A 288,358-nucleotide genomic window follows, 5' to 3' on the forward strand; every position below is an offset into this window, starting at 1 on the left:
AGTGCTGTGATGTTCCCAGTGTGGGTACTCTGGGCAATCCAAGCCAGGGCTGCTTTGCAAGTGGGGCACCCTGAGAACTGTCTGTCTGGGGTGGGGGTCGGGACCCTCTAAGCACAGCCCTCGGCTAGCCTGAGACAGCATCTCCATGCTCTAAGTCCTCCTCTGATGCCCTGCCAGCACTGCTTCCGGCCATCCTTAAGCCTGGTTCAGGGTCCACTTAATGTGGACGCGCTAGTTCGAATTAGCAAAACGCTAATTCGAACTAGTTTTTAGTTCTAGATGCGTTAGTTCGAATTAGCTTAGTTTGAATTAACTAATTCGAACTGAGTTAGTTCGAATTAGCGCTGTAGTGTAGACGTACCCATGGATAGTACCACTTCTGTACATTTTCTTGCTCCTACTACCGCTAAGCAAAGAGATTCAGAAAATTTGATAAGATCAGTCACATGTTGATCATACCAATCTGCCCTAAGCAGACATAGTTCCTTTACCTCAAGCATCTAGCATTCTGTAGTCCCCACTCGCTCCCCTGGCATCTGAACTGGTTATCTCAACACCATGGTTAAATACTCCATCACAATTCAGCAGTTCTTCACCTCAAAGCCTGACTGCTCCATGATCCATCATGCTGAAGAGATTTGTTCAGACAGAGTAAAAAAGACATATTATATTCAATAGCCACCATCCCATGACCAGGAAGGCTTAACTGTAGGGCTATGGCTGCACTGCTCCCATTTTGCACAAAAAATATGCAAATGAGGTGAAGCGTGGACTATCGCGGTGCCTCATTTGCATAATTAATTAGGCTTCGTTTTTGCGCAAGAGGCTTTTGCGCAAAAAGGAGCTAGTGTAGACATAGCCAAAGTGTCTCCAACTGTAACACCCTTTCCTAACATACTAGAATACCTCCTTGATCTCAAAGAGTCAGGCCTATCTTTTAGTTCCCTTAAGGTTCATTTGTCAGATATCACAATATTCCATGAACCAATTGATGGTTTGCTCAGTTTTTTCCCACCATATCACCAAACAATTTTTAATAGGAATCCAAAATATACATCCAATGGTCTGGGAACCTATACCTCCCTGGGACCTAAAGCATGTTCTTAAAAGTCCTCATTAAGCCTCCATTCAAGACTCTAGCCACTTTCTCTCTCCCTCCTATGTTAATAAAGGGGGCTTTTTATCGCAATTACGTCAGCCAGATGGCAGAGGGTATGTCTACACTACCCCGCTAGTTCGAACTAGGAGGGTAATGTATGCATACCGCACTTGCTAATGAAGCCCGGGATTTGAATTTCCCGGGCTTCATTAGCATAAGCGGGGAGCCGCCATTTTTAAATCCCCGCTGCTTCGAACCCCGTGTAGCGCGGCTACACGGGGCTCGAACTAGGTAGTTCGGACTAGGGTCCTATTCCGAACTACCGGTACACCTCGTTTCACGAGGAGTACCGGTAGTTCGGAATAGGACCCTAGTCCGAACTACCTAGTTCGAGCCCCGTGTAGCCGCGCTACACGGGGTTCGAAGCAGCGGGGATTTAAAAATGGCGGCTCCCCGCTTATGCTAATGAAGCCCGGGAAATTCAAATCCCGGGCTTCATTAGCAAGTGCGGTATGCATACATTACCCCGCTAGTTCGAACTAGCGGGGTAGTGTAGACATACCCAGAGAGAGATAGAGGCCCTCTCCCCCTTTACCATATTCACAAAGGATAAAGTTACATTACATCCCAACCTCACATTTTTACCAAAAATGGCCTCCACCTTTCAATGAGCCAACATACCTACCTACCCTTTCTTCCAAAACAGCACAAGGACACCTTATAGGGACACCTTTCACACTTGATGTCAGGTGAGCCCTTGCCTTTTACCTTGACAAGACTAGGCCTTTCTGTAAATCCCCTAGATTCTTTCTATTAACAAACATTCGAAAGGTGATGCTATTTCATCTCATTGACTTTCTAAATGGATATCTTCCCGTATATATACTTGTTACACGGTACATAACCAAAAGCAACCACATGGAATAATGGCACATTCCAGCACAGCCTTAGTGACATCCACAGCATTTCTGAGGATGTACCATTTCAAGACATATGCAGGGCAGCAACTTCATACTCTGAGCATATCTTTGTGAGACACTATGCCATAATAACCAGTCCCACCCCTGCAGCCCCAGTTGGATTGGCCTCACAACCTGCCCACCTCCCCTTTCCTTTGGAGTCTACACAACTGATTCCAAAGTAGAGAAAGAACAGAAGGAGACAGTGCCACCTGCACAGTCAGTGGACACAAGTGACACTACGAGGCGGCTATGTGCATGCACAGTGCAACCACGCCCTGCTAAGAAAAATCTCTTATCGCCAACACAAGGGCACACTGACACCTAGAGTGGAGCACCCACAGTGACACACATCTTGAAGAACCATAGTTTCTGCACAAGGTGAATAACTTCTTCTTCCTCTTATTCACTTGCATGTCACATCTAGCACATAAGTCACATCTAGTCCAAGTCACATCTAGCACATAAGAATGGTTACTGTTGTGGTCTTCATATTTAGATGCTTGAAGTGTGCTGCTATTATTATTAGCCATTACAGAGTTTTACATTTACAAGCTCGGTGCAAACATTAATTCATTTGCTGAAACCATGATTCTGCTATTTAAGTTTCTCTCGTACATACACAGCATTATGTGTGAACATATAGAAAGCTTATTGTACACATTTCTTGTAACATCGGTTAAGATTCCTTTTCAAACAAGGAAGAAATGTTCATAGAAAGCCAAATAAATACTTGTGAGCTCAACTCTTGATATATGCTCATCAAAATTCTGTACTGGGGGGAAAAACCACACGAATAAAAAATGGTTTGCCAGAATATTCTGGGTGAGATGGCTTTTCACAATCTTGTCTCAAAACTTTTAATAAGGCAGAGTTTAATATAATCTTTTAAGTGTACTTGTACTTGGAGCAGAAATTCATAAAAGGTCATTTGGGGGGAACCCTGTGGTCATATGCTGCATGTCATCACAAATTACTGCCAGAAATGGAAATAAAAAACCTAGAGGCTGCGTCTGCTAAAGCAGTGTAAGTATTAAACATTTTTCATGAAGTGTATCACTCTCAATATTGAAGAAAGCTGTATTTTAAGTAAATATGGCTTTCATGGGAAGTATTAGGTTGACTATACAAGGCTGAAGTTCAGTCCATCATTTACAAAAATCACATAAAAACTATTATATGAAAATTGGTGGTGCAAACTTCCCTCCATCAATCAACCAGTGTGACTCCACTCTGGGCAGAGGAGACTTCCTGTAGTTCTCTAGTTCTGATACCTTATCCTTAACATCACAGAATCATAGAACACTAGAACTGGAAGGGACCTTGAGAGACCATCAAGTCCAGTCCCCTGCCCTCATGGCAGGGTCAAGCACCATCTAGATCATCCCTGTCAGATGTCTATCCAACCTGCTATTAAATATCTCCAGTGATGGACATTCCACAACCTCCCTAGGCAATTTATTCCAGTGTTTGACTACCCTGACAGTTAGGAAGTTTTTCCTAATGTCCATCCTAAACCTCCCTTGCTGAAATTTAAGCCCCTTTGCTTCTTGACCTATCATCAGAGGCCAAGGAGAACAATTTTTTTTCCCTCCTCCATGTTACACCCTTTTTGATACTTCAAAACTGCTATCATGTCCCCTCCTAGTCTTCTCTTTTTTAAACTAAACAAACCCATTTATTTCAGTCTTCCCTTATTATAATTAAAAGCTAATAAATGCAAGGCATTTAATAAGCACAAATGGTAAGGTCAGGTCACTATCACAAAATGCTCACATGCTAAAAAAAAGTGAGAGCTGGATAATAAGGAGAAAATAAATCATACCAGTAAATTGGAAAGTAATGCATTCTAAAAAAGAGAGCTTCAGAAATTAGTCACATATCTAATAGGTCTTTCAGTTTTAACTACATATGGCAAAACACTGCAGTTAACACCAATTGAAATTTCATGCCGAAATCAGTGGGAGGATTTTGCCATTTTAAATTTAACACTTGTCTTGCTTCCAACATCATACAGTATGAATCTTCCTTTATAGATATTAGCCAAGCCCTGCCTCACAGCCATGGTGCAGCAGGCTGAGGGGTGGCAGAGATGGGAGGGTGTGGTGGCGAGGTGGGGTGGGAGAGCAGGCAGCATGGGGAACAGATGTGAGGGACAGGTGGGTTCAGGAAGACCTCGGGGGCACTGGCTCAGGGGGCCAAGGGAGGGACGGGTGGAGAGTGGTGAGCAGGGATTTACTGCCAGCCACACCATTCGTAGCATGTGTCTTTGTCCCTGGACCTGATGTGCCACTCGGAGAAGTCATCATGCCATAGAAGCATCTGTTAGATGGACCCCAAGGAATAGCCCCCCACTGCACTCTGCTGCCTCACCACCTCCACCTGCCGGACAGGCCACCCTGGGGACACAGAAACAGCAGCACGGGGCCCTAGCCTGTGAGTCACCTGCCCCAGCAGACACAGGTCTTTGTGGTACCACCACTGTCACCAGCTCCCCACCGCATCTGCCAGCTACTTGCTGGGGAGACTGTGAGACCTGCCTCCAAGCCCCATCCCAAGACCCTGCCAAAGGCAGCCCGAGGGGAGGGGCTCCAGCCATACCCATCAATTCTCATTCTGGCATTTTCTAGAATCTTCACAAGTCTTCTCAAATGTTCTCTGTAACAGATAGCATGAGGGACACCTCTCCTTTTATTTTAATATAGAGTCTAACCTTAGCTTGGTAGATATTTTCTTCTACTTCAATATGGCTACAATGCCTATGATGTGGTTTAATTAATGTTGGAAAGGATATATTTAGAGTCAGGCTCGTCTGTCCTTCCTCGTGCTGAATAATAATTTAGGACTTGATTTTCATTTAAACTAAGCCCCTTTATGTTGCCAGAATAGCATAAGAATGAATTACTTTGGAATTCATCCCATTGAATTCAGTAATATTACTTAATATGAGTAAGAGGCAGAATGTGGATTTTAGAAAGGGGAAAAATTCTTCTTTCAGACACTATTTTATGATCTATGTAAGCAACTCCATACCATTTTGTAGTTTTCCATGGATTACGTCATTTGTATGGAAATATTTCAATGTTAGTTTATTTTGGAAGTTAATACTAAACAAAACTTAATTAGACAACTTCACTTGCCTTCATTTATCTCCCTTTAAATTAACAGAGATGCCCTAGGGATTAATTTGACCCAATCTTTTCAGCTAAGTCCTAAAATAGATTGAGCAAAGAACATCTTAGTAAATGCCAAACCTAGAGTGAAAATTATTTAAACCTCAAGGCATGAAATCAAACTTCTCAGCAAATTAAAAGAAGAGTAATCCATCTAAGTAAATATAAAGCAACAGCAACATTGATTGTGGTCTTGCTCCATTATCACTTTGAGTGATATTCACTCTAAATCAACACTCAATATAAAAAAACCCAACATATTCAGTGTAATACCATAACTGTAGCATTAGAAAATCATTTTGGATGGACAGAACAATTAGTGTATTATCTGTTCCACTACAATCTATTGTGGCAACATTAATGTAATTATCTATCCTGGGCTTTCTATCAGATATGGCAATTCCGTGACATTCTAGTTCATTGCCTGATTTTTTAAATGTACCTGATTAAATAAGGCTATGTCTAGACTGCAAGCTTCTTTCAGAATAAGCTTTTCCAGAAGAGATCTTCTGGAAAAGCTTATTTAGAAAGAGAGTGTACACACAGGAAAAGAGCAACAAAATAGTGATGTGCTATTTCAAAAGATAGTGTCCACACAGATTGGATGCTATCTACCCTTTAAGGCATCCCAGAACCAGTTCAGGCAGGCCTTAGGTCAGCAGTCCCTTCCAGGTGCTGTTGCCTAAGGCTATCTGAGATGCACGCATAAAGGGACCCCCCTGGACTCCTCTGGACAACCGTTTCTCAGCTCCTGCTGCTTGCTTACCTATCTGGCTGCAAAACTTCAGGATGAGGAAGGCCACCTTCCTGTAGCTGCATGCCTGTCTCACCCCTGCCCTCCATTGATGGAACACCCAGATGTGACCCGCCATCCCCCTGGAGAAGTGGGTCGCCATCGCCGTCTGGAAGCTTGTCACCCCAGACAGCTACCGGTCTGTGGGCAACCAGTTCGGCGTGGGGAAGTCCACCATCAGGGACCTCCTCATGGAGGTAAGGCACAATCTGGCTGCAGTCCCGGGGGGGGGGGGGGGGGCTGGAAACAGGGACTGTAGGAAAAGGGAGATGGGGAGTGGGAGTAGAGAGGTTGGCCTGGGGGTGGAGGGGAAGCCCTGTCCCTGGGGGGAGTCTGCCGTCCTGCCATCACACAGCCTTGTGGGGGGAGGGGCTCATGGAGGGTGGCTCTTGGGGCATTTGAGGGAAGAAGGAGGGGGGACTCGGGAACCTCCCATGGGCTCAGGCACTCCCTCTGATTCTCTGTTTTGTGTGTGTGTCTTTGTCTCCTTCTGAAGGTAGTGAGGGCCATCAACTCTGTCCTGCTGCACAGGGTCATCTGCCTGGGAGACCTGCATCCCATAGTGGCTGGATTTGAAACCCAAACTGTGGAGGGGCTATAGATGGAACCCAAATTCCAGTCCACACACCACAACATAAAGCCACTCAGTACATCAACCACAAGGGCTATTTCTAGATGGTGCTGCAGGTCCTGGTCAATCACCATGGACAGTTCACGGACATTTTCATTGGGTGGTCAGGCAGGGCACACGACTCCCACATTTTCAGGAATTCCAGCCTTACCACAAGCTGGAGCCTGGCACATCCTTCCCCCAGCATGACTGTCAGGTTGGGAAAATGCCAGTGCCACTGTGCTGATGAAGATGTACACCGGCCACCTGGACCCCAGCTGGGACCAATTCAATGCCCGCCTAAGTGGGGCCCACATCCAGGTGGAATGTGCCTTCAGGTGCCTGAAGGTGCAGTTCAGGTGCCTCCTGACTCGCCTCAGTGTAGGGGAGCACAACATTCCTGAGATGATCTCGGCCTGTTGTATTCTCTACAACATTGTGGAGAGGAAGAGGGAGGCCTTCCTTCCAAGATGGGAAGGATGGGCCTTTGAGCAGCCGCACACAGCTGCCATCCTCCAGGCCCATCAACTGCGGATGCACATCCAGGGGCCCTGAGGGAGAGTTTCTCTGAATGACCCCATTAACTCTCCCCAGGGCCTCCCCACTCGGAACCTGTGCATTGCCCCCCATGCCTTTTCCACTACAACACCTCTCTTCCCCCTTTCTTGTAGAGTGAATAAAGACATCAGTTTTGTTTGAAAAGTAACTGGGGAAGGGGAGCCTCAGAACCTGGATAGGGGCAGGGAGGAGTTGGGCTCAGGGCTGGGAGTGGCATGTGGTGTGGCTGGAAGTGCCGCCTCATGTCTGGGGACCATGGCAACCTCAGAGGTGGGTGGGACCTAGGACAACAGGGGTTAGGCAGGAGGGGGGGCTGGCGCAGGGGCAGGGGGCATAGACATTGCAGGGGGAGAAGAAGGGCAGGGGGCAAGAGCAGGGGGAACAGGGAGCAAGACTAGGGGGGCAGAAGCAGGGACAGAAGCTGGTTGTACCATCATCTCACGGATGGTGGCACCCATGCTTTGGTCTTGCTGCACCATCTGAGCTCACATTTAGGTCCACCACTGAGCATCCTCCCAGACCTTCTGGGCCAGGGTCTGTTGTATGTCCTGCAGGATGGTCACATGCTATCTCATGAGGTCTCATGGAGCTCCAGCCCTTGCAGCTCCTCCGGGGTCGGGTGGCTGCAAGCCCCTCAGTGACAGTTGGCCCGGCTGTGGAGAATAAAGAGGGAGAGGTGGTCAGTTAACCGTACTGACACTGTCTCTGAGGCCGTGCCCTCCTCTGTGAGCTGCAAGCAACAGGCTTCAGGCCACAGGATGGTTATGTCCCAGGAGCAAGGCCATGTGTAGCTTGCACAGTGGGCCCTACCTCACAGGGTCCCCAAAGTGCCATGGGGACCATACTTTCTGCCCCCCACCTGTCCCTTGAACAAGCAGGAAAAGGAAGTGTCCATCCACACAAGGGGTATGTCTACACTGCCTCCCTAGTTCGAACTAGGGTGGCTAATGTAGGATTCGAACTTGTAAATGAAGCCCAGGATTTAAATATCCCGGGCTTCATTTGCACGTTCCTGGGCGGGCGCCATTTTTAAATGCCCGGTAGTTCAAACTACCTGCCTGCGGCTACACACAGCACGGAGTAGGTAGTTCAAATTAAAATTCCTAATTCGAACTACCATTATTCCTCCAGTAAGGCGGTTTAATGGTAGTTCGAATTAGGAGTTTTAATTCGAACTACTTAGTCCGTGCCGCGTGTAGCTGCGGGCAGGTAGTTCGAACTACCGGGCATTTAAAAATGGCGCCCGCCCGGGAACATGCAAATGAAGCCCAGGATATTTAAATCCCGGGCTTCATTTGCAAGTTCGAATGCCTACATGGGCCACCCTAGTTCGAACTAGGGTGGCAGTGTTGACATACCCTAGGATCCCATGAGCGGGAGAGGGGTCTGGAGCAGCCTGCTCTGCCATGGGGGCTGCATACACACCTGCGCCTGGAAGCGCTTTGTGTGGGAGTGGGTGGTACCTCACATGCTCAGGCATGCCCATGTGTGGCCCTCCTCAGTCTGTGTGCAGCTATTCAGCAGTGCATGTGCCTTTGTCCCCAGCCTGTTTCCATGCTTCCCGGAGTTCAGACATGTCAGCAGGAGCTCTAGAGTGCTCCAGGGCTGCCTCCTGAGCTGTGTGGTGCAGACTGGCCCTGCATGTGCTTCCACATGCACAGACTGCAGGCCGAGAAGGCCAAGCAACAATCACTCCCCAGCCCCTCAGTGGCCACCTCCTCCATCCTGTTTGTGTGTGAAAAACAGCGCACTCACCTGATGATCCATCTCCGGTCTCAGAGGATGCTTGCGAGCCATCTAGGCTCTGGGGTACCATCTCGAGGCTGAGGGTGATGGTGCTGGCCATCTCCTCTTCCTCCTCCAGCTGCTCATCCTCCTCCTTCTCCTCCTGGCCTAGGAGCCCCGAGTGGGTGACGATAGGCATCTCCAGCTCCAAGTCCATGACCAGGGGTGGGGAAGGGATTGAACCATCCACTAGGATTCAGTGGAGCTCACTGTAGTAGGGAGCTGCACTCCCTTGCCCTGGCGTAGGCCTGGCAGAGCTCCTTTACTTTGCTCCTAACTTGTTCAAAGCTACAGGGGCGGTTGTCCCTCGCAGCCAGAGACTTGGCCATCTAGCCATATATGTTGGTGTTGCGCCATTGGGAGCGGATATCCTGCAGGGTCTCCTCCTCACCCCACAGTTCCAGGAAGGCCAGAATCTCCACCCCAGTCCATGATGGTGCACACCTCTTGTGGCCCTTGTCTGGGTCCTGGGAGCCCTGGTCATGCTCACTGTGAGGGTCAGTGGGATCTCAGGGGGCTTGTGGGTAGGCTATAGCCCTGCAGCAAGGTGGCAGTCAGAGCCGCATGGTAAGTGCAGCTCCCAGGGTCGGTTTCCTGCCACAAGCACCTGTTGTCTCTTATCACAGTGCATGATCGCAAACACTTCAGTGGAAAATAACAATGTCCAAAAGTTTCAAAAGTGGGTCCAAGGTGTCTCAGATTTAGCATTTAGAAATGGAGACATTGAAAATCAGTGGTCACTTTTGAAAATTTGCCTGCATGTCTCGCATGTTTGATCATATTGACAAAAAAGGAAAGGAATTTGAAAGTTACTTTTACTATATGTTTGTATAAAATAAGGCACAGATACTAATTGGGCCAGATACTATATTAGTATAGGTCTACTGTAATATAGATAGCTATATTACAGACAGGATTTTCAAAGGAAACTAAAATAGCTAGATCCCCAGCTTTCAGTTCCCCAACTTTCCCAATAGACTTTTATGTAAGCTGCTCTGACAAGTCCATCGTTTCAAACTAATAGGGCAATTATAAATCATAGGCTGAAATGGGAATCAGTGGTAGTGCTCGAGGATGGTGGTTTAGGAGAATTGCTCTTCCTTACATTATTTTTCCCTTTTAAATGCTATAGCTGGTTTTTACAGAGCTGTGTTTACAAAGACATGATTTGTTTTTTCCTAACGTCCAGAACCAGGTATTTGGCACACAATTTTACAAACAAATGCACAGCCAGAGAACACCGGCTATCTCCTGGACCATTGCCACGGACTAAGAACACACAGCTAGCCTACTAGCCCAGGGAGCACTTAGCTTCTTACAGCTCTCTACATTAGATGGCATTGAAGGAAACTTTGAAGGGGGGAGGGTTATTATTTGGGACTAGCTAGAAAGGAGGAGTCATTAAATAAGTGTTAGTTCATTGCATAACATCTATCATGTGACAATGTGTATGGGTAATTCGTGATGTATTAGTTATAGTTCTTAATAATATTATATGGAGCTATTGTTTGCATTATTCAAAGGCTTTAACATACAGTGCAGCTCTGGCATCATCTGATACCACTGTCTTTGCTTCTGCTCCATTTATGCTTTCAGAAGATACTTATTTTGTCTGTTTCTATACTGACAGTAGTAATGGGTTACCTATAAATGTACTCTAATTGCATTTAAAAGCAAGAGATAAGCCTCATCTGCTTTTTTCCTTGCAAGAAAGGGGAAACGAAGTATCACTGGCACAGAGTGCTTTTTACAAATTTGATTTATTTGTGAAATGTCTTTGCTAATGATAGCTTATTTGTGTTAAATAAGAAGTAATATAATATCTGGTAAAGTGTCTGTTAAAGCTAATTCTTCTTCCAGATGCAAGCCATGCCATTTCCAGAGTGTTCAGATGACTGAAGTGCCAGAGTAAAGATATAGAGATTCAGAGCTGACATGTTAGTCTGCTTTAATGCTTATAAGAGAAGACAGATGCAACCTTAGGGTATGTCTACTCTACAAAGTTAGTTCAAACTAACTTTCATAGGTGCTACACTAGCGCTCCGTTAGTTCGAATTTAATTTGAACTAACGGAGCGCTAAGTTCGAACTAGGTAAACCTCATTCCACGAGGATTAAGCCTAGTTTGAACCTGCTAGTTCGAATTAAGGGCTGTGTAGACCCTTAATTCGAACTAGTGGGAGGCTAGCCCTTCCCAGCTTGCCCTGGTGGCGGCAAACTTGTCTGCCCCCCTCCCAGCCCTGGAGCCCTTAAAGGGCCACGGGCTGGCTACACAGTTTGTTGCAAGGCTGCCAGCACCCGTGCCAGCACACCCTGCACCTGACACCCCATGAGCCAGCCACCCGAGGACACCCAGCCCTCCCCCTCTTCCCGGGACCAGCCTGGCGGCTCCCAGGACCCTGCCCGGGGCCGCAAGAGGCGGGCGCCCGCGTGGTCTAGTGCGGAGATCGTGGACCTCATTGAGGTTTGGGGGGAAGCCTCCAATGTCCACGATCTCCGCACTAGCCACAGGAACGCGGCAGTCTATGGCCGCATGGCTGCCAGCCTGGCCGCCAGGGGCCACCAGCGCAGCCAGGAGCAGGTGCTCTGGAAAATTAAGGACCTGCGGCAGTCCTACTCCCGGGCCTGCCAGCCAGGGGCTGACCCGGAGGCGTGCCTCCAGTTTTTGGCTCTGGACCGCCTCCTGGGGGCTCATGCCATCCCTGCCCCCCGGGACGTGATAGACCCCGAAGCAGAGGGACCGCTCCAGGAGACGGAGGAGGAAGAGGAGGAGGAGGAGGGCTCCGAGAGCCAGGAGCCTGCCGGCAGCCTGCCCAGGACCCGGGACCCCCGAGGCACCCCACAGAGCCGCTCGCCTGTGTCGTCCGAGGTCGGGGAGGCATCCACCTGTGAGTACCATCTTGCTCTCTTTATGTGTATGGGGGGCTGGGGCGAGAGGGAGCCCTGGGACCGTGCGCCTGGGCCTTGCCCACCACAGAGCAGCAGCTGGGGATCCTGCAGGGGCCCTGGCCTTGCAGAGGGGAGCTGGGTTTCACACACCTGGGCCCCTGGGGTAATTGACCGCTGGTCTTGTTTCACCACAGCCGAAGCACCTGGGCCTGCAGGGCGCACCACATCACCTGCAGCAGCTGCCCGTGCCCGGGCAAGCAGGAGAGCCAGGAACCAGGAGGACTACCAGAGGCGGCACCTCCGGTTCCTGGAGCAACAGCTCCGTCTCCAGGACCACTGGGTCCAGGAGGACCTGAGGCTGCGCTGGAGGAGCTTGGAGGCCTTGGAGGAGCAGAGCCGTGCCCTGCGAGGCCACCTCCAGAGCCTGCTGGACCGCTTCCCAATTCCTCCTGCTCCCCCTGCTCCCCCTCCTGCTCCCGCTCCTGCTTCCTCCACACCCCCCGTCCCTCCTGCCCCACCCTCCACAACCATTCCCCACCAACGCCCCCGGACCCGAAGTGTGGCGAGACGGGAGAGGCAGCCAGACTCCCACCCGAGCGTTCCTTTCCCTTCCTCCCTTCCCTCCCCTTCCTGTTGCCTCATCCCAGGTTTCCCCCTCCCCTCTCCCTCCCTTCTTCCTCCCACCCCCCACCCCAGTTATGTTAAATAAAAAGATATTTTTGTTTGAAAAACAGGTGTCTTTATTTGACAGTAGGTAGGGAGGGGAAAGGGGAAGGGGGTAGGGTGGAAGAAGGCCCCAGTGGGGCATGCCGGGAGAGGTCAGTCCTCCTCCTCCACCAGGAAGCTTTCCCGCAGGGCTTCCCGGATCCGGACGGCCCCCCGCTGGGCTTCCCGGACTGCGGCGGTGCGGGGCTGACCGTAGTGTCCAGCCATGCGGTCAGCCTCAGCCATCCAGGCTGGCAGGAAAGCCTCCCCCTTTCGCTCATATAAATTGTGGAGCACACAACATGCTGCCACCACGGGAGGGATGTTGTGCTCGGCCAGGTCCAGACGGGTGAGGAGGCATTGAAAGCGGGCTTTCAGTCACCCAAAGGCCCCCTCCACCACGGTGCGGGTCCTGGTCAGCCTGGCATTGAAGGCCTGAGGGATTGAAGTGCCCCGTGTAGGGCTTCATCAGCCATGGCTGTAGGGGGTAGGCAGAATCCCCCACCAGGCAGACGGGCATGTCCACGTCCCCGACCCTGATGTGGCGGTTGGGTAAGAAGGTCCCGGCCTGCAGCCTCTGGCACACGGAGGAGTTGCGGTACACCCGTGCGTCATGTGCCTTGCCGGACCAGCCCACATTAATGTCCGTGAACTGTCCCCGGTAGTCACACACGGCCTGCAGGATCACGGAGAAGTACCCCTTGCGGTTGACATACTGGGAGGCTTGGTGTTCCGGGGCATGGATGGAGATGTGCGTCCCATCGATGCCCCCCCCCCCCACAGTTGGGGAAGCCCAGGGTGCCGAAGCCCCGGATGACGGCGTCCGGGTCGGCGAGGCGGACCACCCTGCGGAGCAGCACCCGGTTGATGGCCTTGACCACCTGCGGAGAGAGACACAGCAAAGCGCCAATCAGTGGGGCGCCCGGGTGGCTGGGAGCGTTCGTGCCCTGGCAGTGCCCCGCGCCCCACTCCCGGAAGCAACCCCCCTGGCGGCGTGTATTACGGCCGGGACAGTCCGACCCCTCCGGTGCGGGGCGTTTTCGCCTCCTCCAGCCCCCCCTTTGTCCCTGGGGCAGCCCATCCCCTCCTCGCAGCCCCCCTCCGCCCCAGCGCAGTGGCCGACGAGTGCCATACCTGCATGAGCACCGCTCCAACGGTGGATCTCCCCACGCCGAACTGGTTCCTGATGGATCGGTAGCTGTCCGGCGTGGAGAGCTTCCAGAGGGCGATGGCCACCCGCTTCTGGAGAGGGATGGCGGGCCTCATGAGAGTGTCCCTTCTGCGCACAGCAGGGGCGAGCCACTCGCAGAGCTCCAGGAAGGTGTCCCTCCTCATCCTGAAGTTCTGGTTCCACTGTCGGTCTTCCCAGCGCTCCAGGACAATGCGGTCCCACCAGTCGCTGATACTACAATATATATTGTATACAATATATATTGATACTACAATATATGTCTAAACAGTTTGTTCTAGGTCTATATGCCCTTACTTAAGTATTAAATGGTTGATATCCACATTCTCATTGGATTCCAAGCACCTTTGTGTTTTATAGTATACATTTTAAAGAATTGTGCTTCTGAACCGAAATTGTTCTTCTCTTCGAAAGCATTGCCAAACATGACAATGTTTTACCTTGTAATTGATGGAAGGAAAGAGGTGCAGTATATTAAAGGATCAATAGCAGGATGGGTGAAAAGCCTTGTTCTTTTTTCCACTGTCACTTTTTTCCACTGTCACTGATGAGATCTAAGAATTTGTCAACTTTAAACTGACCATGCCCAGACAAAGTTGTTCTCTTTCTTGGAGGAGCTTTGATAGTGCTAAACCCCTGTTCCTTATCTTTCCTTCAGACAGATGTAACATACTGTGTTTATAAGCTGAGTGACCCAGACTGAGTTTTGTTAAACCGCCTTTCAAACTCTCCTTACCTCCCTCAAATAAGCAGTGCTGACAATAACATCATGAGGTGCTAGCATCCAAGCCATGAACAGAACGTAGGTGTTTTGGCTACATGCTGTGTCCATGGGGCTATATTGTTTTCTGAAAGCTGTAATCAGTCATCAGTCAGCTTCTCAGAGGTTTAGCAGGCCAAGTGCAGCCTGTTGGCTGAAGTGTACCTTCTGTGGTGTGTAGTTCATGATGTAAATCAAAATGTTCCAGTGTTTTCAATGGAAACACAGAAAGTCATAATTGCAGTAGTTAAGAATGAGAACTGAGCACTAATTTCATTCATAATGTAAAAAATCATGAAATGTTCCAAATTGGCTTCCACACCAATTCAAAACAGTTTTTGTAACTTTCTTTCTGTCTGTCTCTGTCCCTCTCTCAAAAACAAAACCAAACAACACCCTCCCCCCCCAGCTCAATAGCAAAAAGAACCCAGAATGTTGTGGGTTTTGTAAGTTCATTCATCACAGAGCATAACAACTCTGGAGAGTAAGTCGTTGCGATTTTAGCATTTTGTTGTCAATAGTGAGGGCTGCCATAGTTCAGTACTTGAGAAGTATCACTTCTTGGATTTGGTCCTCTAATATCTCTCAGGGTATGTCTACACTAGCCCCCTAGTTCGATCTAGGGAAGCTAATGAAGGCGACCGAAATTGCAAATGAAGTGCAGGATTTAAATATCCCACGCTTCATTAGCATGTTCCCGTCCGGTCATTGCAGGAGGAATACCTCATTGCAGGAGGAATACCGGCTAATTCGATTTAGGACTTTAATTTGGAATCCCGTTTTGCTGCCGCGTGTAGACGCGGGCAGTTACTTCAGGCTAGTCAATTTCTGAAATGGCGACCTGCCGGGAATATACTAATAAAGCACAGGATATTTAAATCCCGTGCTTCATTTGCAATTTGGTCACCCTCATTAGCCTCCTTAGATCAAAATGGGGGCTAGTGTAGACTAGAGTAATGTAGGCTCAGAGTAATGTAGTTTTCAGTTTTGCTAACACTGATTGGCAAGACTAAAAATGTAGTTTTTAGTTTTCCTAACATTGATTGGAAAGATTTTTCATTTTAAGGTGATATTTCTGGGATGAATGTACTATTTCATTGTGGTAGATCATAGAATAAGTGAAGGGAGGGAAATACATCCCTTCAGATAGATAGCAAGTTAGCCATAAGCAAAATATTAATGCATCTTTCCTACTTTCTAACTAAAGCCATATAACTTTTTATGTCCTCCATAAAATTATGCTTGTTACTCATAACATTTGAAAATTGAAAGAAAATATGCCACTCAAAACTGTTGGTGGGTAGTTAGTTATTCTGGGAAAAGTAAAACACCAAGGGAACTTTCAAGTTAATATACATCATTACTCAACTCCTACTCAAGATTCCTGTTTATGCATCCAAGGACTGCATTAGCCCTTTTGGCAACAGTTTCATACTAGGAGCTCATGTTGAGCTGATTTTCTACCATGACTCTCAAATCATGGATAGAGTCCCCCGTCATCAAGCACAGCCAAAAATTCTTTTGTTTCTAAATATATATATTTAAATTTAAGCCATAATAAAATGTGCATTGTTTGCTTGTGACCAGTTTACCATGAGATCCAGATTTATCTTCATTAGTGATGTGTCCTTTTCAGCTTTTATCATTCAGCCACTCCAACGCTTTTTCTGGAATAAACTTTATTGATAATTTTATGTTTTCTTCCATGTCATGGATAAAAATGTTAAATGGCATAGGACCAAGAACCATTTGCTGCAGGAAAACATTAGAAATATGCCAGTTTGATGATGAATTACCATTTACAATTACAAGACCGATCAGTTAGCCAGCTTTTAATCCATTTAGTATGTGCCATGTTCTTGACAAATAACAGGGTTCTGTTTAATAATTGTTCAAACTGATTCTTGGGCTGTCATTGGCCACAGTAAGTTTTATATCATACAGAGGAATAGATTTTTTTGGAAGAGAGAAAGGCACATCAGCAAATCTTTTATACTGTAGACAAGCCTTGAGATAATTCAAATAAAGTTATATACATTCTCAGGAGTAGCTGAATAATACTTGGAGCTCCCATGAGCACAGAGGTCTGGATTAGATGATCTTTCAAGGTCTCTTCCAGTCCTACAATTCAATGTTTCTATGATCTGGAGTTTGGAAGAGCTATATAAATTGGCTTTATTCTATACCTGTAATGTCATGTCTTCCCTTGGGGGAAGATCGACACTGCCACAATTGATCACCCAGGTAATTTATATGAATACACTCCCAGCTACTCATGAACCATACACTGAGTAACACCCAAATTCCCCAGCCTTGCATGCCAGAAATGTGCATCTTTCACTGTCTAGTGCAATATTGAAGAGAGCAAACTCATAAATCAGTTCAACATTCCAACAAAGATTAATGAATTGCACCAAACTTTCTTAAGCTGAGTAGAGTTTTCTGTCATTCATATGAAGAAGCAGGTTATGCCCACAAAGCTCATGATACATATATTTGTTAGTCTGTAACTTAAAAAATAAAGAATGGTCCTGTAGTACTGAGGCTACGTCTAGACTACAAGCCACTTTCGAAAGAGGCTTTTTCTAAAGAATCTTTTGAAAAAGCCTCTTTCGAAAGACAGCATCTAGACTACAAACAGATTTTTTGAAAAAGTGAGCTGCTTTTTCAAAAGAGAGTCTAAGCACTCTCTTTCAAAAAAGCACAGTTTGTATTCAATAGTGCCTTTTTTCAAAAGAGTACTTTTGAAAAAAGGTGTTATTCCTTGTGCAATGAGGTTTACAGCGATCAAAAACACTTCTGTGTTCTTTTGATTTACTTTCGAAAGAACGTGGCTGCAGTCTAGACTGAACACACCCGAGACTAACATGGCTACTTCTCTGAGACTCTTCAGTCAGAACACACTGGTCAGGCAACAGAAGAAAGCAAGTTTACTAACTAGAAAAAGACAGATTTTAAGCCTTTTATAAGAGATAAGGTATAAAGGTTAGAATTTGTTAAAAATTAAGATTAAACATACAATCTAATTCCTAAACGTTACCAAATCAAATAAGATTTGAAACAAACAGCTTTCTCACTACCTAAGATGCTGCAGGCAGTTCACAGTTTTTATTTCACAGGCTGGATTTCCTTTCAGCCTGGAACCACTGCTTTTAGTTCAGTATCCTTTATGTATTCATCGATGTTATGAGCATAGAGAGGTAGGGTGAAGAGGAGAGGTCATTTGTGTGTTCTCCCTTCTCATGCTCCAACCCCCTGCATTGAAAAAGTCTCTGCTGGATCGTAGGGTTAGACCAGTGGTCCCCAACCTTTCGGGGCTACCGGATGTCCAGGGGCGGGGCCACTCATGCTCTGGACATCTGGGGGTGGAGCCACACATGGGCCGCGTGCCTGGGGGAGGGACCGCCCATGCGCCACATGCCCGGGGCCGGTACTGCGCATGTGCTGCGTGCCCAGGCAGGGGCCACCAATGCGCCATATGCCTGGGGCCGGCACCACACATGCACCTTGCACCAGGGGCGGAGCAGGCCCAGGTAATTCGGCAGGTGTACATAAATGCCTCAGTGGGCGCCATGGCGCCCGCGTGCACCGCGTTGGGGACCACTGGGTTAGACAGTTCCAGGGCATATGTGTTTTCCAATCAGTACTTCATATGAATTATAAATTATTTTGTTTATACTCCCCCCTTCTGTTGAATGTTTGATTAACTAGGTTATAGCACTAACATTTTGCTGGCAGGCCACTGTCTTTGTTCCCGAGAAATTGGCTTGTAGGTCTTACCCATAATTACAACACTTTTCAGTAACTATCATACAGCAAAATATAACTCCATATACAATACTGATACACGCATTAAAACAATAATGTTCAGCGGACTATGAGTTTTTAAATGATACCTCACAAGAGACACTAAGGATACTTTGTACAAAATATAGTATTTCCACATAAGTGTGATGAATATGGGATACAAGCTATGACATGGAGTCACAATTTCCTCTAATGAAAGCCTGTTCCACACTGCGCACCATAATGATTACATTATGTGGGTACATATTACACATAAGGAGTTATGTTTATATGCTGAAAATTATGTTTGTAAGGCCTGTGACTTGAGGCTGGTAACCAAAAGGGGAGATGTGGGTTTATTTTAGGCAAGAGATGTTTGTCTGTTGGTCTGTGTATACATTGAGTATTTTATGGTTCACAGTGAATGTCCATTTACAGTCCAAACCAAATCCTAATGAAGGGATTAAGAGCTCTTCCAGAGAGGGAGTTTACAGGAAGATAAACCAGCAGGAGAGAGATCATTTATAAGTGAAGAAAATGGATTTTAGGCCTATAACTGCAAGTAAAGAACTATGTTGCCGCATGTTTTACTAAAGAGCAAGCAGAGAGTTTGGCTTGCTTCAGAAAAAAAGATCACTGCCTACATGGTAGAAAAATGCTGGTGAGCTATGCTAGGTTTCTAGAATGTATGTTACAATTTTATTTTATATATAACCCTTTGTTTCCAGACCCTTTATGCAACTGCTTCTTCTCAAAACTCCATAAAGCTCTTCTTGTTTTTATTATAAACATATCTCAGTTGTGTATTCTGAGTGCCATCACTGGTAAACCGGTGAGTTTTACTACTTTGGGAGTGGCAGATCTCTGAGTTTAGTGTGTCCAGTAGGACTGGGCTGAGTATTCCAGGGGGATGCTGAGATAGCTTGAAGAGTGGGGTGCACAGAGTCTTAAGGAACTGACGCAGAGCAGACACAGACACAGCTTCCTCATATTAAGAACTGAAGTTAGCTAGGTGCCTCACAATCCTGGGTATTCCCAATAGTATCACAATGGAGAAGGCAATATCAATGTGGTTCAGTGACACTCTAATTTGAGACAGTATGACAAGTAAGATTCTGTAACTACCAGTTAATGAGCACTGTACAAATGGAGAAGCAGTTTTAGTAGCAAGTATGATGTATGTAAATATGGATGCAAACCTAAAGAAATGTGCAGGATGGTGTGAATCAGCAAAAAGATCCACTGAATGTAGCTGTTCATGAATAAGAACTTTTTAAAATATGCATTGAAATAGTAGAAACCCTATACAGTGTATATTACATAGATGCATTATTTCTCATATGCTACAAATAATATACTAAGTTTAGGTATATGTATATGTATATGTTAATCCTTTGTGAAATATTTTACTTATTACTTACATCACAGTAGCACGTAGAGGTCCCATTCAATGATCAGGGATCCATTGTGCTAGTTGTTTTTTGAACTGGTTGTAAAGATGTTTGTTCCAAAGAACTTAGGGTAAGTCTACCCTGCAAGGTGTAGAAATCCCGAAATAGCTACCCCACATCTTAACAAAATATTTGATATCCACATCCCAGGTGAGCATGCTAACCATTGAATTATTGGGTATTCCACATGAGTGTCCTAGCCAGGTGTGTCTCTCTCACACACATATGTGTTTTGACCAGAAATTCCATCTTGGACATGAAAAATAATTCTGTGAATGATTTTTTTTTTGACACATTGGCATTTTCTCACCAAAAAAGAAGAAAATGTATTGAAAAATTTCTGACTAGCTGTACTTGGAAAACTACCCAAAAAGCAGATTATTGTCTATTCTATTTCAATTTCAAAAGGCATTTTTTAAATTTTTAAAAGGTCTTCGAATGTTCATAAAGTCTTGTTTTCTGGACAACTATATCTAAATAGCAAGCTATTTACTTCTCTTGAATAAAAGTCCATTTGTTCATTTCTACAGATATATAATTCAAATTTTATTTTTATTCTAGTGTGAAATGAATATGAATCTCATAACATCAGAATAGTTCACAGAGATTATTAACTTTTGGCCAATACTACTGTAGACAGGAACAATATACACAGCAAATGTTGTACATTTAAATGAACAACTAGCACCATATTTCTGAAATTATTTCTTTGCTAAAATAGATTTTCAGAATTTACTGTTTCTCCCTCTTTTATTGAGTTTTGTAGAATACATTGAGATTAGCTTTTTCCTATATTTGCCATTTTTGCCAAGTTCACTGTTTCTGAAACGACTCTTTAAGCCAATATATAAAATGAAAACCTTGAATTTAAAGTAATCAAGTTATTAACTAAAGATAGAAAAATTCACCAGTAATTTTAACAGCATGCAAATCCCATGGCCAACTGAAGGATGTAGAAGAAGGTTGAAGTAGAGTTCTCCAAGAGGTCTCTGCAGGAAAAGTATCACAGCCATACCTGTCTCAGTCTTTCTGAAGTAATGCACCTATTTTTTAAAGCCAGTTCTTTCACTCTTATCCTGTTCCTTCCTCAAGCAAAAAAAAAAAAAAAAAAATTAATGGAGATTACCTATCTCCTAGGTAATGGACCCTTTTCCATAACAACAATAGCTGTTCCTCCTCTAGACCAGATTAAGTTATAGGCCTGTGCCTAGAGCCGTAACATCAGAATCTCATTTTATGTAAAAAAAAAGTTTCTGTCCTTCATGATTATAATGATAAAGTTGAGAAAACCATGAACCAAGTGCTAGTGATGCAGCAAGCTCTACTTGTGTCTTCAGACAGCTTGAAACCACAGCCCTGAGAGTAGTCAACTGGCCCCTTCACCTCAATGGACTATTTACTTGGAAAGCCACTGACAAACAGAGGGTTTTGTGTCTAGGTGCCTTCATTGCCGCTACTACTTTGTATGACTCTGCTGGAGTGATTGAGGAAGTTTCACAGGCATACCTGTACCCCGCCCCCAACCCCTTCTGTTTTGAGATGAAGCCTCTAAAATGGACACAGTCTACTTAAATATGGAGAGGTTTTCACTTCTTACAATGAAGTGGGCCCTCCAGCAATCAGAACTTGGGGGGGAAGGGGGAGGAAATGTTCTTTGTGCAGCTCTATTTTCTCCCTCTTCCTCCCATATTATTAGTATTTTTACTAAAATCTATTACCTTGAACAATATTAGTATATAATTTGTGCTAATAAATTCTGTAGTTAAGGCAAAGTTAAATCAAAGGATAGGTAGTTTGAGGGCAGCATCATTTAAATATTCTCCATAAGGATACATTAGCAAATAATGTCTCAACCCTCTGTTCATAATTGAGGTAACATAAGTACATAAGAACGGCTGTACTGGGTCAAACCAAAGGTTCATCTATCCCAGCATCTTGTCTTCAAACAGTGGCCATTGCTGGATGACCCAGAGGGAGTGACCAGAACAGGTAATCATCAAGTGATCCCTCTACTATCATTCATTTCCAGGCTCTGACAAACAGAGGTAATTTTTCTATGCTAAAGGAACTAAGGCCTGTTCTACACTAAAGGGGAGAGTTGACTTAAGGTACGCAATTCCAGCTACTTTAATTATGTAGTTGGAGTCAAAGTGTCTTAAATCGTGTTTTGGAGCCTTCCGCACAGTGGGAACTTGATGGGAGCATACTCTCTCATTTACTTCCCTTACTCCTCATGAAGAGCAATGACTATTGGTGCTGATGGGAATGTCCTTTCAATTCTAATTAGAGAGTCTTCAATAGTGTAGACAAGCCCTAAATTACAAAGCTGCTGGTAATCCTATAAAGAACCTGTGATTTTTTTAAATGAAATGGTGTAATCCTTATCTGGAAAATGTACCAGCATGGAACGTGTGTGGTTGATCATCAGTGTCAGTTTCTGGGAACACAGTGCATTTCAGTGTATATGGTATGCCACAATCTATTGCCTAGCTTTTACAGGTACTGTGTAGAATTATAACTTGAGTTAGACTCAAGATAGATAGGTGTAGCATGTATACTGCATACAGTTCAATATGAAAAAGCACTTCCCAGGAAGCATGTACAACTTGAACCCATGCTGCATGGTTTTGTTGACATTTAAATTCTCTCTCGTTCCCTAATAATTTTATTATTAGCCTATGAAAAGGTTAGAGATTGATACACTTTAATGCAACATGGAAAAGAAAAGCCCGTTTTGTAATGAAGACTCATCTCTTACTAAACCTAGTTGATATAAAAACAAACGATTTCCTGCTCAGTTATAAAATATTACGAGTCATATACGTGGGGCGGCTATTTTTTATTATTTTTTGCCAACTCTGACAGAAAAATTATGTTCGGGAATTTGAAACTCTTGTGCACCATTCACATGTACCTAATAAATAATGACAGACAACTGGGTAAGCCTAGTGGCTTACATGTCTGAATAATATTTACTTAACCAGAACATTTATGCATCACATTTTTTTTTCTGAGCTGAATGGTTCATATAATACAATTGCCACAGTCATTCTCTCAGCAGCTCTGAAATTGCCATTTAGGTGCCATCTGTGAGGCAGCTGAAAATGGGCTGATTCTATGCCTTTGTTGTTTCTGTGTGATGTTATGCCTTGGTTAATAACTGAGAATTCAAGCAAAGAGAAAGATGAATCTCTCTGATGTCATTCCCTTTATTATACTTGAAGATCTGTGCCCCACCACCTACTAAGCTTTCCCTGACTGACCCGTGTTTACCTTCTGTTGGTGCCACTTCCCACTGTGTTATTGATGTGCTTTTCTGCCCAGGAAGCCAGCTTTCTTAATGCACTTTGTTAAGCTTAGGCTATGGGCACACACTGTTCTTTGTTGTACTGTATATGAAGAATAATGTTTTTCTGAGAGAACACTGAAGTTATCAGTGATTAAGAGTTAGAGTGTCTTCAACACTTCTTGAAGAGCAGTATGTTCTTTCAAATGAACACTCTCCATATCATTTGGATTATACCTGAAAGCTATTGAATTTCTAATGAAACAAAAGGTCAGTTCTTCCCACTCGTTAAATAGGTCCTTTATGCATAATAAAAAATAGACACTTCTGTATAAGTGGAACTATGTGTGTTTCATTCAGGATTTGACTTTCTTCTTTTGTAGAATTATTTTCCTAACTTAGTCTAGTTAGTCAGAGTGGTCCAAAAGGATTCAACAGTTAGTGTCAACTACACCATTAGGGTGTTTCTTTAAAAGCAAGGAAACCAAATGTGCAACACAAGGGTTTAATTTTTCTGATACTTGAGGCCACAATTTCACAAAGTGTGCTCATGAAAAATATGCCAAGGTGAGTTGGAAGATTTATAAATTATGATGAATGAACCTTTCTCAGGATTGAAAAGAAAGGAGGGCATGATTGTTTCCACCATGGTCCTGAAAAGGGGATTCAGCATTCAGAATTTTGGGAAACGCTGCTTTAGTTTCTCTACATCTCTCTCGCAACACTAAGAGGAAAATTTGTGAACATACATAGCGCATCATACATTTTTTTTCATTATTCAGCTAGAACCCATGGAAAAGGTTGAATGTTTATTTTCAAATAAGAAATTTTGAAAGATTCTTGACTAAGAATTCTGCACTCTAATATATACCTTGGTAGCTTATTTTTTGAAAACCTATTGATTGTTAATATGCTTGCAAAAAAGAGTAAGAACTGAATTCTAATCTCATTTCTATCTCAAAAAACAGATCTCAAGGCACTTGTGACACTAGAGTTTGGATGTAATCACTATTTTCTTTATTGATGAATTCTGATGAAAGAAGCCTGTCCATTAAAAAAATTGAATGTTTCTTTCCCATGCCCTTGCTCACATTCTCAATGAGTTCACATTAGAAATGTGACAGCATATGAGTTGTCTTCCCTCTCCTAGAAGTGTGGTGAGTTTGTACGATCGTATTAGTTATAGTCTTTACCCTGTAAATGCTGGTTCCTCCTACTAGAGGAAAAAAACATTAATAAACATGTAGCGACATCAAGAGGACCAACTGCTGTTGATCCATTGACAGTGGACATTCTAAACTGGAATAAACCTAATATTTCATTAGAGCTTGCTTGCATTGAATGAAAAGCATTAGTTATCAAAAATACATAGCATACTTCAAAGCGGTTTCTGAACACTAAGTTGTGATCATTCATTCAAAGTATAGTTGAAACAGAACCAGGGTAGACAGAATAAAAATACTAATATTTGTCCCTGATTTTATTTTAATCTCAGCTTGAATGTTGTTGCACTTTATTCACTCAAAAAGGATGAGATTGGAGTTATTATTTCACATTTCTTGTCACCTTTATTATAATATAAAATATGAAAACAGGTTTTTTTCAGAATTACCTATTTAGGTACACAATTTATAGCTTTCATACATAACTAGACTTCAAATAGGATATGTTTTCATGTTTGCAAGGAACAGAATAATTCTACCTTTCATTCATTCACGTTTTTCTTATGTTTTGTCAGAATATGAGGAATTTTGGTTTAAAAATTACAAAACTACCATAAATATAAATGAAGACAACAACTTTATGCATTTTATTTATTGTAAAGGCAACAGTTTATAATGGATGGGCAGTCATATTGAATATATTGCTACCTATGCAATATTATATTGCCACTGATCACTAATATATTATTTTGCTATTTATTTGAAGGTAGTACAGAATTTAATAGGATTCTCATTTAAATTCCTCATTAATGAGTATCACTTATAATTCCCATCAACAGTTTACATTCGAATTCCAGAGTTCTAGGAACAGGAAAGCAGATTTGCTATTTCCCTAATTTAAGGATCTGAGAAAGAAATAGTATTTCATAGCTGGCATTTTTTTTTCTTTACTGAACATCGAGTAGTATTGGAAAAGATTACCGATGTCATTGTTGCTTCCAGATTTACCAAAGATGATATACTGTTTTGTTGGGAAATAAACACCCACAGGAACTAATATACTCATAGCAAAATGCCATATCAATTGGATCAGATGTGCCTAATCTCTTTATAGGCCAGCTATCGGTCATAGATCGTTAAGCCTTGTTAATAATTAATTTACCATTTGCACATGAAAATATGGTACTAGTTGCAGAACAGAGAGGCTTAAAACAGAACAAAAGGCTCTAGCACTCTCAGAGGGGGAGGATTATTTTTTCCTCTTAGTCAAACATATTTAAACACAATCTAGGGAACTTTTCAAAAGGCAGGAGAAAATGTGGAAATCCTCTGTTAGGTAATAGAAAATAAATGCAAGTTTTTAATAGTTATTATGTTAATGAACTCTTTTTTCAAGAAAAAAACATATTGGCAAGATTAGATAATTATTGAAAATCAAGCTTTTTACAGATAACTTTTAATATTGTCTATTGTATATACTAATAAATATGAGTTTAGCAGAGGTAATTTCTATAAACTGTATTTTGTAACTATACAATAACATTTGGAAATGCAGTGATACAAGATAGCAGATCTACAGTGTAAGGCACCTTATCTTTCAAGACAGGTTATTAAAAGGATCTGGCTTCTGTTTATTAATACTCAGGACAAACATACAATTAAATACCATAAACTGTTTGCAGAAAAAAATCCTTCTTTATCTTTGCTTTTGCTGTAGTGTACCTTAGACAGCTCTTTTAAATGTGAGCAATGCATTATGGAAGATATGACTAATCTAGAGAATTTCCATTTGAAAGCGAAATGAGTAATAATTGATTGGCCTAGATCCAAAGTCACAGTGGGGTTCAAAAAGCTTGTAAGTGCCCTCATAAAAATAGAAGCTGTATCAACCAATTGAATTTAATTATATATGAAGGTGATGATGGAGCTAAACAGCCTGTAATTGGAGTCCAATTACTCAGCTGGTCTTCCATAAAATTAATTCATCTGAAAGTTTGCCATTGTCCCATGCTCCAGGCCTGCTGCTGGTTTAATTAGTTAACACTAAGGAATCTTGAAACATTAAATTATTTTGTCTTTATTGCCAATTATGGGTTAAGGAAAATTGTATATAAAATATTAACATCTGCTTCCAGATGGCAAAAGGAAAACATGGGGGTTTTTAAGTTAACAAACAGCAAAGGGAAGCATTTTCCTGTCACTTACAGCTTATAAAATTAGAAGTCAGAGTGCACAAAATCATTTGAATATGATGATTACAAATATCAGGCTTAAGATCTTCATTCAATATAACCCTTGTAATAGTGTTTTTTACCACTGAATTGAAGCATCATTTGAATTCAAAAGGATTGGATAGATAGACAACGACAAGAGAGACTGAGAGCTCGATCCAAAATCTCTTGTAGTCAACGGGAGTTTTTTTCATTCTCTTCAATAGCCTTTAGCCATAAGCTTTTCTGCTTTTCTCCAACTATCTAACCAAAGCACCATTATTTTTAGTTCACATTGCGTAAAAAGGAAGTGGTCTTAGTTTATTTAAAATAATAAAATGTGCTCAGATAATGCATGAATTTATGTTATAAACCACTGTTGGACAGGCCAATTCAAACTAAACAATGCTGCCTACAGTTGGATGGCTTTTTGTCTCCCTCTAACTCCTCTGCGGCCACTAACACCAGCTATATTCAGATGTGCTTCTGACAGACACTCCAAAAGGCTTTGGTGTTCTCCTCAGAATTTGCAAGTGTTACAGAGTTCTATAGAAAGTTCACTCTTGTTAATAATCAGTTTAGCTTTATAACAAAAGAAAAATAATTACACACAAACAAATCTCCAAAATTATACCATTTATTTTGCATTTTTTTTTAATTTCTAGAGAGGATACATTACGCCAAGAAGACAGAGGAAGTGTGTTTTAAATAACCCAGGGAGTCCTTTTTTTAGTTTATGTTTTTCTTTGCAGAATGGTATTTGGAGGGAGGTTGTCTTATGAGAAATGCAGCTTCACTGGAATATTGCTTTTAAAGACTTGCATACTCACTACATGTATTGTATCTTTCTGCTGATTTAATAAATAATTCTATTATAGTACCACTCAATGTAGTTAAAACCAATAATCATTACATTTTTCTATATCTTCTCCAGAAACAGCATTACAAAAGCCAATTAACATTTTAAAACCCTTTAATGCAATCGAGAATGTCAAATTAAATCCATATTTACCAGAGCTAGATTAAAGTCAAACCTTGTAAAACAAAATACTTCAGAACTTGTGAGAGATAGAAGAGTTTGCTAGACTTCACTATTATCTGTGAAGAGAAAAAAGCTCCTGCTTTAAGATTAATTCAGAAATAAAAGATCATCCAGCCTTTATATGTGAACTAAACAAAAGGCTTTACATACTAAGTGCAGGAAGAAGCTGTGAGAGCCTAGAACACTCTTTTAATCCATAGGAGTAAATGTTATGTTTCTTTGATTACACTGAATTAATTTTTATGCTTTGCCAGTCCTGGAAAATATGAAGAACAAAAACAAAAAGGAAGCTATTGAGTCAGAGAGTGTAAGGCAAGAAAATTAAATTGGTAATGCATATGTGCTTCCTGACAAGGCAGAGAGGTGGATATTATAATATAACATTGTTTTTAATAATATATGGGGACTTGGTAAACAGATTTTAAATAATTTTAACTATACATAATTACTATATAGGATTGCAATATGATGGGATGATAGCAGACTAAACAGTCAATGATTTATATGGTTCACAGTTTCTGTATTTCTCCTTCAATCCTTTTCTAACTGTTCCTCAGAATGCACAATGTGCAGGAAGTGGATAGTTGCTTAAGGTTATTAACATAGAAGAAGAAATATGGAAGTACTCCCTATTGAGAAGAAATGGCAGGACACCAGCATTAATAATGCCTGCGTTCACTACTGGGAGGAAATTGAAGTGCTAATGCTGACCCCCCCCCCCCCCCCTTTGTACACATTTAGAGTGTTCTCTTATTAAAATAAGTAAACATACTCTCCATGCAAGAAATAGGAGTCTTTCCCATGCAGACTGAAAATCAGAGCTTCTGTTGAGGCAAAGTGATATCCCACACAGAGACAATGTATTAGTGTTTTGTAGTTCATTCTCAATCTAACAACATTGACTACAAAATTTTGATATTTTCTCTAGAGTAAAAAAATTATTAACTTTTAAGTTTAAGGCTTTTGGGTGTTCTGTTTCCTCCTGATGTGGACATAGCTGAATATTTCCATTTTGTCACTGAACTTCATTGTATGAATCAGGGATGATATATACCATGCTTGGGACTGCACTTGATGATCTCTTGAGGTCCCTTCCAATCCTAGTACTCTATGATTTTACTTATAACAGTTATTCTGAACTGAGTTATATGTTCTTTTACAAAGCTTCTGAGTGAATTTATACACTCAACAATTTATTCATATTTTATAATATATCACTGATACTTGACAATGAACAAATAATTGCTAACATTGTACAGCTTCCAAAGCCAACCAATAGAAAAGGAAAACTCAAAAGGGCCATCATTTAAACTTTCCTTCAAACTCTTACTCATGCAAATCCTAAGAAAAGGTCTTGTTCCATGCTCTGAAGCCTGGTTTCTGGCAGATATTGGTGAACAATGTCACATCTGCTGAATATGAGTGGGTTTTTTTACAGACTATATAGTGATATGTACATATATGTATCAATAGAACCAATCCCAATATTTTTAACTGTTTAAAAGTAATATGACATAGAATAGGTGCTTTAGAATGGCTGCTATTAAAAAGGATTTTCTCAGGGAGAGATTACTCAGAGTTATTCTAACTCTGTACCCTTACAAGTCAATGGTAAATGTACTTTTAGTTTGAATAGGAGCTGAGTTAAAAAACTGTTGAGCACTGAAAATGTACGGTATTTCCTACCCCTAAAATGAGACATACCACAAATGCTGTGGTCAAATTTAACTGTTGTGACTGCTTAATGCTGAATTTTTACTAGTAGCACACGGCGTGCTCAAAGTCAAAAGGTTGACAAGAAAAGTACAATGACACTAAGATATGACAAACCTTTAGAACTATAGGAAACTGCTAATTATATTTAATGGTGAACTACAAAAGCAAAAAAAAAATGTGTTTCCCTCTTCATTATTAAATAGTCATGAAAAATAATTGCTCGTATGCGGTGTTTTTTCTCAGTAGATCTCAAAGTGCTTTACAAAGGAGGATGTTATCATCATTATAACTGAGGCACAAAGGACATTATTATTTGCTCAAGGTCACCCCTTTCCAGAGTCAGGAAATGAACCCAGGATACTTGACTTCCAGTCTCATGCACTAGAGCTGCCATTTAGGAGATGCTAAGATAGCCAAAGGGTATTTTCCACGAGGCGTACAGATAGTTCGGAATGGCTTGCTAGTTCGAACTATCTAGCCTGTGCCGCGTGTAGCCACGCGGCACGGGGTTCGAACAAGCCGGCATTTAAAAATGGCGCCGGCCGGCTTATACAAATGAAGCCCGGGAAATTCAAATCCCGGGCTTCATTTGCACGTTCGGTATGCATACATTACCCCGCTAGTTCGAACTAGCGGGGTAGTGTAGACATACCCAAAGAGGATAGCTAATCCTGAATTGTTCACTTCTTATGTCAGCTGGCAACTCTCAGAGGGTATGTTTACAATACAGCACTAATTCAAACTAACTTAATTCAAATTAGTTAATTCGAACTAAGCTAATTTGAACTAGTGCATCTAGACCTAAAAACTAGTTCGAATTAGCATTTTGCTAATTCAAACTAGCATGTCCACACTGAGTGGACCTTGAACCGAGGTTAAGGATGGCCGGAAGCAGTGCCGCCAGGGCATCAGATTAGGACTTAGAGCGTGGAGCTGCTGTCTCAGGCTAGCTGAGGGCTGTGCTTAAAGGGACCCGACCTCCACCCCGGACAGACAGTTCTCAGGGGTTCCCCGCTCGCTTTTCTAACTCGATGAGGGACAGCAAAGCAGTCCTGACTTGGAGTGCCCTGAATGCCCACACTCGGCACATCACAGCACTCAGCCATCAGCCCGGCTGCACTTGCCACAGGCTGCCATCGGGGGGGGGGGAGGGTCAATCGGAGGGCTGCAGGAGAGCTTCCACCCCCGAGGAGCCCGCAGAGCCAGCCCAGTCCTCCCCATCGGGGTCTTGTACCCCATTCCTCCCTCACCTCCTTCCACTTACCCCTCCCTAGCCCCCCTTCCTGATGTACAAAATAAAGGACACGTGTGTTCAAAAATAGAAACTCTCTTTATTGAACAAAACTCGGGGAGACTAGGAAAAGGAGGTGGGAGAGGGGAAGAGAGAGGGTGGGAGAGGGGAGAAGGAAACCTGGGAGGAAGGAGCTGGAAGGGGGAAGCCAGGGGAAGAAGGAGGAGGGGAAGTATCAAACTATGGTACGCCATATCTTCAGTACTGTGTACAGATGTGATCTCCTCACCCCAAAAAAGATATTTTGGCCTTGGAAAAGGTTAAGAAAAGGGCAACTAAAATGATCAGGGGTTTGGAACAGATCCCATATGAAGAGAGGCTAAAGAGACTGGGACTTTTCAGCTTAGAAAAGAAGATAGAGGTCTATAAAAGCATGAGTGGTGTGGAGAGGGTGCATAAAAAAAAGTTCTTCATTAGTTCCCATAATAGAAGGACTAGAGGACACCAAATGAAATGAATGAGTAGCAGGCTTCAAACTAATAACAGACAGTTCTTCTTCACAAAGCAAATAGTCAACCTGCGGAACTCCTTGTCGCAGGAGGCTGTGAAGGCTAGAACTATAACAGAGTTTAAATAGAAGTTAGATAAAGTCATGGAGGTTGGGTCCATGGAGTGGTATTAGCCAGGGGGTAGAAATGGTGTCCCTGGCCTCTGTTTGTGGAAGGCTGGAGATGGATGGCACGAGATAAATGACTTGGTCATTGTCTTCAGTCCATCCCCTCCAGGGTACCAAGTGTTGACCACTGTCGGCAGACAGGCTACTGGGCTAGATGGACCTTTGGTCTGACCCAGTATGGCCAGTCTTATGTTTTTATGTTCTAAGCTCAGGGCTCAGTGTCAGGGTCTCACTGGACCACCCTGATTTTCATGCAAACCTGCTCCTGGGTGGCCACGCTGTCAGCTATCCTGCCCTAGATGGCCACTTTGCTGTGCCTAGTGCGGAGGTCGTGGATGAGGTCCACGATCTCTGCACTAGACCAGGCGGGCACCTGCCTATTCCAGCCTTGGGCAGGCTCCTGGGACCCACCAGCTTGGTCCCAGGAAGAGGGGGAGGGCTGGGTGGCAGCGGGTGGCTGGCTCGTGCTGTGCCAGTTGCAGGGTCTGCTGGCTGGGTGCTGGCAGGCTTGCACCTGCCATGGGCACCGTAGCCAGACCGTGCCCCTTTAAGGGCTCCAGGGCCGGGAGGGGGGCAGACGATTTTCCCTGGTGGTGCCCAGAATGGCCACCAGGGAAACCTGGGGAGGGCTAGCCTCCCACTAGTTCGAATTAAGTGGCTACACAGCCCTTAATTCGAACTGCTTAATTCGAACTAGGCGTTAGTCCTCGTAGAATGAGGTTTACCTAGTTCGCATTAAGCGCTCCGCTAGTTCGAATTAAGTTCGAACTAGCGTTTTGCCTGTGTAGCACCTATGAAAGTTAATTTGAACTAATGGCTGTTAGTTCGAATTAACTTTGTAGTGTAGACATACCCAGATATTGTACTTCATGGAAGACAAAATCATTCACTCTTTTTCTCACACACACATCTACCAGAATCATAAAATTTGCTCCATTCTCCATGGTCTTGTCCCTCTGTGTACTAACAAGGTTCTTGTTAAGCAGTTTCTGCTCTTTTGATCCTAAAAATCCTTTCCATTCCTTCCATGTTGATAACCCATTTGACTGTATCATCCAGAAATATTTACAGTGAAATAGCACATTTGATTAGCGAATAGCTTATTTTGATGTTATTTGGAAATAAGGCACTATACCAAAACATCCCTTAACCCTCGTGGAATGAGGTTTACAGGAGCATCAGAACAGCAAGCCCGTAATATTTCGATATAATGGGCTTACTCTTAAAACACGGAATAGCTATTTAGGGAAACCAGAGGCAACCCAAAATAGCTCCGCTGTGTAGACGTAGCCTTGGGTTGCGTTGATGGATGCTCCATGCCTGTGTGGCACTCTTCAGAGTGTTTTGTGTGCATCTTTGGACTGGTGGTAAGGAGGGATAAATGAGTGATTGAAATTCACTCTTTGTGGGTATTCATATGAGTTTTGAATGAGAATTTATCCATCTAATTCATGACTTTAAAAAAACAGGAAGCAGTGTTGCCTGGAAGCTAAGGACTTGGGAAGCTACCCAGGAGAAATTCAAATGCCACCCAGTGGATTAACAGAGCGCCCTTAGTGCCTACAGCTAGCAGCATGTGTTCCTACTGGTGGTTCACATCCACACATGCCTCAGTGCACATAACAAAGTTTATTCTGCACACGGTTGAAAAAAATTGGAACAGTGGTAAGCAGCCATCTTAGCTGTGAACAGGCAGCCAGAACTGCAAAGGTGTTGAGTCCCCATAGCTCTCACTGATCTAAGTGGAACTGCAGACATTTGTCAACATTTGAAAAGAATGAAATGTCATCAGATGCAAAGCCATAAATCTTCCTATACTGATCCTAGGTGAAGAGTGTTCCTATTTTCCATAGAAAACTTCATGATTTTTTATTGCAAAAGCTGCTTTTTAAAATAAATAAATAAATAGATCTAATGGCAGGTGTTTTCTGCTCTGCAGAAGCCCTCCCATTTTCTCAGAAATCAGGGAAGCATTCATAGGAGAGCCTATAAATAGAATATTTTCTTGAGAAACTGTGAAAGAAAGTGGATTTTTTTTCCTGCCTGTTTTGGTGGTAGTGGCAGGTTTTTTAAAGGAATTACTTTTTTTTTAACAGTTTCAGTTGGTACTCTCCTTCTAACACACTTGCAAAGTGCCTGCTTGCCATTTTAAAATAACACTGAATTTGCAAGTTGCAACTTAGGGATAATTTCTGCAACTCTCCCCATCTACTTCAAGATAAATTAATACAGACCCACTATTGGAGTGCTTACACTTGTATAATTAACTTCTATTCATAAAAGAACAAGTCATTCCATCTGAAAATAAAAGAATTGCTCTTTATATAAGGCCTGATAACAAGAGAAATCAGTTCTTTTTAAGATATATTTTATGTTAATTTTAAAGAAAATGAAGGAAGAAATAACTGCCTAAAACTAGATAATACTTTCCTTTACTTTCCCCTATCATTTGAAAATCCCCATAAAAGGGTCCAATTTGGCTCATATTAACTGCACAGAGTCGGATCCAAAGTTGCTGCATAAGTGCTATGTGCTCTTAAATAAATAGGATAAAAATTGATTTAGTTTTATTTCCCAGGGGCAAGTTGTTTTTAATCAAACCATTGTGAAAATAAATACCTAACTTCATCTCTGAACATTTAACAGTTCTGCAATTTTATGAAAAGCTCATCCAAACCATAATTTCAAAAGAAAAAAAACCCAAATCTATTTCTCAAGTTTTTCATAGTCCTTGTACAACTATGGCTTTTAAAGGTGAATAATTTTCCATAACTACTATGAATGACTGAGCACTGGACAAGATTTAAAAAATAAAACAGTATCTCTCCAATATATAGTCTCTGGGCAGTGGCAAATTTTAAAGGTGAGTACCACTTTAATGCACATGACATAGGATTTTTTCCCTTTAAATGATTAAATGCTTAAGGCCCTATCCTGAACTTTTCAACTCACATGTGTGCATCTTTGATTAGGCCATGTGTCTGCTGCATCGCTGGAGAGGTAGCTGCTCTGCCCAGTGTTCTGAGCATCTGATAGCTCAGATACATCCAAGTAGGAACAGTTTAGCTCAAATGTTTTTGACATTTTTGAGGCTATGATCACCAGCAGTTCATTACTGCCAAACCCACTTCATCTACTGCAGACAAAAAGCATAATTGTCAGCAAAAAATAACAATAAAAGATAATCTTTTCATATAAACAATATTATACTTTATTTGCCTACTGACTTATGGTAAAAAGCATGCTCGTTATCATTGTACGAGATGTCAGGATGACCGACATAATGACTATTGTGTACAGACAAGAAATATAGAATCCCCTAATGGCAGCTATGGTAATAGGCTTTGCAGTTTTTATATAATTTCAACAGATATTGGTTTTTTTTGCAGCTTTTTAAAATTATCTATTTAATGTTCCATGGTTGCATAAAAATTGGGTTTTAAGCAATTTTTCATGTTTTATTGATTTAAATTTTCACAGTTGTGGGATATTTAAGGTGAAAGGAGTCAGACAGTAAGCATTTAATGGACAGAAGATGTTGAGATTCAAAAGTAAAATCTACATAAATAGCATCCCTGTTCCAGCTCAGCTATTACTAACATTTCAAAATGTTTTATAGACAATAAAAGTGGGATTTTAATAAGTTCTCAAGCATAGTTTTTCTTGCCTTGTGCATCTATAAATTTGTTATTAGCAATGGCAATAGGTTTGTATTCGTTTGTGTGTGTAGGATGTAATCAATTTTCACTGAAATTTACCAGTGCAAGTCTAATCTTTCCAAACCTAGTGATAAATACTACAAAAGTGAGAAGACAAATCCTGATCAGTGGAAAATACATAACAGAGTACCCCAGCCTAAACAGGTTGTACATCTCCTCTATTGTCCTGTTCGATCTCTCTCTCTCTCTCTCTCCCTATGCTCCTGACCCCCTACTCTCCTACAGTCTACTTCCTATGGATTTCTTATGATCAGTGCTCTTATAAAAGTTGAATAATATTTGATAAAAGGGGAAACAAATTGGGGAAGTATAGAAATTAAATATGAATCTATAGCAATTCCATGGAATCTAAAAACTATATAATTTAACAAAGTACGTTCTCCTCTCTTTAGAATTTTTAACCCACCCTGTGTAGCTTAAAGAAAGCTTATATTCCTCAATAGCCTCTCTAGCTCTGTTTAATTCCCACAGACCTTTTCCACAAAGGAAATTGATAAAAAGACAATACTGACATATAAGATAATTCAGTATAAACTGAGAACAAGAATGAACTCCATAAAAAACAAATCTATAATAGTAATATACAGCCTGGGCAAGTAAAATCCACATCCACATCTTTACTCAGATGAATAGGCTTATTGTCTGCAAGTTTATGTAGTAGATATAAATATAGTTATGATTAATTTTCTATCAATACTAATTTTATTTTAACAATTTATTTTAAAATTTCTGAAGGCCAAGTAATTGATCATATTTGTATGGAAAATTTATTGTAACATGGAGGATATGTTATAATTAGCCTTTAAAAGCTGAAAAATAATGTAGCTACATGGGTTACATTTGACTTTAGACTGTATAACATAGATCTGTAAAATAAAGTTATAAACACACAGGAGCAACTGTATTTTATTTCTTTGTGATACTCCTCACAGGTCAATGTTTCCTATCAAACTACATTGCAAATAATGCCACTGCATCCTCCATTTAAAGATTTAATTTCTGAGAGATTACATAAACACAGATGGTAAATCAAAGAAGATTTTAAGACAATGGTTTGCAAATGGGGGACTATAAACTTTCTGGAAGTCCACATTGCTGATTCTGTCAAAATGGTGAAACAGCTCTCATTCAGCAAGCCATGATACTTACCCAAGGTTACTGTAACACTCTCTGGGACCCGTTTAGAGCTTTCAGATGCTTCTCTAATCTACTAAAGTAAAACACACACACAAAAAACACACTTTTTGTAGAGATGCTTCAGGAAAATTTCATTATTCTCTAATGAGCATAAAATATATATAGAACTGAGAAGACCACCAAAACTTTAAGATAACAAAAACAAAGTGCAGCATGAATGGGAGAGACTAGAAAAAGTCACTGCTGAGGGATATGAGGGGAATTTTTCTATTAACAAAAACCCCAGATCCAAATTATCACAAATTTTGGGCAAATTATGTTCTGGATCTGAATACTGCAGAGGTTATTGCTACAACCAGGAAAATAGTTCCAACACCTAAAGAAAGAATATAAAAAAGGTGCAGATGGAAAACTGGGTTTATAATCAAGTTATTGCACCAGTTGTATTTTCATATTGCTTTTTTAAAACTATCCATGTTACATTTTCACTGTTGGGAAACCAACCACCACTGTTGGGAAAATATTAAATTGGTAAGGGAAAAGGAGATATGCAGAATAGAATTTTAATGTAAACAGGAAGTCAACAAGTTTTAGGATATAAAGCAAAATTATTTGCATTTCAGAGAAATACAGCTAAAAAAAGGGGGAGGTGAAAAGCTAGGATTGCTGTATCAACAAATATTCCAAAAGGGAGAAAAAAAGCCAATTTGAGAGTATGTTTATTTTTGGGGTGAGGGGAAGCTTAATAAAACATTAACATTAATTAGACCCTCATCCCACAAAGAATCATTCAGCTGCTTTACTTTATACCCAACAGTATTACTTATACCCTGTTAAGGATAAGACTTGATATTTGAAATCATTCTGCGGTCATTGACTACAGATATTAAAACTATGTTTAAATTAATTGTGTTTAAATCATATAATATTACTGAATTATTAAGAAAGAGCATGAAGGTGGTAGGAATATTTTATTGAATTAAATTAGCTTTAATTTTGAAACAAAATGAAATTTACATTGAAAAATTAAACACAAAACTTAGCATAAAGGAAATAAACCTACTCTGTTTTCATGTAGCCAGCTCCCACCTCCCTTTATACTCACATATTTGTGAATTAGTAGCTCTATATTCCTAATTTAATATTCCTGAAAATGTTGTTATTCTTTTTTTATACCAGAACAAAAATTTAACATCGCCTCACTAACCATAAATGAGTATAGTTTTAAATTATCTTTGTGTATAATCCAATTATGTTACATATTACATTAAGTGAAGACTGCTAATGTGTTTCATGTAACCTTGTTCCCTATGGCTTTGGACAAGCATTACTATATCTGCATTATGAATAAATCAAAATGATTATTTTCAGGATAGCAAATTATGAAGTGCCACAATTCAATTGGTGGTCACCAAATACACAGTGTCTGATATAACATTGTGTTCACTCTGAATCACAAATCTGGAATAATTTGTATAAACACAAAAAAACCTTAAAAATGGAAAATATATCTGCATAATTGCCATGGATTTTGATACCACACAAAGACAGAGATAGATATTTAATTTAAAAGTTATATATATTTTTCTCTAACAATTTTTGCAGAGTTTCTAAATACACAGATAATTGTACTGTTTTTCTTTATCTATTGCTCTTCAACTTGGGTGCATTCATAGATTTTGTGCTGTATGGTAAATTATATTCTGTTTAAACATGAATAGTATTAATTCTCATATCAGTTGTATCAACTTTAGAAGGATTTCCTTCCACAAAAAAAGTGAAATCCTGTTCAGCACAACCCCTTTATATTTATAGAAAAGGCCGATAGGAGAGACAAAAGCTACTGGTGCAACCACTCACATCACAATTGTGCTCCACAAATCTTTCACATATAAACCCAATTTGGAACCAGAATGTGTTTTATGCTACCAAGAATTATATTCACTGTCTCCATTATTTGTAATGCTCTGTTAAAGTCTCAAAAATATGTGATTTGCAGGTGGGGGAAGGGGGGGGGGGAAGCATTAAGCATGAATTCTTTCACAGAGGAAATCCATGTCTACCGATCTTTCAAATGGAATGGAAGCCAACATGGATTCTTGTTGTTTATATTCCTGTTGAGTACAGACACTATTGCTGGTGGTCAGCGGACATGCTCACAGCTTTTTTGGAATCTTATTAATTAGTTATTTGACTCTGCTAAGAGACAGTGGAACACAACTTACATCAGATGCACAATTTTGAGAATACTGTCCTAGAGCAGTGTTTCTCAACCAGTGATACAAGTACCCTTTATAGGTACTCAGGAGAAATCGGTGGGGTACATTATCACAACTGAAATTTGGAGAAAACTTAATTTTTGTTTTAAGTTTTACAGCATTTTATTATTTTTGTACTTCTAACACCCAAAAATGTCATCACCCACCTGGCTACAATTAAGTTGTTTAAACAAATGTATTGCAATCATAGAAAAAAATGTGTTATTTTTGAAAAAGGGGTACTTTATAAAAAAAGATTGAGAAACACTGTCTTAGAGCATGTTCATTATCTGGCCCTCTCTCTAATGGCTGTGAATTTTGAGAGCATAAGATGATGCTCCTATGTAAAGTGTTGCTGTTGATCTTGCAGCCTTCACACATCATAGAACTTTTAGAAAATATGTATTATGATCCTCTTTACAGATCTAAGCAGGCAGACCCCTTGCAGCCTTACTGTAAAAGTGAACTCCAAATAGGTGTACATATCTGTTCACATAGATTTCACTGCAGAATCAGGAGCCATGTGTCTAGCCTCAACGTTTAGAGTGGCTTTGGAAAAGTTAGGATTCAAATATTGAAATTTGGACAGCAGAGACATTCAGAATGAGATCTTTCACTGCAATTTGTAACTGTTTTCAAGAAGGCTAGAATCAAGCCCTTAACTATTCAGCAACGGCCCTTTTACGTCATTGGCTAATAAATATTCCAAGCAATCTAAATACTGAATTTCCTTCCTCCATTTTCAGACCCATTTTTTCCTTTATTCTCTGTGTAAGCCTAAATGGGACTGAGGGAGTGCAATTGGGAGAAGATAAGAAAAATATTTGAATACACGGACTTCTACTCTAAAACAGCAAATTGGTAGCTATAAATATTGTACTACATTCAAAGTTGTGTACATGCCATCTGGTGACCATGTGCTTAGTGTATCTATGGGGCAAATGAGGGAGGGATGGTTTGTCATCCCCTTATTTATTTTCAGTGCTCAACTATGCACTTTCTTAAACCCCAGCCATATGCTAAAGCATCTGCTAAAGAAACATTTTTTTCAAAACTTCTCATTTTAAATTAAGTTGAATTTGCCCTTTAGAATTTAATGCACTGAACAATACTTTAGAATGCCAGGCACTATAGATCAAATTGTTTATTACCATTATTATGATTTCCACACGGTCTAAAGTCTGAGAGGCAGTTTTGATCAAAAAAACAAAAAACCCAGAATCAGGATTTTCCTATTTATGGTACCAAAATGCAAAATTATCCCTTTAATTACAACTCTAATTACCAAAGTAGTTATGATTAACTAAAATGTCACTAATGCAGATACTCTAATGAACATTTAATTTTTCCCTTATATTGTATTACTTTACTGTGTTGGGTGTTTAAAAAACATCTTTTTTGCATGAATATAAAGAGACACCATGAAGTGGTTTATACATGTGAAGAGAAATTCAGTATTTTAATGGAAAAATGTTTCATATACCTGAAATCATTACTTAATTTACAGAGCACTAATAAAAATAGTGTTCCAGCATGCCTCTCTCAACAAAAACAACAGCCTTTCTTTGTGACATGGATGTGATGAACAACTACAGAGCAGTTCAAACAAATTATGATATATATAAAGAAATGCACACATTTATGTTACGCAGATTTTCATTTGGAAATAGAGGTCCTGAGCCTGCAGTCCTTACATATGCAAAATTTTGTTCAAGTCTAAGAAGTTATGTCTGTGTAATTATTGCAAGATGAGATCCCAACTTCACTGTTCTATCTTATTAGGGAGCATTTTAATTTGTCTTCTCAGTTGTTAATTGTACCAACTGAAAAGTGCAATGGGGTACCAAAAAGAAGAATGTATGAAGTTTATCAAAATGTTTATTATTTCAACAGATAACACTTTCCACTTCTAAATCATGTGAAATTCATGGAGCTCCTCCTTCCCAAGCGGAATCGTTTGTATGGGAGCTCATTTTTTCTTTGCGCTATTAAATAGGGCACTGCAGTCTTATTGAACTTTTCCCCTCTTTCAGAATTCCAGAATTATCCAGATTGACGTGCCCATGTCACTGGCTCTGCATTATCCTACTTTCCGACACTAATTTCATGCACCAGATCCCATGATGAACCTGGGCTGTGCAGTTTTTCAGTATTTATGCTAGGTCAAGGTGGCAGAATTTAATCTTGCAGAGCTAGCCCCAAAAGGGCACACCAGCTGCTGTGTCTAAGTAAATCAGATAACAGCCATAGATCTAAAGAGAGAATGAGACAGAAGTAAATGAGATTATTACATATGTTTAAATCCTACAACTCTTGCAACCATCTCTAAAGCACATATTTGTTATTGATTGCATTGCAAAAATAATGTTAACACATAATTAAAACCAGCTGATAATGTCAGTTTGGAATATTTTGTTTCTAATTGTGTTTTAAAAATAGGATTCTTGTTAGAATCCTAAGAGCAGCTGGGAAAGAAGTTCAAATGCGGGTCAGCATGCAGCCTAACTGAGCTAAGATTTTTGCATCTTTAGCCTGAATTAGAAGAACATTAAAAATCAATGTACTGTGATGTGAAATGGCAGTTCTGAGCCTGGTACACAAACAATGTGTAGAAATGAGGACAGGGTGTTGTCTAACAGAGCTGATTTATTCTGAAAGCACTGACAAAAGCTTGGAAAAATGAAAACAAGAAAAGAGGCCTCTCCCTTTCTTTCAATTTAAAGAAATAGAATAGAGATAGCGTAGGGGGATTGTAAAATGACCTTATTTTGCATGTCGCATGAATTATGAAGTTTACTAGCTTCCTAAGAGGGTACCCAACATGGTAATTACTGTATCCCAGAAATCAGTATAAGACAATCACTGCTGGAACAGATAGATACTGGACATGAACCAGAATTGTTCTGTCTCTTCCCTGCACACATCACAATGTGTTTTATCAGTTCATGGCACTGTGCGCGATGCTGCACTGGGACTAAACAGGAAGTGATATTGCAGTGATCTGACCTTTCTTGTAAGCATGTATACCTTTACAATGCTCACAAACACACCCAAATCAGAACATTCTCAGACATTGAATATGGTCTCTTAATAACCATGGCAACCTAAGTTCATTTGGCCTTTGTACTTGACATTGAATGTGGTCCCATGCTGATCATGTTTACTTCCTTCCTTTACAAAAGTCTAACTTTGACTCCCAATTATTAAAGACTGAAAAATCAGCATCTTGAGACTGGTGCATTAAATTCACATAAAATATAAACCCTTTTCCAAGGATGTCAGCATAATCTAGTGGTTAGACTGATGGACTGAAATTTTGAGGAAACCTGAGCTCTAAGGCTACATCTAGACTACATTTTTTTTGTGGGGTACCGGAAATATCCCGCAAAAACCCTGCTGCATCCAAGGAATGCATTTGCTCTTACAGGCTTTTTTTGTGGAAGAGCAAATGCACGCTTTCGGGCAGCCCTGTATATATTGTTTCATGAGGCATAAGGGCTCTGCCAAAAGAGGAGGCTTTTCTGCCATTTGACCCCATCTAGACTGGGCCAAATGGCAGAAAAGCCTCTTCCGGAAAATCTATCGAAAAAAGCTATGCAAATTGCAGAGTGCAATTTGCGTAGCTTTTTCCGATAAAGCCCCATAGTCTAGACCTAGCCTAAGTCAGATACTAACTATTCTGTGACACAAGAAAATTCTTCTCTGCTTCAGTTTCCCCTTTCTCTACAAAACAGTTATTTCAGTGGGTTGTTGCAAATTAGTCAGTTAACACTTGTGAAGTGCTGTGAGACTCTTTGGTTACATAAGTTTTGCAGGTAGATATGTGTGATATGATTTGTTTTCAGAACTTTTATCTTTCTTTCTTTCTTTCTTTCTTTCTTTCTTTCTTTCTTTCTTTCTTTCTTTCTTTCTTTCTTTCTTTCTTTCTTTCTTTCTTTCTCTTTGTAAGTAGTACAAAGGCAGCATTTTTAAAAAATGGGCTACAAAGACACACAGAACTCATCACATTCACTGGCTTTGTAACTGGGAACCCTCCTTTAGGACAACTCCTGTTTCTCAGGTACATATGCAATTGGGCGATCTTTAAAATGCATATTATGTAATAAAAAGACCAGAACATCTCTGGAACAGAACAGAAAATCAAATATTATTTGAGCCTTTCTGACAGCTTGTGACATGTTGCCAATCATTACACAATTACTTATTTGGGATATGTCCTAAAAAACTTCCAATTTTACATCTAAAGAATTTTGAGGATATAATATTTACATGTAAACAAAGAGGACAAAATACTCGCCTGCTAGGAGCTGAGCAGAGAACAGACTGGAAATTGGAGAGAAGAACCGGTATGCAAATTGTCGTGGGTTGCACAATCATTAAACCTAATGTAATGCACATTCTTGCTCCTTTAAAAAATCACTCCAGCATCCTTTTTGGTGGGCCTTGGCTAGCACATGATATAGATGTAAGGTTACAAGACTTGAGCAGGGGCCTGACTATGTCCTTGAGTTGGCAGACCAGTGTGGTCTGCCGGTGGCTGGGTGACCTTTTACCACTCTCTTGTACTGTAGGATAGAGTTTTACCTTGTTGCTGCACTGGCTGAAGGGTGAGAGAAGAAATTCCCTTGGCCTATTTCCTTCTTAATTCACCTGCATAGTTTAATCCGTGTTGCACTTTTTAAGCCCATGGTACCTTACCTCTTAAATTTTTATATTTAACCTGATTTTTCCCTCTTTTCTCTGACACTAGCGCAGGTGAAAATGTGCAGGGTACACAGCTATGGAGTGTATTATTCTACCTAACACAGGAGGCACCAATGCAAACCTCCCTTATCACCAGTGTTCATGAGCCCTAATTTGGCTACACCACCACTAATAGCAAGAGGAGTAATTCATTTATTAAATTTTCTACTGAAACCTTTTTTTCTAAAATGTTATTGAGCCACACCATGCATTTAAAGCAAGACTAAGTCATTCTATATGCAGGACATTCCAGAGTAGACAAAACAATCTCTATGCTACATTGTTGGACATGGGCACTTTATGCTTGATCATTCTCTTGTAAGGATTAAGAGCAGGGACAACTGCATCATGAAGGGGATTCAAGGTCCCAAAACCTGCAGCTCTCAGGTGATCCTTCAGAAGCCAGTTCCATCCTTATGGAGACTAGCCCTGGACAGAATGGTTCATAGCACAGAGTGGGCAAACTTAAAATAAATGTAAGACTGGATCACCTTTACTTCCCTGGACAGAAGCCTTTCTAACAGCCCCACACTCTTCCCATTCTACAGAACCCAGTCCCCACACAACACCCAATAAATGTATTCAGTAAGAGCTCGGATAAAGGGGAATCAATCACTTCCCATTTTGCACACCAGAAGTCTGTATATAGTAGTATTATTAGTATTAGTATATCATCAGGCTTTAAAATGCATATGTCTGCTGACTGTTTTGCGGCAAATACGGATGAAGTCTTTCCAGACTGTCCTCAGATAGCCCTCAGGTATACATGTGTTTTGTAGCAACACAATTTTCCATATCTTCACCTTTGTATATGAACATAAAAATTCTGCGCAGGCAGAAATTTTTTTTAAGAGGCTGATTAAGCAGTGATTTTAAAAATGGAGTGACAAAGAATTACACTGATTCTCTTTCATGCTTGCACACTGATGCATTGACTGTGCAGGCTTGAAAGACTGGCTGCGGTGCAATCAAAGTGGCTACACCTCTCTGTGCCTCAATCTGCCAGAGCAAGGCAACGAAGCTGGCTTTTAACACACAGGCTCTCCAGTGGAAAAGAGAAAATAATTTGCAGTATTAGATCATGGCTTGCTTTGGCTTCATGCCAGAAAGGGGAAAGCTTTCATTGGTGCTGGGATCCCATCAACAGGAGGAGGGAGAGAGCCACAGTGAGAACAATTCAGAGATGTGGAATAACTGAAGAAGAAAGGTTATACAAAACGTAGACTATTTTGACTTTAAACACTGATAATTCAAAGCAAAACCTTTTTAAGAGTGTAATTGTCTCAGTAAGAGAACAAATGGGGCTAACTAATGATAGAAACTGAAGTAATAAGTTATTTGCTTGCAACAGATCCACAGCAGGAAAAACTTCAATTACTCTTCTGGTTGCACATGGGGAAACTTTCTCCCTGCTTTTCACTGTCCTCCTCTTCCTATGATTTCACCATAATTCAAATACGTGGCAAAATGCTCCTGAGCACAAAAGCAGAGGGCTAAGCCTCACTCTCTTTTATTACACCAGAGAGCCACTAAGTAGGAAAGGATTTTGATTTAGATTCCAGCATTAAAATTAAATCACACATCCTAAGGAAAAATGATCTGTAATAATGGAAGTCACACACATGGGGATTGAAAGTGCTATTGAATAATGAAGAAAAAAACAGTTGCCATGAATGTAAGGACCTACTATGATTTAATGATGAGATACTTCAGAAAGCAACGTCTCCTGTCAGTGTTTTCTATTGATTGCCTGAATATTATCAAACAAATTATGTGAAATATGAATATCATTAAGTGCAAATGAATTATTGCCTTTTGATTTGGGTTGCTCCATTTTATGGCTGTGCTCTAGGAAAGAGTTACATGTAGCAGGGTAATTTTCAGTGCACCATACAGGTCAGGATGAATTCACTGAACTTCCAGGGCCCCTGGCAGTAAATGTACTTCCATTTTGTAAAGGATTGCACTATGATGATGGCCACAGGATAGTGAGATTATATAGCTCTAATATTGACATCTTTGCTATTGCTCTCAGGGTATGTCTACACTTGCAGACTAATTCGAAATAGGGCTGCAAATGTAGGCATTTGAAATTGCAGATCAAGCCTGGGATCTAAATATCCCGCGCTTGATTTGCATGTTCCCAGCCGGGAGCCATTTTTTGAAATTGACAAGACCAGAATAACTGCCCGCGTCAACATGCAGCAGTGAAACGGGTGTTCAAAATAAAGCCCTAGTTTGAAATACCTGTTATTCCTCCTGCAATGAGGACAAACAGATAATCCCTACTTATTTAATCATTTCTAGAACTTCTAAACATTTTCTCCAGTATACTGGTGTTTCTGATTTTATTGTGTATTTGTGCTTTTGGGAAAAGAAGGTTTGGGGTTTATCAGAAAAAAATACATATGAGAAAAAAGCATTGTCACAATCCAGGGCATATGCATCAAATATGACGTAATACTGTACAAATTATTGTTCTTTCAATTAATTGGCATCTGATTCTGGTTTACCTACAGTGCCTGTAACAGCGCACATATTATAGTATATGAGAAAGCAGCACAAAAAACACCCAACAAATAACCACACTCACCAAAGGGACAATTGTCAATATGCTCATTTCATAAATTAGCAACAGAAACATAATTGAAAGTAATTGTATAATTTATATGAGGGGTTATGCAAATATATGCTCTTCAAATGAATATATATATATATTGCTAGGCACAATTTTCAAAAGTACTTGAGTGATTTAGGAGTCTAACTAAGTCCCATTGCCAAAAGCGTCTCAGGAAGTTGGGAGCCTGTCATGTAAATGGGTTTGAAAGCGTTACAGGGTATACCTTACAGGGTTAGAAAGAATTTCCTCTGAAGAAGTACTATTCCAAGAATTTCCACTGTAGGGTGATTTGCACCTTCCTTTAAATCATGTCGTACTGTCCCATCAGAGCTACATACTTGTTTACTATCAGAGACCACTCTCAGTGATGTGAACCATGGGTCTGATTTGACTAAGTTATGTGTTAAGAACGTGAATTTACAGTAGACAATAGAAGTGCAAACTGTGCATCAGACATCCTTTCTATCAGCTCCTGGGATGAAAGTCCCCATGATTTACTTCCACATTTCTAGAAACTTTATCTACTTAAGCCCTGTGGAACACACCTTGTTACCGTTAGTGTGTTACAGAAACGTTAACTTCCTAAATGTACAGGATAATAATGGTAGATGTGTATTTTTTTCAGTAGAGCAGATGGGCATGTTCGCTATGCTGTGAACATACTAAGGACTCTCTTCACACCTCTGACAGTCATAGCTTTACCCACTCATGTGCTGTACATCTGTGCCTTATTGGCAATGCACTTGACTGCACTGCGGGAGCATCTCAGCTTTAACACTAGCTTTATATTGGTTCCCTCCCCTTGATTCTTTTCAAATGTCTTTCTTCTCCCTCTGCATGTCTGTTCACAACATTCTTCACCAGAGGAAGAACCTCACAACCTTTGCAAAATTTAGAATCTGATGTGTCCCACCCCTTCTGCCTGAGTGGGAAACAGCTGTTATAAACAGAGGAGAGATTCAGCCATGCCCCTGCTGTCCCCCCACTTTCACAGGTCATGTCCTCACTGCATGCAGTGCAGTCTTCTTAGAGCTGGGAGAGAATGAGAATGCTAACAAGGGGAGAATAGTATAACTCTCCACAGCCTGAGCTGAATAGAAAAACTAACGTTGCAGAGGATACATAATGTCTGAGAGTTCACATGTCTCTCAGGGTATGTCTAGACTATAGGGTTTTTTCAACAGATGTTATCTGTCGACAAAGCTTCTGTCGACAAAGAGCGTCTAGACTACATCCAGTTCTGTCGACAAAGCAAGTCGCTTTGTCGACATAACAGTGTGGACATAAAGGACAGTGTAGATGCAATAATGCCTTCTATCAACAGAACTCTGTCAACAAAAGGCGTTATTCCTCGTAGAATGAGGTTTACATACGTTGACAAAACTGCTGAGTTTTGTCGACGTTATGTCGACATAACTCAAAGGCAGTGTGGACGCAGGTATAGTTTTGTCGACAAAAGTCCACTTTTGTTGACAAAACCCTGTAGTCTAGACACACCCTCAGGGTATGTCTATACTACCCCGCTAGTTCGAACTAGCGGGGTAATGTAGGCATACCGCACTTGCAAATGAAGCCCGGGATTTGAATTTCCCGGGCTTCATTTGCATAAGCGGGGAGCCGCCATTTTTTAAATCCCGCTGGTTCGAACCCCGTGCAGCGCGGCTACACGGGGCTCGAACTAGGTAGTTTGGACTAGGATTCCTATTCCGAACTACCGGTACACCTCGTGGAATGAGGAACGAGGTGTACCGGTAGTTCGGAATAGGAATCCTAGTCCGAACTACCTAGTTTGAGCCCCGTGTAGCCGCGCTGCACAGGGTTCGAACCAGCGGGGTTTTAAAAATGGCGGCTCCCCGCTTATGCAAATGAAGCCCGGGAAATTCAAATCCCGGGCTTCATTTGCAAGTGCGATATGCCTACATTACCCTCCTAGTTCGAACTAGGAGGGTAGTGTAGACATACCCTCAGTGATTCCTGTTCCACTGCAAAGCCTCGCCACAAAGAGCCCAGAAAATAATTAAACCCAAGATTAACCTAGCTCCGCATCTATATTCAAAGTAGAAGGGTACTGTGTGGCACCGCTTCAGTGGGAGAGGTCTAGATTGGATAATAGGAAAAACTATTTCACTGAGAGGGTGGTGAAGTACTGGAATGGGTTACCTAAGGATGTGGTAGAATCTCCTTACCTAGAGGTTTTTAAATCCCAGCTGGACAAAGCTCTGGCTGGGATGATTTAGTTGAGAGTTGATCCTGCTTTGGGCAGGGGGATGGACTCGATGACCTCCTGAGGTCTCTTTCATCCCTAGGATTCTATGATTCTATGACCGCAGAAAGGCAGGTGCCCTGCAGAGGCAATGGTCACTTTTCTTCATAAGCCTCATAAGAACAATAAACCATGCTTCCTCTGCAACATCACCATAGAAAAGTATAAATCAGGCACTCAGCAAGGTGAATTTCATGAAATTCTGGGCTAGGAACAGAGTACAATATAGTCCTTTATTATAAAGCCAGTGTTAACAATGCTGTTCAGGCAGTCCCCGGGTTACGTACAAGATAGGGACTGTAGGTTTGTTCTTAAGTTGAATCTGTATGTAAGTCGGAACTGGCGTCCAGATTCAGCTGCTGCTGAAACTGACCAGTGGCTGACTACAGGAAGCCCTAGGCAGAGTTGCTCTGCCCTGGGCTTCCTGGAATCAGCCGCTGATCAGTTTCAACAGCGGCTGAATCTGGACACCTGGGACAGAGCAGCTGGGGCACTGCTGGGTAGCTCCCCGCAGCACCGCACCTCGGCACTGTGGGGACCAACCCGGCAGCACCCCAGCTGCTCTACCCCAGGCGTCCCCAAGTCAGCTGCTGCCGAAACTGATCAGCGGCTGATTCCAGGAAGCCCGGGGCAGAGCAACTCTGCCTCGGGCTTCCTGTAGTCAGCCGCTGGTCAGTTTCAACAGCGGCTGACTTGGGGACGCCTGGGGCAGAGCAGCTGGGGTGCTGCCGGGTTGGTCCAGTAGCGCCGCTCTTTGGTGCTACTGGACCAACCCAGCAGCACCCCAGCTGCTCTGCCCCACGTGTCCTGATTCAGCCGCTGCTGAAACTGACCAGCAGCGGCTGAATCAGGATGCCTGGGGCAGAGCAGCTGGGGTGCTGCTGGGTTGGTCCAGTATCACCGAGGAGTGGCGCTGCGGGACCAACCCGGCAGCGCCCCAGCTGCTCTACCCCAGGCGTTGGCGAGAAAATCCTGGTCTGCTGGGGGGGGGGGCGCACTAGCTGCAACTCCCCCCCCCCCAGCAGACCAGGGAGACACGGGCAGCGGGACCGCGGAGACACGCCGCGGTCCCGCCGCTCGCATCCTCCGTGGCTTTGCTCCACGTCTCCCTAGTCTGCTGGGGGGGGCCCTAGCAGACCAGGGAGACACGGAGCGGCTTTTCTCGCCCTGGAGGACACGGGTTGCGGGACCTCGGCGCATCTGGGCGGTCCTGCCTCCCGCATCCTCCACGGCTTTGCTCCGCATCTCCCTGGTCTGCTGGGGGGCTCCCCAGCCCACCCGCGTCCTCTGGGGCGAGAAAAGCCCCGTTCGTAAGTACGGATCCGACATAAGTCGGATCCGCGTAACCCGGGGACTGCCTGTACTCTAGAACACCGACTCTTACTGCAATCATGATAACACATGTCGGTGGAGGACAAAGTACCCAAGAAGTTGAGTTTCCACCTCAGTCTCCCATCAGAAGTAACTATTATGGGGAAAACTGAAGGTGCAGGAAGCTTAGCCTCTGAATCAAAAGACCTCGAGAGACAAAGCAATAATCTTGCAGAGTCGGGGCTGGATTAAAGCAGTTTCAAGACCCATCAGAACAAGGTTCTGCCTGTGGTTCCATTTATAACCTCTCCCCACACCTCACTGTGGCCTTACCTCCTGTTGGAGCGGCTATAGAAGAAACCTCATTCACCTCCCAGAGAAAAAGGGTCAGCAGCATGGGACTCCCTCCTTTCCCAAAGTAACTGCAGGAGCCCCCTGACAGGATACAGTGGGATGGGTGACAACAAACTTGGGGTGACAACCCAGAATCTAGGGTGCATCTGCTTGAGTGAGTGGACCAGACCAGCTTCTTTTTTTCCCTCCTGCCTCACACAGTCCTCTACTAGAGTAGTGTTGGCAAGGTCCACCAATAGTGGGTGTCTAGGATTTAACAGTCAGTCCAGTGAGATGCATGGAGCAACTCCCCCCCTCAGAGATATTGTCCCAGTATCTCTGCAGGCATCACTGCTTTGGTTATATTCAGGATACATTGTCAAGTTTTACTTCAAAACCAGGAAGGATAAAAATGTACTATTTTTAAACAAAAGTGGGAACTTTGATAGTCATCAAAGCTGGAGTCCTAGCTAAACATTGGCCTAAAGTTTATCCCTATAGTGAGGCTGGCTCTGATTAGAGAAGCTGCCACCCACAATATTACCAGACCTCTCTTATATCTAACACTGTGGCTTTCTCAGAAGCCAGGTGGCCAGTGGCTGCTTTAATTGGGTATACTGAGAAGAGGATTTATAATAGTTAATGATAATTAGACCATTAACAATCTGTTGGCCAGTCTTCCCCTGTTATCTGGCTACCCAAGAGGGCTGTGTGCAATGAAAACTAGCCTCTCCCTTGTGTTGTACCCTTACTCATGACTGGTGCACAATTCAGGGCAAAGGAACAATGTCTGCTGTGTGTGAGGACAGAGGAGCTTTTACTGTTCCTCCGGAATAAGGAAGGTATCTCCGCCATCTGCATGTGCTTCCCTCCACCCACATATAATGGAGGAGAGAACAAAGTACATAAATAAGTAACTATAAATAAGAATAAACATAGAATAAATCTGATATATTTTAATATTCTGTAACCATGGAAGATAGGTATACTCACATTTGTTCTTAAAAGCAAAAAAAGTAATCAAATGATATGTCATGGTGGGCTAATGAATCATTACAAAAAGACAGGGAGTCCTGTGGCACCTTATAAACTAACATAAGGGCTGTGTCTAGACTGGCAAGTTTTTCCGCAAAAACATGCCAGCTGTCTACACTGGCTGCTTGAATTTCCACAAGAACACTGACTTCCTACTGTCTGAAATCAGTGCTTCTTGTGGAAATACTATGCTGCTCCCATTCGGGCAAAAGTCCTTTTGTGCAAAGCTTTTGCGCAAAAGGGCCAGTGTAGACAGCTCACATGTGTTTTGCGCAAAAAAATCCCTGAACGCGAAAATGGCAATTGGGGCTTTTTTGCGCAAAAGTGCGTCTAGATTGTCACGGATGCTTTTCTGCAAAAAGTGCTTTTGTGGAAAAGCGTCCATGCCAATCAGTGCTTTTAGACGCTCTTTTCCGCAAATGCTTTTAACGGAAAACTTTTCCGCTAAAAGCATTTGCGGAAAATTATGCCAGTCTAGACATAGCCCTGAGTATAAGCTTTCGTGGGCTTTATTGGAGTATAGAGCTTTCGTGGGCAAAGACCCACTTCGACAAAGTGGGTCTTTGCCCACGAAAGATTATGCTCCAATAAATCTGTTAATCTATAAGGTGCCACAGGACTCCTCGTCACTTTTGCAGATTCAGACTAACACGGATACCCTTCTGATACATTACAAAGAGAGAATTTAATCAAGTATTCTCAGCACCAACATATTGAGTTTTGGAAACAAATTTAGCAAGGGCCCTTTCCTTTCTGAGTTACGATCCAGAGCATTTTGGCATTGACCTTTTCCAGCTCATTTTCCAGTCCCCGGGTTACATGGATCCGACTTACATCGGATCCCTACTTACAAACGGGGTGAGGCAACCCCGCACTAGCTGCTTCCCCCCAGCAGACCAGGGAGACGCGAAGCTAGCGCCCCCCTCAGCAGACCAGGGAGACGTGGAGCGGCTTTTCTCAGCAGACACCTCAGCTTAAGAACAAAGGACTGAGGGAAGTGAGGTGTGGGAGAATAAAACTGAGCTCTGGAGAAATGTTTGGCTAGAGTTTCCCCTACGATATGTACCAGTTCCGACTTACATACAAATTCAACTTAAGAACAAACCTACAGTCCCTATCTTGTACGTAACCCGGGGACTGCCTGTATATACAGAATAACTGGTGTAAATTATACAGCTGGATTAGCCCTTTCATCAAAAAAAGGAACATTGTCTATTTTCTCTTGTAGATTATGAAATGGATGGCAAAAACAAAATTATATGCTAGTGTATACCCTTGTATTTCTACATCAGAGCATCACACAGTATCTGAGTCACAGTTCAGATCAGTGAATATGGAGAGTAAACACAATATGTCATACTATGTCCTTTAAACATTCTAATTCTTTATTTTTCCATTATACAGCAATCTGTCTCATATATCTCCACACCAATTTCATATATAACAGGTAAAACTGAGAGGGGACTACATTAGCAAGTTACAGTCACTACTGTTAAGTAAATATAATTTCTTGTGGTGCCCCATGGAATCATTCATTGTACATAGATGAAAATTCCTAACTACAGTGATATGTTGCTTATACACCATGTCAATCAAATTAAATTGGAACATATATTAGAGTCTTTAAAATGTTTCAGGCCCCTGAATTAAATAGAAAATTTAGTAACCAATGAATGAGGATTCTTCAAATCATACTATCAAAATTTTAAATCTGAAAATAAGGTCTTTAAGTTAGATAAATGTTTTAGTGCAAAAAGTAACTGGTTAAACAGTTCATTGTGGAGTGACCAGTGATTTCTCAATCATTCTGTGTAGTGTTTAAGTGGTTTTCTGCTGGACATTATTGATGGAGTAAGGAATGTTAAAAGGGGGCTAAAGCAGAATTTAACTTGAGCTGAATAACTAGAGGATATAATATCAGATATAGACCTTCCTATCAGAAAATATGTAATAATTTTGTATTAACAAAAATTAATATTAGCCTGTTACCTTTATTTATGCCCCTGCTGAGTAGCTGTTACTCAGGCAGGCCTCTGATACAGTGGGGTTACTATAAAAATTACATCAACATAAATAAGAGCTACAGATTTTAGCTGTAAATGGAAACACAAAGGGTGGTGTCATTCACACATTTGAAATATGGCTCATTGCATAATATTCTATGGTTAATACTATGGATTTTTCTCTTTACTAGATCAGACTTGTTATAACATTTATGTACATCTTTGGCTGAGATGAAAGAAAAAAGAAAATGAAAATTAGGGTAGTTTATCCCAACACATTTTTTCTGGTCATTGCTTCTTTTAAACTTTTCTTTCATGTTAACATGTAGACTCCATGCTGTAGGTTTAGATATGATAAAGTTTTAATATTTTCCATTCAAGCAGAAGAAAATGATTCTCTCTTTTACAAGGATTCATAATTTGGTTTGACTATATAAGTGCCAGATCCCACAAAAATTTAAGCATGAGTAAATTTGCTCATGTAAGTAGTCCCATTAGACTGACCGGTGCCAAACCAGATAATTTTCCAGACCATGGGAGGTCAATATTATCTAGCAGCATTCCAACACTTCCACTGCTTACTGGACTCTTATGTCTACATTTCATTCCTCTTCCAAGAGAGGAATTCAAATTCAGAAACACAAAATTGCAAATGAAGTGTGGATTTGAATTTTCCACACTTCATTTGCATAATTGCGTTATGGCGCTATTGCGGAATAACGCTATTTTGAGAAAAAAATTGAGTTATTTAGAGATAAAACCCTTCCTTAGAAATAACTCTTGCTCCTCGTTTTTTCTCTCAAAATAGCGCTATTTCAAAAGAGCACCATAACATGATTATGCAAATGAAGAATGAGATATTTAAATCCGCACTTCATTTGCAATTTTGGGTGTCTGAATTTGCATTCCTCTCTCAGAAGAAGAATGAAGTGTAGATATACCCTTAGAAGACATTTAGGGTACTTCTACAGCAATTCTAAAACTGAAATAAGCTATGCAATTTGAGCTATGTCAATTGCGGAGCTTAAGTCGAAATAGCTTATTTCAGATTTTGGTGCTGCCTACACAGTAGGAAGTCCGAGAAAGAGCACTCTTCCTAAGACTTCCCTTAATACTTGTATAATGAGGATTACAGGAGTTGGAGTAAGAAGTCCTCCAGCTCGACATTATTTGACATTATGTCAAAATAACTGATTATAGTATAGAAGCGGACCATGTTATTTCAAATTAACATCAGTTATTCCAAAATAACACAGCTGTGTAGATGTACTCTTAGGGGATAAATTAAAGTTAAATAATAGCACAGAACAGTGAGAGCCAGGACTGGTGGCTGTAAACAAACTTCATGGGAACATGGGAAACTTAGCCACACCCATCATAAGTGGACTAACTAAAATCATGTTGGACCACAAATACTATATATAATCACTTAGGGTATGTCTACACTACCCTCCTAGTTCGAACTAGGAGGGTAATGTATGCATACCGCACTTGCTAATGAAGCCCGGGATTTGAATTTCCCGGGCTTCATTAGCATAAGCGGGGAGCCGCCATTTTTAAATCCCCGCTGCTTCGAACCCCGTGCAGCGCGGCTACACGGGGCTCGAACTAGGTAGTTCGGACTAGGGTGCCTACTCCGAACTACCGGTACACCTCGTTTCACGAGGAGTAACGGTAGTTCGGAATAGGCACCTAGTCCGAACTACCTAGTTCGAGCCCCGTGTAGCCGCGCTGCACGGGGTTCGAAGCAGCGGGGATTTAAAAATGGCGGCTCCCCGCTTATGCTAATGAAGCCCGGGAAATTCAAATCCCGGGCTTCATTAGCAAGTGCGGTATGCATACATTACCCCACTAGTTCGAACTAGCGGGGTAGTGTAGACATACCCTTATTTGAGTAATTGCTGGACCATCTGCATTCTGGTTTGAGCCACAAAGGAACAGTTGCTTGATAGTTAAAACTGGTTAAGGAGATAGGGCTAGAAGAACTTTGCAGGAACCTTCTCCTCCAATCCCATTCTGCGGAAAAACTTGCCAGTCTAGACGCAGCCTTGGAGTTCACGCCTTCACATCAGCTGCTAGAAGTGGGCCTCACCCTCCCTGACTGAATTAACCTCATTATCTCTAGCCTTATTCTGGCCTGCATATTTATACCGGCCTCTGGAAATTTCCACTACATGCATCTGACGAAGTGGGTCTTTGTCCACGAAAGCTTATGCTCCAATACATCTGTTAGTCTATAAGGGTATGTCTACACTACCACCCTAGTTCAAACTAGGGTGGTTAATGTAGGCAACCAAAGTTGCAAATGAAGCCCGGGATTTAAATATCCCGGGCTTCATTTGCATCTTGCCGGGCGCCGCCTTTTTAAAGCCCCGGTAGTTCGGACTCCATGCCCACGGCTACACGTGGAACGGAGTAGATAGTTCGGATTAGGCTCTCTAATCCGAACTACCGGTACACCTCATTCCACGAGGTGTACTGGTAGTTCGAATTAGAAAGCCTAATACGAACTACCTACTCCGTGCCGCGTGTAGCCGCGGGCATGGAGTCCGAACTACTGGGGCTTTAAAAATGGCGGCACCCGGCAAGATGCAAATGAAGTTCAGGATATTTAAATCCCGGGCTTCATTTGCAACTTCGAATGCCTACATTAACCACCCTACTTTGAACTAGGGTGGTAGTGTAGACATACCCAAAGGTGCCACAGGACTCCTTGTCACTTTTGCAGATCCAGACTAACACGGCTACCCTCTGATATTCTCTATAGTCAGTGTCTCTCCTCCTGACCAGCTTCCCCAGCCATGATGAGCAAATAGACCCTCCAGAACCACCATGCTGTGGCTCCTTCTGCAACCCGTATGCCTGTGTAAGTGTGTGAGTATCTGAGGGCAGGAATGAATGTGTGTGATGAGTGAATGAATGGAGGTGTATGCGTGTGTGTGTGTGTTAGTATGTGTGTGTGAGAGAGAGAGCTTTGTACCCTCTTTAGTTTATACCTTTAGTGGCAGTTCTAGTTTTGGAGTGCAAATAGTGGAGTGCTAATTCCTCAAGCCATAAACCCATGCTAGTGTAGCCCTGGGTGGTCTCCAGTGAGAATATTTTTGGGGTAATACCTGCAACATCCCAGACTTCAGAACTGCCCTCAGCTCGCCACGCAGGATTCTGGTGGTGTTTTAAAGGCCTCAGGGCTCCAGCTGCCGCTGTCCTAGCACCAGCAACACCTGTGAACCCCAGGTCCTTTTGAATCACTGAGCCATGGAGCAACTGCCTCCTTTTCCCTTTCAGTTGTTGTGTCTGCTTCTAAGAATCTCATTTAAATCTGCAGGGTCAAGTGTGTTGTGGGGAAAGGGTGGCAGAATTCGCATCTAACTTTCCTGCTAAAATACCAGCATTTTACTTTCCCATATTTTTCTTCTGAAGAAGCAGAAATAGGTAGTGACACATGCTATCAGCAATTATACTGTTATTGCCTGATGCCCACTTTTTGCTTCACTTAGGACACTGACTGTGCTTTTATAATTTGAGGGAAACTGATGATTTTTTTTCCCCAGAGGTCATTTTCAGTTACATTTCTGACAGGCAACTGAGTTTCTGTTTCACATAAACATGTAAACTTCATCTACCTTAGCAGTTGCTTCATGAAACTGAAGTGCTTCTGACACTTTGGAAAATCTTTTTAGTTCCCCCTTTATGGAATGTTGGATTTAATGTGCCTTACATTTCATTTTATAGTACTATTTCTACTGTAAAAATGTGATGTCACATTATATCCTGGTGTTTTCCACATACCAGATTTAATAAATCCGCTTTGCCCAAGGGCAGAAAACAACAATAACGTTTTCCTCCCTTAAAAAGAAGTTACCAAAAGAGCAAGTTCCTATGTATACCACTGTTTGTAAACTGTCTTTATCTTTGAGATATGAGATGCTAGAGTTGGATGAGAGATAAAAAAATGAATAGTCCCATTCAATGGTGTTTCTTGAAGGAGGAGAGGGAATAATTGGGATGGAAGATAGAGTGCAACACAGATTGATGAGGAATAAAAAGATAGTATTATAAGGTATTACTTTAATAGACATTGAAATCTGAAATTGTTCTGCTTCATGTATACCATAAATATTAATAATTCACAGGTTAAAAAAACCTTGATTCCAAGTTCTAAAAGTATTCTGTAAAATTTATTTCGCTTTCATTTGTTGGATATTATTTTCCTTGCTTTCAAGTTGAAGATTTTCTCCATTTTTAATTTTGTATTAATATGGAGGGGGTTAATGTACTACTTTAATCAATGCTACATTATTCTGTCCTGTGGTTTTTATTATACATTAACTAAAAAAAAAAATCCCCCAGAAATCACTGCAAACAAGTCATTTCAAACAAACAAAACTAGGTATCTATCTCATAGATTGTCTGAGATCTTTCTAGCCCTTCAAGTCTCCTATTATTTCAATTCAATATTAGGGCCATGGCTTCATATTACTAGCTCATTTTCAGTGACTGACATACTCTACAACAGTTCCTTGACTCCTGCACCTCTCTTTGTCCACCGTGGGCAGAAAATCTCTGTAAGCACCAGACCCAGAACAGTTCTCTCTGAAGTCAAAGTAATCCTATGAATACTGCCCTACAAAGGCCAAACAAATCTTTGTGAGTCCTCCCAGAAGTCCAGAAATAACTTCAAAGAAGAATTAACAATGCAATTACAAAGAAAATCTTTCTTTCATTTCTTTGAAATACAAAAAATAATAATCCAGCTCATCAATTAAAGCATCAAGCTCTGGAGCTGCATGTATCAAATTCCTAACCCTTCCACTATTTCTAAATATGACTCAAGAACCAATAGAGAGCAACTACATTGTAATGCAGCATTGTCCTTTCAGAAGGTGATATATGATGCCAAAATTCATCTTCCCTGTGCTACAATATATTCTTATTTACACTGAAACTCCATCATTTTCTAGTACTACATTTTGCAAGTTGTAGGTCCATTTTAAATTGAACACATCAATTCAATATAACAAATACATAAAAGTCACATTGATAAGCAACATAACTTCAAATGTTTTAGAAAAATATTATAAGCAATAGCTTTCAGATGTTTTTATCCATCACATAATGTTTTCTGGAAATACACACATGTTTCATGGAGGTTAGGTCCATAAAAGGCTATTAGCCAGGGGATAAAATGGTGTCCTTGGCCTCTGTTTGTCAGAGGCTGGAGAGGGATGGCAGGAGACAAATCGCTTGATCATTGTCTTCGGTCCACCCTCTCTGGGGCACCTGGTGCTGGCCACTGTCGGTAGATAGGATACTGGGCTAGATGGACCTTTGGTCTGACCCAGTACAGCCATTCTTATGTTCTTATGTTCTTATACATGAACAGTTTTCTTTTGCACTCTCACACAGTTGCCCAAATAGACTGGGATAGATATTTCCATATTAGCAATATCTTTGGAGTTTTGGTATTCTGAAATCAAACTGAAAATAATGTCCTGCTCTTCAGTTCACTATGCTCCTCCCCCACCCAAGCCTAAAATACTGACTCCAGAAGGATAAAGATGTGGGGGAGAAAAGTACCCAGGGCTGACACTGTTGCTATGTCCACTGGGCCAGTGTGACTCCTACTCTCATAACCCTAGATTTTCATTCCCAAGGCATATTTGTTCCCAGTTAAATGGCCATTAATAAGTAGTCATGTTCAATAATAAGAGGGAGACAACCCTTTCACACACTTGGAATTAAGAGTTTTCTTTAGTATTGGTGGTATCAACCAATATTCAAGGTATTGATATCTGGGTGGTATCAACAAATTCAAGGTTTACCTGTAACTGCAAGGCAGGTCAAGTCTAGCCTTTTGACTGAAGGCTCAAGTTTCCTTCTCTCCAGCTTCTCTTCACCAGCCACCAGAGATGGCAATGAAAGGCAGTAACACATTCATCTGCACCCAAACTTTTTTCTCATTATTTGTTATTTATTCCCTTTTATCAACAGTAGATGAGTCTTTATTCAGTTATTTTTGAACAGACCTATCTATATCAACCATTTCATTGAGAATGTTCCTTATAATATTTTCTCTCTTAGCGACACTAGTAACAGATCACCCATTCTCAATTCCACTACGGTCAAATTCTTTTCTTGAACTAATTAAAAATGATAATTAATTTATGGAGTATTTCAAAACAGTGCTGTCATCAACAGTGCATATATCAGCTAAGCAAGATGACAAAAATCAACATGCTTACAAAGTTAAAGAGCTGTTTAATGTTGGACAATGTGTTTAGTGTTTTCTTTATCTTTCATGATATTTTTGTTCTCCTGGTTCAACTAGCTGCCTCCTTTGTCACTACTCCTCTGCAATATTCTATGCATTGGATTTATTTCTGTGAGTTTCTTCCCATAGTCAAGTTCCTTTTTATCTATCTTAGCTATGTATATGCATGTATGCATTTAAAATCTTCCTAAACCCACTATCCACATATTAAAAACACTATCAGCTGCAAAAGAAATATCAGCAGTATAACAAATCCTGTAGCCTTTCACACAAAAGCTGAAGGACATTATGGACCTGAATGTTCATCTGACATTCTTTAATAAACCTTCATATTTCTTTTGGTATTCAACCAAAGAGCATTGTTTCCCTATGTAGTCCCATAGGGTATGTCTACACTAGCCCCGTAGTTCGAACTAGGGAGGCTAATGTAGGAATTCGAACTTGCAAATGAAGCCCGGGATTTAAATATCCCAGGCCTTATTTGCATGTTCCCGTCCGGTCGCCATTTTTAAATTCCACTAGCCCAAAGTAACTGCCTGCTATATGCGGCAGTAAAACGGTAATTCGAACTAAGTCCGTAGTTCAAATTAACTGTTACACCTAATTCCAGGAAGAGTAACAGTTAATTCGAAATAAGGACTTAGTTCGAATTACTGTTTCATGGCCGCATGTATCTGCAGGCAGTTACTTCGGGCTAGTGGAATTTCAAAATGGAGACCAGATGGGAACATGCAAATAAAGCCTGGGATATTTAAATCCCGGGCTTCATTTGCAATTTCGAATGCCTACATTAGCCTCCCTAGTTCGAACTAGGGAGCTAGTGTAGACATACACATATAAAGTAAGTTTAAACACAACACATGGAGTTTGCAATTATTACCATGCGTTACTATCGTGTCACTATAGCATATCCCCACTTATTTATTTAGATTTATACAGATACTATAAATGGCAACACCATTGAAATAGATATTATTTGTGATTTTTCCAAGTCTTTCTTTTTTTTTCTGATGACCAAGCTTCCAATTTTATCAGGCTTCTAAACAGTGACTCAGGGTTTCTTTCCTTCACTTGAGATTGAATAGTCAAAGTACGATTAAACATTGACAACTCATCCTGGCTATTCAGTAACTTTTCTTTTTTATTCACTGCAATATATATGTACACACACACACACACACACACACACACACACACACACACACACCACTTTAGATTGTTAATGGAAATAATATATACAATTTGAAAAATTCCCCATCTGTGGTACTATATCCACATATCTGACTTTAATTAGTAGTGAATATTGTATGTGGATTCTCAATACAATATCTATTAAGTTTGCTTTTGCACCAAATACTTACTATATTACAGTAAGTCTCTCATTGTCACATGCTTTATATAAAGGCAAAATGCAGGTAGCTGCAAGTATATCATTAGCGATGTATACATAACAAAAGAAGGAGGATAGCCAGCCTTTCTAGGGACTCAGATTTTTAGCTCCTTGGAGAAGAAGCTGTCATTTTGTTCTGTGTTTGTGTAGCACCTAGTAGAAAGGGGTTCATGACAGAAAGTCCTAGGCATAACAATAATACAAATAACAAAGAAGAACCACTCTTAAGGGGGTCAAGATTCAATCCTTTTTGAAGCCTTTTGACATATGAATATACTTTGTTTCCAAAAGAATTTTGAGAGCTGGGACATGAAAACAATTCACATTTTCCTTTAAAAGATTCACTCCTTCATCTCTTGCTCTAGCAAAACTCACTGGCATGAGTGAAAGGTTTCGTTAGCATGAAGAGGAAGGAACTAATTGGTGACCACACATATTTTAAATAATTTCCATCACAAATATTCTTTATACACCTGAGTCATTAGGTGCCCTGACCAATCCATCTCAAGGGCTCTCAAAGAAATGAAAACGCTCATAAATTGATATACAAATATTTAGTCTGTACATGCACCCATCGTGTCTTGATATAATCTATTTCTTTCTATTTGAGTTCAAGTGTCTCACAGCCAATTTATCAAGAGTGTAACTGTGTACAAAAAACCCCTATAGAAGCAAATCTATTATGGAATTAATTTAGAATAAACTATAAGCTGAATGTAATTTTAGAAAATTGAACAGAAAATTGCATGAATGCTTACTGCAGGTTACATATTTCTTATAAGATAACCAACAAACATAGTAAAAGATTACAGCTGTGACTTTCAAAGGAATGTAAGGGAATTAGGTGCCCTAGATCCCAAGGATTTGAGCACTTACATTTGAAAACCTCAGCTTGTATAACTTGTGCAGTAAATCCCAGCTATTTTACCCATTATCTGGTGCTTAGAGTAGCCCTAAGAAGCCATACCAAACTATATTTACTGTACATTTTAGAGCCTATGTTTCACTTACATCTACAGTTTACTGTAAAAGCACTAATCTGATCTTCAAAAATAAGGGATGTTTTTCAATTCTCCAGTTGTCCAATATACGTATATGGCTCACCTATATTCTTTTGTTTCACCTAAAAACTTCAGCCTGTGTGTAGTATGAAAAAAAGTAACAAATGTGAAGTGTACACAAGTGTAAACTCTGCCCCATTGTTTACTCTTAGACATTTCTTCAGAACAGGATCAATGTGAGTTAAGAGTGGATGAAGGAAACAAACCATATAATCATAGCACACAACAGAGAATACCTCATTCTGTTGACTTTATTGTCTTATCTCTGGTGAAATAAGGGACCCAGACTGCACTTCAGGGAAATACACAATCAGATGTAATATACTCCAAATTTGGATCTCTCTGTAGGATGTTCTGATAGAATGATCTCAAAGTGGCATTTGTGTAAAGGCCATTGTTTAAAATGATGGCACCACATTTAAAGTAAAACAAACATTGGTTGGGCTTGCCCATGGAGAACAACTTGTGCTTTATGGCTGTGGGTGGGAGTCTGAGAGAATAAGATCAGAGATTGCTCTCTGAAAAAGGTGAGCTTTGCCGTGTTGACTCACCCATCCCCCCAGGAATGTGAGGTCTCAATGGCATAAAAGTGCAAGACCTGAGAATGGGAAGCCCCTTTGTTCCACATATCCAGCAAAGCAGCCTTTGCCCTTCCTCCACTACAAGAGGCAAATATAAGGTTAGGTTAAGACCTTCTGTGGACATTGATCTAGTTGCTTCTTTATGGGAGGGGAAGGAGAGTGCTGTTCTCACAGTGGTGGTGATGCGGGGTGAATGGTAAAATCCAAGCATTGGGTTTGCTGAGTGGACCTGGACAGAAAATGAAGGGTGGCTGATTGAAGTCCCAAGTAGGGTATGTCAATACTACTGAAAAGATCGAAGCTGCCACTGTTAATATTCCAGGGTTCGAATTAGCGGATATAGTGAAGACACTCTAATTCAAAGTGAGAGGGGCACTCCAGCCAATGCCAGCAGGACTCCCCTACAAGAAGTAGGAAAAGTCAAAGGTCGAGTGATCTCCCTTCAGCTTCCTGCAGTGTGGACAGCGCCAAAAGTTGAATTAAGCTACTTCGACTTCAGCTACGCAATTAATGTAGTTGAAGTTGTATTTCTTAATTCGATGTTGTCCCTTAGAGTAGGCATATCCATAATCAGGGATTGACAAATAATTACAACCCGGAAGAGCCAGTGCAGAGTGATCTGTGCATGTGCAAAACGATCAGCGCATGCGCATAGTGCAGAACCGCGCAAAACCGCGCAGCTGGCGAGCGGGGCTTGCTGTCGCTTAGTAAGCCTTGCCCATAATGATTCGAAAAACATGCATTTGCATGCACTACACATTGTATCTGCCAGGTATTTCCAGATATTTATATAATAAAGTTGCAGCCTGATTAAAATCCATAAAGCATCTCCTGTCCTTCTTTTGGTATACCCAGACAATGTATTTTACTATATGTGAATATTAGATTTGGGCAAATCATGTACAAATGTACATCTCATTTCAGGAAATGCAGCTGCCATAAAAATGTTTATCCTCTTTTCAATGCTTTTCCATCATTTTCCAAATATTTGAGAAGATTGTTGTGTTGCTGCATTTATATCCCCCACACAATTGTTTTTATGGGATTTGGTCAAGACTTATGTGATCCTCCTTTGTCTTTCTTGATGAATCATAGAATCATAGAATAATAGGACTGGAAGGGACCTCGAGAGGTCATCGAGTCCAGCCCCCCGCCCTCAAGGCAGGACCAAGCTCCGTCTACACCATCCCTGACAGATGTCTTTCTAACCTGTTCTTAAATATCTCCAGAGAGGGAGATTCCACCACCTCCCTTGGCAATTTATTCCAATATTTGACCACCCTGACAGTTAGGAATTTTTTCCTAATGTCCAATCTAAACCTCCCCTGCTGCACTTTAAGCCCATTACTCCTTGTCCTGTCCTCAGAAACCAAGAGGAACAAATTTTCTCCTTCCTCCTTGTGACACCCTTTTAGATATTTGAAAACCGCTATCATGTCCCCCCTTAATCTTCTTTTTTCCAAACTAAACAAGCCCAGTTCATGAAGCCTGGCTTCATAGGTCATGTTCTCTAAACCTTTAATCATTCTTGTCGCTCTTCTCTGTACCCTTTCCAATTTCTCCACATCTTTCTTGAAATGTGGCGCCCAGAACTGGACACAGCACTCCAGCTGAGGCCTAACTAGTGCAGAGTAGAGCGGCAGAATGACTTCACGAGTTTTGCTTACAACACACCTGTTGATACAACCTAGAATCATATTTGCTTTTTTTGCAACAGCATCACACTATTGACTCATATTCAACTTGTGGTCCACTATGACCCATAGATTCCTTTCCACCATGCTCCTTCCTAGACAGTCGCTTCCCATCTTGTATGTATGGAACTGACTGTTCCATCCTAAGTGGAGCACTTTGCATTTCTCTTTATTAAACCTCATCCTGTTTACCTCTGACCATTTCTCTAACTTGCTAAGGTCATTTTGAATTCCCAGACTTGTTATTGCAGCCCAGTGGCTAAACTCCACGGTTCTGACTGTGCAGTTATTTTCCTAAAATGAAGGATAGTCGTATCATAGAAGACCTTGATTAATATAAAATACAGAATAAGTACCGGTAACTAACATGCTGTTATTTCAGTTAATTAAATCATTCTTTTGCTATCTTTTGTTCCATACTAATTTCATATGCAACACTTATTTGAAATATTGTTAGTATTATTTGCTTTCTCTAACCATTTAACTATCAGTCACTTGCAACCTATACTTCTGTTGTGTTCTTTAATTATATTTAGATAATTATGCAACACCATCTTTCTTTCTTTCTTTTTTTCTCTTCTGTGACTGAAATTAAATTGTTTGTAAAGAGCAATTTCCATTACTTCCAACAGTGCTACTAGGAATAACAAATAACTACAATGAAAAAATCACCACTACTTCACCAGCGCTAAACATTATGTTTAAAACATAGCTCTGCATTGTTATTTCTACAAGCATAAGAAGGGAGCCTGATACTTTAGTTTCCTGTCATTCAAATGCTCTGAGCACCAATAGTGAATGTGCATTTCACAACATTTGGTAACAATAGTTTTTTTTTAGACACGAAATGAGAGCTGATTGTTTATTCTCTATCACAGCTAAGAAAATAAATGAGAGTCGCTATTTAAGAGTTAAGCTCTTATTAGGTACACCTATACTATTAGGGTAAAACTAACCACGTTAAAAAAATCAAATATCAAATTCCAAAGACAAACACTTGTTTCACCTCATTTTTCTGTGGCTCACAAATAAACACTGCCCCAAATCCTGATGTGACGTAAAGCAGACTAGTTCCAGTGCCTTCAATGGTAGTAGATCAATTTACACCTATAGAAGTTCTGGCATGGCCCATTATTTCACAAACTCAAGAGAATATTCAATATCACATGGAAACACTGCAAGAAGCCTCAGTAATTGAGAAGAGCACTAAATCTACACTTAAAACACTCCTGTGACTTTTAAAGTGAAAGTGCTTTGTGTAAACTACCTAAACAAGGGGCTGTGTCTAGACTGGCAAGTTTTTCTGCAAAATCATCTGCTTTTGTGGAAAAACTTGCAAGCTGACTACTGGCTGCTTGAATTTCCTCAAGAACACTGACGATCTCATGTTAGATCGTCAGTGTTCTTGCGGAAATACTGTGCTGCTCCCATTCGGGCAAAAGCCCTCTTGCGCAAATCATTTGCGCAAGAGGGCCAGTGTAGACAGCACAGTACTGTTTTGTGCAAAAAAGACCCGATTGCAAAAATGGCGATCGGGGCTTTTTTGCGCAAAAGCGCGTCTAGATTGACTACGGACGCTTTTCCGCCAAAAGTGCCTTTGCGGAAAAGCATCCGTGCCAATCTAGATGCTCTTTTCCGAAAATGCTTTTAATGGAAAACTTTTCCGTTAAAAGCATTTCTGGAAAATCATGCCAGTGTAGATGTAGCCAGGAAGTAGCTCCTAGTGCTGGGAGCCCATTTACACTGGTGCTTTACAGTGCTGTAACTTGCTACAGTCAGTTTTTTTCACATTCTTGAGGAAGAAAGTGGCAGTGCAGCAAAGTGTCTGGGTAGACAAACCTTGGTCCCCATTAGGCTGATATGGATGGCGAGGACTGAGCCAAAACTTTCATTGGAGGGTTCTGGACACAGCTTGGGACCTAGCTAATAGAGCTAGAGTATCCCAGAACAGGAGTAATATCCAGAGGATCACAAAAATGATGAGTGTGAGGGTACGTCTAGGCTGCAGAGTTTTTCCAGGATACCAGAGGCATCCCAGAAAAATTCTGCCATGTCCAAGGAATGTGTCTGCTCTTCCAAACATTTTTTTGGAAGAGCAGACACAGTTTTTTGGAAGAGCAGACACATTCTTTTGGCATCCCTGTAAACCTTGTTTTCCAGCAGCTTGCTTATCTTTTTCCAGAAGAACTGTGTAGTCTAGACACAGCCTGAGGGATGAAAGAGCAACAATTGAGAACTGAGGACTTATCGGACAATAGACCTTCATAGATGGCAGAAAGTGGAACCCAAAAGACCTAATAAAAACAGCCCCTCAGAGTCAGGAGGAACCTAAATTCTCACGTACGAATATTGTCTCCATCATAACAGCATCCAAGCAGAGGAAAGCAGACATGGACTGACCTATCAGAATGGTGGCAATGGAGTCAGATAGTAAGGCTGGGAGAGGCCCGGGGAAAGTCTGAGGAATAGCTGCTGTGATCAGTAAAGCTAGTGCTGGGAAAGACAGTCTTGCTGTTGGCAAGGAGGAGCAGCAGGAGTTGGCACAGCAGGCACAAGCAGCCTCCAAAGCTGCAGGGGAACTGCTGGCAGCAACCCAATTTTACAGAGAAGCATAATTTTAGTTACAGAACTACAAGCAGAAATCTCTCAGCAGGTATACAAAAATGGGATGATTTTAAAATACACTTGGAAGAAAACACAATTAGTGAGGAACTGCTGCCAATTCAATACCAAAAAGGAGCATTGTCAAGTAAGCACCCTTGATCCATTTTTTCCATATGAATTTTCCTAATTTGCAATATTCAGTGTTGAGGTTCCCTGTCTGCTACTCTATTCAATCGATGATTTCTCCTCATATTATTTGTTAAGCACCAAAAGCATCCCCTTTCTCAAGGAGATTGTCATGTGTGTTTAAAAGATGGAATTGAAGAAAGAGAATATAAGAATAAAAGAAAGGCCATACTGGCTCAGACCAAAGCTCCATCTAGCCCAGTATCCTGTCTGTCGACAGAGGCCAATACCAGATGCCCCAGAGGGAATGAACACAACAGGCACACATCATGTGATCCGTCTCTTGTTATCCATTTCCATGCAAACAGAGGCTAGGGACACCATTCCTACCCATCCTGGCTAATAGCCATTGATGGACCTAACTTCCATGAATTTATTTAGCTCTTTTTTTGAACCCTGTTAAAGTCCTGGTCGTCACAACCTCCTCTGGCAAGAAGTTCCATTGGTTAACTGTGCGCTGAGTGAAGAAAAACTTCCTTTTTTTAAAACCTGCTGCCCATTAATTTAATTTGGTGACCCCTAGTTCTTACATTGTGTGAATAAGTAAATAACTTTTCCTTATTCATTTTTTCCATACCAGTCATGATTTTATAGACCTCTATCATATTCCCCCTTATTCTCCTCTTTTCTAAGCTGAAAAGTCCAAATCTTTTCAATCTCTCTTCATATGGGACTCATTCCAAACCCCTAATAATTTTTGTTGCCCTTTTCTGAACCTTTTCCAATACCAATATATCTTTTTTGAAATGAGGCAACCACATCTTTACGCAATATTCAAGATCTGGGCGTACCATGGTTTTATATAGAGGAAATAAGATATTTTCTGTCTTATTCTCTATCTTTTCTTTAATGACTCCTAACATTCTATTTGCTTTTTGATTGCCGCTGCACATTGAGTGGATCTTTTCAGAGAACTATCCACAATGGCTCCAAGATCTCTCTCTTGAGTAGTTGTAGCTAAATTAGTCCCCATCATATTGTACGTATATGAGCTTAGTTGCTTGTCAATATGAGGAGGATGTAAGAGGCAGCTTGAAAAAAGGCATCAAAATGAGGATAAGAGATTGCCAAAGGAACAGTTGGGCGAGAATGTGGAACTCAGACCGGGTACCACAAAGCAGGAGGTGCAGTAAATGGAACTTTCCATATAATATTTAAGACTAATTTAACACCCCCGGATGACCACAGCAGGTAGAGCTTTTCTTGTTGGTGTTGTTTTATTTTAGTAGCCTGTCCTGCCAGTCAGCTGTATCTGATAGGTGACTATAACTGCTCTTGTCAGTACAAGTTCCATGTGCAGAATGATGGTCCAGAATTTAAAATTCCAGTTTTTGTTTTGTTTTGTTTATAGTCAGTTGTAGTTTTACATGGGAAAAGGAGCAAGCTCTGTGTTAGAACCTAATGATGTCCCTGTACAAAATGTTAACTGCGAATTAATACACTGTCTTTAAAACAATTGCTACTTTAATGTGGGGAATCTAGATAGCCTAACACAACAAACTGCATGCATTTCCTTCCCCTGAACATACAGTGAAAGGGGGAAAATATGATATATGCCATTTTGAAGGTCCTTCAGGATTTATACAGGTTGAACCCCTCTAGTCAGGCACCCTTAGGACCCGATTAGTGCCAAACAAGAGAATTTGCCATACTCATGGGAAGTCAATATTGTCTAGCAGCATTACCAGCACTTCAACTGCTTTCTGGGCTCTTAGAAGACATTTTGGCATAAACTAGAGCTAAATAACAGCATAGAATATTGAAAGCCAGAACTCGTGGCTCTAGATAAACTTTATGGTACCTTTGGAAACTTGGCCACACCCATGATAAGTGGACATCCAGGTAACTCAAATCATGCCAAACCACAGACCAAAGAGTTTCAATCTGTAGTATGCGGACAGAGGCCTAATTTCACTTACTTTGAATCTTACCCTGACACTTTCAAACACATTGGCCACATCTAGACTGGCGTGATTTTTTACAAATGCTTTTAACGGAAAAGTTTTTCCATTAAAAGTATTTGCAGAAAAGAGTGTCTAGACTGGCACAGAGTTATTGTTATAACAATGTGCTTTTGCACAAAAGCGCGTCTACATTGGCAGCGCGCTTTTGCGCAAAAGCAGAAGCCTGGAACCGTTTTGAAGAGGGCAAAAGGGCACCAGCCCTTTCCGTGGCAGAGGCTGGGGCTCCTTTCAGACACGTGCTTAAAGGGGTCTCGCCGGACAGCCGTTTGTCTCCTGCTCCGTGCTTTAGGACCTCTTGCAGGGACTAGCAGTTTTGGTGGTTGCCCTCTGCCTTTTGGAAACCACCCTTTTGCCACCTAGTGCTTTTTCCGGGTTTTTTTTGCTTTTGTCTGCCATGGAGCCGGGGGGCTGTGTGCCTGTTCTGGCCATTTTGGAGTGCCTGCAGCTGCTGCTCCAGGCTGGTGCCCTCCTGTTCCAGGACCTGGAGGCACAGATCTCTTTGGACTCCCTCACCAGGGAGGCCATGACGTCCCTGTGGCATCCCCACCCCACCGTGGAGAGGCCACTATGGAGACTGGACACCAGCACCGACTGCTGGGACCGGCTGGCCCTGGGTCAATGGGGCTACCAGCAATGGCTCCAGAACTTCCGCATGCGAAAGTGGATGTTCCTGGAGCTGTGTGCCTGGCTCGCCCCTGCGCTCCAGAGAGCCACCACCTGGCTGCGGGCACCCATCCCCGTCGACAAGAGGGTTGCCATCACGATATGGAAGCTGGCCACCCCGGACAGCTTCCGATCGGTGGCACACCAATTCGGGGTGGGAAGATCCACCATCAGTGTCGTCGTGATGGAGGTAAGTCCCAGGGGGAGCGTGGTGGGGGGAGGGTGCTGCACTCAATGCCCAGGGGCAGCCAAGACTCCAGGCTGGGTCACCCAGGGGTTTGGGCCGTTCCTCCCTTGCACAGGCCTGCTGGTGTGGGGGAGGGGCCGTGGGGCAAGGAGGCCCTGGTGTGTGTGTGCGTGTGCATGTGTGTGTGTGTGAAGACAGAGGGAATCACGGGGGGGGGGGGAGCCAAGGGAGCACACACCCACCCCTACCGTATGTGATGTGTTCCCCTGTGTTTCTCTGCACCCTTCTGCAGGTCATCCACACCATCAATGATGTCCTGCTCCCGAGAGCAATCCGCGTCGAGTGAGCTTTGGTGTCGTCTTTCACTGAGGGATCCCTGGCTGTTCCTCTCCCGAGGCCCAGAAGGACCAAAGGATTGAGGTCGCCAGCAACACTACAATCGTCCCTGTGTCTAGACTATGTACATATTCTTTGTGTTTGTGTTTTAACCTTTCTTGCTTGTTTGTTACCTATGTTAATATAATCTTGCGGTTTAAATTTTACTTACAAGTGTCAGTATTTATTTATGCACCACAAACTAATGACCAATTAAAGGAATGACCGGTGATAGATATGGTATTTGGTGTCCGCATTTTGGAATCGTCTTACATTTAGTTGGCTAATTGGCATCTCAAATCAATTATTTAAGTTACCTCGAGTAACACAATAACCAACACAGTTTTGTTTTCAACAGAAAAAAACTTGTATGTTTTTATTTACAAAGGGAAGAGGGGGGGAGACCTTGAACTGGGAAGGGGAGGGGGAGGAAATCTTCAACCGGGAGGGGGAGGAGCTACTCCTTGGAGGGGTGGCTCCTGCAACTGCTCCTGCGGGGGCGGATCTGGACATGGGGGGCAGGCCGCATCGGGGCAGGCTGCACGGGGAGGTGGGCAGGAGGGGCAGGAGCAGGAGGGGCAGGCTGTGCAGGGACAGGAACAGGAGGGACAGGAGCAGGAGCAGGAAGGGCCATTGCAGGAGGGGGCAAGGGCAGTGCTAGAAGGGGATGGAGGGAGTGTGGGGCAAGTCCATGCCATAATGTATGGCATAGCCAATGTGGGCAGTGAGGGTGGCGATGGAGTCGGCCATCCTTGTGCACTGGGCCTGGAAGGCGCCGCAGGCCTCCTGGCATCACTGCAGGTCCCCCTCAACGCGTTGTGTAATCGCAGCCCCAATGCACTCGATGGCCTGCACATGGCGCCGAAGGAGCTGGTCCTGGTGGCGGAGCCTCTGCCTCAGTGGTTGGGCAGCTGGGGGTGCCACTGCTGCCACTGCTACTGCCGGACTGGAGGGTCCCCAGCTTGTGCTTGGTCCCTCTGCAGGGAAGAGAAGAAAGGATGGGTCAGTCAGGCAGGCCGTCCACTGTCCCCACACCTCATGCCCTCCACTCCTGAGCCCAGGTGACCCCACAGTAGTGTGGTTTAGGCCCACTCGGTTCCCCTCCTTGCCCACCGAGTTGTATGTTTGCAAAGAGGACCGCCCCTGGAGTAGGGTCCTCCTCCATGTATTGTAACCACCGGTCTGTGTTCTGGCCCCATGGAGGGCGAGAGGGCAATTGTTTTGCATTAACCTGTGGAACTCCCTGCTGGTGGAGGCTGTGAGGCTTTGGGCTAATCACTGGTGTTTGACAGGGAGCGAGATGAATCCCCACACAGTGCCTGTGAGCACATCTGGCAGAGGTGGTCTGGGCTCTCAAATCCCCATCGCGTGGGATATCTCCTGGACGGAACCAGGAGAGTGACTGGGGAGTGTCCCATCCTTGCAGCAAAACTCAGGCGGCCCTAGTTGCGGCCCGAGCACTTCCCCCCCTTCTTCCTCCCACTATCCCTCACACACGTAGCCCAGGGACATGTGTGGCCTCGGGGATCCAGCCAAAGCACCGGGAGCAGGCAAGGGGCTCAGTAGGAGCCACGTTCACAGGGCTGAGATGCTGTGGTTTTCCTAGGAGCAGCTGGCTGTGCCTCACAGCCAGACATGGAACAGTGTGCCGTTTGCGTGCTGCACCCTTGGCGGAGGTGCGGGCTCTGGGCTGAGTCCCTGGGGTCCTGGCTGGTTCCAGCCGGCATCCACACTTCTCCCTGGTCCCGCTGCACGTGTGTGAGCAGCACGGTCCCCCCGCCCTTGTGAGTGCAAAGTGCAAGACTCACCGGTGGATCCTTCCCCGGCTTCCGAGAATGCGCGGGAGACGTCGGGGCTCTCGGAGGGGGCCTGCAGGGTGGCAGTGCTGGCCTCATCCTCTGACGCACTGCACTGCTGTCTCCTTCCCCCGACTCGGTGGTCCTGGTGACGGGGGGCGGGGGGGTGCACGCTGCTGTCCACAGGGACGTCCGGGGCTTGCGGGGCTGGCTCGCTCTGGATGGCGTGGAGCCAGTCGTAGTAGGGGCAGGCGTCTGCTCCTGCCCCTGGTCCTCACTGGCCTGCACATAGCCCAGGCGCAGCTCCTTCACTTTAGCCCGGACTTGCTCGAGGGTCCAGGCTGGGTGGCCCTGCTGGGCAAGCGCCTGGGCCATGCGGGTGAAGATGTCGGTGTTCCGGCGCCGGGAGCAGGTCTCATGGAGGGCCTCCTCCTCCTGCCACAGGTCGAGCAGACTGTCCAGCTCCCCCGAGGACCAGGATGTGGCCCTTTGTTTGCGGCCCCTGGGGGCCTCCTGTGCTGGGGGTGCGGGTGGCTGGTGCCCCCCTGGAGCTGCCATGCTGCTGTGGGATGGCTGCTGAGGACGGCAGGGGTCATGTGGCAGACCTCAGCCCTGAAGTCCGAAGAAGGGTCCTGCCTGGTGACCTCAGCAGCCTGCATCTGCTTTAAGGAGGCTTGCATTAGCAGGAAGTCCAGGAAGCTGATCCTGGCTACAGAGCCTCAGAGCGCCCATAGGGCTTTTTTCCGTTTAGCCTGCTTTTGCGCAAAACGTCTTAGTTGCCTGTCTAAACTGGCCCTTTTGCGCAAAAGCATTTCCAGAAAAGGACTTTTGCCTGAACGGGAACGTCAAAGCATTTCCGCAAGAAGTACTGATTTCGGATAGTAGATCGTCAGTGCTTTTGTGCAAAATCAAGTGGCCAGTGTAGACATCCGGCAAGTTTTTCCGCAAAAGCACTAGCTTTTGCGGAAAAACTTGCCAGTCTAGACACAGTCTCTGTGTTTTTTTTTTCTTTTCAGAAATATTCTTATGCTACATAGGTCCCTGCTGTGCTACAGGGATACATACAACACATTATGAATCATCAGTAATCCATATTATTGGTCAAGCTGCCATCCTGTCCTTGAATGGATTTGTTACATCATATTCATACCCAAGAAGTACCTGAGATGCCTAAGTCTGCTAATTAAACCCATAAGGGAGCAACTGGCTTTTATTTCCAGTAAAAAAAATATTTTATCTCTGCATCTACTAAACCAGGGCAGGGGGCATCCAGCACACATTTCATCCGGGTAAGCTGCTGGCAAGCCACCAGATGCTTTATTTACCTCAGTGTCCTCAGGCACAGCTGCTCCCAGTGGCTGTGGTTTGCCATTCCCAGCCAATGGCAGCTATGGGAAGTAGTGGCCTGGCCCACACTGCTTCTTGCAGCTCCTGTGGGCTAGAAATGGCAAATTACAGCCACTGGGTGCTGCAAACAGCCGTGCCTGCCGATGCACAGGTGAATAAAGCATCTGGTGGCTCACCATAGCTAATCCTGACAAAACATATGTAGCCGACGCACTGGAGGTTCCCTGTCCCTGAGCTGAATTTAGACAATATTCTTCCTTGCCTCACCAGATATTTCTCTGCCTATTCTTTGCTTTCTATTTTCCATGGAAGCGTATTCTGTATATCATTGTTAGCTTTCTACACAATGTATCAATAAAGAAAAAGAGAAAGGAATTACCACGTAATAAAAATGTCTCATTCAGGTTTGTTCTAAAATGGCAATATTTTCCCTGAGTAGTGCCCTTTAATATCACTTATGTTCCATAAACTATTTTATTACTGTAGGTAAATATCTATAATTTCCATGCCAATCATGATAAAAAGAATAAGGCCTCCTGAGCTTTATTACTCTCTGCCTTTAATTCAATCTGTTCTAATTGAAGAAGATAGGCCCACAAATGTAGAGATTTCAAAATCCTATGAAGGCCAGATCCTCAGGTGTCTCAATTGGCATAGCTTCATTAGTTCAATGGGACTGTCTTGATTTATACCAGCTGTGGATGTGTCCCCAGATGCTTTATTTCTTCCATATGTCCTTGATTAAAGTAAACATAAAAGAGAAGTTACAAGCTTGTTTGTTGTTGTTTTCAATCAAACATGAATAGCCCACATGAAGAGTTAGTACTAATGTGGTCTGTGATGAGAGAGGGTTCTGTCTGGAGGGCTTAGAATATCAATGCCTTGGCCCCTGTGCCTCCGCAAGGTATCTGGCACATCAGCGTCCTCATGACAGTCAGTCACTTCTGATTCTCCCTGCCTCATCTCTGGTATTGTCCCCTTTTTCCTTACCTTGTAATATAAGGGCATTGGGGACACTTAAGGGAGCCATGTCCCCTTTTCTTCCTTCTCGCCAGACAAAATCCACTTCATTCTGTTGATGTGAGAACATTGCATAGAGGTCTCAGAGTGTGCTAGATGCCATGCACACAGGCCTAAGAAAATAAAATCCCTGCCCCAACAAGATTTAATTTTGGCATATGATAAGAGACGAGCCAAATACCACAAATGTACCAAGGACTATGAAGCGAAATCTTGTTTAGTACAATAAATAGCAGCAACCAACTGCTTTGCTATTCAAATATTCAGACTGATTATTAATGATGCTTAAAAGGATTAATGCAGATTATGATGATTTTAAAATGCCCAATTATATTTGCTAAGCCACATTACAGAAATGTTTTATGTCCAAGGTGTAATGTTAATGGAAGACAAGTTGCGCATAAACCTTGACATAATTAGAGAGCTTAGAGTTCTGTTTATGACTGATTTACTCAGTATTTGCACAGGGATTTGTGTGCTGCTTGCCCGGTAGAATTGCACTACAGGAACAAGCAAGCTACGTGAAGTGGGTAATTTTAATAAAGAATCTGGCTGATATGTTTTGCCCACTCCAAGAGGAATTATGCTTTCTAGAAGTATTACTGGGTGTTAATATATTCTTTTACATTTAAAAAAAAATTATCCAATGTTCCAAGCATGAGCTTTGTGCAAAATCATGCCTTCATGCGGGAGGAGAGAGACAAGAGCCCATGCAAGCTGTTGAGGGAAACCTTGTGGAGTTTCCTTCTAACTGTTCCCTTAGGGAGATATTGAGTGACATGTAAGTGGCAGAGGGCAGAGCTCCCTTATTCTATGGACTCTGGAATTCCAAGGGAAAGATTCTTTAGTGCAACCGAGGGTTCACCTCTCCAGATATTCCTCTGGAACCCTCGAGGGAATATTGGCTAAGGCCTGCATCTTGTTGCCTATTTGTTAATTATAGATATTTCATGTTTTGGAAATCTCAAAATATTAGTCCTTGCACAATGAGAATAGTGCTATCCTAGCATTTTTATTAAGATTTCCACCAACAGTAATTGTGATGGAAGCACAAATGTAGATCATCTGGTGTTATTTTAACCAACACATCTTCTTCCAATCCCATCAGTGTATATGACTTGAAAATTAAAACACTGATGGCCACTTCTTCCCCGTCAGGTACTCCCTTCCTAATGGTTTACACCAGAGGAGCTGCAATATGGGACATAAGAAAAATGTTAACATAGTTTCCAGCATGTAACTCTTAAGTTAAAAGAGTGTGTAGTATAAAAGTAAGATGTCTCAGCAGAGGAGAGCCAGAAAATAATAAAATCAAACAGGGAGTATGTTGAACTGACTTTATTATATAGATGCCCACTCATGCTCTGTGGTAGCTTTGCCCAATTCTATTCAGTAATGGTTAGCTGAGGTCAAATGGAGATGAAAATGGATACTTTGAAAGTGCACTGCACAATACTGTAGCAATTTTTAAACTCCTATGTTATCTTAGTAATTTTAAATGAACACAACAGTTGTCCTCCCTAAAGCATGTCATAAATGTATGGAGAACATATCTGTGCTCTCTCTTTCTGCTCCTAGCCAACATAACTGTCCAATGAACAATGCTACTGTTTCAATAAAATGATTATACAGAACCTGCCAATTCACAATTGGCCGTTTTCAGTTCAGCCTGACTATAAAATTACTACCGAATACATTGCATCTTCCGATCTCACTTTGTTGATGATACGTTATATTTATTACAATTATTTCTATTGAATGGTCTTTCATTTTGAGCTAGCCTAATAGCTCCAAATAAGCTAGAGTGCCATAGTTAGAGAGAGGAGGGAAAAGAAAAAGACATCACTGAAGATTTTTTGTTGTGGCACCCATACCTTTTTGCAATTCAACAATACTGTATTTGTTACTTAATCTTCCTGATAACTATCAGCTGGATCTTACATAAAGGCTCTTTTAACTGTAATCATTGTAATTCAGGGTGGAGGGGAAGGAGCTTTGTATCTGCAAACATGAAATATGTTACAAAAAGAAAATGGTGGTGATTGATGGCTTTTTGGTTAGCTTTAGACACCAGAATCCCAACCTTCAATTCCCGCAATTGCTCTAAATATGAGGTCCTAACTTTCCTCATGGCTTAAAAATCCAGATGCCTATCTTTGGAAATCAGTCACCAAGTCCTCAAAAATCTATTACAATGAGGCCATTGTATCATTGTAATGTGTTACTGGAAGTATAAATGCAACAAATAAAAGTGGTCCATGATGCCACTAGGCATGATAAAAATTGAGATATTGTTTTCAAAGGTTAAATATTTTCTTACAGTCATAGATGGATGTGTAAAGCAAACACTAAACTAAGCTAAACATAACCAAATTACATGAAGATATGCATTGTATATAGAAGCCTTGATGTCACCAATTAATATTCAGTCACTATATAACTCATAAAAGATTAGACCTTTGGTTCTGTTCTCTCTGACTAGTGTGACAAGTCCTTTTGAGAAGTGAGGGTGTGTCTAGACTACCTAGTTTTGTCGACAAAAGTGGACTTTTGTCGACAAAACTATATCAGCGTCTACACTACCGCTGAGTTCTGTCGACATAACGTCGACAGAACTCAGCAGTTTTGTTGACGCCGGTATACCTCATTTTACGAGGCATAACACCTTCTGTCGACAGAGTTCTGTCGACAGAAGGTGTTACTGCCTGTAACACTGGGTCCAGACTACGGAGTTCTGTCGACAAACAGAACTCAATGTGTCTGGACGCTCTTTGTCAACAGAAGTTTTGTCGACCGTATCTGTCGACAAAACTTCTGTCGACAAAATGCGGTAGTCTAGACGTACCCTGAGATTTTATACACAATTGGTATATAAGCTTTAATGATTCATTCAATGTGTTCAAAGTGATTGTGAGCCATATTATTTTATTAATTACATGTTTCCTAGGCATGAGTCAGTTTGGAAATAATAGCACGTCTTCCACTTACGCAAACAACTCTTCTCTATAGTGTCAAATCATTTTTTTCTTGATCAGAAAAGTTTGATTAACTCTGTGTCATTATTAAATTTATTATTCTTTTATTTGCATTATTGGGTGCCTTTTGGGACTGGTGAAAGGAAGTATCATGAGACCATAACAAAGTACATTTTGATAACCGAGATGAGCAGGATTAGCCCGTGCTTATTCTTTCAGTGTTTCTGTCCTGACCAAAAGTAGGAGGTTTTGGATATATCGTGAGAAACCATCTTTGTGGAAGATTTCTGAAAAGGTTTGCAAATAATAGTGGGTAAGATAAGGATCTGGCATGAAAACTTGTCTCCATTGAAATCAATGGCAAAATTCTCATTGATTTCTGGACAGGTAGATAAGTTTCCCCCATTAACAAACAGGGCCAGATTTTGTTATTCTTCTGTTGAATAATATCTTGTTCCACAAAGGCCTAAAACTATACAGTTCTGCTTTATTCTAAAGTTATTTCTCTAATGCCATAATAACAATATAGATAATGTGATATCTCAATTAAAAATGTTATATTTATAAACCAAAACAACTGTACAGTTAGGCCTCTGTGGAATGCCAGATCCTTATATGCCCACTAGTATGTGCAAACCAGTTTAGAAATTTTCTACAAAGATAGATTCTCACAATATGGCCAAAACCTCCCACTTCTGACTGTCCCATCCTTGCATGATGATGCGGTCCCACCAGTCTGAGCTCTTCCCCCGCCACCAGAAGTGGCCTTCTGCGGTGTCCAGGGACTGAGGGACAGTCACAGCAGCAGAAGTGCAGGACCTAGGCGAGTATGATCTGTGGTCCATGCTGGGGTTCATCCTGCAGGTCCTTGTCCTGCTGGAGCAACATGCAAGCAATCTGAACATACTGCACCATGAGGCTCGTGAGCCTTGCACTTCTTTGCAGCAGCTCTGACTCCATGATTTGAGTGCTGTGGCATGGCATCTGCCAGGGCAACCAGAGCCCTTAACATCCCTTTTGTGCCCCTCGATGGGGGAGACAGTGGAGGAGTGGCATGTGAGACATGGCTGTAGAAAGGAGCCCCTGAAAGCACACGTTGCAACTTGCCTGAGCAAGCAGCCATAGGAAGTATCTGCCTTCCTAGTGCCCTTCCCAGCATGCTTCCAGGGCTCTAAGTTCAAGGCAGGCTCCCATCAAAGTGGACATCCTATTTTGGATTAATTCCAACTAAGTCCGATGCTTCCCCATAGTGGAGACATGCTATTTCAATTTTGTTAAATCGGGAGTTATGATGTTGATTTTAGTTATTTTGAAATAATTTCCTAGTGTAGACATGCTTTTAGAGAAGAAAACCCAGATGTACAAATATGCAAAGGTGAGGGTTTGTAGCCAGACAGACTATATCCATATCATCCATCTTATTTGCCTCTCTGAAGCACAGGGCAGAGAAGGAGCCATAATATCAGCATAGTCTATGCTGGCTCATCTGATCCTGAGAAGCTGAAACACAGATATGTGGATAGAGAGCAGTTAAGTCAATAAGCTGGCCTCGAGGCTGCGGCTGGCACCTATGTTGATTCGAACACACACACAGTCCCTGGGAGGGGAATTTCCCACTGAGAAAACAATGTCCTGTACTTCCAATTTAATCACCTCAATTCTCTCTTACAAGTGTAAATTAAGTTCACAACTCCCTTGTAAGAACTGGTCTCACAGCAGACAGACCAGCATCAATTGGCATTACAGATAAGAAAGAGAAATACGTGACCCCATGGGTATATAAGATGGGCCCAGCACACACTCACTTGGAGTGTCATTCTACCCTCTACCTGCTGGTCGGGTTAGGTGTTTGACCTCCCGAGGTTCTATGGGGACGCCCACCTCGTATTTTCGTCTTTCCTAGGAATTGAGGGACCGGCCCTGGCCTGACATGCTGGAGTCGAGAGGCACAGAAGGGGGTAAAAATGGTACCTGGATGTGGTCCTCTGTCTTAAGTGTACACATAGAAAGAGTAAGCTGTTACTTGGTACCATTATTTCTATTTTTCTATCTTTATCTTCTTTGTAACCATTTTTAAGACCTATATTTTGCTAATAGTTAAGAAATAGAACAATAGCCATTGCAACCATATGATTTATAAGCTTCCTCAATAAACCTGTAACTGTTTAAGCTTTAACCTGACTCCTTCAGTTGCTGTAACAGAACCAAGCACAATTTAAAAGAACTTCAGCCGGTCATAAAGGGACAGGTATAGGAAGAGCTTGGGCGTTTGGATTTGTGTCACACCCAGGTGGCAAAATTCAGTTGGGGCGCTTCTCAGTCTCCCCGAGGCTGCCCGCTGCGAAGGAATTATGAAATTCTAGCAGCTGAAATCTGAAGCGTAATAAGCTCTTCCTGTACACTTATTGGGTCACCCTCCAGCCTCTTCCAGGTTGCCCACTGCAAGGGACCCCGGTCTCAGCAGTTGAAGTCTTGGGTGTATAGTACACACACACACACCACTCACTGCCCTGACCGTCGGCTGACAGGGTTGATGGTAATTAGCTTGGCAGCAGCACTGCTTGCATTTGGGAGTTGAGGAGCTCACAACCTCAACATAAGTTAGCAATGGAATGGTGTTTCTTTATAAAAGCAAATGAAATGCAAGGTTGCATTAACAGAGGCATAGCATTCCAGTCACGGAGGTGATAGTGCTGCTCTACTAGGAACTGGTTAGGCTTCTGATGGAGTAGTGTGTCCAATTTTGGTCACCAATTTATAAAAAGAATGTAACGAAACTAGAAATGATCCAGAGGTGAGTGACAGCGATGATGGGCTACAAGCCATGTGAGCAAAGACTGAAGGAACTGGGTATACTTAGTATGTAAAAGCAACTTGTCATTATATTAAACTTAGTTGTCGACTGGATGGGAGCTAAAGGCTGGAATGAGTAACGGGGACTATTTGGCTTTTGGTTAGCTAGTGTGATACACCAACTTTGGGGATTGTCTCTCATATTTCTTTCAGTCTGCCCTGAGTGTCTTTCCACACATTCTCAGTGTGCTCCATCCCAAACATCTGTCCATACCTAGTACAAGGAAGAAACTTGTAGGAAAAGGCTCCAAATCTAACTGGATTATTAACTTTCTCAAATGATTACTAGGAGTAAACAAAGATTTTATAGAGAACAGGAAAAGAGTGGATCACCAAGGAAAACTATAATATGGAGATTAGAAAATGTAGGTAGAAATAACGTGAAAATTGCAGGAAGCTAAGCTGAGTTAGTTCTTGCATAGGAAATTAAAATTAATAATATATATTTTTAGTTCTGTTATGAAGAAGAGAAGAGAAGGAGATTGGGCTGCCAGGCATTGTAGATGAGAAGGAGATTAAAAATAGTCTAAGTATAGACCCAAAGCTAAATGAATATTTTGCCTCAGTTTTCAATAAAGATGATAATATGGTACATGTTCATGAAGGTAGTATAGCTGATAGAAATGTGTATCAAGACATGGAAATGTCCACGTTAAAGGTGAAAGAAAACTCTGAAGTGCTTAATACATATAATTTCTGACAAGGAATATGGAAATTAATGGCCCATGAGATTGCTAATCTGTTAGGATTTTAATAAATCGATCCATTGAGTAGTAGTGCCATATAAATGGAGAATAGTCAACATTGTATCTAATTTTAAGAAATGAAGGAAAAAAGCAATCTAGGCATACAAAGACCTGTTAGGCTGACCTTAGTATTATGTAAGAGTTAAGAACAAATTGTGATGGAAAGAATAATTACATTTATTGAGGTAAAGGGGATGTAATGCAACATGGCTTTATCAAAGGCAGATCATACCTGACTAACCTGATTTTCTTCTTTGAGAAAATAACTGATTTAGATAAGGGAAGTTCAGTACATCTAATATACTTGAAGTTCAGTAAAACATTTGGCACAGTACTATGTGGGAAATTATTAGGAAATAAGATAAGCTAGATAAGGAGTAGGCTAAAAGGAGAGAAGGCAATAGGTTATGCTAAAAGGTGAATTATCAAACTGGAGGGAAGTTTGAGGGATGCCAGTGTAGACACAGCCCTGGAGTATTGTGTTTAATTCTGGTCTCCTCCCCCCATTACAGAAAGGATGTGGACTCATTGGACAGAGTCCAACAGAAGGCAGCAACAATGATTAGAGGGCTAGAGCACATGACTTATGAGGAGAAGCTGCAGGATTTGGGCTTATTTCGAAATATTTGAATTAACTATTTTGAAATAAGATATTTCGAAATAAGATATTTCAAAATAACGCTGTAGTGTAGACATAGCCTTATACGGAAAAAAACACCTGTCAGTCATTGTAGACCTCCAACCAAAACTGTCACAACAAGATCCATGTATTCAACTGTGATCCATAACAGGAGCAATGCCCAACCTTTAATGAGCAGGGCAGAGATACTCTTTAGATCAACCTCACAGAAATGTAATAGAATGAAAGTAAACAAATTAGATAAAAGCTACAAGAACATTAAGGAAGAAACATGCGCACCTCCTAAATCTGGGAGGAAGACTAGTTAAACCCCAGATATAAACAAAAAGGAATTAGTTGCTTTGTGAATACAATTAATCAAACAAATAAGGTTTTCAATCTCCAAATCAACATTCAAGTCAGCACTGAAATCAGAGATAGTTGTGTTTGTCAAGAAGTGATCTTAAAAACTTGTATTCAATGGGGGTTTTTTATATTCCCACTTAAAAGAATGGGAAGTTATTGTAAATGTCACAGGGTGTTCGAACTGCTAATGCGGTATATAGCATATTCTTTTATTTTATCCTCCATATACTGAGAACACGGTAAAAACCTGTACTGAGACTGCCTCTGCCATATCTGGAAGAACTCTAAGGTGGTTTACAAGGAAGTAGGGATATGTCTACACTACAGCGCTAATTCGAACTAACTTAGTTCGAATTAGTTAATTCCAACTAAGCTAATTTGAATTAGCGCAGCTAGACCTAAAAACTAGTTCGAATTAGCATTTTGCTAATTCGAATTAGCATGTCCACATTGAGTGGACCCTGAACAGAGGTTAAGGATGGCCGGAAGCAGTGCCGGCAGGGCATCAGAGTAGGACTTAGAGCGTGGAGGGCTGTGCTTAAAGGGACCCGACCCCCACCCCAGACAGACAGTTCTCAGGGTTCCCCGCTTGCAAAGCAGTCCTGGCTTGGATTGCCCGGAGTACCCATACTGGGCACATCACAGCACTCGGCCATCAGCCCGGCTGCACTTGCCACAGGCTGCCATCTAGGGAGAGGGGGTAATTGGGGGGCTGCAGGAGAGGTTCCACCCCCAGAAGCCCACAAAGCCAGCCCAGTCCTCCCCATCGGGGGCTCGTACCCCATTCCTCCCTAACCTCCTTCCACTTATCCCTCCCTAGCCCCCCTTCCTGATGTACAAAATAAAGGACAATTGTGTTCAAAAATAGAATCTCTCTTTATTGAACAAAACTGGGGGAGACTGGGAAAAGGAGGTGGGAGAGGGGAAGAGAGAGGGTGGGAGAGGGGAGGGCAACTACAATGATGAGGGGTTTGGAACAGGTCCCATATGAAGAGAGGCTAAAGAGACTGGGACTTTTCAGCTTAGAAAAGAGGAGATAGAGGGGGGATATGATAGAGGTCTATAAAAGCATGAGTGGGGTAGAGAGGGTGCATACAGAAAAGTTCTTCATTAGTTCCCATAATAGAAGGACTAGAGGACACCAAAGGAAATGAATGGGTAGCAGGCTTCAAACTAATAACAGAAAGTTCTTCTTCACAAAGCAAATAGTCAACCTCTGGAACTCCTTGCTGCAGGAGGCCGTGAAGCCTAGAACTAGAACAGAGTTTAAAGAGAAGTGAGATCAATTCATGGAGGTTGGGTCCATGGAGTAGTCTTAGCCAGGGGGTAGGAGTGGTGTCCCTGCCCGAAGTTTGTGGAAGGCTGGAGAGGGATGACATGAGACAAATGGCTTGGTCACTGTCTTTGGTCCATCCTCTCCAGGGTCCCAAGTGTTGGCTGCTGTTGGCAGACAGGCTACTGGGCTAGATGGACATTTGGTCTGACCCAGTACGGCCATTCTAAGCTCAGGGCTCAGGGTCGGGAGTCTTAGTGAACCACCTTGATTTTCATGCAAACCTGCTCCTGGGTGGTCAGGCTGGCAGCTCTCCTGCCCTAGACGGCTTCTTTCCTGTACCTAGTGCGGAGGTCGTGGACGAGGTCCACGGTGTCTGCCCTGGACCAAGCAGGTGCCCGCCTCTTGCGGTCCTGGGCAAACTCCCAGGAGCCACCAGCCTGGTCCGGGGAAGAGGGGGAGGGCTGGGGGGCATTGGGTGGCTGGCTCGAGCCGTGCCAGGTGCAGGGTCTGCTGGCTGGGTGCTGGCAGGCTTGCACCTGGCATGGGCACCGTATCCAGCCCGTACCCCTTTAAGGGGTCCGGGGCCGGGAGGGGGGCAATAGAGTTTCCCTGGTGTTGGCCAGAGTGGCCACCAGGGAAAGCTGGGGAGGGCTAGCCTCCCACTAGTTTGAATTAAGGGGCTACACACCCCTTAATTCGAACTAGTAAGTTCGAACTAGGCTTAGTCCTCGTAGAATGAGGTTTACCTAGTTCGAACTAAGCGCTCCGCTAGTTCGAATTAAGTTCGAACTAGCGGAGCGCTAGTGTAGCGCCTATCAAAGTTAATTCGAACTAACGTCCGTTAGTTCGAATTAACTTTGTAGTGTAGACATACCCTACGGGTACATCTATACTACAGGCTTCTGTCGACAGAAGTTTTGTCGACATATACATATACTGTCGACAAAACTTCTGTCGACAAAGAGCGTCTAGACTACATTGAGTTCTGTCGACAAAGCAAGCTGCTTTGTCGACATGGTAGTGTGGACGCAAAGGACAGTTTACATGCAATAACACCTTCTGTCGACAGAAACTCTGTCGACAGAAGGTGTTATGCCTCGTAAAATGAGGTTTACCAGCGTCGACAAAACTGCTGAGTTCTGTCGACGTTATGTTGACAGAACTCAGCGGTAGTGTGGACGCAGGTATAGTTTTGTCGACAAAAGTCCACTTTTGTCGACAAAACCCTGTAGTCTAGACGCACCCTAGGTGATTTATCAGACATGCTGTTATAACAGTATGCAAACTCTAACATTAATGAAATAAATACGCTCTATGCCAAAATACTAGAGAAACAGTCTAGAATATGAAATAACTAGCTCCCAATCTTTGACTGGATTGTAAATTGTGTAGGGATCAAATTCTCCCATATGTCTGCACCAGACAGAGCAGACAAATAGTAGCTAGCTTAATAGAATATTGAACATTCATGTTAAATATATATTCCTGTTTTATTAAACAAAAACTGGACTTAAAACGTCAAGCAGTACCTAAGTAATTTTTGAAAAAGTGACTTTGGCCAGATTTTTAAAGGTATTTAAATTGACTAAAAATGCTGATAGGTACCAAAATAAATCTTGTGCTTAGATATTTAAAAGCCAAAGTTTGATTTATTTTCAGAATGTTTTAGGGATCATCTACATAGGAAAACTCAGAACAAATAATCAAAAATAAAATAAACCAGAAAGTGTGAATTTAAAGTGAATTAATTAAATTGCACATAACCCTTGTGTGGACATACTCAGGGTACGTCTAGAGAGTGGTGCTATTTCAGGACATGTCTGTGTCTTAACAGTATACCCGTTATTTCAAAATGCAATTGAAATAATGGATCTTTTAAGCAGCCTATTGATTTTTGGGACTGCCCTGTTTCTTGGGACCTTGGAGAGCTAGTATGGAAAAGACTCATAACAATATGACCAAGTGGAAGCTGAAGAATGATCACAAATGTGAATGTGCAGTGCCTAGACAAACACCTGGATGCTGCCAGATAGAGTGCCCTTGGTCAATGTCCTGTGTTCCTGAGCAACTATTCAAGATAAGTGACAATACCACATCCTGGATGCTGTTTTGAAATGACAAGCTATGATAATGACTAACCTTAGCAACATATGGCTCCTTCTATATAATTTTTTCTCTCCCTTTCCCTTCCTGTGCTGCCACATTTCTTTACTATATACTACTCTTCTAGTCTATTTTTCTTTATTTTGTTGTTTGTCTTTCCCCCATGAATATGTACATTTCCCTTCTTTTTTCTCCTTCCTTTCTTCTTTTCCATTGTGTAGTCACATCAACATTTTCTTTTTCCTCCACATAAAATCCCTCCTATCTTTTGCCTTTTGTGTACCCATCATGTGCCCAGTCTGCCTGTTCCCTGTTCCTTTAAGACTGCCAATTATGTTTACTATTCCTTATGCTTAAGAGTCCCTCTAAAATGTCACATCCACCATTTTCCTGACTTCTTACTAGGTCTCCTTCTCAGCTTTGGTTACTAATCAGGCTTCATGACTTTGAGGATGAATCTGATGGGAGCCTAATATTGATATAATCTATACAAATTGGAACCAGTATCCAATTCTAAACCAAAGCTGATTAAATAATACTAACAAAATCAGATATTTTAGAGAATGATTATGCACGCCACTTTGATAATATTTGTGAGGTTACACTCATTATTTGTTCTTGAATAATTCACCTGAACTCTGATTTATTTGTGCATAAATCAGAACCCAAAAATTTCCCAAAATGTTAGTGTAAATGCACTACTCACCATTTGACATGAATTTTCCTCCTGTTTATAAACTTCCTATCTACCATATCCATCCCAAATAATGTGCATTGGAGTGCAGTTCTTGCAAAATCCATTAGATGAAATTGTCCACCAATTCTTATTTGTGCAGAAACAGTATGATTGTGAAACACAGACTGATATAAAAATCAGGATGAGTTTAGTTTTGCAAAGGGAATAAAAGGAGAAATTCATCAGATAATTGATTCACCATTTATAATTTCACCTAAATCTTTCTAAGTCAACACATACTGGGATTTTTTTCCATTTATGCATTCAGTCAACACTTTGAGATCATAAACAATTAGCAATGGGCTTTTTTAGCAATCAGTTTACCTTTAAAAATTACAATAATTATTTTTGCCACCACAGAGCTTTTAATACAATTTTCCTGGAAAAATAAGGGACTGTTGGCGTTTATGATAGATATCTACATATGTTTTTTATTCAATATGCATTTAAGTTTTCTCCTATCTCTACTGAGTCACCTGAAATAGCTCCTTTCATGAAACATTTTGCAACATTACATACCTATTTCTTGGCACTTCAGAATAGCTGTACAGAAAGAATTTTCTAAATTTACCACGTAAAAATTATCTTTGCATATAAACACCACAGACATTTTGAGTTCTCTCAGTCAAGACACAGGAAAACAAACATTGTAAATGTATGACATCAATTTTATAGTCTATCTGGAGCAACCCTACAACAAACTCTGATAACAACAGTCATTTTTCACACAAAGACATGTCTTCACTACTATATAAAACTAATGGACAGTGGAAACTTGCATGCCCAGATCAAATCTTAAATTAATGTTATTAGATTAAAAAAAGAATGAACTACAAAGTCCATATATACTGATTATGAAATTAATGGTGAGTGCTATACTTCCTTCATTATGATAATCAGCTGAGTCCCTGGAAAATATTATTTGGTTATGCATGCAAAACAATTTACATTTGAGGTAATGCTGCATACCCAGTTCAGTATTATATAACTGCACCTCTTGATTGCTCTTGATTCCTATCACAGACATTCCTTAAATTCAAGTAACAATGGTCTCTCCATTTATTTTTAAAATGTGCATAATTTTGTGGCATGTTTAGTATATTTTAAAAGATGACCAAGTCTGTCTATTGCATACAGACAAAATAGAGCCAACCATTATTAACTCAGCCAAAAATTTCAAAAGCTTCAAAAACTAGGTCATATGAGAATAGTGACATTGAACTTTTCAACTGAAAATAATTAGGTTTTATTTCAGAGCTCAGTGACCCAATCTAAAATGTAATATACTAGAAGAAGAGTTCAGTATTGTTCGTTGTAATTTATAAGCTTTTATATTGTTTCTTTTTACTGTTTGTACCTTACAAATTCATAATTGTTACCTACTTTGAAAACAACAGCTGACAGCTGTGTCAAATACTTCTGCTGCTTAACATGTCATGAAGAATCTGGGGTAGGCAACGATGATATCATTAGGGAACAAGGATAGTGTCTTTTTTCAGAACCAAATACTCCAGCATTAAATCATTTCAACTGTAGTGTCACTTGCAGGGAATGTGAAAGCACAAGAGTTACTGTATATAAAATAAGCTTTACAGTAATAATACTTACAGCTCAGAGGGCATTTGAAGCACATTTGCTATGTAGCCCCTTCAGGGTGTTTTAAAAGTTTTTTTTCTTTTATTTGAGAGCTGAATCCTAATGCAAAGAGACATAATAGAATGCACTTGTGTCTGCTAGCTCAAACAACAAGATACGTTTTCTCATTTTTTTTCCCCAAGAGCCATTAGGTCCAATTCAGACTATAGTATGCAGCAACATGGAATTATTCCCTCTAGTGAGTTTTAAATTTTTCATTTGCAAGCATTGTCATTGCAATAAACAATGCACCATCTGCTTCAGTCATGTGTTTGCCCTTATAGGTGTGCAGGGTGGTCTGCTGAATCATGTCAACCTGCATTATAATACAGCAAGCACGGCATAACTTGGCATAATATGACAGATGTGACAGAACACAGGAACGCATGTATGAAATTTTCCACAGTCATTTGGGGGATGTATAGTCATTGATCTTTAGTTGGGTGTGCACTGGGTGAAGGGACATCAGGGATTCTTGTCCTCTACACCCTCATTTCCACTTTCATGTTATAAATTGCAGTGGCCATTCCTCCTATGTATGCAGGATTCACATACACAGGGATTTGCAGGGTCTACTCCCTATGTACTTCACTGCGTGCATATAACATGCTTAAAAGGTGAGGAAGAGAGGCATTCAGGGGCAGAAATAGGGATATATGTAGGGAACAGCATGCAGTACCACAGAAAAGGGTGGCACAGCAGACATACTTCCTTTGTGTGCTGAGGCACTAGTCTTCCCTGAGACAGGATTGCTTCTCAGTGCTATCCCTGAAGTTCTGCCACTACTCACCTTCTCCAACACATGGATATGCCTAAAGGACAAAATTGAGTACAGAATCTCTGACATTCTAGTTCCATTCCCATTGACATTTTGCCACTGACTTCAGTGGAGGAAGAGTGGGCCTTTCAGAAGGAAACAATCCAAGTTTAAGTTTTTTCAAGCATTATTTTCTTGCCTTTCTGATTTGTTTAATCACAGCAGAGATATCAATTTGTTTAAGTGGTGTAGGGAAACGTTTTTGTCAATGACAGAAACCCATGATGGAACCTTAACAAATTTTGTAACAGTCCCTTAATTTCTTATCCTGGTAATTCTAAACCATATTTTGTAAAACAGCTCAAGAGTACGTAAAATTAGAGTGAGCAGATATCCTGGGGCTTTGTCACCTTCCCACCCCCAGTCCCAATTTTTCAAACTTGCTGTCTGGTTACCCTATGTAAAATGCTGCTGTGCAAGTTAGGCATAGCTACAAACACACAACGTGGATTATCTTTGCACTTCGAAATCAAATCAGTGCTTGGGAATAGATAGTGCATAAAGTGGTGTCATCAATAGAGTATACTATGTGAGCATCTGTTCATTCAAAGCTGGACTGAGATACACACTCCTTCTCATACTCCCCTCAGATATTTCAACTTGGATTAGAATTGGAAAAGCAAACTAGTGAGGAACATTTCTACTAAGAAGGGGTTCCTTCCTGGGCTCTATATGCTGCTGTCCAGCCATTCCATATTTTTAGACACAACAGTAGTATGCTTGTTACTACCAGTAAATGTGGGACGCAGAGAGCCATACATTTCATCTTGCAACAGTAAAGGCCTTTTCGTTAAGGCTTCAGTTCAGCAAAGCACTTAAACACATGCTTAAATCCATCCTAGTCAGCCAAGCACTTAAAGCTATTAGGTATTTTGCTGAATCGAGGCCCCAGGAAAACATGCCTAAATTAATATATCAAGAAATCATGATTTTTCAGAGGAAAATAACTCTCAAAAGCTTTTAAAAATGATGTCTTAAATACATCTGTGAGTTAATGTTTCTCATAACTTTGTAGGCTAACTTGCAGTGCTCCATACTACTCAAAAGCAGGGTTTTTCTCTCTCTCTCTTTTTTTTTTTTTTCAGTTCAAGACAGCTAAAATAAACCCTAGGCCAGAGATCACATTTCAAATCTGGCCAATTCACAATTAACTCTCTTTACAGCATCTGTCTGTAGCTGATTGCTCTAGGGAAAATGCACTGAAGTCAAACAAGTAGTTGTTGCTTTACATTCAGAGGATTTCTCTCACAGTGTGTGGGCGGGGCACACACACACAACTAACATATTACAAAAGGTGTAGTACATACACTCAACTACCCTCCTCCAGATATTAAGTACTTTATTTTACCTTTAGGATACTGTGGTACTTTTGGCACAAGTATATCTATAAGCTATTGATTGTATCATTGCAGGTTTATTGTATTGCCGAGTATACATCCCTTTTACCAGAGATTTCATCTATATAAGAATGATTAGCTGGACTAAAGAAAATTTCTGTCAGAGGGTTTTATTGGGACTATTTCCAAAAGAAAAATTCCCAGAAATATGTCTAGTGGCTTGAGATTTGAAGTATCAGGAATAGATTTTACATTTTAATAAGTAAAAGGTATTTTATTAAGCTTATAAATGTAATTTTATAGTGAATCTTTCAGTAACTTGATGCTAATACTTTATCATAAGAAAAGAATCCAAGAACCTAAGTGTTCATAGCATTTCCCAATCACTCTCCCTTGTAATCCTATTAAGGCACATACAAGGCAGCCATCAATAGAAGTTACGTGCAGACATCAAGAGGAGAATATACAGCACAGACTGTAATAGGTACTTTATTGATATGAGTCAGCAATCTGCAATCCAAGGGTATGTCTACACTGCATTCCTCTTTCGATAGAAAAATGCAAATGCAGCTGAGAGAAATTGCAAATGAAGCGCAGATTTGAATTTCCTGCACTTCATTGGCATAATCGCGTCCGGGCACTATTTCAAAATACCTTATTTCGAAAAAAGAAATGCAGTCTAGACGTGGTTATTTCGAAAGAAAACCCTTCTTTCGAAATTACCCTTAAACCTCTATATAGAGTTTAAAGAGAAGCTAGATAATTTCATGGAGGTTAGGTCCATAAAAGGCTATTAGCCAGGGGATAAAATGGTGTCCTTGGCCTCTGTCTGTCAGAGGCTGGAGAGGGATGGCAGGAGACAAATCGCTTGATCATTGTCTTTGGTCCACCCTCTCTGGGGCATCTGGTGCTGGCCACTGTCGGTAGACAGGATACTGGGCTAGATGGACCTTTGGTCTGACCCAGTACGGCCGTTCTTATGTTCTTATGTTCTTATGTACCTCATTTTATAAGGAGTATAAATTACGCAAATTCAAAGGAAGGATTTTCTTTTGAAATAACCATGTCTAGACTGAGTTTCTTTTTTAGAAATAGGGTATTTCGAAACATCACCCAGATGCGATTATGCAAATGAATCATGGGAAATTCAAATCCATGCTTCATTTGCAATTTTGCTCAGCTGCATTTGCATTCCTCTCTGGAAAGAGGAATGCAGTGTAGACTTACCCTAAGGTTGGGAATACAGGCAATTTCTGCTACAAGCTGTCAAGTCACACTGGTATATATAACAGGGATTTTACAATGTATCATGCGGCCTCAATCTTCTTCATGCCTTAAACTAAATTTTAGTATCAGACTATGCAAACCCTTACTCACATAATCCTTAGATACATGAGTGAATGAAGTGATGACAATGAGATTAAGGGAAGAATAAATTACTGCTCAGTGTAAGGCTGTGTCTAGACTACAGGGTTTTTTTTTTTTAGTGGCCTTTTTTCGAAAAGACTATACCTGTGTCTAGACTACGAGTGCATTCTGTCGACAGTAAAACGAAAGAATGCGGTGGTTTTGGTGACAGTGGTAAAACTCGTTTTACGAGGAAGAATACCTTTTTCAACAGAGATCTGTCAAAAAAAGGTGTGTGTGGATGCAGGGAGCCAGTTCTTTTGAAAACAAAGGCCTCCAGAAAGAAGCTCTGGTGGACAGTCCAGCCTTTACATGTTGAGCACCTCTATGGTTCCTGTCTGCAGCCTCTTAAAGGCATAGGCACCCAGACAGGCATTGCTGTCAGGAAGCCAACCAGCGCATCCGTGCCAGCTGTGCTAGCCATGTTCCAGCCTCGAGGTCCCCCTAGCGCTTCACAGGACAATGTGGAGAACCCAACCAGGTGCACCAAAAGGTGGGCACCAGCCTGGTCTGACCCAGAAATAAAAAACCTCCTGGAGCTCTTCTCCCAGGAAGAGGCCCTGAAGTTGCACAGCAGGAAGGCAGAAATCTATGAGCACCTAGTCCAGGGACTGGCCAAGAAAGGGCATCACCCCCGCATCATGGACCAAGTCAGGGACATGGTCAAAGAGCTGCGGCAGGGATATGCCAAGGCCTGGGACCAGAGCTTCCGCTCTGGGGCAGTCCCCAGAGCTGCCCTTACTACCAGGACTTGGAGCAGACCCTGGGTAATGGGGAAGCCCAGAGTCCACTGCGTGCCGTGGAGTCCATGTTACCCCACCACATCGTGGACCGACCCCTGAGGGAGGAAGACCAGGTGGGGAAGCTGCACCAGGAGGAGGAGGAGGAAAAGGAGGCAGCAGGGACCCTCTCCCAGGAGCCAGTCCTCCAGACCCCAGAGGTCTCCCAGGCATCCGTGGACATCGGGGAGGGATCATCAGGTGAGTGCTTTGAGGGTTCACCACACATGGGTGGATTGGCAGCATAGTGGGCCATCTAGTCCCATTGTCACTGTGGGGCCCCGTGATACTTTCAGGCCGCTGCCCAACTCACACACGGTGTCACTGTAACACCCCTGAGTCTCCTGTCCAAAAGAGAGCCCCTGACAGCCACGGTGTACCCTCGGGGACAGCAGGGATGCATGCAGACATTGTCTCTTCTTTTCCTCCACAGCCAGACCCTCTACCCAGTAAGGAAGCATCCCACCCGCCCCACCACCAACCCAGACTCGTGGCACCCACAGGCACTGGCATGTCTACACAGACCTGCAGAAGGATCACGTAGTGGCCCTGCAGGACTTCAACAGGACCCTTCAGCAGAAGATGAAGGCAGAGGCTGAGTGGTGCAACTGGCTGCTGGATGAGCTGGTCTGGCAGCGCACTGATATCTGTGCCACTATACAGGAGGTCCTAGCCTTGCCTGCTCCTGCCATGGGCACCACTCCTCCTGCACTCCAGGCCCCTGCTCCCCCAGCCCCCCTTTGTCCCCAGCCCTTCCTGCTCCCCTAGCCCTTCCTGCTCCCCCAGCCCCACCAGCCCCCCAGCCCCTCCTGCTCCTGAGCCCTCACAGGCCCAACAGCTGCCCCCCATCCCCCACCCGGGCTCCACCTGAGCCCAAAGCCGTGGCATTTCCAGGACGCAGGAAGGTGGCAGGACCCTGAGATCAGGGAAGCAGCGGCCTACTTGAGCCCCCTCCCCCATCCCGGTGTTCAGTCCCCTACTACCCCAGTGAAAGGACGTTTCAGTCGTGGAACAAATTCTTTATTTTTGAGTGACAGATTTACTTTGTTTATAAACAGTTGAAAGGTACCAAGAGAAAGGTGGTTTATACACTGTATTGCTACCGTTTCTAATAAATAACCAATTTCTGTTTCTAAAGAAAACCGGGTGTGTATGTATTCTTTATGGGAAGAGAGTGAGGGTTGTAGAGGGAAAGGTAGGGGTGGGCCAGGCCAAACTCTCCAGGGGGGAGGCCCTAGGGAGAGTCATGGGCTCTTCTGAGAATCTCTCCCTCAGGGCCTCAAGATTTTGGACACAAGACTGGTGAGCCTGGCAGATGGCAGCTGACCAGGGCTGCTCAAATGGCCTGTCCTCACCATCGGCACCTGTCCCCCACCCTGGGAGGAAGGCCTCTCCTTTCCTCTCCACCAGGTTATGGAGGGTGCAATATGCAGCCACTACCTCCGGGATGTTGTGTTTGCCCATCTCCAGGCATGTGAGGAGGCAACGGAACATCCCTGTCAGCTGGCCGAAGGCACATTCTGTCTGGATGCGAGCCTGGCCAAGATGCATGTTGAAAAGCTCCTTGCTCCGCATCCAGGTGGCTGGTGTAGGGCTTCATGAGCCACAGTATGAGTGGGTAGGCTGCGTCGGCCACTATGCATACTGGCATCTGCATGTCCCTGAGCGGTTGGTGCCGCTGGGGGAAAATGTTCCTGCCTGCAACCTGAAGTACAGGTAGGAGTTGTGGAATATGTGGGCATCATGTGCCCACCCCGACCACCAGACACAAATGTCCATAAAATGTCCCCAGTGCTCGACGAGGGCCTGCAGCACCATGGAATAGTAGCCCTTCCGGTTTATAAATTGGGCTGCTCGATGGGGTGGTGCGCGGACTGGGATGTGTGTCCCATCGAGGGCTTCTCCACAGTTCGGGAAGCCAAGGCCAGCAAACCTGGCAAGGATGTTGTCCAGGTCCCCGAGATGGACGAGCCTCTTCAGCAGCTGTGCACTGATGGCCCTCACCACATGCAGCACAAGGCAAATAGACAGACAGAAACCAGGGAGTTAGACAGGTTACCTAAGCGCTTAGGAGGAGAACCCTCCTCCTCCACCCCACCCTTCCCCTTGTCAGGACAACCCCCTCCCCCACATGAGTGCAGGAATGGCCGAGGAGCAGCCTCCATCCCCCAGTTCCCCTTTCTCAACCCTCCCACACAGCAGGGTCTGTCCCCTGAAAGTGACTTACCTCCATCAAAATGGCCCTGATGGTAGACCTCCCCATGCCAAACTGGTGTCCCACAGAGCAGTAGCTGTCAGGGGTGGCCAGCTGCCACAGGGCGATTGCAACCCGCTTCTGCAGGGGGATGGCAGGCCGCAGGTGGGTGTCCTGGTGTTCCAGAGCAGGGGCGAGCCAGACACACAGCTCCAGGAATCTGGCCTTCCACATCAAGAAGTTGCGGTCATCGCCAGTGGTCATCGTCCCAGAGCTGCATGACGAGCTGGTCTCACCAGTCCTAACTTGTCTCGTGCTTCCAAATCTGCCTGTCCCCAAAAAAGTTTGGGGGCAAGGACAGAGCTCCTCCATCCCAGAGGAGGGTCTCCTCCGTGCAATCTGGGTCCATATTGGGCAGGGGATTCATGACAGAGTCATGCAGATGTAGCAGAAGCTGCAGTGTGGCAGCGTGGGGCCATCACCTGCCATGGGGCAGCTCAGGCTCCATGGCCAAAAACAGTGAAAAGCAGAAAAAAAACCCCTGCAAATAAACTGCTGTGGTGTCCAAGGAAGCAGGACAACCAGTGCAAGCACTGCAGCAGCTTTGCTTTCCCTCTAAGTGGTAGGCAAGCCAGAAGCAGGACCAGAGCAATGGCTGTCCAGGGGGATCCCTTTAAGCATGTGTCTCTTTAAAGGGCATGCAGCAGCACCTGGAAATAAAGGCTGCCCCTATGCCTCGCTAGAAGCACTTCCGGGTGCCTTTTTTTTTCCAAAAGAGCGTCCGGCAGTCTGGACGTTCTTTTTCGAAAAAGTGGATCGATTTGTCCATCCGTGTAATGCTCTTTTTCGACAGAGGCTTTTTTGAAAGATACTTTTGAAAAAGCCTCTATCAAAAAAGGCATGCAGTCTAGACATAGCCTAAGAGTGGCAGAACAAGTAGGCAGTAATTCCTTATGACATCAGTGGAACAAGTCATTTAAGTAAGGATTACACCATGAATAAGGGTTGGCAGGATTTGGACTTTAATTTTAAAGCATTCTCAATAAAATTAAAAGGGTGGGATTGTTCAGTGGGGAAGGGAGACTGAATATTTTTTGAATGTACACCCTTATTTTCTTTCAGAAACTTGGTATTTTCCCAATAACATTGGGAAGACCTTATATGCTCCATATAAGTCTACAAAATCCAAATGTCAAAATAAACCACTATTCCAAAAGTTCCCTTAATCCTTGTGGGATGTGGTTTACAGGGACGTTGGAATAGCCCACCCGTTATTTCAAAAGCTGTCCTGAAGTATCTCAAAATAGTGCCACAGTCTAGACACACCCTTCATATAGGGATAAAAAAAACTATTGAAAATAAATATGAGTGCTTTCAAATTACAATTAAAAGAAAATTCAGTCTAACAAACCTTTTAAGAGACTGCAAGCAGAATACAAAGTGAATATTGTTCTCCAGTATATCAATATATAACTTTCTATGCACGATGATTCAAAAGCTGGCCTTCCTTTATGATGGAGAATGCGTTGTATCAGATCAGTTTGCATTAAGGCATGTTAGCCTACATGACTATCATTCAAGGAGCTTGTAAGCCCTGTTACCCACCCTGCCCCAATATTTTAGTTACAGGCTTCACAGCCAGTTTGTTTGCTATGCTTTGAAAAGCTGCAATAAAAGTGGATCAAACAATACTCAATCAGTGGCTTGGAGACGACAAAATCTTTTATAATTCTTCAGAACTCATCTATGTGCTGACCAGTCCGAGAGGTTTTTTGGTTATTCTTTTATAGCTTTTTGTAGATTAGCCATTGTATCAAAAGTAGGTGAGTGAAAAATGTATGTGTCCAGACTATCTACCCACAAAAGCTTGCTGGCCTTATTAAGGGGATGAGGAAATGGATGCTTAGTCTGCCATGGGCATAAAGTGAACTTTATCTGCCCTTATCTTTTTAGGCAAATAAAACAAAAACAATAAAAATCCCAGATGGAATCTTATCATCCAAAGTAAAATTGGAATAGGTCAGCCATCCACCAGCACTATTACAAAAGATTAAAAATGTAGACTAGCCCTTTCAGAACAGGAGCAGTTGTGGTGACCCTGTATATCTTACATTATCTGTGAAGTGAAAGAATGCACTGTGTGTGGTGAATGAAAATACAAAAGGTTGTACAAACAAAATAGCATTTATCTGGTTTTTCCCCATATTTGTGCAACATTTGAAAAAAGAAACACTCTATCACCTGTCACAAAACATTTGCATCAAGGTGAATGGAAGCTATGTTGCTGACATTAGTGTTAAGGCATGTACTATTAGTGAGATCACATGATGCAAAACAACCCAGAGCCTGAACTCACCCTGGGACTTTGCAGTTACTTGTGACTGAATGTTTTAAATTAATCATTAAGAATTTCTAAGTTTCTAAGAAAAGCTATACACTCAAGTAATTGTGCAGATTACTGTGGTGATATAGCCAAGAAGAATCTGAATATTTTAACAAGTTCATAATACACTGCTTACATAAGAAGCCTGCAACATGTCTAAAAGTATCTCATAAAATTTTAAAAAATTACAAAACTACTGATCATAATATCTTGTGATTTTTTTCACCTTTATCTATATATTCAGAGATTATACATTTTTCCACTCTTGAAATCATAAACTAGCACTTTAAAAACTGCCACAAATAATGAGTGAAGGCAACCGTTAGAAGTATCTAAATTGCACATAATGTGATAAAAATTTACCTACAGAAAATTCTACCTGTTATAGTCATAGGAACATTTTTAGTATCCATTAATAAATAAATATACATACAGTAAATTAAATTAACTCAGAAAAACTGTTAATATACCTTTATTTTAACTTTGCCCCATATTATATTTTATTTCCAGTGTGGGATTGCATAATCAGCATAGGTGGGAAGGAACAAAACCTGAAGGTGAGGCCTCATACTCTACTTCAGTACAGGCAGTCCCCGGGTTACGTACAAGATAGGGACTGTAGGTTTGTTCTTAAGTTGAATCTGTATGTAAGTCGGAACTGGCGTCCAGATTCAGCCGCTGCTGAAACTGACCGCCAGTTCTGACTTACACACAGAATCAACTTAAGAACCACAAGCGTCCCCAAATCAGCTGCTGCTGAAACTGATCAGCAGCTGATTCCAGGAAGCCCGGGGCAGAGCGACTCTGCCTCGGGCTTCCTGTAGTCAGCACTGGTCAGTTTCAGCAGCGGCTAAATCAGGACACCTGGGGCAGAGCAGCTGGGGTGCTGCTGCTCCAGTAGCGCCGCTCCTCGGCACTACTGGACCAACCCAGCAGCACCCCATCTGCTCTGCCCCAGGCGTCCTGATTCAGCCGCTGTTGAAACTGACCAGCAGTGGCTGAATCAGGACCAGAGCAGCTGGGGTGCTGCTGGGTTGGACCAGTAGCGCTCAGAGCGGCGCTGCGGGACCAACCGGCAGCACCCCAGCTGCTCTGCCACAGGCGTCCGGAGAAAAGCCTAGTCTGCTGGGGGGGGGGGGTACTAGCTGCGCCCCCCCCACCCCAGCAGACCAGGAAGACACAGGCTGAGGACTGAGACGCATCACGGTCCCGCCGCCTGGGTCCTCCGCGGCTTTGCTCCCCGTCTCCCTGGTCTGCTGGAAACCAGCAGACCAGGGAGACGGGGAGCAAAGCCTCTGAGGACGCCGGCAGCGGGACAGCCGCGGGGTGTCTGGGCTGTCCCGCTGCCGGCTTCGCCCGCGGCTTTGCAAAGCCACGGGAAAGCCGGCAGCGGAGCAGCCCAGGTACGCCTGGGGTGCCCCGCTGCCCGAGCCCCCCCCCCCCTTGGCTTTACAAAGCCCCAGGGAAGCCAGCAGCTTTGCAAAGCCGTGGGGGGGCTCAGGCAGCGGGGCAACCCAGGCGCGCCTGGGCTGCCCCGCTGCCGGCTTCCCCACGGCTTTGCAAAGCCGGGCGGGCGGGGGGGGGGTCTCGGGCAGCAGGGCTGCCCCGCTGCCCGAGCCCCTCTGCGGCTTTGCTCTGTGTCTTCCTGGTCTGCAGACCAGGGAGACGCAGAGAAAGCCCCAGAGTACACGGGCGGTAGGACCGTGAGGTCCCGCAGTCCGTGTACTCTGGGGCAGCCCCGTTCGTAACTCCGGATCTGACATAAGTCGGATCCGCGTAAGTCGGGGACTGCCTGTATTACAGTTTAACGCTGGTGTAACTCCACAGACATCAGTGTCGATTTACTGGTTTAAAACTGGAGCAGTCAGGCCTCTCTTTCTTGCCATTTAAACAAGATCTCTGCTTTAAATGAGATACTGAATTATCCACCAAATAAAAAAGCAAAATAGAAGGTTGGAGGAGACCATGATTTCTGATGAGCGAACAAGCCTCAAACAGTCTCAAAACATTCATGCTTGTCTGGAAATATTATAAAATATGTTTGTCTCAAGAGATTCTCAGTTCTTCTGGGTTCCAGCTATAAAAGAAGTATTTTTCACCCTTATAATATTACCACCATTTTTTTCTCCTGGCCCTAGTAGTTCCGAGGGGAAAAATATAGAACCAAACTTTTTAAAGTCAAATGTATTCCCTGTTTGTTTCAGATTTAGTTGAAGGTTTGAGTATTAAAATGGAGCAGTAGAAGGAGACTGAAATGGGATCAGAAACTGAAACCTGAGGACATGTTTGAATATTATTTTCCAAAGTGGACCTGTCATAGAGATGAGCCTTAGCCACGAACTTCAGATATGGACACGAATTCCCACTCACTTCAGAAAGTAAAGGAACTGGCAATGTCTGTTACATTTTGGGCTCCTCTTCAATTTGAGACAGCTCCTATTTTACTTAAGTCAAATTTTTCATCCATAATAAGGATTTATACTTGGGGGTGGGGGACTTACCAAAAGCGAACCTTTTACCCTTTAGAAAAGTCTCCTTCCCTAATTAATACCTATTTTATAACATTACTACTGTATCAATGTTGGAATCTCGGTGGCTATGTCTACACTGGGCCACTTATTCCAGAAAATCAGCCACTTTTCCGGAATAAGCTGCGAGCTGTCTACACTGGCCCTTGAATTTCCGGAAAAGCAACGACGCTCTACTGTACAAAATCAGCCACTATTCCGGAAAAACTATTCTGCTCCCGCTCGGGCATAAGTCCTTATTCCGGAACACTGTTCTGGAAAAGGGCCAGTGTAGACAGCCCAGTAGTCTTTTCCGGAAAAAAGCCCCGATTGCGAAAATGGCGATCGGGGCTCTTTTCCGGAAAAGTACGTCTACATTGGCCACAGACGCTTTTCCGGGAAAAGGGCTTTTCCGGAAAAGCAGCCTGCCAATGTAGACGCTCCTTTTCTGGAAAAACTGAAAACGGAATAGTATTCCGTTTTAAGCAGTTCCGGAAATTCATGCCAGTGTAGACACAGCCCCCATGTGAATAATTCATGAGCAAGAATAGTAAAACCTTGCAGGCAAAAAACATGTTGACAAAATTTCAAATGTTTAATGTTTAGAAGGTTACAGACAAGTTTAACAATCCTGAACCTTTAAACACATAATAGCGATGTCTGGTTAAAAAAAAAACCTCAATCATATCAGATTGCAGTTTCTGCTCACTAGATGGGAATTTTCTACTCTGCTGAACCAAAGCTTTACACTTTCATTAGCTCACATTCTCTGTCATGACACCAGTGCCCTCTCATCAGATGCAAGGCTGAGCTGAGTAGTACAGACAGAGAGAGGCAGATAGAGGGAAACTGATGAAAGAGCTAAATGTTTGCCTTGTGGGTAAAAGCTGCTGACCACTGATTTCCTTTGCACAGTTCCAAAGAGACAGGAGAGTGGCTTGTGCTCAGTTTTTACACAGTGTAGCTTTGAGTTCAAGAAAATTCATATTAGTCTGTCCAAAAAAGCCATTTTATGCCCAAGCTGAAATATATATGTATGTTTTGCTGCATTGGTAGGAATCATTCATGACTTGGATTTAGAAAATTAAAAGAGAGAATCAAACATTAGCCCTGAATTTTCAAAGATCTGGACAGAATTTAGCCAAACTCACCAGAGTCCATAGATGTCTGACTACTCTAAGGGTATGTCTACACTACCCCTCTAGTTCGAACTAGCGGGGTAATGTAGGCATACCGCAATTGCAAATGAAGCCCAGGATTTGAATTTCCCGGGCTTCATTTGCATAAGCGGGGCGCCGCCATTTTTAAATCCCCGCTCGTTCGAACCCCGTGCCGCGCAGCTACACGCGGCACGAACTAGGTAGTTCGAACTAGGCTTCCTAATTCGAACTACCATTACTCCTCATTCCATAAGGAGTAACGGTAGTTCGAACTAGGAAGCCTAGTTCGAACTACCTAGTTCATGCCGCGTGTAGCCACGCAGCACGGGGTTCGAACGAGCGGGGATTTAAAAATGGCAGTACCCTGCTTATGCAAATGAAGCCCGGGAAATTCAGATCCCGGGCTTCATTTGCAATTGCGGTATGCCTACATTACCCCGCTAGTTCGAACTAGCGGGGTAGTGTAGACATACCCTAAGAGGAGCCCGGGAGCTTACTTTGTGCTTGATAGGAACTCACATTACTCTTTAGATGTGGCCAAATCAGAAAGCTTCAGGAGCTAATTTGAATATGACCCCGTACAATGTTGAGCTTTTTATAAATTCCACTGACATCTTTTGGGGTTGCAGGTATTCATATCATCTTGCCAAAGGTAGTTAACTCTAGAACTAGCCAGAATAATTTTCAAATAAATCAAGTTTCATGGAGACCCCACATAAGTTTTGACAAAGGTTTTTTGTGAGGAGGTGGGCACAGAAAAGCAAGAGTAGTTCAGTGATTTGGGGCAGTGGTATGGGTTGTGGGGAAATCCAGGTTCAAGTATCATCAGTATCTGGTTTAAGAGTAGAATCTTTGATTCCAGATCACTCTGGGTATGTCTACACTGCAACATTATTTCAGCATACTGGGGTATCCTGATATAGCTATCCCGTATCTTAACAGCAAGCCTGTTAGTTTGGGAGCTTCAGGGGGTAGCCGAGTTAGTCTGTTACAGAAAAAACCCCAGCAAGCAAATGGTCTGGTAGCACTTTATAGACTAACAAAACATGTAGATGGTATCATGAGCTTTTGTGGGCACAGCCCACTTCTTCAGATGACCAGAGTTATGATTAGAGGATAAGGAAACTCAAAATTAATAGGAGAAGGGAAGGGGGAGGAGAGGAAGAAAGATGTTCTGTCGCCCACCCACCTACCTCTATGCATAAAGTATCAGGAGAAAGGGTGCTAAACCTGAGTAGATAAAGATCAAAGTCAGTGGATGGATAAGGCAGCAAGGATACCTTCATTGATAAAGGTTCCACCACCCCATATTTTGATTAAGTCCATAATTAATTGAATTGAATTTGCATCATTTTAACACCAGACTTGAAAGAGAATCCTCTGAACTGTCATTCATGCTTCAATTTGACACTTTACACCTAGGTCTTAACAAAGACACTAATTACCTTACCCATTACAAAGATAGCTTCCCCAATTATCTCCTCTAATATCAATAGCTCACAGACATTTACCTCCCTCCCATCCTCATTCTGTTCTGAAATTTGATTTGTCCTTTTCATGTGTTCATTTTTTTGATTGTATCCCTTTGGTATATATGGTCATGCCAATTTTCTTCCACTATTTGATCTGAGGAAGTGGGTCTGGCCCACGAAAGCTCATCACCTAATAAACCATCTTGTTAGTCTTTAAAGTGCTACATAGTCCTGTTTTTTGTTTCAGCTAGACCAGACTAACACGGCTACATTTCTATCACTATGGCTCAAATTGTATGTCTTATTTCGAGTTAGGGTGCAGTGAAGATGCACCCTCAATGTCAGGCAAAGAGGGATCTGAATCTGGACCTGAATCCCAGGTCAACACTCAAATCCCCAGAGTGGAAATGGGCATGAATACAAACATGGACATATACATGCTTGTTCTGTAAGAAACAGATATTTTGCCAAGTCAGGTTTCATTCCAAAAACCTTCAAATGTCCCATCTGGAATAAAAACCAAATTTCAAAATCCTGAGAGTTGCTGTTAAATGAAATTCTCATCCTCTAGTCAGCACTACTCAGTGACTTGTGTGTTCTGGCATCATGTGTGGGAAAACCAAATTAACACACACCGCCTAATGCAATGCTTGGAACCAGTATGCAATGATCACTGAGAGAAATCACTGCTCGTTCAAAATACTTATTCAAGTCTCAGAGGGGTAGCTGTGTTAGTCTATAATTAAAAAAAAAAATTACAAACAATGAGTAGACCTGTGGCACCTTAGAGACTAACATATATAACCTTGAAAAAGTATATATAATAACCTTAACTCAAAATCATCTCATCTGATCTATATACCAGATGAGATAATTTTGAGTTAAGGTTATTATACATACTTTTTCAAGGTTATTTAATTAACTTCCCTCAGCTCCTTACATAGAGGCATACATGAGGGCAAGCCTATCTGGAAACAGACTATTCCTTGGATTATACCATAAATCATAGTCCATTCTTTCACCCAGAAAACTAAAGCATGACATGGCACATAATAATACATTATTGGAGCACACAGTTATATCTGATAATGGATGGCAGTGACCCTAAGAACCCGTGCAGTCATACCTTATATTGGAATAGTCTTTGTACAAAATATGCTTAGTGAGGTATCATTTAAAAACAAATATCTCATTAACCATTAATATTCTTGCGTGATATAGGCACAGTCTGTGTATTAGGAGTTGTGGGTATATGCTAGGATTATGACTAAAATATGCTTACATAAATTATGTCAAGGGAGTTGGTAAACAGATCTGCCCTAGAAAAAAAGACTATCCTTGCTTTTCTGACCTGCCCAGTCATCAGGCAGAGAAAATGAGGGTACATTTACATATAAGCTTTAAATAGAGATATCAAATTAGCAGGGGGGAAGAATGCAGGAAACAGAACAATTTGTAAACACCAAAATTACAAGAAAACACATTGAGCTTCCTTCACTTCCAGACTCCATCTCATCTTCCTCACAGCTTGAATAAGCTTTACTTCTAGAGGTAACCATCTAAGAAGCCATTGTAAAGGTTTACTAGTCTTAAAAAAGGGGGGTCCTGAATTTCAGTGATAATAATCTGTGATGAGTCTCTTTCAGGGAATTTCTCTGAACTGCCCAGCAGGTTGGGCATCACAGAGCACACAGCTTTGGGAAAATTCAGGCCTGAGAATGTGCTGAGGTTATTCACACAAAAGCTGGCCAAAACCATAGTAGTACTCTATACAAGCTGCTGGGCTCAGAGGAGATGAACTAGAACAGAGACACTAAGGATGAGACCTACATGCTTGCTTGCTGGCATCAAGGTTGTGAGCCATAGCAGCAGGTCACTTCAATCACCCAAAATTTCAAGGCAGGTGGTGAAACAGCCTCTGACTGGTCTGACTTGCACCTAGGCTGTGACACTAGCATGTTTGTTTAAAACAGCATGTTTTCCATAAAATGATTAAGCTGCAAACAAAAAGTTAATGTAATATGAAAAATCTAATCCCTCTAAAATTATAGTAAATGTGGACTTTTATGGGCTAGACCTTTTGTCAAATTCTAGAAGGTATATTTTAACCTGTTGGACCATAAATACTACAGATAAACCATTTCATTGAGTCAGAAATAACATAGGTTACTAGTGTACAAGGAACTGTTTCATTCCATGCTGTGTGTACATATTAAGATGACCTTTTACACAAAGAATTATGATGGTTCCCTCATTTTAATTTAACAAATGTAAAACAAAGAATGTCTGAAACATTTGAGAATTGGAACCCAAATTCTTCCCATGCTCAAATGATTTTTGAAATGCCTCAGATTAACAAGATTTATGGGAGTGAGCTGCTTTGCCTACATTTAGCACTGTTTTGTTTTACTGTAGCCACTTCAACAATTGGTGGTGTCTGTTCTTCCTCACTGATTGAACTTTTTACCTTTTAATCGACCAAACACTCATCTGGCTTACAGTACATTGAAATAGCATTACTCTACTTTTCAGACTGAAGTTTGAAGTGAACAAGACCGATTATCCATTCCTCTTCTAGCCCTTGGATTTATTTGATTGTTTCTTTGTCATGTTAATCTTTTCAGACTCAAATGTCTGAGAGTAAAAGGTTAGCAACAGTAGGCTGCACGAGAAGTACTATTCTCCAAACACTTAGCAAAACTTTCAGATCAAACTCAAGAGATTTATAATTAAAGGCAAAACCAAAGGATTTCTCAGGATTCTGTCATCACAATACAAGTATTTTTCACATACCTTTGAATTTCAAACTCAGTGAACTTTTTTTTCCAAGTCTCACCATAAATGCATGGCCCATCACATTGCATATTTTGCCGAAGTGCAGCCATCTTGAAAATATTGTAACCCAGGGGTGTCAATAAAAATGAATGTAAGACAGTGCATTTACTCTGGGGTTTTATGTGAAAATATCTGAAGACAAGTCTACCTATGAAAATTTGCTCTCAATTCAAATACTTAGGGGAGAAATAATTAAGTTCACGCATCTTTTCTCTTTTGGGACATAGAGTGTAAAACTCAGAAGGAGAGATGTGAATTGTACTGCAAGCATTTTCCAAATGTATCTATATGAATTGTCATATTTAACTCTATCCTTTATATGTACTGTGCCTCAGTATTTCTAAAGTTTAAACCATATCCATCATGTACAACAATGCAGACCACAGAATGATCTCCAGCAGCAAGGGGCAATCTTGAAATCTTTTACTAGAAATGAGCCAGACAAAGGACAACTGTAGAAATATTTTAATTTATTTGACAGCCTTACAAACATTTTGAAGGAGTAGCAATTCTTTTAAAAAAAAAAACTGCTGCAAATCAGCAACTTTTAGAATGTTGTGTTTCTTTGTCCTGTAGTTAAAAAAAGCTTTTTGTGATGACAGACTTTTACAGAGTAAAGGAAATTTCCCTGTTAAGTATACAGATGTGCTTATAAAAACAACTTCTTAAAAAATGTACAGTACCTTATTATTAAATAAAAATGATTGCTGGAACACTATTACTTTAGACTTAGGGCATATGTGATTTCTAAACAAACAATTTCAGCATTTAATTAACTTTAAAATCATCCTGCAAATGGAGCTTATGTGTCTGCGTAAAGTTCAAGACAGGCAGGCTGAATCTATAGAAAAATAAAATGCTTGGAGGTCTTGCTGTCTTAGAGAAGAAAGTCTGCCCTATCTGAGGCAGACAGATTTTACCACATGGCTACATGTACTAAATTAAGAAGTGGGGAAGTTCATCCAAAGTGCACAGATTAAAATTTTCAATAGGCCTAAAAATGACTCTAAGGCATGAATGAGCCTGTCACTTTTTCTCTGCCTCTTCAGCAAATGATGGATTCACTCTATACCCATAATATAACCCGTGAGATATGCCTGACTTCGTTGGTTATTCTTCATTCTCAGTCATGCTGAAATAGAGGCTGTGGTTAAACAAATCTGCTTTTATAGAGTAAAGCGCTGTGAAACAGAGCTGATTATGGACTGACACATTGAATTAGACTGTGGTGTAAACTAGTGCTGATGACTGTTGTTTCAATGAGTTTTTATCCTCCTTTCACAAGCCACACACATTTCTATATTTCCCTCTCGCTTCAATTTATTTACTATGTGCAATGCACACTTGAGTACAATATCATTTATAGGTCAATGCAGAAGAAGTTGGAGACTGTGCTTTCTAATTGAGGGAGTCGTATTTGTTTCTGCATCTCAATGTGGAAAACAGCGTCTTTGCAGGTAAAAAATAATATTGGGAATTTGCATTTTTTATCTTCAAAATAATTTACAAATATTAACTAATTAATACCTTTGAATGGTCTAGGGTTTAGATAGAGGAGTAGGAGTCAAGAACACCTGAATTCTAATCCCAGCTCAACACAGATTTCCTTTGTTCCACTGGATTGGACAAAAACAAAACAAAACAAACAAAAACACAAAACAAACATCACCTTTTTGCATCAGTTTCAATATCTTACCCACTCCTGAGCTCAATAATAGCATGTAACCGTAATTTCCACAGGTTAAGTTTTCAATTGTCTGCTTTTAAATTTATTGGATTCATTGTTTCGGTCATATACAATTCTTGAATTATGAAAATAGTTGTGCTCAATTCAATCAATTTAGATCAGGTGTTTTAGGTATATCTATCACATTCCCTCTTATAAATCTCCTCAAGAATAAAAAAAAATCCCAGAAAATAAATTACTTAATATGTACATATGTAGTTAACGCAGATTGACACTTCTGATATTTTCAATTAGTATTTCTTGATTTACTTTTTTGTGCCCCATCTTTAATTTTAGCTTGATTTTGATTGGTTTGCCTTTGGCTCTCTCTCTCTCTCTCTCTCTCTCTCCCTCTCTAAAAGAGCCTTTATAATACAAGGGTGTTCCTTTTCACATTCTCTTTCTAGGTTTTCTCTCATGTGACATCTGTTTGTTAAGTCTGTTCCCAGCCTGAGAGCTACTTACTAACTTGAACATCTGACACCTTGACCAGATGGTAATTGCCAGCTGTAAACCTCAAGGTGACAGGCACTAAAGCCAGATTGTCCAAAATAATATTCAAAAAGCAAAATATAACACATTTTCCAATATGATAGTCGCACCTGAAGCATTTTGAAATTTTTTAACAAAAATTGGAATTAATTCTCTCAAAAACAAAGAATAAGAACATCTTCACCTTGAACAAAATTGTTATGTCAGTACCCGACAACATCATAGTCTACAGATATCACCATGAGTTTAGTCTGAGGCTACGTCTAGACTGTAGGCTTCTTTCAGAAGAAGCTTTTCTAGAAGAGATCTTCCAAAAAAACTTCTTCAAAAAGATAGCATCCACACCGCCAAAGCAATCTGCTTTTTCAAAAAAATAGCATCCACACTGAATGGACACTATCTCGCATTTAAGCTGTGATTACTATTGATGGAATGGCTATCAGGACACCTGTGTTTTTTCCTTTTTCCTCTTCTTTCGAAAAATACTCCTCCTTCTCTGTCCACACATGCCTTTTTCTGAAAGAGCTCTTTTGGAAAAAGACTTCTTCCTCATAGAAAGAAGATTACCAATGTCAGAAAAAACTTTCTGTTCTTTTGATTTACTTTAGAAAGAACATGATTGCAGTGTGGGCGTAACTCAAGTTTTTTCAGAAAAATGTCTGATTTTCTGAAAAAACTCTTCAATATAGACATAGCCTGAGTGCTGAAGTTTTTTGAAATGTGCAATGGAAAATCTACACAATCAGCCAACTAACACAATTTCTTGCATGCCTACAAATTTTCAAAATGGTGAATCCTGCCGATCATTTAGATGTTTTTCAAATTTGAAAATGAAATTCACTGAATTATTATTCATTCTCTTCTAGAACGAAGATGGACCAAAACCAAGAATGTGGGGGAAAAAAATCTGAGAAATATATTAGAAAAACAGAAGCAATAATCGAATGTTATTTATTAGGTGTGTAGTTAATAGCTTTCTTTATTAGAGATCAATTCAGTTAGGGATAGTTTCCAATTGCGCCTTTACAAAAAAATCTCAAGTGACATCACAGCTTGTGAATAATACAGACCTGATAACACTGGAGGCTTGCATTCTCTGCTCATGTACAGACTGCATGTGCAGCAAGGGAACTGTGCAAACTTCACCACATTTCCCTAGCAATGTGCATCAAAAAACATTCTGGAGTGATTCTAGGAACTCAGTCATCATAGGCTCCATCCTGTATCCAACAAAACTCTCACTGAAATCAATGCAAAAAGAAAGCCTGATGGGTTTGGCCCCATCTGTGACTATGCAAATTTGTCTTGTCTTTTAAGACAGGCTACCAAATTTTGAATTGTAGAATCCATCTACTAGGAAATTGAGAGAGAACACTGATATTGTAGTGTTCTTTATCTGTGTTGTTCCCAGGACTTTCAAAAGTCTCTCAAATCGGTCCTCATGCATATTTCTCTCTCTCTCTTCCTCTCCCCCACCTACCAGCAATGGAAGATGTCACATTTTTAGATCCAGATGATGCACGGTCCTGCTGTGAGGGCAGGGGACCGGAATTGATGATCTCTAGAAGTCCCTTTTCGTTTTAATATTCTATGATTCTATGTTGCTATCTGAAATGGAAACTGAATGAAGGAGGAAGTCATATGTTGAGACATTCACTTCCTGAGGAAATTACAAGGAAAAATATCACTATCAGGGGACTCACCACCGATAAACCTCTGACCACCATGAACAACAAAATTAGCCCAATAAAAGGTATTACCTCACCCATCTTGTCTCTCTCAGGGAAAATGGATTCATTTCATGTAGGTGACTCCCTAGTCTTTAAATAATATGTTTCAGCTCTTTAAAATATGGACTGGCTTGGACTACTCTGCATGAAATTCACCTCAGGGTACAACTGCAGCCTTCCATAATCCTCTTAGCACCAGAGTAGAAGTGATGCTCAAGTTGTATAAAGGGCCACACAGAAGTAACTGCTTGAGCTTGTACTTAATAACAAGCTCAAGCAGAAAGAAAAATTGTATCCTCATTCAGTGGATCTTTCATCTCAACAGCCACACATGCAGCTCCTATCAATTTCAATTCATGCATATACAACTGATGGGATAATTGGTTATATAATTCCTGCAGGTGCCATAGTTCTGAAATATAATTTTTCCCTGTTCAGAAATTTTCTAATGGCATAAATGTGCAGATTGTTGTCCATTACAAGAAATGATGGTTTTTTAAAATAAGAAACATGGAAGTAATGCCACACATCTATTTTTTTTTATACTGACCAAAAATCTGGACTTTCAGTAACTCAGGAAAGTACTTGAGAAAGTATTCAGAGATGCTTATACACAATGTTAGTCAAAACTTCACACCAAGAACTTGATCTCATTTCAATGAGATTGGGGGATCCTTTCCACTGGCTTGTGGAGAAGTTGGTTAGGTTCTAAGTGTTATTGTAGAAAGAAATTAATAGGGTCATTTTTATTTTACTTCAACATCAGTGCCTTTCAGAGACTTCAGGAAGAATATGGAAGAAAAAAGAATTTGCCGTGGAATTGTTATGTCCTGATACTTTAAATAGATTTATACCCCTATATGAGCTTCCTTGTTTTCAGTTTCAACAGTAATTATTCACCTGAAACATTTTAGCCATTAAATACCAAACAACTTGAACCTATATTATATTATATTATATTATATTATATTATATTATATTATATTATATTATATTATATTATATTATATTTATGAAGTAATTTTAATGCAATCTTTTTACCTCTCTGCAGGCTTTTATCAACCCATTACAAAGACAGTCGTAATCACTATTCCACCTTTTATGCAACTTTTTCATGTTCATTATCATTAATGGCTTAATGGTCTCCAAATTAGTACATTAATCTTTTTACATATTAGTGAGATATTTCCTCAACAATCAGCATTTTGCATCCTTTACATTCATTAAGAATAGTCATATTTGAAATCATATTCAATAAGTGGAGAAAATCATTATATTTAATGAAATGGAAAATGTTGACAGCATTTCTTTCTTTTTTTCAGTTAGATGATCCTTTACAAATGTCCTGTTTTAAAAATACATACATATATCAAAATCATTCTTTACTAAAATATGACATGAAAATATCATGACAGTTAAATATATTTCGAAATATAATCACAATCAAGTATATGGGAATTAATTACTACTACAATTGGTCTGTTACTTCCTACATAACACAAGGATATATAGAAATCAGTTTTGTTTAATGATGTTTTCCATGTAATGTTTCTTTACTCACACCTGTACATTATCTTTTTATATACTAAAAATAATATCCTACTGGCCGCAAATGATATACATTTCCTGCATTTTACATTATTGTGACTACTTCCTGCAGCGGGATATGTGTAGACAGACTGGTTTCCTTGAGACTCTGTGGGAACAAAGGGGATTCCTATGCTGTTTCAGTTGTGTGAATGAGACCTTCACAGGCAAATATATGAAAGGTGTGTGTGTGTGTGTATGTGTGTGTGTGAATAGCATGGAGGCAGATTTTGTTGTCTGGTTAAAGTATATGATAAGTTCTAAAATGCACTTCAGTCTGATTATTATTTGGATAACTCCAAGCTGTGGTTGAAGCCAGAAATAAGTTTTAAAGAGGGATTTGAAAGAGGAGAGGAATTTGACCAGTTTAAGGCGGTAACTCCAGTATGAAACAATTCATTTCCATTGGCATTCATTTAATTTTAGATATTTTTTTAAAAGTAGAGATTTAATGTCCAAGCTCCCTAGGACCATTTCGTTGTCTCTCACATTCATCTGAATAAAATCCGTAGAGATCATTAGCTCACACACTTATTACAGAGCAGTGGCATGGAATATTCAGAATTATTTCTGCATACCTCACCCTTCTGAACTAGTGCCTGAGGGAGAATTAGAATCAGGACAGCCTAAGGCTAGCCACACAGCAAGGAGTGGTTCACCATAGGTTCAAATTCTGATGAAGAAATCCTCTAAGGCTCACCTGGAAGAGACAGCAAAGTCACCTATTACCACAACTAATGTCTTATTTTTTTAATCCATTAATAATTAGTTGACTCTTGCATCCATGTGGTATCATATTATTTGGATCTGTGGTTTGTTTGTTTGTTTGTTTTGGGGTTTGTTTGGGGACTTGGGGGGGGTTGTTTGTTTTTTGGTCAGGGAAATAGAAATGTGATGTTCTTTGGTAATATTACTTGGAGATTTGTGTGTTGTATCCATTGGTACAACTAATCAGGAAGAGAGAAAAAATTGTGCAAGTCAAGGTAAACACCAGCACAATAAATAGCTTTTTCTTCTTCTCCCACCTGTAGATTTCTTTCTTATTGTTAATCAATGAAACGTATGGCTCTCAAGCTTGGAGAGTTTGCTGTTCTTTTGCTTTCCAGATAGATTTTTACAAACCCTTAATATAATCTTTGACTGATTTTTGGTTAATGGAGTACAGTGTTACAAATGTTTAAATAAGACCTAAAGCTGTACATAACATATGACATTACCATTGACAATTAGAGTTAGATCACGAAATAAAAAAAGTAAATAAAATAGGTCCCTAATATAGTTCAGTTTATTCTGTCAGAGAATTTTTTTGTTTTCTTTTTCTAATTATATTAAGACACATCTTTTCCAGAACTATAGTGTGTAGGTTTTTAGCTCTTTGAAGACTGAACTGAGGTTGATGAAGGTCACTAATTGCAAAATACAATGTCTCTATCTGTCACACAATATTCATAGTTAATTACTTTAATGTGTAAAGTATCACACTGAATAATAATTTATATTTCCAAGTTCTACCTTTTTCACAAGCAGAATTTCCAAGCCACATTAGTTTTCATGGCATCAATAGAATATTAAAGAAAAGAGTCTTTGAATAGATTTCAAAGGGGAAATGAAAGTTCGATATATATTTATTAAGCTCCAGGCAAAAACTGGTTAATGACTGAATATCTGCCTAAATGGGATTTTTTTTGTGTATTAAACAAGATTTTTTTACCAGTTCATGTCTAGGTCAAATAAAGTTCATTTATGTCCAATAGATTATTCTAGTTAAAAAGAAAGGCAGAGATTAAAGAGTGTAGTGAAATACCTTCCAATCTGCCATGGATGCAGTATTTAATATTAAAGTCAGGTGACACAAATGCAGCTAGCCCTTGGTAGCTAACCTAGAGACCTACGGGTGTTGAGCTGGAAAAGATGAAGTCTGATTTTGACTTCATAGTATAAACAGAATGTCATCCACACATCAAAATTCCACCCTCAGTGAACCTCCGGCACGGTTAATGATTATAATCTTCACATTTAATCATGGGAACACAGTGACAGGCAAACAAAGGTTAGCTAAACTGACAGTTCAGACTGTTTCAATGGAATAAGGGAACTTTGCAAGTTTTATTTAAAAATGCATATACCCTTCCAACAGCACTTTTCATCTTTAAACTGGAAGTTTGTACAAAACCTAGCTGCTTGAAAGAACTGGCAGTGAGCATAATTAACCTTTAGATGGCAGAAAGGCTAGAAATTTTGATTTCTTTAAAACTGTTGCTACACCAATAACACTTTCAAGGTTAAATTAAGTTGAGGGTACTTAAAGGGTGAAGGGAAGAACACAACACTAACATGTCAAAGGGGAAAATGCCATTTTAGAAATGACACAGCTATCTTAGAGATATTCTCTTGGTCTAAAGGACAATGACAATTATTGAGAACAATATTTCAAGATATGTCTTATTCTCCTTGCAATTTTGGTTGTCCACAAAACCATATGTCACTTGCACTCCTCCTTCTTCCCCATATCAAGTCAAAAATTGTGAATCTTCAAAATACTATGTAAGAATTTCAAAGTGTTTATTATCTTCACATATTTAATGTTTTTTGGGGGTGTATGTTATAAAGATATCCAGCTTCAATAAAGAATAATTAATGAAAAGGCCACTTTTAATTCTTAGCGATAAAGTGAACCTAACAAAAGTATTTCCTAAATTTTATTATTAGCATTTGAAAAGTAAATGCTCATTTGCTATTTAAAAAACATTAAACTATTTTATTTCAATGCACGCATATACTTCATCAGGAAGGTGCTTCATAAAAACAATGTAAATAATATCATTACATTAATAACATTCATGCTACATTGATAATTCCATTTCAGATTTCATTAATCCATTTTCACTATCAAAATGCTTAACAAATGTGTATTTGAAGTCAAAATAAACCAATAAATAAACAGCTCTATTAGTAACCTATAATGCAATTAAAATAAAATAACTTAATGAAAACATACTATGCAGAAGAGGGACAGATTTTCAAAAGTATTTAGGCAGCTAAACATGCAGCTAAGTCTTTGGGGGATTTTCAAAAGTGCTTTAAAAATCTGGCCTAGGATTTTTATTACTCAAATCAGATGATTTATAGCAGATTAAATAAGTGCATAAAGAGATCAAAACAGAAATAATATATTGAGAATAAAGCAACACTGAATAAAACTGAAATACTTTTCATTTAGTTGTAACTTCAAAGATACATTGAGGAAAATGGAATTTAGAATCAGAAGTTAGCAACATATTGCTTGATTTCCTTTCTGTTTTGTTATGTAGCCTTAACAAAACAAAAGAAAAATAAATAGTGGCAAATTCTATGTTGACTTATCACCCCTGTCATCCCATTGAGCTCAGTGGCACAGACATAGCCACTTCCATGGGAGAACTGCATGGTTAATGTTAGTTCAGTGACCTCTTTTCATTCAACCTACATTTTTGGCCAGATTCTCTCCTCAGTTGACTGACTTCTATGGAGTCAAATGGGGTAATGGAAGACTCAGGTGCCTTGAGGTTTTCATTTCTCTAATTATTCCAGGGACTATTTTATATATATATATATATATATATATATATATATATATATATATATATATATATATATATATATATATTTCCATTTTACTTTTTTACTTTTCGGTCATTTCTCCCTCTGTGGATCATTCTTTTGTGGCCAGATTGTGGATATTGCTGTTACTTTTGAATAATTATTTCTAAACTTTGTTTTTGTTTTCCCCTTTACTAGCTTACCCTTTTCATAGCATACACAGCAATTGTGCCTGAAGCATAAGGATTCCTCAGAGGAATCCTTATTTTTGCACAATATCTACCTAGCTTGGCAAATATGTAAGTCAGAATAGAGTTACAGACATTAGGCAGGAAAGTGGCTAAACAGAGGAATAACAGATGAGCTGATGTTGATCAGCCACTAAATGGCATATATTAGCAGGTAATGCTCCTATTTTCAGACTAAAATTTAATATCCTTTGTAATAACACAGGGATGCCAAACCTGAACAAATATTTTAACCTGTTCATGGAAAATATTTTATTGGACACTTAGCTTGGATACACTTTTATAGCAGATGAGGCACACAGATTAACTGCACAAAAATACCAGATAGAACCATTATATGGCCATTTGCAAAGCTGCTTCTAGGTAGGCATGAACAATTGCAGTAATTAGATGTGTAAATTTGATGTATAACAGCACATCAGTTTGAAAACCAAACCCAGAGTGGTTGAAAAAAGGAAAATGATTTTTTTCTCGTTTTTCTGTGATTAAAAGAAACAAGGAATGAAGAAAAGATAAAAAGTTGGACCTTCTTTCAATCTGAGGTCTGATCTCACACTGAAGTTATTGGGCATTGTTCTACTAATTTCAACTGTGAAATGCTGTATGATAAACACTACACTTACAAGCATGTGTTTGAAGGGATTATATCATTAATGTGGCCTCTAAAAACACTCACACAATAAATTTAGGAGCTTGCTATATTTTTGTGAGTAGCTCACACAGCCAAATCCTTTAGAGAGGCTGCATCCCAGCATAGTACTGTAACACAGACCTATTTGTTCAGCCATTTACATATTTAATTAACACTCTTGTGTTACAACTCCATCACTGATTAATAGGTCACATAATGGGAAAAAACACCACAGATGTAATTGATTTTAGAATGTTAAGGAAGACAAATAACTTTTCAGGAGGAAAACTAACAATTAAAAAAAATCACCAAACAAAAACCCCAGTAACTCCAGAGCAGAAAGACAAAGCAGATTCAAACAAGACAACAGCATTAGATGAAAAGGCTCAACCACCAGCAATAGAGAGACCATTTCAGGTTAGTGAATCCTCTTCCTCTTCACATTAATAACTGAATACTGTCTGAACTTAACACACCATGAAATTTATTGATTGTGCTGTGAGAGATGTCTGACACAGAGAAAAACATTTGCTAAAGCTGCAGTCTTATCAGCTTCTACAGTGAAAGGGCAGTGGGGGAGAGTGGCTACTTAAATTCATCCCAGTTAGAAAGAGGACACCACCAAACTATGTATTTTCTCTCCTGATTAATCCAAGTCTGTCCGCAAACTCCATTTTTATTCAGATTAACAAATCCTTGGTAAATGCAGGCTATAAGATAGGTTACAGTTTAATCCTTCAGATAGCCAGACATATGGATAAACCAAGCAGGATTAACTAGCTGGGACTGTAAAGCCAGGAAACAATGTCTGTTAATTAGACAAGGTCAGGACTATAGTGGGGGGAGGAGCAGAATGGAAAATAAAACAGTTGCCTCAGCTCCATAAAGAGTGTGTATGTGTGCATGTATATGTGTGAGAAAGAGAAAGAATATAGATATGTTCTGCTTTGGACCTTTCTGGAGTATGAAAATTCTTTTCACTGCAAATGAAATCTGAAGTCATCTATTTAGGTTTCTTTATTCCCATAAAGAGGAAGATACTTAATTTCCCACCGTTTTTCAGAATTTCCTTTTCCTATGCTACTTACAAAGAATCAGACCTACAGTCTCACAGGAAAAAGGAGGAAAAACAACATAAAATATCGGTATCATTATAATTTCTGTCTCTGCCACTCACTCTCCCAAAAAAGATATAAATACCTTCAAAAATAAAGTGCAACAAAACAGTAACATATCTTGTGGTATGTATCTCAAGACATAAGGCACAGAGAAGCACAACAAAAACAACTTCAGCATCACTAATTTCTGGTAGCATCTGACATTTCTCAAGGTGTCGAGAGAGAAAGAACGTAGTAAGGTATAGAAATGAGGGAGGTATGTATCCTCCCTTCATTTTTATGATTTTATAGGTGGAATCACCAAATCTTTAGATCTAAAAAGTATAAGAGCAGAAGGCTTCCTACACACACCATCATATCTCTGTTTATCCCTTCCTTTTCCAGCTCATTCTTTATTCCTCTACCCCCACTTATCCATCCCATTATAGGAAATAAGTAAACAGGAAAATAAGTAAAAGTTGTTCAAGGAGGGTCATCAGTTAACAAAAGGGCCATCTCAAGAAAGGAGAAACTCAGGACTTTTGAATGCTGAGAAAGAGCAGTTCTCTTGGAAACAACATCCAGCTGAGAGAGACCCACCCAGAAACACACTCCAGAGCTTTGAAAATTCATTGTGAATTTCACCTGCACTTTGGGATGACAGCTACTCTTGTCTGAGAAATTCTCACAGGAAATGTGAAGTTCTAATGAGATCAAACTATCCTAGCCCTAATTTTTAAGTATTGTAAAAACCTTCTTGAAAAGCATTCCTCAGCTACATTTCAAAGCTGTGAAAAAATTCTGCCCTCAATTTACAACTGCTTAATTTTTGCTTTTTAAACATTTTCATAATCAAAACTGCTTTTTTCTTTGTAAAAATAATCATAAACTCAGCAACACAGGGAGATCAGCAGAAGGTCAATTTTTCCAGCACTTGAGAAAACACATTTTCAAAGCCAAAACTGGGCTCAAATGGGGAGCAGAGTTCAGACTCATGAGATGTTTGTTTATACTGTATGTACAGTGATAGTCTCTTGGGTGATGTGGAAAAAGGTTCAACTATATTTTCTCTGACTTTGATAGTGCAATGCCTTTAATGGGAGCACAAGAAACAAGTGGATTAATTTGGGCGAGATAAATATTATACCCAGTTTGAATAGATACAAGCTGTAACTTTTTTTCCCCCCTTTGGTTCTTTCTTGTATAATAGAAAAAATGTAAAACTGTGGAGTTCATTCCATCATGTGGAAATCAATAATATACTCCAATCTCTAAGTATTTCTAGATCTCATTTGGTAACTCCCTACACATGCAATTTTTGTTTTGACTGACTCCTTAATTATGTTTAAGGACCTGGGTCAATATTGTTAGATATATTATGTTTACACATTTTTTTATTCAGTTTTGAATATTGTATTAAGTATGGCTTAGAGATTATTGTTAAGAGACATTTTAACAAATTTAGGAATAAAGACAAGGAAGAAGGGAACAAAAGATAGGTCACAAAAGTAGAGAGGTCTAACAGTGCAACAAAGAATGCCAGAACAATGTGGAGCAACCACATCAAGATTTATTAAGTGTGATTCTGTTCTAAAAAGTGTCTATATCAAATAGGGCATCTTCTTACTAAAGAGATATGTTCTCTCTGAATATTCAGAATCAGTACAAAAAAACCAAAAATAGTTATTACGATATCTTATGCCTATTTACCCTGTAGAACCAACACAGCTAAGAAAGCGAAATATTCTATTCCACTGTGTGTATCTTCAAACTTCTCCCCACAAATTGACAATTATAGGAGCAACAAGACATCTAGTCGGCCCCACTGAGTTTGAGTAGCTGTCAAGGTTCCTTATAACTAAGGACCTAAGATAGCTAGCATTTTTTTTTATGAAGCATGAGCAGGAAAGAACCTAACATAACTGTGGGTAGGTCTACACTTAAGGCAGCATGTAAAATATAGACACTGCATGTGCAGTTAGCATGAGTATAAATAGTAATGCATATGGCAAGGCAACATCACTGGCATGTAGAGTACCTGCACATTAGAATAGCAGGGTGCATGCTATTAGTTCATGGGGGAATTCTACAACTGTTGAATTTGGAGTCATAGCAAAATTGCAGAATCCCTATGTAGCTTTCTACATGCCAAAGCATTGCCTCCCAATGTCTACTCTTATTTTTATCATTGCAGTGTCCTGTCTCCTCTCTGATCCCTTTCTCCTATCACAGTCAAATACTCCAGCAGTATGCAGGGAAAGGCTCCGTCAGGATAGAGGTATAGTGAAAAGCTACATATGGCCGCATGGACACAATGCCTTTCACTGCAGCATGAAGCTATGTGTACCCTACACACCACCTCAAGGATGAGGGCTTATCTACAGGGTGCATTAGTCTGCTAACAGGACCTTAGTTTATAATTTTTACAAAAATATTTCTTTAACGTGTTGCTGAAGATTATAAAATCACATCTCTAAAAAATCATCATCCCCCTCCCGAACTGCCATATGGCATAGGGGCACCAGTTTAATAGTACTGCATAGGGCCCCATAAATACACATAATTTGCACAAAATACACATTCCCAAGTTCCAAACAGTAGTATATTAGTGTGCACTAGGAAATTTTAAGTGACTGCCAATGTGGTCCACACAATGTGGACCATCCATTAGTCCACAACACACTAAGGTGTACTACAATCAGCTACTAACCCACATCACAAGAAGACAAGCCCTGGAAGTCTGGAGTGAGTTTGCAGAGCTAAGAGTTGGGGTGAGGGGAATCCTAAATTGACAGATGTGTGAAAGATTAGGAATATTATGTGGAGTGAAATTGTGGCCCACTGAAAAATCAGTGGCAAAATATTACTTCACAGTGATCAGATTTTTAGCCCTGGTGTTCATCTGATGAGCTGAAGTTTATCAAACTTTGCTGGGGATCTCAGAAAAACATCCCCTCACTATTTCTGGTACCTTCTTGCTTTTAGAATAAGAAAGAAATAATGAGACAGGTCTTTTCTGGGTGATATTTGAAACATCTGCTTCCTGTATTAATTAGAACAGAGGTACACAAAAACAAAGAACACAATCAAAGAAATTAATCAGACATTTTTGAGCTTCAAAAACAAGGTGGTTGTAAAAACATTAGAAAAAACAGGCATAATTTAAACATTTACATACATTTGTAAGATGAAAAACATCTACTTTTCAATGTAGTTTTTGTTTTATAGGTTATGAAGTGGACCTTTTATGCAAAGTCAAATAATAATTTTGAAAATATTTTATTGAAAACATGAGTAAAGTGGTTATCATGATGATTTATGACATTTTTTTCATATACCAAAATTCCAGATTTGCATAAATAAATTTAATTTGAATAACCATTTCAATAAAGTTTTATAATGTTTTTATTTTTAAAAAAATTAAGACAACACATAATATTCCATAAGCAATGAATACAGTACTGAATTTGTATAAGATATTTAATTGCCCATTTTTAATTGTCCATTATTCAGCAAAAAAAATTTTTTGGAAATTTCAACCCTCTCTACCACAATTGTGTAAATGAACCAACACGTGCTTTTATTTTAATTGGAAATTTTGACTCTCATTTCAGTGTTCTCTGCTAAGTCCCATGATTCAAACTCTGATGGGTGGGAGGTTGTAATTCTGTGCTAACTGATCCCTGATACTCCCTCTACAAATCTCCCTGTCTGTATTAATATTTTATAAGTGATGGAGTTACCACATTATAGAACAGCACAAGCTGTCAGGTCCACTGAAATGTTTTGACTTTTCAGAGAAAGGAAAACACATGTGGGCAGTCAGGCACTTTTGCAAAAAGAAAACTGTTTTGATGCAGTGTAGTTCAAGCAATTGGCTAAGGCTAGTCCACTCCATCCCTCTCTCCCCCTCAAAAAAACAGGTTTGTGCATCTCAAAACAAGACAAAATACTTTCAGCAGCTACTGGTTTTATACATTACACTATGTGAGCCATTATGAGAGAATGACAGTGCCTGTATTGTCTAGCCCAAGGCAAGGACATGCCTAATATATCAAGAAAAAAAGAGATTAAGTACTGGTTGCATCTCTGATCTGTTTTCACTTGAGTTTGTATGTCATCACAATAACTGTATTTCACTGTTGCAGTCAGTGTCAGGGATGAGGATGATAAAAGAAAAGGAAAGAACCAAACTTAGAAGTTATACCAATTTTTTGTTTAATAGTGGTAAAATGAGAAGTTAAAAAATAAGCTTTTCATTCCTGCTGAGCATATGCTCCTTAACTTGGAGAAATCTGGTGGTGGAAAAGATGTTTAGAAACATAATTGGTGATAATAGGAATGTAAGTGGAAATGTGATATTATAGCCAGAGGTCCCACAGGCTTACAAGATCCTAGCAAAATCACTGCTGTGTTCAGGTGATAATCACTCTACTTTTTTCAGGGCTGGGAAAATAAAGGCAGGACAGAGAACAGAATATTACTAAAATAGAAATTTTTGCAATATTATAAATTGACATAATTGGTAATATAGAAATAGTAGACAACAAAGGAAAGAGTACCACCCCACCAGCCATTGACTTGCTGCGTATCTTTGGGCAACTAACTCAGCCTCTTGTGCCTCAGCTTACCCATTTTTAATAAGGTTGTAAAAGAGACCTGCCTTCTACTATCTACTATGATACTGATTTAATGTTTGTAAACTGCTTTGAAATGAGATTAAAGGTTTTGTCAGAATGCAGAGCATTGATAACTATTATTATTAGAACCACTATTGAAGTCCAATAATTATATGAGAGACACATACAGGGTCACTGCAGAATGATAAAGATACTATTATTATTCATTTCCTCTCTACTTTATCTACTATACAGGAAGCAAAGCCAATCAGACTGAACATGTAGTCCATGGATCCTCTACATTTCTACAGACAAAAAACAGTACACAGGAAAGGACTAACTCAAAACAGCCATTAAGTAACAAAAAGATCAATTTCTATCTGAGAGAGAAACGGGAAAAACAGGTAATAAAGTACCAATGTACTTCTCTTCCTGTGATCACAAGTATATGTATGATGGACAGTAGGACTCAGGAGTAGGCAATTCATTTCCAAGCAGTCAGTAGCAATTGAAATAAGCACCATTTTATACAATTAGAGAAAGAGAACAAAAGGAAATGCATCCCCAATTAAAAGCATACGACTGGCAGGAGCAATGATAGTAATAGATATACATTCAGTATATTGACTAATTAAAAAGGCAAGATGGAAAATGGATGTATTGGGGAATATCAGAGAAAAGCATCCCATTTAAAAATAATTTGCTATTTGAAAAATAATTGTTGGAAGGCTCCCCAGTTGGCAGCAACATCCTAAAAATTATACTGTATATAAGCCACCCTCTGAGCGAATAGTTGTAAAACAGCAGCAGTAATCTCAGGCCCTGTTCAGATCAACATAAGAAGCTTGGCCTAGTTCCAAAAACATGGAATATGCTTCTGCCTTTTCCTTTCTTTTCACATCTGTAAAATTCTCATCAGGAATTTCTACACTGGTGCATTCAAAGAGGAAAAGAAGCTGATTTGCCAGTTTGTTTAATTCTCCCTAGGTGAGCAAAAGAATATGGGGGTAGTATTTGCACAACATAGATTAGCAAAATCAGCACCATTCTTGCTTTTCCTCATACTATTCATTGAAAGTTGAAGTACAATTTTAAATCCCATGCCAATCCTTAACTTAGTCTTCATTTTGTCAGGCAACTGACCTGCAATAGCATCCATTATCACTAGATTCCTTTGGGCAGTGAAGTAAACCTCAAAAAAATGTAGTAAATTTGGATGAAACATGGGTTTCCAATCAAGTTGAGGTCACAACTAAAATGAGTCTGCTGCTCTCAATCTATTGCCTAACACTAGTGTGTCCACATCACCCACTTAGTACAATTTCATTTACCTGATTGCTCATAAGTAAAAGCACTGAAGGTATGGAAACATAGTACAGAGAAGCTTAAACACTATGCTCACTTGCCTTACTCTTACCAATGTGATCTGTGTCTGTTTTGAAACTGTTTATATTCCATCCCCCAAAATTGAGGAAATATATGAAAAAAAACCATTTTGAAGTGAAAAGTTCAGAGTCTTAATAAGTATAATAATAAAAATCTTTTGCAAATATTATTCGGAGGTTCACCCATATAGTATAAATTTGGGGATCACAGAGAAGCAAGAAGTGAGGGAAACAAAAATAGCAAGAAAGACAAAAGAAAAGGTGTTTAGAGCACAAGCAAGTAGAATAAAGGTGAGGGTACTCAGTCTATTGACATACTGTGTATTTTCTAGGCTTCCCATCTCGAAATATCCCAGAGTGTATGTGAGATTTTAATGGAATCTCTGCCTGGCCTCATGAGGGAGGAAGTAGATGGCTGATTCCCATTAGGAAGTCTTCTAAAGGCATCAGAAGTCATGTAAAGGTTAGAAAGAGTAACTCTTATAGACCCAGGATGAAGTTGGGGTGAAGGTCATGATGAGGTCCTGGAGAAGGCATGAGCTGAAAACCAAACTTAAGCCTGAATCTTTTTGTATGCATAACACTGTTGCCTAGCTATCTTATGCAACCGTGTCTCCTAGGTAGTTGTATTCCTCTCCAGTCACATTAGGTATTTCTAAGCCAGCTCTCTCTTTGTTATCTAAGCAAAGTTTATACATCTGATGCTTCTGAGCACTTTGTGGAGAAGAGCAAAAAGAGAAGTCACTGATCCAGAAATGGAATGAATAATACATATGTACATAATGACAGAAATCCAGGAGAAAGTTCCTTCTCCCAAAAGACTATCAAAGCTATATTGTATGAGCATCACACTTGAGATTGCAAGGATGTTGCCAAGAAGGCATATTAGAAACAAGGATGATCAGAACTGTTTGTTAATGATACAAAACTTTGTCTCCAGAGGACTCGGTAGATACTTGTCTGAATTTCACATAGGACTTACTGTTCTACTCATTGGTATCATCTGCTCTTTTATCCTGAGTGAGTTCAACTACCAGAGGGAGGGAAAGGCATAGAAAGAATAATGTTTTGAACAGGATGAATTCTCCAGGATGATTCCTTGTGATCTGCAAAATGACAGAACACCCCCTCCACCATGTACCTGCAAGCCCCCCTGCATTGAGTCGAAAATGAGGTGAAATTTTGCATATTCATATTTAATACCAGATTTATCCAGGTCCTTGTTGAATGTATCACGGCTCTAGTGCATTGAATTGTACCTTAGTCTAAAATTAATTTAGTTCTACTGGTTTTAGCAGTATTACTCCTGGAGTAAGGTACTACTAAATGCAAATAAGAGTGGCAGAACCTGTCTCCTGGCATTTTCTCAGTAGTTAGTTCCCTCACTGGGTTTGCTGTAAAACTGGAGGATCTAGTTCATCATTTCTCTGAAACATCCATAGCAGAAGCTATTTAAAACTCAGCTGTTTCTAAGTTGCTCGTCACTTTGTAGATTTGGCTACAAAGAGCTTAACTAATAGGAAAAAATGTCTAGTAGCCTAGAGTTAATCTGTAGGGAATTTAATATCAGCAGCCAAATGGAAAATGGAGATGGGTGAACTTAGTAAAAGCCAGAAAATATAAAACTATAAAGAGGAGCAAAAAATAAATAATAACCAAGCATGTCCTAAAAATAATACTCAAGCTCAAAATATGGGTGGTGGAGCAGAACTTCCACTACTGTAACTTACTGTAACTCCATAGACTGCAGCGGAGCAAAGCCCATGTATAGCAATTGTAGATATGGCTTGGTGTGGTGTACCAGGCCCTTTGAGAGCCCCCTACCAGAGGCCTCATGATCCTACCACAGCCTGCCCCAGGAAAGGAATAGTAAGATGTATCCCTCAAGCCTAACTAAAAGACTGAAGGGAAGGAGCCAATCAGAGTGCAGTATGATTAGATAAAAGGAGCTCCAGTTGCTGGCTGGGACCAAAATGATGAGAAAGGACTGGAAGACCGAAGGTACATCTATACTGAAAGCTTCTTTCAGAATAAAGCTTTTCCAGAAGGTATCTTCCCGGAAAGCTATTTTGAAATAGAGTGTCCACATGCAAAAAACTCAACAAAATAGTGATGTGCTATTTCAAAAGATAGCGTCCACACTGATTGGACACTATCTCGCATTTATGGCCAAGCAGAACCAGTTCAGGCAGGGCATGAGGTCAGCAGTTGCTTCCGGTAGTTGCTGCCTAAGGCGCATGCTTAAGGGGAACCCCTCAGGTCCTTCTGCTTGCTTGCCTACCTCTCTGAGGGGCAGCAAAGCATTTCCTCTGCGTACACTGGTTGTCCTGCCTTTGGACACCACAGCTCTCCTTGCCATGGAGCCGGAGCTGCCTTCGGGCACACGATGGCCCCACACTGACATGCTGCAGTTTCTTCAGTAGTTTCTGCAGACTGCCTTCATGGCCCGCATGAGCTCAACGCTGAGCTCATCATGGAGAACCTCTGCCTGTGTACAGGAGCAAAGCCCTTGCAATCACACAGCACAGTGGAGTGACACTTCTGGTGGCTGGACACCAGTTCGACTGCTGGGACGGGCTGGTGATGGAGCAGTGGGACATCCAGCAGTAGCAACAAAACTTCCAAATGAGAAAGGAGACATTCCTGGAGCTGTGTGCCTGGCTCATTCCTGCCCTCCAATGACGGGACACTCAGATGATGGAGAAGCGGGTCGTTATCATTGTCTGGAAGCTGTTCATGCCCAACATTTACTGGTCTGCAGGCAACCAGTTTGGTGTGAGAAAGTCGACTGTCAGGGCCCTCCTCATGCAGGTATGGTGCTTTTGGGCTGCAGTCCTTGGAGGGGGAAGTACTGGAAAGGGGGACCCTAAGGAAAGGAGGGGTTGAGGGTGTGGGGAGTTGGCTGGGGGTGGTGGTGGGGAAACCCCATCTTCAAGGGGTTCTGCAGTCCCACCTTCACACAGCCCTGTGGGAGGGGGCTTCATAGAGGTAACTGCTGGGGTGTTTGGAGGGGAAGGAACAGGAGGTCTCAGGGACCTCCTAAGAGCTCTGGCCCCCTTTGATGCTCTGTTTTGTTTCTTTGTTTGTCTCGTTCTGCATGCAGGTGGTGAGGGCCATTAAAACCATCCTGCTGCACTGGGTCATCCGCCTGGGCAACCTGAACCCCATCATTGCTGGATTTGCCTTCCTGGGCTTTCCCAGTTGTGGGGGGCTACTGATGGAACTCACATCTGCATCCAGGTCCCTGACCACCGTGCAGCATACATTAATCAGAAGGGATATTTCTGATGGTCCTGCAGGGCCTGGTCAACCACCATGGCCAGTTTACGGACATTTTTGTCGGCTGGTCAGGGAAGGCACATGACACCCGCATCTTCCACAACTCCAGCCTCCAGCCTCTACCGCTACCACAAGCTGGAGGCTGGCACTTTATTCCCTGAGCACAGCATCAAGGTTGGAGATGTTGAGATGCCACTGTGCATCATGTGGGATGCAGCTTACCCCCTAATGCCATGGCTGATGAAGACCCACACCGGCCACCTGGACCTGAGGAAGGACCACTTAAATGGATGCCTAGGTAGGGCAGACTGAATGTACCTTTGGGAGCTTGAAGGCACGGTTCAGGTGCCTCCTGACCCAGCTGGATGTGGGGGAGCACAACATCCCCCAGATGGTGTCAGCATGTTTTGTGCTCCATAACATTAAGGAGAGGAAGGGGGAGGCCTTCTGTATGGTGAGGTTAGAGACTGGCTAGAAGGGACGGGCCTTTCAGCAGCAACACACAGCTGCCATCTGTCAGGCCCATCAGGTGGGGGTACACAACCAGGAGGGCCTGAGGGAGAGTTTCTCTGAAGGACCCCAGTAACTCTACTCAAGGCCTCCCCACTAGCAGCCTGTGACTTGCCCCTTTCTGCCTTTCCCACAACAACTTCTCCCTTCCCCCCTCCTTCCCTCTTCCCTGCAGACACAATAAAAACAACTGTTTTATTTTGAAAAAAAAATTGTTTGTTTATTTGGGATAGAAGTTACTGGGGAAGAAGGGGGCTGAGAACCTTGGAGGGGGGAGGAGAGGTTCAGAGCTGGGGCTGAGAGAGGCACTTGGCTTGGGTCCTTCCTCTGTCTCTTGTGCGGGGACCTTAGGGACCTCGAGGCTGGGGGGTGGGAGTCCTGGGGGGATAGGGGAATAGGCAGGAGGGTGGACTGGAGTGGGGTCAGGCATGGGAGGGGGAGGGGGAGGGGGGACTTGAGCAGGGATTGGGACTAGTGCTGAGTAGGTCATGAGCTCCCTGACAGTCGCATACAGTGGGGGAGGTCTAGGATGGGTATTAGGAAAAACTATTTCACTAGGAAGATGGTGAAGAGCTAGAATGGGTTACCTAGGGAGATGGTGAAATCTGCATCCCTAGAGATTTTTAAGTCTTGGCTTGGCAAAGCCCTGACTGGGTTGATTTAGTTGGGATTGGTCCTGCTTTGGGTAGGGGGCTGGACTTGATGACCACCTAAGATCTCTTCCAGCTCTATGACTTTATGATATGGTGTAGTCCTGCTGAAGCATCTCAGTACACATCTGGGCCCACCACTGCGTGTCATCCTAGACCTTCTGGGCCAACCTCTGTTGCATGTTCTGGAGGATGGACACATGCTCCCTTATCAGGTCCTCCTGGACATTCCAACGTCTGTGGCTCCCCCAAGCGGCGGGCTTAGCTGGTGTTGATCACCCCACAGTCACATCTGGTCCATCTGGGGGGAATAAAGAGAGGTGATCATTCATCCCCCGAGACACTGTCTCTGAGGCCTTGTCCTTATCAGTGAGCTGAGAGCAACAATTCCTGGATCAGAGGATGGTGATGTCCCAGGAGCATGTGTGGCCTGGACAAAGGGCCCTGCCTTACCAGGGCCCAGAGGTCCCCAAGGGACCATGCTTCCCACTCCCCTTCCCATGTCCCATGAACAAGCAGGGAAGGAAAATGGCCGGCCATGCTGGGATCTGGGAGATGGGCCATGAGCAGCCTGGGACTCCATCGGGGCTGCACATACACCTGCACCTGGCAGCACAGTCCCCGGGAATGGATGCTGCCTTGAGTGTGCCATGTGTGGAACTCCAGAGTCTGTGTGCAGGGAGATGTGTGCCCTTGTCCCCAGCCTCCTTCCAGCAGTGGCTGGTGGTGGGAGGGCAACCCTGCCAGGAGTCAGAAGTGTGGGCAGCTTCCCCAGAGCCTGTGAGCAGGAGCTCAGGGGCTGCCTCCTGGGGCTGCATGGCAAGGACTGGCACTGCACATGCATCCACATGCATGGACTGCAGCGCGATGGCCAGGCTGAAAAGCCAACAACAATTGCGCCATAGCCCCTCAGCACCCGCCATCCCCACCCTGTGTGTGTGAAAAACTAAGATTGCTCACTTGATGATCCCTCCCCAGCCTTGGAGGGTGCCTGGGACACACCCAGGCTGTGGGGTACTGGCTCAAGGGTAATGGTGGTCACCGTGTTGGCTGCATCCTCCTCTTCTTCCTCCTCCTCCTCTTCATGGAGTGGGACCCCCTGGGAAGGTGACAGTGGGAGTTTCCAGCCCCGAGTCCACAACCAGGGGTAGGGAAGGGGCTGCATCGCGCCCCAGGATGCTGTGCAGGTCATCAAAATATTGGCAGGAGTGGAGTCTTGCCCTGGAGCATGAGCTGCACTCCCTCATCCTGGAGTAGGCTTGCCAGAGCTCCTTAACTTTACTCTAGACCTGTTCCAGAGTCCTGGTGTGGCCCTTCGTGGACAGGCTCTTGGCCATCTGGTCGTAGATGTCAGTATTGTGCCATCTGGAGTAGAGATCCTGGAGGTTCTCCTTGTTGTCCTACACCTCCAGGAGGGCCAAGATCTCTTCCCCAGACCAGGATGGCATACACCATTTGCAACCCCTACTAGGCTCCTGCGAGCCATGTGTGTGCTCCTGGGATGGTCAGGGGAACCTTGGGGGACTTGTGGCTTGGACATAGTGCCCAAATATGTGGCACTGGCAGCTGCGCTGGCACTAGAAACCATGAGGACCTGCTTCCTGCCACAAGCCTTGTCCCCTGTGTCTGCAGCTTTAAGGGCTGCTGGGGAACAGGAACTATAGAGTTGTAATGAGTATGGACAGAGTGGCCAGAAGGACACCTGTGGTATTTCCTGGAGGCCTTTTTTCAACAAAACTCCTTTTCTGAAAAAGGTTTTTTGGGAAAAGGCTTATTCCTTGTGGAATAAGGTTTATCGGTATTGGAAAAAGCTGTCCATTATTTCCACTTTCCGTTGAAATAACAGAATTGCAGTGTGGACTCTAGTATTTTTTTTCTGGAATAATGGCTGTTATTCCAGAAAAACGGTGCAATGTAGACACACCCTGTGCCTCTCTAGGGCTATGTCTAGACTGCAAGCCTCTTTCGAAAGAGGCTCTTTCGAAAGATACTTTCGAAAGAGCCTCTTTCGAAAGAGAGCGTCTAGACTGCACGTTGAACTTTCGAAAAAGCGGCTTGCTTTTTCGAAAGAAAGCATCCAGTGAGTCTGGATGCTCTCTTTCGAAGAAGCCCTATTTACATTGAAGAACGCCTTCTTTCGAAAGAGGAACTTTCGAAAGAAGGCGTTCTTCCTCGTGAAATGAGGTTTACCGCCATCGAAAGAAAAGCCGCGTTCTTTCGATTTAATTTCGAAAGAACGCGGCTTGAGTCTGGACGCAGGTTAGGTTTTTTCGAAAAAAGGCTACTTTTTTCGAAAAAAAACCCTGAGTCTGGACACAGCCTAGGTGAGGCAGCCTGAAAGAGACCCTGCTCAAGCAGAAGAAACCTGGAGTAAAGGCGAAGAGGAAGCCAACAACAATTATGGTAGGAAGTAGCATGTGGCTGTTATTTATAGGAATTGTGGATCATGATGACCTGGAACAGTGAATGTGACTGAGTCCCCTCACTAGCCATTGGCAGAGTGTCCTAAGCTCGGGGCAGAGCATAAGGCTTGTTTAGAGGCCCAAGTAACAGGGAGGATGAGAGACACCACAGAGAAAGCCCCGAGGGCACTGCTGTATACCAGAGCAGACATGAATTTAAAGCTAGCCCAAGAGGTGCTGAGGACTGGGCCTAGGGATAGGGCTAAAGTACATCCGGACGGGCCCTGTTGAACCTTTTATGCTCAAAAGGTAAAAAACCCTAAAAGGTGTTTGATCATGCATTTTAACTATGTGACTTACCAGAGGGCTGAGGCACTGAAGACCTTTCTGATGAGTGCAACAGCTGATAGGATACTCTGAAGAAAGACAGAAAGAAAGACAGAGGCTATGTCTAGACTGCAAGCCTCTTTTGAAAGAGGCTTTTTCGAAAGATACTTTCAAAAAAGCCTCTTTCGAAAGAGAGCATCTAGACTGCACGCGGAAGTTTCGAAAAAGCAAGCCGCTTTTTCGAAAGAAAGCAGCAAGTGAGTCTGGATGCTCTCTTTCTAAAAAGCCCTGTTTGCTTTCAAGAACGCCTTTTTTCGAAAGAGCACTTTTGAAAAAAGGCATTCTTCCTCATGGAATTATGTTTACCACCGTTGAAAGAAAAGCCGCATTCTTTCGATTTAATTTCGGAAGAACGCGGCTGCAGTCTAGACGCAGGTGAAGTTTTTTCGAAAAAAGGCTACTTTTTTCGAAAAAACCCCTAAGTCTGGACACAGCCAGAAAGAAAGAGTAAAGGTTCGTGCCCAACTGACAGGAATCGCTCACAAGAGGTGAGCATCTTCTGTTCAACTGGCCCGTTGTCGTTTTTCTATTTTCTATATTTTTCCATTATAAAATATTTACTATTAAAGAAGAAGGGTGACAATGGTATCTTGATTATCTAGGGTAAATTTTATGTCACGCTTGCTCATCTCTGCAGTAATGGTTTATTAAATTCCATGGGAGAATCTAAATTCTAATTGGATAAATTTAAAAAAATCTTAATAAATCCAATGAAACATAAGTGGGTGGGGAGAAAATATAAAACATTTTAAGAAAAACCTAATAAATGGATTTCAGCTAATAAAAACATAACAAAATTAATGAAACTTAGTAGAGCAGTTCTGATACTTTGGGAAAGACTAATCTTAAAAGCAGAGCAGAAACATTTCAAAAATATAATTAGGAACAATGTTGTAGTGCTCTGATGTGCGTGGAACTGGCTGGTTAGATTTCAAAGAGAATAATTCAATTAAATGATTGGAGTTGACTCTTTAGTTTATAGCCAATTATATGACTAGCTGCAAGCACTGCTCTTTTAGTTACCCTAAACTGAATAAATGGTTGGACAGCTAGTAGTTGGCTGTATATTAGACAACCCTCTATGGCGGGATGTGATGCGTCAGGGTCAGTCCCCACAATGCATTGCAGCTGCACATTGTTTCTTTTGAGCTTGAGTAACAAATAAATCTGATGTCTGACCTTTTCTTCCCAAACATCCTGACAGCTATAGCATTTTTGTTAAAATGGGTCCAAATTACTCCATCAAACATTTTTCTATTAAGAAATGCTGGTTTGATGAAAGAAAGCCATTTCACAGGAATGTGTCAATTTCATCAAAACTTGAAACAGAAGCGTGTATGCGGTCTAGCTTGCTCCCTGGCTAGCAATGAAATGGGTTGCTCCATTACTCCAGAAGTTCTGTGCTGTTTCATTCTGATGTGGAGCTAAAAATTTGGAATTTGCCACCAAAAAGAATTTCACTCTTTCAACCATTTCTACCTGATACACCTCTGTGTGTAAGATACTAAAACACCCAAAGCCTGGAGTGTAACCTCCACAGCTAACCCAAATGATCATATTATCTTAGTCTTTTCATCCTCTAATGAAGGTATGACGTATGAGACTGCAAAGAGACTGCTATATCTTGACCTCAGTTACATGACTTAAGTCAACATAACAAAATATCACATCAGAAGAGATAACATCAAGATTCTACACTTGTTCCCTTCAGACTCTCCTTGTACAGTATGTGCCATTTAATCACCTGAAAGTCTTTAATCCAGCAACTTTGGGAAATGGGACATTCCATATTAAAGATTTTGCTGAACTAGGAAGAGAGCTGCAGGCCATGAGTGGCATGGGAATGGGGTATTTATCTGGTGCCCTGCTCCTCAGGGCACATGTGACTCTGTGCCCTGTGCCACTCCCGGCTGCCACTCCTCTGTCACTATGGGAGTGGTGGGGATAAACCTCAGGGGAAACAACAAACCCCGTTGCCAGCTTTGTCCACATATTCATTCTGCTGATACCATTATTGGTCCTAACCAAGTGAGTTATAAGATCAAGAACACATATTCCTGCGCTTCTAGAAATATAATTTATGCTATCATGTGCCGAAAGTGTCCGTCTGCTATGTACATTGGACAAACATCTCAGACACTTCGCCAAAGGATTAATGCCCACAAAACAGATATCAGACAAGATCACAAAGAAAAAACAGTTTCTTGCCATTTTAACCAGAAAGGACACTGTCTCAATGACTTAACCACCTGCATTCTGCTACAAAGACCTTTTACATCTGCACTTGAAAGGGAATCCTCTGAACTGTCATTCATGTTAAAATTCGACACTCTCCGAGAAGGAATGAACAAACACTCAAACTATCTTACCCATTACCAAGATAGCTTCCCAATTATCACCACTAATACCATGAGCTCACAAACATCCCACTCTCCCCACCTCTAATATCATCAATTCACAGACACTTACCTTCCTTCCTCCCCCCCCCCGCGTCCCCCTTCTGTTCTGAAATGTGATTTGTCCTTTTCATATGTGTTCATTTTTTATAAATGTATCCTTTGGTATATATGGTTGTGACTATTTTCTTCCACTATTTGATCTGAGGAAGTGGGTCTGGCCCACGAAAGCTCATCATCTAAAAAACCATCTTGTTAGTCTTTAAAGTGCTACATTGTCCTGCATTTTGCTTCAGCTACCCCAGACTAACACGGCTACATTTCTATCACTATTCTGGGAAACACATAGGGTATGTCTACACTACAAAGTTAGTTCGAACTAACGGACATTAGTTCGAATTAACTTTCATAGGCGCTACACTAGCGCTCCATTAGTTCGAATTTAATTCGAACTAACGGAGCGCTTAGTTCGAACTAGGTAATCCTCATTCCACGAGGATTAAGCTAGTTCGAACTAGATAGCTCGAATTAAGGGGTGTGTAGCCCCTTAATTCGAACTAATGGGAGGCTAGCCCTCCCCAGGTTTCCCTGGTGGCCACTCTGGCCAACACCAGGGAAACTCTACTGCCCCCCTCCCGGCCCCGGACCCCTTAAAGGGCACGGGCTGGCTACAGTGCCCGTGCCAGGTGCAAGCCTGCCAGCACCCAGCCAGCAGACCCTGCACCTCGCACGGATCGAGCCACCCACCCGATGCTCCCCAGCCCTCCCTCTCTTCCCGGGACCAGGCTGGCGGCTCCCGGGAGCTTGCCCGGGACCGCAAGAGGTGGGCACCCGCCTGGGCTAGTGCGGACATCGTGGACCTCATCCATGATCTCTGCACTAGGCACAGGAAAGTGGCCGGCTTGGGCAGGAGAGCTGCCAGCCTGGCCACCCAGGAGCAGGTGTGCAAGAGAATCAAGGGGGTCCACTGAGACCCCCGACCCTGATCCCTGAGCTTACAATGGCCGTCCTGGGTCAGACCAAAGGTCCATCTAGCCCAGTAACCTGTCTGCCGACAGTGGCCAACCCTAGGGACCCTGGAGGGGATGGACCGAAGACAGTGACCAAGCCATTTGTCTCATGCCATCCCTCTCCACACTTCCACAAACCTTGGGCAGGGACACCACTCCTACCCCCTGGCTAATAGTACTCCATGGACCCAACCTCCATGACTTGATCTCACTTTCCTTTAAACTCTGTTCCAGTTCTAGCCTCCGTCTCCGCCCAACTCCTGCTTTTAGAGACCTCTATCCTGTCCCCCCTCAGTCTCCTCTTTTCTAAGCTGAAAAATCCTAGTCTCTTTAGCCTCTCTTCATATGGGACCTGTTCCCAACCCCTGATCATTTTAGTTGCCCTCTCCTCTCCCAGCCTCTCTCTTCCCCTCTCCCACCTCCTTTTCCCAGTCTCTCCCAGTTTTGTTCAATAAAGACAGATTCCATTTTGGAAGACACGTTATCTTTATTTTGTACATCAGGAAGGGGGGCTAGGGAAGGGTAAGTGGAAGGAGGTGAGGGAGGAATGGGGCACGAGCCCCAGATGGGGAGGACTGGGCTGGCTCTGTGGGCTTCTGGGGGTGGAAGCTCTCCTGCAGCCCCCCAATTGCCCCATCTCCCCAGATGGCAGCTTGCGGCAAGTGCAGCTGGGCTGATGGCCGAGTACTGTGATGTGCCCAGTGTGGGCACTCAGGGCACTCCAAGCCAGGACTGCTTTGCAAGCGGGGCACCTCTGAGAACTGTCTGTCCAGGGTGGGGGTTGGGACCCTTTAAGCACAGCCCTCGGCTAGCCTGAGACAGCATCTCCACGCTCTAAGTCCTCCTCTGATGCCATCCTTAAGCCCGGTTCAGGGTCCACTTAATGTGGACGCGCTAGTTCGAATTAGCAAAATGCTAATTCGAACTAGTTTTTAGTTCTAGATGCGTTAGTTTGAATAACGTTCGAACTAAGTTAGTTCGAATTAACGTTGTAGTGTAGACGTACCCATAGCTATTCTACCATTCCTCCAGCTGTGCTGGAAGAGTAGTGGCAGCACACAGAGTTGCTTCCTCCTCCATACTTGTAGTAAAACTCAGGGCAGAGAATACATCTTCTTCATGTTGTTGTAGAGGACCTTGCACAACGGGACTCTACTCTGAACTGGGTTCTGTAGAAGGTACACATAGCCACTAATTAGAAAGCAATCTTAATCAACTGGAAACATACACACTGCCCTAATGATATGACACCCCTTCAAGTCTCTTTCCCATAGGTTATGCTAAACGCTTTAGTACATTAGGGACAGAATGTTCAGTGGACCTCAGGTCCCATTTAGGCACCTAAGTACCGGTCAGTTGTTCAGCACCCAGCAGCTCCAACTGTAACACTGAACGTCTGATTTTCAAAGGAATTCAGTACCCCTCCATGTACCCAATGTGCTGATCTCTTCTGAAAATCTAGCTACTTGTCTTGAGCTTTTTTGAAAACTGCTGTGTAGAGGGACATAAGGACAACAGGGCATTCCATTTGCTCATTTGCACTCCAACTCCTTTGCTCTTTGCTAGGAATATTAACTGGTTTACCAAAGAGCATACCAGTAAGCATGAAGCTTACCAGTATGCTTACTGGTTAACTGGGCCTTGACAGTTAACGCCAGCAGCAGCCAACCACACCTCAGCAGTGTGCCAGGCTGCGGGAACTAAGTTAAAACAGTTAACTGGTTAAGTGCTATTGTTAAACAGGTTAACTGTTTTAACATTCCTACTCTTTCCCTCCCCAAAACTCAGCTGTTATACTCATCATACTATTGCCTGAAGGCATAGTATTTGTGTCATCGATAGCCCTGCAAATTGGCATATAATCCAGATGGGTAGAAAATATTCCCCAAAAGCCTGGAATTAGGCAAGTGTATTGAACAATTCACAGCAAAGACTAAAGTATTTGACTTCTCATGAAAGAAAAAATTAAATAGACTATTAGATATGCTGTAAAAACTTAATGTTTTTTTAAAAACCCAGTGTTGCCAAAATAAACATTCAAAATTTGAGTTTGCCCCCAAATTTAAGAGATTTTTTAAAAATCTCTTTCATGAGGGTTTTTTTAAGTTAATTGCTGTTGTTATTTCCTGACAATTCATATACACAAAGATATAAAAAAATTGAAACCCCGATTTTCCATTAAACAGTTTTGATGGAAAATTTCTGACCTTACCTAATTAGGATTTATGCAATAAACTAGAAGACTTATGAAAGGCAAACAAAATATTTCCATCTTCCTGATGAAAGAAGTATAGAAACAACACTACAAATAGTACAAGAATAGCTAATTAAGTGTGTTTGGATAAAGTTTTTTCCAATTACTTTTAAACTTAAAAAAAACCCTACATATAGTTAAAAAGAACTACTCACTACCTTTTGTTAAAGTTTTCTCAGTGGATAAAAGAACCTACAAAGAGCCAAAATACATCACTTGAGTGCCCTACAAGTAACTTTTATTAAAATACTGGACATGTTCTCTCAATATGAAAATGACCCTTTCCAAATTTGACAAAAAATATGCCTTGCAAACCTTTGTATGATACACTTATTGTTCCATGTAGAACATTACATATTTTAGATATGTATTTGGAGGATTCTTCTGGAGCAGAAAATTAAAGACTGTAAAAACCTGTTTATTATGTTTACGGTAATTGCAACACTCACATGAAAAATGCACTCAAAGAGGATGAAGGTAACTGGCAATAGCTGCACAGTATGGGACAAGCAAGTGACAAGTAAAGCATCAGCGGGAGGTCCTCTTTTCAAAGAAAGCAGCAGAAAAGCTGTTTACAGGGGACAGACATGAATCCCCTGAGAGGTATAACACCAGGAAGGAGCTAAAAGCTCTGAAGTATTATTTTATGTTTCACGTGGTGATTCAATCTTCTGTCAAATCTTCAGCTTCTATGTTTCTCCTCACACTCCTTTCTTATTACCCATGTTCTTACGTTTTGGTTTTATTTCATCTTCTCCTTCTACTATTTCCCTCACATCCCATATTTCCCCATGACTCATCACTAAGAACCTGGACTATACATAACAATAATTCTAGAAAGCTAGCTTATTATCAATTAGTAAGAAGCATAAGTAGCATAAGTCTCAGGGGGCAGACATGTTAGTCTGTATCTGAAAAAAACAATGAGGAGTCCTGTGGCATCCAAAGATGAAGGGGATGTCTACAGTGCCACCCTAGTTCGAACAAGGGTGGCTAATGTAGTCATTCGAACTTGCAAATGAAGCCCGGGATTTAAATATCCTGGGCTTCATTTGCATGTTCCCGGGTACCGCCATTTTTAAATGCCCGGTAGTTCGAACTACCTGCCCGCAGATACACGCGGCACGAGCTAGGTAGTTTGAATTAAAGCTCCTAATTCGAACTACTGTTATTCCTCCTGCAGTGAGGAGTATTTAAATATTTAAATCCCGGGCTTCCTTTGCAAGTTCGAATGTCTACATTAGCCACCCTAGTTCCAACTAGAGTGGCTAGTGTAGACATACCCTAACAGATTTATTTGTACATTAGCTTTTGTGGGTAAAAACCACTTTGTCAGTTGGTTTTACCCACAACAACTTATGCCCAAATAACTCGGTTAGGCTAGATCTACACTAGACCTGGAAGGTCGGGTTAAGGTACACAATCTAGATACGTAAAAATATGTAGCTGGAAGTGGCTTATCTTAAGTTGAGCTTAGTGCCATCTTCACAGAGGAAAGCTAATGGGAGCAAACACTGCTGTTGGCTTCCCTTCCTCTTTGTGACTGCATAAAACACATAACTGGAGTTGGCTTACTTTAAGCCAAGCTTGGTACCATCTTCACAGAGGGAGGCTTATGGGAGCAAACACTATTGTCGGCTTCCCTTACTCTTTGCAATTGTGAAGAGCATTGGTGTTGACCAGCGCTGCCTTCAGCATTTGACTTAGTGGGTCTTAACTAGACCCATGAAATTGAACACCAAAAGATCGGTCTCCAGCATGCCAAGTGGAGACGTGGCCTTAGGTGCTACAGGACTTCTTGTTGTTTAAATAGCATAAGTTAGATTTAATTAACAGAAAATATTTCTAGAGAAAAAGATGTGATGTTTGGTGCCAGTAATTTTGGTGATGGATATTCCATCAGGAACATTTGAGTGAAAGGGTTAACTACTTAAACAGCATTGCATACAACTTCTGGCTCCAAAAAAACTTATTCAATAATTGTGAGTTTGATCAAATTGCAACTAGTACATTCTGTTTTATATCAGTCTTCTTCCAAACAAGGCATTTTTTAAAGGTCATGGTTGTAAACTATAAACAAGATCAAAAACCAACAAGGCAATATGATCATGACTTGAGTTTAGATGGCTCTAGAGTTCAGCACGTCATAATTAGGTCTGACCTAGCATATAGGCTGCAAAAAAGTTGCCCCAGAATTACATTTTGAACTAAGGGGACATAACACATAGATATATATTCTAAATTTCCAAAGATACATGCTCTGCCTCTGCAAAACTGGCTCACTTATTAGAAATTATAGTGCTGGTTGCACTATTAAGTTTTTACATTATTTGCAGCATATAGTACTGTATAGGAGAAGTAGGGGGTTATGATTTAATTAAACCAAGAGATTGCATTCTGTATTCTTAAAAGACTCAATGCATATCAGTCTACTAACTCCATGTTCTAATAATATAATACGTTGTTGATTAAAATCTCCTTAAGAGCCTGCAGACTGTCAGTTTTCATCATGCTTAATGTGTTATGAGATCTTATTCAATTAACGTGTTAACATTACTGGCAATGTTTTTAATGCCTAGAAGAGAAGAATAATTTCAGACTTCAATTTCAGACATGGTTTCTGTGCTGATGCTCAACTACAACTGCTACTCATCAATTAATATCAATGTGTCCCAAAATGGACAATTCATCTCAGCTTCAAGTATACAAAGAACTCCACTTTATAGCAAAGATGTTTGTCTGAGGGTGTTGTGTGCTCATTTGATTTTCTGAAACAAAATATTTATCCAAATACATTGTACTCATAGTCATCACATTCAAATATTGCCATCAAGAATATAAATGTCTCTTTATGTTATAATTATCTCATTGCAGACTCCTCTCATTTTCAGTTTTAAGAAAAATTATTGTTCAGAAGCTATCAATTTGTATGATTGTATGTACTCCCTCATACAAAATGCATTTCAGATTCTAAAGTCAAATGACATTCCATTTATGTAGTAATTATGGAATAAAGGAAATTTAAAAAGTAGTTTCCCCTCCAAAGTTACATTTAAGATTTGAGTCCTAGAAATCAACATTCCTGACTGAAATGGGCCAAATCATTTACTCTCTTTTCCAAAGTTGGTGGAAGTTAAAGACTATTAGGTCAAGTTTTTTCCAGCTGTTAAACATGTATTTTCATCACATTTACTGTAAGTAGAAAAATAACATCTAAATCACAAGAACTATAAAGTTAAATATTGTATTTGAAAAAAAAACCATGTATGTAAAGCAGGGCTCCTAAATCTGATTAGACATCTAAATAATAGGCACATAATTTTCTAAATATTTTGATCATCAAGCAGTTCTCACTGATTTTAATTTATTTAAAGAGAAATTTTCAAAAGCAGTTAGATGCATAAAGCTCATAGGGTATGTCTACACTACAAAGTTAATTCAAAATAACAGCAGTTATTTTGAATTAACTTTAATAGTATCTACACAGGCAAACTGCTATTTCAAAATAAATTCGAAATAGTGGAGCCCTTATTTCGAATTTGGTAAACCTCATTCTATAAGGAGTAACACCAAATTTGAAATAGCTATTTCGAATTAAGTGCTGTGTAGACACTTAATTCGAAATAGGGGGCCTCTAGCCCTTCCCAGGGAGCCCTGGTGGTCACTCTGGGCACAACCAGAAAAGCTTACTCTCCTCTTCCCCAGCCTGGAGACATTAAAGGAGTAGACCCTGGCCACATGCCTGTGACAGCTCCAAGCCTGCCAGCCCAGAGCCAGCAGTGGCCACTGGGGCCCCTGACCCAGGGGCCCCTGACCCAGTGGCCCCAAAACATGAGCCAGCAAGCCACTGGCAGCCAGCCCTCCACCACTCCCCAGGAGCAGTCTGCAAGATCCCAGGAGCCTGACAGGACCCGGAGAAAGCAGGTGCCTTCCTGGTCCAGGGTGGAGATCATGGACCTTATTCAGGTTTGGGGAGATGCCCCTCATGTCCATGATCTCTGCACTAGATGAAGGAATGCGGTCGTCTATGGCAGGATAGCTGCCAGCCTGGCCACCAAAGGCCACATGTGAACCCAGGAGCAGGTTAGCATGAAAGTCAAGTTGGTCTAGCGAGACCCCCAACCCTGAGCCCTGAGCTTCCCCTCCCCCTTCTTTCCCTTGCTTCCTCCTTCCAGCTCCTTCCTCCCATGTTTCCCCCTCCCCTCTCCCACCCTCTCTCTTCCCCTCTCCCACCTCCTTTTCCCAGTCTCCCCAGAGGTCCATTCCCCCTCCCTCAGTTTTGTTCAATAAACCCAGTTTCTATTTTTGAACATACGTGTCTTTTAATTGACATCAGGAAGGCGGGCTATGGAGAGGTAAGTGGAAGGACATGAGGGAGGAATGGGGCATGAGCCGCTGGTGGGAAGGACCGGGGAGGTTCTGAGGGCTCCTTGGGGTGGACGCTCTCCCTCAGGGCCTCCTGGATCCTGACAGCCTCCTGATGAACCCCCCCGGATGGCAGCCTGCAGCAAGTGCAGCCGGGCTAATGGCAATGACCCCACGAGATACACCCGTGTGCCCAGGGGCAGGTCTGGCTCCATGTGGCCAAGTGCTGTGGTGTCCCGAGTGAGGGCACTCAGGGCACTCCAAGAAAGGACTGCTTTGCTGTCTCTCATCGAGGTAGACAAGCAAGCAGGGGAACCCTGAGAACTGTCTGTCCGAGTGGAGGTAGGGTCCCTTTAAGCACGGAGCTAAATTAGCCTCAGGCAGCAGCCCCACACACTAAGTCCTCACCTGATGCCCTGGCAGCACTGGTTCCAGCAAGCCTTAACTTCGGTTCAGGGTCCACTCAGTGTGGATGCGTTATTTCAAAATAGCAAAACGCTATTTCGAAATAGTTTTTGTGTATAGATGTGTTATTTCGAATGATCTTAATTAAGTTAATTCAAAATAGCACTGTAGTGTAGACATACCCATAGACTTTTATTGTGACTGGCATTCAAGCCAGTCTTGCCATATCTACACTGGGAAACTATTTCAGAATTACTAAATTCGACTTAAGAATTCCCAGTTTGACAAATTTGAACTAGTGTGTCCTCACTATGGGGTAGCATCGAAATTAGTCTGAGGCAGGCTCCATTAATGTGGACATGCTATTTTGGATTTAGAGCTACAGGAAGCACTCGGGGGGGAAAGGGCTCTGCGGGAAGCCTTCTGGAGGCAAAATATTTGAATTAGCGGAACTGGAGCATATTGATTATTTGATCCACTGCAAGTCTCCAGAGGGCCTCAATGAAATTGGGACACCATTATTTCTCAAAATAATTCCTCAAGCATATCTTTAAGAAAAATGTCCAATCTTAGTTTAGTGATGCAGAATATACCCTGATCCTTGGACATGATACAACACGGTAGTGTAATAAACACTCAGAGGGCATGAATGATGGAGGATGAAGATACGTATCCAGAATTTGTGATTGCATATACTAGCTATGTGAATAATTTCAAGAACTGAGGATTTCATAAATATAAATAAGACTCTTATTAATGATGGAGATAATCATTGAGAACTACCTATCTAGTCATTATTAGGTGGCAATTTACTAGAGGCATGACAAAAGAAATGAGTTTTAAGGAAGAGATTGAAAGGGAACAATATTGTTATTCTGAGATTAGCCTGAAAATGGAACAGGGCATTCTATGAGTAAAGTGAAGCATGGATGAAAAAGCAACATCACCTATGGGGAAAAAAAAGCAGAAACAGGTAATCAAGCAAGTCTGGTAGTTTTGACAAGGAAGACAAGAGGCACCCAAGCAGATCAACAGAGAAGTATTAATTTGTGAAGATTGTATTGGGATTATTTGTGGCTATCAATGGTCCAACTGAGCTTCAGTTTATGTATAACCTGAAATAACTTCAATTCACAGAATTTGATCTCTACCTGGCTCATTCTGCATTATGGCCCATGAGAATAAGAAAGAAATAAAACTCTGGAATGGGTTAAACTTCCCTATCATTTTCAAATATTATATACAGAAACAGTGATCTATAGTAAATCCAAATAGATAGAATAATTAAGGACTGCTTCAGAAAATTCTTGATTGGTTCAAAGATTCCCATTATATCATGAAGACAGAACCTTAAGAACAAAACTGCACAACAGTCAAAGAGAGACTGTTTTAAAATAAGGATATCCTTTGATAGTGGGAGTGGTATCTGTTGTAAGATTTTACATGCTGATTGTAGTAGTGTATCCTGAATTAACAAACACAGAAGAAAAGCTGTTAAATAAATATGCTGCCTTTTTAGAACACTGTACTCAAAGTAGTCCTCTATGCAAGCAAACCTCTCCTACAGGTAGTCATTTACCAGTTTTCTGCATTCATAGTGAGAATTGCACATTTGACAGTGTGTATAAAGAATACATTCAATTCAATGACATAATATTCATTTACAATTTCAACCTGCCTAGTTATGCTAACAACCATATTAATAGCAGAGGGGTAGCCATGTTAGTCTGAATCTGCAGGAACAATGAGAAGTCCTGTGACACCTTATAGACTAAGGGTATGTCTAGACTACAGGGGTTTGTCGACAAAAGTGGACTTTTGTCAGCAAAACTATACCTGTGTCTTCATTGCTGCTGAGTTCTGTCGACATAATGTTGACAGAACTCAGCAGTTTTGTCGACGGCGGTAAACCTCATTCTATGAGGAATAACGTCTTTTGTTGACAGAGTTCTGTCGACAGAAGGCATTATTGCATCTACACTGTCCTTTGCATCTACACTGTCATGTCGACAAAGCGGCTTGCTTTGTCGACAGAACTGGATGTAGTCTAGACCCTCTTTGTCCACAGAAGGTTTGTCAACAGTATCTGTTGACAAAACTTCTGTTGACAAAAGCCTGTAGTCTAGATGTACCCTAAGAGATTTATTGGAGCATAAGCTTTCGTCGGCAAAGACCCACTTCGTCAGATGCATGTGACATCCATCTGACGAAGTGAGTCTTTGCACACGAAAGCTTATGCTTCAATAAATCTCTCAGTCTATAAGGTGTCACAGGACTAACCATATTAATAGCATTGAATCAGTATAAAAAATGTTCCCTCAAAGCCATGCATCAAGCTATTATATTTTCATCATTAGTATTAATTAATAATAATACTTTACTCTTTTATACAGTCTTTCTTCTGGGGATTTCAAAGCAAATTAAAAAGAAGTTAAATCTGTAGCCTTGTGAAGTGATGTCAATATTATTTTATACTGTCTATTTGATAGATGGAGAAACATACTCGGAGAGGCTAAATTCTTTTTCCCTAGTTCCCACACCAAGTTAGAAGCAGAGTGGGAACAAAGCCAGTCCCCTGCTCTACCATGACACTCTACCTCTATAAAATGTGTCATTTAGAATAGACTCATTCACTCATTTTTAGGAGCAGGCAGGAAGTTCAGTATATTTCTAAAATTCTGTGTGTCTTGTCATGCTATATCTGCCTGTCTGGACCCAGAATACAGACATTTGTCTTTGAAACAAAGGGATTTTGTTGTTGTTGTTGGGGGGGTGTTGTTGTTCTATAAAATATTGATTTTACTAGATGCAATTTTCTATAATTTCATAAAGCTCCATTCCCAGCATCTTTTATTTTAAAGGCTACAACTGTACTAATACACAGTACATTACAGTAGCCTGAAGTGAACAACTCAGAGCTCTTAATGTAACCTATAATAGGCCACAGTATCTTCCACTTTATATAAAATTGCTATTACTTTACCACCAAATCTGAGTTGCTGCAGTGTTTCTTCTGCCTATTCAAGCCATGTGAAATATAGAAGTGATTTGATTATTATGGAATAGTAAATATTGATTTTTAAAGTTGACCACCGTAATAACACTATTTTTAAAGAAACTTTTATATCAGAATGAAAGACATCTCAAGTGAACATCAATACTTCTAAGAAGGACATATTTTTAACTGCACTGGGCACATTGTGGAGCCATACTGCCCCAAGATTCCCTCCTGGAGCTCCCTAATCTATGGGAAACATGAAGTGTTGCTGTAACGTTGCTTATCTACTAGGGCACCCATTTGTTTAAAGTTGTTCAATGATCATATAAAAACGTTGTTTGGCCGTCTTCTCTGTCCGATCCTTGCAGGATTTTCTGGCAAAGCAGCCTGTCCTCATGGGGGAGGGGGGACTGGAATCAGAGTGGGCTGGCAGCTCCCCCTCCCCTATTCGCTCCCCCAGGTTCCCTGTAAAGTACTGTATATGGCTGACCAGCTACCACCAGCAATTCAGCTGCTCCTCCACCCGCACCATGCTCCTCCTACCCTCAGCCTTGGATCTGCTCCCAGGATCCCCTGCATGCTGTATGGGGAAGAAGGGGGAAACAGGTGCTGAGGTAAGGATGTACTCTCTTCTCCCAATCAAGCCCACCCCCACTTCATAACCTATTTCCACAAAGGAAGTATATTGTATCTCCTCCCTTATGCCTCAGTCCATCCTGCTTTGTGGAGTGTAAGACTTCATTAAAAACAGTGTGTTAAACAAGAAGGGCTCAGCCGAGCGCTAGTTCATCCTTTAGTAGCAACACATTCCTTCGAGGAAATATTCCACCCCCCTGACACCACCATCTCAACCAAACTTCAGAATCACCCTTTCTGTATACACTATTCAATTGTTTGTTTAAAAATGTTTAAAACATATAGGCTGTGTCTAAACTGGCAAGTTTTTCCACAAAATCAGCTGCTTTTGCGGAAAAACTTGCCAGCTGTCTACACTGGTTGCTTGAATTTCCGCAAGAACACTGACTTCCTACTGTCTGAAATCAGTGCTTCTTGCAGAAATACTATGCTGCTCCCGTTTGGGCAAAAGCCCTTTTGCGCAAATCATTTGCGCAAGAGGGCCAGTGTAGACAACGCGGTATTGTTTTGCACAAAAAAGCCCCGATGGCTAAAATGGCGATCGGGGCTTTTTTGCGCAAAAGCGCGTCTAGATTGGCACAGAAGCTTTTCCACAAAAAGTACTTTTGCAGAAGAGCGTCCGTGCCAATCTAGATGCTCTTTTCCGCAAATGCTTTTAATGGAAAACTTTTCCGTTAAAAGCATTTGCGGAAAATCATGCCAGTCTAGACATAGCCATGCTGTATATGTATATACTGTCTTGTCTGCTGGAACCTAACCCTCCCTATTTATATAAGTCCTTATGGGGAAATTGGATTCACTTAACATCATTTCTCTTAAAGTAGCATTTTTTCAGGAATATAACTACACAGTTAAGTGAGGAGTTACTGAACTCACAATTCAGCCCTCATGTAGGCAGAAGCATTGGCTCTTCCTATCCTCTGCTCCTCCCTTCTCCTTTGGTAAACCATGCACTTCCAGGGACAGTCACTACACTCAAGCCAGTAAAATATCAGCAGTTCTGTTAAGCCCCTTTGCAGGCTCTTTACTCCTTCAGTCCTCTCCAGTGTGAGCATTACACATAATCTGTCCCTCGCAGTGCCCCAAGAATGAAATGCGCTAAATTTACTTCTTGGGTGCAGCTTATGCACTTTCCCTCGTTTGTGTCTGCGCTGAAAGGCACAATCTGACACTTATTTACATAGTCAATATTTCCATATCAAAGATTGCTAGGACCTCCAAGAGTGTGAGAATAAAGCCACTTTTTGTTTTGGTTTTATGTCTCTGGTGTTATTGAATATCTAAATACAGGGCTATGAATGGCTGGTGCTCTGTAAGTACCATAGCTACATACAGTAGTTTCATAAGAGTAAAAAAACACTCTTCTCTATATCCCAGTCCATTACATCTCAATTAATGATCCAAAGAAAGAATGATTTAGTTACCTGTTGAGCTGAAAATATTGACTAAAGATTACCATGTTTCAAAATACCTGTCATTTTTTGTTAGGCTGATTAAATCACTGAACAATCTTCCGAAGGATCCATGTATCTTTTTATGTACTTAGGTAATGTTGACATTGATATATAAAATGTTTCAGACTCAAGTACTAAAAATAAAAACTGTAGGTAGAAACATTTACCAGCCAAGGTTTTTATACTAATTTTCCTATGCACTACTTTTAGGGAAAGTGGATATTTATGTATATCATCACTCAGAAGAATGATTCTTGGCAATGATTCTGTATCATCTTGGTGTAAGAAATTGTTGCTATTCCAATTCAGTGCATCTATGGAGCTAAAAGACTCACTGGGCCATTGAGCAAGGAGCAGGAGTCCTGGCTCCATGTGCCCAGAAGGGGCGGGGCCCCAGGCAGAAGGAGTGGGGTTAGGGCTACCTTCCCCAAGACATCCACAGCATCACTCAGAGAGCTCTACACGGAGCTCCGTCAATAATTAAAGGGACTGGGTCTCTAGCTGCCATCATAATAACACTGGCAATGGCCAGTAGCCCAGGGCCCTTTTGATTTGCTAGGCCCTAGACTCGAGCAGCTGTCCTCTTTGGCCCTCACATTTATCTCCAGTAGGCAGGCCTGAGTTTAACTGTTAGAATGGTTGCCATGATGCATTTCATGAGATAGTGGCCTTTGCATTATGACCCATCTCCATTGTCTATGACAGGTCTACCCATTCTCCACGACTCTTCTTGATTGCTCAGCACACATATACCCTCCCACCTGCACAACTTCTTAGGTAATTACCACAGGTGCCAGCATCTGCCATTCTTTCGCCAACTGAGTTGTATCTTATGCTACAAGGAGTTTCAGGGGGTAGTCGCATTAGTGTTTACAGGATAAACTTTAAAAAACAACAAATGGTCTGGTAGCACTTTATAGACTAACAAAACATTTAGATGGTATCATGAGCTTTTGTGGGCACAACCCATTTCTTCAGATGACCAGAGTTTTGAGTTTAGGATGTGTAGACCCAAAATAAATAGGGGAGAAGGGAAAGGAGGGAAGGAAAAAATGGAAGGGGGCGGGAAACAAAGAGCAGACAGTATGAAAATATCAAAGGGAAAGCCAAATAGGCAGAACTGGAAATATATAAGCACCTAAAGATTGGATCGTTAACTCTCTGCTCCTTGTTTCTCACCCCCTTCCATTTTTTCCTTCCCCCCTCTCCCCTATTTATTTTGGGTCTGCACATCCTAAACTTAAAACTCCGGTCATCTGAAGAAGTGGGCTGTGCCCACAAAAGCTCATGATCCCATCTACATGTTTTGTTAGTCTATAAAGTGCTACCAGACCATTTGTTGATTTTCAAGTTGATCTACAAGGAGTGTTATTTATGTTCTTGCAGAGTAAAATAAACCATGAGGAAGACTCATAGAATCTGGCCCTTAGAAAGTAAATAGTTATTCATGCATACAAAGCATAGTATAGCAAATCTGGAATTAAGATAAAAAGATGAAATATTGATCAGGAGAATCAATTCCAATACAAACAAAAAATTGAAATCTTGTCAGTGGGTATCACTCAGGATTCTAGATTTCCAAGACTCTTTTTAGAATTTACCAAGTCCAAAGGAAAAGCCTCACTCTTAACCATATTTTTCCATAACTCTCAAACCTGGAGGACAGAAGCCTTTATAATACCTGAGTTTTTTTCCGGTTCTTTGCATCTCCTGCCAGACTGGTCCATCAAGAAATTAAACTAAAGAAAAGAATTGTCAGAAATTTCTCTGCTATTTAGGCTGCTATGCTTAAACGCCACATCCTCCATGCATGAAATAGATTAAAACATGGAACTGAAGTCAACACCCACTGTTCCATTTGAGTCGCAATTAGACTCAGACATAAGCCATAAAGGAACAGAGTAACTTCCTCTGTACATGCCCTCATGTTGTCAGGCAAATCTGTGTCTACATAGCAACCCTGTTTGTAGGACCACTGTGACTCCTGATATGTTCCTAGCTCAACAAACTTTTAAAAATTAACACACATTTCAAAACAGCAGGAGATAATTAGCAACATTAATGAGGCTGCTCATTGGATTCCATAACAATATCTTTCACAGCAGGAGAGTCAGACTATGTATGTGTCAGGGATGCTTACCCTTGACATTTTCTAATTACTTTTTCTAGATTTTGTTAACTCACTTTACCCACCAGAGGCCCATGACCTTGAAGCAGACCACAGAGGCTAATGTGTGCCGTCAATTACAGAAAAGTTAGATTGCAAGACCCTGCCCTAATGCGGTCTCAGAGGTCAAAGTATGCTTTCTAAAGAAACCATATTCTTAGCATTATTGCAAGAATGTAGCTTCCCCCACCCTCTACCCCCCACACACACTGTCATACTTTGTTTTGGCTTTCACATTTATTTAAACACCAACTAGGCACATCGAATTTGCAGCGCATCTATTTTTCATTTTCATTTAACGTGCTGTCTTGAGTGGGGGAAAAAGACCTTTGAGTTTAAATAAATCTTTAGAGCTTTGTGAACATTTGTAGAGATTTCCTTATATAATTTTAGAAACAGAAGACACAGGGTGGGCTGTTCAGAAGCACTCCACATAGACCTTTTCCCTTGGAGCCAATGAGAGTTTTGTCTTTGACGTCAAAGGCAGCAGTTAAACCTACTGCAGAGTACTTTTTGAAAACCTCACCTGCTTTAATTCTGAATTCTTGTGCACGATTTCTAAAGCTCACCTGAAAATTTCAGGATTTTCACTTAGTGAAATGAGAAAAATAAATTAAAATAAACTACCTACAGCATCTTTATTAAACTCATAACTCCTTAAAGGAGAAGTGGGTTGTACCCATTAAAGCTCATGATACCATCTACATGTTTTGTTACTCTTTCAGGTGCTGCTAGACCAGTGTTTCTCAACCAGTGGTATGAGTAACCTTGGGGGTACCCAAGAGAAGTCTGGGGGGTACATCAACACAACTGAAGTGTGGAGAAAACTGATTTTTTGTTTTAAGTTTTACAATGTTTTATTATTTTTGTGCTTTTACACCCAAAAATTTCATCGCCCACCCAGAAACGATTAAACAAATGTGTTGCAATGGTAGAAAAAAATGTATGTCTGATAACTGCAGGTACTGGGGGTACTTATATATATATATATTTTTTTTTTAAAGGGGTACTTCATAAAAAAAGATTGAGAAACACTGTGCTAGACTATTCATTGTTTTTCAAGTTTTTTCTTGGCAAGTGTTATTAATATAGGATCTGTTCTCTTGAACACATTCCTTTCTTCTCCTCACCTCCTCTCTGCTTGTGTCTAGATTTTCTATGTCTGCTCCTAATCATTCCCTTCTGTCCATCAGCTAATGGATCCTGCCTCTCTGTTGTCTCATGTTCTCTACCAGCCCATCCTTCCCTATTGCCTATTTTCTTATGGTATCTGATTACCATTCTTTTTACATAGTGATTGCCCGGATTTGGCCTCCTATGTTGTGCTATATATATTATCAGCCAATAAGGATAGCATAATAAAGTTGATAATACAAATAGCAAAATATTTCAACACTACTACTACTAATTTGAGGCCTTGAATGCATCCCTCCTTGTGGTGTCGGAGCATCCCCTGGGGCAGCATTTTCCTAAAACTCCTAGTCTACTTTTCATTTCTCCTTATTAGACATTATGTTAACAAGCAGGCACAGTACAGGAAAGGCCAGTTTTTAGATCTGATTAATGAATTAAAAGGGCAAGTTTGATACTAAGAAACAGAACATTTCCTTTCAAATCTAGTCTAAGTTGGGAATGAGTTAAAGCAGGCATGTCCAAAGTCCGGCCCGCGGGCCAATTGCGGCCCGTGTTCTGGTTTAATACGGCCCCACAGGTAATTTGGCAATATCTATCTTTTATGGCCCCCCAACGAATCCATATGTATTGAGATGAATACATTGTAAAATCTCAGTTAATGTCAGTTGGTCTAAATCAGTTATAAATATATTTGGACACAACATGTATACTTGGTGTTATGTTCCTGTTCATATTTTTTGAACTTAAAAGTTGACAGACAACCTTTATTACCAATAATATGTAATGTACTTTACAATGTTCCTGACATATATTTCAGCTTCCTGGATTTTTTTTTTTATCTGGCCTTCAGATATGAAAGGCAGAGTGATTTAACACCTGTTTAGATTTGTCATCCATGTGACGAAATGAAAAGTATGCCGTTTGCAATAAACTTTGCATAAAATAGTTAATTTGCGTTTAATTTTAATAGTTCAAAGAATGTCAGGCAAAATGGTCGGCCCTCACGCATGTTCACTTCATCAAATCTGGCCCTCTTTGAAAAAAGTTTGAACACCCCTGAGTTAAAGTGTCCCATGTATGTGAAAAGAACTGGTCTCTATCAGTGATGCCTCTAAGCTGCAGGGCAGCACAGCTTCACAGGTGATTAATCAGCCCGCCCAGTCAGTCAGCTCCCTGTATAGAGCATTGAGGCTTGGAACACTGGTCTCTATCTTGTTCCCAAGATCAAGCCTCAGGTGTCCAGCAACTGCAAGTTTGATGACAATTTCTTAGGATGGGAGAACAGCTGGTTTTCCTGTTCTCTCTATGAAGGCCACCAAGCACTACGCATTTTCACTTAAATATGAAAGTATAAGGGGACTGTTAGCCCCTCACTAAAACTCAGTGGGAGTTTTTTGTTGGCCAGCTCCCAGTACCAAAAGGGGAAGGGTCCCTGAGAAATCAGGGCCGTGAGACTGACAGTCCCCAGGGACAATGTGAAGAGGCCAACACTCCAGGGGTATGTCTACATTACCACCCTAGTTCGAACTAGGGTGGTAATGTAGGCAACCGGAGTTGCAAATGAAGCCTGGGATTTGAATTTCCCAGGCTTCATTTGCATATAGCCGGGCGCCGCCATTTTTAAATGTCCGCTAGTGAGGACTCCGTGCCGCGCGGCTACACATGGCATGGACTAGGTAGTTAGGACTAGGCTTCCGAACGAGGAGTAACGGTAGTTCGGAATAGGAAGCCTAGTCTGAACTACCTAGTCCGTGCCGCGTGTAGCCGCGTGGCACAGAGTCCGCACTAGTGGACATTAAAAATGGCGGCACCCGGCTATATGCAAATGAAGCCTGGGAAATTCAAATCCCGGGCTTCATTTGCAACTCCGGTTGCCTACATTACCACCCTAGTTCGAACTAGGGTGGTAGTGTAGACATACCCCAGGTCAGCCTGACTGACAGGTTGGACAGGCCAATGAGGGAATTAGGAGGCCAGGTCCCATCCTCCATGTGAGCTGGGATTCTCTGGGTCTCTGAGTCAAAAGGGGAAAGAACTAAGAAGAGCAGCAAGAAGAGCAAGCTGTGCTGAAGAACAGACCTGCAGTGACAGAGCCAGAGGCCCACAGAGCGCAGACCCTGTGCTAAGAAGCAGACCTGCAGTGACCCAAGCCAAAGGGGTCAGAGAAGCAACGCAAGGAGCTGGAGGCTGGCAAGGCAGCATAGTCTGGAGCTGGGTGTGGTGAGCAGCTGGGACCAGCAAAAGGGGGGAAAAGAGACTCTGGACAGGGAGATGCCACCAGCCAAGAGGCGCAGGCCAGACTTGGAGAAGGATTGTAACTTTAACTGGGAGAGAGGTCCTGCCACCTAGAGCCTGAAGTCGTGTGGTCACTGCCAGAGCAAGTGTGTCCAACCTGCAGCCCCCCCTGCAGCACAGCCAGGGCTTGAGAGAGAGCCCTGGGACCTATAAGGAACAGACTGTGAACTGTCCTTACACTCTGCAAACTGCTGTTTCTGGTGTCCCCATGCTACAGAGCGGGACATTACAATCAGATCTAAAAGCTGTTCTCTTTTAACCTTTCTCATTTTTCCTTATTCTTTTCTTTTCAATCAGTTGCTATTTAATAAATTGGATTCACTTTGTATGTAATAATCAGTGGATCAAGAAAGCATCCAGTGTGAAGAGAGCACCCTGGAGTGGGGACACCCTAACCCCTGCCCTAAGTGAGTACAATGTAGGGGATTAAGCCCCAGAAAACCTGGGCCAAGCATTGTTGGGATTTTGAGGACTCTGCTACTCAGGAGAGTGGAAGGGGAGCCCTCAGATTCAGGGAGGCCTTTGGGTAAAAGAAGTGGGAGAGGGGACTCAGATCCTTTTGCTGGTCCATTTCACTGGGGTAGTATAGAAGCCAGGGAAGTTCCCCACAATAGCAGGACCATTCCCCTGCTTACAAAAGGCTAGAGCAGAGGCAGGAGGCTATAGTCCCAGCTGCACTGATGGCTTGCTGCTCCCAGCCCCACCCCCTCTGTCTGAGGTCTTGCACCTTCTTGTATCACAGAGCTACCACCCTGATCTTGTCCAGAGGCCTGGCAAGACTGTCAGCTTCCCTGGTAACATTGCTCTGTTAGGGTATGTCTACACTACAGAGTTAGTTCGAACTAACAGACGTTAGTTCGAACTAACTTTCATAGGCGCTACAGTAGCGCTCCGCTAGTTCGAACTTAATTCGAACTAGCGGAGCGCTTAGTTCGAACTAAGTAATCCACATTTTACGAGGATTAAGCCTAGTTCGAACTAGCTAGCTCGAATTAAGGGGTGTGTAGCCCCTTAATTCGAACTAGTGGGAGGCTAGCCTTCCCCAGGTTTCCCTGGTGGCCACTCTGGCCAACACCAGGGAAACTCTATTGCCCCCGTCCCGGCCCCGGAGCCCTTAAAGGGGCACGGGCTGGCTACGGTGCCCGTGCCAGGTGCAGGCCTGCCAGCACCCAGCCAGCAGACCCTGCACCTGGCACGGATCGAGCCAGCCACCCGATGACCCCCAGCTCTCCCCCTCTTCCCGGGACCAGGCTGGCGGCTCCCGGGAGCTTGCCCGGGACCGCAGGAGGCGGGCACCCGCCTGGGCTAGTGCGGACATCGTGGACTAGGCACAGGAAAGTGGCCGTCTAGAGCAGGAGAGCTGCCAGCCTGGCCACCCAGGAGCAGGTGTGCCTGAAAATCAAGGTGGTCCACTGAGACCCCCGACCCTGAGCCCTGAGCTTACAATGGCCGTCCTGGGTCAGACCTCCATGACTTGATCTCATGTCCCTTTAAACTCTGCTCTAGTTCTAGCCTTCACAGCCTCCTGCAGCAAGGAGTTCCACAGGTTGTCTCCCCCAGTTTTGTTCAATAAAGACAGATTCCATTTTTGAACACAATTGTCCTTTATTTTGTACATCAAGAAAAGGGGCTAGGGAAGGGTAAGTGGAAGGAGGTGAGGGAGGAATGGGGTACGAGCCCCCGATGGGGAGGACTGGGCTGGCTCTGCGGGCTTCTGGGGGTGGAAGCTCTCCTGCAGCCCCCCAATTGCCCCCTCTCCCCAGATGGCGGCAAGTGCAGCCGGGCTGATGGCCGAGTGCTGTGATGTGCCCAGTGTGGGCACTCCGGGCACTCCAAGCCAGGACTGGTTTGCAAGCGGGGCACCCATGAGAACTGTCTGTCCGGGGTGGGGGTTGGGTCCCTTTAAGCACAGCCCTCGGCTAGCCTGACACAGCATCTCCACGCTCTAAGTCCTCCTCTGATGCCCTGCCGGCACTGCTTCCGGCCATCCTTAAGCCCGGTTCAGGGTCTACTTAATGTGGACACGCTAGTTCGAATTAGCAAAACGCTAATTCAAACTAGTTTTTAGTTCTAGATGCGTTAGTTCGAATTAGCTTAGTTCGAATTAACTAATTTGAACTAAGTTAGTTCGAATTAGCGCTGTAGTGTAGACATACCCTTAGGGTGTGTGCACTGCAAAGTTATTTTGGAATAACAGCCATTATTCCAAAATAACTATGTGAGCATCTACACAGTGATTCATTATTCCGACTTCTGTAAACCTCATTCTACGAAGAATAATGCCTATTCCAAAATAGCTATTTTGAAATAAGGAGTGTGTAGATGCTCCAAATATCCTCACACCAGGGCCATTCTAAGTTATTCCTCCTGGGGCTCTAAATCGGGATAGCAAATCTACATTAGAGAAGCCTGCCTCAGACTAATTTTGAGGCTTCCCTGCAGTGTAGACATGCTGTTTTGAAATAAGCTATTTCAGAATAACACTTCCTCAGGGAAGTATGGCTTAACCAAAATACTCATTTTGACAAGATGTGCCAGTGCCATGGTCAGTATCACAAGGTAAGAGGGTATGTCTACACTACCCTCCTAATTCGAACTAGGAGGGTAATGTAGGCATACCGCACTTGCAAATGAAGCCCGGGATTTGAATTTCCCGGGCTTCATTTGCATGAAGCCGGCCGGCGCCATTTTTAAATGCCGGCAGTTCGAACCCCATGCCGTGTGTAGCCGCGCGGCATGGGGTTCGAACTGCCGGCATTTAAAAATGGCGCCGGCCGGCTTCATGCAAATGAAGCCCGGGAAATTCAAAACCCGGGCTTCATTTGCAAGTGCGGTATGCCTACATTACCCTCCTAGTTCGAATTAGGAGGGTAGTGTAGACATACCCAGAGTGAAATCTGAAGTAGGAAACGTGAAAATCAGCCCTGGCTATCTCCTACTGGATTTCTTTACTGACTAATTTTGTAGGAGTTTTACACTGAAAAAGAAGGAAGGAGGGAAAGGAAAAAATATTCACTACCCTCTACTCAAGTGGGGGACTGGGGATGAAAGTAGCTTGTAGAAGGGCTCTTCCCATCCTTCACCCTTTGTGCATTAAACCATCATCACCTGCCACACATATTTGAAACATCCTGATTTATCTAACCTCCTCTTTTAATTCCGTCTGACACATTGCTGCAACATGCACATTCCTCCCTGTTCCAAAAACACTTCACAGCAGGCTCTGTGTCTTTCAAAGTAATATTCCCCCATCATGGGGCACAAATGCCATATTGACAAATTTACATTCCATTGAATAGACATTTGTTTAGCTTCAAAGAATATAAACGGCTCCACGAAGAAGTAAAAACTAAGGAAAGGGAAAGTTTGTGTGTTTATTTTGCTTTCCTAAGAATGCAATCTTGTCTTTGACACAGCAAGTGAAGGGATATAAGGCAGATGGATTACATGGTTGTTATTCAAACTTGTATCCCTTAATATTTGGTTTGGCTCTGACTCTTACTATTCAGACCTTCCAGGGAAAAAAAGTCCTTTTATTTTTCCCTCGGTAAGCAGTATACAAATATTTTTTCCTAGCACTCTCCTCAAAATATTTATAAACATTTTATTAGTGTCATCCATATTGGATATTTACTGGTGTGTTTGTAAGAACTTGTCACCCAAATTTTTAAGAATATTTGATTGCCAGGGCTTGTCTGAGAATTTTATTTATTAATATCAAATATTTGTACTTGTCATTATTTTTAGCTCTGTTCAGCAGTAGGATGTAGAAAGCTAGGATCAACACATTCAGGGATAAATCCTGATGAAATCAATGAAAGTATCGCCATTGATTTTGATACAGCTAGCATATATAACCATAAGAAGGTATATAAGAAAGTTTAGGCATGGCTACCTGTCTCTGCAGGGCCAGACTAGAATATCTTGCCTCAGGCTGAATAGTACTTTATAAGTAATTCCACAATGGAAGTGCTTTTGATATGAGATGATATTCAGTCAGCAAAGAAGATGTCAGTTTGGCTCTTACTGAGCAGAAAAGCGATGCCAAATGCTCTACCTTCAGATTTAAACTGAAGAATAGCTGAAATGGGATTTGCTCATTTCAGAAGGGTTAGAGTAGTTGGAAAACTCTATTCTTCAGAAGCTCATGGACAGAGCCACTGTTTGACAGACCACATCTTCACACCAGACATGAACCACAGTGAATAATGGAACCTAAAAAATTATTCATCACTGGAAATGGGCTAATTATTTTCAGTGAATTCTAAATGAGACATGAATTCGCCAAAGAGCTTTGGTCCATTTTTTCCCCCAGACAACAGCATCGTTTACAAAACATCCAAAAGATAAGTGCTGCCTCCTATATAAGTTTTGGTCCAGTACTTATGGCACTCACACCTGGGATGTGAGAGAAAGTTTTGATTCCGCTCCTCTGCCTGATGCAGAAAAGAGATCTGAGAATTGTGTGAGCATAACTTAGTTTCTGGAGTATGCCAGTTCTGAGGTGCATCTCAATCTCTGCTATTGAAGCAATTCCACTGTGTGCTAATCATTAGTTATCAGAGCAGGGATTTGAAGGTAGGTCTCCCATGCTTTAGAGACATGCTCTAATCCCAGGGCTATAGAATAGTCTGAGGTTGGCCTTCCTTGGTCTCTGCTAGTCTTTGTATAAATAATTTAAAACTAGTTATTAGGCCAGAAAATGCCAGAAAATTACTGTATAGCCTAGTGATTAAAGCATTTTACTTCAGCTACACCAGACTAACACGGCTACATTTCTATTACTATCCTAGTGGTTAAGACACTCCCATTACAGGTGGGAGACTCAGATTCCTCTTTCCACTCTTATGATCATTTATTTATACACAGGGAGATTTAAAAAAAAGTCAGTAAACTGAAAAATCAATTGTTTTCACCCAGCTCTACTCAATGCCCAGGCTGAGCAGCAAAGGGAAAAGGAGAAAAAATTGATCTGGGGCCCTGAATTCAGCAGCCTCCCCAAACTTTGGCATCTGGAGTGAAATGAGAAGAGGTGGGAGCATCAGTGAACACGATATAGCAAGGCCAGGGCCGGCTTTAGGAAGTGCGGGGCCCAATTTGAACAATTTTGATGGGGCCCCACAGCAATTTTGGTTGAGCAAAAACAGAAAGAAAAAAAAGCGCACAAAAAATCCCCCACCAACACACACACAATCCCGCAGCACAGGAAAACCCTGCGCTAAACTCACACCTCCTGTGGCCAACACACTCCTCCTCCAGGGCCAGCAGGGGAGGCAGATTTGTATAAGTTTTGGTGGTGCCCCATTAGCCACACCCCTTGACCGCTGTTAACCACACACTGACCCCCATTAGCCACACCCCCTCTGGAGTCCTCTGAAGGTAACACACTTGGGGCAAGATGGACACATGACCAGAAGTAAAAGGTGTCATGTCACCCCTCTCGAAGGACTTTTCCCACCTACCAACAGGGTTTAGTCTGGTCCCCATCAAACCCTGCTCATGCAACTATCCTGAAGTTGCATTAACCCAATGTGTGTGACATTAACTCGGGGGCAGAGAGGCTGGGGGAAGTGTCTAAGGCTATGTCTACACTCGCAGCTTCTTGCGCAAGTACAGCTGTTCTTGTGCAAGAACCCACAGAGCAGCCACACTGCCCTCCTGCTCTTGAGCAAGGAAATTTACAGTATGGCAAGGTAAGACAAGGTGTCTTGTGCAAGAGCTATGCTCTTTTCTAACAGGTATGCTCTCTTGCACAAGAGGGCAGTGTGGATGCTTGGCAGGATTTCTTGTGCAAGAAACCCCTATGGCCAAAATGGCCATTGGAGCTTTCTTGCGCAAGAGAGCATCCGTATTGCCATGGATGTTCTTGCGCAAAATCACAGCTCATACATGGCAGTGTGGACATGTTCTTGCGCGAGACTTCTTGCACAAGAACCCTTGCACAAGATGTTCTTGCGCAAGAAGCCGCCAGTGTAGACATAGCCTAAGAGTTTCCTCCCATGAGCAGAATGGATTTTGTGCTGTGCACCTGTACTGAGTTCATGTGACTTGTTTGGATGTGCCACTGTGGCACCCAAGTTATTCATAAATATTTTATAAACCTTTACCTTTTCTCTGCTGCCGTGTCTCCTCTCCTTGCTCCATCAACTCCCCTGGTGCCTGCTGCCCCGCAACTCCTCACCCTCCTCTGCTGTCCTGACTCCTGCCCTTCTCACTGCCCTCAGCCCTCCACCAGCCCTTCTCTCCCCCCTGTGCCCACTCCTCCAGTATCCCCACTTTGATCATGTGAGCTACCCTTCTTCATCCCCTCTTCTAACACCTCCTTCTACACATCTGCCCTGCCTCTCTCCTCTGGTGCTGGTCCCTCCCCTGCAGGTGTCTGCCCTTCTGCTTCACCCCAGAACCCCCTGGCACCTGCGCCTTCCCTTAGCCCTTCACCCTCCTGGTGCCTCCCCCTTCCCTTACTGCCCCTGACCCTTTGCCCTCTTTTTCCCTGCTGCCAACCCCCTCACCACTCTCTGTCCCCGTTTCCCTCCTGCCCCTGTGCCCTCACATGTGCCTTGCTCCATCCCCACCTTTCTCATGCCCACCCCTTCTTTCAAGCCTTCTCCCAGCACTTCCCGCTCCCCCCTCTAATCCTCCAATGCCCTTACCCTTTCCTCTCCCAGCATCACCCTGTCCCCCCTCCCACTGACACCTCCCCTCCTGCCCTTTTCCTCATTGTCTGCACTTGGCCCCCCGGGATTTGTCTCTCCTCCGCCTCGGCACAAGCCCCTTCCTCTCTCCCCCACCCCCCTCTGCACAAGCCTCTTCCTCTCCCCCCATCCTCCTCGGCACAAGCCCCTTCCTCTTTCCCCCCCCCCTCTGCACAAGTCCCTTCTTCTCTCCCTCCACCCCCCTCTGCACAATCCCCTTGCCCCTCCCCTAACTTCTGCCTTCCACTTTGCAGGGCTGGAGTCTGTGCTCACACTCCAGGCTCCAAACCCAGAGCTAGGCCATGCGCCGCCGAGCAAATTTAAAGTCCCGGGCCATGACGTCACATCACACCCGGGCGACCTCCCCGCTTACCTGTAAATGTCGCGCATGGCAGCAGCCGGCGAGGGGGAGCCGCACTGAGAGCCGTGCATGACAGGAATGGTCTGGGGTCGAGGGGGACACTCTGGGGGTGGAGTGGGAGGACACGTGGGGGGGCCAGCAGGTGGGGGTAGGACCCACTCCAGGCAGAGCCGGGGGAGAGACCCAGCTCAAAATATTTCTGGAGCAGGGCCCCCGGCTCTGAATATTAACTCATGCCCATGGTGCCCAGCACACTTCTGGGTTTAGGGCATGGGGCCCTTTTAGGCACGGGGCCCCATTCAGGGGAATCAGGTGAATTGACCTAAGGCCGGTCCTGAGCAAGGCCCCAATTTTCTTTTGACTGGCTTGCTCACAGGGGAGTTGACAGAATTTCCAGGTCCCTGAGCAAGATGGTGTAGTAGAAGGGTCTTGGGGCAGCCAATCCTCAGCATCACCCGGACCACACCAGATCCCACACCTCCTTCTTAGCCCTCAGAACTGCCTGGGACACTCTGTGCAGAGCTCTCATGGCAATTTAAAGGGCCCAGTGCTTCGGCCAGTGTCGCAGCCACAGCAGAGGGAGCCAGGAGATCTGGGCCATTATGAATCACCAGGTCTTTGGGCAACTGTTTCCTTTACCCCTGCTGTCAGTGGGTCTACATGCTTAGCAGCCTCGCTGATTTTGTCATTGTTGTCAGCATCACACAGGACCGGAAGGTAAGGTCAGAATTATCTTAGGGTATGTCTACACTACAAAGTTAGTTCGAACTAATGTCCGTTAGTTCGAACTAACTTTCATAGGTGCTACACTAGCGTTCCGTTAGTTTGAATTTAATTTGAACTAACGGAGCACTTAGTTCGAACTAGGAAAACCTCATTTTACAAGGATTAAGCCTAGTTCGAACTAGCTAGTTCGAATTAAGGGGTGTGTAGCCCCTTAATTCGAACAAGTGGGAGGCTAGTCCTCCCCAGGTTTCCCTGGTGCCCACTCTGGCCAACACCAGGGAAACTCGTGTGTCCCCCTCCCAGCCCTGGAGCCCTTAAAGGGGCACGGGCTGGCTATGGTGCCCGGGCCAGGTACAAGCCTGCCAGCACCCAGCCACCAGATCCTGCACCTGGCACGGCACAAACCAGACACCCGCTGCCACCTAGCCCTCCGCCTCTTCCCGGGACCAGGCTGGTGGCTCCCGGGAGCCTGCTCAGGTCCGCAAGAGGCGGGCACCCACCTGGTCTAGTGCGGAGATCGTGGACCTCATCCACGACCTCCACACTAGGCACAGGAAAGTGGCCGTCTAGTGCAGGATAGCTGCCAGCCTGGCCACCCAAGAGCAGGTGTGCATGAAAATCAGGGTGGTCCAGTGAGACCCCTGACCCTGAGCCCTGAGCTTAGAATGGCCGTCCTGGGTCAGACCAAAGGTCCATCTAGCCCAGTAGCCTGTCTGCCGACAGTGGCCAACACTAGGGACCCTGGAGGGGATGGACCGAAACAATGACCAAGCCATTTGTCTCATGCCATCCATCTCCAGCCTTCCACAAACAGAGGCCATTTCTACCCCCTGGCTAATACCACTCCATGGACCCAACCTCCATGACTTTATCTAACTTCTCTTTAAACTCTGTTCTAGTTCTAGCCTTCACAGTCTCCTGAAGCAAGGAGTTCCACAAGTTGATTATTTGCTTTTTGAAGAAGAACTTTTTGTTATTAGTTTGAAACCTGCTACCCATTCATTTCATTTGGTGTCCTCTAGTCCTTCTATTATGGGAACTAATGAAGAACTTTTCTTTATGCACCCCCTCCACACCATTCATGCTTTTAGAGACCTCTATCATATCCCCCCTCAGTCTCCTCTTTTCTAAGCTGAAAAATCCCAGTCTGTTTAGCCTCTCTTCATATGGGACCTGTTCCAAACCCCTGATCATTTTAGTTGCCCTCCCCTCTCCCACCCTCTCTCTTCTCCTCTCCTACCGCCTTTTCCCAGTCTCCCCGCATTTTGTTCAATAAAGAGAGTTTCTATTTTTGAACACACGTGTCCTTTATTTTGTACATTAGGAAGGGGGGCTAGGGAGAGGTAAGTGGAAGGAGGTGAGGGAGGAATGGGGTACGAGCTCCCGATGGGGAGGACTTGGGTGGCTCTGCGGGCTCCTTGGGGTGGAAGCTCTCCTTCAGCCCCCCGATTGACACTCCCCCCCCAGATGGCAGCCTGCGGCAAGTGCAGCCTGTCTGATAGCCGAGTGCTGTGATGTGCCTAGTGCTTTGCAGGTGGGGAACCCCTGAGAACTGTCTGTCCAGGGTGGGGGTCGGGACCCTTTAAGCACAGCCCTCGGCTAGCCTGAGACGTCAGCTCCACGCTCTAAGTCCTAATCTGATGCCCTGCCGGCACTGCTTCCGGCCATCCTTAACCTCGGTTCAGGGTCCACTCAATGTGGACATGCTAGTTCGAATTAGCAAAATGCTAATTCAAACTAGTTTTTAGGTCTGGATGCACTAATTCAAATTAGCTTAGTTCGAATTAACTAATTCAAATTAAGTTAGTTCGAATTAGTGCTGTAGTGTAGACGTACCCTTAAGTACTTCACACCTTAGTTTTTTAAGTTCTTTGAGGATTGATTTCCTACGCACTTATAAACTCACATTTGTCACTATAGCAACAAAAATAATTCAGTTTGACAAAACCTAGTTGAAGCTGCTGAGTGTGGATATAAAAAACAATCTCCTCCATGAAATAAGATCACCGAAACAACTGGAATCACTACTCAAAACACAGGTCACATAAGAGGGGTAATGGTATTGTTAGTAAAACTACCTTTTAAAATAAAACAGTTAGAACACAGAAATACAAAGAGTATAGCCACGAGGGAATCCAGGATGCTTCTATTCAATACTTACACATTTACATTTTCCAATTTGTTTTATTAACTTCCAGACTCACTTTTTAAACACTGGAAATCTTCCTGTAATTGTCCTCAGCCGATGCCTGGTTGGGAAGCCTAGTGGTTGTGGCAACAACTCGTGTCTGTTAAGGGAGTTGTGGGCAGGGGAATCCACGTCCTCCCACATCACCAGGCTCTGACATAAGGCTCTTTGGGCTACCAGTACTGGGTGGAAGACCAATCAAATGGTAACCAAAACCCAGTTGAAGAAAAATACAGATGTTAATTATTTTTAGAGAGAATCCACAAATGATTTAAAAAAAAAACAGAAAAGATTGTTTGTTATATCAATGTCAGTATTGCACATTGGATCAATTGCATAGAGAAAACCTCTGGAGATAACTAAGGGCAGATCTACACTACAGCTGAAAGTGAGCTTAAGGTACATAATTCCAGCTACATAAATAACGTACTTGGAGTTGACATATCTTAAGATGAGTTTCACTGCTGTCCCCAGAGTGAGAGGTCATTTGCAGAAATGCTCCTGTTGACTTCCCCTACTGTTCGCAGTTGGAGTATCACAGTTGACATGGGCACCCTTAGCATTAGATTTAGTGGTTCCTTAGTAGACCCACTAAATCAAACCCTGGAAGATCAACCGCTGCAGCATCAACCTCCATGGCAGTGAAGACATGCCCTCAGTGTGCATACACGTGTGTGAGTATAAATATAAATAAAAGCATTGCCGGATTGCCATCTTTCCTTAACCCAGACACTACTAAAATTAATAAGTATATCTTTATCAGGGAATGGATAAAATATTTTAGAAGGTATGGTAACAAATGTTCCATTACATAAATATTTCCTTGAATACCAATTTACTTTTCCTTATCAGACTATTTTGTTTAGTTGGCTTCATATAATTCCAACCAGAGACTCTTCTTTCGGAAAGGTTTACGATGGCTTCCATTACAGAGTCCAAAGAATATAAAAAGAATGATGAAAAATATTAGTGTCAAAATCATTCCTCAACCATGATTTAAAGACTCAGCAAACTATGCAATGGCTGCTTTTTTAAAACTATCTTTGGTGAAATGTTGGGTTTAACTATATTGGCATATTAAATGTTTTGATGCTGTTGCAAAATGCAGAAATGCAGTTGTAAAATCTCTTACTCTGTCTCTTGTTTTCTGTCCTCCTTCCCACAATTTTGTTGTGCCAGCATTTTACAGCCTCCTCAGAAGGTGATTTTTCAAGAGCTTTTGAAAACCGAGCTGTGTTGGAGTGGTGATATTAATCATAATCCAAATGGCTAGTGTAACTAATGCACTGATGAAAAGATAGCAGCTGCTGTCGTCCAGGGATGAGCCTATCTTTGACATTTCATTCACCTCTCCCTGGGCAAAGGTGACTGAGCATACGATATGTCTTCATCTGTCTTTTCAATCCCTACAAGTTAACAGGATAATAGGATGGTCGCTTGGTGGTCTGCAATACATACTTCCCTTTATCTATCCAGTCACAATTCAGAGGAGCATAAGGAAACTCATTTTACAGGTGTGCTGGCTATTCTATCCTTTCCTGGTCATCTGATCCAAGGTCTGCTTTGCAACCCAGGCCTAAAGACAGAAAGATAGTATCAGCCAGCTACTGATAGCTACCAGCCTTTGAAGCTACACTCAAGTCAGATGTAAATCACATACAATGAAGCCACAGAACATTAAAGGCATCAAGTCTGTAAAACCAGTTGAGCTGATTAGTACTAAATTACTGATGTTCCATCTGCTCGGGTGGTAATATTTTTTTTTCAAAACTGCTTGGCTGCAATGCTTCATTTCACAAAGCCCCCATGTTCAATGGGTTTATAGGGAGCACTCTGCTGACTGACAAAGGAAAGAGATGGTGACAAATACACAATTACCCTTTGAGGGAGTAATGCATCCATTACAGAAATTAGCAATCTGTGTGTGTGCACTCTGAAGAAGAATACATAAATATATATATACACTTTTCAATAAGATTATAGGCCACTTTCCTTGGGTCCCAATTATTAAAAAGAAATCTGTAGCGGAAGTATGTACACCTGACATTTGATATTTTAAAAAAATCAGGAAATAGATGAATAAACTAGAAAACTCAAGGCTAAACTTTCAAAATTAAGTTCACATTCAAAATCTGTTTTTGCTTGTACAGACAGTTCTCCTGCATCATTGGCAGGGGATATTACCACTTCCTTCATGCAACCCAAAGGCAGCACTGAGCAGCACACGAAATGGCTCCTAGCTCGCTATCTTAACATGAAGACCAAGTTTAGGATGCTTATACCCTACCCTCAAGGAACCCAGCTCACCTGAATGACCTCTTCATGTCTCCCACAAATGGCCTGTGCTTTCTCTGGCCCCTTTATTGCTGGAAAGACTTCCTTTAACCTATACATTGTGCTCTCAACTTGTTATCCTCCCAATGTCTCCTTAGTTTTGATTGTATTTTTGAATAAAAAATGTGATTTTGATAGAAAATAAAATGTTTACTTGAAAACATTTGTAAAAAAATGGAACAAAATGAAAAAATCATCTGTTTTGAAACCATGTGAAAGGGAAATGGAAACTTCAAATTTGGATGATTTGGAGATTTTTTTAATTTAAAAAGCTCAAATATTGAGTGTTTTCCTGATGTATTTTTGGTCAGCTAAATCTCAGTTTGTTTCAGTTACATTTTAAAAATAACGCAAATAGATAAATAATAATGGAAAACAGAAAAAAGTTTTATCCACACAAGTGTAATAAGAAAGAGAAGAGAGAACTAGGGTAAGAGAAGAACCAGCCATTCTTCAAATATCTGTATGCACCAAAATCCATTCACAGTAAAGAGGATGAGTATGGTCAAACTCAGCAGCTAATTGGAAAGCACACAAACGATCACAACTACAGTTTTGCATTCTTTAACCAGCTCTAGTCTGGAAAGCACCAGGCAAGCTAATAGCACTATGTAATAAAAAAACAAAATTGTTAAACACATGAGAAATTGTATCATCTAGCAAGGTGCTGGAACAATTTGTATAGAGGGAGTGCTGAGAGACATTAAACAAAAATGTAAACTATTTATATAATGGAAACCACTTCAAGCTAGGGGCTGCCATTCCAGCACCTATGCATCTAGTCAAATTTTATACTGAATCATAATAGTAAACCATTGAAAATAGTTGTTCATTGTTAAGAGTTGGGAGCAACAACTATGAGGGATTAGGCTGCTCATTTTGCTATTAATTAAAAGCAACTAGTTTGAAAGTTCAGAAGCCTCCGAGTCACATTGCAGGTACAATATAACATTGCAATATTTTATCCTCTTTTAGATATATTCTCACAAGAATATTTAAGCTACGGCATGGTTTTGATAACTACTGATATGCTATTGTTGTATTCTTATCTCTTTTGTCAAGGCATATCTGCACCATGACACATGTTGTTCTCGTGTTAGATTAGCAAATGTAAGTGCATTTTCATTCGGTATTTTTCTACCAAACAATCCCCTGAGAGATATGGCCTGACACTGTCGTCACAGATTTCACACCATAAATGGCACAGCGAGTTCAGTTTGCTTTTTAGAGGGGGGAGGGAAGCTTCTTAACCTGTACATGCAGTAATTGTTATACAGGTTGAACCTCTGTGGACTGAGACTCTGTGTTCCAGCGGGGGTAGGGCTGACACAAGGCCAGAGTTCTGGTGAGCGCAGGGTTGCGTAAGGCCAGTGGGACTGCCAGAAGCTCGGGTGGGGCTGGGAGCTCCAGCAGGGTTGCTGCAGCTCATGAGGCCAGGAGGCTGGGGAGAGGAGCCCGCGGGGAAGTTTACACACACACTTTCAACCTGCTCTGGTCCAGCAAACTCCCTTGTCTGGAACTGGTGAGGTCCCTAACCTGTAGTATTGTTTTGAGAAAGAAAACTACTTAAGTTCACAAAACATAAAAAATTTAGAAGATCTTTTAATAGTGTCTTTTATGATGCTAGTATTCGTGAGGTTTGATGAGAGTATTCAAAATACAAACTTCCCTGCCCATTGCAACCAATATGAAAAGATTTTGAAATGATGGGTTTAAACTATTGCCCTTTCTTAAAATAATAAAACAACACTGCTACGGCCACTCCCTATCATAGTGCATGTAGAAGAACAGTAGGAAAAATGGAAACGGTTCCTATCCCTGCTAATGCAATGGTGATGGGTGCAGAACTGATGAGAAGAGAGGTAGGAAAAGATGTAACTGTTATGCTTTCGTATTAAGAGAAACTATACTAACGGACACTTTCCAAAATAATTTTATTTTACATTAAGGAAAACAATAAGAATGACCAAAAGAGGAGACTCCTTGAGTTCTTGCATCACCCACTCTGAAAGCATGGGAGAAGTATGGTCCTAGTCAGGAGGAAAATGTGTTTCCTGGATGGGCTGAGCAGCTATGGTTCATTTTGTTCAAATACCAAAGTTTGTTGGGGTTTGAATAACAGGTTTCAATTATTTCCCATGTCTTGCTAAATACCATAATGATTGCATTAAACTCATATGTGGATCCCAGCTTCTGGATCCTTGGCAATTGTAAATGTGCACATCTGCATGACCGGATGGTAATTAGATACCACCGTCATGGGTGCATTAGAAATGCATTGACAGAATTCTAACTCATGTCAGAAATATATCATTGCTGAATGGACTTCAGTCAATTTAAAGATAAAAGCCCAATGCTTATCCACTGAACTATCCAGCTCTTCACATGCCAATGAAAATGTTCAAAGCATATTTGCTTACTTCAAAAGGCAAATATATAGTTTACTTTGTGCTTCAAGGAAATTTTACTTTACCTCAAAACTTTATAAAGTGACCAGAATGTGAACGAAGCTAAGAAGAGACAAGCAAATAATGGTAATATATTTGTCTGTATATTAAAATAGTTAGAAAAACTGGCAAGGAATGTTTAATTTAAAATTATCAGTCTCTTTGACAGTTTTAATTTATTCACTGGGCCTGCACGAGTGATTAATTCAGCCCAGGCCCACACAGATTCCACATACAAAGTCTTCAGAAAGAGAAAGCCCACAGAACACAATCTTTAGCCATCATTACAAGTTTAGAAGAATGAGTCTGGAACTAATCATTCTTTTTACAGAAAATGTTTTCTCTTCATGGTCTTTAAATATGTTCACTTTAAGAATACAAAAACTGATGGATAGACACCACTGTTTTTATTTCACTTCCAAACTCAAAATAATAAGCTGTATTTCTCCCAATCCCTTTATCCAACTTGAATAAGATCAGTAAGAAAGCTGCTATTGCCTATGTGTATATATTTTTATAAAAGATCTTTTATTATTATAAATTTTCACTTCTTTTTGAAGCTTTAAGTTAAAAGACAGGTTTAATAAAAAAAAATTAATCACAGCTAAGCATGTATAGCCATATGCTCAACTGATGTAAATTGTATTTAGCGCTTTGACATCAATGAAGCAAAATGGATCACATTAACTGAGGATCTTTCTTATACCTATTTTTTTTAATTAACTCTGCTGCTAATATGAAGATACCATACTAGGATGATAGCTGATAGCTGGGCCAGCTCATACGCTCCTGTGGTTCCTCTTCATTTTCTCTGCTGAGAATTCCTCAGCTATCTCTTTCCTATTGGCAAGGGATGAAACTAGCCTTACTAATTACAAATTATAAACTGGTGTTTGGGGACAGGCAGCTTTTACTCTCTCATTGCTGGCACAGAGTGGAAGAAAACTCTCACACATTAAAAAATGGAACAGAGAAGAAGGATTCTGTTTGTAAATTTTTATTTGATTACATAGGTAGAAATTGTCTGTGATCCTTTCCACTTGTTACTTAAAGCATATTCCCACTTGTATTTGCAGAACCAATTGCTCTATTTCAAAGACAGATAAGCCAAATTAGTTTCTGTGTAAAAGGGAGAGGAGGAAGTAACAAAGGTGCTTTTTATGAACTATTTAGAAAGCAAATCACTGACAAGAATGCCGGAAACACTGTCTTTCACAGGGAACTCCAAGGAGTAAAAAGTTTGTTCATTTGCTATGTTTCCTTTTAAATTTTAGAGTGAGGATAAAGCTAACAGTAGATGATCCCAACATTTACCATACCTTTTCCTCAACTGCTCTTTCTCTAACTCTCTTTCTTCTTCTCTGATTTAAGCATATCCGTTTCTCTGCATCAGGAACTGGATTTATTTGAAGAAAGGAAAGCAACATGCAGGATGGGTTTTTAATAAAAGAAACTCCTTCTACAAACAGGGTTAATCCAGTAATTAGGCAGATATCAGCACCTGTATGTAAAACAGTTTGGCCCTTTTATCATTGTTCCTGGGTTAGCACTTTCCATTTCATCAAATACAAAATGCAGGCAAACACAACATAAAAAACATTCATATTTCCTTGTTTGCAACCAAACGTATTCATATAATACCTAGATAATATTAGACTATTAGAGTATTGAGAATTAAATATTAGAATGTGATTAGTTTTTCATGTCAAGAGAAAGAAAGAAGTTGTAACATTTTTATTTTTTAACAAATCATTAGTTTCTAAGGTGATTACAGAAGCTATTGCTTCAATGGTATTAAGAACTATTATTTGTTGCCAGTGATATATGAGTCACATGTCACTGAAATATCAGCCAACAGAGAAAGAATGCACTGGTACTTTGCATTAATATGAATCTAGCATGTTAAGTTTGCCCATCTAAATTTGAAAGTTGAGGTGGAGAATAGAGGTGGGCAAATAGCTGTTTTTCAATGCTAGGGGGGAAATGAGAAATCAGGGAAAATAAATGGTTCTGTTTCAAAATCTTTGGAATTTGTCAGCAAAGTATAAAAACATATTGTGGTCTAGCTAACCATGAGGATATCCATCTCTGCCCACTGATGACCTGTAGGAAAGGCACTTGCTGGGCACGCGGGAGACACAGCTTTGAAATCCTACCATGAAACAAGGATGCAAACTTGAATTTCCCTACCCCACAGAGCAGGCTATAGATCACTCTGGGGTGTGTTACCCCCAAACTCTGTGGAATGACAGTTCTCTTTGCACACCTATTCATTAGATCCGAGCAAGGAAGAATGACATTATAACCTGGTGCTTAAGGCACTCAGATGGGAGATAATAGATGTAGATTCAAATCTTCTTACTGCTTGATACAAAGGAGGGATTTGAATCTAAATCCCCTACCTCCCATCTGAGAGCCTTAATCACCAGGTTATAGAATTGTTCTCACTCCTTGGCCCAATAAATATTTAAGTATTTATGCAAGTGGAACAGCATCAAGAGGAACAAATGAGAGTAGCTAGTCTATAGCTTGGTGGTTAGGTTGCTTTCTTAGGGAGAAAGTACTCTCGGTTCAATTCCCTCTTCTTGATTTTGGCTTCACCCCCACGATCTTGCCTCCCAACTGAATTAAGGAAAACATTATTTTCAAAGCTAATCCAGAAAACCTTTTCTCCAGCCAAAGCTTTTGGGGTCCAATTTGCAAATAGTTTCAGATCAGCCAAAACTGCATTTTCCACTGAATAAACAGTTTGCCTTAAAATATTGACCCACTTCTAGTGAAGAACTCCTCCTTATCCTTTAGCGTGGAATAGCGAGATCGATATGGCAGGTTTCCACCCAGTATTCCACAAACTTGTAAAGAATCTGAAATTTGACAAAGATATAGCAGAACCCATGTTTGAAATTCCCACTGAATTTCAGTGTCACAGAAAAGAAATTTCACTTCTGCCTATTACTGAGTGCCAGATATTTGAAGTCGTCAGGGCAGTTATATAGTTAGAAACAGTCTTCAATTTGTTGTAAATGAGTAATCTGCTGTGCTGTCTCTTGACGTATATAGAGGCTTTTGACACCAGCCCCAAGAAAATCAGCCCAGTCACAGCAGCATTCACAAATTGGTTTTGCCTTAGTGATGGCTTTCAAAAATTAAATAAATTGATATGGTTGATTCACTTTGAAAACTAAGGGGTAAATATTCCAATTCATCTACCAGGAATGTGAAAATACACTGGGTTCTGATGCCATGGAATGATATCAAAACACCTTGTCCCTGTACTTCACAGAGAGTTTTTTGCAGGTTACATGTACTGCCTACTGAGAAGGAATGGGCCAGTGTAGAAGAGGAAATCCTGGGAGTGGAACCTGGAAAAATAGGTGTCTGGGTCATTTCTTCCTCCAAAAGAGCAACAAAGAATCTTCCACTCAACTTGAGGCTACATCTACTTTTGTGTGTTGTGTTTTTATGGGATCAAGGGCTCCATTCATACGGAGGTAGTTATATTTTTCCATCTGTATTACTTTACATTTATCAACACTGAATTCCATCTACCTTTGTGTTGCCCAGGCACCCAATATAGTGAGATTCCTTTATAGATCTTTTCAGTCACCTTTGGATTAGTGGTTCATCCCTTTTTCAAGAACATTTCTAAATTTAACACAGTAATCCAAATGCAGATCCCTGCAGCACATTTATTCCTCCTTTTCCCCTCCACCATCTTTTAAGTGGAGCACCCAGCAATGTTTTCATGATGATCTTCAATTACTGGAATGCCCAGTCTTTTGTTATTCTTAATCACCCTATCTTCCTCTTTTTATCACAGACTCCCTGTCCCAAAGACAAAGCTGCAAGCAGCTCAAACTCTGTTGCATTTAAGACCAGCTGCTGGAGTCAGTGCATGCGGGATTAAGCAGATTTAACTATAGATACAAAATAGCTTTTACCACTAAAGAAAAAGATCTTGGAATCACTGTTGATAGTTCCCTGAAAACATCTGTTCAATGTGAGTGACAGCTTAAAAACTAAAAAGCTAACAGAATATTGGGAATCATTAGGAAAGGAATAGGTAATAAGACAAAATACTGTATTACCTCTAACAGTGCTTTTTTTGTGATGGTACAGGAGCTTTCCCCGCTTTTTCCCGGCACAGACCCCAGCCAGTGCTGGGAGCACTTACGCCATGCCGAATGAAAGCATGCTTGGGACATGTGGCAATTAAAGGGGCTGCGACTGTATTTTTTTTTCTTTTTTGCTGGACAATTTTTGTTGCTTGACATCTGGCAAACCTAGTACCCGCACCGTTTTTTTTTAAACAAAAAAAGCACTGCCTCTACATAAAGCCATTGAATGCCCACATCTTGAATACTCTGTGCAGATCCTGTCACCTCGTCTGGAAAAAGATATGTTGTGTTTGGAAAACATACAGCTTCCATATGAGGAGAGATTAACAAGACTGGGACTTTTCATCTTGGGAAAGAAATGTCTAAAGGGTGTGGGGATATGTTCAATAACTAGAAAATCATTAATAGGATGAAAGATAAAATAGGGAAATGTTATTTCCTTCACTAACATAACACAAGAAGCTTATCCAATTACATTTATAGTCAGCAGATTTAAAACAAACAAAATCAATTATTTTTTCACAATCAACTTGTGGAACTCTTTGCCAGGATATGGTGTAAAAGCCCAAACTATAACAGGGCTTCAGTAAGAACAAAATAAGTCCAAGGAGGCTAGGTACATCAATGGGTACTAGCCAAAATGGGCAAGGAGGATGTTCCTAGCTTCTGTTTGCCAGAAGTTGTAAATGGACAACAGGGGAGGGCTCATGATGGTTGCCTCCTCTGTTTATTCCTTCTGAAGCACCTATCATTGGCCACGGTTAGAAGACAGGATACTGGGATAGAAGAACCTTTGGTCTGACCCAGTATGGCCATTCTGATGTTCTTATAGGGTGCATCTACCCTGCACCCTTAGCTGGAAATAAGCTACACAATTTGAGCTATGCAAATTGCGAAGCTTATTTCGAGTCAATTTTGAAATAGCTTATTTTGTAATTTGGTGCTGACTACACAGCACCAAATTTCAAAATAAACTGCTATTCTGAAATGTCCCCTAATACTCATGGAATGAGCTTTACAGGAAAGTTGGAATACCGCACCCATTATTTTGAAAGATATTTTGAAATAACAGGCACACTGTCAAGACGTGAAAGTATCCCAAAATAGTACCACTGATGTAGCCAGACAGGAACCCCCCTGTAACATCCATCTTTGCTTGCCTGGAGCATGCAGGGCACTCAGAGTAGTAAAAGCCTTGGAGCAGGAAGCTCAGGATATGCAGGCTGCTGTGACCATGAATGGCTGTAAACAGAGATACGCCAATTGCTGACCAAAAGGCTGCCGAGGAGTGCCCTTGACTGAAACCCATATTGATACGAACACACAGCCATCCGTGGGGGGAGGAATCTCTCGCCCAGTAAAAAAATGTCTAGTACTTACAATTTAGTTATCTCTCTTGCAAGTGTAAATTAAGTTGAAACTTGCTTGTAAGAACTGGTGCCACAGAAACGGACCAGTACAATTTGGCATCTTAGATAAGAAAGAGGATACGGGCCCCTATGGGTATAAAGATGGGTCCAGCAGCACACTTACTCTGAGTGTCAATCTACCATCTATCTGCTGATCATGTTAGGTGTTTGACCTCCCGAGGTTCCACGGGGACGCCCACCTCGTATTCGTCTTTCCTAGGAATTGAGGGACCAGCCCTGGCTTGACCCGTTGGAGTCGAGAGGCACAGAAAGGGGTAAAAATTGTACCTGGATGTGATCCTTTGTCATAAGTGTACACATAGACTTAGAGTTCTTTAAAGATTAAGCTGTCACTTGGTACCATTACTTCTATTTTCTATCTTTATTTTCTTTGTAACTATTTTTAAGATTTATATTTGCTAGCAGTTAAGAAATAGAGCAATAGCCATTGTAACCATATGATTTATAAGCTTCTTTAATAAACCTATAACTGTTTAAGCTTTAACCTGACTCCTTCAGTTGCTGTAACAGTACCAAGCACAATTTAAAAGAACTTCAGCCGGTCATAAGGGACAGGTATAGGAAGAGCTTGGGCATTTTGGATCGTGTCACTCCCAGGTGACAGATCCGTTGGGGCATCTCTCAGTCTTCCCTAGACTGCCCGCTGAGCAGGGATCCTGTATCCTCGCAGCTGAAATCTGAGATGTAATAAGCTCTTCCTATAAACTCTGGGGCGTCTGTCAGCCTGTTGGCTGCCCTCCGCGACGGGACCCTGGTCCTAGCGGTAAAGGCACAGATGTTAAACCTTTTCTTGGTAACACACACACACACACACACACACACACACACACACACACACACTGTCCTGACCGTCGTCTGACAATTGACTAGATACACCCATATACAGCTGAAATGTATTTGCCCCTTGTTATAATCCACTAGACCTCACTCCTGTTCCAGAGCTGAGGTAGATCCTAGGGCTATGTCTAGACTACATGCCTTTTTCGAAAGAGGCTTTTTCAAAAGATACTTTCAAAAATGCCTCTTTTGAAAAAAAGCATCTAGACTACAATCAGTACTTTTGAAAAAGTAAGCCACTTTTTAAAAAGCGAGCACCCAGGCAGTCTGGATGCTCTCTTTCAAAAAAGCACAGTTTTCATTACATAGCGCCTTTTTTCAAAAGAGCACTTTCAAAAAAAGGCGTTCTTCCTCGTAAAACGAGGTTTCCATGGTCAAAAAAACTGCTCTGTTCTTTCAATTTACTTTCAAAATAACACAGCACCAGTCTATATGCAGGTAAAGATTTTTCAAAAAAAGACTACTTTTTTTTGCAAAATAGGCTACTTTTTTTTGCAAAATCCCTATAGTCTAGACACACCCTAGCAGTTCTCATGGGGTCTGTCTCTCTGTCTCCCTCCACAAAGTTAGTAACAAAGTAAGAATAAACATTAAAATTGTAAGGCTAACCAGTGTCCTTTAAGTGACTTGCCAGAAGATGTTAGAATATGTTAGGGTATGTCTACACTACAAAGTTAGTTCGAACTAACGGACGTTAGTTTGAACTAACTTTCATAGACGCTACACTAGCGCTCCGTTAGTTCGAATTTAATTTGAACTAACGGAGCGCTTAGTTCGAACTAGGAAAACCTCATTTTACGAGGATTAAACCTAGTTTGAACTAGCTAGTTCGAATTAAGGGGTGTGTAGCCCCTTAATTCGAACTAGTGGGAGGCTAGCCCTCCCCAGGTTTCCCTGGTGGCCACACTGGCCAACACTAGGGAAACTCTTCTGCCCCCCTCCCGGCCCCGGACCCCTTAAAGGGGCACGGCTGGGTTACGGTGCCCGTGCCAGGTGCAAGCCTGCCAGCACCCAGCCAGCAGACCCTGCACCTGGCACGGATCGAGCCACCCACCCGATGCCCCCCAGCCCTCCCCCTCTTCCCGGGACCAGGCTGGCGGCTCCCGGGAGCTTCCCCGGGACTGCAAGAGGTGGGCACCCGCCTGGGCTAGTGCATATATCGTGGACCTCGTCCACGATCTCCGCACTAGGCACAGGAAAGTGGCCGTCTAGAGCAGGAGAGCTGCTAGCCTGGCCACCAAGGAGCAGGTGTGCAAGAGAATCAAGGGGGTCCACTGAGACCCCCGACCCTGAGCCCTGAGCTTACAATGGCCGTCCTGGGTCAGACCAAAGGTCCATCTAGCCCAGTAGCTTGTCTGCCGTCAGCAGCCAACCCTAGGGACCCTGGAGGGGATGGACTGAAGACAGTGACCAAGCCATTTGTCTCATGCCATCCCTCTCCAGCCTTCCACAAACCTTGGGCAGGGACACCACTCCTACCCCTGGCTAATACCACTCCATGGACCCAGCCTCCATGACTTGATCTCACTTCCCTTTAAACTCTGTTCTAGTTCTAGCCTTCACAGCCTCCTGCAGCAAGGAGTTCCACAGGTTGACTCTTTGCTTTGTGAAGAACAACTTTCTGTTACTAGTTTGAAGCCCGCTACCCATTCCTTTCCTTTGGTGTCCTCTAGTCCTTCTTTATGGGAACTAATGAAGAACTTTTCTGTATGCACCCTCTCCACCCAACTCCTGCTTTTAGAGACCTCTATCCTGTCCCCCCTCCATCTCCTCTTTTCTAAGCTGAAAAGTCCCAGTCTCTTTAGCCTCTCTTTATATGGGACCTGTTCCCAACCCCTGATCATTTTAGTTTCCCTCCCCTCTCCCAGCCTCTCTCTTCCCCTCTCCCACCTCCTTTTCCCAGTCTCCCCCAGTTTTGTTCAATAAAGACAGATTCCATTTTGGAAGACACGTTATCTTTATTTTGTACATCAAGAAGAGGGGCTATGGAAGGGTAAGTGGAAGGAGATGAGGGAGGAATTGGGCACGAGCACCTGATGGGGAGGACTGGGCTGGCTCTGCAGGCTTCTGGGGGTGGAAGCTCTCCTGCAGCCCCCCAATTACCACCTCTCCCCAGATGGCAGCCTGCGGTAAGTGCAGCCGGGCTGATGGCCGAGTGGTGTGATGTGTCCAGTGTGGGTAGTCCGGGCAATCCAAGCCAGAACTGCTTTGCAAGTGCGGCACCCCTGAGAACTGTCTGTCCGGGGTGGGGGTCGGGACCCTTTAAGCACAGCCCTTGGCTAGCCTGAGAAAGCATCTCCACGCTCTAAGTTCTTCTCTGATGCCCTGCCAGCACTGCTTCCGGCCATCCTTAAGCCCTGTTCAGGGTCCACTCAATGTGGACATGCTAGTTCGAATTAGCAAAACGCTAATTCGAACTAGTTTTTTAGTCTGGATCTGTTAGTTCGAATTAGCTTAGTTCGAATTAACTAATTCGAACTAAGTTAGTTCAAATTAACATTGTAGTATAGACATACCCTAAGTGTTAGAGCTGAGTGGATCTAATATTTATGTAATTTTCTTTCTTTTATAGAGGAATTAGATACAGTGCTTATGTCAGCTAACTTCTAAGTTGTCTGCTAAAAAAAAAAATAGAATTTTCCTGCATCTTGGTAGCTCCTGGATAGAGATGATGCGTGGGGTGGAAGGGAGCAAGTGGATGGGGTTGTTTCCCACCCTCCCCATTTGGTACTTGGCTTGTACTGAGCATGCTGAAGCCTCTGTCCTTAGTCCCCTGCCCCATGTTTTCACTCTTTCCCCCATCATGGCATGCACAGATTATGCCCCCTTTCCAAAATCTGAAATTGCACCCCTGCATGGGACCTTTTATTAGCTGGATTTCAGAAAAAAACAGTTAGTAGAAAAAAAGCAGTGGTCTTATGCTGATAGACAGTATGGGTGTGTCTAAACTACATGCCTCCATCGACGGAGGCATGTAGATTAGCCAGATCGGCAGAGGGAAATGAAGCCACGATTAAAATAATCGCGGCTTCATTTAAATTTAAATGGCTGCCCCGCTCTGCCGATCAGCTGTTTGTCGGCAGATCAGAGCAGTCTGGACGCGCCGACAAAGAAGCCTTTCTTGATCGGCACAGGTAAACCTGGTTTCACGAGGCATACCTGTGCTGATCAAGAAAGGCTTCTTTGTCGGCGCGGCGCGTCCAGACTGCCCCGATCTGCCGACAAACAGCTGATCGGCAGAGCGGGGCAGCCATTTAAATTTAAATGAAGCCGCGATTATTTTAATCGCGGCTTCATTTCCCTCTGCCGATCTGGCTAATCTACATGCCTCCGTCGACGGAGGCATGTAGTTTAGACGTACCCTATGAGAGATATTGGGGTGCAGACATGGCTGTGCTCCAATGTAGAGACACAGATTTTGTGATCCACAGGTTTTAAAAATTGAATCCCTTGCTCATTCCGCAGAGGAAAATTCCTGTCACCAAAGAACAATTTGGTAGCAATTCTGCTAGGTGAAATGTGGGAATCATTCCTATGGCCTATGTGGGATTTTCCACTTTTGGAAAGATTCCAGACGTAAACAGGGGATGGTCCTTAGCGTAGGTTTTCCATAGTGGTTTTAACTGTCATTACTAATTCCAAATACAAACAACACCTGTCCTCTGTTGTGTAGCGCAGAAAGCAAGAGATAGAAATACAGGTTTTCACAAAATAGATCAGAGCACTGGTCTGTCTAATCTAGTTTCATGTCTTCAACATTATCCACAGCCAGATGCATCAGAAAAAGGTGAAGAAAAATTGGAATTCGGGAACAACCTGTCCATTGTATAGGTTTCTTCATAAAAATCAACAGACAAAAATTGGATGCCTAATTTTCTGAAGCATAAGGGATCGTATGTCATATTTTATATGCTTTTTAGCATATAGAGAAATTTTGAAAATAGGAAATAGTTTGATACACATCCTAGTGAATCAAACAAGCCAACTTCTCCTTTTAGTAAATGAAAGTATAAAAACTATAATACAAAAATCCAATAATGTAAGTTAGATTTTTCTGCTCCCACAGAAATAAGTAAATTAGATATGAGGGCTCCCATAGCAACTGTAACTAAGTCCCCATTCACATACAATAGTTTGTATTACAATACATGTAATACTATTAATTTTTTAAGTTCCTTATTATGCTCCTTATATTGTATGCAACAGAACTCAGTGAATAATTCACAACTAATAATGTAGTCAGTGAATTTCATCTTTTTATCTGCTCCAGGAATATTTGCAAGCAGAATACTATTCTACTTACGTGTATATATTCAGTAAATACCTTCTCAGCTTTGTTATTCTATGAAAAAAAATGAATTTTCTAAATTTGAACCGTGTTTCTTGGTTTCGATTCATTAGAAAATTACCATGAGAATCCATGCTAATCTAAACAGGCAATGGAAATTGTCTTTCCAGGGGCAAGTTCTAGCATCTTCAAATGAAAAATTTTGTTGCAGAAATGTATTTGAAATATGTTTTCCATGATGAAATTTTCCCAACAAACTCAAATTGCTCAACTGTTTGAGGAAAGTAGAATTGACTGTTTAACTAACATGAACACAATGGGTACGTCTAAACTACATGCTCCGTCGACAGAGCCATGTAGATTTGTTTGTTCAGCAAAGGGAAATGAAGCCGCGATTTAAATAATCGCGTCTTCATTTAAATTTAAATGGCTGCCACGCTGAGCCGACAAACAGCTAATCAGCTGTTTGTCGGCTCAGCGCGCTAGTCTGGACGCTCCCCTGCCGACATGAAAGCCCTTTATCAACCTCCCCGGTAAACCTCATCCTACGAGGTATAACGGAGGTCGATAAAGGGCTTTCAGGTCGGCGCGGGAGCTGATCAGCTGTTTGTTGGCTCAGCGCAGCAGCCATTTAAATTTAAATGAAGCCGCGATTATTTAAATCACGGCTTCATTTCCATTTGCCTACAACCCTAATCTACATGGCTCCATCGATGGAGCCATGTAGTTTAGACACACCCAACGAGCCCTCTTCTACTCTTTTACCCTGAATAAAATCTGAACTTACTCAGATAAACTTATCAGGGATATTTCACATTTGCACCAATGTAAATAGGAATAGAATTTGGTTACATTCATTTCAGTTTCTTGTGATACAAATTATGTGTGGGTACACAACTGCATACAGTTATAGAAAAGAGAATTCCCAAGAACACACAAGGCATCATTGAACGAACACACTAGCTTGATGAAAAGTGATAGAAATGTAGCCGTGTTAGTCCTTCCCCCTTTCCCCCCCCCCCCCCCCCGCATCTCCCTTCTGTTCTGAAATGTGATTTGTCCTTTTCATATGTGTTCATTTTTTTTAATTGTATCCTTTGGTATATATGGTTGTGACTATTTTCTTCCACTATTTGATCTGAGGTAGTGGGTCTGGCCCACGAAAGCTCATCATCTAATAAACCATCTTAGTCTTTAAAGTGCTACATAGTCCTGTATTTTGTTTTAGCTTGATGAAAGGCTTTCTGGAAACCATGAACAGTTGTAACTGGTTGTGGGAGAACCTCAGAAGGTTTGCTTCATTTTAGCGAAATATCAGATGCTTATATGAAACTTTTCTAAATTTTACTTTAATGTCTTTAGTCTGAAAACTGGAGAGGAAATCTCATAAGATTAATACGCTCTGATTTCAAGTGGACCAAGAAACACAAAAATGAACAGTCTCTCTCATTCAAAAATAGGACTGTCTTTTATTGCGTTTATATTTCATCCATGTTATATTACCCTTAGCCTCTTGTTCACCTCAATTTTTAGTTCTCATTGCTTCTTCCCATTGGAGCTATCGTACTGTTCATCTTCTCAGTGACATTTCAGCAGTGATGTTCCCATTTGCCAGTGTTTCTCCCTCCACTGCCCTCATGAAAGACACTTTTGAGGTAAATGTTGCATTCAGCTGAACTCAGCTAGCTCCAAACATATTTACAAGATAATGTTAAAAAGCTGTCATGCTGCTGATTTCTTTATCATTTCCCATGTCACTAATGGTTGGTTAATTATAAGGATACTGCTTAAAAGTAACTCTTGATATTTTTTGGACCTCTGGGGACAGGGTGTGTTCTTTGTTTTTTGGGCGACATATCTCATATTGCTGTGATAAAAATCCAGATTTGGTGAAAAATTTAAAAAATGGCATTTTGGCTCAGATTATTTGCTGTTCTGACAACAGATTGTTGTTTCTACAAGAATCTTTAGATATATAATTCTTCAATCTAAATAGAGCCTCGGTCTTAAATAGTTAGGTTTAGCTTACTTTTTTCCCCATAGGAACGCAAAAGTGAATTATTTTACCCATCTTACTGTGTATTCTTTAGGATCATCACTGTGCAGCAGGCTAAAGGGTTGCAAGCCTTCCATCACCCTGGAGTACTTTGCACAAGGGCCAGGAACAATAGCAGTTCCTTTGTCAAGCTAGTTCCATCCAACACACTCAGGCCAGCAATTATCATCCTTCCTTTACAATATTTGTAGACCTGGCAGGCCATGAAGTGTGAAGCCTAGTCCACTCAGAAATAAATGCACAGCATGTAGCTCTGAGGATTGTGCTTTTAAGATATAATCTTTCTTAGGGCTTCTCCTGGAGCATTGTGACTCTCTACTGCTTGCTCCCCCCCATACATACACTTGGAGCTGTAGCTAACTAGAGCTAGATATTAATTTCACTTTTATTTTTACACTTCAAATGATTTTGTTCTCACTAAATAACAAACCAGTGAATGGGAAAGGAATAGAGGCTGGATAAAACAATTTGGAGAGTCTCTACCGTGACCGGCTGCACAAAGCTCTGTGGTGTTCTCAACCCTTGCCCACCTCCAGGGCAATCTCCAAAATCCTACACTTGCAACACAGTTCCTTATGAGGAAGCATCTCCAAATCACAATTGTTCAGAAACATATCACTATATCTTTCCTCAAAGAAAGATGAATTAACTCTTATATACCCATATACAACTACTGTCTAATCCAGGCCTTGGCAAAATATGGCCTACAGGCAAGATTCGGCCCATCAGGACAGGGAGGTCCCCAGCCAGACACCTTGATTGCCTCTCCCTACCTACATGCCGCTCAGCAATGCAGCTGCAGTGCTGTTTCACTTTAAACACTGAACCTGGAGAGGAAGGGGAAAAGCTTTAGGAGCTGCTCTCACCCCCAGCACAATCCCATTGTCTGGCTTCTGTCCAGAAACTGGCCAATGGGAGCTGCCTGTTTCAATAACAGGCAGCCACAAAGCACAAGGGGCTTGTAGTTATTCACAGAGCACATGGCTGCAGCATGTGTGGTGGTGAGGCAGGCAGGGAGTCTGATTCAGGAACGGGCTGCTGGCTGGTGAGTCTCCTGGCCAGAGCCTGCCTGTGGCACTCATAGACTCATAGACTCATAGACTTTAAGGTCAGAAGGGACCATTATGATCATCTAGTCTGACCCCCTGCACAGTGCAGGCCACAGAATCTCGCCCACCCCTCTTAGAATAATCCTCTCACCTATGTCTCAGATATTGAAGCCTTCCAATACTTTGAAGGCCCCAACATGCAGAGAGTCCTTCAGCTGTGATCTGTGCCCAATGCTACAGAGGAAGGCGAAAAACCTCCAGGGCCTCTGCCAATCTACCCTGGAGGAAAATTCCTTCCTGACCCCAAATATGGCGATCAGCTAAACCCTGAGCATGTGGGCAAGACTCACCAGCCAGACACCCAGAAAGTTCCCTATAGCAACTCCTATCATCCCTCCATTGACCTATTTCCAACTGGAAATGAATGGTCAATTAGTTACCAAGATCATGTTATTTCATCCAACCATCCCCTTATCATAGAATCAGAACTGGAAGAGACCTCAGAAGGTCGTCAAGTCCAGCCCTCCGCTCTAGGCAGGACCAATCCCATCTAAATCAACCCGGCCAGGGCTTTGTCAAGCCGAGACTTAAACACCTCTAGGGATGGAGACTCCACTACTTCCCTAGGTAACCCATTCCAATGCTTCACTACCCTCCTAGTAAAATAGTTTTTCCTAATATCCAATCTGGACCTCTCCCACCACAACTTGAGACCATTGCTCCTTGTTCTGCCATCTGTCACTACTGAGAACAGCCTCTCTCCATCCTCTTTGGAACCTCCCTTCAGGAAGTTGAAGGCTGCTATCAAGTCCCCCCTCACTCTTCGCTTCTGCAGACTAAACAGACCCAAGTCCCTCAGCCTCTCCTCGTAGGTCATATGCTCCAGACCCCTAATCATTTTGGTTGCCCTCCGCTGGACCCTCTCCAATGCGTCCGCATCCTTTTTGTAGTGGGGGGCCCAGAACTGGACACAGTACTCCAGATGTGGCCTCACCAAAGCCGAATAAAGGGGGATAATGACATCTCTGGATCTGCTGGCAATGCTCCTCTTAATGCATCCTAATATGCCATTAGCCTTCTTGGCTACAAGGGCACACTGTTGACTCATATCTAGCTTCTCATCCACTGTAACCCCCAGGTCCTTTTCTGCAGAACTACTACTTAACTGGTTGGTCCCCAGCCTGTAACTATGCTTGGGATTCTTCCGTCCCAAGTGCAGGACTCTACACTTGTCTTTGTTGAATCTCATGAGATTTCTAGTGGCCCAATCCTCCAATTTGTCTAAGTCACTCTGGACCCTATCCCTGCCCTCCAACGTATTTACCTTTCCCGTTAGCTTAGTGTCATCTGCAGACTTGCTGAGGGTGCAATCTATCCCCTCATCCAGGTCATTAATAAAGATATTGAACAAAACCGGTCCTAGAACAGAACCTTGGGGCACTCCACTAGAAACCGACCGCCATCCTGACATCGAACCGTTGATCACTACCCGCTGGGCCCGGCCTTCTAGCCATCTTTCTATCCATCTTACCGTCCATTTATCCAATCCGCATTCCCTTAACTTGCTGGCTCCTCCTTTCCCCAATGCTTTGCTTCCACTCCTGACCCCCCCACACACTACATTCCCAAATCCTCTGCTCCCCTCCTGCACCCATACTCCCTTCCAGATCCAACACCTCAATTCCTTGCCTCAAATCACAGTCCCATCCTGCCCTAGTTCACAACCCAAATCCCTGCACCCCTTCCTGTATCCCAGTTCCCTGCCCTGGGTCACAATCCAACTCCCTACATCCCAGTTCAGTGTACCATATCACAACTGCCTACTTCACGCAAATCCCTCCCTTACCCCAAGCTCATTTCTGCAGTCAATCTCCATCCCAGGCCCCATACCTCCTCCATTAATATCATGGAAGAGTGAGGCCCTCAACTACTTTCTTGGAATGCCTCCCCATCAAAAATTACTGCTGAACCCTGGTCTAATCACACATGCATTACATTCTCAATCCATCTAGTACATTTCCATAAACTCAATGACTGCATCTAGACTGGCATGATTTTGCAGAAATACTTTTAACAGAAACATTTTTCCTTTAAAACTATTTCCGCAAAAGAGCGTCTAGATTGGCACGGATGCTTTTGTGCAAAAAGTGCTTTTGCACAAAAGTAACCATGCCCAGTATAGATGCGCTTTTGCACAAGAAAGCTCCGATGGCCATTTTAGCCATCGGGCTTTCTTGCACAAAAAATTAAGGTGCCTGTCTACACTGGCCCTCTTGAGCAAGTATTCTCATGCAAGAGGGCTTATCCCTGAGTGGGAGCATCAAAGTATTTGCACAAGAAGCATTGAATTCTTACATTAGAACGTCAGTGTTCTTGTGCAAATTCAAGCGGCCAGTGTAGACAGTTGGCAAGTTTTTGCTCAAAAGCACCTGCGTTTGCGCAAAATCTCGCCATTCTAGATGCACCCAATGTGTCAACTACCTGGAGATGAGAGGTTACCAGCACATCACTCTAGAATGAGTCTTTGTCATTCACTTTCCTCAAATACCCTTCTCTGGGCAGATTACCAAGTCTCTGTGAGTCTTTCAGGATATTTAATCTCCTGCTCTGATTTTCTCAATATCAATCTTGCATTAGCGTCTGAGTGGTTCTCCTGTTATTGATAGTTTCTCCTTTTGCATTGCTGAGAAAGCATCCAGCAGATGGAAAATTCCAGAGTCCACATCAGTTATCTATGTGCTGTAACTTTCTGGGATTATTCATAGATCCCTTTGTTTACATCAAAATTTGTTCCCTGACCTGTCTGGACTACATAAAACCTTAGATGAAGTTCTTCTTTGTCCCCAAATATTAAAGGTTTGATTCTTCAGGCACATTTTATCACCTGGGGTAAGAGATGGTAGATCACAGGGTCTTTCATAAAAATAATATTTTTTCTTCCTTTTCTGATTTTCTTTCGTTTTCCCTATATCTGCATTCTTATGACATTTCAGAGTGTTATCGGTAAATTAAATCTGATCATTCTTACCATTAACAGCTGAGCTGGAGAAAAGCCATTCTCCAGGTATTAATTTTATAAACCAGTAAAGATGGATAGAAAACAACCCCATGGTCAAAAATCTTTCTCATAAAGTTCTTTACTGTCTATATACACTTTTCCACAAATCCATTTAATTGGGGGTAATTTAAACTTGATTTTTTGTGATGAAAATCCCAAACTAAGGCAAATTGCCTACAATTTGCACTGGAATATTATTGCCTATTGTCACTAGAGACTTCATCTGGAATTCCACGCCTGGAGAATATTCCCTTCGTGCTGGCTATCATTAACTTACTATTAGAACTATTGAGTGTGGAAATTTTTGGATGCAGAGAATAATATTCTGTAACTATTAAATAATCTTCTGATGGCCAGTTAAATGAGTCAGTGCTGACCATCTCATAAAGCCTTTAACAAACTGGTTTAGGTCTCATTGGCTCTGCCTGTTGGCATGGTTTGTATTTCAAGCATGAAAAGCAGTTTCATAATTGATCCATGGTCAAAAGAGTACTTCTCATGCTCATTGTTTGCCCTTCTCAATTCCTAAATGATCCTTGTGGATCTTCTATAACATTTCTTTTCAGAGGCTCATCGGGATTATAACCTTGCCGCCTCTGAAAATCAACGTATCTATCACAGTAAGTTCATGTCCATACTCCCAATAGGTTGGTATTCTTGGACAGTGACTACACTCCCCACTGTGCCAGTCCCACTGCTGCTGGGGCTTCGAGTGCGGGCTTTACTACTTTGAGTGTCAGCTTTACTACTGATAGTGCTGTGCTCCTCGCCACCAGAGCAGCCTCTGAACCAAGCCTGCTGGGGCTCTCTAGTCCACCAATAACCATAGTCCTTCTGGACTACAGATGTTGCCAGACCAGAGAGTCATGAATTTTAGAGGTTCATCCTGTATCTCATTTGGCACTGCAGTGAAATGGAACTGGTACATGGTGTTTTTATGGCTGAGGATAGCAAGATACATCCACTTTATAGGGACATTTGCTTCAGAATAACCTGTTACTTTTATTTTTGTTGGTCCCAGTTTTGAACTTATTTTCAGTCTCTCATAGTCTTATTCAGAGTATTAGCCTGAGTTTCTGTTCTAGTTTCATTGGAATAACTGTTCCATTCTCTGTCCTAAGCAGTATCCTCTATGCTTGGTAGATCCCAGTATACCTATGAAAAACTCAACCAGATTGGTTTTAATCGCATTCACTTGACTTTTCTGCATCTGCATTCTGCAGCATTTTGCAAAATGATCATTTCCCCCACATTTATGACAGCATTTCCTAAAGCAACACATTGTTTTGGACAATGTTGTGATCCATACCTTCATATGACTGTCTGTACCCTGTCTTCCCCTAACAGTGGTTTTCATGGTAAGTGGCTCCACTTTCTGATTTGACCTTTTTTTGGCCACATTTTTTAGTGCTTTGTACATGGATATCCATTTTTGATTAATTCAGCTGTTTGATTGTGCTTTCATAGTTTCTGCTGTCCTGCTTATTTGGAGAGCTTTTTTTCTCAGGTTAAATCTCCTTCATGGTGCAGTCTCTCTCTTAACACACCATCTTTAATTCCACAAGTGATTCCCAGAAGGGTAGCCGTGTTAGTACGTAACTTTAAAAACAATGTGTAGTCCAGTGTCGCATTAGAGACTAATAAAATTATATTGTATCATGAGGTTCTGTGGGTAAAACCCACCTGATAAAGTGAGTTTTACTTGCAAAAGCTCATTATAGTATATATTTTTGATATATATTTCATAGCTGAAGTCAAAGTAGCTAACTCGGCTTTTGGCACTGTCTACACTACAGGAAGTCAAAGGAAGTGCACACTTTCTTAAGCTTCCCTTACTCCTCATGGGTATGTCTACAATTTCCCCCTAGTTTGGACTAGGGAGGCACATGAAGCATACTGAAGTTGCTAATGAAGCGCGGGATTTAAATATCCCGTGCTTGATTAGCATATTCGCAGCTGGTCACCATTTTAAAATACCAGTCACCTGATTTAACTTGCTGCGTGTAGCTGTAGTAGTCCGATCCAAAACCCTTCCCTCAAATTAACTGTTACTCCTCTTTGCAAGTTAAATCGGGCAACCGGCATTTAAAAATGGCTACCAGCTGCGAATATGCTAATCAAGCACGGGAAATTTTAATCCTGCGCTTCATTAGCAACTTTGGTATGCTTCATTTGCCACCCTAGTCCAAATTAGGGGCCAAGTGTAGACATACCCCATGAAAGCAGGGTTACTGGGATTGACCAGAGTGTCCCTCTCGCTTTGAATTAGCTGCCTTAATTAGACGGCTGATTCGAACCCTGGAAGACTGACAGTGGCAGCTTCAATCTTTCTCTGTAGTGTAGATGTACCCTAAAGTACCAGAGGACTACACAAATGATTCTGTCTATGACCAGAAACTCCGTTAACTCATTGAAAGTCACATATTTTACTGAGTTTCCTTAATTCTATGACATGTTCCTATCAGTTTTGTCATGGAAGTGTATAATCATTTTTTTCATGCATGTAAAAAATGTGCCATTGAAAGGGTTCATTCCTTTTTATTTAACTTCATGCTTTCACCTTCTTCAACCTTACAGTTTTTATAAATATCCAATGTGCATAAAGATAGATGATTTCACTTAATAATTTTTTCTCTGCCCCATGGCTGCTAACTACAATTCAAATCTCTTTCTGAATATTTTACAGTTCTCTGAAACATTGCCTGGCAATTGAAGACTGGAAGGAGATTGCAACACATCCATTTTTGTCTCCCTCCCTCCCCACTTCTTAAGCTAATCAAGCTACAGTTGTGCTTGATACATGCAAAAACCTCTGTGTCTGGAACTTCTCTGATATCTCTGGTGTGCTTCTCTGGTATCTCCCTTTGTCCGCTTTTAGTTTCAAACACAGGAGTTCTCTTCAAAATGACTAGTATCTTTCTCATTCACTTTTGATGCTATATAATGATCTTGAGGATCAATAAATAACAAACAAATAACAAAGGAATAAAACTTTAATAACTTAAATTGGAAAATGTCTGTCATGGTTATGTGTGGTTCCCAACACCTACCTCCAGGGCACATCTTCAAATTCCCCTATTTGCAACACTGTCTCTTATGAGGCAGTGACTCCAAAGCACAATTTTTCATAAACATATCTCTATAGTGTTTACAACAGGTTTTCTAGTTTTTGTTAGTTACTAAATGAGAGCTGGCTTTGATGTGGTTTATTACTAATGTGTTCATCAGATGGTAGCCAGTAGTGCCACTGCTGTCCCTGGAGAAAATGTTGCTGGGTTATGAAAAAATGGCACTTTCATAGCAGTGCTTGCTCAGCAGACAGAGAAACTCCATGTGAAACCACAAACAGAAACATTTTTTCTTTAAATCACTGTAGCCATAGCACTTTGACATCAGTATAACTTGTGAGATTGAATTGATTCCAAATCTGTCTGGATGCCCCGGTAATGCTGAGCTACCGTCTATCAGTCAGAAACCTTTGTTGAACCTCAAGAGACTCATCTACACAAGCTGAATGCTGCCATTATGAACACACCCATAAAGTGCACTGGAGGCCGACTGACTTGACAATATCCAAAAGCAACATTTGATACCATGTACTTTTTTGTCATAGATTTTCTATTGCTATTTTTTAAAACATGCTTGAACCAAAGCACAATATAGGAACCAGATGATATATTAACCTAACGGTAGAGTAAAAAAGTACACACTTCCAATCTATTCAAATGTTAGCCAATGCAAATAAAGGTGAAGAAAAAGAAGAAAGAGGGAAGGATAGGAAACGTTAGAAAATAGGAATTTGAGGAGGGGAATGGTTATTTCTCAACTATACAAATATTAGCAAGAATATTGGGCCTTGATATCAGTGTAGACAGTACATGAAGTTATAGTGCTGCAGTGAGATGAAATCCATATAGACATTAAAGTGTACTAGATTTGTAATGTGGAACAAGTATTCTTACTTTTCTTCTGAGCTTCAGAATAGTGAAAGATTTTACCAGATGTTACCACTAATGCCTGGACTACATGAAATAAGGGGCATTGGTGTAGCAAAATTCATCCAGTTAAATTGGTGTCAGCCTCCTACATAGCCTCAGTTTAATTCTCCTTAAAGAGCTTTAGTTATCATCAGCAAATTTCTGAATTACATTAAATAGATTTAAACAAATTTTATATTCAGATTGTCTGTGGACTAGTAGGCCTGGTCTATAGTATGGGATAAGGTCAAATTAAAATATGCAACTTCAGCTATGTGTAGCTTAAGTCAAAGTATCTTAACTCAAATTTTGGAGCAGATGTGAGAAGTTGAGAAGAGTACACTCTCTCTTCGAATTCCCTTACTCCTTATAGAAGCATTAACTACCGTCATGGACAAGAGCGCCCTCTCAGTTTGAATTAGCATGTTTTCACTATACCCTCTAATTTGAACCCTGAAAGATCAACTGCAGCTGCTTCAAACTTACCTATAGTGTAGACATGGCCGTATGATTCAAATAAGGGTTCAAAATTAGGCTCAAGCAGACTTCTGGACATAATTTGCAGGAGTTTTTTTGATATAGTTACACCAATACAACTTATGTCATTGAAACAAACCCAGGAAGTGTAAACTGGTTTCTCTAATACAAGTACTCATACTAAATGTATCTCACAAACCAAACCAAAAGTGTTTTTTTTTTGTTTGATTGAATTTGTTTTGTTGTTGTTTGGGGACGGGCTTGAGGTGGGCTGAATCTTCTTTGGTTACTTTTATTTTCATTCACCTTTGCATTTCTTCATGCCAGTAATACCTGAAAATCAAGGAGGAAAAATATAGCAATAAAAGGAAGAGTGATGTGCTTGCAGTCACTGGTTTTACTGTGTTACATGCTGATATAACATGGTCTGAATTAATGCTTCCATTACAACTGGAATGGGAAAGAAATTCTGGGTGTGTTTATGTAAACACAGTTTATCCCTGCTTTGCATAAATGTGTTAGATAATTCGGCTGGTACAACACTATTTTGCTCATTGTAATCAACTTGGTTGGTGTCAGGTCACAAATTGTGTTCATACTAATTGCAATGTCTGTTATTACTGGGGGAATACAAAAGAAGAAGGTCTGTGTTTAACCTGGCACAAAAGAGGGAAACATTCTCAGTTAAAGAATGAGATTCTGGGCGTGTGCATGTAAATACAGTTCACACAGTTTGCTTAGGCCTGTTAGAGAGCCAATTGTTAGAATGGTGTTTTGCCCATTATAACCAATTTTGCTGTTGTGGGGTCACAAACCGTGATAACATGAAATGCAGGAATGGTGAGATATGCCCACCAATGCTTGCAGTTATTGTGGGGATGCAGAAAAGTCAGACTATGTTTAACCCAGTTCAAAGAAGAGAGAGTGTCACTGTAAATAACCTCAGATGGACGCCAAAGCTCTGTGAAGTGAGAGGGGGAGGGCAGGATGCATGCCCTCCAGGTGTGAGCTCTAAGAGTGGTACAACTTCTTTCTTCCACCCTCTCTACTCTGTTCTAATGATAGAACTAGAACAGACTCCACAAGTTTTCTCTTTTATTATTTTAAATGTACTCCAGTGGATACTTGAATCTCTTGTGGCTGGACTGTGTTTGGGCCAAGAGCTGAAATCTCTGGGAACTAAAATCACTGGCTGTGTCTACATTGGCACCCCTTTCCGGAAAAGGGATGCTAATGTAGACTTCAGAATTGCAAATTCCGCGGGGGATTTAAATATCCCCCGTGGCATTTGCATTTACATGGCTGCCGCTTTTTTCCAGCTTGGGGATAAGCCGGAGAAAAGCGCCAGTCTAGACTTGATTCTCCGGAAAATAAGCCCTTTTCCGGAGGATCTCTTATTCCTACTTTCAAGGTATAGATATAGCAAGTAGGGACCAGAAATATGAGGTATATCAGGCCAAAAATATAAAGATATAAAAAGAAGCTGAATGATTAGAAATAGCATATAATATTAATTTTTTTCATGTATTCCATTTTCCTTTCTCACAGCCCTACTGCAGGATCGAAAACTTGTGGCTTAAGAGCTGAGTACAGCTCATTTTTTATGGTGTTGCAGCTGTCTGCATTTCTGTATGGTTATAGCACCATTGCCACAGGAAACACTCAGAGTGCATTCAAAGAACTCTTATTGTTGGCATTATACCTTTTTTGAGCAAAAAGCCCGTTATAAATCTGTTGATTGTATCAACAAAACCCATATTACAGATGTAGAATTATAAACTCTAACAAAATGCTTACCCTATAGAAAGCACCATATCAGATTAGTAATACCACAAAAATGTCTATACATAATTTTTACTCTTTTATAATTTTCATGGAAAAGATTAATGTTAATTTTTAAGCTTATTTTTAAGCTCAATTTTTAAGCTCAAATTTTGATTGAAATTTGCACATAATGAAGGGCACCATGAAGCAGTCTCCTCCCTTTGTACATCCCAATGCAGTAACCAAAGCACATGCTTAAGTGATAATAATTAAACATACACTTAAGCATTTTATTCGTAGGGATGGGCTATGTAATGCTAAACATATGAGCAAAATAAACAAAGCTCCAATTCTACAGAGACTTAATGCATGTACTTAACTTCATCTGTAAGCAAAGTGGAATTACTGGCATCCATGCTGGGAATACGGGTGTGGCAGGTGCTGCAGCCCCCATTGTCCTGAAGTAGTTTCCAGTATATAGAGAGTTTACTGTTTGATTCAGTGTTTCTCAGCACCCCCGCCCCTAAAAATTGTCCCCGATTACTCACATGCAACATGGGTATTCACATGTGTAAAGTTAAGCACGTGTAAGATACTGAAGATTGGAGCCATTCATGCTCATCTTTTGCAATGGAGGTCATGATTTTGTCCTGTCTATAACATATACATATGAAGAAAATGACAGGTCCTGATCAAATGCATTACATGGGAATCATAGCATACAAAATTATATATGAGAAAACAGGCACTCATTATACATGAAAATTTCATTTGACATATTAAAATATTTACTGTAATAATTAAAAAAGTTTAAATAAGCCATTTCCCCTTATAGCCATCTAGCATTCATTATAAACCTAGACACCATATGCTACTAATATTTTGAGAAATTGATTGACTTACTAGAAAACAATTTCAGCTCCTCCAGTATCTAAAATGATATTACATTGATTTATTATTTATTAAAATTCTAATATATTCATATTTACACCACAGAATGTATAAATAGGCTTGGATAGCTCAAATTTTTGTCAATAGAAGCATTGATTCACCACAGACAAATGGATGAAAAAATATGTTAATAATAATTGAAATTTGCAGATAAGTAAAGTAAGAAGAAAGCTGCTTGGGATCTTATTAAAGTTTGATTTAAGGCTATTTATTTTGCTTTGGCATATAGCATAGGTCAGCATATTATGTTGACAATTTGTATTTTAATGGTTATAACATTTTAACTGTTTTAATCTTAGTGTTGACAGTCATTAAATTATTACCTGACCACCTGTGATTTCGCCTCCCATAATTTCTCACAATTATGAAAATTTCAGTCAATAAAAATGGAAAAAAGCTCAAATATGAACATTGATCTTTTCCATAAAAATTATAAGAGTAAAAATTGATTCTTCTGAGATTATTTATAGATGCTTTTTGTGATGGTATTAATCTAATGTGATGTCTTCTGTAGGTTAAAGGTTGTTTAGAATTTATATTACTACAGTTGTAACATGGGTTTCGTGTTTGTTTGTTGTTTGTTTGTCTGGTACCAGCAATAGATTTACAACAGGGTTTAGCTCACAATAGGGTGTACCATAGTCTTAAATTCAAGCTAGAAAGTTAACATATGATTATCCCCAAAAATGTACACTGAAGGGTTATATGCTTGCATAAGCTGGCTAGCTAGGAAAGTGAAATGAGTAATCAGTATCCCAAAGCAGTGCATATAATGAGTTAGGGTGAACAATAATCATATTTAGAGCATCTTAAATATAGTTCTTGAGTCACCCTGTTAGAAATGGGAGAAAAACTAAAGTCTGTACAGCATAAAGTGCTGCATTTGCTTTCATAGGGACATTCATGTTTTCTGATATTATCTTTAAGTGATATTTTAAGATGTTGGGTTCAGAGTACAAAACATGGAGTAACCATTTTAACATTTTTTTAGCAAAGAAATTGCTCAGGAGACATAGCTTAACTATTTGGATTAGGCACTCTCTGAGCGTATCATACAATTGGATTTTCTCCACTCATGGACTTTTCTCCTTTTATAAGTAGCTACGAAATGTATATCTTGAAGATACGTATATAAATCCAGATAAGCACTATGACCATAAGAGCATGCCAGTACCTTCTGGTGCACTGTTGCCATGGTATTTACCCAAAAGATGTCGTGTAATGTAACATAACTCACATATCAGTTACATTAATGTATAGCATATGCACATGTAACATGTACAACTACAAACATGAGCTGAACTTATGTTCTTAAAATGTGTAGCATGCAGTTCTTAAAATGTCCCAATTATAAAGCTGGTTCTGTATCAGACCCAGAACTGCTCTAATTTACAGCACAAGGAGCCATAGCCAGGGATCAATGACGCACAGACTTTTTAGCCATGGCTAGTTTCCTTCCTTCTATGTTTCCTGAGCAGCCTATTGCTAAATGGGGATTTCAAAGCTTCCCCATAACTTGAGAATCTTTATCTGGGAGATCGAGTAGCTTTTTGGTCCCTCTATGCTACCAGATCATGCCAAAAAGTGGATCTATCATGGTGAGGGCCTCTGATACTTCTTTAAGACATTACAGGATATACATCTGTGAAAAAGAACTGTTTTGCATTCGTTCTCATGAATTGTGATAACCTTACTCTCTGGAGATTCTGATAGTTATTGCAGGACATTCAATGGACAGAGAAAACAAACAAGGTGATAAAAGATAACCGGACCTGTATGTTCCTTATTGAAAAGCTTGGACATTAGGAAAAACTTCCTAACTGTCAGGGTGGTTAAACACTGGAATAAGTTGCCTAGGGAGGTTGTGGAATCTCCATCTCTGGAGATATTTAAGAGCAGATTAGATAAATGTCTATCAGAGATACTCTAGACAGTACTTGGTCCTGCCATGAGGGCAGAGGACTGGATTCAATGACCTGTCGAGGTCCCTTCCAGTCCTACTATTCTATGATTCTATAAAAAGGCTGTACAAGATGTGATCAAACAGAAGAATACATCAGCAGAACAGGAAAAGGTTTTCACTTAAAATAGTAAACTAATGGCTGAAATTATTGTTTTCTAATTCTGTGAAAAAATAATCTCGAAGACTAGAGGTCAGAGGAGACCCGGGGAGCCTCCGGCCATATGACCTGCTCCAGTCTGGGAAGGACTGCAACAATCCCCCTCGACACTAGGCCTTACCTCTTCCTGCTTCTGCTCTTCCCCTCCCCATCCTTAATCCACCCTCTCCCTGCCTCTTCCCCACTTTTGCTTTGCCTCCAGTTGACCTATTCCCCCAACCAAGGTGGCCCTAGGAACTAGAGGAGCCCGTGCTGGTATCAGGGCTCAGCAGCAGCAGCGGGGAAAGCAGAGCAAGGTGGGACCAGCTGCTTTGCTCCTCCAGCTGCTGTGTAGCTCCGCTTCCTGCTGGGGACTGTGGGGAGGCCTATAGTGTCCCCCAGAGTGGTGTAGGGATAACATATCAATGTATTAAAAATGATTCCCCCAAGTGGAAGTGACTCCCCATAATTTGTTCCTCACAACTTAAAGTGTTTAGATTTTTTTATTATTATTATTATTATTATTATTATTATTATTATTATTATTTGTTAAGATTGTTAAATGTTTAGATTTATAATTATTTCCCCTCTAGAATATAATATGTTAGGAATAAAATATTAGGACTATGTAGCCATAAATAGCTTCTCCCCCCCTTCCCCCCGTGTCCCACGGCATGCTCAAGCTTATGCAAGAGGCTGCTCTTGAATATGTAAAATTGTTATTATATGAAGTACTGTATGGGAAACATTGATTAGGGAATGTATGTAAGAGAGAGAGTGCTTGGATGATGAGTGAATGGTTCTGAGAGGTGCCAGCCTGAGAATACAGCAACAAAGGGCTGAAGAAGGCGTCAGGTGCCAGTGCAACCAAAAGGTGTGAAGTGGAGAAAACCAAGTACTGGAGGTCCACCCGATGAGATCACTGACGAGCACCAGGCAGCCACCCTGAAGACATCAGCATGATGCAGCAATTTCCATAGACTGGCATAGGAAGAAATTCCTATAAGAACTGGACTAAAAGACTATGGAGTTAGAGTCCAAGGTTCCGCTGCCAGCCTACCAGGAGCTTCAGATGCGCATCTGATCAGGACTTCACTCCCCACTACCATCACTTGTGTACAGAATACCTGGCCAGTATTCTGTCACAAGCAACTTCCAGGCTGGTAACTATAACAAATACACAGAACCTGAATGAATGGATGAATGAATGTTTATATGTATAAGGGTTAAGTAGTTAAACAACGTTGTTTGCTTCTATCTTTTCTTTATTTTTTATTATTATCTTTACAATAAATGTGGCTTTTTGCCTTATCCCCCTCATAAGATCCTGCTTGCTTTTATTGGTATAACAGTGGTACAGCTGGGACAGCAAAACAGTAGTGTTGCCTTGCTCTACTTCCTCTGCTGGGGAGTGTGTGTGTGTGTGTTGAGGGGAGGGGAGGGTGCTGGATCTCTCCTTCATGTGCTATGCTCCCTCTGCCTGCATCTCCCCCTGCTAGCTGGTGGCTAGCCCCTGCTGTCCTCAGTATTTGGAGCATATGACCCCTCATGTCCTCCCGCGTCACCCCATCAAAGAACGCTCATGGATGCCTTCCTCTACTACAAAACAACCACACTTAATAGTTTCCTTAATTAATGTGAGTAACATTTGTGGGTCTCCTTGGAATAAAATTAGATTGATCAGTTAGTGTGAATTACAATTGACTGCTAAGTCTGCAGATAGTTCGTTTACCAGTATTTCATTGTCTCAGTTAATTAATTACTTGTGTCAGTATGATCTACAGTCTTCCAGATTTTAGCTCATTTATTTATTTCAAGAGAATGGCTATCCTGGCTTCTAAATGACACCTGCGCATTTCTTCCTATTCTAGAGAGTGACAGAAAATGCAAATAATTTGAGACTCTACTATCTCTTGATAAATTTTACTGGGTGGGTATTCTTCTTCGTCTTCTTCTTTTTTTTTTTTAAGAACTAAAAAATGTGACCTAACCTCCTATAATGGCCAGCATCTGATGACTAAGGGGTTAAACTCAGGTAGCTAGTAAAATTGTTGGCCAAGGGGCCAGAAGAACCAATCTAGAGAGAGGAATGAAATTTGAATTCTATAAGATTCCTTGTCTGCTTTCTTTGTGGGGGAAAGTTAAATCAGGAATTGAGAGAGACAGAATGATTTAAACCCAGGAAGGAGTACCATGCCTCCAAGGAATTTGGGGCATGGAAGCGGACTGAATAAAGAGGAGATTGGAAGTAAGTAAAGGGAAAAAGTGAATTTAGTCACATTCAGGGTATTTTTTTCTTTATTTTGTGGTTTAGTGTGAACTGCTCTGTGTAAATCTATGCCTCCCCTCCCTATTTACCATCTAGCATTGTGCCCAGATACTTTTCCTCTGTGTTTTAATTTGTTTTCCTTAGTTGCTCTTTAACATCGAGCAACCAAGTATGCTTTATCAAGTATATCATTGGTTTTGTAATAAAAATTATTTTTTAAGGTGATGATTTGATTTGTGTGTCCTAGAAGGTGTCCTTGAAGGTCTTTCTGTCTGTGTGTATCTGCATGCCACAGACTGAGAAGTCAGCTACCAGAGACTGTAGCTTATTTTTCTCTTTTCTTGTTTCAAGCTTTTTGGGGGCAGAAGAGCTTGGGGTAACTCTTGGGGTGGATTCAAGTATTCACCCCTGTTTTTTAGGGATAAAAACCACTTGATGATGGCAGCGATCCCACAAAATCTGTGTATTGTGATTCTGAGAGGAAGGGTTTTTTTGTAACCAGTGCCTATAGAGGCAAAGGTTTTTTTTTTCTATTGAGCTCTTTGCAGGCCCTCATCTTCTGCACTCAGAGTGCCAGAGTGGGGAACAACCCTAACACCTCCTGAAGAGCTGCAGTTGGAATTTTTTCTTCATACCAGTTACTTCCTCTAAGGGAGGTGGATAGCCTATACTGTTACATCAATGCGGAAAGTGTCTATGTAACCACCACCAGGGAAGATTTGAACCTGGGACCTCGGGAGCTGACTATAGAAGCCTCTATCTTCTTAGCTAAAAGCCAGCTGGCTCCCAGCCCATGCTGTAGAGGTCTTTTGATCTTAACTTTTGCAGTGGTCTAGGTGCCATTTGCAGTACTCAGTAACCACACTAGGGGTGCGTCTAGACTGGCAAGATTTTCACAAAAGCAGCCGCTTTGGTACAAAAACTTACCAGCTGTCTACACTGGTTGCTTGAATTTGCACAAGAGCACTGACTTTGTAATGTACAAAATCAGTGCTTCTTGCGCAAGAGGGCCAGTGTAGACAGGCACCTTAATTTTTTGTGCAAGAAAGCCCGATGGCTAAAATTGCCATCGGAGCTTTCTTGCGCAAAAGCATGTCTAGATTGGCATGGATGCTTTTGCACAAAAGCACTTTTTGCGCAAAAGCATTCTTGCCAATCTAGATGCTCTTTTGCAGAAATACTTTTAACAGAAAAACTTTTCCGTTAAAAGTATTTCCGCAAAATCATGCCAGTTTAGACGTAGCCTAGGTGTGTGGATTACATCTACACTACCGCAGCATAGATGTAGTGCTATAGCTGTGCCACTGTAGTCACTGTGGCTATGTCTAGACTGCAGACTTCTTTTGGAAGAACCTTTTTTCAGAAGAGATCTTCCAAAAAAACTTCTTCCAAAAGAGAGCGTCCACACACAAAAGCACATTGAAAAAGCAATCTGCTTTTTCGAAAGATAGCGTTCACAGTAAATGGACACTATCTCGCATTTAAGCTGTGATTATTATGAGCGGAGTGGCCACCAGGGCACCTGTGCTTTTTCCTCTTTCCTCTTCTTTCAAAAGAACTCCCTCTTCCCCGTCCACACATGCCTTTTTCCAAAACGGCTCTTTCAGAAAAAGGCTTTTTCCTCGTAGAAAGAGGATTACCAATGCTGGGAAAATCCTTCTGTTCCTTTGATTTACTTTCAAAGAACAACTGCACCTAGGCCAATATGGTAGCAAGGGAAAAATTCCTTCCGAGCTCCACTCAATGGATTCGCTAGCATAATGTCCACAGCAGATATAGCCAATAACCTGATATACCTATCACCTGGATAGGGAGGAAGGATGCGTGGTACCTAACCTGCTCCATGTGAACAGGGGATGGTTCAGGCACAGACTGATCCTTTTAAACCCCACATTCCTGGGTGATGAGTCAGCAAACACGCTGAATGCTTTTGCAGTAGTTTCTTCTGTCTCCCTTCCATCTTCCCAAGCCATAAAGCTTTGTTTCCCTCTTCTGGCCAGCCAGAAAAATACACGCTAGATGAAGGTGAGGGGCAATGGATTGCTTCCTTAGGTTGCAAGCTCTTTGAACAGAGACTGTCTTTTTGCTTGCCCCTAGCATATGGGGGTCTCAGTCCATGACTGGTGTTCCTGTGCACACACACAATAAGAATAAATAATACAAATTGTTGAAGAGAGAGAGTTTAGTGTCTTTCCCAGTTTCAGTCTGTGTTGAAAGGGCTCTTTTATTTGCATCATATATGTAATTTTCATCTATTTAATGCATGTCTTAAATGCCTACCACAAAACCTGTACAAAGGCTGCCTACTTCTATTAATTGGTGTACTGTAGTCACACTTCGATTCTTTTGGATATAAAGGGGAATGGCAAGCCATGTCTCATCCTAGACCTCCCATATTTCTAGCAAATTTTTTACTGCTCGGTTGCCTGAGAGGGGACCTAAATATTTCAAGGTTGTTTCAACTTAAGTGAAAATAAAATCTATTCTATATAAGGAAGCATAAACTTTGGACTGTAAAATAATATCCTTTCATTTCTCCATGGAATGTCATCTCTGAACTAGTCCTTAAAACTTATCCATCTCAAATCTTTTCAGAAAATCTACTATTGTGATACCTATGGTGCTAAAAAGTAACAGGGTGTGTCTACACAGCAGCATTATTTCAGAATAAAAATTGAAATAACAACTGTTATTCTGAAATAACACTGCGAGCATCCACACAGCAATTCCATTATTTTAGAAATAAATTTGAAATAACAGAAGGCTTATTCTGACTTCTGTAAACTAAATTCCACAAGGAATAACAATTATTCTGAAATAATTGTAGTGTGGATGCTCCATTGCTGCTATTTTGAAATAGATCCTCCCCAGTTATTACCCAGTGCAGTGCCTCCTAGGGCTCTAAATTGAGGTAGCATGTCCGCATTAGAGAAGCTTGCCTTAGACTAATTTTGAGACTTCCCTGTAATATAGACGTGCTATTTTGAAATAAGCTATTTTTTGGAGTATTTCTTCTGGAATAGCTTATTTTGAAATAAGCATGCAGTGTAGACATACCCATGCTGACTAGATAAGTGGCAATACTTTCTTTTATCTTAAAGAAATGAACAATTTGACCCCAGCTAATTGTTGCTTCTAGCTGGTCAATGTAACTATACATTATTGTCAACCTCCTTTCCTTTGTCTTCTGGTTGCTTTACAGACATACTTGTGTCTTAGATTTAATTAAATCTCAATCTGGCAAAAGCACATACGCTTAACTTTGTGTGTATTCTTTTTAGGAATCTCCTTGCCAGTCTTTCTCTTCTGTCAAAGTGGTTTCTTAGGAGCAATCCCCAATCTCTTCTTCTTGCCTCCCAGCAAGATCTTCTAAAGGAGCAGAGGGCAACTGGCAGATGCCATCAATAAATGCAGACCATCCTCTTCATACCCTAGCTTTCTGCAAAACAGGGTCTAGCTCTATTTTTATAGGTCTCCATAGGACCATGTAAGCGCAGAAAGAAAAATATATATTTTATCTTTTCCCCTAATTGTTTTTTAAATATATAAATGTCCAAGAACAACACACATTTTAAAAGTGCTTATCAGGCTCAGAAACCACCCAGAGCAAAGCCAAATTCTGAAAAAAGTGACCCACTTTTGCTCCTGAAACACCTACTGGCATCAACAGGAATTGCATATTTTCACTGTCTCTCGGGATCTAACCCCCTGACCGAATGTTCTGGCTACCGTCTCTTCCTCTAAAATCCACAATATCTTCTTATACAAAATCTAACTGTCTATAGCTAGCACTTCCCACCAGTCAGCCATGTTCCCAGTCCATTTACTGAATTGTCAAATAAATATTTTGATTTTACTGGTTTTCCCTTCACTTAAGAAGTTGTATATACTTGGGAGTGGTCCACACAAAGAACAATCAGCATCTTTCCGAGGTGGAGGGTACTTTAGATTTGGTTTGTTTGTCTGGTTGTTTGATTTTTTTAGTAATGAATAATGGTGGATTCGACATATGAAGAAATGCCTGTTGAAATCAGTACATATATTGCCATTAATTGAAGAACTTTGTGGATGGGGAACAGATACAGGAAATGGTCAGTGCAAGACAATCACCCTCCAATGTCTGGTTTCATTAGTATTAGGGCAATTTTCCATGGGTGCATTGGTGAAAAACTGCTCTTATCACTCCATGCAGTGATTTCAAATCCGGTGCAACGTTATAATGTAAACTCAGGAAATTGCTTGGGGCCCTAATACTGTGAAGACTTGTGCATATGCTTAAGATTATGCATGTGAGAATCCTCACTAATTTCAAAGAGACTCATTTGTATAAGGGTTAAATCACTTAGGAACACCTTACTAACTGCCCAAAAATTCATAGTACCACAATTAAGGAAGAAGGCAGTGCTGTATTTTTTTTAAACAAACTTGATTTGGACAGGAAAGGAAGATATCTGTAAAAAACAGAAAACAACATATAACTATTGAAAGCAAGGGGAAGTTGATAGTAACAGAAATTAGGAATTGTGAGAAAGTGGTAAAGGAAGCAAACTTTATGTTCAGTAAAGTTAAGGACAATAAGGAATTTTTAAATCAATCTATCATAAATAGATATAGATATAGATATAGATATAGATATAGATATAGATAAATTAAAAATTGGCTAACTGATAGTTCTCTAAATATTACCATATTTATATATATGGAACAAAATGTATCCTGATGATGTCATTGGTTCATTTCTATATGGAAATGGTAGAAGTGTTAATAATTCAAAAAACACAGAAGCATTCAATAAATATATTTGTTCTGAATGGGAAAACAGATCTAAACTCATCATATGACAATGATAAAACCTTCCTTCTAGTATTTCTGGATCATGTTACACAGAAATTAATAAAAGCAGATATTTTTAAATCATCAGGCTCAGATTACTTATATAGAAGCGTTTTAAAAGATCTGTCTGAGGACCAATAATGCAGATTTTCTATAAGCTTTAGACAAATGGGGCCATTACTGAAGATTGGAAGAAAGCTAATGCTGTGCAAATTTTTAAAAAGAGTAAGTGGCATGACCTAGATAATTAGAGGCCTGCCAGTCTGACATTGATCCCACGAATGATAATGAAGTAACTGATATGGAAATCAAATAAATAAGAATGAAAGGATGGTAATGTTATTAATGCAAATACATGTTTTATGGAATATAGATCCTTTGAAATTACCTTAATATAGTTTTTGATATTACATGTTTGGCTGTATTGTAATATTGATTACATGTACTTAGACTTCTGTAAGGTGTTTGACTTGGTACCACAAGGATATTTTGATTAAAAAATTAAAACCAAATAAAATTAACATGGCACACATATTAAATGGATTAAAAACTGGCTAATAGGTCTCAAAACATAATTATAAATGGGGGATCATCATTGAATGGGTGTGTTTCCACTGGCATCCTGAAAGTATCAGTTTTTGGCTCTATAAAGTTAACATTTTTACCAATGACTTGTAAGAAAACAAAATCATCAATGATAAAGTTTGTAGATTGGTGTGAAAGCAGGCTCTTTGCTGGCCAGGCCTCTCGCGCGTATTGCCATCCAAGCAAAAGGTCAACTTCCCCTTGATGAAAACCCTTACACTATGTAACTTAAAGATCAGCGATGAACAGGAACCAAAACCAGACCCAAAAAGTTCATGTAAAGTTCGTGCTGGTTGTGCTGATTGTGCCATGCCCGATAAGGCAGAAAAGGAAAAACAGGAAACCATCTCACCCCCTTACTCCTGTCACTTAACAGACAGGGTCTGCTAGCCTATCACAAAAAGCACGCAAAAGCTTTTTCTATAAAACAGCTTCCCCTCCTGTATCAAATTGAGGAATCCCGAATAAACATTGGATGGCAGAATACGAGCCAGGCCCAAGGACTGATCACCCGAAGGCCACCTCCCGCTCACCAAACCAGAGTTCCTGTAGAGCGTAACGTATACCAACTATGCTGTTGTTGCTGTTGTACTTTGTGTTTTTTCTAAGTGTGAGTATTGCTATCTAAACTTAGTTAAAAGTTTTGTTAAGTAGTATTGTTAAGAGTTTTAGATAAGTAATTAGACTTATGAGTAAGATTAATGTAAACATAACTGTTGATAATCCCTGGTCCCTTATTGACAACTATTGGGACTTAGAAAAAGCTCAGGGAATTTTCATTTATTGTATTTCACTTTGATTATTGCTCCTACTAATAGTTATTTGGCGGCCATGCATGTAAGAGACTAATAAAGAAAAACTATAATTGGAAGTATTCTAATAAAAGTTTAAAAGATATTTAGTAATAGTTTGCCTGTTTCTGCGCCTTCCTGGGACTAGCCACATTTCCGAACCTTTTACTTTAAACCACAATTGGGAAAGAGTTTGCTTCATCCTCAGGTCCCCTGTCGTATATGGCAGACGCCCATGTGTTCTATTTCTTTGTGGAGCAAAACCAGATATTTTTTCTCATGTAACTGACCATAAAAGAACATCTACTATTTGTAAGTGTTTGGGAAGCAAGTGGCTACAGATCACAATAAAATACTTTGTATTGGAAGAATGAGTTTATTTGAGAAACTGTCTCAGCTGTCATTAATGCAATTTATAACTGCTGACATACAGAGACTCTGCATTTGAGCTAATTCAAACAATTTAAAGTTACTTTTCCTGTCTTAAATAAACAAACCTATGGTGTAGTGCAATCAGGGGCCTCCTGCTGTTCTTGTGTACTACAGCACATTTTTGTAATCCACTGTGCACGGCTTGGCTTTGCCTTTGGAAAGGGCTTTTTTTACTGATGTAGGCATTTACAAAACTAGCAATGAGCTGGAAAAGCTTCAGGGATTAAAAAAAGGAAACAAAGCTGCCATCTCCACAGATAGAGAGTAGAGCTGAGTAAACAGCGTGGGTGAGCAGCCATATAAGCATGAATGAGCCCATCAAGTCTGCTGACACAGATCTCAAACCTTTGCAGAGAAAGGTTAACCCACTTCCTTGCTGATGTGGCCCTGTTATACATTGGTGAAACACTGCCAATATCATTGTATCATCACGTACAAAGAGAAGATGGACTGCTGGGAGTTAGCCATCCAACAAGGGCAGAATTTCAGGAGAGTAAGGGAGGCAGCAGCTGTGCACTCCGGGATGTGGCTTGCTTTTCAGGGTGTTAAAATAATGAGCAATTTATTTGAGAGTAGGGTGGGGCACGGGCGGTAGAGGGAGGAAGGAAGATGATATAATGAATTTGGGAAAACCAACTTTAACAAATTCAATTGTAGGCACACACACCCCCCTCCCCAAACCCTGCCCACGACTGCTAGGGTAGCTCTACTATTTGATTCAGATGAAGTCCTTTAGAAAGAGAATCCCACAGCAGAATCCCTTTGGCAGACTGCTGTTCTCTTTGTGGTTTCAACTCAAGCTGCCTGAGGTCTGCCACCATTGTGCCATCCATCATCTTGGAACTGTTCCCACTGCTGCTCTGTCTTGTCCATCATCACCAAATCATTGCCACTGCCTTGGAACTTCCACTTTTCTGCACTGTCCACCAGTATTAGCTTTCAGAAAATCAGTGCTCTCAAGAACCCTTGGCAGAATTCTCAACTTATGACAGGCTCCAACAATGCAGAGGACCATCACCTCTGTTCTCTCCGGTCTCCCTAACCCAACTATGCCAGGCAGCAGTCTCTGTCAGAGTGATCTCAAGTGCATTCAATATCAGGGCTTTGTGCTTGCCTTTTCCTTCAAGGTTGAATGTGTTAGATTGCCTCCAAACCCAAAACTTGACAGAATTTTGACCAAAATGCATCAGAACTAAGGCTGGATTTCCAGTTAGACACAGTAGGCACATGCCTAGGGAGGCCAGCATTCTAGAAGCCTCTACAAGTTAAAAATAGGTTAAAAATTAAAAAGTGAACACATATGCCAGTGGTTCTTATTCTGCAGCCCATGGCCCTATGCAGCCTAATTATCATACAACTGAGGGTGGCCCAACTGTGTGCTAAACAAAAAAGTCAGTTTGCTGTTCTGGTTCCGGTGGGGGCTGAGTGGGAGATGGCACCACACAGCCCTTCTGGAGTGCTCCAGCCAGCAAGAAAGGTGAAATAGCCCTATGTGGCAGGAGAAAAGTCCAATGAGAGGAGTCCTGCAGACCAAGCAGGCCCTGAGGGAATCCAGCCTGGGCAGGCCCTGTTTCCAAGAGGCCGAAGTGATCCTCAACTAGCCCCAGCTACAAGCCTGGCAAACCAAGGTATCTTCCATTGAGGCCAGTGAGTGTGTCTAGGTGTCAACGCATGGGAGATTGGGTTTATTGGTACAGAGGAGAGGGGTGCTGGGTAATGGAGGGTGGAGAGGTCTGTGTGTGTTGCGGCACTGGGCAGAGAGAGGGGAGTGTCTGTGTGGGGCACAGGACACCTGTGATGAGGGACTGTAGGGGAAGGTGCTGGACAGTGAGGAGGGTCTGTGGGTGGGCAGGCACTGAAGATGCTGTGTCTAGGAGTGCATAGGGTATAAATCTGACTCTGATCAAAACATCAGAAAACTGAAAGTAAATAAGGACTGACCCATCTGATCTCTCTCTCTGCTCTCCAACAGATGTATCAACAGAACCCTTGCTCATCTGCAGATCTTAAGCAGCTCTGGGTTGCTCTCCTCCCCCTTCACCAACAGATAACAGTACTGAGTTCAGCGCTCTCTGGCTTCAATCCACAGGCATACATAAATACACAGGAGACAGGTGCTGCCACGAAGAAAGTACAATGTTCAGCCAATCGTTTCTGTGAATGCAGTTCAGTGTGTGGCTAGATTGATTGTAAGCTAATTACTGCAATGACTATACAGGCAGTCCCCGGGTTACGTACAAGATAGGGACTGTAGGTTTGTTCTTAAGTTGAATTTGTATGTAAGTCGGAACTGGTACATATTGTAGGGGAAACTCTAGCCAAACATTTCTCCAGAGCTCAGTTTTATTCTCCCACACCTCACTTCCCTCAGTCCTTTATTCTCAAGCTGAGGTGTGTTCTGAGAAAAGCCGCTCCGCGTCTCCCTGGTCTGCTGGGGGAGGGCGTTAGCTTCACGTCTCCCTGGTCTGCTGGGGGGAAGCAGCTAGTGCGGGGTTGCCTCACCACGTTTGTCAGTAGGGATCCGATGTAAGTCGGAGCCATGTAACCCGGGGACTGCCTGTATTAGGTATTCACTATTCAGTATTTGCTATTTGTGCTGTGATTGGTCACCAAAGTTATGTGACATATTTCTGCTCCTAGACCAGATGATTCCCATGCCCAAGAACAGCTTTAATGATAGCTACATGAACACTTCCTCTTTGAGCCCACAAGAGTGGGAAAAAATTCTCTCCAGAACAGTTCTTCTATGGTAACTTTTGCCTCCTGACTCCCGTATCTAATCCTGGTGGGGGACCAGAGCTGAAAAAGTTTTATCTGAATATGCTAAACCAAACAATTCAATGTAGGTTTGTTTAAAATTGGGAATTCTTTTTTAATAGGAAGGACTTAGGTTTCTGGGTTTTCCCCTTCAAGATTGTTCTTCCATGCCTAATTATTAATGATTGTTTTTTAAAAAATCTTGTACACTATGTGGTTAGTTATTGACTGATAAGTAAAAAGAAGACTGACGTTTTCTCCATGTCTTTGTGGTAATTGAATGGCATCTTCTACAGGAAATGTGTAATAATAACACAGTCAAATTGTTTGTGGAAGCAAAAACATTCTAAAAAAAAAAGCCAGGCACTGTTATATTCCTTGCATAAATTCTGCAGTCAATATAGCTTGGATTTTAGATCCTGAAGTATTAAACTAGGGTGACCTTATGAAAGTAGGGTTATGAATTACACCTGTGTGGGTGTAAAATGTTATCAAATCAGATTTTTACTCCCACTTTGCGCTCACAGAGGTAAGGATTACACAAGGTGGGAAATCAGGACCACTTAATAGGATGCTTCATGTGTTGTCATTTCAGGTGGGAGTGTAAATTAGGAACACATCATTCATTTGGCAGCTGGAATTGTAGTTTTGATCCATCACTTCAAGTTTAAATGTGGATCCATCTATAGTTTCAGAAAGTAAATGAATGCTGACCATGCATTCAGTGTGCATGTTCAGGTATCACAGTGATGAGAACATGATAAAAGACTGGTGAGATTAGATTAGCTAGGTCTGGTAACCCATAGTCAAAATCATATGCCAATCCACTTTACAAGGAGGGAAGGATTAGAATTGATTCCCATTACCTTTCATTCAGGCAGATATGTGCTAGCAATCATAAGGTATCCTTGTGGACTTCTCCAGCAGTAGAATTTGTTCCTAAAACTCCTGATTTAAGACCATAGCACATTCATTAAATAGGGCACAGAAATCTATAGCAGTGCTTTCAGCATAGCAGCACAGAGAGAGCTAAAGCAATGAGCCATTACAATATCTAATTCATATAATGTTGAGAGTAGCTGCTTAGGAAGAGTGAACATGAGTTGATGGTAAGTTATATGAGCTCATCCTTGTCAAGGCCCCCATTAAAGGACTAAGCCTCGGACACAATTGGATTAGTGAGATCTTTTGTATAACATCAGAGCTAATAAAATGAAGACACAAATGCACTACATAATCAAAAGTAAATTGAATTCTGTCCGTTTTCAGATCACTCTCTATTTGCTCCATATGTACTCTCTTCTGGTAATAGCAGAGATCATATTGTCTCTCTAGGTATCCTTGAGGCAGGAATTTGCAAAGCAATTTCAATATAGCTGGGATTTTAGATCTGGAAGTGTTAAAGAGGAGTGACCTTATGAAAATAGGTTTATAAAATGTGTAATTAACTACAATTAATGTTAAGTTTAAGGGCAACCCATTTATGACGTGATTATATTTAAAAAAAAACTGAATAAAGCAATTCTGCGTTGTTTTAAAAGGGCATAGCCTACAAAGATAGATATAAAAAGTAGGGTTGAATAGGACTTAGTCTATCACTGAACCCAGTCTTCTTCCAGTGCAGGAGTCTTCCCTGAAATAGAACTTCTAGGGTGAAATCTAGAACCTGCTAAAGTCAATGGGATTTCACCCCTACTACTTCATCTACATTAATTTAAGAGGACAGAATTATGGTGCTTGTACCACTTCCATTCAAAGCTATTCTAATAAATCTCACTGTAGGGACATTTATCCACGTACTGGGCCTCATTCATCAATACGTTATTTGGGTTTCACATTCCTATAACTTCACTGATTTCTAGCAACTATTTCCTAGCGGATTTCTAGCAATCGTTTCCTAGCATTTCCTAGCAGTTTGTGGTAGTGTTGGTGTTTCTTTACGGGTGTTTTTTGCTGGAGGTTATTTTGGTGGGGGGGCATTAGTCTATGCAGCACTCACAAGACTCCTGGGGCATGTCTACACTAGAAATTATTTTGAAATAACTTATTCTGAATATTAACTCCCAAAATAACAATTTTGAAATAGCACGTCCACACTACAGGGAAACCTCAAAATTAGTCCGAGGCAGGCTCCCCTAATGTGGACATGCTACTTAGATTTAGAGCCCCAGTAATTACTTTGAATGACTCTGAGGAGTAGCTATTTCAAAATAGCAGCAGTGGAGCATCCATACTACCACTATTTCGAAATAGCTATTTAAAATTAGGCATTATTCCTCATGGAAAGCAGTACAGATTTCGAAACAATGGGGTTGGTAGTGTGGACACTCCTCGTGTTATTTCAAAATAACTCCCTAGAGAAGACCAGGCTTGGCATAATATAAAGTGGACTTTTGTCGACAAAACTAAACCTGCGTCTACACTACCGCTGAGTTCTGTCGACATAACGTCGACAGAACTCAGCAGTTTTGTCGACACTGGTAAACCTCATTTTATGAGGAATAACGCCTTTTGTCGACAGAGTTCTGTCAACAGAAGGCATTATTGCATCTAAACTGTCCTTTGTGTCTACACTGCCATGTCGACAAAGCAGCTTGCTTTGTCGACAGAACTGAATGTAGTCTAGATGCTCTTTGTCGACAGAAGCTTTGTCAACAGTATGTGTCGACAAAACTTCTGTCGACAAAAGCCTGTAGTTTAGACGTACCCTGTAAGTTTAGGTCCATTTCTGGACTCCCTCCTGATTTCTACTCCAATAGGTAGTCTGATAGTAGCTTACTAGATTTATTTTAGGACATGGAAGAGACCCACCTACAGAGTCTGAAGGACAACATGAATATTTATGTAGCTACTTATCTGACTGTCAGTGTCCTCAGCTCCAACCAATGTCTTCAGAGAACTCAGGACTACTGAGGATATCATCGGAGTCCTGTTGGTAAAGACTTCCACCTTTGGAAACCACAGTATCTGACAAGTTTCCCAACTCTCAAGCTTCCCATTTAAATGAACTGAAGTAAATATATAATAAATCATAATTTTGTTCTGATTTAATATTCAATGTTTGCGCAGTTAGATATAGATTAATACTGTACTCTTCTTATGTATAGAATGGAGTAGAGAGCCTACCATAGAGAGACAGGAGACTTAAATATTCATAAAACAGATAAAATTCCACATGATCTGAAAATATGGTATTTACTAGAAGACTTTCTTAGCTTCAAAATGAGATGCTTATCTGAAGGTATATAAAAGTTAAGTTTTCCTTAAGTTATCCATCTAAGGGTAAAGAATGTGTTTGATATAGTTTTTCTTTTTCATATTATCTCTTTAATCTTTTGAAATGAAAAGTTTATAAACTCACTTCAAAGGAATTTTATTGTAAATCTTGGCAACAATAAACATCAGTCTTTTCCTTTAACAACTCATCAGCAGAGAGAAATTGTCTGTTTTAGGAAGTAACTCAATGACCTGATAGCTACAGTACTGAAAGTGTCTTAACCATAACCCTTTTTAAACACAGACTAGTTTTTATATATCTTGTTTCTTGATACAGCCTGACAGCCCACATATCTTTTATGTGACTGCTTCTTTGGTGTATTCCAAGGTAATAGGTTTAATTTTCATAGTTCTTTCCTGGGACTTTCAGAGTATGATTGTTCATTTGGTGGGAAAGGAATCTTTGCTATAGAGTAAATCATAATTTGAGGTTACTTGCCTCTTCTCACTTTTCTTTTCACATACAGGTTCTACTTTTCATTTCCACTGAGTTGTTTTATCAACTGACAGGTGGTCCTGATGTGGTTCACTTCAGCAACCTCTTTCAGGTTACTAGCTGCCTCTCCAGATGTTTAATTTAATCATTTTGATATGCTTCAATGACTTTCTAGGCTAGTTCTCCCTCGCTTTGATACAGGTTTCTCCTGTCTCTATCTCTCCTCCTTCCCACTTTTAGAAAAAAGTTTTGTTGTCTCTCACCTATGCCATGGCATGCTATTTCTTGCACTGTTCCATCAAAATACAACCCTAGATTGTGATGCCAAGATGGTCAGGGTTCTTTGATTAATAGGCATTGCAGAATACAAGTGATCATATGAAAATGGGGACAGTCTCATAAATATTGGGATGGGACCTATAGTGGAAGACTGCCACTGAATCCTTCCCCCTTTCTTTCATTTTTAACCACAACCCTGATATGGTCTTTCAGCTGGTAAGAGGAGAATGACTCTATAACACCTAGAGATTCTCCCTTCTGCTTTGCCCAGCTTTTCAGCATCTGCAGATGTCATTTTGGTTTAGCTAAAGCAAAAAAGGGCAGCTTTGAACAAGGAACTCAGAAAGTACACTCCATAAAATTATCCTTTGATCCCTGTGCTTAATGTGAGCACCAATTGCACAGGCTCTACAGTAGCTAAGCTAGATGGGAACTGGTGTGAGAGTTCCCACTATTTAGAAGCAATTTAGATCTTAGTTACTCAGATCAGTAGGTTCCACTCTACACAGGATTACTATGCCGTTTTGTTTTCACCCTTCTCAGCCATTATGTTTTTACATACAGAAAGAGCAGCCACATGCTTTCAGTCTGACACATTTTTTTCTTGTGGGAAATAAAGCATAATTAAAAGGGAGGGGGGAGTCTCTCTGAGAGTGTGCATGCTGTACCAACTCTGCCTCACAAAATAGCAGCTGTTTTTATTGTCACCATTGAAAACTGCAAAGGTTCAGGACAGAGAAAACAATATTATAATACAGTTACAACAGGTACATACACTATGGTTAAAAAACCCTTTAAAGATGTGCAGGGATACCAATGATGCCCCAGACAGAAACAAACTATCAAACAGAATACAGTGCAAAATTGTCCAGACTCAGCAAATATATTCTCAGCACCAAGACAACTAACGGTTGTTGCTCTACTTCTAGCTGAGTCAGGGGCACATGACCTTCTGAGATAAAATGGAGAGAGAAGCTGAAACAGAGGTAGCTGAGGCTACAGCACATTTAAAAGACGTTTGGAAGGTTGCAATGAAACAGACACAATTGAGCTGGAAGTAGTAGTTTAGGAAGAAAACTGCCATTGGAGCTGTAAATACAGCATCTCGAGGGGGTTGCCCATTTTTATCAATGATTTCAAATCCACAGGGGGCAGGTTCCTGGAATAAATGTAAACTTCAATTCTCAAGTCCTCTAAGCCCAGATTCTTTCTTGTTCTAGCACTCGGCAGTGGAAGTGGTGATTCTGGCTTTATCTGGTCAAGAAAGAATACCCCTGCCATAGATTATTGGGCCTAAAGAAGCAGGCTGGCCCCTTTACAATTGCCCTCCCAATAATGATAAAGGGCCCGAGAACAGGAGTACTGAGAAAAGCAATGTCCCTGTGCAACATCAATTCTCAGTTGACAAATATGGTTCCACAGAGACCAAAGCCATCCACTTTGATGTGGTAGGTTCAGTGCAAAGGCTTCCCTGATTTTCATGGTGTATAACTTGCTTCCCAGTAACCTGCCCCCCTCTGAGCTGAATGTATCTCAGCAGAGGATGTGAACTCTATAGCTTTTGATTGATAGTACCATGTACTTATATGGATTCACCTCATTGTGCTTTCATTGTATCGTGCCTGCCATGAAATTTCCAAAATGCTTGTGTCTGGGAAAAGATATCCATAATCAATGTGCATAAAGTAAATTATTATTCCTTATAACTATACAAGGTCATTTTTACTGGTGACACAAGACTGACAGATAGCTTGCTGATTGTTCTCAAAGACAGAGACTCCTACAAAGCAATTAAGAAACAAGGGATTGATCCTAGCTACATCCAGATCAATTGCAGCTGATGGGACCCAAAATCTCTGAATTGTTCGGCAGCTTCATTAAGATAAGGCCTGAATGGAAAATAATGGAAAGATTTTCCCCAAAGCTCTAATTTGGAGTTGTCTACCTCTGATGTTAAAATCGTTAAAACATTTACAGTGGCATCATTTTTATAATATAGTCCAATAAAATGCAGACATTTAAAAATCTATTGACATATTTTTGTCAATATTGTGGGTCATTGTTGATACTACAAAGCTGAAAGGTCATTGTGTTATGTGAAACAGAGAAAAACTAACCCTTCATTTCAATGTGACACATGTACATGCCTTGAGCACTAACAAGGCATAGCTAATTACTAATACAGTTGCAGAAAAGGCACTCTGACAGTCTTGAAATATGAACAAATTTGTCTTCCAAGTGACAAGTCAAACAGAGGTTACTGAGGAGTTGTGGGCACTGCCAGCACTGTGGGTGGGTTACAGAACATTTCTGTAGGTTTTTTTTGTTTTGTTTTGTTTTGTTTTGTTTTGTTTTGTTTTGCTTCAGGGGAAATATTCCACCTTCCACACACAGAAAGCTGATGCTTTTATTCAGGCTTCTGCTGTTTCCATTAAAGGAACCAATATTTCTTTCTATATATATTGTCAAAATGGTTTTAAATCCAGCAGTCCTTATTATTTTTAGTTTTCCCAAGTTCTTTGAAGATTTTGTATGATCTGTCACACAATATGTAGTTCATCTAGATTAAATGCCCTTACCTCATGTTGAACATTTAAATCTCACACATTTATAACTACAGTATAGTCAAATTATTTATATAACCATATTTGGGAAGCATTATACATTTTACTCTGCTTCATCATTTCCAGCACCTTCCTTTTTAAAATTATTTTAACTTATGTTTGGTTTTTTTTAGCAAGTGCAAATAAATGAGCATGAACTGATGTTAATGCACAAGATGAGAAGGCTGAATGGCGAGATCTAATTTATAACAAAAATGAATATTTGAAACCAAGTAAAAATACTCCACAGTTTGCCAACAGCTTTGTTTCCTTCCAGAGTCCTCTTTTTAATAATGTTTTACCTTCATGATAAAGACATTTTCCAACCTCCCACTTGCTGTGCCAAACAAGTTCAGATAAGGCTCAGTAAAAATAACTGTTCTTTATCACAATGAAATAGTTATTTTTGCTTATGATGAATGGACATAACTACACATAATGCTGAATCAGTGCTCCTACAGCTATTTGGAAGATGTAGTATGAGGAGTGGAGCATGTATGATATATTAAAATGAAGATTTTTAAAATCAACATTCATTCACTTGGAATAAACATATTACAAGTAGTAATTCTGGAAACTGAAAGTTACTGAAAAAGTTGTCATAATGCCTCCCAATGTAGTATGATAAAGACATTTTATTGTTATAAAAGATATATATTATTTATAGATGGGATTTTTAATGTACTAGCTTCATTCTTTCATTTTCATATCAGATGCTTTCATTTTTTTTGTTTAACAGTGCTGATAATTCAATCAGTTTTAGGAACACTTTCATTTTCATAAGATATTAAATATTGTTTCTTTTTTCTTTACCGAGAGAGAAAGAATACACAGTGTGTGACACCATTATAATTCTAGAAATATGTAGGGCCATTACACAAAGCCCTAAGTGGAGCATATAGGAAGCTGAACCATCCCCGTGCAAATATAGGAAAGAGTGTGAATCTCTTCATATCACAGCGGGTGCCTAGGCTTCCCCAGAGAACTTGCTCCTGTATGCACTATGCCTACTCTATCAATCTAGCCACAGCCAACCACCTCCCCACTCTGGCAGTACACGATGGGCTAGCTCAGTGGTGTGAGCATTGGTCTACTATACCCAGAATAGTGAACTCAAGCCTTGAGGGGGCCATCTGGGGCAAATCTGTTGGGGGTGGTGCTTGGTCCTGCTGTAAGGGCAGGGGACTGGACTTGATGAGCTCTTATGGTCCCTTCCAGCTCTATGAGATGGTATATTTCTGGCTCTTCTGTGGAATGTGCAGCTGAGAGAAAGCTTTTTGTCTGTTTCATAAAAAGATGCAAACACACAAGACTAACACCCCAAACAATACTCATGCTATCATTACAGTAGAACATCAGAGTTATGAACACCTTGGAAATGGGCATTGTTCATGCCTCTGAAATGTGTGTAATGCTGAGCAAAATGTTATGGCGCCTTCAGAAGTTCACAACGGAATATTGACTTGATACAGCCTTGAAACTTTACCATGCAGATGAAAAAATGCTGCTTTTGACCATTTTAATGTAAAGGAAACAAGCCCAGAAACAAGCCCAGTTCCCTTTCCTGATTGCATACTTTCAGTTCCACACAAGGTATGTGGTTGACTGGTCAGTTCATAATTCTGGGGTTCAGAACTCTGAATCTCTACTGTACTTTGTCTTCCTCCCTCAATCCTGTGTATCTGAACAAGGGTAAAGGACAATCTGGTGCTTAGCATTGAGCCATTCCCCTGCACTTCCTAAACCGTTGCATCTTCTTTTAAGCATCTGCATGTGACCAGGATTCACCAATGAATTTGGACTGTTGGTTAGGCCATTAGCTTCCCATGCCTGGCTACTAATGGGGAATGAAATGGGAATGCCAATCCATGGCCTCCCCATCTGTTGAATCATTCCATCAAACAAAAACAATGGTTTAGATTCATTATTTTATGTATTTGGGTATTTTTCCAGCCAAAACTACAAGCAACATGAGGAAATAGCCTCTATTCCCACCTCCTCCTTTCCCAACATCCACAGAGTGTCACCCTCTGTCAATGATCAAGGACCTGTCAGGGTTTCAGCATTATTTTAGACTGGGGAATCTTAGGAAGACATTACTTGTTTTGGAAATCTCAGAATAGAACAAGGATCACATTTTCCTGTCATTTAGCTCCAAGACAACAACCTTTAAATAATGCTCATGCTTCTGAATCACAAATGTAAGAGTGAAATATTAATGTGAATAGAAAAATGGCGAAATCTCCTGCTTACTTTCCACTAGGAGTAAATTTGTTGCGTAATGTTGCAAACTGCAGTACAATATGGATTTTAAAAAAGGATTAAATGGATTCTTAGAAGTATAATTGAAACAATGTAAATAGAATGTAAAATGCTACCCCCTCAGAAAAGTAGCATTTTGCATTCACTCTGTATTGGCCTAACTGACTACACAAATTGCAAGTCAACAGAAAATAAGGCCCAATATGCCTTCCTTTAGTTTGGTTGGGGAAAATATACAGGTCAGCAGAACTTGCTGAGATTGTCTAGGTTGTGAGATCTAATGCTACCCAACACAGCTGATTCCTGAATGGAAGCATGGTGGAAAAAAGGTTCCTTGCACCCACTGCGACTTCGCACATTAGCACAAAATCAAGCCCAATGACAGGAACTCTGGTCCCTGAGGCAGAATAGACAACAGGAACCCTTCAAATTGGTTCACCTGACATTTGGGCAGTCCTGCACCTGCAGTGCTAGTGTGTTCCCTCTTACTTTTTTCATCAATGTGAGCAATACATTTTGTTATGTGCACTGAAGCATGTGAAAATGTGCACCACCAGTAGAAACAAAAAAAAAACAGTTATAATATACACTTTATAAAAATTACTGTAGGGATAATTACTCCAGTCAAGACAGGTTAGGATGTTTAGAGCTCACTACTCAAAACATTAAATTTAGGTGTAGGAGAAACAAAAATTACAAAATGCACAGAGCAGTCAAAACCCTAAAATAGCACACTTTGAAAGAATACAATTACAGAGCATCTATGTGCATTGCAGGAAGTACCAAGCTGTAACAACAACAATACAGGTATGTGTTGGGAGGTGAGAGACAGGACTGTTTATGTGTATGTATTTCAGATATGGACAGAAAGACAGGACAATATGTATGAGAGAGTGGACACAGATGGGACTGTGGGTATGAGAGAGTGTGACACACAGAAAGCCAGGACAGTGTGTGTGTGTGTGTGTGTGTGTGTGTGTGTGTGTGTGTGTGTGTGATTTTCTGTGTGATAATCAGGACAGTTTGTGTTTATGTGTGTGTGTGTGAGAGAGAGAACTATGTTTGTGTGACAAAGCAACAGTGTGTATGCTGGTTGCTGGGGAAACTTGAAAGATGACCGACCTGTTCTGTCTCCTTTCCTCTGCTCTTCAGAGTTGGAGCTGTGTGTATGAGAGAGAGACTGTATGAGCTGGCTGATGGGGAAATCTCAGAAACTGTGCACTCCTTTAAGAGAAGCAGCACTCACGCACCAAAATAGAATGAAACACTTCCGACCCAAGTCCTCCTGAGCCAAAGCCTCCTGTGTCCCCTCTCCTCTGCTCTGCAGAGAAGGGGTACAAAGGTTGGGGAACACCCCGACTATGACATTAGCAGCTGCTATCCCCTGCTCTGAAGAGCTAGTAGAAGGATCCCAGGAGCACTCAGCTGCAGCAGGACAGAGCAACTTTTGCGGGAGAGACACCTGCCACCTCACAGCTAGGAAACACATGGATCTCTCTTGTGTGGTGGGGCCTTTTTGGGTACTTTGAACTTGCCCTGGCCATTAGGAAATTGCCTCCTTTATCTTCCTCCCACTCCTCTCCTCCCCCTCTCCCATCGATGGGTCTGCACAGAACCATTGGATGCTTAGCACTTTCTTAGATTCCCTTCAGAGTAAAAGATGCTGTTGGAGATGGAGCAATGGACTTAGATCCAGATGCAATTCATCTGTTTCTATACAACGAATTAGTATACATTCTTAATACTAACCCACATTTCATACATTATTGCTGACTGTTCTTCTGATTAATTTATTATAAGATAAATTATGCTCTGGATAAAGTGTATAGTTTTGAAAAGGGACATATTGGAATTTTAAGTTACCATGTAACATCTAAGGCTGTGTCTAAACTACATCCCTTTTTTGGTAAAGGAATGTAAATTAGGCGTGTCAATATTGCAAATGAAGTCAGTATTTAATAGCTTGCACTTCATTTGCATAATGGCAGCTGCTGCTTTTTTTCGAAACAGGGCTTTAAAAAAACGGCAGTTTTTCAAAATGGGTCTTTTTCAAAAAAAAACCCCGGCAGTTTAGATGGGAATCTTTTGAAAATAAAATCCTTTTTCGAAAAATCCTGTAAACCTCATTTTTTGAGGAGTACAGGATCTTTCAAAAAAGGGTTTTATTTTCAAAAGATTCCCATCTAAACTGCCGTTTTTTTTAAAAGCCCCATTTTGAAAAGAAAGTGGCAGCCACCATTATGCAAAAGAAACACAGGATATTTAAATCCCAGCTTCATTTGCAATATCAGCATACCTAATTTATATCCCTTTACTGAAAAAGGGATGTAGTTTAGACACAGCCTCGGTGAGAGTTAAAAAAAGGGCCAGCTTCAGTATTGTTGTCAACATAGCATCTGCTCACATGGTCTGTTTGGTCATGATCATGATGCTTAATCTCTAAATATCAAAGCAGATTAAGGGTATGTCTACACTACAGAGTTTTTTTCAGAAAAACAGCCGTTTTTCTGAAAAAACTTCAATTACATCCACATTGCAATTGCGTTCTTTTCCAATATTGGTAAACTTCTTTCTATGAGGAAGAAGCCTTTTTCCAAAAGAGCTCTTACAGAAAAAGGCATGTGTGGATGGGGGAGAGAGAGTTCTTTCACAAGAAGAGGAAAGAGGAAAAAGTACAAGTACCCTGGTAGCCATTCCACCCATAGTAATCACAACTTATATGCGAGATAGCATTCATTTAGTGTGGACACTATCTTTCGAAAAAGCAGATCGCTTTTTCAATGTGCTTTGGCAGTGTGGATGCTCTCTTTTGGAAGAAGATTTTCTGGAAGATCTATCCAGAAAAGCTTCTTCTGAAAGAAGCCTGCAGTCTAGACATAGCCTTAGAAACTAGAACACTTGCACCCTTTGAATGAACTGGGTGTAAGTGAGCTGCACACCAACAGTATATTATCTGGAGAAATTGATGAATAATTTGGGGCAATGAATAAATCTGAGATTTTTTTGCCATATGTTTGTGAACAATTAATGAACAGACAAGTGTTGACAAAACTCACCCACTCAATACATTATTCATTATAAATTGTGTGCCTGGCTCTGCTTTTAAACCTGAAGAGTTAACTGGCTTCAAGTTTGTTTTTACATGTGTCACTGCCACCCAGTTATTTCATTCATTCTGTTCTCCCCAATCACCTCTGGTTACCATCAAAGGCATCACACCTAGGCAGGAGAGGAAGAAAGCAATCCCTTCTGAATAAAATGCTAAATCAGGTTACATCTTATATACATCCCCATTTCAAAGGCTGAGGCCATCACCTCAGTCTGAATGGGCAAGAAACCGAGACAGATCACAGGGATAAGATAATGCAGTGGGTTGACTGGTACCTTACTTCACCTCCTGCCCCCTGCTTTGTAATCAGCCATTATTGAGACATGGAAGAAAAATGGCTAAAGCTGAAAAGTCAGTTGTACTGAAAGTCAACGTCATCTCTCTCTCCTCTCTCAGATCAAAAGTTCACCATCAGCATTCCAGAATAACTAACCTCATTTCTGAAACAAGTTGTTAAATTTTAAGTTATTATCCAAAGAGGCAATCTGGAAACTTGTCTAATGCCTGCAAGAGTGAAAGTTAAAACAAAAACAAAACAAAAAATGAAGCTAGAAATAAACCTCCAGTCTAGTGTTAGCTCAACCGAGTACTTCATAAATGTAATGTTTTTGACTCCACTATGCTGAACGTTTTAGTAGCATTCTTTCTAGAAAGGTTTACTTTAATGATCTATTTTTCTTAGAAGGAAGTAGCCTCGCTGACATAAAAACAGAATAAAAGTGAAAACACACAAAAAAGACTGCTTGTTATATACACCAGCCAGCTATGGAGAAAACACTTCTGTGATGCAGTAAATTATCCTGGAAGATAAAGCCTGAATTTATGTTTAAAATGCCAGCACAGCAAAAGTAAAATGCAATGATTCATTATGTTATGTACCACAGGAACATAACTAAAATAAACTATCACAGCAGAAGAGTTTATTTAAGCACTGACAACTTTGAGGCTTATTCATGTAACAATTTCTTATGCATTTACCTGAATGGGACTACCGAGTAAGAACTGCAAGATATGCCCTTTGTGAAGATGCTAGACCCTGGTTTTAAATGTTTTTGATATTATATTGGACATGGAAACAGGACCAGGGTAAAACTTTGATAAATGCTTATCACTGAACCATTCTTCTCACCTTCCAACTATAGAAAAAATCCCACCCAGGTGCACTTAAAGCATTAGCTGTTAAGATCTTGCATTGTGACAAGCTAAACAATTTTGAGAGAAGTCCATTTGGGTCTTAGTTATAATAACAGTTGTTTCTCTAATCTCCTCTATTAAAAATGATTGAGTGCAGTTAGACTTGAAAGTATTTATATCAAGATTTTTAGCATACAAGTACAGAAACTGTAGTTATTAATCTTTATATTTATACCTTGACTGGTGTCACTTTGTTTTCATGGATACCAAGGGTCAGCTCTTCAGCTGGTTTAAAACAAGTGCTGTCCAATGAAGCTTAACGGTTAACACCAACTTTACAGAGGTCATAGAGGAGTTTTTTAACTAAAAGGAACACATAGTTTGGAAAGTGATGTCCCATAGGAAAGGACATATTAATTGGGATTCTCTATATCCTGTTAAAGAGGAGAGGAGAGATTTTGATAATGTACAGATAGGAACTGGAAAAAAATAGTCAAATGAAAAAATGTCCCAATCAATAACATCACAAGAAGGCAGTGAATGTGACATGCTTTATATGTACTTGAAGCCTTAATACTCTGAAGGGTGAATTTGAGTGCCTGATACTAAATGGGGATATTAACATTGTAGACATCCCAGAAACTTGGAGGAATGATTACAATAAATGTGACATTGTATAACCGGGACACAAAATATATATGTATGGCAGACTGGATCATTCTGGTGTGGAAATGACACAAAGGCATCCTTTAAAAATTGGAACTCAGAAACTACTGAGGAAAATAGAAAAGAACGTGAAAGCCAAGTAAAAGTATAATTAGGGAGGCTAAAAAAGAATTTGAAAAACAACTAACTAAAGACTCAGAAACTAACAGCAACAAAAATTTTTTAATACATCAGAAGCAGACAGCCTTCCAAAAAAAATGTATGGTAAGGAGTACTCAAAGAGGACAAAGCCTTTGCAGAGAAGCTAAATGAAATCTTTACAACACTCTTCACAGCAGAGGCTGTGAGGGAGATTCCTACACCTGAGCCATTCTTTTTAGGTTATAAATCATAAAATCATACAACCACAGGAGGTGATCTAGTCTAGTCCCCTGCACTCAAGGTAGGGCTTTTTTCCTAGACCATCCCTGATAGGTGTTTGTATAACCTACTGTGACTAGATGAACACATTGAGATTGCTCTGTCAAGGCAAAGAATGGACCAGACACTCCCTCAAATTGGAGGCTCTTTTTAACACTAGATTTACTAGTCCTGCAATAAAACCACTTCTATGAAACCTAACTCATTATGCAGAAGTCAAAAACACTGTTCCCTTAAAACAACCCAGTCTTGTGCTCCCACCCAGGCAGCCAAGTCAAACATGAGGAGGATTATTAAGAATCTTGTTCAGCATATAAAAAGTTATATCAATCCTAAAGGATCAGATACTTTACCCCTCAGGTCAATGAATATTTCAGATATTACCCAAAAACATGCTTAGAGCCCATTCTTACCAACTAAACTAAAGTTTATTTTAAAAGAAAAGAAAGGGAGTGTAGGTTAAAAGACCAATATACATATGGATATAAATAAAGTTCTTAGGTCAATTTCACAGTAGAGATGATCCAATACCAGGGGGTGATCCCGATGGGACTAGAGATTTAGGACCCAAACTTCTCCGGACAGAGTTTAAACTGATATGAGATACAGGATTAGGGCTCAAGTGCTCTTTTATAGTTCTCTAACAACCTTTTTATAGTAGACATTGGACCTTTGAAATAGACCTCCCATGTCCTAAGCATCACCCATAATTAGCTACATGGATTAACATGAAACAACGGCCCCTCTCCTGCCATTTAGAGGTTGTTTATTATATACTTCATCGAGAAATGAAGACAGCAATTCTACCACATTCGCAGTTCATATAAATGTTAATATTCCCTTTTGATCTTTGAATCAATAGAACAGACTGACAGACATCAACCGCCTCATTACATTGTTAAATTCTAGGAAAATATAGGTTAACATAGACTCCTGCAATTACTATCTTCTTCCAATTCTTTAGCAATACAAGTCTCTATTTCAAAGCTCTAGTCTACCCAGTATGGCTTTGCTAGTTATTTATAGGGAATAGCCTTAATTACCATTTACATGCTTTTCTAATATGTCTTTAAAGGTAGAATTTCGGTAATTTAGTCTGCAAATTGCTTAATCCTTTCTGGCTCAGTGTCACACATGCTCCTAAAAATCTCCAGTGATGGAGGTCCCAAAGACTCCTTAGGTAATTTATTCCAATGCTTAACTACCTTGATAATTAGGAAGTGTTTCCTAATATCCAATCTAAACTTTCCTTACTGCAATTTAAGCCCATTGCTACTTGTCCTGTCATCAGATGTTGAGAATATTTTTTGCCCATGTCTTGAGAAGCTAAAGAACTGTCTCAGACTGAGGTGTCAACAGATGATATTTTGGAACAAATTGATAAATAAAACAGTAATTAGTCACCAGAACAAGATGATACTCACACAAGAGTTCTGAAGGAACTCAAATATTACATTATAGAACTATTAACTCGGGTAACCTATCACCTAAAGTAGCTTCTCAACCAGATGATTGAAGGATAGTGTGGGGGACACCTGCATCGCACCCCCAGAAGAGGTGAGGTGTTAGGCAGAAGAGGCAGGGCTGTAGCTAGGCAGACCTCAGTGGTGCCTGGGTTCACTGGGCTTCCCCCTTTAGCCCTCAGTGCTGTCTGGAGCACTCAATTTATAGGTCCCTGGGTATTGGCCACCGACACTGCTGCAGGAGCAGCAGCAGAGGCTGGGAGCTTTGGGCCTTTTTGTATCACTAGGCCCTGCAGCAGTTCCTTCCTTTCTCCCCCTTCCCCCCTTCCCACCATCAGCAGGCCTTCTTGGGGTGAATTGATGGCTAGTGATAAAACTACTATTGACTTCAATAGAATCAGCATTTTACTCTACCATTGGCAATCCTGTTCTCAGCAGTGAGTGCAGCAGTGTCTCTAAGAAGTGAACAGTGATGTCATTGTGTTTCTGTTGCCTTTTTTTGTTAAAAAGCCTAGAGCACTGATTTGGGGGAAGGGGGGGAAAAGGAGAGATTTAAGTGCTAGGGTACTAAATACCAAACTTACCCCAATGCCCAACACATATACACGCACCGGTTACAAAAATAAAGAATATAAGTCTCGAAATAGGAAATGCAACACTGTAGGGTTTCAGAGGACTATTAGCATTTTTTGTTGTCCATATTGCATATATTGAGTTGTACTTTTAATATTCTAATTAATAATGAAGACCTTCAATTTCTCCATTCTCTGAGTTTTCATATTTAAATCTACAACTTTCATTTTAAAAGGTGTTGTATTCAATATATTTTTATACAGAAAAATTGAGGTTTAACACTTGCAAACTTGGATATTCTAAATCCATATTCAGACACAGGGTACTAGTTTTGTATACGCCAGATACCCACAGTTCTCAATGAAGATCTCCATCAAATTTGCAATGTTAGAAGTAATCCAGAGTTATTAGGAACCCAGGTTTTAAAATTACGGGCTGATTTTTTTTATACACTTTATGTAAGGTTCTTTTTTTTCCTTTGTTTAAAATTTGTATCAATGTTTACTAGAAATAATAACAATAAATGGGTGAAAATCAGTGCAAAAAATAAATATTGGGAGATAGGAGAACAGAAAAATAACAAAGGTAAGAGTATTGAAAGTAAAAACAATTTAATGCTGTAGCTTATTTCATGAGTTGTATATTAACAGCATGTGCACATACATATCTTCTATTATATTGCTCTACTTTATCGAAGAGTCTCACATTCACATTTAAACTTCCTTATTATTAACATAAACTCATCTGTCTATGACTAATAGATTGTATTTCCTTAACAAACACAGAATGTTCATGTACATGAGGGCTACGTCTACACTGGCCCCTTCTTCAGAAGGGGCATGCTAATTTTGAAAGTGGGAATAGGGAAATCTGCGGGGGATTTAAATATCCCCCGCGGGATTTAAATAAACATGGCCACCGCTTTTTTTCCGACTTTGGGAAAAGCCGTAAAAAAGCATCTAGACTGGCCCGATCCTCCGGAATAAATCCCTATTCCGGAGGATCTCTTATTCCTACTATGAAGTAAGAATAAGAGATCCTCCAGAATAGGGCTTTATTCCGGAAGATCGGGCCAGTCTAGACGCTTTTTTCCGGCTTTTCCCAAAGCCGGAAAAAAAAGCAGGGGCCATGTTTATTTAAATCCCGCGGGGGATATTTAAATCCCCCGCAGATTTCCCTATTCCCACTTTCAAAATTAGCATGCCCCTTCCAAAGAAGGGGTCAGTATAGACGTAGCCAAGTAGTCCCAAATTCAGATAAAATAAGCAGCAAAAGAAGAAAAGCTTTTGTAAAACACATGATATTTTCAGTCAAAATTAGTAATAACTTAAAAGAAAGGCTCTTAATTTGATGTAACCATGCTCATGTTTCAAGATAAAAAAAATTAACAAGGTTCCAGCTGTATGTAGGCAAGAATGTTTATTATTCTTAAAACCTTTTTTTTTTTTTAAATTTTAGCATTTTTATCTTTTTCTTGAAAACACGTGTTATACTTTTCCTATGAAGAGATAAAGCACATTAAGGAATAAAGGCACACATCTAATAGTATCCTGATTAATCTGACATTTTGGGTGATACTGATTTATTTGAGATAATGGGAGTTCATAAAATCAGAAGTGAATACAAAGAATCAAAAGAAAGGCAGATATGATGGTAATTCATGAGATTGAGAGAATTGTCCATTATGAATTTACTGTAAATACAGGTATTACATAAAGGCAGGGACTCAGAGAAAAATTACATTGCAAAGCCAAATTCTTTTCTCAGTCTCTGGTGTTATATAGCAGCAGTTAATGGAAAAATTTGGTCTATAAATATGTGACCTCCTTATAGTAATGGCATCTTGAATGTAAACTTTAAGATCACACAATGCATTTTCCCTTATAATAATACTGAAGGCAATACATACAGACATAATAACAATAATCCTAATATTTAGCTGTTGTCATAACCATAGTATTTTTCTTTGGATACAAAACAACACATATTGGCATGTATTATAGGCACCTAAACTGGTAATATGGAAATTGGCTTATAAAATATGCAGTTGCACATACCATTTGCTGTGTAGTTGTGCACATTTTATACAATTACTTGATGTGCTTATGATTGTTTTAATGTTGAAGACATTGCAGAATGAAGATTGATTTTTATTTAAGTGAAAGAAAAATAGGTTGTAGAGTTAATCTCCTGAAAAATGGATGAAGTAGAATATATCCTCTTCTTCTTTCTGGATATAATTCCTGATGCTATACTCATTGACTTAAATAAGGACTGGATCATGCCTGAAGTATTGACCTTGCCCCAACATCAGGGACGGCCTGAGCAGGGCTGCCAGCAGCTGGCACCCCAGGTGGAATGCGCGATCGGCGCCCCCGCCTCCACAGCCCTCAATAGCGTGACGTCATCATTGGGCGCCCTGTTTATAGCAGCACCCTAGGCGATGGCCTAGTTGGCCTATACGCACGGGCTGCCCCTGCCTAACATTAAATATTCACAAGCCTCATCTTTTAAGTGTGATATAAAGTCTGTTGACTTGACTTTTAAAATTTAATATTTTTTGTCTTTTCACCCAGATTTAATCCCACATGATGTTTCATATTTGAAAATCAACCAGAATGAAGTGCTTACCCTTTCAGATCCACTTAATAATGACTTTAGTGCTTGAGAGTTGTTAAATCACCATCGTTATCTAAAAACATAAACATGTTTTTGGGGACTTGAATATTTATTTCTTTTTCAGATCATCCAGAATATAGTTAATACTAGGTTTGTTGAAATATGTCCATAATCAGAGCAAGTTCTATCTTTTTTCTGTCCCCTCCCCGCCCCCCTCTTTTTTTTGAAGTGATCAGTCCCACATGTTATGGAAATAAATTTTAACTCTGATCACCAGTAATGGAGGTCAGGCTTTGGCAGCTATATAAATCCAGTGAGGTTAACTAACCCATAAAAAATAAGTGCTGAAGTGTTTGTTTCTCTGTGGGTTATCCCACTAGGTGACTTGCTTTTCCTGTTTTACCCATTTTATTACAAGATTCTTCAGACAAGGAAAATGCTAGGTGATTTCAGTAGAAGAAATGAACAATAAAAGTCAGTTGCAGCCTTTATATAAATTATATTTGAGCATACCATAATAAGCCAAAATGAGTTATAAGATTTTTCTACAATGGAAAAGTAAAAAAATAAGACCATTGGAATGCTACTAAATTTAGTAACACAATATAAAAATGACAGGTGAGACTGGTGCATTTTCCTAGAATTATATTTGTTATTTTAGGTATAATAACGTATCAAAATGCTATTTTGGAAAATGTAATTTAAAATAGGAAACTGGAGTGAATTAGTTCATTGATATTCACACTGTAACTCTTTGGATGGATATAAGTTAGAACTCAATTCTTAATTATTCCAGCACTTTAAAATGCGTCTTTTACCATCTCCTCATTTCATAATATTAAAGGTACCTTCCCCGGCACGTACGCTTTACACCGGATTGTGCTAGGCAGTTTTCTCCACAACATATTTCTAACATAAAAGAACAACCTGCATTTATCCAATCTAAAGCTTAAAATTTGTGTCCTCTAGAGAAAAGAAGTACTTAAATCCTCATCCCTTCCTTAATTTTAATAGGGTGAATCTTTCCGTCTTCCAAAATATGCAAAATGTTCAGTTCCAAAGTTACACCTTTCTAATATGTTTGAGGAAAAATAGGCAGGGATCAGTCAAAGCATTTAAATTAAATCCATTCTATCCCTTTTCAAAACAAAAAAAATTGGATCCTAGGGAAACAGCTGTGACAATAATGACCAAGGACCTGCTTTTGCACCTCACTTAAAAATGTTCTTAACTTTAAACATCAGTAGTCTTGTTGAAGTCAATGGGATTATTCACATGCTTAAAACTAAGGCCATAGTTAAGAGCTTGTTGGATTAAGTCTCTTGTCCTCAACTGTTATATATTGGAATAGCTCTGCTGAAATCAATGCACCGGCTGAGGCTCTGGTCCAATAATTTGCTCTTTCACGTTTTGTCCTTCAGGTTTCTAATAATAGTTCTCTCTATTATAGAGAGCTTGAATTTGGGGGTTGAGTGCACTGAAAGGATGATATGGAGCTTACTATAGTCTGTATGTGGTACTGAATTTAAATTATGAGGCCACTTCTGCTACTGGCCTACTATGTGCCCTTGGACAAGTCACTTGACCTTTCTGTGCTTCTCTCTCCCGTTCACATTTTTTCAGTCTTGTCTGTTCAGATGGTAAGCTCTACCAGGCAGGGCAGTCCTGAGGATTTATGGGGCCTACATAGTATAGGTTGGACCTTCCTAATCCAGTACACTTGGGACCTGAGTGGTCCCAAACTACAGAGTTTGCTGGATGAAGGGAGGTCATGGCTCCCTACCCAGCTGCAAGCTCTGGTCCCAGCTGGGGCTGCACTCCCTGCTCCACTGCCTCTAGCACCCCACTGCACCAGCCTGGGCTGCCTAACCAGCTGACTATGGCCCCAGCTGAGGTAGCACCCTCACACTGTACCAGCCCTGACTCAGTCCGTGTCTCTCACCCTGCCAGTCCTAGTCAGGGCTGCACTCCTGGTCATGTTCCCTGCTACCTCTAGCCCCAGCTGGGGCTACGCTCCTTCCTGCCAGCCCTAGACAGGGCTTTGTTCTCCACCACACTGGGCCCGCTGGGGCTGGGCTCCCCTCTGCCATTCAAGCCCAGGCTGTATTTCTGAACCTGGTATAGCGAGGACCACAAATGTTGCTGGACCAGAGAGTCCAGATGTTTAGAGGTTCAACCTCACCTATTAAACTTGTACTCCTATGCTCTATGGTAGCTGGGAGGTGGGATGACAATATTTTAGAGAGATGGTTTTTTAATCTTCAGCAACACACTTAATGAATATATTTAAAACAATTTTTAAATGAAGCTCCTGCGGATTAACACAGTACATTCAGAAACTGACAGTATATACCCGGGGTTGGCAAATGCCTGTGAAATGGCATCATTACCATTTGAATGGCTCTTTCTCTGATCTGCTCATAGATCTGGCAGGTTTTTTTCAGGTATAAGTTAACTAGTTCACAGAACAAGGATAGAAATAGGCAGGAAATTAAGATCCAGTGGTGCCCCAAAATTCTCAGGTGACCTATGCAACTACATATCGGCTACGTCTACATTGGCCCCTTTTCCGAAAGGGGCATATTAATTTCACAGGTCGTAATAGGGAAATCCGCGGGGGATTTAAATATCCCCCGCAGCATTTAAATAAAAATGTCCGCCGCTTTTTTCCGGCTTTTAGAAAAGCCGGAAAAGAGCGTCTACACTGGCCCCGATCCTCCGGAAAAAGCGCCCTTTTCCGGAGGATCTTATTCCTACTTCAAAGTTCCCTACTTATTCCTACTTCAAAGTAGGAATAAGATCCTCCAGAAAAGGATGCTTTTTCCGGAGGATCGGGGCCAGTGTAGACGCTCTTTTCCGGCTTTTCTAAAAGCCGGAAAAAAGCGGCGGACATTTTTATTTAAATGCCGCGGGGGATATTTAAATCCCCCGCGGATTTCCCTATTATGACCTGTGAAATTAACATGCCCCTTTCAGAAAAGGGGCCAATGTAGACTAGCCCATGCTGTGTCTGGGTAAAGACAGCTTTGCTGCCAGAACAGGAACGGTCTCTCACTGTGTGTGTGAAGCATGGCTACCAAAATGAGGTTTTGATCTTGGTTGGAGGCTGCAGGTGCTATTGTATTACAAATTAATAACAATAGTAACATCATCCTGGGCTGTAATCAGGCTTGTGTGTCTAGTCAAGGGTTGCTGGTAGCTCTGTGTAAAGTCAAAGGGACAATCTGAGAAGGCAGGCAATACTTCCTTCATTTCACAGAAGGACATTAAAAACATCAATGGTGCAAAATTAAAAAAGCATACTTAGCATTTATCTATGAAATAGGAGATATTCTCAAACTGAAGTCATTGTAATACTCATTATTCACTGAAACTATTACTCTATAGAGAATGCATTGATTTTTAAACACCATTCTCCACTGAAATCAATGGGGACTGCTGCTTAAAAATTGATGATGCAATGTGACCCATGTTATCAAGAGTTTATATTTTTTCACTCAGCTGAGTTTCAGCGGACTGTCTTTTAGATTAACTGTCAGGATCCTTGTACTGCAGACCAAAGTTGATCTTTTGTTTAATAATACTTTTCAAGCCTGAAGGAAGGAAAGTACTGCTCAGTGTAAGGGCAGCAGAATCTCATCTTCCCCCACACAATACTCCAGTTTATTTTCCTATTACTTGGTACCTCATTTTGTATTGGTATTTCAGGAACTACTTAATACACCAGTCATCTAGCTGCAGTCTTCTAGCGCTCATTCAGGGCTAGATTTTTCACCCCACACTTCTTCATCAGCACATATTTACCGTGGGTAGGCACAACTAAGGCACAGCTGGACTGTGAGCCCAATCACTAGAGGTGGGGAGACAGCAGGCCACATCTTTTGTTTACACAAACAAGGAACTGGTGTGTGAGAGTGAAACTGATAGAAGCATGGCTCCTCCTGTACCTCCAACACACAGTAGTGCCACTAGATCAGCGAAGCTCTCTTTGCAATATTCAGTCACTGATAAAAAGAAACAAAATATTAGGTCACACAAGGAATGAGACATCAGTGTGGCAAATTATTAGACACACATAAAAAGCTCTAATGAAGACAATCAAGATCAGGATTCTTCATCTTACAGAGAAAAAAATAAGAAAGTAAATATGTATATAAAATAATAAATGGCATAAAGAAGGTAGCTATATTCTCACAAAACAGCAACAAGGGGGCATTTAAACAAATCTAAATGTGCAAATTCAAAACTGATAAAATCTTTTGCCATAAGATGCTACTGAGGCCAATCAATGATCATTTGGATATTTATATACATAACAAAAATATCCAGATTTATAATAATAAGGATTTTTTAAATGAATTTTGAAGAGATATAAACATTTCTGCTTCAGGACATAAAACAGCCTAACAAATTCCTTCTGAACAAGTTATTGAATAACTACTTATTTAAGCATCACTTCTTCAGATAAGTGGAGATATATCTCTCTGTGTCTCTTGCTCCACTCATCTGAAGAAGTGGGTGGCTGTGCCTACGAAAGCTCATGACATAACATAATTTTTTTAATAGTCTCTAGGGGTATGTCTACACTAGCTCATTAATTCGAGCTAGGTAGGCAAATCAGGCAACCGGAGTTGCAAATGAAGCCCGGGATTTAAATATCTCGGGCTTTATTTGCATGTTCCCGTCCGGCCGCCATTTTTAAATCCCCCTTAGTTCGAATGAACTGCTCGCAGCTACACGCGGCAGTTTAAAGCTAATCTGAACTAAGTCCTTAGTTCGTATTAACTGTTATACCTCATTCCACGAGGAAGTGGAAAGACAAGTGCAATTGTGGCGCACAGGCCCGCGCCTGGTCCATTGAGGGCCATGTGGGTCTTGTCCCCATGTGGAAGAACAAGCACCAGGCAGCTGGAGAAGCCCCCCCGAAAGTCACCCAGCAGCCAAACAAGGTGGAGCCTGCACCTGCAGGATGCCACTATGGCGGGCCCAAACTAAGGGGAGTGCCAGTGTCACAGCCAATGCTTTATTCCAGTGGTGGTGAACTGAATTTCCCCAGGCTGCTGGTGGTGTGACCCCACTCAGTTTGGTCTTCAAAGGGGGAGAGATGTGATGTAGTGGGGGTGCTGTTACATTCACTCTTTGCTGCATGGTGCTGTGTGTGTGTGTACATGTACTTCATTCCCCCCGCCCCTTTGCAGCACTTTCTGCAGGAGGGGAGAGAGGATGATCATGACTCATTTGGGGAAGTATGTTCAGTCTCTCACATCTTGAGGACCAAGTGACAGCAGGTAACACCTTGGGCCTGGAAGCAGGACATGGGGGTGAGGAGTCTGCCCTGGCTCCTGTATTAACATTGATCCTAAGCTATGCTATGTCTCTGTGTACCAATAAACCTTCTATTCTACCTGCCGGCTAAGAGTCACATTTGGCTGTGGATGGTGGTGCAGGGTTGGGGACCTCCTGACACTCCGTGACACATGGCTACCCCTCTGAGACTTATTTACTTAGGGTTTCTCATATACATTTTTTAAGCACATGATATTGGCCACATCAGGACACTGTATGCTGTACTGCATGAACTCCTGGTCTCATCCATTTTAGACATTCCTATAGTACTATTTTCCTAAGAGTGTGGGGGGCAAGAGAATGCTGTACCTGAATGTGCTGGAGCAATATACCTCTCTCATATTTTCTCCCTTTTTAAAAGGGCAGTAACAAAAAAAAATGTGCCCCAATGTGGTGAATGTTATTTATCACTACTTTCTGGAGCTCTTTGTGGGGTCATACACAACTTAAACAGGGCTGAAAGTAAGCTTTCACCTTTAGATTGATAAGTGTGTCAAGAAAGAAGCCCTGCCCAGCAAGGCCCTTAATAGAAAGAAAGAAAGAAAGAAAGAAAGAAAGAAAGAAAGAAAGAAAGAAAGAAAGAAAGAAAGAAAGAAAGAAAGAAAGAAAGAAAGAAAGAAAGAAAGAAAGAAAGAAAGAAATGGCAGCGTATCAAGTACATTCTGCAGCTCTAGAACTGCTCAGTCATGTGGTAAGGAAAATATACTTATGCCTGTATATCTACAAATCAGCAGAATTTGTCCCACTTACTTTTTAGAGTCTTGATTGAAATAATAAGAAACTCTCATTTTTCTGTGAATTCCAGCAGGCCTCCAGAAGAATTCAGTGCAATGCTTTATACTGCAACTCACTTTTACTCAAATATCTAGTGTAATAAAGTCTAGAATCATTTTGAAGAAAGGATTTCCTGCTTCTCTCCCTAGCCTTTATTTATGAACATTTCCTAGACTGATTCTTAGATACTTTAGGGCAAGTGAAGCATTTATTACATCTTGAGATCATATTAATGGGTTATAAGTTCAATGGCATTTTAAAAAGAAATAAAATAAAAGAGCAAGTACATTTTTCTACCCTCTCTAAGAACCCTTTGTCCTACTTGTCAATTTGTTGTCATTCTTTCACCCTCATCAAAAAAACCAACCCTGTAATGCTGTGCTAAGTCTGATTTCTAAAAGGCGGGGTGAAGAGTTCAGATAAGCATCTAAACACGCCCCAAACAAAATAGCTCTGATTCTTGTACAGTCCATGAACAAATAAGAGACGCATCCCCTTGGACTCTTGACAGATCTGTCATTGTTTACCATTAGCACTGTCATATTCGTATGGTTTGTCATTCTATACAGCAGGGCATTGGTTGGACTCCTGCCAAATTGCCGATTTGGAGAACTGCCTTGTATCTTTGCCTTTCTGTGGATTTTGCAGACAGCATAATTCCTGATGAAAGTGTGCTCCCTAGTGTTTCTGTGCTATAAAAGCCAGTGAGCTTCAGTTAGAAAACTATAAAACAAAAGAGAGTTATTTTAGCAGATTTGGCTGCTCAGTGTTTGCTAGGGTTATTTTCGCTGTGTGTCTTTGCTTGTATTTAATTCAAAATGGTATTTTGTACCATATCTATTTCATTCGAAAAGGAGAAGTAAAATGGTTACCATATTTTCCTCAGAAAGGTGGAAAAGACTCTTCCTTTCTTAATATAAGAACATAAAAACGGCCATACTGGGTCAGACCAAAGGTCCATCTATCCTAGTATCCTGTCTGCCTACAGTGGCCATTACCAGATGCCCCAGAGGGAAGGAACATAACAGGTAATCATCACCTTGTCTGGTGATTTGAGACAAGTTTTATGGCCAAAGCAAATAATATTACATGGACATTTGAGCACATTCATGGCCTCATTCTCAGCGGTTCTGAACACCGGCAGTCCCCACTCATTTCAGCTGGAGCTGCAAGTGATCAGCGCTTTGGAAAATAAAGTCCAACAAACTTAGACCTCATGGTGACAGCAACTGTGCCTGGAATTATAGTCGCATGTTATGATGTGGGAGAGTTAAAAAAATGATGCACTTTTATAAAATCAGTCTTTCACTCCCTGATACTTCATAGAAAAAAATGAAATATGTAGTGTCTCATTGTTCATTCCCTTGCACTTCACTTAATAACTCACCCTTAACAAAGTGAGTAAACATTAGAAGTTAAAGGATACCATTTTTACTTTTTATTGTTTTGCACCCACTTTGCAATCACCTTCTCATAGATATAAATCTTTGCACACAGAACATGACTCTGGAAAATCAGACCTATTATATATTTTTTGTGATGCATATTGTTGAAATAAACATTTTCTTTTTGGGGGGTCAGTTGCTAGTGAAATTATTGTAATTTCTTGAGTAGCACAAGAGATGCAAGATTGGCTCCATTAATTATGTATATATTACTTGTTTTGATAGCATTACAATAATTTCTCAAGCAACTGACCACAAAAAGAAACTATTTATTTCAAGTAGGAAATTTTCACCAGAAGAATCCTTAAAAACTTAGAGATTTTTCTGCAGAGTTCTTAGTAATATAACTTTACAAACAGAAAACACAGGACTGAATCCTGCATCCCTTCACCTGATGTAAATAGGAACTTGAAATGTACAAAAGACATGAGATAAGGTGCCATATAAAGTGATCTATATGGTGCAATCATCATTTAGGCAGTGGTAAACAACAATATTCTCTTAAGAAAAACTGCCATTAAGGAAATAGACAGATGTTATTTGGTGATGACAGGGAAGTATTTTACCCACACAGGAAAAAAATTGTGATTTTCTGAAAAAAAAAAAATCTACCCTAAATTGTGACAAAATGTTGAAATCTCAAACATTTATGTGAAAAAATAATTTGAAATAAATCTCAGGTCAGGTCAACCAAAATTTTTATTATGATCATTTTGAAATCTTTGGGTTCAATTTTGATGTTTTAAATATTAAAAATACTATAAGTTAACTTAATTTTTTCAATGGAAATTGAACATTTTTTATTAAAAATGTCAAAATATTCTATTTTGACCATTTTAAAACTACATTTTTCTAAAAGAGAAAGTTGGTTAGAACTGACCCTTCCCCATCAAAAGTTTTCATTTTGATTATCATTTTTTACAACAAAAAGTTTAATTGAAAATCCCTGACAAGCTCTAGTATTTTATTTCAAATACAATTAATATTTGAGGGAAAATCAAGATCTTGAAGATGTGTCAAGTCTGGCTCAGTATATGAATGGGTGCCCAGCAGATACAGGATTGGGCCCTATTATTCTGTATTATTCTTTACAAAACATTACATTACTAAGGAATCTGTTCAAAAATATCTTTGTTTAGTTCTACTATTTCCTTCTAGAAATAATCTATTTTTTCCTGATATAACTTTACAATCAGTTTCTGGAGAAATGATTGCAATGTTGTAAGCAAAGGATTACATTATTTCATGTGGGAAATATGCAATAGAACCAGATGAAAACTTAAAATATAACTTGTGTCTTCATATAAAAGAGGCAGGAAGTAAAACCCGCTCAAAATACATTACATATAACTGAAAGCTGCTTTCTATATTTCTTAAAGATTTTAGTGAGATTCTCATTTATAATAAATAGACTGAGGGAATGTAGAATATATAGCATTTTTACTTCAGCCCTGCCTAATGAGGCAAAAACTAAAAGTTCTTTTATGTATCTTAATGGATTTCAAGTATTCCATGGTAGACATGAACAAAACTGATTTATTTTTAGATAAAGAAAAACTAATGTAGTCATCATAACTTCCTTATATTCTTTCAGAAAATACCTTTTTAAAATTAGAAACTCCTTAGGGTAGGGTCTAGCCTCCTTCTGTGCTTTGCCACAGCACTGACAATATAGTAATCATTTATTCAGTAATAAACAACAATATTCTCTTAAGAAAAACTGCCATTAAGGGGCCAGATGCTGCAATATGATCCACATAGATACCCTTATATCTAAGTCAGCCTATTGATTTAGTAGGACTCCACACAGCCATAGGCTTCTACAGACATAGATTAGATAGAAGGCTTACAGCCCAGATCCATTGCAGTTTGTTTTTGTCTAGTTTGGAGGAGACGCTCCTTAATAAATGTGCCCTACTTATTAAAATATTGGTCCTGAAGCCTGCTTCCATTGGAGTCAGTGAACCTTTTTTTTCAGTGACTTCAGTGAGAAAATGAATGGGAACGAGATGCAGACTGTGTCCTGGCCATGTCGAAAGCAAGTGCGCATTTCCTGCAAATGAGCAGAAGGAGGGCTCTCACCTAGCAGTTAGAGTCTGTGGGGACAGCTTCTACCTCCTGGTCAATATCTATGTGTCAGCTCTACCTAGTCAAAGTCTACAGCAGTAGACTTGCCTCGAAATGAAAGTATGTGGCCACAGCCCTGCCTAATGGATAAGATAACAGGAAGGGGCCTTCTTACACTCTCTAAGGAAGGTATTTGCCACCTACGGTCCAGCTAATACCCTTCACTTGGTCCCTTCCTATCACCCTGCACCTCCTTATGTAGGATGTGGCCTGTGATTGTTCCTTGCAATCTGGTCTACATGCCTTTGCAAGGTGAGATCGCAGATTCATTCAGCAGTTCTCCTGTGGGATACTTTCCTGATAGAACCCTCTATAGCAATGAGGGCAGGCCTGATTCTTTATCTCCTGCCACCACAGGAGATGAAGGCTCTCTTTTAGACTAATAAGGCTCTCTTTTAGACTCCTCCTCCAATTGGAGCATGTCCAGCAGTTTTTCCAGGATGAGGCTTCCTGGGACTAGAGTTGGTCCTGCACTCTTTGCTCCCCATCACACCTTCATAATAATAATAATAATAATAATAATAAAAGACTTTGGAAGTGATCTATTTCCATGCCATGTCTACAGGACCCTAATACAGTTTCAAACATCATTGTGTTATTCAGTTCATCAAAGAGCAATAGGACATTTTACATTTGACTTACTGCCTGGTGAAAATTCCCTGCATTGACACCGGACAATAGGAAATCCAATGTAATCTGACTTTCTTTCATATGGTCATTAGAAATTTTGAATGAATCCATTTTTAAAAAAAATTGTGATTCAAAACATGATGTGATAATGTGGCACTAATTTTACATTTATTCTAAGGGGAAACTTTTAACTATTGTTGGGTGGCTGAGAGAAAGAAAATATAAACAACCAGAAACATAAGTCCATTCAGCCCCAGAATTTCTTGAAAACTGATATTCCAGATGTGCCTGGTTTTTATTTGTTTTCTGATTATTTTACATAAACATATTTTTCAAGACATGAGTTATGCTTTAGATAGCTGTTATAGCTTATGACTTTATTTTACTCTTGCTTTCTGTGAGGTTTACCACATTCAATCTTTGTCCAAAATGCTGCCAAGTTTGGTTTTAAAATGTACTGTCATAGATCAACTAATAGGAAGATTTTTGTGACTTTCAAATTTAACTGCATCCACAATAAAAAGACTTTTTTTCCTGGTTTCATGGTACATATATTATTCTACCATACAGGGCTCATCCCAAACAGTTTAATTCAAGATTAGATCTTAGGCTAGGTCTGCACTACAGAGTTGTTGTGCAAAAACTCATGGAGCATCTGTACTTCAAGAGGGTTTTTGCGCAAGTAAAAAGAAAGAACAGAGGCGGGGTTGGTGTAGGTAATTCTCTTTCTATGAGGAATAACTCCTTTTTGAGCAAGAGCTCTTGCACAAAAAGATGTGTGTGGACGGGGAACAGGATTTTTTGCGCAAAAAGAGGCAATCCAAAAAAGCCCAGGTGCTCTGGTGGCCATTCTATAAATAGCAATCAGAGTTTCCTTTTGAGAGAGCGTCCATGCAGTCTGAATGCTCTTTCACAAAAGCACATCATTTTTTCTATGTTCTTTTTCAATGTGCACGCTCTCTTACATAAGAAGACTGTAGTGTAGACATAGCCTTAGAGTCAAGTTCTTTCTGTCACTCCATTTGCAATCTGGACCAATACTGTAGATCTCATGCAATTCCTTCTATTTTAAATGGAAGGAAGGAAGGAAGGAAGGAAGGAAGGAAGGAAGGAAGGAAGGAAGGAAGAGTTTATTTCTAGACTTCAAGCTTCTTTTGGAATAAGTTTTTCCAGAAAAGATCTTCTGTGAAAAGCTTATTTTGAAAGAGAGCATCTACACAGCAAAAGTGCAACGAAAAAGTGATGTGAATCCACATCGATTAGATGCTATCTTGCATTTAAGTTGTAATTAGTATGGATGGAGTGACCACGATGGCACATTTGTTATTTTCTGGATGACTCCTCTTTCAAAAGAACTCCCTCTTCTGTGTCCACAAATGCCTTTTTCTGAAAAAATGTTTTTGGAAAAAAGCTTCTTCCTCATAGAAAGAGGTTTACCGCAGTTGGAAAAACCTCTCCTCTCTTTTCACTTTCTGTCAAAAGAGTGTAATAGTAGTGTGGATGTAAGTATCGTTTTTTCGGAAAAATGCTGCAGTGTAGTAGAAAGAAAGAAAGAAAGAAAGAAAGAAAGAAAGAAAGAAAGAAAGAAAGAAAGAAAGAAAGAAAGAAAGAAAGAAAGAAAGAAAGAAAGAAAGAAAGAAAGAAAGAAAGAAAGAAGGTTTTTTGTTTTGTTCTCATTTAAAAAGACAATTGTGAGCATACCACATAAAGTAATTTGTTATATATGATGCATGGTATATATTTTGTCAAAAAAATATATTGCTTTCACTCGTTGGTTTCAATGGGAAACAGAAATATATTATATTGTACATGGTATATAGCTTTAAAATAAGTCAGCTGACAATCATTCTGAATAGACTGCTGTAATTGAAGGTATACATGGTTTTCATGATAAATGGCAAGATGATGGTATTATATATAATTACAGTAATTTTGAAACAATTTATATGTTTTTTAAGTTTATCATATTAATGCCTTGGATACATGCTTTAGATGTAATTTCTATAATTTTCAAATAATTTATGCTCTGTATTAGGGAATGAGACATAACTTCCTCATTATTCCAAAAAAAGCTTCACATAATTTTATGTCATCATCTTTTTTCCACCAATTACACCCTTTTCCCTTCCTCCATGCATTAAGTGGGAAGCACGCAATAATTTTTAGGCCAGACAACTACATTTCAGACCCGAGAACTGCCTGCATGAGAAAACTCGTCTCAAAGGCAAGGGAGGGCATAAATGTAGCATGAATGTAAGGGTCTTGCTGGTGGACAGGAAGGAGCTCCTGTGGTAGGAAAGATCCTTTCAAAACATGGTAAAGCATTATGTGGGAACAAATCTAAGACTCGTGTTCTGCACTTAGGTTCATCGGCTTCACATCAAGGATAGTATGACCTACAGTCGTGCTGTGAGAGGAACAGAAAACTTATCTCTCTTCACTGTTCATTTCTGCTTTGTGCAAGGATAGTTAAGTTTCACCAAATGGATATATAGTTTATCGGCCCTATACTTCCATTTCTTAGTATGTTTTAGAGACATCCTAGATCTGGTTTATATGGTTCCAATTTATTTGGCCATTGTTACTCTGTGCCACTCCTCCAGCGTCATCACTGGACTAGCTTCAACATCACTTGCATGTAGGGAAGAATGACTGGCTGATATTCCTCCTATTGCACAGTGATGCACAGGACGCACCTACAAGGCAAAGTTTAAAGTGTACCGTCTGTTTTCAAACAAAATACAGGACTATGTAGCACTTTAAAGACTAACAAAATGGTTTATTAGATTATGAGCTTTCATGGGCCAGACCCACTTCCTCAGATCAAATAGTGGAAGAAAATAGTCACAACCATATATACCAAAGGATACAATTAAAAAAAAGTGAACACATATGAAAAGGTTTTCAGGATTCCCAAATTGTGATCCATCCTCCGCATGGGCCCTCTGTCTCAGAATTGGTAGGAATTGCTCCTTCCTAAGAGATGTGTGAATTGATTCTGTTAATCTCAGTAGGTGCTAATATTGACATCTCTCCGTGTTTGTCTGAGACCTATCACTTCAAAGAGCAATATGAATGAAATTATCATCCCTGATAATTTATCCACTCACCTGAAATACTGATGGAAAGTAGGTTCTAGTGTGCATTATTGTTTTCATCTTATGAGATATATTATTTCATCTTATTGGGTGTCTTGAGATGAACTGATATGAATAGGTGTTTTGATTCTTCATTTGGTTGAAAACTTCAGCACCTTGAAATTTCAATACACAAATATAATTTTATCTCAAAAGGGACTTTAGATATTATTTCTTATTAAAAAGGGCCTATACACTTTCTTTTTAGAAAAATTGTTACAACGTGCAATTCTAGTGTGGGAAAAACAGAAGGAGAGAACATGAAATTGCATCCCGCTCAGTGAGGGCTCCCTATGCCTTTGTGACAAGATGATTGGGTCTCTGGAGCTGAATTCATAATCCATACCCAACCAACTTGCTGGTGAGTCTTCTAATGTGGAGCCTACTTAGCCCTGATCTGCAGAACAACTGTGCAGGCTGCCATGGGAGAGGAGAATATCTTATCCCATCCCAGTGGAGTATGTATATATATGCATAGACCATATATGTGAATAGTGCACAGGGTCCCAATAGCTTTGCCAAAAGGTTTGAACAGTTTAAGCAAAACCCAGAGGCTTTCATTTTTCTTTAAAAAATGGAGATTTGCATAGTTTGGGAAGTTGTAGAAGCAATTAACTCAGCCCTTGTCCCAGCACAGCTTTCATTATAACTTCCTATTCTCACTTGCAAATTCTTTTAAGAAGAAATGTCCCTTCTTAATGTCCCAATGGTGTGTGCTCAGTCATTTTGGAAATTTGGAGCAAAGCCCATGAGATGAGCAGAGGAAAAAAACTAAATCCTTTTGAGAGTACAAATCATCACACTTTTCCCTATCAAACATGTTATTAAAATGGCTGAACTTTATAATCCAAAAGCCCTACAAGTATGCTCCTCGGTAAAGAACAGCTGCTTAGTTAATGAAAATATTTTAAATTAAAGCATTATACATTTGACTTTGCACATATTGTAATATCACAGTGTGATCCTTACTTATATCAAAAACCTGCAGAAGCTCTCGGGGTCAGGCTAACATGCAGGAGAAACATTTCCCTCGGCACGTTCCCCAGATTGTTGTGGGTCCAAGGCTTGCCACCCTTCAAAAAAAGCCACAGGTTAGGCTTCAAATGCCCTGGGATCCCATGGAGGTAATTGCCTTTGGGGGTCTACCCTGTGCCTGTGGGCTGCCTCTAGGGCACTAAACCATGATCCCATGGAAAAAGTGAGTGCAATAGTAAGCTATTTCTGTCACTGCCCAATCTCCTGCCCATGCATCAGCCATGATCCCACTGAGAGCGCCATGCAGGATCTAAGGAAAGAAAAGAAAAATGTCACAAGAGAGTCCAAGACCTCTCCTCTCACCCCTCTGCCCCTCGTCACCCAGTATAAGCAACAACACAAGTTACACAGCAGAGCATCAAGGTGACATGTATTTGCTTCGAAAACTTTTTTCCAAGCTGTTAGAGAAAAGAAATTGTCCCCCCAGTAAAAAAGTTTGGCCAGGCCGCTCTTGTTCTGCAGTACTCCTTGAGAGAAACCGGCCGCACCGTTCCTGCATACCATTGCCTTTAGAAAAAGAAAAGGTGTGAAAAGGGGAAAATTGCCTCAGACTCTCCCACCCGTCACCTTGGCATGAGAACTGCGGGGCTTACCTGGTCGCATGAAACCTGCACAGTTTCGGCCCAACCCCTGAGACACAGACCCCCCACTTGGTGACCATTGGGCCATATATGGTAATATGCAAGCGCGGGAAAGCGATGTGCAGATTTGGGGATAAATACCCATGGCACAGTTTGCTCTAGGAGGTCTTCGCAACACACGTACCACCGTACGTGTGCCTTCTCGTATACTTCCAAGCGCTGCTGGCCCGATCAACCGACCAGCCACCTCCCCTGACTCTCGGGCGTAACCAAGGCCTTTGCAACCGAACCGATATCTGTGAAATGTTCCATGTGCTGTGAAATGTTCCATGTGCTGTGTATGATTTGATTTTTTTCTCGTTGTATAAGCTTAGTGTTGTAGTTGTTTTTGGGTAGTATATAAGAGTTTGTAATTATCACTGTTATTTAATTACTGTAGCTGGATATTTTAAGATTAGAGACTATTCCCCTTGCCATTCCCATCCTTATATCTCTGACACGTTTTACTAGAAGCCATCGAATAAATATAATAAATACTGTAAATCCATTATTAACACGGTTTATTAAAAATCTTAGAATAAATACTATAAATTCACCTCTGTCATAAATAAATATTTTTATTTGATAAAACTGTCCACCTGGCTCTGTCCTTCCCCCCTTGGGTATTCATTATCGGACCTGTGATTCTCGCGACACAAGCCTTAAGTGTGCCACCTTGAATACATGTGAATGTATCATTAAAAGCAGTTTAACTCTATCACTGTTGGGTTGAGCTTGAAGAAATCTGGCCCTGAGGCCAGGTTTATACTGGCATTTTACAGTGCTGTAGCTTTCAGGCTCAGGGGTGTGAACCCTTCCTCCCCCCAGTGCAGCAAGTGACAGTGCTGTAAAGTGCCAGTGGGAACCAGGCTACAGTGCAATTGGGAGGTGAGCTTCCAGTGCTGTTAGCGACTCCCCTTGCAGAGGTGGTTTACACAGAGCACTTGGAGAACTCTGCCCCGGGGTTGGGGCCTTGGTCACACATTCAGTTTAAAGTGCTGCCACAGATGCACTTTAAATTGTTAAGTGTAGACAAAGCTTAATATAGCTTTTCCACTTTCTGGTTAATGTAATTCCCTTCTCTCAGCCACACATGGCACTGAATAGCTATTTGCTGTCAGATCCATTACTGTATTTGTTTTTATCCCTTAACAGGATATTTACCAGGAATGCAAGAAAGTGCTTTTGCATGTTACTTGTTTACCAGGATTTTAAGATGCTTAAAATTCTAGTTTTCAGCCATTTTAAATTTACATAAAACCTTGCTCACCTGGACCTGAAACCCATTTTCTCTGAGATAAACAATAATGTTTCTAATGAATCAAGGCAAAGATGGACAATATGTCACAGTAACAATCCTGATTTTCTGCTCTAGAAGGGATTGCAGACACTCTGTATTCAGAACTGGACTTGAAGAAATGCATAGCCCTAATCACTGAGGATGATAAAATTGTGGCCTTTGAGCAAAAGTGACCCAAACACAGAGTGCAAGAGCATTCACAGCCTGTTAGCCAAAGCTCAGTTCTGGCATGAGTTATAAAGCCTTGTCTGTCTACTGACCTGAGCAAAAAATGCACTACAAGTCAGGACAAATATGATTGAATTGGGTGGTAGAGGAATCATTAAGGAAAACATTGGGGAGGGCAGTGAGGGAAGGGGGAGAGAAACACCATTCACTTGGAAAGAAACACCATTCACTTGGAAAGAATTATTAAGAAATTGGGCTAAACATATTTTCAGTGTCACAGACAAAATTGACCATACACTTCCTACAAGTTCTTCCTATAACTGAGCTTTGCGGATTTATGCATATTGTCCCTTCAAAGCTGCCTGCAATACATCAAAATATTCAACACAAACAAAGCAGATCCTAAAATAGATGCTTGTGATAAGGGCAACCTAAAGGAAAGTAGGTAAAATTGCTCTAGAAAAAAATAAACATTTCCCCACAGGGTCATTGGGGAGTTTCAGAATTATCCTTGGGGTTTATTAAAATAATCCCAACTGGCCACACAGGATGTCTCCATTTGCAACAGCCTGTTACTGATCTATGCTGCTGACTTTATTTTAAATCTTTCTCTTTCACAGTTTGGAGGACAGGAAATAAACTCTCATATGCTTTTAGAGAACAACATCCGAGAACTTTTAAAAAAAACACCCTTATAATACAATAGGAGGGTAATTACAAAGCCTGACAGGAAGATAAAAATTGTCTTTTTAAAACAGCATATATTGCAAAATCAAAGCCAGAAAGAAATGTGATGTAGAAGAGCCATTAAGAAGCTAATTCTTGATTGCTTCATGGGATTAGTCTGTTACATTTTTTATTTCCAGGGATATTCTAATTAGCACAAAGGGACAATTTGAGCAGCACAGCATTTAGCAGCCTATTGTTGTGCTCAGGTAACTTCAATCATTTTGTTCAGCAATTATCAACATCAGTATTTTTATATGCCTCCAACAAGAATACTAGCAAGAGTTTGTTACAACTAGGTAATAGACCTAAGTAAATTAAACCTTTGCAGCTTTTAGGAGAGAAAACAGCAGCAGTTGTGAATGTGAAAGGCGTTAAGGAATCTTTTTAATTCATTTCTGAAAGTAAGGGATGAGTCTTACTCTGGGGTGTTTCCCAAAAGAACAAAACAAATAAATAAATGGAAACAACCTTGAGTGGGGTAGGAGCCAGGCACTGCTCCAGTGAAGATAACAGCCACAAAGGAAATATCTTTCTCTTATCACAGAGATTTGGGGGGGATTCCAAATATCTGATTTTTTAAGAGCCAGTAGGGGCAAATTCTTTATTGGAAAACTGTTTGTTTCAGGAGAGTTATAGCAATGGAGAATGTGGCCTTTTGGTAAGTTTCATTTTGGTAATAACTTCTGTTCTGTACAAAAATAATCGATTACAAGAGAGGTCATCTTGCTCGAAATTACCCCTACTCTTTTATATAGAAGTTGCTATTTAAATCTACACCATTTTACATGGACTGTGCTATTTATTTATACAGTTACTGAAGAACACTGAAAGAATTTCTTTTTTTCTTGGCTTTGAAAAGGCTCCATTTATTAACAGTGAAATCATCCTCAAAGAATAAGTGTCTAGACCAATGTTTAGATATGTTGCTTAATTTTCCTGTTTGTAGTCCTAGTGGAACCTTCAGTTTCAGCTTCCTTTAGGCAAAAACAATCATTTTGTCCAAATGGACAAGATAACGTCTGTCAGACAACTCAGACAACCACAAGTGAGTGCACCAATGATATTTGTTTTTGTTTTTTGTTTGAAAACATTTCCAGCTAGACAATTTTAAAAATGATAGCAAATTCTATTGTCTCGGGGGGAAGGGGAAAATCATGTTATCATGTCTTAAGTCTTCAGTGAACCTCTATAGTTTGGAAAGAATTTCCTCTTTTTTTAACTCCTTTTTAACTTAAGGGAATTTTTGTTGTTTCTTTTGCACATCTGGTATAACAATTTCTAGCACAATTTTGTCTCATCTTAGTGCTGGAAATGATTTTCATTTGCTGATTGCTTGGACAAAATTGAAGACATATTCTTTAACAGCACATTGTCCATATTGTCCCTGAGTAGCAATTATCAAAATAACTTCAGTTTGCAAGATGGACTAACTTCCCATCAAATCAGGGTGTGGGATTGTGGTGAGGCATGCCTTTCATGAGCATGAAGTCCAAACCAAAAACATATACACTGGCAGTTTCACTGGTTAAATACAGTTGGCAATAACCTGGGGTATGTCTACACTACCACCCTAGTTCGAACTAGGGTGGTAATGTAGGCAACCTGAGTTACAAATGAAGCCCGGGATTTGAATTTCCTGGGCTTCATTTGCATAAATCCAGGCGCCGCCATTTTTAAATGTCCGCTAGTGCGGACTCCGTGCCGTGTGTAGCCGCGCGGCACGGAGTCTGCACTAGCGGACATTTAAAAATGGCGGCGCCTGGATTTATGCAAATGAAGCCCAGGAAATTCAAATCCCGGGCTTCATTTGCAACTCCAGTTGCCTACATTACCACCCTAGTTCGAACTAGGGGGGTAGTGTAGACATACCCTATCTGAGGGGTTGGAGCAAATGCGGTTGTACCTTATTGCTTGTCTGTAGACAATGGATCATGTGGTGTGTCCATGATGGATGCTGGAGGCATGAAGGTAGGCATAATGGTCAGTAGGTTTTCGGTATAGGGTGGTGTTTATGTGACCATCACTTATTTGCATCGTAGTGTCCAGGAAGTGGATCTCTTGTGTAGACTTGTCTAAGCTGGGGTTGATGGTAGGTGGAAATTGTTGAAATCATGGTGGAATTCTTCCAGAGCCTCCTTCCATGGGTCCAGATGATGAAGAGGTCATCAGTGGAGCTTAAATAGAGAAGGGACACTAGTGAACGACAGTTGAGGAAGTGTTGTTCCAGGTCAGCCATAAAAATGTTGGCATATTGTGGAGCCATGCAGATACCCATAATGGTGCCACTAGTTTGGATGTATATATTATCACCAAATCTGAAATAGTTGTGTGTGAGGATAAAGTCACAGAGCTCAGCCACCAGTTGTGCTGTGTCATCATCAGGAATAATTTGATTTGTCCTTTTCATATGTGTTCATTTTTTTTAATTGTATCCTTTGGTCTATATGGTTGTGACAATTTTCTTCCACTATTTGATCTGAGGAAGTGGGTCTGGCCCACGAAAGCTCATTACCTAATAAACCATCTTGTTAGTCTTTAAAGTGCTATCTAGTCCTGTATTTTGTTTCAGCTACACCAGACTAACATGGCTACATTTCTATCTGTATTCCATCTACGTGTGGGATGTTGGAGTAGAGAGCCTCTACATCCATGGTGTCTAGGATGGTGTTTTCTGGAAGATCAACAATGCATTGTAGTTTTCTCAGGAAATCAGTGGTGTCCCAGAGATAGCTGGGAGTGCTGGTGGTGTATATGCATCTGACGAAGTGGGTCTTTGCCCACGAAAGCTTATGCTCCAACACTTCGGTTAGTCTATAAGATGCCACAGGACTCCTCGCCGCTTTTGCTGGTGGTGTAGGGTCTGAGTAGAGAGTCCACATATCTAGACAGTCCTGCAGTGAGAGTACCAATGCCCAAGATGATGGGGTGTCCAGGATTTCCAGGTTTGTGGATCTTGGGTAGTTGATAGAATAACCCTGGTTGGTGCTCTAAGGGTGTGTTTTTGTAGATTTGTTCCTGTGCTTATGTATGGAGTTTCATGAGCAGATGGTGCAGTTTCTTAGTGTATTCCTCAGTGGGATCTGAGGAAAGTGGCATGTAGAATGTGATATTGGAGAGTTGTCTGGCAGCCTCCTTTTGGTAGTCAGATCTATTCAAAATGACAACAGCACCTCCTATCAGCTTATTTTATTATAATGTCAGAGTTGTTTCTGAGGCTGTGAATGTCATTGCGTTCTGCATGGCTGAGATTATGGGGCAAGCGATGCTGTTTTTCAACAATTTCTGCCTGCGCACATTGACGGAAGCATTCTATGAATAGGTCTAGACTGTCATTTTGACCCTCAGGAGGAGTCCATGCAGAGTTCTTCTTCTTGTGTTGTTGGTGGGAGGGTATCTGTGTGTCAGTACGCTGTTCAGTGTTGTGTTATAAGCATTCCTTGAGTCAGAGATAGCAAAAGTAGGCTTCAAGATCACCACAGAACAGTATCATGTTAGTGGGGGTGGTGGGGCAAAAAGAGAATCCCCAAGATAGGACGGACTTATAGATAGCTTATAGTCCTTTTTCCTCTGTAGAGAAGTGAAGTGTGCAATGTAAATCTCCCATCTTGTTTTAATAAAGTCCAGCCATGTGGAAGTTTGTGTGGAAGGTTGTTTTTTTATGAAAGATTTGAGAGGTCTTTTTTGATGTTTTCCTGTTTGCTGTATAGGATACTGATCAGGTGGTTCCTCAGTTTCTTTGAGAGTGTATTCCAGAGTAGTTTATTCTGGAATAACTGTGCAGTATAGACGTAGCCTCAAAGATTTATTTGAGCATAATCTTTTCTGTTTAAAAACCACTTCATCAGAGGCATGATGACATTTTACCCATGAAATCTTATGCCCAAATAAATCTGTTAGGGTATGTCTACACTACCCCCCTAGCTCGAACTAGGGGGGTAATGTATGCATACCGAACTTGCTAATGAAGCCCGGGATTTGAATTTCCCGGGCTTCATTAGCATAAAGCCGGCGCCGCCATTTTTAAAAGCCGGCTAGTGCGAACCCCGTGCCGCGTGGCTACACGCGGCACGGGCTAGATAGTTCGGACTAGCAAGCTATTCCGAACTATCTGTACGCCTCGTGGAACGAGGTGTACCGATAGTTCGGAATGGCTTGTTAGTCCGAACTATCTAGCCCGTGCCGCGTGTAGCCGCGCGGCACGGGGTTCGCACTAGCCGGCTTTTAAAAGTGGCGGCGCCGGCTTTATGCTAATGAAACCCGGGAAATTCAAATCCCGGGCTTCATTAGCAAGTTCGGTATGCATACATTACCCCCCTAGTTCGAACTAGGGGGGTAGTGTAGACATACCCTCAGTCTTTAAGGTGTCACAGACTCCTTGTTGTTTTTCCAGATATGGCTATGTTAGTCTGAGACTTATCCTAATCCGTATATTTTCAAAGTCTGGTGTATATTTTCTGTGGAACTAAGCAGTCAGTGGTCTGGCTAAGGTGTCATCAGTTTGTCAACACAAACAACCAGAAAAAAATCACTATTCAGGGGAAACTGGGAATTGACTGTATCCAAAATACAATAAAATAGAGAAAGTCAACAAACCAGAATCAGTGAAATATATATTCTTCTCTAATTTCTTTCATTTACAATGTTCATTGATTAGAATACTAGGAAAAATAATTTTAAAAAGATAGATGTTTTAATTTCAAATGATTCAACACTTTAAGCACACAAATTGATGGTAAACTAAAAGCATGCTGATTTACCTGGTAGCAATGAGTTTGATAGGACTTTTTCATGTCTCTATATGAACCACAGTTCTCAAATTAAATATTGGAATATATTATTAAGCATCGAATGTGACATTATACATAAAATGTATACTGTTATGGTCTCTGCACCTGTGGAGATAGGATGTTTTAGAAGCCAGCTAGGCCATTAAAATCTAAAAAGAATCATTATATTTTTCTTTCCTTTAGTAATCTGCAAGGATTTCTGATACCGAAATTATACTATGCCAAATGTAACTCTGGTATTTAACAGGGAAATGTAGTGATAAAGAATTCAGAGGACTATAGGAAATACAAATCTGTTATCAGCTTTAGACATCAGACATTGTTAGTAGTTTTAAATTCATCTGAAGTCTATTCAAGTTCTGTTTTTAATTTACTTTCAGTTTTCCCTGTCCCCACTTGCGGCCCCCTGCTTACATACATAAACTTTTACCACAGACAGGGAATGATAGCACAGTAGCTTTCCCTCAAAACTCCTCAGCCTGTTTAATATCTTGTACATACTTACCATATGTTTATTCTGAACTTTGAGAGGCCAACATGGCAGCAGGTTTTCTGATTCACACCTTAAGTTACAGCTGTTTGCCTGTTCACATATTTTCTTGAGAGCCCCTGATTTTTTTTATTCACAAAACTCCACATTGAAATAAAGCAAATTTAGGACCGCATGTTCCCAATCTTAATTCGCAATTGCTTTTTTGCCAGGGTGTGAACCAGTATGTGTGACCAACACATCTACAAAGATCAAGTGCCTTGTTTGGGCTCCAGTACTTAACCTGACAATTGAAATGTAACATTTTATTTGTTTTCATTCTCATCATCTGTTGCTCACCAGGTGGTATGTCTACACTACCACCCTAGTTCAAACTAGGGTGGTAATGTAGGCAACCGGAGTTGCAAATGAAGCCCAGGATTTGAATTTCCCGGGCTTCATTTGCATATTGCCGGGCGCCACCATTTTTAAATGTCCGCTAGTGCGGACTCCGTTCCGCGCAGCTACACGCGGCACGGACTAGGTAGTTCGGACTAGGCTTCCTATTCCGAACTACCGTTACTCCTATTCCACCTCCACATAAACTGCTAGAAGTGGGCCTCATCATCCCTGACTGAATTGACCTTGTTATCTCTAGCCTTACTCTTGATTGGTACTCTTTTCTTATGCCTGTATATTTATACCTGCCTCTGGAATTTCCACTACATGCATATGATGAAGTGGGTCTTTGCCAATGAAAGCTTATGCTCCAATAAATCTGTTAGTCTATAAGGTGCCACAGGACTTCTCATTGCTTTTACTCTGGAATAGTTATTCTGAAATAGCTTATTTCAAAATAACACATCTATGCTGCAGGGAAGCTTCTCTGCAGCATATATGTTATTTCAAAATAACAAAATTGCTGTGTAGACTCTCACATAGTTATTTTGGAATAACAGCCATTAGTCCAAAATAGCTTTGCTGTGTAGATACACCTTCAGGTGCCACAGGACTCTTGGTTGATTAGAATAAACAAGAGAAAAGTAAACATAAAACAAAACATTTTCAAACTGAGTGCTTATGCAAACAACAAACCAAACCAAAACCAATCAAAACTAATCAAAGTCTTTGTGGATATCAATTACAGTTCCTTATTTTGTTGTCTAATCCTTCTTAGTAGGCAAACAAGGCTCAGTTCGGCTGTTGAATTTTGAGTTGACCACTATGAAAGTAGTTATTTTTCCTGTCTTTGACAAAACAGACAGAAGGAATTAGAAGAGATAGGAAGGTAAAAGTGGGTAAATGTGGCTTTTTGTTGATATTCTCAGGCTACAATGTGAACAACAGTTCTCAGACAGGAATGGATGCTCTCGGATGGCAAGTCAGCCATGACAGTTATTGCTGTGGACCCTGGCTCACTTCCCCCATCTGGGACTTCATCTGGCTTCTCTGGTCAATTCCTTCTTCATTACTGGGCTTTCCAAGGCTCAGCAGAGCAGGGTGAGCTGTTTCATGTCATCAAGGTGATGATGTATAGTGTGGTTGACCTCAGGTTTCAGTGAAAAGCCAACAGAGACAAGCAATTTGATTGAGGGAGTTGAGGGGAGTGAAAAGGAACATGCAAAGAAAGGGAGGACAGAGCAGAATCTCACCCATATTGGCCTGGGATCTTCACTTATCTAATTGTGATGATCTTTCTAATCTACTGGTACAGATGACCCAATGATCAAGACCCTTTGCAGATAGACTCTCTGAGGTGAGTCAGAGAAAAAGCTAGTCATATGCTTGAAGGAATTGCCAGGATCTGTTTCCTACTAGCCATTTCAGTCCTCAAACTATCTCTATAAAAGAACCCTAAAGTGTGGGTAATGGCTGGAAATGGCTCCTCTTCACCGTTTTGTTTATCAATTAGGCATCATTTCTGATATTCCCATTTAGGTCCATGAATTTCCAATGTTAGATTCTTTCTGTTTACAAGCCAGGCTCTTAAACAGTCCTTGGATTACGTAAGAAGCCCTTTTTGTTTGGACTAATCTAGTCTGTCTTCTGTTCATCTCTTGTCTATCAACTTTCATTGTTACAGGTTACTGTAATATTTTATGAACTTTTCTCCACTTTCCAAAAGTTGACCTCACCACTGCAGAAGACCTGCTAGACTTCAATTATTATAACAACAGTATGTGGCTCATCATTGCCTATCAAGATCAGCATTTCATCCTCAGGTAGAGACAAAGGGATAAAGTCTGCAGTGATTTTACATTCACGCAGGTTCCACGGAGAGTAGAATTGGGCCCAGCATGTTTGTATGCAGGATGGTAAATGAAGAGAGAAGAGGAAGATGCTGAACAGTTCCTCCAGTTGGCACAGGATAATTATTGGTGAGTTCCAGGGAACCATTGTTAGCCAAACGGAGGGCTTTTTAGAACAGGGAGTATATCAGACAGAAGCCCAGCATGAAGAGAGAAACACAGCAGTAAGTCAGAGATGGAAGAATCTTATTAAGTCACTAAGGCCATGCCTCTGCTACTTAAGGATAATTCCACACAAATTAACATCTTAGGGTATGTCTACACTAGCTCGTTAATTTGAGCTAGGTAGGCAAATCAGGCAACTGGAGTTGCAAATGAAGCCAGGGATTTAAATATCCCGGGCTTTATTTGCATGTTCCCATCCGGCCGCCATTTTTAAATCTCCCTTAGTTCGAACAAACTGCCCGTGGCTACACACAGCAGTTTAAAGTTAATCCGAACTAAGTCCTTAGTTCAGATTAACTGTTACACCTCTTTCCACGAGAAAATGAAAATAAAGCCTGGGACATTTAAATCCCGGGCTTCATTTGCAACTCTGGTTGCCTGATTTGCCTACCTAGCTCGAATTAATGAGCTACTGTAGACACACCCTTATTGTTTACATTTTACATTTTTTTCATAATAGTCAGCTGACACTTTCCCCTTTCTTAATTTTGTTTCATTAATATGTTTGTGCTGCTTTTCCTTGACCTACCTTTACTCTGTTAATATTATTCTGGCAATGCAAGGTGAACTTGTGTTGCATCTTCCTCCAACCTTTGAGAGGATGGAAAAATCTTGTTGGTCCATGAGGCCACAAAGCAAGAAAAAGAGAATGGCATCCTGCACAATATCATTTCCTTCTTCTCCAGGACCCTGTGGAAATACTTCCAGCAGGTGGAGAAACTGCCCTAAAAAGGACATGGAGAGAAGAGGTGTGGGTTGTCTTCACAATAGCCCACCACTCCCAGGGATCTTAATGTGTTTTTGGGTATGTCCCTTGCAATTAGGAACCTCTACCTTGAGAGAAATTATGAGGGGAATGACTTGCTGGAAAGCTCTTGACAACACATTTCCAACATAGCTGTGTTGCCACAAACCAACATATGGAAGCTTCCAAGGTAGCATTCCTCTAGACAACTTCAGGGAAACTTGTAGGTTTTGGAGCTAAACCTCTTGCTTATTCTACAGAGGCCACTATCAGTATGGAGGAAATTTCCCCACACATCCACGATAGTGGATATTTCGAGCCATAGTGCCTGGAACTAACTGTAATAGGTATGGTTATAAAGCAAGATGACTACTTCTCTGCACCATGAGATGATGTCTATACATACACACCCACATTTTGTCAGTCTTGTATCCTGTTGCATTGTAAACTCTAATATTCCACAGTGCCTTCCAATTTAATATAATCTATGACATTGATCAGATTGCATTCTGGGCCTGATCACCTTTTCATTGAAGTCAATGGTAGTTTAGTCATTTTCTTCAACTGCAGCGGAATCAGATATCTGATGCTCAAGCAGAAATTTAAAGCAGCAATACTGAACCTAAATCCTTGTTTTTCTCTCCTTTTTCCCCAAAATGTGAACAGACACAAACACAATGTTCATAATGAGTCTGGGATACAGTGATCAACTGGTAAAGTTGCCTCTTTGATTCACTAATCTTTTGGCTTAAGGCAGTTTTAAAATTTCCCAGTAGCTCAACAATGAACCAATGGCAGTAAAATTATGCACTATTAGGGGCAGCAATATAGCCCTCTAGCAGATATCTCACTGTTCTTTATTTCACTAATGCCTTCCTAGAGGCTATTTTTTAAAATAATGCAAATGGGTCTAATTCTGATGCTCTGATGTTTGAGCCTAATTTCCTATATTTTTGCTCTGTGTAGCTCTCTGCAGCTGGAGAAATGGTAGAAAGAGAAGTGAAAGGACATGTCTGAGGATACCCTGCAGCTGTTTCCTAGTTTTACCTGCAGCAAAAAACAATTCAGAACCTGTTATATTGCATTCTTGGTAATAGAATCGGCATATGGACAAATTCTGTTTAACTGAGTGATTAACTGCAGTCTATTTGGCTCTATTAAGAAGGTTTGGAAGGGGGAAAGGTAACTCTATTATAATGCAAAACAGAAATGAAGGAATGGAAACATATTTAAAATATTTAAGGACATAAAATGCCAGTTTATGAAATGCAGCAAGTGTGTGCTGAGCCTGACCTGTCTAGACATAGATTTCAGGTATGAATCCAAGCTCCACAGAAAACTGAATACAATAGCTGGATTTGGGTTTAAACTTTAGAAAAAACAGCCATTTTGATGTTTTACTAGAGGGTGAAGAAATGGCTTGGGGGAAAAATTAGACCAATATCTATTCCACATAAGCAGCCATTCCAGAGAAGCAGAGAAAGAGGGAGATGTCCTGTGTTGAGGACTGTGATTGCATCATAGCAGTTCACCCCATGACTCTGCAGCAAACAGAAAAGAGCCAGGCAACCCCCTCATCTGTTTATTTTGTTGTCATGTAACAATCAAAGGTGAAAGTAAGCCGGTGAACTCTAGTGCAGTGCATTGGTAAGAAAGTGGCTGTTTGAAGGTGGGCCCTTAATTCTGTCCTTCCCTCCCTATCCCACTCAAGTTGAGGCCAGCATCTGGGACCCCGACGTGCAAAACCATCAGGAGTCCCCAAGTCAGGATCCAGGCATGCAAATCTAGCTGGAGAGACCAGGTAACAATGTCCAAACCATAGTGCATGTCTCCCAAATGCATATAGGAAGACCCAGAAACTTCACTACAGGCTTTCCAATAAGAAAATGTCACCAAGCAGATGCAAACAAACCCTCACAATGGGTTAGAAGGAGGCGAGAGAATGGTGCTTGTGAAAGCAGAGGCAGTTTGATTTTTGGACACCCACGTTCCTATTTCTAGTTCAATTTTTAAGGGTTAGCTCAAATATGGTATGTAATAATAACAGAATCTCTTCTAACAGAGGCTACCGTTAAGTTCATAATAACAAAGAGGAAATTTCACATATACAGTTTCTGTCTTCATCCACCATATGTGTCAATATTTTTTAAATAATGAAGGCTACTTAACTGCTATTTATTTAGTCCATCATTTCAAGATGAACTATATCATAGCTGGTACTATAGAAACAAGCTTATTGGAAAACCAAAGTTTTGCTGATGGAAAATTTTTTTAGAAATATGCTTGTTCTGAATTTTTTCATATAAAGAATTTCAGTTTCACACAGGAATTCTGTGACATGAATTTGAATCCAGAGACAAGGAAATGAATGAAGATATTTATTTTCATTGTAATAATTTTCAAAAAGAAAAGGTGTTGATTACTTTGAAAAGTTGAAATAAAAATATCCCTTTCACTTCATCTTAAAACATAATTGTGTAAGCTATCAAACATCATTATGTAAAAGGAAAGAGGCAAATACCCATGAAAAGCTCCCTCTCCCCAAAATACTCAAATGTAGAAAACTTTTTTTTAGTTTAAAAATCATCTTGTGTAGTGTTGGGAAAGTCAAAATTAAACAATCTTCTGTTTCATCTGAAAATGTCACTTTGAAATTAAATTTTTGGTTTTAATTTTCCTTTGGGAACTTACGTTTTCTTGTAAGCCCAGTCAATACTGTGTCATGCAATATCATAGCCTAGTTTTTGCAGGTGCTGGAATGCTAAAGGAGACATCTTTCTGGTGAGATATAAAACACCATTCCTTAAAGTCATTTAGATCCAGCTTTATATTCAACAAGAGAAGATGTGTTATTGTTACTGGCTTAGTCAAATTCTAATTTGAGTCATTCTCTCTTCCAAAATTTTCTCTAAATAAATGCTAGAAACACTTCTCAAACATTATATTGCAGCCCTAGGATACTTGTACCTATAGACTTTAGTTAACTATAGACTGTGTAGAAACTAGAAACATATGAATAATTTGTTCAACAAAAGCTAATATACTTTCTTGATAAAGGGTCACTTAATGTCATTTCTATGACATGTTTTGGTTCAGTGTGGGGGAGATTAAAAAAACAAACAAAAAATACATCTACAGAAACCTGTTTACTCTGAAATAAGAACACTTCATTTTAATTGGTTCAGAATTAGCACCATCATTAATTTTTTGATGTCAGCCATTTTCCTGTCGGCCCATCAGTGGACCAGAAATCTGGGTCTAGAACTGAAACTAATATATTGGTAAGGGCTTCTGACCTTGCCAAATACTGATATTACTGTCTACCATTTGTCATCTGATCCGAGGTTGTTAACAAACAGATGTCTCCTTTAGCCTAAGGCATACTCTTAGTTACTAGGGCAGCTGTTGCTACGATATTTGATAAAGGTATGGAAAGTAATGATAATGTGTTTGTAGGCCTATCTGCATTACATGCATAAGACTGAGATGTGACTACTGCATTCACTACTAATTTGTTAATGCCCATTTTTTAAAAAAATGCTTTTAGTTCAATGTAATTTCCTGTGCCAAACATAATTTTTTCTTTAAAGTGCTTTCTAAGATAAATTACAAAGGGATAATCTTTGCCTAGTAAATCTTTTCTTTTCTTTTTTTTTAACATCTGAACTCCAAATGTTATCTCACATGAGATTGTAATATACCTTTCTCAGATCTTAGTCTTTTAAAAGGAAATATATCCTAATTAGCAGCACTTGGAACATGTGGCAGCCTTAAGACAGTCTCATCTTTCATGCATCTGAGAAGAGGTGTAACTAGGCTGCTAATACAAGCACTGTGTTCTCAATTTGTTGAAGTGCAGTTAATGTATCTAATACCATATTCTAGAATAATGTATAAAGCCCAAGCTGAAAATCTTGCACTTATTATAGACCAAGAGAAAAACCTCTAATGAGAAACAAAGGTCCTTTATACATCATGTATACAACAGTACAATATTCACTATATTTAAACAGAGTAGTCAGAAAGAAAGAAGTGTGTGTATACTAAAGAAAGTGCTCCAATGCTGTATCTCACATTTTGGAGAGAGTAGAGCCTGGGGAATTTACACTGGTAGAAATACTGACCTTTAAAACAAAATGCTGGGTTTTAGTGTGCAATTTTCTAATTGGTAATGCTTTGTATTTCTGCAAGTTTGAGATGATTATTAGGTATGTGTTTTGTAAAAAAAAAAAAGTATGATTATTGATAAAATAATGTAGTCAGAAGTCTTCATGTAGCCTGACTTTGCTAACATTAAAGTAAATGTGAGTTTTGCAATGGACTTTCATTGGAACAAGGACAGGCCCACCGTGAATTTCCTCCCTCCCCCCTTACATACCAGCTGAGCTAAGCATGGGTTCAATAGAACTAGAGATACAATTTGCACATTGAGATGAGCTGAAGCAGGGCTTCTTTCACCTATATTTCGCATAGAGTTTCATTAAATTAGAGTTCACTTGAAACAGGTTCCACTTGAACAAATAACCTACAAAAGAAATTCTGAATGGAGAAACTCTCCTCTGATAGATGAAAAAACTTAAAACAACAAAGAATGGTCCTACACCACCTTAGAGACTAACAAAAAATGTTAGTCTCTAAGGTGCTGCAGGGCCAGTCGCTGTTTTTTAAGATTTTTCAGTTAGGGTGCATCTAGACAGCGGCACATTTTCTTCATCTTGATAGCACATCTGTTATTTCAAAATAGCTTTTGAAATAATGGGCACACAATTCTGACATCCCTGTAAACCTTGTTTCATGAGGATGAAGGGACATTTCGGAAAGCGTTCTATTTTGAAATTTGGTGCTGTGTAGACAGTGCCAAATATTGAAATAAGCTATTTCAAAATTAAACTCAAAGTAAGCTACTCAATTTGCATTGCTCAAATTGTGTAGCTTATTTTGAGCTAAGGGGACAGTGTTGCTACACCCTTAGACTATGTCTACACTGCCATTTTTTTCAGCAGAAAATATGCAAATCACACTCTCATTTGTATATCGTCTGCCAATCCTTTTTGTGGAAGAGGTTTTGCCACTAAAAAGCCCCTTGTAGATGGGATCATTTGTCAGAAGAAAAAAGCTTTTGTGCAAGATTCTTTATTCCTCAAAAATATTCCCCTGGGCAAAGTGTGATGGGTCTGTTTGCATGTTCCTGGAAGGAGCACGCTTTGGGCAGAAGGGGCCCAGCAAGTCTGTCATCCCTCCTGCTCAGGACCTTCTTTCTGATCCTGTAAACCTCATTTTTTGAGGAATAAAGAATCTTGCACAAAAGCTTTTTTCTTCTGACAAATGGTCCCGTCTACAAGGGGCTTTTTAGCGGCAAAACCTCTTCCACAAAAAGGATCGGCAGAAGATATGCAAATGAGAGCGTGATTTGCATATTTTCTGCTGAAAAAAACGGCAGCGTAGAAGTAGCCTAAGGGTGTAGCAACACTGTCCCCTTAGCTCAAAATAAGCTACACAATTTGAGCAATGCAAATTGCGTAGCTTACTTTGAGTTAATTTTGAAATAGCTTATTTCAATATTTGGGCGTTGGGGCAACCAGACCTCAGCACCGACCAGAGCATGTCATCCTACCTCCCATCCCCCAACCAACCCTCAGAGCTGCCTGGTACACATTATGCAGGGTTCCAGAGGCAATTAAAAATATCTAGGGCTCCTCCTGAGCCAGCATTTTCTGTGGACAACATTTTCTAAAGTGAGACATCTCCCTCTCACTGCAGATGGCTTCACAGACATCATACATTGTGCATACTCAAGGAAAAAACATGGAAAGAACACTGCTGGTTCGATGGGACTGCTAAGAAAAGCTGCAAACAAGATGCTGACAGAAGTGCTTCTGCATGCTGGCAGAAAGGGCAATTTCAAATTGTCAGATTTATGGATGATGGGGTGGGTATGTAAATCCACCATTATACCCGCTGTTTCTCTTAAATATCAGTCCCATTAAGAATGTAATCTGATTAGATTCACATTGACTATATATACTGATATCAATATTTGTAAGACTCTATGGCCTCATGAATAAAGGAATGGAGAAAGGAGGGTTACTAAAGATTGTTTAACTGGAAATAGATACTTTTATTATAAAAATGATATCAATACTTTTAGAGAGAAATAAACAATCTGATTGTTTGTATGAGCCCATTCCATAAGGAAATATGGCACTAAGTGTTTCACATTGATTGAATGTCTGATACAGTTGTACACAACTGCTTCCAAAACACATTCATCCTGTTTAACGAAATAGATACTACATGACCCTTGATGTAACAACCATAGGAACAATGATGATGAACAACATAGAAAGGACTTAATGGGATAACATCAAGAAAATGCAGATTAAATAAAATGAAAGGAAATGCTTTCTATCATTTCTTGTTATTGGGAAGTAACGATGGAGCTACAAAGAAAAAATCTTTAGCAGATGGCAAGTCATCTTAATCAAGCAAATTAACAGATCATACATTTAAAAAAATAAAGTAGTGGGTTATTTGACACGCACTGTAATTACATTGGACATATTGCTTTCAATAAACGTTAAAGGACAAATTAACATTACAGTCGTGCCAACTATGTTTCTAAATCAGATTTCAAGCTTATAATTAAAATCCTAAATTATTACTGTAGCAAATTACGAGTTTTAATGTGATTCAAACATTGTGATCATTATCATTTAGTTTTCTTTCCTTTTTTAATAGACTTTTTAAAATGCAAATCTAAACAATATCCACCTCAGTAACTGCTAAACAGTAGATAGGATAGAGTAGAAAATACACATATTGCAGATTTTTACTCTGAGAAAAGCAATATGACACTGAGCTTAAACAGTATATTTTACAAGAAAGCACCTTTCAATTGGTAGTTGAGAGGTAGTTTCCTTTAGTAGCTTTTAAACATCAAAGGGATGAATAACATACTAACTATCATGAACAACTGGAATAGATAGCTCATCTGCAGTCAATTGCTTGTATTTCTTATGCCATCAAGGTCTGATCCAAAACCCCCCTAATCTTTCCCTTGACTTCAAGGAGCATTGGATCAGGCCCTTACTCTTTATCATTTCCTCTTGACTTCACCTTGCTCTGCTCTCTCTGCCTTACCTGCTCTTTACCCTTCCCCATGACTACTTCTGACTCCTGTGATCACCTTCTCTTTTCTGATCCTTTTGCTTCTTCACCACCCCTCTGTTTTCTACTCTCCTCCTTTCATTGCCAACAAAGAGCCAAACAAAGGGTGCATGTAATTGCAAGTATAATTAAAATGTTCAGTTAAAAAATAAAAGCAAACATTTTCAAAAGAGCAAATTTTCCCATCCAACTCAACAACCTCAAGTTGTTTAAGCCAACATTTATGAGTGTTGCAAGCACTCAAGACTAAAAAACTAAAATAAACAAAACAACCTTTGAGCCATGCAGCCTTTCTCTCTTTAGTTCCCACAATGCCTTCTTGTTCTATTCCACTCAGATGCCTCTTTAAAAAAATACAGATTTAAAGTGAAACAAAACCAATTCACAGCTAAAATTGAAAAAACAACAGATAGACTAGTAGCGCCTTAAAGACTAACAAAACACATAGATGGTATCATGAACTTTCGTGGGCACAGCACACTTCTTCAGATGACAGGAGTGTTTAGAAGTCCAGATTCAAGAATAAATAAGGGAAGGAGGGAAGGGGCAGGAAAAGGGGGGGGGAGGAGAAAGGAAAGGAGGAAAAAAAGGAAGGGAGGAAGAAAAAAAAAGAGAGACAGTGAGTAGATAAGCTTCAGAGGGGTAGCAAAGTTAGTCTGTAACAGGAAAAACTTAAAAAACAATAAGTAGTCTGAAGAAGTGGGTTGAGCCCACAAAGGTTCATGATACCATCTACATGTTTTGTGAGTCTTTAAAGTGCTACCAGACTATTTGTTGTTTTTTAAGTTTAAAAAAACAACAACAGTCTATTAGTAGCTTCTTAAAGACTAGTTACATGAGTCTAATAAGAATCATTAGCTCCTACACACACACACACACACACACACACACACACAACTTATACAATGAATCTTCTTTTCCAGAAACTATCCAGCTACTTTCCCATCTCCCGAACAGCTACTCGGTTTTTTTTCCCAACATATTTTTATATTTTTCATATCAATTTCATTGGGTCTAAAGTAGTTCCATAGTGAAAAGTTCTTGCTGATTTCTAGTTATGCAGAGCTTTCATTTACAGTGATTCTTGTAAGGTAATGTTAGAGAGATTTGTCTATGTACAAAAGCAATCAAAAAGTTAGGCTGCCTTGTTCCTTAGACATGGTATTTGTAGGCTTGCCAAACCATATGCCACTGACCTACCCTCATGCTATATGGTTTGCCACAATCATCTGTTCAGGAATGTCCCTTAGGGGATGTCTACACAGGGGAGTTAGTCTGAAATAACTCCTCTTATTTTGAAATAACAAGGTGAGCGTTCACACTACCAAGCCTGCTACTTCAAAATAATAGGCTTGTTATCTCAAAATAATAACTCCTGCTTGTGAAGAGCAGTAAGCTTATTTCAAAATAGTTATTTCGGGACTTATTATTTCAAAATAACTCTTTTTGAAATAACTTGGTAATGTAGAGATAGCCTTAAAAAGCAGTATAGCCATCATTAGTAAAAAATAAAAAATTGCCCTCACCGAGAAGACCAATTAGATCTCTAAGTAAAAGCATTCATATCCTTAATTAGTTGCAGCCTTACAAAAGTAAGTATTGGCAGGACCACAAAAGTGGAGGCAGTGGCAAGTTTTATTTTCAAAAACAGATGCAAAGGCAGTAGGCATTAGCACTAGGCACTATCTGCATCTTTAGAGGCATAAATGCCTTTGAAAATCCAGCCCAAAGTATCTTAAATATGATACAGTGTACATCAGTGGTCCCCAAACTTGCCGGATGCGGGGGGCCAGGGCCACTGACCCACTGGGCACCCGGGGGCGGGGCAACACATGCTGTTACCTACCAGCCCAGTGCTTTTGGGAGCCAGGGAGTGACATTCATGGAAAACCATCCCCCCCTTCCCCTAAGCCTTTGTTGGAATCAGACATAGCAATGAAAAGGCCGGGGAAGACACACCTAAACTGCTTCAGACAAGGGTGATACAATTAAGGAAACACCCCAGCCTCATTTACATTAAAAATGGAACAGAGGGACATCTCATTAGCAGACAGAATGGAGAGCAGCTCTTCCAAGGCAGGAACTGCAGTGAACTATGGGACACCGAAAGCAGAGAAGCACTGCCTGATGGGAAATCCCTGTTCCAGATGCCAATGAACCCAGGCCTGCTCACACCCAAATTAGTCATTATCAGACCAATTCTAGTAACAATCCTATTGACATCTAAAATACTGAAACTGCCTAGTTGCATTGTTCACGGAACATCACCCATAACCAGGGGTGATCAGTCTCTATTGTCTCTCCTCTTTCTCTTTGAACTATCCCTATAAAAACGCCTATCTTTGCCCCAAGAAAAACTGTTCTGATACCTGGACTTAAACTTCATCAGTTCCATTGAGACTTCTTCATCTCCTGTCTGATCATGCTGGGGCCTCTGTTCTGCTTGTCTCCTGCCCTCTGGACCCCCCCCCCCCCCCCCCCGTCTACCATCATCATCTGGGAACCCTGATCAATGCAAGCTCCGTGGAGTGGTGAGGTCTCTCTCTCTCTCTCTCCCATCAATTATCTCTCTAAGCATAGCCTCCTGACCCTACCCTATGCAAACTGTTATATGGTTACCTAACATTTGTAATCTGTTTCAATTTAGATTTAATATTGTAATTGTTAGATTTAATATTGTAACTTTTTGATATCTATTCACTACGCAGAAATAAATCACTTTCATTGTTAATCATAGAATCATAGAATAATAGGCCTGGAAGGGACCTCAAGAGGTCATCAAGTCCAGCCCCCCGCCCTCAAGGCAGGACCAAGCTCCGTCTACACCATCCCTGACAGATGTCTATCCAACCTGTTCTTAAATATCTCCAGAGAGGGAGATTCCACCATCTCCGTTGGCAATTTATTCCAATATTTGACCACCCTGACAGTTAGGAATTTTTTCCTAATGTCCAATCTAAACCTCCCCTGCTGCACTTTAAGCCCATTACTCCTTGTCCTGTCCTCAGAAACCAAGAGGAACAAATTTTCTCCTTCCTCCTTGTGACACCCTTTTAGATATTTGAAAACCGCTATCATGTCCCCCCTTAATCTTCTTTTTTCCAAACTGAACAAGCCCAGTTCATGAAGCCTGGCTTCATAGGTCATGTTCTCTAGACCTTTAATCATTCTTGTCGCTCTTCTCTGTACCCTTTCCAATTTCTCCACATCTTTCTTGAAATGTGGCGCCCAGAACTGGACACAGTACTCCAGCTGAGGCCTAACTAGCGCAGAGTAGAGTGGCAGAATGACTTCACGAGTTTTGCTTACAACACACCTGTTGATACAACCTAGAATCATATTTGCTTTTTTTGCAACAGCATCACACTGTTGACTCATATTCAACTTGTGGTCCACTATGACCCCTAGATCTCTTTCCGCCATGCTCCTTCCTAGACAGTCGCTTCCCATCTTGTATGTATGGAACTGATTGTTCCTTCCTAAGTGGAGCACTTTGCATTTCTCTTTATTAAACCTCATCCTGTTTACCTCTGACCATTTCTCTAACTTGCTAAGGTCATTTTGAATTATGTCTCTATCCTCCAAAGAAGTCGCAACCCCACCCAGTTTGGTATCATCTGCAAACGTAATAAGCGTACTCTCTATCCCAATATCTACATCAGTTAAGCTGGTTGCTTCTCTCTCTTTCTTTCTCTTTTGCTCACTCTTCCTTAAGGGGTGTTGTTTTGACTTCCCCATTCGCTCTGCAACAACGCTTCTTGTACCCAAGCAAAAGATCCCTGTAGTGCCCAAAATCCTGTGGGGTTTGCTCATCGTGTGGTTTACCAGTGAATGACTGTGGTGTGAAAGTGGGGATAGGGGGTGCTGAACCTGGGGGCTTATGAGGATGGCAGATTAAAGTGCTGTTTAATCCAGCCCACGGAGTCCAAAGGCACATGAGGGTGCAGTGTGGCATTGCTGTGAAACTCAGCCAGTTGAGTCCAGGGACATATGAGGGGTCAGCTCGTGAGTGTTGAGTACCCAGTCCTCTCAGACGTGCTCTGATTAGTGGGTGTGAGTGTCTGTGTGTGTTGCCAAGGTGGTAAGAACCCCAGCCTGAGGAACCTAGTTTTTGCAGGGGAACTCCAGTGGGAGGGGGAATTGGCAGCAGGGAGAATTCAGCTCCATATGAGAGCACAAGTAAGCACAAACAGCACACTGAGAGAATTGTTAACCTTCCCCCAGTCCCATAAGAGTAACCTGATAAATAAGCATACCCCAGAGTATTGGGCAAATCTGGTAACACGCGCCCGGGGGCGGGGCTGCATACAAGCCCGGGGACAGGGCCACCCATGCGCCACACTCCCGGGGGCGGCATCATTCCTGTACCGCACACCCAGGGGTGGAGCTGCCCATACACCATGCACCCGGTGCTGGCACCACTCCTGTGCTGCGTGCCCAGGGGCGGGGCAGCCCATACACTGCACGCCCGCGGCCGGAACAGCCCACATGCTGCATGCCCGGGACCAGCGCCACTCCTGGGCCGCATGCCCAGGAGCCGGCAGCACCCCTGCGCCATGCGACTGGAGCCAGTGCTGCTCCTGAGCCATGTACCCAGGGGCGGGGACACTCATATGCCATGCTCCTGGGGCCAGCACAGCCCATGTACTGCACGCCTGGGGGAAGGGCTGCCCATGTGCTGCGCGTCCAGGGCTGGCACCGCCCCTGTGCCGCGCGCCTGGGGCTGGGGCCATTCCTGATCAGTCAGCGGGCACACAGAAATGGCCTGGCGGGTGCCATGGTGCCCACGGACATCACGTTGGGGACCACTGGTGTACATAAACTGACACATATGAATAGCTTTCACAGAAATCAGTGAGAGTATTCCCAGGCATAAAGTAATGTATGTCTTATGTAGAATCTGAACATTATGTTGTTCTGTAGCTAATATTAATCAATGTATCACTTATAAATACAATACAAATGTGCTATTGGACTGTATAATCAAGCATGTCACATAACATTCTTCAGAAGGGCCAACGTTCTCTCTAATTTTTTACATCTATGCACAGAATAAATGTTGTTATATGCACTAAGGTGGTATTTCTCAACCTTTTTTTCATAAAGTACCCCTTTTTCAAAAAAACAAAAATTATAAGTACCCCCAGAATCTACAGTTTTCATACACGCAAAAAAAAAATTCTACCATTGCAACACATTTGTTTAAACCATTTAATCGTAGCCGGGCAGGTGATGTAATGTTTGGGTATAAAAAGTACAAAAATAATAAAGCTCTGTAAAACTTAAAACAAAAATTCAGTTTTCTCCAAATTTCAGTTGTGTTGACATACCCCCCCAGACTTCTCTCAAGTACCCTAAGGGTACACGTACCACTGGTTGAGAAACACTGCAGTAAGCTATATGTGGCTATGCACCACCGCCAGCTGTGGGCACAGTGGTGTTTTGCTAATCTGCAGGGCGGCATTTGAATCTCTGCTGGGTGGCCACCCAAGCACTTAGGGAACACTGATGGGAACAACTATTTAATTTAATAGCTTCAGAGGGGTAACTGAGTTAGTATGTAACTGGGAAGATTAAAAAAAACACACACACAAAAAGTCTTGCAGCATCTTAGGGTATGTCTGCACTGCCACCCTAGTTCGAACTAGGGTGGCTAATGTAGGCATTCGAAGTTGCAAATGAAGCCAGGGATTAAAATATCCCAGGCTTCATTTGCATCTTGCTGGGCGCTGCCATTTTTAAATCCCCGTTAGTGCGGACTCCGTGCCCGCGGCTACACATGGCACGGAGTAGGTAGTTCGAATTAGGCTCTCTCATTCGAACTACCAGTACACCTCGTTCCACAATGGATATTTAAATCCCGGGCTTCATTTGCAACTTTGAATATCTACATTATCTAGTTCGAACTAGGGTGGCAGTGTAGACATACCCTTAGGGTGTGTCTAGACTACCTAGTTTTGTCGACAAAAGTGGACTTTTGTCGACAAAACTATACCAGCGTCTACACTACCACTGAGTTCTGTTGACATAACGTCGACAGAACTCAGCAGTTTTGTCGACGCTGGTATACCTCATTTTACGAGGCATAACACCTTCTGTCGACAGAACTCTGTCGACAGAAGGTGTTATTGCCTGTAACATTGCGTCCAGACTACGGAGTTCTGTCGACAAAGCAGCTTGCTTTGTCGACAGAACTCAATGTGTCTGGACGCTCTTTGTCGACGGAAGTTTTGTCGACAGTATCTGTCGACAAAACTTCCGTCGACAAAACGCGGTAGTCTAGATGTACCCTAAGAGACTAACCAAACATGTAGATGGTATCATGAGCTTTCATGGTCACAACCCACTACTTCAGAGAAATGGAGTTATTAAAGGTCCAGTTTCTAAATAAATAGGGAATAGAGGGGAGGGGGAGAAGGATAAAGAAGGAAAAAAATAAATTAGTTTTAGACAGAGCTGGGTAAAGTTTTTCAGGTGTATAGTTTATTCAACAAAAAATGCAATTTCATATAGACTCAAGTGATTCCCAAATTTGACACATATTTGCCAGATAATGTGGGCCAAAAAACTGTTTTGAGACAAAATGCAGAGTCACTTAGCTGCCAATGACAGAAAAGCAGTTGGCAGACATAGTACCTCCCTTTTACAGTCTCGACACATGATTAAAGCATTCACTGGGTCATGGAAGATTCAGGTTCATGTCCCCCCTCTACCAGACTCAGAGTACGGTCTTAAACCCAGGTCTCCCGCCTCTCAGGTAAATGTCCCAACCACCAGGGTATAGGGGATTCTTGTGTATGTTGTTAAGAAGCTTTCCTGTTGAAGATGTTCTGCTTTAAGTAACTAATAAAGAACAAACTAAAAACTGTTTTGAGTCAATCGAAACAGAAAAATATGTTTTGATTGGTTTAGTCAGACAATCAAAAATCAATGGGGTACAGCTCTAGTTTCTTATACTTCAGAGGAACAATGTTACTGTGGCAACATCATATACATAATTTATTTTATCTACAGTCTTAGGATAAGGAGACTCTTCCAGTTTTATAGTTCAAAATGTGGCATCATCATATGCCAACTATTACACTCCTACTATACTTAAATAATCATTTTCTTACATTAGAATAATTATATACCATCTAAAACAGATACTATACAGTTTTTACTATATATAACTCATATTGTTTAGCATACTATTATATGGATTTTTATGACATCCTTAATGATACAGTGTAAGTGATTATCAGACTTAATTCACAATAATAGTTTATTTCATGAATATTAATGTGACCCCTTTAATTCTCAGTAGTAGACCTTTGATATTAATATATTCATTCAACAATTTTAGTCACTGATACTATGACACTGTTATTTCAATTTCAATTTCTAATTATCTAAAGCTTGAAATATTGAACAATGAGTTATACTGTTATCTAGAGCCAACGATGGATGTTTAATCCTCTCTGAAAGTGTCTCATAGCAACCAATTATTTGGGATAAATTGCATAAACCTTCTATAATTAAGTAAAGAATTACAGGGACACCTAGGGTGAAATCCTTGCCCCATTAAAGTCAATGGAAGTTTTGCCATTGACTTTCATTTTGAAAAGGATTTCACATATAAAATAAAAATGAACTGTGGAAAGATGCCAGTATAGTATCTTCTTTCTACTTTATTGTTCTTTGTTTCCACTCTTCATCTTATTAAAATGTGTTAATTATTTGTATTATTGTAACACCCAATCTCTTGATGATAGTCAAACCTATTTTGAAGCAAAATACAGGACTATGTAGCACTTTAAAGACTAACAAGATTATTTACTTGCTTTCTTTACCATGTACAGAAGGTATGCAGTAATGCCACTGTAGTCTTGCACTCGTTTTCCATTTATTCATTTATTTTCAGTGCCAATGTAAAAACAGAAGGAGCCAGGTCCCTAATTTCCTTATAAACATTTCAAATATTCATAATTATAACTGTCTACAATATACTGTCATAACTAGCCTTAGATCTCAATGTCATCTTTAACTAAAGTTCTCTCCAAGGAAATGAAATGGAATCTACATTGCTTAAACTGCTGCATCCTCTCTCCTCCTTCCCCACCCCCCGAAAAGGAATCATTGGCACACACTCTGGAGTGTTTCACGACTGACTGCTTACCTCAGGACAGACTGTCAAAAAATGGCAAAGTCTCAGCGGGGTAGCTGTGTTAGTCTATCTGCAAAAGCAACAAGGAAACTGGTGGCATGTTCTGAAATTATATTTAATCAGCCCAGTAACAAATCTGAACTTCTGGCTCTCTGTACCAATCTTGCCATGGAGTCACAGCCTTAGGCTTCCAGTCTATCTTGCCACCCAGATGAATAGCCACCCACCCCCAAAATTGTAAAAGATTCAGAGATTCACTTACCTCAGATCAATTTGTGCCTTAAATCTTGAACCTCTAGCCAATTCTATAATAAATTAGCTAAAGGCTTATTAACTAGGAAAAGTAAATGATAGAGAGTAAAAGCAAGTAAGCCCACATATAGTCTCAAATGAGACCAGGTCTCTAATGCAAACCACTGCGTGTCATAGTTATGCTGACCTAATTGCCAGTGTAAGCAGAGCTATAGTAAGGGGAGCGTTTCTCCCATTGACATAGCTACCACCTGTTACATAGGTGGATAAACTTTACTGATGGGCTATATCTACATTATGTGCTTTGCCAAAAGAGGCTATGCAAATGAAGTGCAGATTAGCATTTTCTCATGCTTCATTTGCATAATCTCTTTCAGTAAGTTTTTGTGCAAAAACAAGCAGTGTGGGCATTTACTTTTTGCTCAAAAACCCCTTTTTGTGCAAGATCCTTATGCCTCCCATAAAAGGGATTTTTGTACAAAAAGGAAACACAAAATGGGGGTTTTGCACAAAATGGAAATGTCCACGCTGCTTGTTTTTGCGCAAAAACTCTTTGCGCAAAAACAGACCGGAAGAGATTATGCAAATGAAGAGCAAGAAAATGCTAATCTGCTTTTCATTTTCATTGTCTCTTCTGGCAAAGTGTGTAGTGTAGCCGTAGCCATGGAGAGAAGCTCTCTTGTTTTCACTAACGCATCGGGGTAGCTTTGCAAATTTAAACCTGCTCTTAGTTACTATCTCTGGTTTCTAAAAAGGAAAGAGATATAGTAATCTGGACCCAGGAACAGAGCCAGACTATCCATTAGGCACAGTAAGCACAGTACCTAGGGCCTACAAAAAATGTAGGACCTATGAAAAATTTAGAGGATTAAAAAAATCATAATTGACTCAAAAATAAGTCACACTTAATTATTTTCTATTTTTATTAGAATATATGTGCCAATGCTGAAGATCAATTAAATGCAGGTGTATTAAATCTCTAGTCAACAAATATTATACCGGTATAACATACAATTAAAAATTTTCTTTCTGACTCTTTTTGTTATTACAGATTATATCATCAAATGCAGTGGGTTTTTTTCAAAAGCTCACTCTCAATTGAAAGTAGTGCAAGGGAAGATAGTCCTTTCTGTCCCATGGTAGACCCAATACAGTTCTTTTATAAGTTTTAAATTTGAAAAAGAGTGCCCCCCTTCACAGTTTGTTCCCAAGATGGCGACATGCATTCGGAAAGCAGTGTTGACAGTTGGAAAACTTGTCACCAACTTGTCTGCTATTTGTGCACCGATCATTGCTGCCACAGACTTCTTCTCTGCATATACACATGCTCAGGGGCTACTTCGTGGGGGAGTATTTCTCCCTCAGCAGCATCAGCTCCATGCTGGAGACAGAGTTTGCTCTTCCAGTTGGTAAGGAAGAGGGGGCAATAAATGGCTGCGGGGAGAGGGGAGGAGTTTGGGGTGTTCTGGCAGGGCTGGGAGAGTATTGGACCCGTGTGATTACAGTAGCTGGGTTTGGCTGCAGTTCCATGTGAGGAACTCAGCACTCTCCAGCCTGCTGGACTGGGTGGGGAAGAGAGAGGGAGTAGACTTCATTGGGTAAGTAGGTGGGAAAAACAGGGCTGGGTGGGTGCTGGCATCTGTGTGGTGAGTTAGGGGGAGTTTGTAGGGTGTCCTGACTCACTCCTGTCTGGGCTACAACTGCTGGTGCAAGGGAGAGACATAATAGGACTCCCTCGTCCCTTCCCCAGCACAGAAGAAAGCAGGCTGCATGGGGGGGAAGAGTGGTATGCTGATATGCTGGGGTATGGGGCCTGTGGCTATATTGGAGATGGGGATGCTTCTGTGAAAACTTTATTGTCTGACTAATGCATCAGAGGAAACTTAGGGTGTGTCAACACAGCACCCGAAACTCGAAATAAGATACACAATTTGCACTGCATAAATTGCATAGCTTATTTAAAGTCTATTTCAAAATAGCTTATTTCATCATTTGGTGCTGTCTACACAGCACCAAATATTGAAATAAAGAGTTATATCAAGCCATCCCTTACTCCTCATAGAATTAGGTTTACAGGGATGGTGAAAAAGAGCGTCTGCTATATTATGCAATAGAGGACATGTTCAAAAGACACAGAGTAGCTATTTTGGGATACCTCTGGTGGACATATCCTTATTCAAACATATCTTTCCTTTTCTTGTTGAGGCTGGAGTGAGGAGGAGTTGGTATTAATTACCAATTGAATGGTGACATAATTACAAGGTCTTAAATAAGCCAGGAAAATATGATAGGGGAAAGAATACAACACCCACTGTTACATTTATAGAGCAAACTGGAAACAGTGGCTCCTCAGCAGTTCTAGATCAAAATATTTTTCACCTAGTATCAGGAGTGAAAAATTAAGATCTTGCTTTTGGCCAATTTGAGATTGTTAACAGGAAGCAATCTGCCTGGAGATGTTAGCTTGGGCTAAAAATTAGGTTGTTTGGAAGGAGACACATCCAGAGCAAATTGATAAAGAGGGTAGAGAGATTCTGCATCAGCAGATCATAATGCAGGATCTGACTTCACTAGTATTCGTGTTTTTCTATTGTAAAGCAGTTAGGTTGATTTTCTAGATAAGGATTATGTGGGTAGGCCTAGCTCATGATATTTGCATGATAACATTTCAAAGAAAATTTGCATACGAGTGGATGGCTTAAGGTAAAGAAAGAAAAGGATGCTTTTAACAGATTTTGGAGTGTTGTAGATATCTGAAGACTCTAATCGTTGTTTGCTTGTTTTTAAATATCTTGTGTTACTGATTAATACATGGTAACTGGTAAAGCTGAAAGAACTTTGCATTGGAACCTGATTATTTTTTTGGCCTTTCAATTAGAGTTGGATCCCAGACAAGTGATTTCCATTGCATTTTAGAATTTGTTTGGGGAGAGGCATTAAGGCCAGATCTTTTCTATAAGGCATAGGTTCCCACCCCAGGGCGTGAAGAAATTCCTGGGGGGGCACGAGGCAACCCAGTCCCCTCCCCATCATTCTTCCCCCAAGAAAGAGCCTGGTCTGTAAGGTTAAAAAATTCAGAAATTACCACATGGAATGTCCGGTATTTTCTGTTTTTCCTGTCTTGGGAGTCTGCCAGAACACAGGTTTGCTGGGGCTGGGGGAGGATGGAACTCAAAAATCAAAAAGGGGGGGGCGTGATGCTGAAAAGTTCGGGAACCACTGCTATAAGGTATAGTTCTGGTTCTTATGAGTCAATAGGCATACTAGATGTGAGCTAAGTGTATTTTGGGATGAAGACTGTATTTCTAAGCTCTTTAAAAAATGGATCTGTCTACAAACTCTTAAGCCATGTGGTATAGTGCTGATCTGGAGCTTTTACTCTTTGAGTTGGTGACACACACAGGCTGTGTCTAGACTGCATCCCTTTTCCGTAAAAGGGATGCAGATTAGACACATCGCAATTGCAAATGAAGCAGGGATTTAAATCCTTATTTTAAGAGGAATAAGGGATCTTTTGGAAAAGGCTTTATTTTCCGAAAGATCCCCGTCTAGACTGGCGCTTTTTGCCAGCAAAGCTCCGAGACGGAAAAAAGCGGCAGCCATGTTTATGCAAATGAAGCGAGGGGGATTTAAATCCCCGCTTCATTTCCAATTGCGATGTGTCCAATCTGCATCCCTTTTACGGAAAAGGGATGCAGTCTAGAGACAGCCACAATGTAAAAGTTTCAAGCAAAGATAACTTTTATCTGTGTTTAAAGCTCTCTGTTTCACTTAAATGGTGGTCCTAAAGATTAATTTAAAATCCCCATCACCAACCACCTGATATTTTACTTCCCTTCCTATTTTCACAATTGTGGCTTTGTTTGCTTTCTGTGTTGCTTTATTACTTATTTTTCCTGTTCTATGTTTGTACGCTATTAATCAAATTACGAGCTGACATCCCAGAGAAACTATATAAGCCTGACTGAATGCCTTTTTCTCTCCTTTCTTGTATAAGTAAACATTGTATTAATATTTGCAAGGAGAGCATGACTCTTTCCAGTTAACTAATAAATTGCTTTAGCATCTTAAAGCCGAGCTGTGTAGATAATACAGAGTTTGGTATGTTTACTAACTTGAGTTGTTAGAAATGATGATAAAATACATGTAATATCAGGATAGTGTTAATTTTCTTTTTATTTGATATTAAATATCATAAGCATTGCTTCTTCTTAATTATCCCTTATTTTAAAATGTTTGTCTTCCGTAGCTAGGAGCTGTTTAAAATATATATTTATATATAAGTTTTTTGTTTCTGCTGGAGGTTCACATAAGAAAATTCAACCTGTTCAAGGATGGAAAATGTTAGAGAGAACACTGCTTATTACTATTACTCCTGAACCCCCATCCTGCATCCTAACTCTCTGCTTCTGCCTGATGAAAGGGAGGAAGGATGGGAGAGGGAGGATGGAGTGAGCAAGGGTGGGGCCTTGGAGACGGGGCATAAAAGAGGTGGGGCAGAGTATTTGGATTTGAGGTAAATCCTGGATTGCACTTAAATTCAAAAAAGTGATCTTGTGCTTTAAAAGGTTGGAGATCTTTGGCCTAGGCTATTACAAAACACCGTTTCTCGTGGAAATGTGTGGCCGCATCAGTCAGTGCACTGTTATTTCGTAAATGACGTTGAATGATCTTGAGACACAAAGTTCCCAAGTTATCAGCAATGCATTGCGCTGTGGATTTTATAGTCCTAGTGGTGGCAACATCACCTTACTTTTTTCCTTATCAGCCAGATAATTATCTGGTGAATCCTAAATATAATCGTAGTATGCCACAAAATGATTATTTTAGAATGAAGTACTATGAATTTCTCATACAGTTTGCCACTTTCAGGAGCGAAAATCAAAGTGGGTGATATTAGGTGAATGGGTGATAGGGCATTTCTCCCATTTATATTTCTATATAGTCTAATTTAAGGGCCTACAATTATGAGAGTGCCTAGCGCTTATAAAGAGCTTATTCTGGCCCTGCCCAGGGGTGACTCTTGGTGATCTTTGCCTTTGTTTATTGTCTTTGGCCCTATAAGAGTTCTAACAGTAAAGATATGAACAAATCTTCTTGTAACCTTGTTTTTCTTTTACAGTTAGCTTTCCAGACCATGAGACAAGCTCCTTTAGACATAGTGTTTCCATGGTGTGATGGGCATTCACCATTTCTTTATATTGTAGTGTGATGTTCTTTAGTGGCATGTTTAAGCATATGGCACCCATTCCAAACCCCTCATCTTTTTGTTGCCCTTTTCTGAACCTTTTCTAATACCGATATATCTTTTTTTGAGATAAGGCAGCCATCTCTGTAGGCAATATTCAAGATATGGGCGTAACATGGATTTATATAGAGGCAATAAGATATCCTCTGTCTTATTCTCTATCTTTTTAAAATTATTCCTATCATTCTGTTTACTTTTTCAACTGCCGCTGCACACTGAGTGGATGTTTTCAGAGAACTATCCACAATGGCTCCAAGATCTCTCTCTTGAGCAGTTGTAGTTAAATTAGTCCCCATCATGTTTTATGTACAGTTGGGATTATTTTTTCTAATGTTCATTACTTTACAATTACCAACATTAAAATTCATTTGCCATTTTTTTGCCCAGTCTCCTAGTTTTGTGAAATCCTTTTGAAGCTGTTTGAAGCTCTCGAGGTCCCTTCCAGTCCTAATATTCTTTGATTCTATGATAGTCTGCTTTGTTCTTAACTATCTTGAGCCACCTCGCTATTCACCCCTTTTTCCAGATCATTTATAAATATGTTCAATAAGATTGGTCCCAGGATGCACCCCTTGGGGACACCACTAGTTACCTCTCTCTATTCTGAAAACTGACCATTTATTCCTACCCTTTTTTTCCTGTCTTTTAACCAGTTATCAGTGCATGAAAGGACCTTCCCTCTTATCCCATGACAACTTACTTTACTTAAGAGCTTTTGGTGAGGGACCTTGTAAAAGGCTTTCTGGAAATCTAAGTACACTATATCCACTGGATCCCCTTGTCCACATGCTTGTTGGCCCCCTCAAAGAACTCTAGTAGATTAGTAAGGCATGATTTCCCTTTACAGAACGCATATTGACTTTTCCCCAACAAATTTTGTTCATCTGACATTTCTATTCTTTACTATAGTTTCAACTAATTTGCCCAGTACTGAAGTTAGATTTACTAGTCTGTAATTGCCAAGATCACCTCTAGAACAGTGTTCTTCTAAGCTGAGTGGCAGCACAGCTTCACAGATGATTAATCAGCCCTGCCCAGTCAGTCAGCTGGGTGCACAGAGCCCTGAACCTCTGACTGGGCAGATCTGATCAATCACCTGTGAAACTATTCTGTCTCGCAGCTTAGAGGGAATGCTGCTCTAGAGTCCTTTTAAAATATTGGGATAACATTAGCTATCTTCCAGTTATAAGGTATAGAAGCTGTTTAAAGGACAGGTTGCAAACCACAGTTCCTCACAATATGTCTACAGTACAAAGTTTTTGCAGAAAAACGGCCGTTTTGCTGCAAAACCTCATGAAGCGTCCACACCTCAAGTGCATTTTTGCACAAGTAAATCCAAAGATCAGAAAGCCGCAAGTAAATCGAAACTTCCTGAAAAAAATGAGGTTTACAGGGTTCTTTTGAAAAAGGGTTGGGTTTTTTTTTGAAAGAACCCCATCTAGATGGCTTTTTTTTAAAATTTCTTCCAAAAAAGTGATTGGAAGAGATTAAGCACTGCCCACCCTCCTCATGCTCCACAGCCAGGGAGGTTCAGGCACATGTATGCCTCCCCCTTTCCTTCCCATAGTGCAGTGTTTCCCAAACTATAAAAATACCAGGAAAAAAATACTGGGCCTCAGCATGGCTGCAAGTAGGGAGCAAAGCGGTGTAGGCTGGGAGGAGGTGGCAACGCGGGGGAGAACCGGACACCGGGAAGAAGGGTTGGGGGCAGTGGGGCTGTCCTGCGAAGATCAGGGCAGGCAGGTGGGCAGCCGGTGGAAGCAGGGATAGGAGTAGCAGAGCTGTCCCATGGAGATCCAGGTGGGTGGGCGGCAGGAGGCGGAAGCAGGGTTGGAGGCAGCGGCACTGTCCTGCGGAGATCCAGGTGGGCGGGCGGCAGAAGCAGGGTTGGAGGCAGCGGTGCTGTCCCACGGAGATGGAGGGGGCAAGCGGGCGGCGGAAGCAGGGTTGGGGGCAGTGGGACTGTCCTGCAGAGATGGGGGAGACTGACAGGGGGTGGAAGCAAGGTTGGGGGTAGCGGGGCTGTCCAGCAGAGATGGAGGGGGGGCAGGTGGCAGAAGCAGGGTTGGAGGCAGTGGGGCTGTCCAGCAGAAATTGGGGAGGACAGGCAGCGGAACCAGGGCTGGACGGGGGAAGCAGGGCCTGCCAGGGGAGAACAGGAGGAAGACGACGGGAGAACCAGCTGCAGGAAGCAGGGCTGGATGGGGGCAGCTAGGCTGGTTGGGAGGGGTTGTTGGGGGAGCAGGGCTGGCCGGGGGAGATTGGTGGTGGTGGGAGGTGGGGGGAACTGGCTGCCGGAAGCAGGTCTGGATGGGGGAAGCAGGGCTTGACTGGGAGATCGGGAGGAGGGGGGGGGAGCACGACTGACCTGGGCACATGCAGACCCTACAGACTCTGGCAGATGAGTGAGTATGACTGGGGATTCCATTCCTCCCCCTCCCACCACACACACCCTCCCTCGAGTAGCTGCAAACTGCCTGGCAAGTAGACACACTCAGGCAGCGTGAGCACATCTACTATCTAGACAGTTCACAGCTAAGGACCTATTTATAATAAAACTTACCTAATTAGAAAATACCAGACATTTTATATGTCTGGTAATTTCTCAATTTGTTTCTCAGACAAAACCCTCAAATACCAGATTGTCCGGTACAAAACTGGACACCTGGCAACCTTATACCTCCTTGCACCCTCCCTCCTAGACAGCTATCCTACCCCCAGTCTGCTCCTGCTCCCACCTCCTGTAGTGCCCATGCAGCGCCAGGTACCCCAAGCTCTGGCCCAGGCTGGGTGGAGGATGCAGCTGGGTGAAAACTGAAAATTTATTCATTTTTCATTATTTTTTTATATGTGTTTATATTTTTGGGCTGCAAAAGACAGTACTAAAAAAAACGAGTTCCAACTAAAGTAAAAAGTTAGGGAAACCCTGATCCAGCCAGCTTTCTATCCATCTTACAGTCCATTTATCCAATCCATATTCCCTTAACTTGCTGGCAAGAATATTGTGAGTAACTGTATCAAAAGCTTTGCTAACGCTGGCACTGGGGGCTTTGGAAGGACCAGAAACAACTTATCTGAATATTCATCATTTGCTTAATGAACATGCAAATATGCAAATGAATGTACTGGTCCTCCAAAAGCTCCTGAATGGATTTACTGGTCCCCGTGTCAAAAAGTTTGGGAACCCCTGCCATGGTGGATGGGCACACAGCATGCTGCCCTACCTCCATGTGGGCGGGGGGCAGGGAGGCGGCTTGGCTCCTGTGGAGGTCATGGCCTCACTGGAAAAGGCGGGGCTGGAGTGGGTTTGAGAGCTTGCATCCCCAGCCCCACCTTCATCTAACTGCCCATGGTCAATTTTCTTTGCGGCACGCAGGTGTGGATCAATTGCCAGGAATATCTGTGTGTAGCTCAATCATTTCCCTGCCAGTGCATTGGTGCAACTCTGTCCCATCTATTCTCTGTCTATGGCACAAAACTGTCTAGTATTCTGTGAGCTGTAATACTTTGCTCACATTTCACTGGTTGGAGTTAGTGTGCGGGTCCTCGCTGGTGGCGGCCTGTGATACAAACAGAAGATCTGATAGTCCCTCTGGCCTTAAATTCTTTGACATTAGATAGTCAAACTATGGTATGACCACATCTTGAATACGGCATGCAGATGTGGTCACCTCATCTAAAAAAAAATAAATATTGGCTTTGGAACAAGTTCAGAAAAGAGCAACAAAAATTATTAGGGGTTTGGAACAGATCCCAAATGAAGAGAATGTCTCAACCCTCTCCACCTAAACTTCCCAAGTGTAACTATGGATTGACAAGTGTTCCTTCCACCCTAGAATTTCCAAGGCACAGACTAGCATTCCACGTCTACTCCTCCCTACCTGCCATTAGGCTGTGAGGCCCTCATAAATCCTCATGTTTTTTCTCTTCCAGTTGTAAGAATATAAAAATGGTAATTCTGGGTCAGACCAAAGGTCCATCTAGCCCACTATTCTGTCTTCCAATGATAGACAATGCCAAGTGTTTCATGAGGAATGAACAGAGCAGGTAACCATAAAGTGATCCTTCCTCTGTTGCCCTTTCTCAGCTTCTGTCACAGAGGTGCACTATCCCTGCCCATCCTGGCCAGTAGCTATGATGGACATATTCTCTGTGAATTCATCTAGTTCTTGTTTTTAACAATGTTGTATTATTGCCCTTCACAATATTTTCTGGCAAAGAGTTCCACAGGTTGATTGTGTGCTGTGTAAAGAAATACAGAGAATTGCTAGACTACTTCTTCCCTTCCCTACATCTTTGATATTAAGGAGGTTGTCAAGGAATCTGTTGTCCAGCAATCCACTGGGGCAAGCACACTGATTTAAATGAAGCAAAATGCAGGACAATGTAGCACTTTAAAGACTAACAAGATGGTTTATTAGATGATGAGCTTTCGTGGGCCAGACCCACTTCCTCAGATCAAATAGTGGAAGAAAATAGTATTGACCTTCTCCCACTTCACAGGCCCAGCTATATATATCTGAAGGATAGTCTCAGGCAGCTGAATGTCTCCATGAAGAATTGGAATCTGTCTCTGCCTCTATCACAGAGTTCCTTTGTGATGCTAGACAATTCATGTAAGCCAAGCTTTTACAGGTGGCCATTGTATGTTCCTCATCCTGGGTACCCAACTTGAAACATCTGGAGTCTGATTTGCAAAAGTGATGAGTGCTCACAAATGCAAATGGTGTCAATGAGATCCTACAGAGGACATGTAAAATGCTGTAAAAGTGCTCTTGAAAATCTACCCGTATTGGATGTCAAATTGGGCACCAAAACTAATACTGCTAATGAAATGCTTTAAACTATATAACTAAATATGGTCTACCAAATGGATAACACAGTTATTTAGTACTTTTCTACAAATTCCTCTGATAGTTTCAATTAATCGATATACTACAGACCATTTTCCTCTCAAATGACAAGACTTTATAAATAAAATAATTGATTTCCATTCATATTTACTATCAGAAGTTATCTATATCAGAAGGGGTGAGTGCTTTTATCTTAAAATGACTTTTTGCATTTCTGTCTTTCCTCCTCTGGTTACTGCCACCTTTTCCAGCAAATTCACAGACAGTCCTGAATCTGCACATTTGCCCAAGCATACTATAATGTGAATTGCTGGCAGCATTGCAACTCTTACCTAGCTTATCCAGCAGACTAAATTTGATGCTGAATCTTGGTCACAAGCCACCTAAGACTTGTTGCACATATTCTAAAAACATTTAGTATTTGCTAACATTTAGTATTTGCTTTTTGACTACTTGGTGAAAGTGGTATTGTGTATAGTTTCATCGGTAAAATGGATAAGGCAATCAGGTAGACTTTGATCATTTGTTTAACTCCAGTAAGGATACAGAACAAACAATTAGGAATGTGAGCCATTATCTTAATTGGATTTGCTAAAACATGTTGAAGTCATATAAAATAAACATCATTAAGTGTTCTTCTATAGTAGTTTACATTAGCTAGAAAATTATTAGCTGGAGATGCTCAACTTTAATACCTGCTCTGGCAGTAGTTACTAAGTTATAATGTGCTGATCAGCACATTAATTTTTTACAGTGATATTCAGACTGCTAATGGATTTACAAAGTCTGAAAAACTGTTCAAATGTATGCCACCAGCACAGAGCAGACAGTAACTGCCGAATGTAGCTCTTGATATTATCAGACTCCTTTAAATAAGATCCAGTTATTGCTACAGAAAAGGGAAAGCATATTTTCAAATCAACTGATAGCATTACAGTACTTAAGAAAGGGGAGGGGAGTTACTTTCTTACTTCCATATTTTTGTTAGCTTTTTTTAAAAAAAATGGTCCCTCATACTTTTTAATTAATTACATTATTTATGTATTATTTATTAAAATTGAGACTTTGAAAAGGTTTATGTGAAATGGGATAATTTGTGAAACAGCAATACTACTGCCTTCCTATTCAGATGAAGTACAGTATGTTAATAGGGTTGAGGATCTAAGCATCCATTTTATTGCCTCCATTCTGAGCACTGTACAAATCTAGCCATTTAAAATTCACTCTGTACAACCATTTCAGCAATTAAATGCAATTATGCAATACTTGCTGTCATGGAGGCCCCGGTAATATATTGCCTGGACATGTAAAACTATAATTAACATTACAAGGAATGAAGAGTTAGGCCCTATTATATGTTCCTTATTTTTGAAGTACACTAGTGCAGTCAGACTAAACAGACCATCAATAAAATCTATTAAATGGATTAAAAACACAGGAGCGTTCCAGACATTGCATAGGTAACCCTTTGGATGAATCTATGTATATTTTCTATATATTGTTTGTTTTCTTTGGGACTGAAGATGTATCAAAATAAGATAAAGGGTGGGCAAACTTCAAAAGGTTTGGATATCTGAGTCAGGCAACCATCCATAAATTTGCATGTTCATTCAGCTCCTCTCAAAACATCATCTGTCTGCAAAATTGGGTTGAAAGAGAACAAAGCTTTTTACAAAATTTAAAACTTTTTTTTATATCCAAAGAACAGCTTTTCTCATGTATTTTGGCAGCTGTACCTCTGGTCCCAGACAGAATAAAGAAGTGTGCCACTAATAAGTTTATTCCACTATGTTCATTCATCCATAAATAGACTGACCTCCTTACTCCATTTTTAGAGGTTTGGCCCCTTAAAGAATTGGTTGCGAGATATAACACCCACTAAGGCCTTGTTCCATCCTTCAGAATCATACATTCTCTTATCCTTCCTCCAATAATGTTGACCTGGATTGTAACACCCAAAAAGAGAAGATGTAGAGAGATTGGGCTACCGTTAGATAAATCTGAGTAGATTCAGAAGCATAGATTTGAATGTCTTAAAGACTGCAAAGAATAACCTTGCCAAAATACAATGTAGCAGAATTATGTAAACCCTCAAGAGTATTTGAGGTAAGAAACATTTTGATCTGGAAACATAAACTTAAAATAAATGTGTTCAATAATTTTCTATATAACAATATTAGTAGTGGACCAAAGGCATTCTGTGACAAGCTGTGACACCAACTATAAAATGGGAAAGTGATTTCAGAATGGAGTTCACCAAGACGTTCTTTAGATCGATTTTATTGGCCAGGTTTTATATTAACTTAATATGGTTTTATTTACTGTATATATCAGAAGATTTGGCAAAGATAGATTTGATATTTGACATGGCTAGAATAAGTTCTCTCTAGAGAAAAGCATAAGTAATAATAGGTAAGGCATAAGTAATAATCCTCTTACCCTAATTTCCCTCCTTCCCCCCTCCTTTTTTTGGTGTTCTGGTTCTAATGCTTTGCCACTTCACAAAGATGTTCTGTCAAGCTTTGTTAATTAAGACAAGACAGACATAAAAAGTATCTTGAAAAAATAATTATATAAAGTTTATTCAATATTTTGGAGGGTGCAGTTTTCCTCATTCATATTGAAATGTGTTTTGGATGCGGAAAAGTAAATAACACAAACATAACCCGTAACAAAAACAGCATGAGCTCAATCCTGGACTCATTTAAGTCTTTGGCAAAGCACTCGTTGACCTCACTGGGAAAAAATATTGTGTCCCAAAACGTTAAAATACCAAGTCTACTTGTTCTATTGCATTCCAGATTGGGTCTCTTTATATGTACAATTTTTCAATACAAAATTAAGTACATTATTTCCTCTTTCAAGTCTCTTTCAGGAATAGTTGCAACTCTTTTGCCCTATGATATGTTTTATAGTAATTTGAATCAAATCATAGAAACTGTTTCTACTAAAATGAGATAGCTAAAAAAGTTTTGAAACATGGGCCCCAAATTAATAATCCTTGAGCTGTTCATTTTCTATTGCTTACACAATATATTAACAAGCAAAGAGAAAGTTCAGGTCTTTGCCCACAATGTGTTAGTGGCGCCGTAAAGCAATCTGGTATTATGAGGTTATTCAGAGTTCATACCAGGGTCAATCTTTTGTCAAATTTCAGATAGGCAGAAAACAAGAAAAACTATTTTTCTTCTTCTTTTTCAAGAAATTTTATGTCCCCCCCAGAGGCCAAATATATATATCCACATAGCACTTCTTTGATACACTGAAAGTAACAATTTAGATATTATGAAGTATATAGTAAATTCAGGTGAACTGATTCAAATATAATTGCATTGATTATACTTTGCAAACTCTCTTATCTTTCTCCATGCTTGGATGCTTTATTTTTTATAAAAATGCCAGCCTTCATTCTATCTCTATTATACAGATGGAAAAATCTCTTGTGAGTCACATGAAATATAATGCAAGTCTAAGCACGGATGTTACTCTAAGCTACAACCCTGCAAACATAAATTAAATTAAATCCGGCATATGAATAAGTAATATATTTTGATTTTGTATTAAATCTCACATTGTTTTAAAAACAAACTACTTTCCTCTGCAAACAGTTTCATTTTTAAAAATATAACAAGAGTACATTATTATTGGAGCCATATGAAGAAGCGATACTGGAACAGACAAAAAGAAGCTTACTGAAGGCTTGATGCTTTTATGTAAACCTGTCTATAATCTTGGTGAGCGTGTGTGTGTGTGTGGAGGCGGGGGGAGTGTAAGGAATGCAGGAGCAGTTCTGAAACTTCTAATTTAGGTCCTATTCTATGTGAGTTGGCCCATTCAATCAAACAGAAACCATCGACTTTGATGCAGCTATGTGCACATGCAAGGGTCAATCCATATGTAACAACTAAGAATACTAGGCCCTTATTGAAATGTATCCTAGTACCACAAGTGTGATGATTTTTAAGTAAAAAACATCAGCCAAAATCATCAAATATCGAATGTCCATATGTTAGTATTTTTACACAGTGCAGACTATTTAAGATAGTTCTACAGTTACCTGGATGTATTTTCCTTTTGATTTTAGAAATGTGAACCATATTTCTTCATAATAAGTAGTAGGCGTGTCTCTGTTGACAGTACAAAATTACAGGGATATGTTCCCCAATAATGTCCCCATTTTAATTTTCCTCCCATATAACAAAAATAGTCACTACCTCAGCACAATTGCCTTCCTTTTTTATCCCTTCTTCATTATTTTTTCCTGTTTCCCCCATTTTCCAATATGCAAACATTCCTGGGCTTTCAAATTTTCAAGTCTTGAGGAACTTGGTTGGGATAAACAATACAGGGCCTGGGCCACAGGAAATTACTATTGTCACTGTGCACCTTCCAAAATCTCAGCCTTACTACTATAAAATGCTTCCCTTGGGTCTTATTCTGTACATGATTATCCTCTACAGCACTGAAGGAACTCCTCTCAGCACTCTCATTGTTCAGTGCTAAGAGGCTCTGACTCTCCTTTAGAGCTATCAGCATGATTCCCATTTATGGGAAACATGAGAAAGATAAATTGACAAGTCCAAATTCAATGTTTAGGCAAAGTCCCTATAGAATGTAACAGAAAATAACCTTTTACGCCATCTTATAGAATGTAATAGAAAGTTATATCCTGTTACACATTCTAGTGAGGGAACAAAGAACCTGCAGGAATGATGTTGTTTTGGTATTCTGCCGGGGGTGTAACCAATATTTTCCAGGATACCAGGATCTAGGTTATCATCCAAGTTGCCAAGTTCACATTCCCAGAGGTGTTGCTCCTGTTACAATGCCAAGTGGCATTTGTATATCCAGGCTGAGCACAGCTGGCCCAAAGGTGGAAGAGCTGCTTCCTGGAGCTGACTACTGACTCCATCTCTTCCACTTTCAGGCTCACTCTGGAAGGAAACCTGCAACACAGTGAAGGCATTCATGTGAATTTACTGTTCAGTGCCATTTCTATAGAACTCTCTTGGTTCAGACTCTGTTAGTTTTATGACTCACCCATGGGGGTCTCTTGTAACATGCAAAGGGCAAAAAAAAAAAAAAAAAAAGCCATGAAAATGATTGGACAGGGGAAAGTATTCATGCATGTTCTCATAGTCTCCGTTTCAATAGTTACCTTTTTCTGGAAAAAAAATCTGAATGGCTCATCAGGTGGTCATATAAAGACAGAATTACCAAAGAAGGTGAATGAAGCTACAAAATGGCTATTTGCATGTATAAGCTGGTGACCAGCAGACAAAGGTAAAATTTGAAAATAGTACTCTCCCAGCTATTCACAGCAGCAAATACAGTTAAAGTGGCCAAACTCAAAGTTAAGCGCAATCTCATACCCATCCTGCAAAACAATGCTGTGTGTAGCACGTTATCCATCAATCACAGATTAAAATTCATAGCATGGATAAATGAAAGCTAAATAAACTAATACGTGCATTAGTTAATGCACTATACACTGCGTCTCCCACTGAAGTAGACATAGTACAATTTGCTGCCTAAGAGCTATCTATTTTAACATTTCAGGCCACCTACTATCGCCATAATATCTGAATACCGAGGGCTTGCACAAACCAGAATTTACTTCAGTATAAGTTGCTCAGGTTATAGAGAAGCCATCACCCCAAGCAATGTAACACCAAGCTAAGTGCCAGTGTGGACTGAGGTATTTCAGCAGGAGATGCTCTCGTATCACCCAAGTGACTGCCACTCAACGCGATGGAGCTTCTGCACTAGCAGCATTGTAGCAGTGCTGCTATGTCGGTGCAGTATTCTAGTGTAGACAGTCCCTGAGAACCTGCACTGCCTTGCTGTGGAGAAGGTCCTGAGATGTGTTAGAGAGGGAGGGAAAGGGCTTACCAGGTCCTGCAAAAAAAAAAAAAAAAACCTGGTTCCCTTCTCATTTTTAACAATAGAGATAAAAGCAAAGCCAAGTGTGCTTTAAAAGTGTTCCTAACAAATGAAGAATATGGCTGGATACTACTAATCAAGTATGATGTTCAGCTGCTATAAATTTAGAGTTTGAAATGGTATAGGTAGCAAAGGGTGGCAACAGCTTCTGCAGGCCCTCAGGCCAGGTTTGTAGGCGACTGGCTCCATGCCCCTGGAAGAGGTGGGGCCTCGGGTGAAAAGGGTGGGGCTTGGGCAGCCCTCAGCACTGCCCAGAGTGCAGTGATGGCCCCACTAGCCCTCAGAACCACACAGAGTGTACGGTGCAGTGCTCCGGTGGCAATTTAAAGGGCCCTGGACTCTAGCAATGGGGCTCCAGACTGCACTCTTTGCCCTCTGCCCCAACCATCAGCAGGCCTGATTGGTAGATTGAGATATGACTAAAAAGACAGAAGAAAAAAAAACAAATCAAAAGTCAATAAAGACAATGCTAAGTTTATAGAATAGTTCTAGAGATCAAATAGTATGCCTTGGAATTTTAGTAATAAATGGATGCTCTTGCCTTCAGTTCATTGGTCTGAGACCAACATGAGTCTAAGTAAATTCATATCTTAGGTTAGACACTACAGTATTTTAAAACAAAAGTCTTCATTACAATCAATGGGAAAAAGATATGACTGTATTGAAGTCAAGGAATCTCACCATCAATTTCAAAGGAGCTAGGTTGTCATCCAAGGGAGTTTTGACTAAAACTCAACAACACACTATAACCCATTATCATTATTTAGAGCTCTCTTTCACATTTTGTAATTCAGGAGAAACTTCTCCCACTGGAATAAGAATAAGTAAAGAATACTTAATAGGGATCTAACACTTAGAAAAAAAGATGAGTTATTTTGTTAAAAATCTTTCATAGCAATTACCTAATGGAAATACAAGATTCTCAGGAGGGACTCTGAATTAGATGTGGGAAAGAACAAAATACTCTCTCTTACATATCTCACTGTTTTTATCCCAGAGATCACAAAGTAAAACCACTCATTTTAAAAATCTATACAAAATCTTTTTGGAAAGTTACCCATTAAAATATTGGATCAGAATAAATTGTGTTTTGTGTTAAAGATCCTATTCCCAACATTGATTCAAATCTACATATACTTGTTCCTAATATTCTGTAGCTCACAATTACGGGAGACTATATGCTATTCAGATCCTCACCTCTGTCCACTTTGACCTGCTGAACTAAAGCTGAAAGCTAGTCAATTATGAACATTCAATTGTGCTCCAACCTAAAATACAGAAGTGTGAGTATTAACTCCAGTGACAGGCTGCTCTAACTTGGCTGTCATTTGGCCCATTATCTACTATAAACTATCAACTTAATTCACCCTAAAGAGCTTTAAAGGAAGTGCCTAGTGCTTCCTCCCATCTCCCCCCCCCCCCCCCCCCCCCCATTTCCATACACAGTAGAGAATTCAGGACAGATTATTTTAACTTGATAATCTGAAGCGTGATCTAGTAGGGGACAGCTGTGACATCTAAAGCTCATGTCTATTTATTGTCTGTTAGAATGAATCCCAAACATACTCCCTTCAGTCTGCACTTGACCTGTTCTTAGACAGAAGACAATCTTACATGAGGAAAAAGAAAATATGAATGTGTGGAAAGGACCAATGAATTCAATCTAAATGCTGTGAATACAAAGAAACTTCAAGATGAATTAAGTAAAGGGCTAAGCTAATGAACCTTTGTAATGTGAAACCAAATGCTATTAAAGCATTATTTGATAAGAAAAGGCACCCAGAGGGAGACAACAGAAATACAAGCTGTCAGATTTAAGCCATGTGTTACCGTTACCACTAGACTAACTACAAATACATCATCCTTCAAAAAAACCCCAAATCCCTCTGGTGTTTTATGAACTGTCTCTAAACCTTCCAAGATGTAAACTGTCTTCAAAATCTGTACAATCAAATGGTTAGATTTTCAACTTTGTGTAAGAAGAAAAATTGAGGCTTAGCCACCAAATGTGTTAACCACTGTTAACCCAGCATGCACCAAATTGGAGTTCAGTGTGTAAACAAGCACATGGAAGGCACCATTACAGTGTCAGCATTTGCCCACCACTACCACATAGTGTTACCTGAGATTACAGTTATTTCCATCTCTTAAACTACAGGACATCTGTTGTAACTTGTATGGGAAAAGGTGGGAAAGGCTGCCTTTTTAATATACTACTGTCGTGTCATGAAGGGTTTTGTTTATAGGGCTATAATGCAGGGGTATATTATTATTATTAGCAAGTGACACATCCCAGAAGTCTCCATGTGTCTTAAACAGTGCTTAATTTCTGCCAGCCCTTGTTATCCCGACAATCTGTAATCCACCCAAATGAAAGTGGCTCCTTTGCAAATGGCAGCAGTTTACAGCCCCATCACTTCTGGGTTTGCTATGTCAGTGATGAAAGTTAAAATAAAATTGCTTAAGCTCCAGCACCTCTTTCATTATAAAGTAAGCACTGATCTAAGGTATATCTATGGTGCCATGGTGTCAAAAATCTTATCCCTAGCCATTACATTTTGATGCTAGTTTATGCATGCAGTCATCCCTGGAGTAGCTCTGATCAGCGGAGTGGACAGCTTCTGCAGGCCCCTGGGAAAAGTAGGGAAGGGCGATGTGGCTCCATGCTCCTAGAGAGAAGACCTTCCTATAATTCTTTATACTCTATATTGGATAAAACTGTACAAAAATCTTATACAAAGATGTAGTCTGGGTTGAGCTGGATACAGAGAAACAACTTCCTCTTGGTGTCTTCCCAAATACAGGCAGAATAAAGAGGGAAAAAGTGGCCTTTCATATTAAATGGAAAGATCTAATATTTAACAATAATCATGCTACAGCTGCTCTGGGAACAGACATATCTAAACTTTCATGGAAATAAAATTATGCAACACAGGCCAATATGATTAACAATGGCATAAATTAGCTATCTTCTTCTTATGTTCTTAAGAAAAGTAACTACTAACTGAGAATAATTATTTAACCATTCTAACTGCAGATCTAAACAATAGTGCAGATTTGACATAAGTAACAGTTGTCACAATGACAGAGTTAGCTACACCTCTGTGGTCTTTCTGGTCTTCTGAATGTACATGACATATGTTGAGTTTCATGCCTTTACTGAGTCCATAAATGGTGTGATTCTCCCATTCCTCAACTGGGCCCTTGGTCACAGTACCCTGCGTCTCAACTGTTCTTACTCAACAGGTCCAAATGAGATTGATCACATGTGGTTCTTCCATTTCAGAGTTTGAGAAGCACATTAGAATGAAGTGTTGTTTATTTAATGGTAAGAGCAAAGTATTTAGAGAAAAAAATGCCTACATGCATGCCACCTTACATATAGGCTTATGCTGAGGGTAATTTAGGGCGGATTAATGTCTCTCAACTACCTAGTGGTTGCACATGTTTCACTCTGGTTGTCTCAAACTCTCTTAAGTGTGTTCTGTTTTAAACTGCTATATTCCCTTTCATGGCTGGCAGGTACTATAGGCAAGGGAAGGCATTGCCTTTCCAAAAAAAGACCAAAGAGGCTCTGCCCACCACTCTCCATCTGATTGGGAAGGCTGGGATTGCAGCTGCAGTGTGGCTGCTTAGCAGATTAGTGCTCTGGCCAGCCAGGAAAGCTGGGGCTGAGATGCAGCTGTCTGGCTGCTGTGGGGCACCTGGGGCCAGGACAGTGTGGCTGCTCTCAGTGCCAGGGCAAGATGGCTGCCTGGCTTCTCCCAGGGTCAGAGCTTGCTCTTGGAGCTGGAGTTGGGGCCAGGGCCATATGGCTGCCCAGCTGCTTGCAGAGTGGGGAGAGGGCTGCTAGGACTGTCTGGTGGTCTGGGAGCCGGGAAGCTGGGGCATATGAGGCTGCCTGGCACGGGGGAAAGTATGTCATAGCCTTCTGTGTAGGGGCAGCACCATAATGGAAGGAACTGGGCATACACAATAGGGTTGGGCTCAGGTGGGCACAGAAGGGGCAAAGCTGGCACGTGCCTACACAAGCCAGGCCTTCACCCACAACCCACAGTTCCTGGTCCCTAGTCCTAGAGGTTAGCCCTTCTGGACAAAACCAAATGGGAAACTCAGAAAGACATCAAGCTGGAATCCTAACTGACGTCCTAGCAATCCTTAAGCACTGCTGAATGGTGGCTTATCTGGAGATATTCTTTCATTTCCTACTTTTTTCCTCACAGCTGCCTATAAGCTTTCACTTAATATCAATACAGAAAACAGCCTGATCACCACGTCACTATACCATATTCCTAACTTAATACAGAATAGCCATCACACCAGTTTAACCTGCAGCCAGAAGGTGGTAGAAAATAAAGCTCTTTTTGCCTTCACTTTTTACTACATGGTATTTCTATAGCTGTGTTGGTCCCAGAATATTACAGCACGAGAGGGATGATTCTGGGCGGTAGGTGAAGGTAGAGCTGGGGGAGGCAAGCCTGCAGCCCCAGCCCTGCCCCTTCTGCCGAGGTCCTGCTCCCGAATGGAGCCAAGTCACTTCCCTGTTCCCTCCATCATGGGGAGGCAGGGCAAATAGAGGGAGGGTGGATGGGAGAGCAGCCCCAGCTTCTGGCCCCAAAGCATGGGAAGGGAGGAGGGTGCATGGCCCAAAACTCCCCGTCCCTGGAGCACAGGAGTGGGTGGGAGCTGGGGGCACCAACATTCCGCCCTCAGTATGCCTGCAGTAGGGGGCAGAGTGTGGGTGGGGCCAGTCTGGGAATTTGGGATGGAAATGCCTTCCCCCCCGGCTAGCATGCCAGCCACCCAGGAGGAGGATTGCCTTTTATTGGATCAACTTCTTTTTGTGAGGGATAAAAGCTGTCTGGGCAGGCTGCAAGGCTGAGGGTTCCAGTTCTCTGGCATCTTCTTCCCTGAGCTCCAGGACCACAGAAGCAGAAAGACAGAGTGCTCAGCCTCTCTGGTCCAGAAGTTGGGAGGGTGAGCGTCTGGGCTCCCTGCTTTTCCAGGAGCTGGGCAGGACAACTCTTGTCAATTTCTGTAGAACTTGAGATTGACAAAAGCTTTCTGTGGGGGCGGCCCAGACTCAGTGCCCAAGCATGTCTATCCTAGAAGCTGGAGAGGAGGCTGAGCACTGAGGCATTCACAGTCTCAGAGGACTCAACCAGAATGCTCTTGTTAATGTTACCGAATTCAAATTCTTCTCAAACAGATTTTTTTTCCTGGAAAATTCACATAGTGGCCATTTTGTCCTGGTTGAGAACATTTTTTTATTTAAAAAATGCAAAAGTTTTCTCCAGAAGGAATCTTCATTTTCCATCCACCTTTACTCCAGTGACCTTGCCAGGAGCGTACTGGCAATCAAAATAGGCCTGGGAAATGGGTTGAGAATGGCCCTCCTCACGACGTCACCCCTGCATGCCTCTCAAGCCCCGCCCCCTGCATCATGTCCGGCATGAGGCGCAGGTGGAGGGTCAGGCTCTGGGTGCCACATGCAGCGCGGATGCAGAGCTGCTCCGAGTGAGGGGCAGTTCCATGTGGACATGACGGCCCACCAGACAACGACCCACTGGGAAATTCCCGGTATCCCGACGGGCCAGTCAACCCCAGACCTTGCTTTATAACTGGCTGCCATTAGTGATTTGAGCAGGGGTGGGCAAAAGGGCCTTCACAGACTGGATCTGGCCCTCCAAGTGAATTGATCCAGCCTGCGGATACCCTGCCTCTCTCCCCACCCCAGACCAATCAGGGCCTGGTGACGACAGGGAAGCATGCGAAGTCTCCTCCCCTGCCAGGTGCACATGGCACTTATAGTCAACCACCAGGGTTGTCTCTAAGCACTGTGAGCCCTTTGCAGGGTGGGGGCAGGGAGTGAGCAACTTCACACATTTCCCCTGCCCCCAGGGCCTGATTGACTTTGGGGTGGGGGCAGCGTGCGAAGTCTCCTCCCACTGCCAGGGGCACGGGCACCTAGAGGGATCCACCAGCTGTTGAGAACAGTTGGCAGTTCTCTCTGGGGAGGCAGGGCCAAAGACTTCATGCACTCCCTTCATCCCCAGGCCTGTCAGGGCCTGTGGGCAGGAAAGCAAGGAAGTGCTCCGATCCCACCCCTTCCACTCTATGCACCACCCCTTCCACCCTATGCACCACCCCTTCCTGAGTGACCTGAGGCCATTTCAAAAGTTTCTGACATGGCCCACCATCTAAAGTTATTGCCCACCACTGTATTTGAGGAACAGTCGTCTCTCACCAAGCTACTTCTTGACAAACAAATAACAATATTTTTCCTCCTTATATTTCCTTGGAATAATCTGCAATTAATTATTGTAAAACTTCTCCATGGCCTCCCATTCTAAATTAAATTTTAAATAATACCTGGGTTATATCCTATAGCTATTAAAATTACATGCAAAAAAAAACCCTGACAACATAAAATTTCTCCAATGTATCCTCCAACCTCTTTCCATGGACCACCACACCTCCAATTTCCAGTTCTCCTACAGATGTTTTTTTATGGAGATCATTGAGACCCTAGTTTTAGAACCAGCAGGGGAAATTAATAAGAGTCAGATCCCCAACAAAATACATGAAATTTTCTTCTCTTCAAATGCACACAACCATGGGAAGTCTGCCAGGGAACTAAAATAAAAATAAGAACAGAAATAGAATTCACTAACCCTGAAATCTGTTCATGTTTTTATCTGTTTTGTTCTTTTCCCATTTCTGTAGATCTCTTTTCTCTTTTGATACTCCATCTACTATGCTTTTTCCATTTCTATTTTCCAACTATTTCATCCAGTCCTTACATTTCTCTCTCCTCTTTTATCTTCTTTTCTCTTTCTTGGAAAAAAAGAAAATACTACTACTCCTTCACTTCTATTTTTTCCATTATGTCCCCATTTTCCTTCAATTTTTGTTTTTCCTTGTCCTCTCTTCTTGACCAGATAGTCTCAATCTCTTTTCCTTCCCAGGACCCTACTTCCACTTTTCCTTCTTATACCTGTCTACTCAGGAAGCAAATAACCACTGTGTGCCAAAACATACACCCAGAAGATGCATCCCCAGAGGCAATACATTCTGGATGGGACCAAAACAGTTTAGGTGAAAAAAACAAATTGCTGGAATTACTGTATCTAAACCAGAGGGATAAATCAGGTAGTGGATTGTACCAGGACAATGTGCATGGAAATTAGTAGGGAAGTGTTTCCTCATTTGATAGAATTATAGCAAATCTATCTATTATTTGAAAGGTGCTATGGTATTTACTAATACCTCCTGGATCCCAGCCACATGGTTAATCCTAGACCATCTCACCTTTGGAAAATTCCCTTACCCACCTCAGTTCCACATGTGAATTTGTAGCTGGAAGTTCCTTTTCATTCTTCACATGTAACTCACATACCTTCTGGGGGTGGTGTACTGTCCCAGACAATGGCACTAAGACCACTTACAGAGCAAATAATGAGTCTTCTCTACACCCTAAGCTAACAGCCCATGGGCTTTTACTTGTGCACTAAGCTACAAAGGTCTTTGGTTCAATTCCACCTGTTGGCATTACAAGTTGGGAACTTGTCTGGGATTTCAACTGAGATGTCTCTGAAGCTTGGGATGAACTTCCTCAACTAGGGAAAGTATGTAACCTCTCTCCTTCCCCCTCCCCCCTCCCCACACCTGCTGAGACCACTTATAGAGAAAATAATGTGTATACTCTACAGCCTTAGGTAATAGCTAGTTGGCTTTTAGCTCATGCAGTAGAGGATCATGTTCTAAGCTCTAGAGGTCCTAGGTTCAGTTCCTCTTGTCAGCATTACACACAGTCATCCTAACAGCAAAAAGAAAAAAAAATAGTCTTGCGGTGGATTTTGTTGCATGATTCTAAAACAGCATTTAAAAAAAGGCTCCAAACACTTGAATATGTTTCAAACAGACACATTTCTATGAAAATGTCTCTGGTGCTAGAGGAGATGGCAACTGAGGTGAAGAAAGGGGGCGAGGGGGCTAGAGGAATTATCAACTTAGGAAAAACCAACCAATCAAACTGATCCGCACCTTCAAAAAAAGATTGGAGCTTGAATCAGCTCACACACCTGCAACTACTCATTTCTATTACTCTTGTCTTACAATCATAGAATCATAGGGTTGGACAGACATATATGGACTTAGAATCCAAATCTAGTTTAATTTGAGATTTGGCTGCAGTTACAAGCATTTTTATTCTAAACTGCTTTGTCCACCCCCATTTCCAGAGAGCAGAATTTCTGAAATGCTTACTCTGTACATTCCAGGCATAAGCTATACCACAGGCTAGATCACTTGTGAGAATGATCGGCAGCATGGCTTATATAAGTGATAACATTAAAAGCTGTTTCCAGTCATACTTTAAATTCAGCCCAAAATGTTTCATCCCTTAACCCCTCACTCAATGCAAGAAATGTAATTGGTACAGGTGCACACAATTACACTGCTTGTACTTCTGCCAAACCACCATCTAAAATATGATTTGAACATTACGTCCACCACTGCGAAAACACTGCTCTTTATTTTATTATGTTTTTAGCCAATATTCTTTTTGCAATATGAACTTTTCACCTACCACAAAGCTCTTTAAAAAATTTGGGGGAAGGAGGGAGAGAGTGCAACTTCCCCACAAATTGATTGATTTATTGTGGTAAATCATGGTCCTTCATATAGAACGTCTCTGCCTAGAACGATGGTGCTGAAGGAAATCTTTTGGCAGGGATTTGGTCAGGGCACAGTGATTAATACTGCCCTTTCATCAGATGCTTCAAGTTTGTTAAACAGAGTGACAGTGTAGACAGGCACTCTAGTTCTGGGAGATTATGGAGCCATTTGGTTCTCAAACATGTTTTGTATTAAAACTGTGGCAGCATTACACCGAGACCATCTCACAGCAAGCCCGGACTAGAGCTGAAGGATGGAGTCATTTTTGTGCTTTCCCAGTTAGTGCATCAGTTTGCTTTTACATACGCTCTGCTTCAGAAAACAGCAGGTTCCCCGGTGTAAATCTTTCAGAATACAAAATCTTCAGTGGCCTGTTTGGTGTCTAGTTAGACTGTAAGCTCCCAGCACTGGCCCATGTCTTCTTGCACACGCATAAAGTGCCAAGCATATCAGTGGACCTATAGAAATAATTTCTATAATAGGGACTAATGTTGCACTGCCTGGGTCAGTAAGAGCCACTGAGGGTTTGTCCACACAGCAACATAAACTCATGCTTGAGCCCAAGATCAAACCTAACCCCCTTGTGTCTACACTGCAATTGTAATCATCCAGGTCACAGAATCTTGCAAGACTAGAAGGTATGAGGTCAGTTTAAGTCAGGGTCTGATTCCCCTTGCTTTGCAGTGGAGACACTACTCCTCTCGACACAGGTCCCAAGAGTCATCTGGAAGTATCCCACAATTTCATGGAACAACATCCTTAGTCCTTGCTATCCCAGCAATCTGTAATCCACTCAAATGAAAGTGACCCCTTTGCAAATGGCAGCAGCTCAGGGCAGCATTAACCCATTCTGGTCTGATCTCCAATCTACAACAATGCTATCAGAAAGCCTCCTGGTTTGCAATGGAAAGGAATCTGACCAAGCCTTTTGCAAAGTAAGCTGCTTCAAACATACAGGTAAATTTTTTCTCCCATGCACTACTTCCTTGGGACTGGAGCAGCCACATTTGGAGAGAGGGTGGAGTTTGGGACTCCAGGATATGATTACTTTGACTCAGGTCTGTGCACTGCAGCATAGATGTCAGAGCCTGAGGTTCAAGCATAGGTTAGAAAAAACCTAGTCTAGGATTAAATTGTAATATAGACACTCAAGCTCAGGGTTCCCTGACATAGGATAGCTGACTGGACTCCACGGGCACCATTTTGGGCACGTTTGGGGGACAGCAGCTGTGTACTCCAGCATGTGACTAGCTTTTCATCCCGTTCCCTGGACACTAAGGGAGTGAGGGGAAAGCTCTTGCATTCTGTGTGTGCCTCTCACACCTGGCTGGTGAAGGGAGCTCACCAGCCAGATGTGAAAAGAATGCACAGAATGCAAGCACTTTCCCCTCACTCTCTTAGCGTCCGGAGAACTGAATGAAAAGCTAGTCACGTGCCAGAGCACACAGCTGCTGCCCCCCAATATGCTCGAAATGGCACCCTTGCTGGACTCCCATGAACTCTGGGTTTACATTGCAGTGTAGACATATTCAATGGGAACAGGGTAGGAGTTCCTTCTTCCCATGAGCACACATGTAATGCCCGGCAGTTGCTCTGTACCACCACACTCATTTCATTTTCACTTATTGATCCTTTTTTTTAAAAA

Source organism: Pelodiscus sinensis, chromosome 1 (genome assembly GCF_049634645.1).
Source record: "Pelodiscus sinensis isolate JC-2024 chromosome 1, ASM4963464v1, whole genome shotgun sequence".
Classification (NCBI taxonomy): Eukaryota; Metazoa; Chordata; order Testudines; family Trionychidae; genus Pelodiscus; species Pelodiscus sinensis.